Source organism: Hemiscyllium ocellatum, chromosome 33 (assembly GCF_020745735.1).
Source record: "Hemiscyllium ocellatum isolate sHemOce1 chromosome 33, sHemOce1.pat.X.cur, whole genome shotgun sequence".
Taxonomy (NCBI): Eukaryota; Metazoa; Chordata; class Chondrichthyes; order Orectolobiformes; family Hemiscylliidae; genus Hemiscyllium; species Hemiscyllium ocellatum.
In genome coordinates this window covers 17,319,642-17,607,999 of record NC_083433.1, presented here as the reverse complement: position 1 = coordinate 17,607,999, position 288,358 = coordinate 17,319,642, and the positions used below count along the sequence as shown (strand labels likewise).

Below are 288,358 nucleotides of genomic sequence, written 5' to 3'. Positions count from 1 at the left end.
CTACCATAGAATGTAAAGACAGACAGCAAAAGTTTTTATAAATATATAAAATGAAGGAGAGTGGCTAAAGTAAATGTTAGTCCTTTAGAGAATGAGATGGGGCAGTAAGTTATGGGATGTGATGAAGTGGCTGGGGCATTGAATAAATACTTTGCATCAGTCTTCACAGTGGAGGATACTAATAAAATGCCAATAAATGACAAAGAGAGGAAGGTAGGTGAGGGCCTGGAAACAGTTATTATTGTGGAAGTGCTAGTGTTGGGCAAGCTAATACAGCTAAGGAAAGATAAATCTCCTGGCCTCGTTGGAATGCATTCCAGAGTACTAAAAGAGATACTGGGAGAAATAGCAAGTGGACTGCTGGTAATTTTCCAAAATTTGCTGGATTCTGGGGCAGTCCCAGCAGATTTGAAAATAGCAAATGTGACACCCTGTTTAAAAAGGGAAGTAGAAAAAAGATGGGGAATTATAGATCAGTGAACCTAACCTCTGTAGTTGGAAAAAATGCTTGAGTCTATTATCAAGGAAGAAGTAGCAGGGCATCTCAACATAAGTTGGTTCATGAAGGGCAGGTCAAGCTTCACAAATCTTTTGGAATTCTATGAAGACTTTTCAAGCAAGGTGGACAATGGAAACCCAGTGGATGTGGCGTATCTAGATTTCCAAAAGGCTGCACATGAGGCTGCTGCATAAAATAAGGATGCATGGTGTTAGAGATAGAGTATTAGCTTGGATAGAGGATAGGTTGACTCACAGGAAGCAAAGAGTGGAGATAAATGAGTACTATTCTGGCTGGTAATCAGTGACTGTTGGTGTGCCTCAGGGATCAGTGTTGGGACCAATTATTTACAATTCATATAGATGATTTGGAGCAGGGGACCATGTGTACGGTGTCAAAATTTGCCGATGACACTAAGATGAGTGGCATAGCAAAGTGTGCAGAGGATTGTGAAACTTTGCAGAGGGACATAGATACATTGAGTGAGTGGGCAAAGGTCTGGCAGATGGAATACAATGTTAGTAAAAGTGAAGTCATACATTTTGGTAGGAGTAACAGTAAAATAGATTATTACTTGAGTGGTAAAAAGTTGCAGCATGCTGATTTGCAGAGGGACCTGGATATCCTTGTGCATGAATCGCAGAAGATTGGTCTGCAGGTACAAGTAATGAGGAAGGCAAATGGAATTTTGTCCTCATTGCTAAAGGGGTTCAGTTTAAAAGCAGAGAAGTACTATTACAGCTGAACAAAGTGCTGGTGAGGCCACACCTGGAGCACTGTGTGCGGGTTTGGTCTCCTTACTTGAGAAAGGATGTACTGGCACTGGATGGGGTGCAGAGGAGGTTCACTAGGTTGATTCCAGAGTTGAGGGGGTTGGCTTATGAGGAGAAGCTGAGTAGATTGGGATTATACCCATTAGAATTCAGAATAATGAGGCGGGATCTTACAGAAACATGTTGGGAAATTTTGCTAAAACTACCCAAGCATGAGTCAGACTACAGCTGAAATACTGTGAATGGTTTGGGGCACCATACCTAAGAAAAAGTACACTTGCATCGGAGATAATCCAGAGCAGGTTTACTATGCTGGTTAGGACCATGACCCCCCCGACCAACCCACACTCCACTCGCAGCACCTTCCCCTGACGCCGCAAGATTGCAGGTCAAGAAGGCAATGCTGAGTCTGAGGGTTGGGACTGAGATAAGGTGGGGGGAGGGGAAATGTTCTCTGAAACACCTCTGGGACACCCGCACCAACCAACCCAACTGCCCTGTGGCTGAACACTTTAACTCCCCCTCCCACTCCATCAAGGACATGCAGGTCCTTGGCCTCCTCCATCGCCTAACCATAGCAACACGATGCCTGGAGGAAGACCACCTCATCTTCCGCCTAGGAATCCTCCAACCACAAGGGATGAATGCAGATTTCTCCAGCTTCCCCATTTCCCCTCCCCCCACCTTATCTCAGTCCCAACCCTCGGACTCAGCACCGCCTTCTTGACCTGCAATCTTCTTCCCGACCTCTCCGCCCCCACCCCCTCTCCGGCCTATCACCCTCACCTTAACCTCCTTCCGCCTATTGCATTCCCACCACCCCTCCCCCAAGTCCCTCCTCCCTACCTTTTATCTTAGCCTGCTTGGCACACCTTCCTCATTCTGAAGAAGGGCTTATGCCCGAAATGTCGATTTTCCTGCTCCTTGGATGCTGCCTGATCTGCTGCGCTTTTCCAGCAGCACATTATTCAGCTTCCACACATATCATCTACTGCATCCGTTGCTTTTGATGTGGTCTCCTCTATATTGGGGACAGAGGACACCAACTTGTGAATGTTTCAGAGAACATCTCTGGGACACATGCACTAAACAATCCTACCGCCCTCTGGCTGAATACTTTAACTCCCCCACCCAATCCATCAAGCACATGCGAGTCCTGGGCCTCCTCCACTACCTAACTCTAGCCACCTGAAGCCTGGAGGAAGAACACTTCATCTTCCACTTTGGGACCCTCCAACCACATGAGATCAATGTGGATTTCACCAGTTTCCCCATTTCCCCTCCACCCACTTTATACCAGATCCAACCTTCCAACTCGGCACTGCCCTCTTGAACTGTCCTACCTGTCCATCTTCCTTCCTACCTACCCACTCCACCTTCCTCTCCGACCTATCACCTTCACCCCCCCCCCCCCCACCTTCATCTACCTATCGCATTCCCAGCTACCTTCCCCCCCAGACCCACTCCCCCCCCCCACATATCTCTCAGCCCCCCTTTGGCCACCCCCTCATTCCTGATGAAGAGCTTGTGCTTGAAACGCCGATTCTCCTGCACCTCGGTTGCTGCCTGACTGGCTGCGCTTTTGCAGCACCACACTCTTTGACTCTTTACTGTGCTAATACCAGGTATGGAGGAACTGTCTTGTGAGAAGATTTTGAGTAGGTTATATATTCATTGAAATTTAGAAGAATGAGAGATGACTTTATTGAAATGTACAGAATTCTTCGTGAACCTGACAGAGTAGATGTGGAAAGGTTGTCTCCCCTTGTAGGGAGAATCTAGGACCAGAGTGTCTAATCTCATAATAAAATTTGGCCCATTTATGACAGAGATGAAGAGGAATTATTTCTCTCAGATGTTAATGACTCTGCGGAATTCTTTACTACAGAGAACCATCAAGGTTTTGTTATCCAGTATATTCAAGGGCTGAGTTAGACGGATTATAGGGAAAGGGCAGGAAAGTGAAGTTGAGGATTATCAGATCAATAATATCTCATTGAATAGCACAGCAGACTCAATGAGCTTAATGACCTACTTCTATCTGTATATTCCTATGGTCTTTTAGTGTTTTAGATTTCTTGGTAACTTTTATATTGATGGCCTCTAGTAATACTCTGTCCCACAAGAGGAAACATCCTGTCTGCATCCAATCTATCATAAGTTTAATAATTTAGAAGGCTGCAATTAGGTCACCCCTTTGCTTACATATTTGGACCTTAATTGTTTTTCCAAAAATATACTTTATTCATAAAATTTGTAAAAGCCTAATTCAATAAATTTCAACCTGAAACTTTCAGAAAATACAATGAAATTCAGATTGTCTCCTTAACCACTGTTCTGTGCCTCAGTATAATTGCAATACTCCTAATGTTTACAATATACTTTCCATGTTAAGAGTACAGCCTGTGGTCAAAATATTTCATGTTAAAAAGTTCAATAGAATTATCCTTTTTTCTGTATGCCATGGCCCAATCTGAAGTACATTAATGCAATTTTAATATTCACAAACATTAACATTTACATCACAGAAGACCATTGATCACATCCTGCCTAATAACAAAGATCTAATGACACTTATCCCATTTTCCAAGCCTTGGGCAATATCCCTGGAGGCTAAAGCAACACAACTGCATGTCTAGTTATTGCTTAAATGTTACAGGAGTTTTTTACAGAAACTAAATTCCACAATCCTTTGAGTGAAACTTCCTGCTCAACTTTCCTCTTTGCCTTCTACTTCTTGTCTTAATTCTAAGTCCCTGGATATTGACCCCTCAACTTACAGAAAACAAAATCTTGTCTATGCCCTTCATAAACTTATACACCTCTCAAACGTTGGTGCCCCAAGGAAACAATGCTTGCCTACCCATTCTTTCTTCATAGTTCCTGGTAAATCTCCTCTGCACCCTCTCCAGGGCAATCACATCCTTCCTATAATCTGGTGACCAGAACTGCACACAGCACTCCTGATGTGGATTAACCAGCATTCTGTACAGTTCCAGCATATCAGTTCTAGATTTGAACATTCGTGCCAGGGCTCCTGCTATCACCATCCTAGCTTCCCTTAATAGCCTGGGATAGGCTTTTTAATACATAGAATAGAATTCCTAAAGTGTGGAAACAGGCCATTCGGCACAACAAGTTCACACTGACCCTCTGAAGAGCATCCCACCCAGATCCATTCCCCACTCTATCCCTGTAACCCTACATTTCCTGCTAATCTACACATCCCTGAACACAATGGGCAGGATAGCATGGCTAATCCACCTAACTTGGGAGGAAATCAGACCACCCAGCGGAAACACACACTGATACAAGGAGAACATGCAAACTCCACACAATCACCTTAAGGTGGAAACAAACCCACGTCTGGCACTGTGAGCCAGCAGTGCAAACCACTGAGCCACCATGGTGCCAAATCAATACATTGATATACACGACAAGGAAGGGGAACCTCTGTTCTCCACCTTGTCAGCGGTCCCGTTGTGTGCGCTTCCTGCGCAGAGGAGTCGGGTTGTTACAATCCATATGTACAACCCCCACGTCCCAGCAGCGGGTGTCCTGACCTTCCTGAGAAGATATGTCCAGGTCGAGGGAGAAAGCACCGATGTGGTCGATCCTTTCAGGATCTGGACCAGCAAATGACAGGTCAGGGTAACCCTGAGGGTCGATGCCAGTGGGAACATCCTCCACCCACCCTCCAGCTTTGCCATCAGAGGAAGCAGAGGTTACCTGACATACGCAGGGCAGCCAAAAGTGTGCCGAACCTACGGGAGGTCAGGCCACAAGGCGGCGGATTGTAAGGTGACCATCTGTCGAAACTGCAAGCAGGAAGGCCACCTGACCAAGGAATGTAAAGAGGCCAAGAATTGTAATCTGTGCGGAGAGGCGGGCCACATGTACAAGGCCTGCCCAAGACGAGGAACCGCCACCTACACACAGATGGCCGGAGGTAGCAACACGTGCCGTGGACCGCCTAAGACCAGCAAGGTACCACAAAACAGCACAGGAACGGTGTCTGGAGGCACCCAGAAGGAAGGGCAGGCTGTAGCAGAGCAGACAGCAGACAGTGGGGGGATGCAGCAGCCGATCCAAGTTCCTTCAAGACAGACGGAGGAAATATAAGAGGAGGGAACAAAGGAGGCAGAGGATTGGATTACTATCAAAAGCAGGAAGAGGAAACCTCACTAGGCCCCCAAAGCCATCCAGCAAAGGAGTAAGCGACACCTACACGATAATGATACATGCAGCTCTTCCGACGGTGAGGACGGGCGCAAGGAGGGTCGTCACCAGAGGAAGAGACAGAGCACCGTGAGGAAAAAGGAGGGCAGCACCACCCAAGAAGGAAAAGACGATCCCTCTGAGGGGATGGGTAAAGGCCTCTCCCCACCCGGTGAGAACCATAAGGTTCCCACCTCCCCACAGCTCCAGGTAACTGGGAGCAGTGGTCCTGTGACAGCCCCGCTGTCAGACAGAGAACTGGACTGTGCGGACCCTGGGCCCAACCCGAAGACACCAGAGCGGGGAAATGGCTCCAGCGTGGAGCCGGACAACTACCTCAGCCCTGGGAGGGTTCAGCGGTTTGCTGTCACCACAGAGATGCACACAGCTACCCCAGAGGAGCAAGACCAGCAGCAAATGGACACTGGTAACCTCGTAAACTGTTAAAATGGGGATAAGAGTTGCCAGCATCAATGTGTGTAGCATCAAATCGGCCACACAATGTGTTTCTACACTGGCCTTCCTGGCCAATGTTAAAGCCGACGTCCTGTTTCTGCAGGAGTGTGGGATACCGCACCTCAGCAGCTACAGGAGATGGTTGAGCTTGTGGGCCCATGGGCAGTCAGTTTGGTCGGGAGGCAACGATAGCCGCGCCTCCGGCCTGGGTATCCTGTTGTGAGGAAGCAACTTCACCATCTCTAAGGTTAAGGAAGTGGTGGGCGGGTGCCTCCTCGTCACCAACATCATGTACAGGAATGTTCCCCTGAGACTGATCAATGTGTACGCCCCAGTGGGTAAGAGTGAACAGTTGGCCGTCCTGCAGCAGCTTCCAGAGTTGCTGGCTACGTCCAGACTGGTCATTCTGGCCGGAGACTTTAACTGTTGATGCAAATGGACAACCTGGCGGGGGGGAGCTCAGAAATTGGAGACCAATCTCACTGTTGAATGCAGATTACAAAATTCTGTCAAAGGTAATTGCCAACCGGGTCAGGTCTGCTCTGGGGTCGGTGATTCACCCTGACCAAACCTGTGCTGTGCCGGGCAGGAAGATCGCTGAGAGTCTCGCACTCCTCAGGGATACGATCGCTTACGTGCAGGACAGAGGGTTGGACACCTGCCTGATCAGCCTGGACCAGGAGAAAGCCTTTGACAGGATATCACACACGTATATGAGAGATGTTCTCTCCAAAATGGGCTTTGGGGAGGGAATCTGCAATTGGATCAGACTGCTCTACACCAACATTGTCAGTGCAGTCTCAATCAATGGGTGGGAATCAGATAGCTTCCCAGTCAGATCTGGAGTCAGGCAGGGCTGCCCTCTCTCTCCTGCCTTGTTTGTGTGCTGCATAGAGCCATTTGCCGAGTCCATCAGGAAGGATGCGAGCCTGAGAGGGGTGACTATTCCTGGCAGCGGGGGCCTACAAGTCAGGGCCTCCCTGTACATGGATGACGTCGCCGTTTTCTGCTCGGATCCGCTGTCCGTGCGCAGACTCATGTGCATATATGACCAGTTCGAATGGGCCTTGGGGGCCAAGGTCAACCGAGGCAAGAGCGAGGCCATGCTCTTCGGGAACTGGGCCGACCAATCCTCGATCCCCTTCACCGTCAGGACCAACCACCTGAAGGTGCTGGGTATTTGGTTCGGGAGGGCTGGGGCATGCACCAAGTCTTGGGAGGAGTGTATCAGCAAAGTGAGGCAGACACTGGGCAGATGGAAGCTACGTCACTCTCCATCGTGGGAAAAAACCTGGTCATCCGGTGTGAGGCACTGTCATTGCTCTTATACGTGGCACAGGTCTGGCCTATTCCCAGAACCTGTGCCACAGCAGTCACCCAGGCCATCTTCCAATTTATATGGAGATCAAAGATGGACCAGGTCCGAAGGGACTCGATGTATAAAGACTTGGGCAACGGGGGAAAAAATACACCCAATGCCACCCTCACCCTGATGGCCACCTTTTGTGTGGCTGCATCAAGCTGTGCGTGGATCCCCGGTACGCAAACACCAAGTGCCACTACATGCTGAGGTTCTACCTGTCCTCGGCGTTGCGAAGGATGGGCCTGACCTCGCTGCTGCGGAACGCTCCAAGTAGTTGGACCATTCCGTATCACCTGTCCTTCGTAGAGAAGTTTATGAAGAAAAACACCTTTGACCACAAGTCCATCAGAAAGTGGTCAGCACGTAGTGTCCTTGAGACCTTTCAGGAAAAGGAGAGGGCGGATCCTATCGAGCGGTTCCCTGAGCAGACTGTCAAAGCTGTTTGGCAGAATACCTCATCGCCAGAACTTTCCAACAAGCACCAAGACATGGCTTGGCTGGTGGTGAGAAGGGCTCTTCCTGTGAGATCCTTTATGCACGCCTGGACTCTCTGCCGCACCGCACGCTGCCCTCGAAGCGGCTGCGGGGGGGGGGGGGGCGAGACTGTCACACACCTCCCTCTGGAATGTACCTACGCAGAAGAAGTCTGGAGAGGAATGCAGTGGTGTTTGTCGAGGTTCGTCCCGAGCAGCGCCGTGACGCGGGACTCTGTGCTCGATGGCCTGTTCCCCGGGATGCACACCGAGACGAACATCAACTGTGCCTGGAGGATCATCAACTCGGTGAAGGACGCTCTCTGGGCGGTCCGGAACCTGTTGATCTTCCAGCTGAAGGAGTTGACCCCGACTGAATGTTGCAGACTGGCACATTCCAAGGTCCAGGACTACGTGTTGAGGGACACGCTGAAGCTTGGGGCAGCTGCCGCCAAGGCGTGGTGGGGAAAGACCAAGGAGTAACATCTGCCTGTCTGAGAAGAACAGGAGGCCCACGCAGTCATTTGGGCTCTGCTGATGCCTCAGCTAAATATATGGGCATATGATTGATAAACGTACAGACCTGTACATGCAAATGATAAATTCTGATCTCTGTATGCAAATGTTTACATATGTATGGCATGACCAACTGTACAGACCATCAAATTATTTTATGAATAAAGTATATTTTTGAAATTAAAAAAAATTCACAATAAACAATCCTTGTTAGCCATTCAGTTTTCAGTCGCTCAGTACATTATGGCTAAAAGGCCTTAAAAGGTCTTTCCTCACTGTTACTTTGTGCAAGGACTGGAGACAACTGAAGTAATAAAAAAACACCCATCCACATCAACCATCGAGGAAACTTTGCAAAGAAGGACAGGACAGAGATACATTTTTTTGTCACTGGACAGCTGTCATAAGCTTCACTGCATCTCTGAGTACGTAGTCCTGTGCCACTTTTCAGCATTTAGCCAAGGACAACTCCTCGCATGGGAAGACCAACACATTTACAGCAGATCAAACAGTGTCTTTCACCGAGTTGGGTGGTACTCCAGCCGCATTTGAATTTATCTTGGTACTCCAAGGAACAGCCCGTAGGACAGAGTCCAGTGTCACAGAGCTGCTTGGGATGAACATTGACAAAAAAATGTATCTCTGTCCTGTCCTTCTTTGCAAAGTTTCCTCAATGGTTGATGTGGATGGGTGCTTTTTTTATTACTTCAGTTGTCCCCAGTCCTTGCACACAGTGTACATTTCACTGTCAGATAAATGAGTGAGAGTCATTATCGCACACTTTAATCTGGGCATTTTTCATCTAAATGGGCCCATTCGATGGATCATTCACTAACCACCAGGGCTTGACTCGTCAGGGGTCATAATTTAACATTCAAAGGAATGGGTCTTCTCAGAAAAACCACTTTAAAGATCAAACTGTTTAAGTCACTGTGTCTTTCTGATTGTTCAACATGTTTTCCCAGTTAGTAGATGAGTTTGGAGGAAGCTTTGGATTAGTGATCCGTGTGATAACCTGGACTGGTTTCAAACAATGAGAATGTCAGAAAGGATTGATTTTTTTTCCTGCCTCACATTGGATTTATCTCTGCCATTTTGTTACTGTCCTAGAAAATTACAGTGATGTGGAAGCAGAGTAGAAATGTCTTACCCTGATGTTTAGATTAGATTAGATTACTTACAGTGTGGAAACAGGCCTTTCAGCCCAACAAGTCCACACCGACCCGCCGAAGCGCAACCCACCCATACCCCTACATTTACCTCTTACCTAACACTATGGGCAATTTAGCATGGCCAATTCACCTGACCCGTACATCTTTGGACTGTGGGAGGAAACCGGAGCACCCGGAGGAAACCCACGCAGGCACAGGGAGAACGTGCAAACTCCACACAGTCAGTCACCTGAGTCTTCTTCAGTCACTATTTTTCATCATCTGTTTTGATGGTTAAAGGGTTTGAATCCCCAACCCTAGACAGTCCCAGCAAGCAGACAGAGTAAAACAGAGTAAAAATATCCCAAAATGATTCAAAGGGACATTATTAAGCAAATTTGAACCTGAAAAGGAGTTTAGATTAGATTACTTACAGTGTGGAAACAGGCCCTTCGGCCCAACAAGTCCACACCGACCCGCCGAAGCGCAACCCACCCATATCCCTACATTTACCCCTTACCTAACACTACGGGCAATTTAGCATGGCCAATTCACCTGACCCGCACATCTTTGGACTGTGGGAGGAAACCGGAGCACCCGGAGGAAACCCACGCAGACACGGGGAGAACGTGCAAACTCCACACAGTCAGTCGCCTGAGTCGGGAATTGAACCCAGGTCTCAGGCGCTGTGAGGCAGCAGTGCTAACCACTGTGCCACCGTGCTGCCCAGTTATTCAGGTAGATGACCAAACACATGAACAAAGAGGTAAATTGTAGAGGAGCAATGAGTGACAGAAGGTTGAAGGGCTTAAGAGCAAAATTCCAGGGTACATTTATCCGAATGAGCACAGTTGCATAATTACTCAAGCAGCTCAGCACCATCCATGACTATCAAGCAACCAACTTGATTGGTACCCCATGGATCATATTCAATATTCACACTCTTCAGCACTGACACACAGTAGCACCAGTGTGTACCATTTACAAATGAACTGCAACAACCTACCAAGGCATCTTTGACAGCACCTTCCAAATCTACAATCTCTACCACCTAGGAGGATGTGGGTAGCAGATGAATGGGAACACCACTACTTGCAAGCTCCCCTCCAAATCGCACACTATTTTGATTTAGAACTATATTGCCATTACTTCACTGTTGCTGGACCAAAATGCTGAAATGTCCTTCCAAACAACATGTTGCACATAGCCACTTCACAAACCACCACCACTCCCTCCCTTCTCACCTTCCCCCATGACCTCACTAGGGACTGGTATCAAGATTTGCCAGTTAATGGTTCTGAAATGTTAGAGTTTGCAATAAGTTCCATCCAATCTGATGACATCATACTGGCTTGGGTGAGGGTAAAGGCAGGATATCTTCAGATCTCATGGAATGTAGAATTATGTCTGAGAGTCTCCTCATTGTTTTAGTAACAATGTCTAACAAGCAAATTTAATATACACTTAATTGTTATCATGATATAAGCTATGGGTAGAATATTGCCAGATCCTGGACAATGTGGGCTATGGCAAGAAATATGGGAAAATTGTGTGAGAAGCCAAACAAAGCTTCTTCAACATCGAGGCTAACAAGTTGCATTTTAGAATTGAATCTCAGATATCAAGCTGTGGTTCTTACTAGTGAGTATATAGAGTCCTATTAATGTGACTTATTACTTATTATCACCCTCATTGTCACTTTTAAATTAATATGCATTCTCCCAACTGTCCACTGATTAGAAATGAGAAATTGAGAATTTTTTTTTACTATTATATTCATTTTAGGACGTGGGCATCACAGGCCATGCCAGCGTTTATTGCCTAGCCCTAATTGTTCCAAAGAGTAGTTAAGGGTCAACCATATTGTTGAAGGTCTGGAGTCACATGTAGGCCAGATCAGGTGAGGATAGCACTTTCCTCCATGAAAGAGCATCAGTAAATCAGATGGAACTTTTGTCCAACAGAATCATGGTCTTCCACGATTAATTCCAGATTTTTATTGAATGTCCATTGACATAATGCTAATTTATTCAGCCATGAAAGTTGGTGCGTGTATCTGGCAGTTCCAACTTACCACTTGCCCCTCCAGACCTCCATCTTGGACATCATGCATCAATGTCTCTCCGTATCTGCACATATCCCACATTCACAGACATTGGCATCTGACATGTAGCAGCCTCTCCACAGCATCACAACACATCTCCAACCCACTTACAATACACTTGTGCAATGCCATGTTGCAGTTTGGAGTGCACCAGTCCCTGTCATTGTAATGCTTCTGAAATGATATGTTTTGTGCAGGCCAGACATTCTGCTCATGATTGCACCAGGCTGCATCTCAGGGCTGATCTCATACATTGCACTTACATTGACACTCATTGCATCTCTACCTTGCCTTTTTGCATTTTGCCCCTTCAGCCAGAAGTTAAATGTTCACATTACTTCTGTTGTGCCTTGCCTTTTAGCACATATATAAAGCCAGGAAGCTTGTCATCCTTGTCAACCATCATCAGTCAAGAGGGTACACATGTTGTTGTGCAGCACTGTACTACATTAATTTCACACCTGCAGCTTGTGGCAGCAGTTTATGTGGCAAAAACACTGCATTCGCTTAACCAAATGGCTATGTCTCAAAATCTAAGCAGAGCAGTCCTCAGTCAAGTTAAGGGAGACACTCTTCAGTTAGATACTCAAATTAAAGTAAGTCAAGAGTAGACTCTAACATCAATCAAATGGCTTGGACATGGTCATTCATCCATTTGGAATAGCCAGGGTCAGGTTCCTTTTGTCATAGGGGGTGAAGAGCTGAATATTGGGCCACTTATCTTGGCTCTGTCTGATTGTAGCTGTTTTCTGCTGAAACCAGAGAAAAGGAGGGATTAATTGAGATGAAATTGGCAGTGAAATACTCCACAAAGGCCAGTATCCCATTATCAAGTCACCCCTTATTTATACGTGCATAGTATAAGATACTGATCTAGCTCCCTCAGAGCCAATTCCTGGAGTGAGCACTCCTGCTTATATCTGCCAGCCAGGACTCCCTGATTGGACCAGGTTAAGAACCCCAATCAGGTGACCCAGCTGGTCCAGGTGGGGGAAAGGTAGCAATGTTTCCCAAGCAAATAAGTAGGCAGCATAGAAGTCATACAGGGTTAATGGTGTGAGGGTTTGAGATAGGTGAGAATGAGTGAGGGAAGATGTTACACATGATTATGAGAGTGATACGCCATGGGTTTGGTGGGAGGTGGGTGTAGAAGCAGAGATAGAGAGTTGCCATATAAGACACAGAATTTGACATCTTGGAGAAAACAATTCTTAAGGTACAAGATTGCTTCAAACATAAATAATAAATCAAAAACTAAACAAGTAAATACACTATAGTCTTCAATAAGACCTACAGCTAATGATATTGCAAATCACCAAAGTAAAAGAAGGCACAGGTTATTTTGAAAAAGTTTCTGCAAGCTTTTAATATCTATTTTAAGCTGAGAACAAATAAAATCCTTAGAAGATCAAGAATTAACAGAGGAGGTTAAGCTCTACCCAATCTGATGATGTTTTACTAGCTTAGGTAGGATAAGGCAGACAATCTTTAGATCTCATGGAGCGCAGACACACATTTACAGGTCTCCTCAAAGTCTCATTAACAATGTCTATCAAACTTATGTACCTTGTACCTATGCAATAAACTACACTTCAGGCTCACTGCCTTTATTCCTGATGAAGGGCTTTTGCCCGAAACGTTGATTTCGCTGCTCGTTGAATGATGCCTGAACTTCTGTGCTCTTCCAACACCACTGATCCAGAATCTGGTTTCCAGCATCTGCAGTCATTGTTTTTACCTGGTTTATACAATAACCTCTTCTTGATAAGAACATAAGAACCAGGAGCAGGAGTAGGCAATTCAGCCCCTCAAGCCTGCTTCACCGTTTGGTATGAACATGATTGATCTCATCTTGGCCACAACTCTTTCTAGTGTATTCTCTGTAACTAATGTCCATAACTAACTATGAATTAATTCTTACTGTTGGGACTGCCCACGGCCGAAAACAGCACAAGATGGCTTGAAGTGTTTTCGCATTGACTTAGAATAGCTTGTTTAGTGTAGTATTAAAGTACACCATTTGTTAGGACAATTGTAGCTTTGTAGACAGAATCCAACCAAGGTAAAAAGAAAACTATAGTACACAAAAGGACCAATTACATACATGCAGCGGCAGTCAATTATCCAGACACTGTTGGATAAGGACACCTTTGTCTGTGCTGATAGACATATTCCAGACCTAACTGATTTCAAGTTTGAGATCCATCGCAAATAGATTTACTCTAATTTGATTTCCAGATAATCATTGCTATAGATTTTGAGTTAGTTACAAATTTTGATATATAACCTTAAATAAAACATACTGAGCTTTAAAGAGATTTCACTAAAACTCCTAGGGTCAAGACAGTCTTAGACAGCAAGGGAGGGTCTTTCCTAGCAGGAAGGATTCAATTATAGGTGCAGACAGTTGGCATGGTGGCTGAGTGGTTAATACTGCTGCCTCATGGCACCAGCGACCGAGGTTTGATTTCACACTCGGCAACTGTCTGTGTGGAGTTTGTACATTCTCCCCATGTCTGTGCGGGTTTCTTCCCGAAGTCCAAAGACGTGCAGTTTAGGCAGTTTGGCCATGCTAAATTGCTCATAGCGTCCAGAGATCTGCAGACCAGATGGAATAGCCATTGTAAGGGTTATAGGGTAGGGGGTGTGGTCTGGGTAGGGGCTGTTAGTGTGGACTTGATGGGCCAAATGCCCTGCTTCCACACTGTAGGGGATTCTATGATAAGTTAGCAGTATTGGAATGTGGTTGAATACAGCATGCATTGCAAAAGCCCCATGGATAGAGGTAAGGTAAACATCATGAGATCATCAAAACCAAGGGTTGTCTATCAGCTGCCCATCATTGACCATACAGACACATGATTAATTTGATTGGGCATGTACATAATTAGTGATATAACTGGTTTGTAATTGCCAAAGGCAGGCTGAAAACAAATGTATAAAAGTTTATGCCTTTCCTCTGTTCATTGAAAAAGTTCTGACCACCAGAGGTTTCTTCCCACTGGTATAATTTCAATAAACTCTTCAATGGTGGAAGTGGACTGCGGGCATCAAGAGATTTATTTAGTTATTCTGCCTGAACATTCACTAATGCCCTTTAGGGAGGGAAACTGGCAGCACTACCTAGTCTGGCCTACATGTGACTCCAGATCCACAACAATGTGATTGACTCTTAACTGCCCTCTGGGAAATTAGGGATATGCCGGCCTAACCAATGATGCCCTCATCCCATGAATGTATAATTTTTTTTTAACCCATTGCTAATGAAAAAATGTCTTTCTCCTCCTTAAATTTACTCAATGGGAGATCCAAGATGGCGGCGACTCAGCAAGTCTGAGTCTACAGAGCCCTTCCCAAAACCTGGGAAAAGTGGGTTTCCTGCCCCCACCATACTTGCCAAACCACCCAAAAAATGTCTTTAATCTTAATTAGCTGCTGAATATTATATTTAAATAGTCTAATACTGAGTGGATAATGAGTAAATCAAAGGGACCCCGCAGCTCTCAGAAAACAAAGACCCCTCCCCCACCCTCTTCTCCTCCGGCTGCAGCTGATGTAAAAACAGGCCTTATAGAGATGATTGCTAGATTGGAATCGACACTCGTCAATTTCATCGCAGAATCCAGACAGAGATGGAATGCATTCGAAGAAAAGCTGCAGAAACAGAATCACTCTATGGGAGAATTGCAGGGCCGAGTGGAGGGGGCGGAACTAAAGGCCACGACCTCCGAGGCTGCAGCTCAAACAGCTGCAGAACAGCTGCGAGCTCTGGAGCAGAGAGTCCGGGCCTTTGAAATCTACATGGATGATATTGACAACAGAAATCGGAGAAAGAATATTCGATTGCTGGGCCTTCAAGAACAAGAAGGGAAAGAACAGTTAGTAGTATTTCTGGAGTGATGGCTGCCCCAGCTTTTAAACCTGGGGGCTGAAACTGACCAGGTAAGGGTGGAGTGGGCCTACCGGGTCGCAGTACGCGGATCTGGCCCAAACCAGCGCCCACGCCCGGTCCTGTTCCGGCTGCAGAGTTATAGGGAGAGGCAGATACTTCTGGATGCCTCCAGAAAGCTTGGAAAGGATCCTAAAGCTATGATTCATGAAGGATCCAAGATTTTGTTATTTCAGGACTTCTCCCCGGCTTTGGCACGAAGAAGGAAGGCGTTTGATGAGGTGAAGAAATGTTTAAGGGACTTAGATATTCAATACACCTTACGCTACCCAGCGACGTTATGCTTTACCCACGAAGGATCCGAGTATAATTTTAGATCATCGGAAGAGGCCAAGAAACTTTTAGACTCTGTTAAATAAATCGTAAGAGACAATTTATGTTGGCTTGCCTCTCCCACACTCCGTGGGGAGAAATGGATACTTTATTCTACTTTACTTTTGCCTCTGGGAGCGGGGTTGTCTTCCTTGCTATGTTATTATACTTAACTGTAATCTGTTGGAGTTGTAATTTTATAGTTATGTGTGTTTGTACGTGGCATTGATGCTAGCAGATATACTCAGGTATGGGTGGGGAGGGGTGGGGGTGCAGCGCTCACTGTTAACTCTAGCTCGGTATTATATCTAAATCCTATTAAGGAGCGCCCGGGTTGAGGGTGGGACACTGTTTGGGAGAGGATATGGTGGAATGTTGGAAAGGTAGTAAGGCCCCCTGAGAACAAGGGGGAAGATCTCCATTCAAACATGTTTAATTTTTTTTTGTTCTTATTGTTTGGAAATAACTTCCTTTTTATCATACTGTTATGAGTGTATTAGAGAACATTTTCTCTTATTTGAAGGATGTAAGCGACTCAACTATACACTCTGGATGATTGTGGATTAGTTGAATTTTGATGATTATATATTTAAGATCTATTTTTATATTAATGTTTGTGCTTGAAAATTCTGCTTATTTTTGTAAATTTGTCAAAATGTTAAATTCCCAATAAAAATATCTATATAAAATTTACTCAATGTCCCAACTGCCACTGCACCCTGTGATTCAAAATTCCACAATTCATGAGCCTTTGCAATAAGTAATTTCTCCTCATCATTGATTTAAATCTGCTGCCCCTTACCGTGAAACCATGACACACATTCTAGATTGTCCCAAATAAGGAGACATCTTTTCTACATCTACTTTGTCAATCTCTTTTAGCATTGATTCTTCAATTAGATCTCCTCCCTTACTTCTAAACGCCAGACAGTATAGGCTTTCACTGCTCAATCTCTCTTCATAAACCAAACCCCTCTTTTCTGAAGTCAATCTAATGAACTTCCACTGAACCGCCTCCAACACAATTACATCCCTCCTCATGTAAGGGGACCAAAATTGTTATGCAATACACCAGATATGGGTCTTACTAATGCCTTACAACATTTCCAATAAGTTGGCTACAGAGCAGGGCTTCTGGGCCTGTGGCTCATGCGCTCCATCCATTTTTATTTTCTTTCATTTATATTTTTTTCTCATTTTTTTTTGTTTTTCTCTTATTTTACTTCCTCTTGATGAAGAGTACAATTGTATCTGAGGTGGCGTGAGGGCGAAGCACAAACTTGTGGCAATCAGTGAGCGGGCCCAACACAGGCTTGACTCAGTAAGCATGTCGGCAAGATGGCAGCAGAGTAGGCTTGCCTATTCCATTGCGCTTCTTCTTTTCTTCCTACCTTCTTTTCCCTCTATCTTTCTTCTTTTTTGGTTTTAGTTTTTTTTTAGTTTCTTTTCTACTAACTTACCTTCTTGAGAGTGGCAGCAAAGGTGGTAGTATCAGGCTTGTTGAATTTGACAGTCAACTAGATGTCCAATGTGAGACAGTGCTGGGGGCCTGACCGAAATTTCTTGGTGAGTTCCAGGTGCCCGGCACCTTGACTGAAGGTGACACCAATGCCGAGCATACAGACTGAAGATGGGACCAAGGTCCAGCATGGAAGGCATTTGAATGGGCTTTGGAGGACCAGTGTGTGGCAGTGGCTGAAGGCCTGGATTGGAGCTTTGGCCGTCTGGGATCTCAGGAGAGAACCAAACAATGAAGGTTCCCCGACATCTGCAGCAACAATGAGAGCAGAGAAATTGAGTCAGTGCAGGGCAAGCAAGCCAAAGTGGAAGAGATTGAGCCCAATTAGAAAGTATGGTCCCAGTATGGCTAAGCACTTAAGAAAGACTGCAATAGTTGAACTTATAGTTTTATTTCTTTATTTTCTGACTTAATGCTAAGAAGGACTGTAACATTTAATTTTTAACTTTATTTCTGTTTTTTACACTATAATAAAGATGAGTGTAATGTTTAACTTTCAACTTTGTTCTTTATTTCTTTCTACCTTGTTCTTAAGTTTTTATACTGAGGTATTTATACCTAAGATGGCACCGTGTGTGGCAACATTGAAAACTTTTACTGTATTCCTGTACTTCTGTAGTTGACTACATGTGACCATATAGTCTAAATCTAAATCTACATTTATACTCTATTCCTTTAGCAATAAATGCCAGCATTCAATTTGCTTTCCATATTATTTAATGCATCTTAGCTTTCCATATCCATCACAAGGACCCCAGAGCCCACTGCACCAAAGTATTTTGAAGTTTCTCTCTATTTAGATAAGTTGCCTTTCTTTTCCTCTGACCCAATGGATAACCTCACACTTATCCATGTTAAACTTCATCTGCCAAATTTTGGCCCATTCACCTCAACTGTCTATATCCATTTGTAAATTTCTAATTTTATTATTGCAATTTACTTTCCCACTTATCTGCCAACTAGAAAAATAACCATTTATCGTGAATCTCTGCTTTCTGTTGGTTAGCCAATCCTGTATCCAAGCTAATGAATTACCCCTGACCTACCAATCAATAATGGTTGATCCTGTACTATTATAAGGGAAAACGTGAGGACTGCAAATGCTGGAGATCAGAGCTGAAAATGTGTTGCTGGAAAAGCGCAGCAGGTCAGGCAGCATCCAAGGAGTAGGAGAATCGACGTTTTGGGCATAGATGCTGCCTGACCTGCTGTGCTTTTCCAGCAACACATTTTCAGCCCTGTACTATTACAAACCAATCAGGCTCATAGACCAAGTCAAAAGATAGAGGACTGGTAACAATATCCACAAATACTGTATGTGGCAGCTCAGGGCTCACCACTACGTTCTCAAAGGTAATTAGAGATGGACAATAGATTCTGACAGAGCCAGCAATATCCAGATCCCACGAATTAATTAAACAAAGTAAAGCCATGTCTGCTGAAGGTTCACTTATCAGTTGCGGAACCAATAAAAACGGAGTGCTCAAGAGAGCAAATTGAAGGACTACAGATATCTTGGGAAGGTTGTAGGGATGGAAGGGATTACAAAATAGGAAGGAACTAGGCCTTGATGACGAAGGTTGTGAACCCAAAAAGTAAAATGTTCTGTTTTACTGACTTATCCTAGTGTTTAGAGGCAGTGGGAATTCAAGGGCTAAAGGTCCCCTATTGGAATGATTCTCTATGTATTCGACTGTATGCCTGTCCAGTGGCAGATCACAGCGGGGATCTGGCTGCCCCTGAACCACCAAAGCCCTCTGGAGCCATACATGTGTATTTCCCTCCCAGCCCCAAGCGAAGATACTCGCTTTTTGAATAGGACTGTCAGTGCTGATCAGCCATCCCATTAACTACCACCTATTTCCATTCATATACTTCCTTGCCAGTTAACAAGAGTATGTGAAGACTAACCACACTACTGATACTAAAACCTAATACCTATCCCTTTATGAATTAGCATGAGATTGAGAACAGTAGTCACAAGTTCTGTTTAATATTATCACAGTAAGGCAGCGATCTCCAGCTATTGTGAGAATGAAAAATACATATTGCTAACAAGATTTGTATTCCACCTTGTGATGTCAGAATCCTTTGTAACAATTATACTCAAACAAGGTATTAAAAATGTGATTTACTTGTAATGTTCAGAGATTCATGGGGGGGTGCCTTCATAAGAAGACTGCCAGACTCCTTTAGGGGCACTCTGGATCTCTCCCGCGGTTTTCAGAAATAAAGTATCCGGGTTCTGAAGCTGATGTCTGAAATTTAGTTTTACATTTGGTTCTGTGACTCATTCCTGAACAGAGGGAACGTCTCACTGGGCTGAGTAACCAGCTCAAAAGTCTGCATCGGATAGAACAAAGTTAAAAATCACACAACACCAGGTTATAGTCCAACAGGTTGAATTGGAAGCACTAGCTTTCGGAGCGATGCTCCTTCATCAGGATGGAACAGAGTGGTAAGGGCGGCCCAGGGTATTTTACCCCAAGCCACTCCTTGTATTCAGCCAGACGATCTTCCCCTCGCCCCTGTGGAACTGGTACCTTGAAGAGGCTGAACGGACCACCCGGGCCCAGTGTGTAAGGTAGGAACAGTTTGCCCCTTTGCTCTAAATTGCTGCAGGGTGACATTGCTGAAAATGTGTTGCTGGAAAAGCGCAGCAGGTCAGGCAGCGTCCAAAGAGCAGGAGAATCGACGTTTCAGGCATGAGCCCTTCTTCAGGAATGACATTGGCTACTCTGAATTGTTCTTGAAGAAAAGGTCAGGACTGGGGATCCCAATCAGGGAAATGGTCGCCACTATCTTACGGATTTGGAAACGGGAATCGCCTCTTGCATATATGACCAGTGGAAATTAAAATTTGTTAGAGCAGGAAGGTACCATGGGACAATTACTGGATACAGCCGGGAAGGAGACACCCCCCCTTCAGAGCATGTGCAAGAGACTGGCTGATCAGAGACATGCTTTACAAGCATTAACTGCAGCACTACACAAACGATTAGGGGATAAGATCTGGCCCCTGGGTAAGAGGCGGGACATCGATTCCTGCGAGCAGGCAGTGAAACTGGTATGGAAGAAAAATTGTGGGAAGAGATGGAGGTCCCTTATAAAGGAATGGAAGGTGCAGACTGATAGTAAATGGCATTACTAGTCAGCTGGAGAAATAATGCTTAGAGTCATAGCTACGTACAGCACGGAAACAGACCTTTCGGTCCAACACGTCCATGCCGACCAGATATCCCAACCCAATCTAGTCTCACCTGCCAGCACCCGGCCCATATCCCTCTAAACCCTTCCTATTCATATACCCATCCAAATGCCTCTTAAATGTTGCAATTGTACCAGCCTCCACCACATCTTCTGGCAGCTCATTCCATACACGTACCACCCTCTGCATGAAAATGTTGCCCCTTAGGTCTCTTTTATATCTTTCCCCTCTCACCCTAAACCTAAGCCCTCTAGTTCTGGACTCCCTGCCCCCAGGGAAAAGACTTTGTCTATTTATCCTATCCATGCCCTCATAATTTTGTAAATCTCTATAAGGTCACCCCTCAGCCTCTGACGCTCCAGGGAAAACAGCCCCAGCCTGTTCAGCCTCTCCCTGTAGCTCAAATCCTCCAACCCTGGCAACATCCTTGTAAATCTTTTCTGAACCCTTTCAAGTTTCACAACATCTTTCTGATAGGAAGGAGACTAGAGTTGCACACAATATTCCAACAGTGGCCTAACCAATGTCCTGTACAGCTGCAACATGACCTCCCAACTCCTGTACTCAATACTCTGACCAAAAAAGGAAAGCATACCAAACGGCTTCTTCACTATTCTATCTACCTGTGACTCACTTTCAAGGAGATATGAACCTGCACTCCAAGGTCTCTTTGTTCAGTAACACTCCCTAGGACTTTACCATTAAGTGTATACGTCCTGCTAAGATTTGCTTTCCCAAAATGCAGCACCTTGCATTTATCTGAATTAAACTCCATCTGCCACTTCTCAGCCCATTGGCCCATCTGGTCCAGATCCTGTTCTAATCTGAAGTAACCCTCTTCGCTGTCCACTATGCCTCCAATTTTGGTGTCATCTACAAACTTACTAATGTATCTCTTATGCTCGCATCTAAATCATTTATATAAATGACAAAAACAAAGGACCCAGCACCGATCCTTGTGGTACTCCACTGGTCACAGGCCTCCAGTCTGAAAAATAACCCTTCACCACCACCCTCTGTCTTCTACCTTTGAGCCAGTTCTGTATCCAAATGGCTGGTTCTCCCTGTATTCCATGAGATCTAACCTTGTTAACCAGTCTCCCATGGGGAACCTTGCTTTACTGAAGTCCATATAGATCACATCTACTGCTCTGCCCTCATCAATCTTCTTTGTTACTTCTTCAAAAAACTCAATCAAGTTTGTGAGACATAATTTCCCACGCACAAAGCCATGGTGTCTATCCTGAGTTCCCTCTTAAGTATACTCCTACTTTCTTTATACCCTTCTAAGGATTCACTTGATCTATCCTGTCTATACCTGACATATGCTTCCTTCCTTTTCTTAACCAAACCCTCAATTTCTTTAGTCATCCAGCATTCCCTATACCTACCAGCCTTCCCTTTCATCCTGACAGGAATATACTTTCTCTGGATTCTTGTTATCTCATTTCTGAAGGCTTCCCATTTTCCAGCCGTCCCTTCACCTGCAAACATCTGCCTCCAATCAGCTTTCGAAAGTTCTTGCCTAATACTGTCAAAATTGACCTTTCTCCAATTTAGAACTTCAACTTTTAGATCTGGTCTATCCTTTTCCAACACTATTTTAAAATGAATAGAATTATGGTCGCTGGCCCCAAAGTGCTCCCCCACTGACACCTCAGTTACCTGCCCTGCCTTATTTCCCAAGAATAGGTCAAGTTTTGCACCTTCTCTAGTAGGTACATCCACTTACTGAATCAGAAAATTGTCTTGAACACACTTAAGAAATTCCTCTCCACCTAAACCTTTAACACTATGGCAGTCCCAGTCTTTGTTTGGAAAGTTAAAATCCCCTGCCATAACTACCCTATTATTCTTACAGATAGCTGAGATCTCCTTACAAGTTTGTTTCTCAATTTCCCTCTGTCTATTGTGAATAGAAGTGTTGACAATGGAGGGGACTCCCAAGACTTGGGAGATGTTGAAGGCAGAATGCGAGTGGGTAGATGGGAGACGAGAAAGGGAACGGGAACAGCACTGTAAGGAAGCGAAAATGCTCAATGTTAAACAAGACGGGTCAAAATATCAGCACGCTTCAGGGCATCTGAGCACTTCTTGGGATCCTGAGCTCAGGTCTGACATACCGACCCTGTTACAAGAAGAATGGAATAGTAGATGAAGAATGGGGATTTTCCCTAGAGTGCCCGAGCCTCCTATAAATCCATCCCCACTGCCATATCCAGCTATCGGGACAACCTGTATAACTGATCATGTTAAAAGGTGCCCTAGGGAACCAGCTACACCCTTTGCCCCGGAGTTGACCAGCTCCATGTCACTCCTAGAATGATGCTCCCCATAAGACAGCTGCCGAATCCGAAGGCAGATGAGGAGGACGAGCCATTAACTATTGGGGTCTATGTCCTGTGGAAACCCCAAGAGATGATTATGATCATGATCCAGGCCCCTGACCGCAAAGATAAATCTGCCCAATACGCCCAATATGTTCGGCGTACGATTCAGATGTATAAGGGACCCCTGGGATCTGTTTGTCCTTTGTTGCATGATATTGTCACCCTTCTAGTCACTAGGTGGCAGGAGCAGATGGGTGAGGGCGACAGCAAGGGGCCAGTCCTCACATATGACAATTTGAACAACAGACTGAAGGAAGATACACAAGCAAACCAAATTGTCCATTAGTTAGAGCGCGCCCTGAAACAGCCTTTCAATATTAGTAAGGTCCTGGATTGCAGACCTAAACCAGGAGAGTCTGGAGAGGACTTTTGGAACAGATTTGTGGCCTGTTACAGTTCCTACGATGGGAATGACTCACCATTGTTTAATTCTATGATTTTGTAACGCGTCCCCTCGATTATTGCAGACATGGTCCGTACCAACAACATAGATTGGTCTGACAACACCAGGGCGCAGATGAGATGGGCTCTTCTCTACTATTGGGATGGCCAAAATGACCACAAGCCATGCTCTAGAATTCAGCTACGCATGGAATTTCTTTCGTTACCATATGGTCACAACTGGCATTCCGTATGTACTGCTAATTCTCACTGGGCTGAAAATGTGTTGCTGGTTAAAGCACAGCAGGTTAGGCAGCATCCAAGGAACAGGAAATTCGACGTTTCGGGCCAGAGCCCTCCATCAGGAAATGATGAAGGGCTCTGGCCCGAAACAGCGAATTTCCTGTTCCTTGGATGCTGCCTAACCTGCTGTGCTTTAACCAGCAACACATTTTCAGCTCTGATCTCCAGCATCTGCAGACCTCACTTTTTACTCGATAATTCTCACTGGGACCAGGATATCTCCCGGGAACAAAACCTCCCTCAGATGTCTGCTCAGTGGCCCCCGCCATAAAGCCTTTCCCCAAGGGGACCCTGGAGAGGTGAAACTGGGGTGTCTCCTGATGTGCCTTGGAAGAGGGGAGGCAGGGCCAAAACCGGAAACCTGGTTAGACAGACAAGCCCGAACTTGAACTGCAGGAAAACCGGTCACTGGAGAGTTGAATGACCCTTTCGCACTGGGTCTGACAACCTGCACACAGGTCTGCTGCCCAGGACCCCTTTCACCTCCAACAACCCTGACTTCCGGGCCAGAATTTCCCGGTGGTCAGTACATCTCTCCAGCGAGAACCTCACATTACCCTGCAAGTGGCTGGAATCCCTATCCTGTTTATGATTGATATGGGAGCCACCAATTCCACTCTTAATCAGGAAATTGTGAGAAAAAGGAAATTCCAATTATTGGATGAGACTGTGGACCTTGCTGGTTTTGAGGGATCGAGTGGGATATATCATAAAACTGTGCCACTGACAACTAAGTTCTGTGGACAAGCCTGTACTATACTGTTCATGATAATGAGTAAAAATGGTTGGAATTTGGCAGGGAGTGATCTCTTCCGTCCCCTGTGAGTCAAGATCATCTATTCAGATGACAGCATAACCTTGGGACTCCACAGCCACCGCAGTGCCACCAATTTCCAGTTCCCCAGTAGCAGGGGCACAGCATTGATCAATCCACCATTATACTGCCATTACCAACACCGGACCCCCACATGACAAAGAAAGGACAAAGAACAAAGAAAATTTACAGCCCAGTAACATTCCCTTTGGCCCTCCAGGCCTGAGCTGATCCAAATCCACTGTCTAAACCTGTCATCTAATTCTTAAGCATCTGTATCCCTCTGCTCCCCACTTACTCATGCATCTGTCCAGTCACATCTTAAATGAATCTACTGTGCCTGCCTCTACTACCTCTACTGGCAATGCATTCCAGGCACCTACCACCCTCTGTGTAAAGGACTTCCCGCGTGTATCCCCCTTAAACTTTTCACCTCTCACCATGAAACCATGACCTCTCAATATTGAATCCTTCACCCTGGGGAAAATATTATCTCTATCTACCCTGTCTGTAACTTTCATGATTTTGTAGAACTCAATCAGGTCCCCCCTCAATCTCCTTTTTTCTAATGAAAACAATCCTAATCTACTCAACATCTCTTCATAGCTAGCACCTTCTATACCAGGCAACATCTTTGTAAACCTTCTCTGAACCCTCTCCAAAGTTTCCACATCCTTTTGGTAATGTGGCGACCAGAACTGTACACAATATTCTAAATGCGGCCGAACCAATGTCGTGTGCAATTTTAACATGACCTGTCTGCTATTATACTCAAAACCCCGTCTGATGAAGGCAAGCAGACCATATACCTTCTTGAACATTTTATCCACCTGTGCAGCAACCTTCAGGGTACAATGGACCTGAACTCCCAAATCTCTCTGCTTATCAACTTTTCTCAAGGCTCTTCTTTTTAGTATATAATTCGCTCTAGAATTAGACTTCCCAAAATGCACCACCTCACATTTGCCTGGATTGAACTCCATCTGCCACTTCTCCGCCCAACTCTCCAGTCTATCTATATTCTTCTGTATTCCATAGTTGACCTCCTCAGCTCTCAACAGATTCAACATTTGATACAGGCACATCAAAACAAGTACGAGACAGCCCTATGAAACAACCCACTACTGACTTTCTCCCATTGCACCAACTTGAATCCTGCTATATTTTTAACTGAACCTCCACAACACCTCTCCTCTCTTGACCACAACTACCTGTTATGGAACCACCTTTTTACCTCTTCCTGCGCTGATTGAACAGACTTCACCTTCTATGTGGATGGTAGCTCCTTTGTTTCACTCGCAGGCCAGCAGTGTTCTGGATATGCGATTGGCACGGACACAGAGGTTGTTGAGCACATGGGGTTTGAGACGTCCCTGTCAGCACAGAAGGCTGAGTTGTTTGCCCTCACTTGAGCTTGCATTTTGACAGATGGGAAATCAGCCAATATTTACCCAGACTCTCCTCATGCATTCGGGATTGCTCATGATTATGGCACTTTATGGGAGCATAGGGGATTTTTAACTTCCACGGGAGAACCTATCAGTAATGCTGTATTCGTGCAGCTACCATCCATCTGAGCGGAAATCAAATGTTTAGCTCCCATTGTGTAGCTGATAGGGTCTCCAAGGGCAACGCGCAGGTAGACGCCTCCACCAGCTGCAAATGTGTTGCTGGTCAAAGCACAGCAGGTTAGGCAGCATCTCAGGAATAGAGAATTCGACGTTTCGAGCATAAGCCCTTCATCAGGAATAAGAGAGAGAGAGCCAAGCCGGCTGAGATAAAAGGTAGGGAGGAGGGACTAGGGGGAGGGGCGATGGAGGTGGGATAGGTGGAAGGAGGTCAAGGTGAGGGTGATAGGCCGGAGTGGGGTGGGGGCGGAGAGGTCAGGAAGAGGATTGCAGGTTAGGCGGGCGGTGCTGAGTTGAGGGAACCGACTGAGACAAGGTGGGGGGAGGGGAAATGAGGAAGCTGGAGAAATCTGAATTCATACCTTGTGGTTGGAGGGTTCCCAGGCGGAAGATGAGGCGCTCCTCCTCCAGCCGTCGTGTAGTTGTGTTCTGCCGGTGGAGGAGTCCAAGGACCTGCATGTCCTCGGTGGAGTGGGAGGGGGAGTTTAAAGTGTTGAGCCACGGGGTGATTGGGTTGGTTGGTTCGGGCGGCCCAGAGGTGTTCTCTGAAGCGTTCCGCAAGTAAGCGGCCTGTCTCACCAATATAGAGGAGGCCACATCGGGTGCAGCGGATGCAATAGATGATGTGTGTGGAGGTACAGGTGAACTTGTGGCGGATATGGAAGGATCCCTTGGGGCCTTGGAGGGAAGTGAGTGTGGAGGTGTGGGCGCAAGTTTTACATTTCCTGCGGTTGCAGGGGAAGGTGCCGGGGGTGGAGGTTGGGTTGGTGGGGGGTGTGGATCTGACAAGGGAGTCACGAAGGGAGTGGTCCTTGCGGAACGCTGATAGGGGAGGGGAGGGAAATATATCCTTGGTGGTGGGGTCCGTTTGGAGGTGGCGGAAATGGCGGCGGATAATACGTTGTATGCGCAGGTTGGTGGGGTGGTAGGTGAGAACCAGTGGGGTTCTGTCTTGGTGGCGGTTGGAGGAGCGGGGCTCAAGGGCGGAGGAGCGGGAAGTGGAGGAGATGCGGTGGAGGGCATCGTCGATCACGTCTGGGGGGAATCTGCGGTCCTTACCACCCCACCAACCTGCGCATACAACGTATTATCCGCCGCCATTTCCGCCACCTCCAAACGGACCCCACCACCAAGGATATATTTCCCTCCCCTCCCCTATCAGCGTTCCGCAAGGACCACTCCCTTCGTGACTCCCTTGTCAGATCCACACCCCCCACCAACCCAACCTCCACCCCCGGCACCTTCCCCTGCAACCGCAGGAAATGTAAAACTTGCGCCCACACCTCCACACTCACTTCCCTCCAAGGCCCCAAGGGATCCTTCCATATCCGCCACAAGTTCACCTGTACCTCCACACACATCATCTATTGCATCCGCTGCACCCGATGTGGCCTCCTCTATATTGGTGAGACAGGCCGCTTACTTGCGGAACGCTTCAGAGAACACCTCTGGGCCGCCCGAACCAACCAACCCAATCACCCCGTGGCTCAACACTTTAACTCCCCCTCCCACTCCACCGAGGACATGCAGGTCCTTGGACTCCTCCACCGGCAGAACACAACTACACGACGGCTGGAGGAGGAGCGCCTCATCTTCCGCCTGGGAACCCTCCAACCACAAGGTATGAATTCAGATTTCTCCAGCTTCCTCATTTCCCCTCCCCCCACCTTGTCTCAGTCGGTTCCCTCAACTCAGCACCGCCCTCCTAACCTGCAATCCTCTTCCTGACCTCTCCGCCCCCACCCCACTCCGGCCTATCACCCTCACCTTGACCTCCTTCCACCTATCCCACCTCCATCGCCCCTCCCCCTAGTCCCTCCTCCCTACCTTTTATCTCAGCCTGCTTGGCTCTCTCTCTCTTATTCCTGATGAAGGGCTTATGCTCGAAACGTCGAATTCTCTATTCCTGAGATGCTGCCTAACCTGCTGTGCTTTGACCAGCAACACATTTGCAGCTGTGATCTCCAGCATCTGCAGACCTCATTTTTTACTCGACGCCTCCACCAAGCAGGCAGCCTTACAGCTGGCTCCCATCTGGTTCATAGCAACACTTAGTTACAAGAAATATGCAGATGGGTATGGGCTAGATCTGGGTGAGATACATGACTTACAGGGTTTGCCCCTGTGGAGGAGCACAGACGATGGTCGCAGGTGGGATGCTCCCTTAACGATCAGACCAAACTGTGGATAATCCTGCAGGACATGGTTTCTGGAGGGGCACCACTTCACTCCCATTTATCTCTCTACCCCCAAGGCTCCCAGCCTCATTCCTAATGAAGGGTTCCGGCCTGATTTTCCTGCTCCTCAGATGCTGCCTGGCATGCTGTGCTTTTCCAGAAACACACTCTCAACTCTGATCTCCAGCATCTGTAGGCCTCACTGTCTCCTGCCAGAGGAAGTGGTGGAGGCTGGTACAATTACAACATTTAAATGGAATCTGGATGGGTATATGAATAGGAAGGGTTTGGAGGGATATGGGCTGAGTGCTGGCAGTTGGGACTAGATTGGGTTGGGATATTTGGTCGGCATGGATGAGTTGGACTGAAGGGTCTGTTTCCGTGCTGTACATCTCTATGACTGCATGACTCTAAAACTAATGCTGGAAAGGGAATGCCTTGGAACTACTCCCCTTGCCTGGTGAACCTTTCAATTGTTTACAATTTGATTTCATAGAGCTACCTAAGGTACAAGTATTGTTTGTTGATAATAGAGGTCTTCAGCAGGTGGATTGAGGCAATCCCGACAACAGACAACATGGCTACAACAGTTGTGAAAATATTATTGAGGGAAATAATATCCCACTATGGACTCCCTGAGACAAGAAGTTCTGATAATGGACCACATTTTGTGGTTAACATTAATAAAGACCTCTGCAAGGCACTGGCCATAAAGTAGCAATCCCACAGCACCCATCATCCCAAGGCAGCTGGGGTAGTAAAGCAAGCAAATGGCACCCTGAAGAACAAATTGGCCAAGCTATGCCTGGAAACAGGCCTATACTGGTTAAAGGTCCTACCCTTAGCCCTGTTCCACATGAGGGTCACCTCCTCAGGTAAAACCAGGCTGTCTCTTGCCGAGGTTGTTTATGGGAAGCCCATGAGGACCCCATTGGGACCAAGGATAATTCGACTTCCCCTCCCCAAGAGATTAGAAATTAATACCTTGGGGGAGGAGATGGGGAAGTACCTGCAGAAATCAACCAAAACTCTTCAAAGTTTGCATTTGCAGGGCCACCAAGCCTACCAAGGGAGCGACGACCTGCCTGAAGGGGATTACCCTGCTGTGGAGCCTGGGGATTTCATCCTGATAAAGAATTGGGACTGAAAGAAGCTGGAACCCAGGTGGGAAGGACCATTTCAGGCGCTGCTAACCCTCCCCACAGCTGTGAAGGTGCAAGGCCAATCCCGGTAGATCCACAGAACTGACTGCAAAACAGTCAGTGCAGGAACTGATAACTATTAGATATGAAGCTGTATTCCATACTTGTGAGTTTGGGGAAAATGGCTTCGGGGATAGATGGGTTTCAAACTGACACTCCTATACGTAACACTTTTTTGCACCTGACCTACCAGACAGCCCGTGTGACAGGGAGAGACACTCACTGCTGGGTATGTGACCCCATGCCACCCCACTCAGCAGGGTGGGGGGGGTTATTCCTTTGCGACCCATTCCTTTCCGCTGGCATGAGGTGGCCGAATGGCTACTATACCGAAGCATTTCTGGTGAACCTGGCAACACCAAGGATGCTCTGGAATGGCAGTTTGCAGATTATAATATGTCCCTGTTCAGGAATTGATACCAACCTAACTTCAACAGGTCACATAGGCCTCCCTCCCTCATTTCCCTCAATAACACTATGGGTGACAACATTTGTTTCAGGTGCATAGAGAAGTCCCCGGAAGGCACTTATGTGGGATCAAGTAAGTGCTCCTTTAATATACCCTGGGTTTAGCCTATTCAGAAACGAATGGAACGTGGCTGTTTTGTGTGTAATTGGACCACCGTCCCAAATAAGAAATCGGGCTCCCTCTGTAATAACCCTGTTCTCCCAGTTAGGGGGGGTTGCAGTTTCCAATTTAATAGCCTACTATGGCTTTATTTTATTTGTGGGGTAAAGGCCTACACATGGCTCCCCTCAGAATGGAGCGGGGAGTCATGTCCACGGGGTATGCGGTACCACATGTCCGAGTTCTGGATGACTTACCCTCACCCCTGAGACTCAAGAGATCCCTCACCGGGTTCTTCACCTGGGTTGGAATGTTCTCTCTCTCTACAGGAATCTACCTACTAGTCCAGGAAATGGGTTAGCTCAGGACAGTGTGGGAAAGGGTCACAAATGACACTGCAAATGCCCTAAATGAAATTAATGTGGAGCTAAACTTGGTTAAGTCTTTTGAAGAAGTAACAAAGAGGATTGATGAGGGTAGAGCAGTGGACATGATCTATATGGACTTCAGTAAGGCATTCATCGAGGTTCCCCATGGGAGACTGGTTAGCAAGGTTAGATCTCATGGAATACAGGAAGAACTCGCCATTTGGATACAGAACTGGCTCAAAGGTAGAAGACAGCGAGTGGTGGTGGAGAGTTGTTTTTCAGACTGAAGGCCTGAGTGCCTGAAGGACTGGAATGCTACAAGGATCGGTGCTGCGTCCACTACTTTTCATCATTTACATACATTATTTGGATGTGAGCATAAGAGATATAGTTAGTAAGTTTGCAGGTGACACCAAAATTGGAGGTGCAGTGGAAAGTGAAGAAGGTTACCTCAAAGTACAATGGAATCTTGACCAGATGGGCTAATAGGCTGAGAAATGGCAGATGGAGTTTAATTTAGATAAATGTGAGGTGCTACATTTTGGGAAAGCAAGTCATAGCAGGACTTATACACTTAATGGTAAGGTCCTTGGGAGTGTTGCTGAACAAAGCGACCTTGGAGTGCAGGTTCATAGCTCCTTGAAAGTGAGTCACAGATAGATAGGATAGTGAAGAAGGCGTTTGGTATGCTATCCTTGATTGGTCAGAGTATTGAGTACAGGAGTTGGGAGGTCATGTTATGTCTGTACAGGACATTGGTTAGGCCATTGATGGAATATTGCGTGCAATTCTGGTCTTCTTCCTATTGGAAAGATGTTGTGAAACGTGAAAGGGTTCAGAAAAGATTTACAAGGATATTGTCAGGATTGGAGGATTTCAGCCGTAGGAAGAGGTTGAATAGGCCAGGGCTGTTTCCCCTGGAGCATCGGAGGCTGAGGGGTGACCTTATAGAGCTTTACAAAATCATGAGGGGCAGAAATAGGATAAATAGACAAAGTCATTTCCCTGGGGTCGGGGAGTCCAGAACTAGAGGGCATAGGTTTACGGTGAGAGGGGAAAGATATAAAAGAGACCTAAGGGACAAGTTTTTCACACAGAGAGTGAACAGATGGAATGAGCTGATAGAGAAAGTGGTGGAGGTGAGTACAATTGCAACATTTAAAAGGCATCTGGATGGGTGTATGGGTATATAAGAAGGATTTAGAGGGACATGGGCCAAGTGCCGGCAATTGGACTAGATTAGGTTGGGATATCTGGTTGGTATGGACGTGTTGGACCGAAGGGTCTGTTTCCATGCTGTACCTCTCTATGACTCTATGAGAGGTTGGCCAGGGAATAACCATATCTTGAGATAATAACAGATTCTGACCCCTGCATGCTATGTTGACACCCAGACTGTTTTCAAAAGTAGTTTTCTGTTTTCCATTTTCCCTTCCCCACTTGTACCCCTCCTCAACTTCTAACCTTATCTGTACTAATTAATGATGAATGACAGTTAACTGCCAGATATTGTTTAAATTTTAAACTAGGCAAGATGACTTGGATTGGGCAAAGCATTGCCCTAAGAAATGAATGGCTTTAACCGTTGCATTGAGTTTAAACAGGCTTCTTTTTATTTCAAAAACATACTTTATTCATAAAAATATATTTATATACAGACATAGTCACTGAAGCAGTTTGTTTCTGTACAGTAACATATGAAGAAACAAACAAAAATTGGAGTTTGACTCTATCTAGGGAACAGGTCCAGACAAGTTACTTGTACAAGACTATATTTACATATATTTCAGGCATCAGGCGAGTCTAATAACTGAACGAACTCACATTTAACTTTGGCAGAAAGATCTTAGGTGATTTTCTCCTACTGCTCCTTTGCAACAGCTGCTCAACTTTAGTGTGTCCCTCAGTACATAGTCCTGGATCTTGGAATGTGTCCATCTGCAACACTCAATCAAGGTCAACTCCTTGTTCTGGAAGACCAACAAGTTTCAGGTAGACCAAAGAGCATCTTTCACCGAGTTAATGGTCTTCCATGCACAGTTGATGTTTGTCTCAGTGTGCATCCCGGGAACAGACTGTAGAGCACAGAGTCCTGCTTCACAGAGCTGCTCAGGATGGAACTCAAGAAGCACCATTGCATCTCAATCCGGACTTCTTTTGCAGAGACACATTCCAGCTGAAGATGTGTGACAGTCTCTACAGGTAATGCCCTTCAGAGGTAATCAACTGGGCAAAAATGGGTACTGCAAATGCTGGAGATTAAACTCAAGTTTAGAGTGGTGCTGGAAAAGCACAGCAGGTCAGGCAGAATCCAAGGGGCAGGAAAATCGACGTTTTGGGAAAGCCCTTCTTCCTAGCTAAAACTAGGACAGAGTTTCTGCTAAGGGAGAATGTATAGCTAGGGGCTAAATTAAAAAGCAGTACTGAAAAGGAAATAAACTCTGGATTACTACCTGAGTCACGAGCTAATTGGCACAGGGTCAACAGATTAAGCAGGCAAATACATGGCTTCAGGATTGGTGTGGGAGAAATGGGCACCAGTACTGGGGAAGGAGGGATCTGCTCCAGTGGAACAGTTTTCATCTTAACTGTGCAGTGACCAGTGTCCCAGCGAATTGCATAACTAGGGCTGTAGACAGGGCTTTAAACTAAATAGGTGGGGGGGAAGGGTTCACTTATCAGGGAAAATTAGACAACCCAAATTAAAGGAGGAGGTAAGAGTGCAGAACTCAGGAGAGGTTATTAAAATCTCGAGCACAGACACAAATAGGACAAAGTATATGAAAAGGGTTAACAATTAAATTTCAAGCATGCTGGACAAACAAATGACAATGAGAACAGGGACAGTTAATATAGGACTGAAGGTGGTATATCTGAATGCATGGTGGAAATTGAATAAAGATTCATGCACTTTGTGTCTCTCACTGTGTCTGACATCTGCACACACACACCATGGGTGATGGGGAAAAATAAGCACTACCGCAGTTAGGCAGTAGTGTGGGGGTTAATTAAAAAAAAACAAAAAAACAAATGAACAGGAGCGTTCAGTCTAAAAAGAAAAAAAAACAAAAAATATATTTATCTGAATGCATGCAATATAATGAATAAGGAAAATGAGCTTGTGGTGCAGATTGAAATTGGAAGGTATGACATGGTGGACATCATGGGGATGTAGCTGCAAGGGGATCAGGATTGGGAGCTGAATATTGAAGGACATAAATCCTATCAAAAAGGTAGGCAGATGGGCAAAGGGGCTGGACTGCCTTATTAGAAAGAAATGAAATTAAATCAACAGTAACAAATGAAGTAGGACTAGATGGAGTAGAATCTGTGCGGGTAGAATTGAGGAACCACAAAGATAAAAAAAAAACCATAGTTGGAGTTATGCACAGGCCTCCAAACAGTAGTCAGGAGGGGGGGCCCAAGATACACCAGAGATAGAAAAGATGTGCAGGAAAGGCAGTGATCATGGGGGATTTTAATATGCAGGTGGACTGGGAAAATCAGGTTGGTAGAGGATTGCAAGAAAAGAAATCTGTAGAATGTCTATGACATGGCTTTTTGGAGCAGCTTGTGGTGGAGCCCAATAGGGAACAGGCAATACTGGATTTAGTATTGTGCAGTGAGACAGGTTTGATGAGGGAGTTTAAGGTGAAGGAACCCTTAGGAGGCAGTGATCATAATATGATTGAATTTACTCTGCAATTTGAGAGGGAGAAGATAGAATCAGGGGTAATGGTATTACAGTTGAATAAAAGCAACGACAGAGACATGAAGGAGGAGCTGGATAAAATTGACTGAGAGAGGAGCCTAGCAGGGAAGACAGTGGAACAGCAATGGCAGAAGTTTCTGGGAGTAATTCAGGAGACACAGCAGAGATTCATCCTGAGGAAAAAGAAGCATGGTACAGGGAGGATGAGGAAACCATGGCTGACCAGGGAAATCAGAGATAGCATAAAAGCAAAAGAAAAAGCATATAATGTGGCAAAGGGCAGTGGGAAACCAGAGAATTGGGAAGCTTACAAAGACCAATAGAGGACAACAAAAAAAGAAATAAGGAGGGAGAAGATTAAATATGAGAATAAGCTAGCCAGTAATATAAAGGAAGACAGTAAGAGTTTCTTTAGATATATACAGGGCAAAAGAGAGGCAAGAGTGGATATTGGGCCATTGGAAAATGACGCTGGAGAGATAATAACAAGGATATGGCTAAGGAATTGAATAATTACTTCACGTCATCTTCACGGTGGAAGACACGAGTAATATCCCAAAAATTCAAGAAAGTGAGGGGTCAGAGCTGAGTACTGTGGCCATCACCAAGGAGAAGGTGCTAGAAAAACTGAATGGATGAGTCACCTGGACCAGATGGACTACACCCCTGGGTTCAAGAGGAGATAGCTACAGAGATAGTGGAGGCATCAGTGGGGATCTTTCAGGAATCACTAGAATCAGGAAGGGTCCCAGAGGATTGGAAAATTGCTGACATGACGCTCCTGTTTAAAAAGTAGTAAGGCAAACATTGAAAATTACAGACCGATTACCCTAGCCTTAGCCTTGGGTAAGATCCTGGAATCCATTGTGAAGGATGAAATTTCTGAATACTTGGAAATGTATGGTAAAATAGTGCAAACTCAGCATAGTTTCAAGTGGAGGTCATGCCTGTCAAATCTTCTAGAACTCTTTGAGAAAGTAACAAACAAATTAGACAAAGAAGAGCAAATGGATGTTATCTACCTGGACTTCAAGAAGGCCTTTGACAAGGTGCCGCACAGGAGGCTACTGAGTAAGATAAGGGCCTATGGTGTTGGAGGTAAGGTGTTAGCTTGACTATCTGGCAAAAACCAAGAGTGGGGTTAAAAGAGTCCTTCTCAGAATGGTAGCCGATGACAAGTGATGTTCTGCAAGGCTCAGTGTTGGGACCACAACTTTTCACTTTATACGTTAACAATCTAGATGAAAGAACTAAGGGCATTCTGGCTAAGTTTGCAGAAGATATAAAGATAGCATTGAGGAGACAGAGACAGAGTGGGCAAAGAAGGGGCAGATGGAGTACAACATGGGAAAGTGTGAGGTCAAGCACTTTGTAGGAATAATAGAGGTCTGTTTTCTAAATGGGAGAAAAGTCAAAAGTCTGAAGTGCAAAGAGACTCGAGAGTTCTAGTCCAGGATTCTCTCAAGGTAAACTTGCAGGTTAAGTCAATAGTTAGGAAAGCAAATGCAATGATGGCATTTATTTTGAGAGGGCTTGAATATGAAAGCAAGGATGTACTTCCGAGGTTCTATGAGGCTCTGGCCAGACCACATTTGCAGCATTGTGCAGTTTTAGGCCCCATTTTCAAGAAGGATGTACTGGGCCTGGACAGTGTTTAGAGGAGGTTCTTGAGAATGGTCCCAGGAATGAAAGGCATAACATATGAGGAACATTTGAGGCCTATAGACCCATTACGTCTATACTCAATGGAATTTAGAAGGATGAGGGGGGAGATCTAATTGAAACATTGAGAATACCGAATGGCCAGGACAGAGTGGATGTTGGCAAGATGTTTCCACTGGTAGGTGAGACCAGGACCCGAGAGATAAGGAGAAACTTCTTCAGCCAGAGACAGATGCATGTATGGAATTCATTGCCATTGAAGGCTGTGGCAGCTAGATGATTGAATATATTTGAGACTGAGATAGACAGGTTCTTTAGTATCAAGAGGATCAAGGGTCACATAGACTAAGCAGGAGAATGGAATTGAGAAACATATCAGCCATGATTGAATGACAAAAGACTCGATGGGCTGAATGGCCTAATTTCTGCTCCTATGTCTTATGGTCTTATGGGTGACTGCAATGGCACAGGTTCCAGGAATGGGCTAGACCTGCACCACATAAAACAACACCGATAGTACCTCTCACCAGATGATCAGATTTTTACCCACAATGGAGATGGAATAGAGCTCCCAGTTTCTGCCTCAACTTGGCGATATGCTTCTTCCAAGATTTTGTGCACTCTCCAGTCCCTCTGAACAATATTCCCAGCACTTTTAAGTAATTTGACCAGATGGTGAAGGGGATGAAGAGTCATTTGGCCCAGTTTTCAAAGAACATGCCCCTGCCCTTGCCTTGATTTACCTTGGTTACTGATGCCAGTTCAAACTATTCATAAATGCTCATGAATCTACATACTGAAAGTGGATCTGCACAGAAAACAGCAACGTTGTCCATTTGCAAGGAGGCTTAGACCTGCAGGCCTCCACTACCTGGAATAGCCACCTCTCTCAGGTTCTTATCCTTCCTAATGGACTTGGCAAAAGTTCAATACAACATATAAACAAAGTTTGTGAGAAGATTTGTAGCTCGGGTGCTCGTTGTTGTGGTTCTGTTCGCCGAGCTGGGAATTTATGTTGCAGAGGTTTTGTCCCCTGTCTAGGTGACATCCTCAGTGCTTGGGAGCCTCCTGTGAAGCATTTCTGTGATATTTACTCGGGCATTTATAGTGGTTTGTCTCTGCCGCTTCCATTTGTCAGTTCCAGCTGTCCGTTGCAGTGGTCGGTATATTGGGTCCAGGTCGAAGTGCTTATTGATTGAATCTGTGGATGAGTGCCATGCCTCTAGGAATTCCCTGGCTGTTCTCTGTTTGGCTTGTCCTATAATAGTAGTGTTGTCCCAGCCTGGTACAGTGTGGGCTTGTTCAGGGTGAATCACTGATTCCACAGCAGACCTGACCTGGTTGGCAATGACCTGGGACAGGATTTTTTAATCTACATTCAGCAGTGAAATTGGTCACCAATTTCTAAGTTCCTCCCTCTCTCCGCTTGTAATGAGGATGCTGATACCTTTCCTCATGGATTCGCACATGCTACTTGACAAAAGCATACTGTTCCATATACCTCCAGCAGGTCCTGACCAATAAGTCCCACTGAGCCAAACAAAACTCAGCCAGTAAGCTGTCATTTCAGGGAGATTTATTCTTTTCTAAGGACTCGAGGGCCTTGGTCAACTCATCCAGAGATAATAGCTGGCCCAGCCTCTCACCCATGCTATCATCCAAGACTTCCATGATAGATGATGGGAATGACTGGAAGGCCACTCTGTCTGTGGGCTTCGTGTCATACAGTCTGTCATAAAAGGATTTGCTGATCCTCAGGATGTCAGACTGAGATGACGTTACCAAGCCATCTTCTTCCTTCAGGCTGTTGAACACAAAGTTCTCCCTGTGCAGCTTCTGAAAGAAAAAAAGTGAGCACGTCTCATCCTGCACCACGATGCAAGTTCTGGACCAGAAGATGTTATTGGAGACCTTCAAGGCAAAAGGCGAGGCTTGCTGGCTCTTCACCTCCTGGAGATCCTCCATGATATCAACCCCCATTGTCTGCAGCAGGATAAGGGTCTGTCTTTCTGGAGTTTGAGTAGTATTCCTCTCTTTCTCTCGCCTTCTGACATCTTTAAGAATAAAGAACTTCTTGATATTCCCCTTGACCGTTTCCCACCAGTCTGCTGGAGACTCAAAGCAAGGCTTCATGATTCTCTAACCTGTGTGATCCCTTTTGAGCTCATCAATGCTTTCTGGGTTTAACAGTTTCATGTTCAGCTTCCACGTTCCCTTGCCAGCTCGCTGGTCATCCTGTATGTGACAGTCGGCCAACAGGAGGCAGTGATCAGAGAAAAATACCAGCTTAACATTGGTGGACCTGACTGAGAATGTGTGGGACACAAACAGGAAATCTATCTTTGAGTGGATTGACCCATCTGGCTGCAATGAGATATGTCTACACGGTACTCTGTCTGCAGAGGGGCTGAAGACATTGTGCAGTTTGGCAAATTTAACCATTTCCATCATGAATCTGGATGTGGCATCTGGTTCCTGTCAGCCCTTATGAATCATCCATCTGCATCGATGATTCAGTTGGGATGCTTGGCCAGAATGACCAGCCTGGTCATCACCAGCAGTAGTGGGAGCTGCTGAAGGATGGCCAGATGCTCACTCTTTACCAACGCAGTATACACATTAATCACTCTTAGGGGGACATTTCTATACATAATGTCTGCTACAAGGAGGCATCCCTTTAACCTCAGAGATGGTGAACTTTCCTCCTTGCAGCAGAATACCCAGATCTGAAGAATAGCAATCATTGCCCCTCAACCAAATTAAAGGCCCAAGGGCCCATAAGCTCAACAATTTTCTGTAGCTCAGTGCCCCGAACTGTGTTGCAACAGGTATCCCATGGGTCCTGTTGGAAGGTTTAATTGGAAGCACTAGCTTTTGGAGTACTGCTCAGGTAGTTGTCACCTGGGGTTGTGTGATTTTTAACTTAACTCAAACAGTTAGAGGTGTTGAACTTTGTTATGACCATAATCTGGGCAAGTTTTCCTAATTTGTTTGGTTGCAGATGTACTATTCGATCTATTAAACTTTTAGGTGAGGATGAATCAACTAGCTCCTCTTCTTTATTCACCAATACTCTCGGCTGGTTGTAACAACATTTGTTTAGAAAGGACCCCTTTCACTGTAAAATCTTTCTCCCAGATCCAAATGCACTTCTATGTTATTAGGAGCCAGCTTAAACAGGTTTTCTTGAATTAACAAACAGTGTGTGTTTATTAATTACTATACAAGAAGAAATACACAAGAAATACTCACTGACACAGATTAGAAATAAGAGGTGAGTCCACAAAGATAAAGGTTTTTTAAAAAATAAACGAATCTGCCTCTGAATTGTTTGTGAAGGGCAGATAGTTGAACTTTGCAGCCATTGCATCAGAAGTTAGTCGTATTGGTAGAGCGACAGTTCATTTCACAATCCTTTGATTTGCTGATTGGTTGAGATCCTACAGTTCTGATGCCTTTTGAGCATGATTAAATTTCAGTATTCAGGATAAGGGAGTTCTTTGTTGTATTGTTCCCTTTTTAACTGATTCAGCAGTTGGAGGTTGAGAGAATTTTGCCTGTAACACAGGGGTAACTCAGGAATAATTCTTTGACTGTGATATTCACAGCATACTAACATTCCAATGGAGGCTGGTACATATGAGAACATTCAGTTCTACTAGTCCTCATCAGTGGAGTTGAAACTTTTTTAAAAAAAACTCCTGCTGCATTTCTGGAGGGTAAAACAGACTTATCTGCAAGAGGTTTTCTGAATTTGGGGATGGGGGAATAGTCTGCCTGCCTCCGTCATTATCTGTTCATATTAAGCCTCTCTATTTGATGTTTCCTGTTTGAAGTTCCCTTATATTGTGCATGTGCAACATGCCATTGTGTTAACACAGTACTTTGGCATCGAATTTGTATCCACAGTTTTTCTTTAGCAATCTATTTAAAACAACACATTTTGGAATTAAAGTCTAAAATGTTGAAAAATTCTCACAGCAGAATAATGTTTCTATGCTGCACTTTGTTCTATAGTTCTTCTGATAGAAGAAATCTGCAAAGCATGGTTTAGAAAACTATCAATCAACTGTCCCCAGAATATCCTTTTTAAATAATTACCCATGTGCCGATTCAATGACATTTGCAACAACTGTTGCAAAATAGTAATATATAGTTTCAATCAAAACAGAAAATGCTGAGGTAACATCTCTAGAGAAGGAAATGATGTGGAGGTCATAGAGTCATGGAGTCATAGAGATGCACAGCATGGACACAGATCCTTCGGTCCAACCCGTCCATGCTAACCAGATATCCCAACCCAATCTAGTAACACCTGCCAGTACGTGGCCCATATCCCTCTAAACCCTTCCTATTCATATACCCATCCAAATACCACTTAAATGTTGTAATTGTACCAGCCTCCACCACTTCCTCTGGCAGCTCATTCCATACACTTACCACCCTCTGTGTGAAAGAACTTGCCCTTAGGTCTCTTTTATATCTTTCCCCTCTCACCCTAAACCTATGCCCTCTAGTTCTGGACTCCCCGACCCCAGGGAAAAGACTTCGTCTATTTATCCTATCCATGCCCCTCATAATTTTGTAAACCTCTATAAAGTCACCCCTCAGCCTCAGACACTCCAGGGAAAACAGCCCCAGCCTGTTCAGCCTCTCCCTGTAGCTCAAATCTTCCAACCCTGGCAACATCCTTGTAAATCTTTTCTGAACCCTTTCAAGTTTCACAACATCTTTCCGATAGGAAGGAGACCAGGTGCTGGTGTAGTTAATAAATCTGTATTTTAATTCTTGAAATAAAGTGGATTGGGTTCAGTTCAGAGGTTAAAATTGAAAACATTTGAAACTGAAATGTGAAACGCTTTATATGTGTCCCTTTCCAGTTTGAAAAGAGATGGAACACCAGTCTGTTCATAGAATGCAATTTGGTCATTAAATAAACAAATAAATAAAAATCAATGCATTGAGAGACCAAATATACTTTACCATTAATTTCAATTCCTACTCATGTCAAGTTTTATTTGTTAAATTACAGGTTATACATACAAAAACTATTTGAAAAGATTTGAAACACTAAACATATTATTTCTAAAGGCTTTGGTACTTTAAAAACATTGCAAATCTGCTTGAACTATGGGGTGCTCCTTGTGCTCCTGAAATCAAAGGCAGGAGATGTCTCTCACTACTATCCCTTGTGCAGACATCAGTGTCCCTCATGACAAAGTGAGGACCGCACATGATGGAGATCAGAGCTGAGAGTGTGGTGCTGGAAAAGCACAGCCTGTCAGGCAGTATCCGAGGAGCAGGAAAATCAACATTTTTGGGCAGAAGCCCTTCAACAGGAATCAGGAATCTGTGACCCTCAGCCAGTACAGCAAATCCTTAAACTTTAGTTTTAAAAAAACATAGTTCCAGTTTTAATTACGGTCAGCAGCAAGCATGTGCCCTTGCCATTGACCAACATGTCTAAGCCAATTGTTTTTCTGATGAATGCAAGGTATATTGCATGATGTGCAAGGAATCCCCTTTATTAAGAGAATACTTAAGGAAGGAGGCAACGGGCACTCGTCAGATTAATGGCAGGAATAAATACTCATGCTTGTGAAGCTGGGCACTGGAATCATTAGAAGAAAAAAAAAGTGAGATCAAGTAGAGACTTCCAACATAAGATTCTGGGATGGTAAAAATTGAAAAGATTTTGTCATTGCTCAGCAAGTATTTAACAAATGATTATGGATTATAGATCGAAGAATAGATGCATCAGGGAGTATGGATAAAAAGTGGGAATATGGCATTTTTGAATGGTGGAGCAGAATTAAAGGGCCAAATAAGCTACTCCTGCTTCTAATTGCAATGTAATACCATGGTATAAATTCTCATCAAATATGTCATGAGAACAATGGCTCAAACACATTTTCTACAAAAATAACTGGACAATGGCCACCCATGCCAGATGATATAGTGGATCATGTCTATTTTGGCACACATCTCTATGCAGTCCCCTGCTGAGAGCAGGGTGTGACCACTTTGGGATGGGCACAGGCAGTTCAGTTCAGTTTATTTACTAACCCAATGAAATGACCCAATTTATGGTGTTGCCTTAAATGCCAAGGGCTGGGGTAAAGGAGGTGTATAAAAATGCAACCTTCAAGGTCAATGAAGCTGCAGCCAGAAATGTGACCTGGCCAATAACACAAATTTGTGCAGGAGAAACATTGGTAGGTTGATCACCTAGTAACAAACACTTGTATGTGTGAATCCACTGAGTAAACTAGTTGCGAGAGCTTTTGCTATTGTTAGGTGGGTAAATAAAAGGTACTAAGCAATAAAACGATACTAAATGTAAATTGCATTCATAGTTGTGCTTTGTGTCATAGTTACTATAGTGTGGGGATACAGGACCTTAGAAGGTCAGGAGATCCCTCCTGTTTTGATTAATGAATCCAAAATTTCAAGTCTTAGTGGTCTTTAATTAGGGAGATGAAATAACACAGTTGTGATCGCAATGTTGCTAGGAAGCAAAAATGTATGGACAGTGGGTACATGTTCCTTTCATGACATTCCACAGTTGTTGATGCCTACAAAGGAAGATGATCAGGAATATGTACACTGATCTGCCTCACTCTGTTTTTCTCTCACAAGCATGCTGAAACCAATCATAGCATCACTACTTCCTCCTCAGCTCAACAGTAAACACATGCTGAGGTCAAATTGTACAGCTCAATCTCACATCTAGCAGTGCATGACAATTTTTTTTAAACCTCCATTTATATAGCAACTTTTGCAAACTTAGGATGTCCAAAACTCAGTTACAGTCAAAGAAGTGTTTTGTTTAAGTGTATGTAACCCTGTAACATAGGAAACAAAGCAGGAATATGATGATTGGCGAACCTGTTTTAGTTCAATGGTGATCATTGAAAGATAAATTTTCTTGGACATTACTGAGAACTCTTTTTGTTGTAATAATGCCTTGACTCTCATCTGAAAGTTAGTATTTTTGACAGTGCAGTAATCCCTCAATACTGCACCCTGAGTATGGACCCTGAACTTTACACTTAAGTCCCTTGAGTGGTTCTTATAACCACAGCCATCTAACTTGGTGAATGCACTACTCATTGAGCCAAGAGTGGTGCCAATGGTTAAGTTGACATTCTCATATCGTTTATGAATCTTGATACACAAAACAGTATGATTCAACTAAGGGTCAAGCAAATATCATGATTTAAAGAATCCTCAGTATGCACTTTCAGAATTCATGATGCCATCTGATACTACATTCCTGTTAACTTTCTCCCCATTAATAAACGTTCATGATGTTGATAGGCATTTGTCAATACAATTTAATGGTACGAAATGCTGAGACTGAGCTCAGAGGAGCCTAAATATCATTAGTCCAGCGCATTCCCTGTTTCAAATGCTGTGACCTGAGGTCAATACTTTTTGAGCACCATTCAAAGGAAGGTCTCTCAGTGTCTTGACCAACAATTAATCCTCAATCAATGTTAAAAATCACACAACACCAGGTTATAGTCCAACAGATTTAACTGGAAGCACACTAGCTTTCGAGCGACACTCCTTCATCAGTGATAGAGGAGGGCTCAATCGTAACACAGAATTTATAGCAAAAATTTGCAGTGTGATGTAACTGAAATTATACATTGAAAAATTGATTGTCTGTTAAGCCTTTCATCTGTTAGAATACAGTGATAGTTTCACTTCTTTCATGTGTAAATCACAAAACCTTTTTTTTTAAAGTTGCATTCTTGGGTTAGTTGTTAACAATAGTGATAGCTAGACAATATGTTGAAGGTTCTGGATTAGTGGTGCTGGAAGAGCACTGCAGTTCAGGCAGCATCCAAGGAGCAGCGAAATCGACGTTTCGGGCAAAAGCCCTTCATCAGGAATAAAGGCAGAGGCTGAAGGTTGGAGAGATAAGCTAGAGGAGGGTGGGGGTGGGAGAAAGTAGCATAGAGTACAATAGGTGAGTGGGGGAGGGGATGAAGGTGATAGGTCAGGGAGGAGACGGTGGAGTGGATAGGTGGAAAAGGAGATAGGCAGGTAGGACAAGTCCGGACAAGTCATGGGGACAGTGCTGAGCTGGAAGTTTGGAACTAGGGTTAGGTGGGGGAAGGGGAAATGAGGAAACTGTTGAAGTCCATTTGAACACCACAACCCCAGGGCATCAAAATGGACTTCAACTGTTTCCTCATTTCCCCTTCCCCCACCTCACCCTAATTCCAAACTTCCTGCTCAGCACTGTCCCTATGACTTGTCCGGACTTGTCCTACCTGCCTATCTCCTTTTCCACCTATCCACTCCACCCTCTCTTCCCTGACCTATCACCTTCATCCCCTCCCCCACTCACCTATTGTACTCCACCCCCACCCCCACCCTCTTCTAGCTTATCTCTCCACCCTTCAGGCTCTCTGCCTTTATTCCTGATGAAGGGCTTTTGCCCGAAACGTCGATTTCGCTGCTCCTTGGATGTTGCCTGAACTGCTGTGCTCTTCCAGCACCACTAATCCAGAATCTGGTTTCCAGCATCTGCAGTCATTGTTTTTACCAATATGTTTAAGGTATTAGCCCCCTGTGTTCTCTGTCTATGACCTAATGTTTAGATTGATTTTAATCTAAAAAGTGAGATAACAGAGTTTTACATAAATTCATGCAGTTTTTGAGCTCAGTTCTACATGAATGTATGCAGTTTTTGAGCAAAGTGCAATGTAACTCTGCAAGTACAAATTCACCCCACAAAATATATGTGTGCATGTGGGTCTTTGTCTGTCTGTCTGTGTGTGTCTGTCTGGGGTGGAGGCTGTGAGTGTGAGAAAGTGTGTGTGTGTAGTGAGTGCAGAGTGTCTTAAGTCTGTGAGGGAGTGCATGTGGGAGTGTGTGTGTCTATAAGGGTGTGTACCTGTGTCCGTGTTTCTGTGTGAGTGTGTGTGTAGTGTAATGGTGATCACCTGTAACGTGACATGAACCCAAGGTCACGGTTGAAGCCTTCCCTTTGGGTACTGAACTTAGCTATCAGCCTCTGCTTGGCCACTTTCCTCTGCTGCCTGTCCTCAATCAAAAACTGTAAAAACAGATTGACAGAATGGTTACAATAACTAGAGTGAGCTGAGCTCCTTTTCTCCAGAAGAGAAAAAAGGAACTATGATAGAGGCTTTTAAAACTATGGAAGAGTTTAATTGTCCGCATGTCAAGAGGATGTTTCCATTTCTAGTTGCCAAAGTAAAAGAAAATCACAAATAAATGCAAGATGGGATTCAGGAGAAGCATGTTCTTCCAGAGAGACATGTGAATGTGCAATATGCAACACATAGAATGTTTGAAGTGAAAGACAATGATATAGTACAGGGCAGTTAAATTTGTGAAGGAGAATTGAATTACAGTTATGTTGGTAGAGTTAGAGGAAGCAAGCAGAACATAGACGCCAGCATGAATTAGTTGGGCTGAATGGCCTATTTTAAATGCAACATAATTTTCTTTATCACTTGCCGATCATGAGACTGTGAAAGATTTACTGCTATGTCTGCCAACAAAATAACCACAGCTGGTGCACTTCAAAGAGTGCTCCACTGGCTGCAGAGCAGTTTTGAGTCTTCCTGAGCATGTGAAAGGTCAAAATGCAAGGTCTTTCTTTGTATCTGTGTTGTTTTTAAACAAGATTCATGAGTTGAAAAGCTGTTTACACTCAGAACTAAGAATGGGACCCCTAGTGATCATGATCGAGTTCTAAAACGCCTTATACTATGAGTGTGAAACTTATAGCACTTGGGGAAAAAAACTACTGTAATGCATAGCGCATGTCAGGTCCGTGTTTTCACATCACAGAGACTGTTCAATCAGTATGACAAATTTAGAGTTTCTTTTCACGGTGGAGATTAAATTAACCAGCAGAAATCAACTGGCTTTACCCACTTAGGTTGCAAAATACAGCTGGTGAGCTCTCCACCAATAGCAAGACTACTGGGAATTGGCCAATCTCAGCAGACATTACATCAGCGCCTATCTATGTAGACTATTCTTTATCAGAGACCCTGATCCTACCTCGCAGCACTCAGGGAAGGTTTCAGAAGGCCTCTCAAGACCTAAATTAATAAACATGATTTGGAGATGCCGGTGTTGAACTGGGGTGTACAAAGTTAAAAATCACACAACACCAGGTTATAGTCCCACAGGTTTAATTGGAAGCACACTAGCTTTCGGAGCGACACTCCTTCATCAGGTGATAGTCTGATGAAGGAGCGTCGCTCCGAAAGCTAGTATGCTTCCAATTAAACCTGTTGGACTATAACCTGGTGTTGTGTGATTTTTAATTAAGTTAATAAAAACACCAAATATACTCCACAGACACCAGTTGATTTTATTTGAGACAATTAAGCCCCTTATTCATGTTTCCCTATTTAGTCCAGTGATGTGTTACCGGCTATGCTCTGTAGGAGTGAAAAAACAAGAACAAGAATTGGAAATTTTTAAATAAAAACAAAGAATTCTCAGCTTTTTCACAGACCTAGAACAAGACATGACAGGCTGAAAAGTCTCCTCTCTGCTTTGTCATTCTGCAAAATGGCTGCCAGTATCTGTAGAGACAAAAGACAAAGGCAACTTTAACCCACTTGAAACATCACCAGAGACTATATATCATACATTTTACCTTTCTTTATTTTAAATTCACATTTCACTTTGAACAAGAAATTTTTCTCAAATTACTGCAAAAGCATAAATCATTCTAAGCTTCTAGAACACAGAAATAACAGATCCATTGCCCAATTTCCCTGCTGAGTACCTGTATTTTGTTGCCATTAACTGCTGCAGGACATTTAAATATATTTTTAATCCTCAAAATGCAGACCATAGGCTGGTGCTTATTTCAATGGAGGCTTTGGCCCCCACCATTACTCCACCCTCCCCTAGCAAAAATAAACACTTCCAGAATTATATGAAGGAATGTGACTGATGGATAATAATGAAAGGGAGAAATGCCTAAACCCAGAACCACAGTTTTTCAACAGATTCTGTGAAAAGAACAAATTTTGAATGACTGCAGGGAACATTGTTCTTTTTGAATGACGGCAGTTCCTGCCCTATCAACTGAGGCAATCATTCAATGCAGGACAACTGTCCATTGATCACAATTGTCAAGTGTTCTACCAGTGTCCTACCCTCTAGTCAAGCTTACAGGCACTTCCTAAGCCACACAACGGGAAGCTCTCCCAACTGCTGTTCAGGCTATAAAGCAAGTTTGACCCAAGGTTAAATTACTGGGTTAGAAGTTTCTAAATCTAAATCTAAAAGTTGGGTCACTGCTTAGATCTTCTAGCTGGGCTGGAAGAAGAGATCTAATTTAGGAGGAGGAGGAAGAAAATGCACCAATTTCTTTTTTAAAAAAAGGAACTCTCTGTAAAGAGTACATGAAAGAGGACATTGGGTGATTGTAGATTGGAATACATCATGACATTTTCTAGTTCTGAGGAAACGTCACTTAACCTGAAATATTAACTCTGATTTCTTTCCATGGATGCTGGCTGACCTGCTGAGCTTTTCAAGTAATTTCCATTCTATTTATGACAGTTTCCAACCTCCACCATCAAATGGGGGCACTCATTGGGCACTAACAATAGTTGTCAGGTTCTAGAACTGGCATTTTGTTTAGAACAAGCAGGGTGAAACTGTTTAAAAGACATGCTGGGACAAAGAGATAGTGTGAGGAAGAAATGTAAAATATGTTGCTTAACATTTAGAACGCTTTCCATTGCCCTTGCTCATCAGTAGCACAACATTTCACTAGGGGTAGATCCCACAAGCATCCTACAAAAACAAATGTAAAATGCAATGCTACAAGTGTCAATTAAAAGACAGACAGAAATGTCTGCAGAGTGAGCTGTATAATAAATGTGTGGTGCCATTTAGGCGCCGCCTTCTCACATGATTTCAATCTGGATTTGATTAAAGAATATTGCTTGCATTCACTCAGCCAGTATGTAGTTTTCAATTTAATAAATAAAGGCAAAATAAGCAACATTGTCGATATTCATAAGTGGATGGGAGGGGACTGGAATCTGCCAGTTTTAAGTAATATTGCTCCTATCACATGGCATATTCTTCAATTTTTTTTCTCTAAAATGGAATCTAGATACTATTTATACCATGTGGCAAAAACAAGGGGGGCCGAGATATTTGCTGAAGGGTTTTTTTCCATTCGTGAATTAATTCTCCCAGGGGGATTACTTAGTGAACAAGCAGCCCAGTCCTTGGCGGTTGAAACCGGATTGATCTGGTCTCAGCCAGTCGGCTTTACATAAATTCCACACAGGTTACATCCAAAATCTGGACTGGAGTATTACAGCCTGTCTCACTGCATCACAAATACGCATCTGTCTGGTGATAGAGAAAAAAAATCTCAACCACCATCCCCCACGCCCTAGAATGTTCCCCTTCCCCCACTCCCTGCAGTAAATCCCCGATTGTTTCTTTTGCATAAACAACAAGCGGTTCTTGTGCAATCGTTGTGTGTATCTCACCTTTTTTTAAAAAAAACAATGAAGAGCACAACGCATTTTAACTAAATAGCATTTTTTTTCCTTTTTTTTAGAAAAGTCGTTCTACAAAGAGATGGATAACCAGATATTAATGTGCTTTTCTGAGCATGCATGCACGCAAGGAGCAATAAAAAGTATTGTCTCATCATGACTGTGTTTTTATTTTGCGTGTTGTTTCTTGTGTTGGCATCGTTACAGTTTTATACGCAGAGCCGAATTTTGACAACGGGGCTTAACGCTTACAGTCAGTTCAAGATCCCTGACAAATCACAAACAACTTCGCTCACCTCCACCCCCAGTGTTATTGCAAAATGCAAACATATACGGTTAATGATTACAGACACGTATAGCATACAGAGTACACAGGGATTCAGTGGCCTGAGGTAGCAGTTACTCTCCACCAGCAGAGACTTCTGCTCTAAATTCTCGGTGAACAAGAAGCACGTTTGTACAGCAACAAAGAACATTTTTGTTCAAGTAGCTTGACAAGCTAGGGTTTTAGGCATACAGGTCTCCCTTGATTTCTCAGCAATAGAGCTTACACTAAGTCCTCAAACTGTTCTGAGAACAAATGAGCTGCTATCAAGCTATTGCCTCGTCTCCGCTTCACTCTTAATCATTCCCAAGCCACAGTAACTCACACATGCATAAATTCTGCCAGAGATTTCAGCCACCATCTTAGGCTGTGGCAAAAAAATATTGAACACCGCTGATTTTGAGACGAGTCTGCTGTTTTTTTTCGGAAAAGGTCAAATGATCTTGTTTTTAAATAAACAAATTCAACGGCAGAATATTGTGGTTCTTATATATCTGCCACAATAGACTGTGTGCAGCTGTCACGCTTACCAGAACAACACTTCTGCATTTAACAAACAATAGCTTGGGCAAACTGAAAGCACTTCCATCTTTAATTGCTGATTATCATACAGGGTTGCAGCTATATTAATTACTGAATAATGCACGAACATGTTTTCAATGCATATGCACTGGAGCATTATTACATCGAATGTATGGCAATAGAAACAGGCCATTTGGCCCATTGGGTTCTCAACTATTTATGCTCTATATAAAACTCCTCCCTACCTCATTTCCCAACTCCATATCAGCCAAATCTTTTATTTCACTCTTGTTTATGTCCTTATCTAGCAGCCCTTTAAATACTTGAAAGCTATGCACCCCAACTATATGAAGGTATCTATATAGCTTGACATTCTCTCTAATCTTTGGGTGAATCAGCTTCTCCTAAATTTTCTTTTGGATTTATTATTATTAATCTTATATTTATGAGCAATTTTATAGTCCTCGACCTGATTTCAGACACTCAATGATTTGTAGCTCATTTGACATTGTTCTATCCATTAAAGCCCAAGGTCCATTAATTTTAACCATAGGAAGATCATAAGGAATAGCCACAGGACCAGGTCACTCATTCCCTCAAGCCTGTTCCCACATTCAATAAAGTCAACGCTGAATGGACAGTGCTCATATTCACTTTCCTGCTCTTTCCCCATCACCCTTGATTCCCCTACTGAATAAGAAACTGTCTCAGCCTAATTATATACAAGGAGTCTGTGGCCTGGAGTTCCAAAGACTCATAGTGCTCTGAAGGAAGAAAATCCTCCTCATCTCAGTCTTAAATTGGTGTCCCTTAAATATGAGAGAATGTCCTTTGGTTCTAAACACCCCTTTGAGGGAAAATATCCCGTCAAGCCTTTGAAGAATCCTACATGTTTTACCTCTCATTCTTCAAAAAGTTGCTGCAGTGTATCTTTTACATGGTACACATTAATGTGCATTGATGGTGGGGAGAGTGAATGTTGAAAATGATGAAAGTGCCAGTCAAGTGGACTGCTTTGTTTTGGATGGTGTTGGGCTTCTTGAGCTGCACTTGTCCAGACGGTTGGTGAATATTCCATCAGATCCTGATTTGTATCATTTAATGGACAGGTGTTGGACAGCCAAAGAATGCCTTGCTTTTCGCCTGATCTGATCATTGTCTTATTGTTGCCTTTGGGACGTTGCTGATGCTGTTCATGTTTCCATCATGCCCAGCCACAATGAGGTGGCAAGATGTAATTGCTTCTTCACCCCTGGCTAGTTTTCCTCCCCATCCTATCCTATATTTCTTGTTAATTATTTTCTTCAAAATATCTTAGGTTCCTTTTGAACATAATTCTTTTTTAAAAATCAAATTAATTCTCTTAAAACAATTCTCTTTCATTGTCTGTTTTCTCTGTCTCATGGATAATAGATATTAAAATTTCTGTCACAGGTAAAAGGAATTAGTATTTACTATTCCTATATTTTGATGAAAAAAGTGACTTTGTTTGAAATATATACTCCACAGAATGACACTTAATCAATTAGATTAGATTACTTACAGTGTGGAAACAGGCCCTTCAGCCCAACAAGTCCACACCTACCCGCCGAAGCGCAACCCACCCATACCCCCTACATTTACCCCTTACCTAACACTATGGGCAATTTAGCGTGGCCAATTCACCTGACCTGCACATCTTTGGACTGTGGGAGGAAACCGGAGCACCCGGAGGAAACCCACACAGACACGGGGAGAACGTGCAAACTCCACACAGTCAGTCGCCTGAGTCGGGAATTGAACCCAGGCCTCAGGCACTGTGAGGCAGCAGTGCTAACCACTGTGCCACCGTGCCGCCGTGTTCTCTTTTCCCCTTTCCCTCTCTGATAACAATCTTGTCAGCTTTCTGAAATTTATAAACACAAGGCAAAAGGCAGTAATAATTTCTGCAAAGTGTGTTGTTGAACAGTTTATGCTCTTATACACAGATTCACTATAAGCATTTAGTTTGATTTTTCACAATGTTTATGAAGGCAGTTTTTATTGTTGCACTGACATATGGGATTCCTTTTATAGAAGTTGTAACACAAGAGAGTAAAGTCCATGCCATACCAAGGGTTTTAATATTAGAAAGAAATTCATCAATCTCCTGTGGTGAACTAATAACAAATATAGTTTTAAAGTCACGCAAGTTTAGAAACTAGGAGAGAATTGGACTTTGGCCAGACAGACATAATTCAGTTGTTACTTTAAAACAACACCTAAAGTCTATACGTTCTATATTTTAAGTTTATACAATTTACAGCTAAGTTGCAAACTGTACAGAGTTTGGAAAGCAGGGATGGATGGAGCATAGGAGTTTCACTGCAATACCGACTGAAAGGTTGGGTGTCACAAATACTGAAGAGCTTCATGATCTGGAGGAGTGTCAATTACAATGTTATATGTTTAAGTGGGGACTTACTTTATAAATGTATATAAGGAATATTTAATTGGAAAAGTTAACACAAAAGATTGAAGATACAGTTAAGAGTAAGTGTCAGTTGTGACTCAGTTGGTAGTACACTTAAATTTTGAGTCAAAGGTTGTGGGGTCAAGTTCCACCCCAGAAATTGAGAACAAAAATCAAGAACTATAGAACAGATCTAAGGGAATGCTGCTCTGTTATCGTAATTTGGATGAGATGTTAAATCAAGGACCCATCTGCCTTCTTAGGTGGTCATAAAAAAATCCCATGGGTTCTATTTCAAAGAAGAATAGGGGTTCTCCCCTTGTGTTCTGGATATTACTCCTCCTTCAACTATATCACAAACCAGATTATCTCATCATTCTCATGCAGCTGTGTGCAATTTAGTTGCAATGTTCCCTACATCACTAAAACAATTACAGTTCATAAGTACTTCATTGATTATGAAGTGCTTTGATGCATTCTGTGGTTGTTTCATACAAATTGACAATAGTATGTGGGGTACATAGTCCATTGGATACCCTGTTATAAATTAGTTTTAAAAGAATATATCATAACATCTAGCAATTGTCTATGCCCATAGGCAATGCTAAAAAATTACTTTCAATATTAAAGATAGCCCACCATCCTGCCACAGAATACTGACTGCCTCATGCAAACGCTTTGTTTAGGAAGTGTCCTATCCCCTCCCCAATATATGTCTTGAAATGTTTTCTGTAGAAGTTTTCACTGTACTTTGCTCCACCAATAGCTGAAATTTGATAGAAACTGTAGAGTCAACAAGAAAAAAGACTTTGTATATCATGACTACTGCATATCTGTAATGTGATGCTCCATTGCTCAGTGTGCCATACTTAGATAAATTCTTCAAATAAATTATTCAGATATTAATTGTTGGTTGTTCTGATGACTTAAGCACACACTGAGAGTCCCTGTCTGAATTCAGTGCAGATTTGAATGTTATGTTCTCACCAGCATGTATCCCATGACCAGCATTAGTTACGAAAAGCATTATTGAAAGTAGATATGTTCAAGCAGTTAAGCAATCATGTCCATAAAAGCATTAAGCAAGTTTCACAAAAATCTCTGGAAGGGGTAACACGAATGGAATCTGGTCTGGGAACACTGCGTACATCAATAATTTGGATCTTAGGGCTAGAGGCAGTGGTGAGTAAACCTGTAGGCACTGATAAGGACTAAACAAAGTTCCAAGAAGATATTGAAAAGATGTTGGAAAAGGCAAAAGAAGTAGCAGATAGAATTCAACATCAGAATATATAAAATGACAACTTACTATAAAGAAGACCTTTTTTCCCTGGAGAATCAGAGCCATACAGCATGGAAACAGAGGTTTTTCAGAGGTTTATAAAATCATAAGGGACATAGATAAGATAAACAGCCAAGATCTTTTTCCAAGGGTCGGAGAGTCCAAACCTACAGGGCAGAGGTTTACGTTGATTGGGAAAGATTTAAAAGGACAATCTTTTCATGCAGAGGGTGGTGCGTGTACGGAATGAGCTGCCAGAAGACATGACACAGGCTGGTACAATTACAACATTTAAAAGGCATCTGTGAGGATACATGAATAGGGATGGTTCAGAGGAATATGGGGCAAACACAGGCAAATGAGTTTAATTTAGAAAATTTGGTCAGCGTAGACAAGTTGGAATGAAGAGTCTATTCCATGCTGTATGGCTTGACAACAACTATGGTTTGTATTTTGAAATGGATAGATGTTGGGAAATGTGAAACAAAGGAATTTAAGAAGGGTTCAGAAGAAGAAAAAAAAGAAAAAAGAAAAAAAAGGAAAAAAAAGAAAAAGATTCAAAACAACAGCAGTTTAAAAGGGAGAAGAGCAGACAAAGGAAGCACATGGTGAGGACAGTGCAGGAGAGAGAAAACCTGCACAGTTACCACCTTTGCTGTTTGAATTCATGTATCGCTGGACATCGGAGTGCATCTGGGAAAATTAACAAACAGTGAAATTCACAACTAATCTTGGAAGAACTGTTGTGGGAAGTTCACAGCACAGAATAAGATAAGTTAATTGTTGTTTTAAGTCTGTCCAAGAGAAAGGCTGCACTAGTGGGTACAGTGGATTCTTTCTTGACTATATGTTTTTGGAGATAAGTCTCTTGATTAAACTTAAAATATAAGCCATAGCTATTAATTTAACCTGGGGCAGTGTTTGTAGAGGAATAAGACAGTGTTATTTTCTGGGTCTGTAGATTGTGAAGGAGCAAAAAATGACCTTTGCAGTGATATATACTTCTTGTCAGATGTGGGAGTTTAAAGAGAGTTTAAGGGTTACTGCGGATTATATCTGCCACAAATGCTGTTAGATGCGAACCTTATCAGATCGAGTGGATCGATTGGAGAGACAGATAGAAGTGATGAGGAATTTGCAGCAGCAATAGTATATGATGGATGGCAGTTATAGGAAGGGGGGAAAAGTCTCAAATACAAATAGATGAGTTAACGCCAGGAAGGGTAGGAGAGGTAGGCAGCTAGTGCAAGAGTCTTTTGTGGATATACCCATTTCAAACAGGTGTGCTGTTTTGGAAAATGTAGGGGATGATGGATTCTCAGGGGAACATAGCACAAACAGCCAAGTTTCTGGTATTGAGACTGGCTCTAATGCAACAAGGGGTACGTTGGCTTCCAAGAGATCAATTGTGTTGGGGGATTCTGTACTCAGAGGTACAGACAGACGTTCCTGTGGCCAGCAGAGAAAAAGCAGAATGTTGTGTTGGTTCCCTGGTGCCAGGATCAAGGATGTCTCAGAGAGGGTGCAGAATGTTCTCACGAGAGAGAGGGGCCAGCAGGAGGTCATTGTCTACATTGGAACCAACAGCATTGGAAGGGAAAAGGCTGAGACTCTGAAGGGAGATTACAGAGAGTTAGGTAGAAATTTAAAAAGGAGGTCCTCAAGGGTAGTAATATCTGGACTACTCCCAGTGCTACGAGCTAGTGAGGGCAGGAATAGGAAGATAGAGCAGATGAATGCATGGCTCAGGAGCTGGTGTGTGGAAGAAGGATTCACATTTTTGGATCATTGGAATCTCTTTTGGGGTAGAAGTGACCTGTACAAGAAGGACGGATTGCACCTAAATTGGAAGAGGACTAATATACTGGCACGGAAATTTGCTAGAACTGCTTGGGAGGATTTAAACTAGTAAGGTGGGGGGGGGGGGGGGGGGCGGCGGGACTCAGGGAGGAAAGAGATCAATCTGAGATGGGTATAGCTGAGAACAGAAGTGAGTCAAACAGTCAGGGCAGGCAGGGACGAGATAGGACTAATAAATTAAACTGCATTTATTTCAATGCAAGAGGCCTAACAGGGAAGGCAGATGAACTCAGGGCATGGTTAGGAACTTGGGAATGGGATATCATAGCAATGACGGAAACATGGCTCAGGGATAGGCAGGACTGGCAGCTGAATGTTCCAGGATACAAATGCTACAGGAAGGATAGAAAGGGAGGCAAAAGAGGAGGGGGAGTGGCATTTCTGATAAGGGATAGCATTACAGCTGTGCTGAGGGAGGATATTCCCGGAAATACATCCAGGGAAGTTATTTGGGTGGAACTGAGAAATAAGAAAGGGATGATCACCTTATTGGGATTGTATTATAGACCCCCCAATAGTCAGAGGGAAATTGAGAAACAAACTTGTTAGGAGATCTCAGCTATCTGTAAGAATAATAGGGTAGTTATGGTAGGGGATTTTAACTTTCCAATCATCAACTGAGACTGCCATAGTGTTAAAGTTTTAGATGGAGAGGAATTTCTTAAGTGTGTACAAGACAACTTTCTGATTCAGTATGTGGAAGCACCTACTAGAGAAGGTGCAAAACTTGACCTATTCTTGGGAAATAAGGCAGGGCAGGTGACTGAGGTGTCAGTAGGAGAGCACTTTGGGGCCAGCGACCATAATTCTATTCATTTTAAAATAGTGATGGAAAAGGATAGAACAGCTCTAAAAGTTGAAGTTCTAAATTGGAGAAAGGCCAATCTTGACGGTATTAGGCAAGAACTTTCAAAAGCTGATTGGAGGCAGATGTTCGCAGGTAAAGGGACGGCTAGAAATGGGAAGCCTTCAGAAATGAGATAACAAGAATCCAGAGAAAGTGTATTCCTGTCAGAATGAAAGGGAAGGCTGGTAGGTATTGGGAATGCTGGATGACTGAAGAAATTGAGGGTTTGGTTAAGATAAAAAAGGAAGCATATGTTAGGTATAGACAGGATAGATCGAGTGAATCCTTAGAAGAGTATAAAGAAAGTAGGAGTATACTTAAGATGGAAATCAGGAGGGCAAAACGGGGACATGAGATAGCTTTGGCAAATAGAATTAAGGAGAATCCAAAGGGGTTTTACAAATATATTAAGAACAAAAGGGTAAGTAGGGAGAGAATAGGGCCCCTCAAAGATCAGCAAGGCAGCCTTTGTGTGGAGTCACAGAAAATGGGGGAGATACTAAATGAATATTTTGCATCAATATTTACTGTGGAAAAGGATATGGAAGATATAGACTGTAGGGAAATAGATGGTGACATCTTGCAAAATGTCCAGATTACAGAGGAGGAAGTGCTGGATGTCTTGAAACGGTTAAAGGTGGAAAAATCTCCAGGACCTGATCGGGTGTACCCAAGAACTCTGTGGGAAGCTAGAGAAGTGGTTGCTGGGCCTCTTGCTGAGACATTTGTATCATCGATAGTCACAGGTGAGGTGCCGGAAGACTGGAGGTTGGCAGACGTGGTGCCACTGTTTAAGAAGGGCAGTAAAGACAAGCCAGGGAACTATAGACTGGTGAGCTTGACCTCAGTAGTGAGCAAGTTGTTGGAGGTAATCCTGAGGGACAGGAGGCACATGTATTTGGAAAGGCAAGGACTGATTTGGGATAGTCAACATGGCTTTGTGCGTGGGAAATCATGTCTCACAAACTTGATTGAGTTTTCTGAAGAACAAAGAAGATCGATGGGGGCAGAGCAGTAGATGTGATTTATATGGACTTCAGTAGGGCGTTTGACAAAGTTCCCCATGGGAGACTGATTAGCAAGGTTAGATCTCATGGAATACAGGGAGAACTAGCCGTTTGGATACAGAACTGGCTCAAAGGTAGAAGACAGAGGGTGGTGGTGGAGGGTTGTTTTTCAGATTGGAGGCCTGTGACCAGTGAAGTGCCACAAGGTTCGGCGCTGGGCCCTCTACTTTTTGTCATTTACATAAATGATTTGGATGCGAGCATAAGAGATACAGTTAGTAAGTTTGCAGATGACACCAAAATTGGAGGGATAGTGGACAGCGAAGAGGGTTACCTCAGATTACAACAGGATCTGGACCAGATGGGCCAATGGGCTGAGAAGTGGCAGATCTATTTTAATTCAGATAAATGCGAGGTGCTGCATTTTGGGAAAGCAAATCTTAGCAGGACTTATACACTTAATGGTAAGGTCCTAGGGAGTGTTACTGAACAAAGAGACCTTGGAGTGCAGGTTCATAGCTCCTTGAAAGTGGAGTGGCAGGTAGATAGGGGGATAGTGAAGAAGGCATTTGGTATACTTTCCTTTATTGGTCAGCGTATTGAGTACAGGAGTTGGGAGGTCATGTTGCGGCTGTACAGGACATTGGTTAGACCAATGTTGGAATATTGTGTGCAATTCTGGTCTCCTTCCAGATGTTGTGAAAGATGTTGTGAAACGTGAAAGGGTTCAGAAAAGATTTACAAGGATATTGCCAGGGTTGGAGGATCTGAGCTACAGGGAGAGATTGAACAGGCTGGGGCTGTTTTCCTTGGAGCGTTGGAGGCTGAGGGGTGACTTTATAGAGGTTTACAAACTTATGAGGGGCATGGATAGGATAAATAGACAAAGTCTTTTCCCTGGGTTTGGGGAGTCCAGAACTAGAGGGCATAGGTTTAGGATGAGAGGGGAAAGATATAAAAAAGACCTAAGAGGCAACTTTTTCACGCAGAAGGTGGTACGTGTATGGAATGAGCTGCCAAAGGATGTGGTGGAGGCTGGTTCAATTGCAACATTTAAGAGACATTTGGATGAGTATATGAATAGGAAGGGTGTTTGGAGGGATATGGGCCAGGTGCTGGCAGGTGGGACTAGATTGGGTTGGGATATCTGGTCGGCATGGACAGGTTGGACTGAAAGGTCTGTTTCCATGCTGTACATCTCTATGACTCTATGATTCGTTTGAAATAGCACTGTAGGAAAATAAACAAATGAAAATCTGGGGCATATGACAAGAGGTACAGAATAGATAAGTAGAAATGGAATGGCAAATCTATGTAAGACCCCAGTAAGGCCAGAATTAGAAGAATTATGCTGTATAATGGAAAGGATGTTGAGGCACTGGAAAAAGTTTCATAAGGATATTGCGGAGTTTGAATGCTTATAGGTATGAAGAAATCCTTGATAAAACTGTGGCTATTTTTATTGAACCAGAGGGAATGATGAGGCAAATTCATACCAGCATATGAATTACGATCAGAAGTATGCCCTTGACCCTGCTCTGCCATTCAATAAGATTATAGCTGTCCTGTCTGCTCTTTGAATTCCATTTCCCCTAAAGCCTGTCCTATGACTCAATGAGATTGTAGTTGATGTGTACAGTAGCTCTATCCACCTGTTTTGGCTTCATATGCCTCATTGCTTTGTCTAGCAAAAATCTAGTCATCTCAGATTTCAAATTAATGAATGACCTGGCATCAACCATTATTTGCAGAGGAAAGTTCCAAACATATATCGCCTTTTCATGCAAATGTTTCCTAATTTCTGAAGTTACTCTAGTGAAGTTACTCACCTACTCTAATTTTTAGAATATGTTGCCTAAGGTTTCGCCAAACACTTTCTCTCTCTCTCTCTCTCTCACACACACTGCGTTATATATTCCCTTAATATATTGAAAACCTCATCAAATTACCCCATTTCTTGTAAATTTCATGGAATACTAAGTTGTATTATTCACCAAGCTTAAGTTGTATACTCTGGTTTTGTAATTTAACACTTGGAGTCCAGGAACCATTCTGGAAAATCCATATTTGCACTTCTTAGTAAAGCTACAATTGAAATACTGTATGCTGTACATTGTCAGAGAGATGTTAAGGCAAAAGAGAGAATGTAACACAGTGTGACTGAAGGAGAAATCACGTCAACTTTTAAGAACAGGTTAAACTGATGTTTGAAAGTATAACAGGCAATACCTTGTTTTACAACAGCCACAGTTTGTAGGACTAACCCCAATATAGAATAGTTCAACTGAATGTCTTGTTCCTGTATTGCAATTTCTATGTCACGTTGGGAACTACCTTGATGGCCGAGAAAATCACTTCTGTTTCCATGTTGTACATCTCTATGACTCTAAGTGTTTTGAGGTATTTCTGACAGACATCAACAGATGTTAAATAAATATGAAGGAGCAAATTACTGCAGATGCTGGAATCTGTACTGAAAGCAACAAATACTGGAGATCACAGTGGGTCAGACAGCCTTCATGGAGTGAGAATAGGCTAATGTTTTGAATCTAGATGACTCTCCCTTCATATATAAATAGGATCTGTTCAGACGTTGAGCAAGGACAGAATCAATTGCCACCAAAATGCCTTTCATTATTAAAAAGACCCCCAGGCACATACAGAACTTATCACTCTGCCAGTTATGAGGAAACCTTGCTCAACATGGGTTGCATGTCTGGGCTTAAAAACTGAAAGAGGCAGAGATAGAAATTTTGTGAAAAATTGTCCTATATACGGGGAAAGATAAAATGTAATCCTTTTTACTGGTGACTGATTGTAGCTAAACTGTTCTTGGTATTTGATTTCATTTTTTCCTCCTGTGATTCTCTGTCATAAGTGTAAATGTTTTTACTTTTTAAGCAGATGTCAAGTTATTTGAGAAGGGAGGACTTAAATTTAAATGGCACCTTTCACATTCTCTGGAACACCTAAAGCACCTGTTCTCAAACTGTGGACTGCAACCCCAAATGGGCTCATAATGATAGAGTTACGAGTTGTGAGCGCCCCCTCTTCTGAGCCAGTAATAGCCCTGTGGAGATAAGACTGTCCAATCTAAAGGGTTTGGCAGGACAGCTCTGGGTATACTGAATTGAAACTGCCAAACAGCAAGGGTCAAACAGTGAGTCCAAATCACTATTTTTTTCGAAGCACTCCAACCTCAGAGAACACAGTTGGTAAAAGAGCTGAATGGCCCCAGCTGTTTGTGCGCTGAGTTGGCATAGGTAGATGTCAGGAAGTTTTCGAACAATTGGATGAGGTGTTTAGACTGCTAAAGAAGTCTGGGAGGTCATGCAGATGAGTTGGGAAACTAAATTGTTCTTTAGCTGAAAATGTGTTGCTGGAAAAGCGCAGCAGGTCAGGCAGCATCCAAGGAGCAGGAGAATTGACGTTTTGGGCATGAGCCCTTCTTCAGGAATGAGGAAAGTGTGCCAAGCAGGCTAAGATAAAAGGTAGGGAGGAGGGACTTGGGGGAGGGGCGTTGGAAATGCGTTAGGTGGAAGGAGGCTAAAGTGAGGGTGATAAGGTGAGGGTGATAGGCCGGAGTGGGGGTGGGGGGGGGGGCGGAGAGGTCAGGAAGAAGATTGCAGGTTAGGAAGGTGGTGCTGAGTTCGAGGCTTGGGTCTGAGACAAGGTGGGGGGACGGGAAATGAGGAAACTGGAGAAATCTGAGTTCATCCCTTGTGGTTGGAGAGTTCCTTGGCGGAAGATGAGGCGCTTTTCCTCCAGCCATCATGTTGCTATGGTCTGGCGATGGAGGAGTCCAAGGACCTGCATGTCCTTGGTGGAGTTGGAGGGGGAGTTGAAGTGTTGAGCCACGGTGTGGTTGGGTTGGTTGGTCCGGGTGTACCAGAGGTGTTCTCTGAAATGTTCCGCAAGTAGGCGGCCTGTCTCCCCAAAATAGAGGAGGCCACATCGGGTGCAGCGGATGCAGTGAATGATGTGTGTGGAGGTGCAGGTGAATTTGTGGCAGATATGGAAGGATCCCTTGGGGCCTTGGAGGGAAGTAAGGGGGGAGGTGTGGGCGCAAGTTTTGCATTTCTTGCAGTTGCAGGGGAAGGTGCCGGGAGTGGAGGTTGGGTTGGTGAGGGGTGTGGACCTGACAAGAGAGTCACGGAGGGAATAGTCTTTTCGGGACGCTGATAGGGGAGGGGAGGGAAATATATCCCTGGTGGTGTGGTCCGTTTGGAGGTGGTGGAAATGACGACGGATGATACGATGTATATGGAGGTTGGTGGGGTGGTAGGTGAGGACCAGTGGGGTTCTGTCCTGGTGGCAATTGGAGGGGTGGGGCTCAAGGGCGGAGGAGCGGGAAGTGGAGGAGATGCGGTGGAGAGCATCGTCGACCACATCTGGGGAGAAATTACAGTCTTTGAAGAAAGAGACCATCTGGGTTGTTTGGTATTGGAACTGGTCCTCCTGGGAGCAGATGCAGCGGAGACAAAGGAATTGGGAAAATGGGATGGCGTTTTTACAGGGGGCAGGGTGGGAGGAGGTGTAGTCTAGGTAGCTGTGGGAGTCGGTTGGTTTATAGTAAATATCTGTGTTGATTCGGTCGCCCGAGATAGAAATGGAGAGGTCTAGGAAGGGGAGGGAGGAGTCTGAGACGGTCCAGGTAAATTTGAGGTCGGGGTGCAAGGTGTTAGTAAAGTGGATGAACTGTTCAACCTCCTCGTGGAAGCACGAGGCAGCGCCGATACAGTCAAGTTGTTCTTTACCCTGACTGTGCTTCTCAGACACCAGCATCTTGTTCAAAATAGGGGAAGAGGGGCTGATTGCAGTCTGTGTGTTGTGGACAGGAGTGGGTTTGGGTTGGAGGGACTTGGACAGTGACTGATTAAGTGTGTGGGGGTTGGAAAAGGTGAATGAAGAGATATTATCCAAATATTAATCTTTTAACAGAGTTCATGTAAGTATATCTTAGCCTTTTCAATAAAAGTCATTTTGCTAAAGAAAGGAAATGGGGACAGTAGCAACAGTGTTGCACCTGCAAAGAGCAGAGAACTCACATAGAGTTTCACAGTCTTTCAGACTTACTTTCAGAAAGAGATCTCATAGCCCAGTTTGTGGGTGGGATAACACAATTGTATGCCTGAAACTCAGTCAGAAAGAGAATTTGAGACCTATCTGAAGAACAACAGAATGACATTACCCTCTCTCTTTCTTTGCAATTTCTTTCACTAAGTGTGTGATCTGAAACCTCATTGCAAGTCATCATTTATAACTCAGGGACAGTTCCTGAAGACAATTTTAGACTTTTGATTCATGATGGTGGCAGAGTAGCAGGGCTGCATGCAGGCTCTTGTCCAGGGCTCATCTGCTCCTGCATGGCTTTCTTTTCTTTAACTTCTGCTCTTTTCCTTTTCATTTTGTTTTTTTCTTTTTTTTGCAGCAGGTTAATTGGCAAAATTGGCATGGCAGCTAGAGTGAGCCATGTTTAAAATGGTGGCTCCTCCTGATGGTCAGAGACAGACATGGCTCCTCATGGTAACAGGTGGCAGCGGCAACAGGGGCATCCTCCTGGTGGTGGAGGCTGGCAGCGGCTATGGTGGCAAAGCTCCTCCAGCGATTATAGGCAGCTGTGGCACTGGACTGTTCAAGTTGGCAGCATTGGCAAGGTGACATTTTCGAGCAGGGCAGCCTCAGCGGGACTCTTGGCAAGACAGCAGAGGCAACCTGGTCTAGCAGCAGATCTTAGGACTCCTGGTTGCAGTAGTCCCAGAATGGGAATTACTGGCTTTGGTGAGGCAGCGGCTGCAGCAGAGATAGCATGGTATGCCTGGTTCCAGGACTTCTGCATTATTGAAGTGGCAGCTGAACTGTGGACTCCTGGTTGCAGTGCGAGTATGGGTTCAACACGGAACCTGGCATCGTTGGCAGCATCAGTGAGGTAGACCAAGTGGCGAAGAGATGGTGCCTAAAGAGTGCCGATTCCCATATTGGTGTGTCCGGTGCAGATGGAGGCAAGGTAATGCAGAAGGGGATGGGGCACAGGTGTCATTGGAGAGCTGGCTCAGGATGCTTTTTCAGTTATATCTTTTATCATTTTTATTCTTATTAAAAATGGTGCCCAATTGTGGCAACTGTTGAAGGTTTCTTCACTGTATTTTACTGTATTATTCACTGCAAAATGCAATTGACAATAAATAATTCATTCATTATTCTTGGAATCTTCTGAACCCTCTGAAACAAAGGGAATTCCACTACAACGGTTTCTAAGAGAGAACACAGCACCAGCAATATATATGCAAAATATCTTTGCAATCAAAATATTATTTGGGACAATTTAGGACTTATCCTATTTCATTTGTTTAATTATAACTTGGACAAAGTGCTTTGAACTTAACACTGCAGAGTTTTCAGTTTTTGTTTCTCAGACTTGTGAATGTGTGTGACTTACCTTCTTTAGAGAGTTGATATGTACATATGTTCGCATAATACAGCTGTTTTGTCAATAATCTTTGCATCTGTGTTTGAGTATGCTTGTTTTGATAATAACTAAGTTATTTGCTGTAGACTTGAAATAACAGCAGTGGCCAGTATCCCATCACCAAGTCATCCTTTATTTACATGACACAGTACATGGGATCTGTCCAGCCAGCTCTAAGCCAGTCCCCAGACTGAGAAGACCTTCTGTATCTCTTATTTATCTGTCAGCCAGGGCTCCATAATTAACCCAGGTTAACAATCCCAATCCCATAGTCAATGAGATCCACTTGGCCTAAGTTCAAATCATGACAAGACTAAATAATTCAGTCTAAACAATATTGATCTGCTCTTAATATTGAACCTGACATATTCCAATAAATATATAACTGGCCATATCACCAACTTGGTTAAATTTGAAATATATTATGAACTTTGGAGGAATGGGACTAGGGAGGAATCAGTAAACACCTCCAACCTAGTTATATCAAGTGTGTGTGAGGGGAGAGAGGCTGCACGGGGTATAGATAAAGGCTGATTTCTATGTGTGGGGGTGATGTGTAGCTGATTACTATGTGCATGGGGAACAAAAGGCTAAATAAACTGTTTGGAGTGCAGGTGATTACAATGTGTGTATGGGATTAAGAGGAAAGGGGCTAATAATAGTGTGCTGGGAAATCTGTAGAGAGCCTGATGGCAATGAGTGGTGGGGGAGAATGCGCTCAATTATATTGGGGGTGGGGTGAGGTCTCTGCAGGAGGGCCTGCTTACTATTTGTGTGGATGGGGGTGGGAGGTCTGGGAGACGGAAAAGGCTATATTTGTCAAAGTTTCTTCACACAGCCTTCTGTAAGGAAATCTAGCTGAAACTTGAGTAACCATTAATTATGGCATGGTTTTTTTTTGTCAATTCAGAAGCAGCTCCATTTTTCACTTTCCCTGACTTAGAATAAACACAGCTCCATATTCACCTTGTGAATCAAATTCATTTTGGTTTAAGGCTACTTTGTTTGTAGCAAATTCAAACTGAATTTACACCATCTACAAATATTATCTGGTGTTATTTGAAATTCTCAGTAGAAAATCTAAAGTTTATTTAACTTGCTCATAATGTTTGGCAGTACATAAAATATAGCATTTTTACAAAATACTTTTATAAACAGAATTTCATATTTGTAGGATGTATAATATTTTGATATTCAATACATGAATATTCATAATTATGCACTGAATGATACTTCATTGCTGTATATACAAGACACAAACAGTAAAATAGACTATAAGATAAAACAAAGAACCATAGAAGCTGGAGATCTGAAAGAAAAGCAGAAATTGCTGTTGAAACTCTGCTGTTCTGGTAGCATCTATGGGGTGATAGCAGAATTGATGTTTTGGGTCCGGCTACGCTTCTTCAGTTCCACATTATCTGATGGCAGAAGGCTCTGTGAAGCTACTTTGACAAATCCAGCCCCTATCCTGTACCAACCCCACCCCCCCACCACACACGCACGCACACACAGAGTAAGCAACCCATCTCTTCTTTTTCCAACTCACACTGTAATCAGCTCCCGTCCATTCCAGAGACCCACTGTCCCCTCCCCCCTTCACATACTGTAATTGGGCACACTCGTCCCCATCACTCATCACCATCGGTCCCTCTCCCCAGCATCCGCATTCCTTTGTTTTATTTATGACTTTGCATATCAGTGGTCTTTCCAAAAATGTGTAATTTGATTTCTTAATTACATTGAGGCATGCGGGATGTTCCTTGAATTCACTGGACTCCTGAATGGAATAGCTGTCAAAACTTTTGGTAAAGGACACCTGTTGATGTGGATTAATGATCAGTTCCCAATTAAATTGTATGACATGAAAGTGCAGCCTTTAAAGAGTGTTTTAATTATATGTTTAAGAAAAGGTAGATATTTACTTATGAATGAATATGAGATTGTTTTCCCTGCTTTTCATTGTCAGGTCTGCCTATCTTTAGCGAGACGTTTGACAATGACACTTTTAAGTCATTTTCCAATTTCTATTCCATCTTGTAGAATCAGTACTCATTAAACTGCTGAGAACTGCAAAGTCCTGTCCCAGCGTTTCACACTGAAGGCTATCTGTGTTTCTCTCTACAGATGACCAGAGCAACTGGCTTTACTTTACCGTAACATTTCCAGATGCAAGACATCAATGTACCTCACCGCATGTGTTCTAACCGCAGGCTCATCCATTGTCAAGACGGTTCTTTAGATACTCAATATTATGAAACAGATAGCTTTCTATTGTCTCAGCTATGCGGTCAGTTTTTTTTTGCTGCCTTTCGGGTGAACATGAAAGGAAAATGGAAAAATAACGTTTAATAAATGATCTAATGTTTCATAGGAAATGGATCACATTGGTGATTAGTAATCAATGTAACAACACTCAAAATATTGTCACAGGAGTACAATATCATTCATTGTATCTGTTGCTCCCGATGCGGTTTCCTCTACATTGGAGAGACTGGATGCCTTCTAGCAAAGCGCTTTAGGGAACATCTCTGGGACATCCGCACCAATCAACCACACCGCCCCGTGGCCCAACATTTCAACTCCCCCTCCCACTCTGCCGAGGACATGGAGGTCCGGGGCCTCCTACACCGCCGCTCCCTCACCACCAGACGCCTGGAGGAAGAACGCCTCATCTTCTGCCTCGGAACACTTCAACCCCAGGGCATCAATGTGGACTTCAACAGTTTCTTCATTTCCCCTTCCCCCACCTCACCTTAGTTCCAAACTTCCAGCTCAGCACTGTCCCCATGACTTGTCCGGACTTGTCCTACCTGCTCCTGCCCTAGCTCCTTTTCCACCTATCCACTCCACCCTCTCCTCCCTGACCTATCACCTTCATCCCCTCCCCTACTCACCCATTGTACTCTATGTTACTTTCTCCCCACCCCCACCCTCCTCTAGCTTATCTCTCCACGCTTCAGGCTCATTGCCTTTATTCCTGATGAAGGGCTTTTGCCCGAAACGTCGATTTCGCTGCACTTTGGATGCTGCCTGAACTGCTGTGCTCTTCCAGCACAACTAATCCAGAACAGGAATACAATGCAAGTTCGAAGTGAGAAAGCACTTAAGACTGATGAGCCATCATTGGTTTGCAGACAATTATCAGCAATACCCCACATACTCAGAAACAGTCACTAATAACTGAGGTGATCTTCTTCAAATCATCACGTTTCTAGCTGCAATTCATTTATTTCACGGATTCCACCAAAAAGTCTCTCCCAGTGATCCAGTGATCTGAGTTTAAGAATGACTGCTTTAACCATTCTTAATATTTATTGTGGTATCATCTGCACGTCTCTTTAAGAAAGCTCACATTATCTCTACACACCCTCTTCCTCTTAGTATATCTGTGAACAGTTTTAGTGTTATCGTTGATAAGCCTTGCAAATGTTTTGCATTCCTTTTTCAATGTCTTTTTTGTATCCCTTTGATAATTTGTATCTCTCTCCCATTGAGGTATGGAATCATTGAAGGTTGCAGGATGAGGAATTGACTCAGTGCTGGCTAGTCAGTTGGTTCCACCACATGACCTTTCCCCACAGGCTACAATTATTCCCCACTCCCACCAATAATTATCAAATTATTGTTTGAAGACTTGATTTGAATCTGCCTCCACAACACTCTCAGAGACAAAAAAAAACTGCTGATGCTGGAATCCAAGGTAGTCAAGCAGGAGGTTGGAAGAACACAGTAAGTTAGGCAGCATCAGGAGTTGGAGAAGTCGACTTTTCGGGTGAGCCTACTCCCAGTCCTGATGAAGAGTTACAACTGAAATGACGACTTCTCCACCTCCTGATGCCACCTGGCCTGCTGTGTTTTTCCAGGCAAAAGTGAGGACTGCAGATGCTGGAAACCAGAGTTTAGATCAGGGTGGTGCTGGAAACGCATAGCAGGTCAGGCAGCATCCGAGGAGCAGGAAAATCAACGTTTTGGGCAAAAGCTTTTCATCAGAAATGTGTTCTTCCAGCCTCCTGCTTGTCTGTCCACAACACTCTTAGGCAGTGCAATCTAGATTCTAATCACACAAATGGTTTTTAATAAAAGCTTTTCCACGTGGCACTGTTGTTACTTTAATCTCAGTTGGAGCTCTTGCATTCTCAATTCTTGTACCAGCTAGTTGAAAGTTTTTCCATATCTCCCGTGTCTATATCCATCATGAATGCCTGAGTCAAAACTCTTCTCAGTCTATTTTCTCTAAGAACAATCCCAGATTCCCCAATTTATCCACTAATCTTTTTCATGAAAAACTTTTTTAAAAATCTTAAAAACAGAAATTACTGGTGAAACTCAGGAGGTCTGGCATCACCCACGAAAGGCAAGTTTCGAGTCCAGTGACCCTTCTGCAGAAGGGTGTGAAGGTTTTGAGTTTCTCTATCAATTTCTATTTCTCTTTGTTTCCAATCTCCAGCATCCGAATCTTTTTGTTTCGTTAAAATAAATCTTAACTTCACTGTCTACTGGAGTGCTACGTCGTCAAACATAACTTGTTTCCAGAAACACCCATGTTTAACACTTTTTTTGAACCACAGTTAAACAATTTCAAGATACTTAAAATAGATATCAAACATCCGAAGGTTAACCGAAGGATTATGTTTTTGGAGGCTGCACAGTTCTCAATGGAGGGGTCAGAATTTCTATTTGCAACATGTTCCATCTGTAACAAATTCTCGCGTCAAAAGCGCCTTTGTACTCAACAGCGACATTGGTGGTCAGTCCTGGAAGTGGCGCATTCTGGGGGCGAAGAATTGCAAGCGACGACGCTGCTGAGAGAATACTGATGCAGGCGTTTATTTAACAACAGTGCAATGGGTTGTCGAGGTGCATTCTTTTTGGAATGCGGTGTTTGGGGAAACCACTTCTTTTCCGACCAGGACACTTTCTATCTTATTTAGAAAAGGATTTCAATCTTGCATAAGCTATCCGAAAACTCGGTAAATGTACAGTTTATAAAGGGCAATGTGAAAACAAAACGAACCACGACGACGCCAAGGATCAATAATGATCACCAACCCCACCCTCCTAACCTAAAGGAGAATAAATGGGCAACGAACGTTACCAACTGCTTCGCTGCACCAACGGACGAGTTTTGAAAACAACGACAGCGGTTATGCAAATGATTTATCTACGATATTTACATATGCCCCGCCCACCTCATGCTTCGGGTGCGTCGGGCGAGCGCAGTTCCCTGTTTTGCATATAGACACCCGCGATCTGCATATAACACCCCCGCGCTGACTGTTGATTGGCAGCCGCGTTCCTAATGAATGCACACGGGCGTTCTGTTATCTGCATATTCATCTCTCTCCCGGGAGGGGGAGAGTGAGTGTGAGCTACCGCCCTCAGCGGTGCGCGGGGAGAGCGAGCAACTCCAGCGGAGGGAGGCGAGGTAGAGGATAGATAAGAGGTTCCACTGCCATGTTACTGAAATTTATCTTCCACAAACAAAAAAAATACATAATTACGGGTTTTTAAAAAAAATTAAACAAAATCACACAGGGAAATTTGAAAGTGAGATACACACGGCATATGTGTTTTTTCCTTAATTTGCATATGAGCGATATTTTTCTAATTTGCATACACTTCACGCGCGGCCGCCATTTTGCGACCGGGGGAGGAGGAGGGGGCGGGTGTGAGGTTGTTGTAGGTAAAAGGGGGAAGGTTTGTTTTTAATAGGGTGGGACAAAAAAAAGAAAACAGATACTCCTCATGAAACTACGCTTTAACGCATCGGAAAGGTAAGCGAATCGTTACATTAATATGGTCGTGTTTTATTTCGCTCCTGGAGTGTCGCCTGACTTTTAATTGCGTTTCCAGTTTTGTTTGTTTTCCCTCTCCCGGGGAGCGCCTTCAACCCCTGTGGGGCGGCGTGTGTAGGCCCCGTGGGTGCACCTGCGCCTGCGCGGCGGCAGCAGCACTGGAGCTGCATGGCTGCTGCACGAGACCACCAGTGCATTACGCATGCGCACGGCGCTCCAGACGGACCAGTCGGCACACGCACACGCTTAAAGCCCCGGTGTTTGCGGGAGCTTCTTCCCCACCCACCTTTCCTTCTCTTTCTTCTTCTCTGTTTATGAAGTGGAAACTGCGTTGGGGACCTCAGAGTAAGGTAAGGTTTAAGCTGGTCCTTCAAATTTCCAGTAAATCATTTAATTATTTTGACTAAAACTTTGCACTTAATCATGTAGTTGCATTTTTGTTTTATTTTTCCTCACTTTAATTCCTCTTTTTTTTTGCCTGCCTCTATAAATTCAAGCTGAGGATGAGCTGATTGCAAATGAGCTTGAGCAGCGTCTAGTTGCTGCATTGCTGTAGGATTTTTGCTGCATGAATGTTTTAGCTTCAGTAGAGTTGCAAGTTATCACCCCACTTCCCTACACAAATGTGTGAACAGGTGGTAGTTCTGATTTTGTAATTTTTGTTACACTGTTTGATTTAATGCACTGTGTTTATACCAATTGTATATTTTCAGTATTAACGTGCAACTCAGTGGGAGCCAGCTCCAAGCTGCTGTTGATTTTTAATAAATATCAGGAACATTCAACCCAACTAATTTTGGGTTATCCCTCACTTAGTAACTTGATGCATCTGAAAATTCTGAACAAACTGGAAATGTATGCTTATACAATCTTGGACCACAATTTGTGTGTGCAGTACTACTACAGGTCAACTGACAGATGACTGCTAAGTCACATGGTCCTTTTGTACAATTATTAACAATAAAGCCATTGTGAATTCCTTACTGATCTTGTTGATATTTGATACCTGCATCTGACTGTTAATTTTTCATTGTATCTCATGACTTGGTATTATGCTTATCTGTGACAGGCAACATTAAATTTTGCTTTCTTGTTGTATTGAATATTTAGCTGACTTTTAATTCCTACATAGTGAACCTTTTGGCATATCATCTACGCTGGATTGGTAGTGCCCCATCAGGTGGCAAATTCTTCTTACCTTATTGATACTGTGACCAATGATGCTGTACTATAGGTTCTTTAATCTTCCTTAAAGCTCCTTTTTTGACCTTTTAAGACCTGGATGGAAAATTACATCTCTCTCGGATGAGAAGTGGGAATGGAAGGGTCAGTTCGTGATTTTTGTGAGGAAAACAAATAAAACATTTTGTAATACAAGGAAAAAGAATGAAAGCTTAATACTATAAATTTGAAACCACAAGAAAAGGAACAAGTATCCGTGAGCATCACAAAATAAAGTATGGTAGAAATAGGAGTAGGCCATTTGGTCCTTTTTTGACTTTGCTTTGCTACTTTATTAACATGATGAATGATCGTCTTCCTTGATGCCACCTTCCTGTGCTAGTCACGTTTTTAGAACTGGCTTTTGCCTTTGGGTATATGTGGCTGTGTCTGGTTCAGCTTTCAACTGGATTGCTAAGTATTTTTATTTGGTAATTAAAACAATTATTTTAAACACTTTTTCTGTACTGGTTGAATATTTTCCAAGCTGAATTGAATATTCTTTATTTCTGGTCGCCTGGAGTAAATGGTTTGTATCACTGCAGGTTCTGTTTGACTAATTATATATTTCCAACAATTTTTTTGTTTAGTTTTCCAGCATTTGCTGTTTTACTTTTGACTACAACTGTATTTGTGTAAAGCAATTCTTAAAACCACAAGTATTCAATAATTTTTACACTTTGTATTAATGCCTTTTATAACATCAAAGAAAGGTACCTCATTGAATTCCATAAATGTGCAAGAATTGGGCCAGAAAACTTTGAAGATGACAAAATTGGTAAAACCCCATCTGGAACACTAATGTTCTTTAAACATTGCAAATATATGGCATGTTTAATTATGTAAAGAGTTTCAATGTTTGTCTTCACAATTTGTGGTCACTTTTTTTTAAAAGTAAATTTTAGTAGTGATGGCTGAAAATGGGTTGTATAAAATATTAACATAATTGAACACGTCCATTGAAGGAGCTTGCAAAAATTACACTTACTGCAGTGCAAGACAATTTTAGATATATGGCGCATCTATAAACGTACGTGCTTCATCTTGCGTCAGGGCACCTTAATTTGCTTGGTACCTTTTTACTAACGTAGTGAATTTCCAAATATGATTTAGTATGAATTTTCAGTCTTGATTTTGGACAAAAATAATACTCCTGTTGCACTTTTTTTTATTTTACCAAAAAAACCTATCCATACGCAGTGAAGCCCTACTGATGACATCTGCTTAAAAGAACGTATTTGATGGAAAATATTTCAGCATTATGATGTTTGTTTGTTTGTTTGAAGATTCCATCTCCAAAATTGGAAAGAAAAAGTCACAGGAAGTGGAATACAGAAATATTTGACACTATGAAATGTGAAATTACTTTTTTAACGAGAGAGCACAGATTGTTTTGTTGAGGTTCCATGTCTCTCTCTCAACTGGAATTACTCTGTCACTTTGTAATTTATGCACTCTGTAATTTCCCTCATGGACTCCACTCAATGTTTGCTTGTTCAATGTGTATTCTCTCACATATCTTGGCTTGCATTATTGAAGACTTCCTTTTGTAGAAAGGGGATGTCCATAATTTAATCCTGCTTCAGATCACTGGTTTCCTGTTAAATGACTTAAGTATTTTAATTATGAATCATCATTCAGCTGATTATATCTCTACCTCTTCAAAAATCACCATGACACCTAAGCCACTTGATGCTCTGCTGTATCATGGGTGCCAGTGCTTTCCATTCATAGAAATGTGCAAGATATGGATTTGATACATGCCTTCAGTTGAAAGCTTCTAGATAGCCGTGTTAAAATTATTGCTGTGCCTATTCACCTGGGCTGGATATTTCCATACAAGTTTTAGATTTAATAATTAACAAAGTAATCATCACATTTTTCCATCTTTCAAAAAGAACACGAAATAAAGCATTTCCAGTCTCCGAGAGCTCTTGCCTGAAAGATTCTTTGAAAAGCTTTCACTGAAGAGATCCAGATACATCCTGGACTAAATATGTTCCATAGTTCATGTGAATTTTACTACCATTTAATGTTGCATTGGTGGAAAGCATCACAAGTTTGCAGTAATATTGAATATTTGATCTGAAAGTAAATTCTCCTTTTTATGGGTCCATGATAGATCTTGTTTAATAATGGTCCTAAGAAGTGTCTTGATTTTTTTTTTGAAATATTCTAATCATGTTTTAGTCTGATCTCCACATATCTGTAATAACTAGCTTTGCATGTGTCAAGAAGTCTGCCTTGGATTATTTTGGATCTTTTGATTTATCAATGAGGGTCAATTCTAGTTATGCTGGCATGAGATTTCTTAAAGGAACCTGTTTCTAGTTATGGAGGGGTATTGTTCCTCTTTATTTGCAGACTTGCTGCAAGCCATTGGGAAGATTCTATTAATCAATGATCAATCCTGGAAAAGGACCACAATGGAGGTAAAAGTGATCACCGTTTTATATCAGCTGTATTTGATGTCACACTTGCATGTGAATCCTAGAAAAACTAAGGTTACTGGAAAGCCTTTCACCTAATTTTTAACATTGGAGTCATATGTAGCCCAAAAGGAAAATTTATTAGAAATAATTTCAGGCCCAAGATGTTGCAGAGTTTCAGTGGATGTATTGTTGTCAACATCCTGAAATTTTCTGTTGGATGGAGGCTGAACTGGACTAGCAATATATACTGCTGCAAGACCATTGGAGACAGGAGAATTAAAGATGAGTAACTTGCTTTCTGACTCTGGGTATGTCCACCATTTAATGCAGAAACGTGATGCTGTACTCTTGCCTTGGTAATAGTGGCTCCAACAACACTTCAGAAGTTTAACTTCATAATGGAAAAAGGCAGCTTGATTGGCACTTGGTTTACCACTAACTCATCAGCATTGTATACCATTTTAGCTGTGCACTGTGGGCACTCACCTAAGGCTCATTTGCCAGCACATCCTTTCAACTTTTGGGGTTTGAAGGGCAGCAAATGAATGGAGGCACGAGCTGTAATTTTTCCAGCCAAGCCATCTGCCGTCCTGTCTTGGAACTATAGAATTCTACGGTAAACAAAGGGACCAATAAGCCTGTAGAGTCTGCATTGACTCTCTGCACGGTATTCCACTCGGACTGACCCCCATCACCCTGCATTTACCGTGGCTAATCCACCTAGCCTATGCATCCCTGGACCCTACAGACAATTTAGGTGAAAGTGAGTACTGCAGATTCTGGAGATCAGAGTCAAGCTTAGAGTGATGCTAGAAAAGCACAGCAGGTCGGGCAGCATCTGAGGAGCAGGAAAATCTGTTTCTGGCAAAAGCCCTTCATCAGGAATTGAGTATAGCCCCACTTCACCTAACCTGCACATCTTTGGACTGGGAAGAAACTGGAATACCTGGTGGAAACCTTTCCAAGATGGTGTTGAATGATCACGTATGTTGGTCTTGATTATAGAATGGCTTCCTGTTCAAGATTGGATTCTCCTTAAAAACACAATTTGATAAAATGTTTGATGTTTCATCATACATTTTTCCTTGGTGTATGTGAAGGAGTTCGTTTATGTTGCTGTGTCACTTGCTTGATTCCCTGGCAATCCAGATGGAGGTTTCTTTTTGCTGTGCAACTTTGCTTGTGAAAGTCCATATTTGGTCTTATGACCACCAGTGTGCCTCTAGGATTGGTGTGGAGTTACTGGATTTTGTCGTTAACATAAATGATTTGAATGTGAACATAGGTATGGATAGTTTTCAGATGATTCCAAAATAGGTGATGTAGTGGACAGTGAAGATTATCATTGTCCAATGGAACCTTGCTCAGATGGGCTAAGGAGTGGCAGGTTTATCCAGATAAATGTGAGAAGCTACATTTTTGGAAGGCAAATCGGACAGGACTTGTGCAGTTAATGTAGGGCCCTGGGGATTATGCCAAACGGACCTAGGGATGCAGGTGCATAGCTCCTTGAAAGTGGAATCGTGGTGAAGGAGGTATTTGGCGCACTTGCCTTTATTGGTCAGTGCATTGAATATCAGTAGGATGTCATGTTGCAGCTCTGCAGGATATTAAGGTCACTTAGAAAACTCTGTTCAGTTCTGGTTGCTATTCTGTGGAAGCTGGTATAATTATAACATTTTAAAAGGCATCTGGATGTGTATATGAATAGAAGGGTTCCAAGTGATATGGGCCAAATTCTGGCAAATGGGGCTTGGTCAGCATGGATGAGTTGGACCGAAGGGTCAGTTTCCATGCTGTATGACTGCCTGCAGGATATTTAAGAAACAAATTCTTTTAGTAATTGCTGACTTCCAGAAAAGGCTAAAGATTACAATAGCAAATGTTATCCAGTGAACATTATTTAAATATAATTGGGTTGAAATTGCTATTAAATTAACAAGATGCTTCAGTGCTTTGTCACTATCTTTTGAGTTGCTTTTTTTTGTAGGAATTCCTGAAAGGAACCATTTTGATGTCCCTTCTGTTGGGAAGGCTCAAGAGGGGGAATGGCAGCAAGAAATTGGCTTTGGTTTTTTTAAAATAAAAAATTCATTTTTAAGAGCTGCCTAAACAAATAAATCTAATTGAGTCAGTATAGGATTATTTTAAAATTGTGATCATTCAAGCTTTCACTCCCAACTGCCTAATCTCCATGCAGACAGTTATCAAATTTTGTATAGTGATGTGAAAGACCATGTGTTTTTGATGCACATGTAGGCCAGTCCTCCTGTTCCAGGAAATCATGGAGCAAAGCTGTCACCTGGTATCCTCTGCTTCTACTATTGAAGGCCAAATGTTTCTTTTCAGTACATAGTTGGGAATTAAAATGGTAAAGATGTTTAATGTAGATTCACTGTAGAGTTGACAAGATGAAGTGTTTTATTTATGAGGAAGGACTTCTTTTGGTTAATTCTAAAGGACTACCTCATTTGATGCCACCTTTTTTAATCAGGATCATTTGAGATCATTTTTAACTTATTAGTCAACAATGAACACTTTAGGATCCCAAAAAGTTCACTATTGACTAATAAGCATGCAGTGCTGGTCAGACTGCATTAGAAATACTGTGATCAGTTTGATTAGATTCCCCACAGTATGGAAATAGGCCCTTTGGCCCAACAAGTCTACACCGACCCTCTGAAGAATAACCTCCTCCCTACTATTGCACCTAACACTACGGGCAGTTTCGCATGGCCAATTCACCTGACCCGCACATCTTTGGACTGTGGGAAGAAACCGGAGTACCCGGAGGAAACCCACACAGACACAGGGAGAACGTGCAAACTCCACACACAGTTGCCGAAGGCTGGAATTGAACCCAGGTCCCTGGCGCTGTGAGGCAGCAGTGCTAACACTGAGCCACTGTATTTTGGGCATCTTATCTAAGGAAAGTGTGTGCCAGCCTTGCAATCACCAAAAGACCATGATGAAAAATCTGCAAACAAGATTTTATCTTATCGGTCAAATCAGTATCAATCTAAATTGTACATCACGTACTGAAGACAACAAATTTGGATCTTGCATTATTTCAAGGCAACCTGCTTGTGATCTATGGTGAATTTTCCATAGCAATTTCTATCCACTTGTATCAATTTATAAGGCAATGTCTAAATCTTTAGATGAAATTCCAACTGTTCAAAGCTCTAAAGGAACAATATCAGACACCTGCATACAGGTATTTTCCTCAGCAGCTGCTCGTCTGGTGATGACTTTCCCTGAAACCTAGACAAAGGAGGAAAAGAAAATCACCTTTTTATTTGTAATCTGTCTGAGGGCTATTAGTATAGCAACTCCATTGAGAGCTCCAGCTTTTTTTTTCTGAAAACAACATTTCATTGTGTTGAAGTACAGATGTCCCCACTGAGTTTTTTTTTAGTCGCAATATTTAAACAGCTTTTCTAACCTTTTTGTATATAAATGTTTTACATCTAATTCTATTGCCCAAATTTAAATAGTTAGCCATTTTTAGTTTTAAAGATTGTCCTTTCTCCCCTCCATAGCATTGAGGAGAATGATGCTTGGTTTGAGATGCAAAGATGTTGCATTTATTTGCAGAATTATTTTTTCTGGTATGGAACTAGTTTATTGGACTTTCTTGAATACTTCTATCAAAAAATCTTGATTTGAAATTTTCTTGTAATTAATGTAATCACTTCACGTGCCACTGTTTCTGAATATGAGCAAATAACGATCTGAACACTGATTTGCTCTGCTTTGGAGTAATGATTTGTTGAATTTTCAAGCCTTCAATGAAATCTGGAACAATAGAACCTTACTTCACTTTCAGAACTTCCTCCAGATGGGTTTTTGGAGTTCCATAGAATTTTGTTTTGGGTCCTGCTGTTGGGTCACATATCAGAACACATTTTCTATACAGCAGTTTTAAATCCTGTCATTCTGAAGTATGATTGGAGTCTTAATAAATGCCTAGTTAACTTGGTGTTTGATAGTCAGATATTTTAATCAACCTGTTCAGGCATATTATGACCCACTGGAGCAGGTGGGACTTGCTTTTATGCTTGAATCAAGCTCTTGTGTCTTAAACACTCTGCTCAAGATTGCCAGTTAGATTTTTTTAAACAAATTGCTGCAATGATGTAATGGTATTTTGTGTTAGTTGTGTACAAGTAAAGGATATCCATAATCTATATAGCAACAAATATTAAAAGCACTCTGCTGTTCATGGTACGAAATATGAATTTTTGAAGCCATCCAATTTTCTAACCTTAGTCCATAGCTTTTCAGGTTGATTTTTTTTTCCCCCCTGACTCTGGCAAGAGTATTGTTAATTGAAGCCATGTTTTGGTCTTTGAGTACCAGTGGCAGGCTACAATGCTAAGGAAGTGCTGTGTTCTTAAGTAATTTTGCTATTGTCGTCATTTAAAGATTCCTTGACATTTTTTTTTTCTTTGGTAGTTAGTTCTAAATAACACATCTACCTCCAATGTTGCCAAAATTTAATAGGTCACTGTACTATTTCAATGAATGAATTCTCTAATTTGTGAAATGAGTTCCTACGTTTGCACAATTATTGTCTAATGCTTTTGAGATGTGATCAGTGATGAACACTGATTTTCTTTTCTTTTGGTATTGTTCTTATCCTTCTAAGTGAAGGTAACATCACAGGAACCAAGGTAGGGGATCAAAGATAAGCCATTGAGCTCGTGGAAAACTAAAATCAGCATGACTTTCAGAACTTTAGTAATGTTTTCAGGGTTTTTTGACTTTTTTAAAAATACTAGCTCTCGTTTAATGAACAATGATTTGTGACTCAAGAAAAAAAACAGTTTCCTATTATCTTTCAGAAGTAGTGAATGGCTTGTCCGAATTGAGTAGTAGTAACCTGTGAATGAGCACAGTGACTATAGACTTAAAACTGGCATTACCATTGCTGAATTTCTTCTTCCACCATCGCCCTACTATCAACATCCTGGTGTTCCAACATTGACAAGAAGCTATGCTGGACTAGTCATATAAAGACTTATGGGGTGAGTCATGAGATGGGAAATCTGCAAGTAGGTTCTCACTCCTTCATAAAACTCATCTGCCAGTTTTCTGGCACCATTCAGCAGTATGAATGCATGTTCTCCATTTTCCTGGATGAATGGAACTTCAACACGTTCTTCGACTCCACCATTCAGGAGAATGCTGCCTGTTTTTTTTTGATTGGCACCCAATCTTAACATCTTCAGCATTTAACCCCCTCTGTCACTATGTAGCAGGAGCTCTGTGCACGATCTACAAAAATACGTTGAAACAACTCGTCAAGACTCCTTGGACATCAACTTCTAAATCTATGACCTCTGCCTCTGAGAAGGACCAAGGAAAGAAGATGCCTGTACACATCGTCTGGAAGTTCCCTTGCAAGCCATCTAGTTTTGGAATTTATATCTTTTTCTATTGTTGCTGTGTCAATTGTTTTATTAAAAAAAACCATTGGGGCTGAAACAGATATTGCTGGAGAAACTTGACCGGTCTGGCAGCATCTCTGGAAAGAAAGCAGTGCTCTCTCTTGCATGCTGTGGGTTTGAAATGTTAATTCTGCTTTCTCTCGGTGTTGTCAGACTTGAGTTTCTCCAATTTCTTTGCGCATTTCCAGCATCTTTGTTTTATTATTCATGAGATGTGGATGTTGCTGGCTGGACCAGCATTCTTTAACATTGATCAGGTCTTGAACTGTTGCAGTCCTTGGGGCATAGGGATAACCATGGTACTTCTAGGAAGAAATCCTGAAATCCTCTGGAATAGCATTGTGCATATATTTGCATTTCAAGCAGGTAGCTGATCATCCTTTTTTTTGACAAGTCCAGTTATGGGTGGGTAGCCTGCAACTCTTGTATGGTGAATTTTTGTTTCAAAAAAACTGATGAATGAATCCTTTTTTCTTGACTTTTTTTTTTCAGTGTTACATTCCAATACAAGTCATTTGCTAGCCTTTTCTCAACCCTGCATCTTACTGTTTGAGCAAATGTTTTATTTTGGTGCCTGTTCCTCCTTCCAGTATCTCTCAATGTGGCAATATTTGTAAAGCCATTCATTATTGTGAGGAGTAAACATACTTGACCAAAAGTGAACTGGATTCTGTTCTGAACCTGATTCGGTTCTTGCCTGATCATCCAGGAAGAGCCACTGGATTGTGATTGGGAGCAAGAACTCCTGTTTTTTTTTCTCTAATGTGAAAGTACTTGACTATTAATACCACTTGTAAACTACTATTTCTAGTCTGGCAAAAATTGATTAATCTAGCACCGAACACTATTGGTCTGACAAGCTGTCTTGCTACTTAGTAAATAGAGTCTTAGTCATACAGCATGGAAGCAGGCCATTTGGTGTAACTGATCCAAGTCAATCATGTTCCCAAACCAGACTAGTCCCACTTGTCTGCTTTTTCCTACTTATCCAAATGTTGCTATCTGCATCCACCACTTCCTCTGCCAGTTCATTCCACATACAAACCACCCTGCTTTTTTAAAAAAGATGTTCCCCTTTTGTCTGTCTTTAAAAAATCTTTTTCCTCTTTAAAAATATGCCTCTTAGTTGTGAGACTCTGCCCCCATCCAATCCTAGGGAAAATACCCTTGCTATTCACCTTATTTATGCCCCTCCTGATTTTGTAAATCTCCAGAAGGTCACCCCTCAACCTCATTCACTCCAGTGAAAAAAGTCCCAGCCTCTACTTACAACTCAGACCTTCCATTTCTGACAGCATCCTGCTAAAACAGGAACCCCCTCCAATTTTAATATCCTTCCTACAGTAGGGCCACCAGAATTGTACACAGCAGTGTAGAAGAGGCCTCACCAGCACCCTGAATAATCTCAACATGGCATCCCAATTCCAACATACCAAGGTCTGAGCAATGAAGGCATGTTAAATGCCTTAACCACTGACTACGTGTGACCCGAATTTCAAAGAATTGTGCACCTGAACTCCACTTCTCTCTGTTCTGTAATATTATCCATGGCTCTGCTATCAATTGTTTAAGTCCTGCTCTTATTGCATTTTTTGGTTAAAAACAAACATCTCTCATTTATCCAAATTAAACTCCATCTGCCACTTAGCTCACTGACCCAATTGATCACAATCTTTTTTTGTAAGCTTAGATAACGCTTTTGCACTGTCCACTATAACACAAATTTTGGTGTCATCCATAAACTTAACTATGTCCCCTCAACTGTCATCCAAGTTGTATAGTCAATGACTTACTGACAAAAATGGACCTCATACCTATCCCTGTGAAACACCCCTGGTCACAGGCCTCTGGTCTGAAAAGCGAACCACCACCACCACCCTTTTGTTTCTACCATGAAGCCAGTTTTGTATTTAATTGGCAAGTTTGTCCTGAGTCCCATGTGATCTAACTTTGACGAGGTTCCACAGACTACCTAGTAAAAGGCTTCACTAAAGTCCCTGTAATCAATGTCAACCAAAATTATTGAAGGTAGAGTGGTAACGTCCTCAAAAGACTCCAATCAAATCAACTCAAAGCTAACCCTAGCCCTACTCTTTCAGAAAGTAGCACCTTTCAGTATCTTGGCAAAGGTCAGCCCAGGTATTTGGTTTAAAGATGACGATAAAAACCAGTGTTAAAGGATGTTTGGACAGGTAGCAAGTGGTGTTTTACAAGACTCCATAAAAATGCTGGAAATATTCAGGCAATATCTTTGACAAGAAAATGTGAATATTTTAGGCCAGTTTCCTGCTCTGTTGTATTTTCCTTTTTTTTTTATTTTGTATTAGTGTTCCTGAGGAAATCTGTACCATGATGAATATTCAATGATTGGACCTGAGTTGGGAATATGATGTTTAACTATCAGCACAGCATATAGTCAATAAACAATAGGTGCAGGAATAGGTTATTTGGCCCTTCAAGCTAGCGCCACCATTCATTATGATCATGGCTGATCATCCACAGTCAGTATCCTGTTCCTGCCTTATCCCATAACACTTGATTCCACTATCTTTTAAGAACTCTATCCATCTCCTTCTTGAAAGTATCCAGAGAATTGGCCTCCACTGCCTTCTGGGGCAAAGTATTCCATTTATCCACCACTCTCTGGATGAAGAGGTTTCTCCTGGTCTGTTCTAAATGGCCTACCCATTATTTTTAAACAGTGTCCTCTTGTTCTGGACTTGTCACTATGAACGATCACATCACACTATACTAAAATACAAAGATATCTACAGGCTTGGTGAATGTATCCCTAAATAGCAAATGAGTGGGATGTTTCATTTTGGTATGACGAATGGGTGCAGTATTTATTCCTCAGACAAATCCTATGCATTAGTGGATCCAAAAGACCTGAGAATGCAGATACCAAAATCTCTAAAGCCCTAAGTTAATACTGGAGTTTCCTTTCTAAAGGAAAAGAAGTGTACATTGAATCTTGTTTACTCCAATGTTGGAGTATTTCTGTGTAGTCTGGATTCTGTTTTTCTACCTCTTCAAGGTATTGATGACCTTAGAAGAATTGCAGAACAGATCAAAATTACAAAAAGTTTGAAAGATTCAAAGATTGAGCAGTGTTTTGGGCTTTTGTTTTAAAAATCCCATTTGTGGGATAGAAGATTTACAAGAAGGTCTGGCAGATCTTTTGAAATTTGAAACAGCAGTGTAATGGAGTGGATCCAGAAGCTTTCCATGCTTTGGGAGCATTCAGAAGCAGAAGAATTTCTGCAGACCACTGTAATATGGTGCTCACAATGTTTTGAAGCAGATAGCTGTGAAATAATTGAGGAAATGCTAAATGCGATAAAGTTTGAACAGGACTTGTGTTTTTATTTCTCCAACTATTCCTGCCACCCTACCCACTTTTTTTTTAAAAGAAAACTATGGAATCTTGAAGGATTCTACTTAAAAGTAGATGTGAATAGTAGTGGCATACAAGTTCATTTTTTTTTAGTTGTCCATTTTTATCTGACCTTAAGAGCTAGATAACTCTTCGGTGAATGTTTGTTTGTCTGGATATATAATATGGAGACTGCACTTGCTGGGGACTATGCTGTCCTGGTGACCTGAAGTGCTGTAATCCTAGTAACGTTTTTTGCTGTTGTTGAGTATTTAAATTTACATCAGTCTTGACTGTTTTTAGTATTAACAAACTGGAAGACAACCAGCTATTTTAAGTTTGGGAGAAGATAATTTTGTTTACCTTTTTTGTGTAACACCTGTGCCATTGTGAATAGAGCCTAATTTTCTTGTGGTGTGAATGTAGGGATGCTGAACTTATTAATTTCTAATGCAATTAAAACTGCTGATACAGGTCATCGTCCTCCTATAATGTGGGTTTCGTTAAGTGATTTGGCTGTATCATTGGGGAACGATTTTTTAAAAAATGTGAACTACCATTGGCTGTCATTTGATTCCATCTCTGGCAAGTGGTAAGCGTGTGGAATGCCCTACTTGCTAATGTAGTCAACTCAGCCACATTAGGGAGATTCAGACATTCCTTAGAAAAGCGCATGGATGATTTTAGAATAGTGTAGGTGAATGAGCTGAGAATAGTTCACAGGTCGGTGTGACAGAGGGCCGAAGGGCCTGTTCTATGCTGTATTGTTCTATGTTAACTTAAGTCCTCTTTAGGTGTTTCCTTCAGGACAAGCAAAAGAAGCCTGGGTGACTTTTTTATTGTTGGTGTTTTTGAGGATATTTTTAGAAACCTTTTGTAGGGGAAAATTTTGGATTTCAAAATTCTCCTCATTCTGGACAGTGGGCCAAGCCACCTGAAAACATCAGTGCTATTTCTATCTCCAAACACAACCCCTCTCATTCATTCAGCCCATGGACCAGGGTACAATAGCAGCTTTTAAAGCTTATTACTTACAGCACACATTTCAGGAAACTGATTATCCCACTCAGTGGCTGCATTGAGGCTAGTGCTCTTCAATTTTGAAAGAGCTTTTAAGAATGTTGTTGACATCACTGTGGCGACCTGGGGTGATGTCAGTAATGACTGCCCACTTGCAGTTTGGCAGAAACTTCTCCCAGATTTTCTTTGATGTTTTAAAGGTGCTGAACTGTCAGGAACTTTCAGCATTGTGTTGCTGTTGCAAAGCAAGTTGAATTTGAAGTGGAGACTGATCTAAACAACATTGCTACTGCAGAGGAAATTGAAGCTTGAAATGAAGACTATGAAGTCCAGGCTGCAGCACCGTGAGAACTTTCCATTTCCCTTGGGATAGAAGACAAAGAGAAATTGAGAAGCAGTTGCAGCTCTTGAGTCAGTCTGTGGCATATCTGGCACCCCATGAATATAGCCTCTTCATAAAAGAAGAAAGATGGCAAAGCTTTTTTTAAAGCCAACCCTCAAGAAACAGTTGGAGTTCAATGAACCACAGCCATCTACTTCTGGATTAAATTTTTTTGTGTCGAAACCCTGCATCCGTTGCACCTGGAAAGTAATGATGTTGGTGATGACTCTGACTCTGTCTCTGTCGTCTTTATTGTTGTTAACTTGGCAAACTCTGAAACCCCTTAGTGTTAAAATCATTTTAGTGAAAAAGTACAAATTGTAACATTTGTCTTAGGCTAACACAATCCATAACAGTTCGTTTTTGATGTTGACCGATGTTTTTTCGGTTTGCCCCAACCCTGTTTTTACTGTAGGCCCCATTATTTCTATTGTGCGTTCTCGTGGAACCTCCCATAGAAAATCACAACTACCATGTTAGAACAGATTGTATTTGGTATACTGTAGTTTTGTTCTGCAAAATCTCACTTGTCTGGATTGAAAGATATCAGACAGAATATTTTAATTCCATACCAGAATGATACAGCCCTCGCCAGTGACTATGCCATAGTAAGGTATTTTGGACGAAAATAGGGTTAATGTATTTGGTGAAATATACTTAGTGGTATATTATTTTACTTTAGTTTTAATTTTCAAAAAGCAAGGTTTCGGTATAACTGGATTGATTTTTGTTTAAACATTAAATAAAATTCAAGGTCATTTTAAGTGGGTAATTTTGGCTAATTCCCACATGAGCCCCTGAGATAACAGCTCTCTGCACTGCAGAATGGTAGCCATTTTATGATTTTTGTTTGCTGGGACCCTGGCATCTTACATCACCCAAGGAACTTAGCAGCTAGAATCACATGACCAGAAATTGCTTAGAGCCCCAGATTGCTCCTTTTTTTTTCTGTATTATGCTTTTCTTAATCCAGCCTGTTTCTCACGAAATTCATTGTGTGGGATGATATCTCCTTTTGTAATCTGAGTTCATCACACCGAAAATTGTCAGTTGTATAATACTTTTCTTGATAACCAGATTTGTCTACAATTTGAGTTCTGGCGTCTTTAATAGAATTTATTTCAATTTGCTTTCATTTGTTATTTAAAATGAAACTTGCAATTCTACAGATTCAAACTCCTTATTTTGATGGGGGAGGGGTACTTCGAGGCCAACGTGAAGCCAGGAGTAGTTTTTTAGAAAACTGAAGCAAAACATTTCTACTGTTTGGAAGTTGTCCTTTTTGGTGCTTAACCTCCGAGAGGCAAAACATAACTTTTGAGTGTGTATTTGATTTCTATGCATTTTGTTTTAATTTTCCTTTTTGTTTAAAAAAATTTCTGGGTCCCTTTTTAGGGATCAGTTTAGTTCCCACTAGCACCAATACACAAGCTTACTATCCAGCAAGTATATTTTGTTTTATTTTAGTCTGGAGGAATCCTGCAAATATGATCAATTTTGTTGCACTGTCATGATTGATTTCAGTTAGTATACAATTGGCAAGTGTCACTAATTCCTTCAACGTTTTAACAAATGTCCTTCATTTCACCTTGAGTCTTTCTAGTTGTAATCTCCATATACTTCCAAATTGTATTAACTCAGAAAATAGCTATTCCAGTACTAATTTTGATGCTGTTTCCTCTATGCCAGTGTTAATGTTTGCACTTTTTTGCAATTTAACATTAGAACTCCCAAGTTGTATTTGATGCACTGTTTGATACAATTGTTTCCATTTTTCAGAGTAATTGTAGTGTATCTAAAGCTGTAGTCGACATTTTAAATAAAAGCTATATATGTCCATATCGTACATAGAACACGTGCTATTATTGAGGATAATGCGTGGTGACCAGCCTGCTCTTTATTTCACAATTGCGAAGATGTTATAACTGGCGGGTGCTGTGAGCGTGAGTCATCTAGATCTTTCTCACCAGTGAAATCCAGTGAAATGAAAAGCAGATTGTGCTGCTGGCTGTGTACTTAGGTGAGGAAATGGAGCAGAGGAGGAAATATTTTCTAGTTTCAATAAACCATATTATCATCTATTGGTAATGAAAGTATGTTGTAATTTTAGATTTTGGGTATTGGATATTCTCAGTACTGTGAAAATTGAGTAAAATAATACTCTTTATAGGACTAATGGTTTAAGTGTATAAGTGGGTTTTTTCAGATTTGTAATCCTAAAGGGAATCTACAGAACACTAATCTCCAGTTTGTTCAATTTTTTTTGCACTTTTTTTTAAAAATAAAAGCTTGGGTGTTTGATTTTTGAAGTGACTTTTAAATTGCTTAATGTGACTTACAACTCCTTTTGGACATGAGTCACATGGGCATAAAATCAAATAATGTTTTGGGGCTTAATCTAGGGTGCACATCTTTCATTCTGGCAATTTCCTCCTGTGTGTTCTTGAAGTAGGGTTTCTTTTGTGTTTTCCTTCCCTTCCCCCTCCTTCTGGTGCCTGCTGGTTTCAACAGCCGCCTGGCTTGCTCTGGCAGCCTGGAATCTCTGGCCTGGATTCCTAGGAAGCAGCAAACAAACTTGTACTATTGAATCCTGCTCGCTAATTGCCTAGCATGACTGACAGACAGTTGACGTCGGTGAGGGGCCGCCTCCAGACACATCTGCTATACTGTAGTTGCATATCCAACAATCAGAGCTTGCTGTCTGCTGGTAAGTCCTGTTGTTAATGTGGTTGTGAGCTTGCAGTTATCTGACTGTAGCAGGCAAAGAATATTTTACACACACCACACCCCCACCCACCAACCAGCTAAAATTACTCTCAGACTGGCACTGCAGGGCAGGAAGGCATGTTCTAACTGTTCTCTACAGAGAGGAAATTGTTTTGTTTGAGGTGGGATGAAGCTGTAGTAACCTTAATTACCCGTGCCTCTGCAACCTCAAAATGGCTGACAGTTGTTGTGGCTGTTCCACTCCTGTTAAAATGTCTCCAGCAAGTTCCTATGGTTTATTTGTGGAAGTACAAATATTACATAGCAACTTTTTTTTTGCCAGGTAAGCAGAATTAAACACTTATTGACATATCAGAAATTCTGTTGGTGTTTTCGGTGTTTCACATTTTTCCTTCTCCAGCTCTCCAACTCCCCACCTCCTCCAACTCTTAATTGAGCAATTTTTTTTTTGTTTTCGCTAATCTTGGGTGCAAACAACTTCTAAAATATAATCTACTGGTTTATGTTTTACTTAGTGTCATTTTAAATTAGAAATGCTACATTTCTTGGAAAACAACTGTTTTATGTTTAGTGCACTGGAACCTGTATAAAATGGTCACCCTATCAGAAGGAGCAAAAATGGCTGCTAAATGGAGATTCAGGACCTACTTAAGCAAACTCGTAGTATTCAGGACTGTTTAATGTCGATCGAAGAACGCTTAATATGGTTGAACGTTAATGTGATGTTCGTAAGACTTAACCTATTTTCAACTCGAGGGATGTGCGCATTTTATTACTTCTCCTTGGTAAGTAACAATTATGACCATTTTCAGAAGTGTTTATCATCTTGGTTCGTAGGGAGAGAGGAATAACAGAATTGGTGTAGTTTCAGTTTGTAACATAACACAAAAGAATATGGAATGGTGGGAGTACAGGAGAGGGATGGGTTATTCAGTAGATACAATTAATTTAATTTGAAAGCGAAGGAATTCTCTACATTCTGGAAATATTAAGTAAAGCAGTCCCAGAACAGTATTGTAGAATCTACAATTATAAATGCAAGAATATGATAGACCGGCCTGCATATGTAATAGCTTATCTTTATCTCTCCTAAAATGTTAAATCTTGCAACCATGCATTGTGAGGGAGGGGTGGGGAGATGGGTGGTGGCGCTAATTATTGTAGTTTTACGTCAGATATTTTCAGTTTGTTTAAACTTTTTTTGTTTTGAGACCTTCTGGCAAAGCAGTATTATTAATATTTAAACCAGTGTTCTAAGTAATGTTTTTGGGTTAGTATTTTTGAAATTTCTTTGACCAAACACACTCTCTCTTCCTTTTTGCATAATGTTTAACCTAGTACCAGGATCATCTTCACAGTCTTCAGTACTGCAGCTTCTCTCAAGGTTCCAGGATCTTCTCATTTAAGTCTTTCTATACGTATTTATTTTGACATGCATTTCATCTGTCACTTAATTTTGAAACAATAATGCCTATTTGAATTCAATTAGAACAAAGTTCTTTCTTTCCTGCTTTTTCCTTTTTTTTACATTTTTAAAGGTGGCTGTTTTCGACTGGCTGCATTTGCTACACTTTGACATTCTGGTTTGAAATTTCACAGAATTTTAACATCCTCTTTTGAAACCAATATTTTTCTAGCACAGCCAAATGCAATTTTAAAAATAAAATGTACTAGATGCTGTTGATTTTATTTTCCTTTTTTATTCATGTTCGTTCGTTCGTTCATTCATTAATCATTGCCTTGTCTACCCCCAACAAAATATTTCCACACTGATATGAACCACCCAGCTACATTTCAGAACATTCTAGATTAATTGTAATTGAAATTGGCATTGAGGATTTTTTTTGGGGGGGCGCTAGCACTTGGATCTTACTTGTAACCTTGGAAAAATTACTTTGAGCATGTGACTGTTCATCTAAGTGGTAACATAACTTTATTTATCTATTTTGCCTTTCTAACCTTCCATTTTACAATGCCTTATTGAAGCTTGAGTTGCTAAATCTGTGAGCACACAAGTGATGCAGCAAGCACTGTAATCAAGAGCTCCATGAATGGAGTTAGTTTTGTTTTGAGCTATTCACTAGAGTATTCTTTTTGTTGGAAACGTCTATTTTTATTACAAGTTTAATAGCTGTCCCAAAACATCAAGTGACCATGTATGTCTGTAATGCAACATGAAATGTTAGCATGTTAATGCCAACAGTGGGCAGGCCTGTCAGCCCAGTGTTTTGTTATTTAACAGGTGACCGTGTAATTGTTAGACAATCATGGTGATTTAAAGTATTCATCAAGATAACAATAGGCCAAAGTAATTAAATGGATGGAAAGTTCTTTCTCAACATAAAGCTTTTTTGTTTGAGATTTCTGGAAAAATATTTGCTTTCTGTACCACTAACCAGTCTGTAGTTTTTTTTGGCCTGTTTTGGTCTATGATTAAAATGCTATTGTCTCACATCAAAAATGTTTGACTTTGTTACCCACTGCTTTTAAGTAAATGTATTCTTTGACTCTAGGGGAAAAATAAGAATGTAAAATAAAAACTTTTGAGAATATTACCATGCTTTTGTAATAGTTTAAAAGTTGGTGATTTAAGAAATATTTTGATCAGACATTGACTTGAGGCAATTACGTTTTTTGACTTGTGTATTGATATGTAAATTTTTAAAATCCGTAATGAGAAATATATTTTAAATTGAATGTGTACAACATAAACACTACATTATTTAACTTTTTTAGTAACGCAACAAAGTCCTACATTTAGTTGTACAGTCATTAAAGTCTACCTTTTGCTGTACACGACAGAGAGCTAATAAACCATGCAACTGTTGTGGCAGATGTATTTATAGTCAACTCTTATTGTTGTGATCCAATGATATCTAGAAAAAATGAAGCTTTTATTGACAAATGGAATCCAAGTACCTCAGTTGACTGAAGTGTTTTTGATGTCCATAAGAGGTTTCGAGATGGTGACATAGTGGTAACTATATTGGACTAGTCATTCAGAATCTAGGCTAATCCTCTGAGACATTGGTTCAAGTCACTTTGTCAACAGGAGAAAATAAATTCCATTAAAAAGTCTTCATAATGGTTGTCTCAAAACAATTCTTGACTGTCATAATAACCCACCTGGTTCATTAGTGCCCATTAGAGAAACACTGAACCTGTGACTCTGAATTGTTCTCTGAAATGACCTAGCAAGCTATTCAGATCAAGACCAATAGGGATGGGCAACAGCGTTCTCCTTGCCAGTGGTAAGAAGCCAAAATTTAAATGCAAACAACTTTCTTCATTTGAAATGAGTGGTATAGCGTAGATCATGTTATGACTTTGGATTTTATACACTAGACAGTCGTTTCATGCAAGTGTGTGCTTCCACACATGATGCTGAAATTGTGTATTTCCATCTGCCTTTGACAATTTATGCATCGGAAGATTAACAATTTGGCTTCCTCATGGTCACTGACTCGCTAAATCAGAGGATTTTAACAGACTCACTATAATGGCCTGGCACAGGTCGTTTGAACTGAATTTTAATTTAAATCTCTTTTGATTTTTACTTAATTAAAGCCTTCCATTCTGTACCATTATTTTTCAATTGACTTTCCCAAGCGAATTCAAATACCGTGCCAATCCAGCTTCATATGTTATTTTTTTTAGATTAGATTAGATTACTTACAGTATGGAAACAGGCCCTTCGGCCCAACAAGTCCACACCGACCCGCCGAAGCGCAACCCACCCATACCCCTACATTTACCCCTTACGTAACACTATGGGCAATTTAGCATGGCCAATTCACCTGACCCGCACATCTTTGTGACTGTGGGAGGAAACCGGAGCACCCGGAGGAAACCCACGCAGACACGGGGAGAATGTGCAAACTCCACACAGTCAGTCGCCTGAGGCGGGAATTGAACCCAGGTCCCTGGCGCTGTGAGGCAGCAGTGCTAACCACTGTGCCACCGTGCCGATATGTCTTGAAGTTTGTCCCTTAATAGAAATCCCTCACTTGTCTCAGATAGCATGTCCACAATAATTGGAATATGCTACCAAAGAAATATAGGTTAGATAAAGTATATTTTGCATTTTTAAAAATTAATTTGTGCAGTTGCCACGTAACAAAATACAGTTCAGTGTAGAAAAATAAATGGAGTATTCCCCTATTCTCTGTTTGTGACACAAGTAATTTGCAGATTAGCCATTTGTGACCCAGCTGCAGATGTGATAGAAACAGAATTTCATCACATGGTGAAATCTTCAATAATATGCTCCATTTAGTGATTAGTAAAAGGTAAGTTGGAAAAATGGAAAACGCACATGTGAAAAGATAATTCAGATGGAATTCTGATCCAGGTGCCAAACACATTAAAGCTATCAGTAAACTTGTATTTTTGTGCTTCTGTCATATCCTGCCTTTTTAAAATTAGCATTTTCAGGAAAGGAAATAATATTTTTCTTCTGGCAAATAATTAATTGTTAACACATGCAAAATGATAGCATAGTTGACCAGTTCCTGTTAAGTCTTTGAACAATTCAGATTTCCAATGTCCTTTGTGAACCTTGCACATTTTAAGAGCTTGACTAGTTTGAATGCTTTTTTTTTACCCAGAAACCGAGGCATAATTTATTTCCTCCATGCTATGGGGTTTCCATTTTATGTCCTGAGAAACTAACTTTATCTATTAGCTAAATATGAAGCCTGCTTTTGCATTAGGAATTAAGCAAATATTTTGAATATATTGTTAATTATCTTGGCTGAAAAAGCTTATGTAGTGAAGCAGTGCTTACTCGTGGGGTGCAGAGGGGAGTGAGGGGTGGAATGCAACTGACTGAAGACTTACATAATTCTTCCACTTTTTTAATCTTTTTTCATGGTGAAGTGATGGGCATGCCTAGCTATTTTGATGTACTGTTTGCAATATTATATAATAAACATTTGTTGCCATTTCACAGATTCAAAGGTTACAATGGGTTTTTTACTTAAATGTGAATTCGTGATTTTAAGATTGTGTAAATTTCTTGCTTTATTAACATCTGTATTCAGTCTAGTTGTTTGAAATAACACATTTGACAGTTTTACTTGAGTGATACACTTTTGAGGAATCGAGGAAATTGTGTTTATGCTTTTTGACAATCTATCTGATATGAAGGTACCTTTTTATGGTGAAGGATTAAACATTGCTCTTTCCATTGGAAGTCCATTCTATGTTAGAACTGTGAACTACAGGGAGCTCCAAAACCTGATCTTGACATGCAATGCAAGAGCAATGTACAAAGCAAGCTTGATTATCCAAAGGATATGGGTGGGGAGTATTTCGTTCGGATAATTGAATGCTGTATAACCTAGTTTAGCCGAGCATCGGGACCTTGCGATCTTGCTAGGTAAGCTGACATTTGGCTATTCGAATGCCAGATAATCGAGGTTCCTAGGGCTAACAGTGATGACATGGACGATATAGGGCTTGAATTAGCTCTGGAAAGGTATTGATTCCACTGTCATATGTTATCCTCTTTTATGTAATTTCAGTAAAGATAGTTAACCAGTAATTAGGAACAGGATCCTTAACTTTGCACTCTGAAAAATGCCCCTAGGTCTGAGATTTTGCAAATTGGTGCAGTTTTCCTGTGAATGAGAAATGGTCTTAAGGTCAACTTTAAGTGGGCACTATCCTGAACAATGTCAGGCAGTCTACCATTGAACATAAATTATTTTCTTTTAAGTGCTTTGAGAAACTGCCCCACCAATAAACGAACCCTCATCTTGACCACAAAGCGGTGTACTTTTAACTTGCTGTTCCACCTTTTCTCAGCACACCCACCTCGCCTGCAAGATTTATTTCAATAATAGGAAACATCAAGTTTGCCATTACGATTAAAATATTCCTATCACTGCTTAAAAAAAAGGTGTGATTCTTAATCTAGCAAGCACAACACCATTGGAGCTTGATTTAATAGTTATTGTATTTGTTCTTTGAGTCTGCGTTCAGAAACCATATCCCATGGCTTTCAAATTTCAAACATAGTCTCTTTTATACATGGTGTGAGGGAGCTTTTTTTTTATATTTGCAGTATGATGCCAAAAAATTGGTGTCATTGTGAAAATCAATGTTGTTAATCCATACCCTGTGGATTTCCCTCCTTGCTGTCAGGTAGTAAAAATCTGATGTCAAGGAAATCTTCAGAAGTCCAGCAATTGGGTAAGTAACCAGTCATTTATATTACAGATATCAGAACCAGTGATTTACTTTACACTTTTTTCATTGTTATTTTCAGGTAGTGAATTACCTGGTATTTGGATTACAACAGAATTAAATATCAAACTTGTGGAATTTTTATAGCAAATAAGAGCTAAAATTCTCTAAATAGAAAATTTATTTTCAGGGCCAGTGATGGTGTTCAGTTGAAAATTATTGAATTAGGCTGTTTAATATGCAGTCACCATTTCAAGATTTTTTGAAACAAAACTGCTAATTTAGGCATCCACACTGTCAATTCAGTGCTTGGGGATTTTTTTTTCTCTGGAGAAACCTCCAATAATACAATCTCAGGACAGGGAAAGAGCGAGGAGCGTAGAATCATCATCAGTTTTGAACTTCTGTTACTTCTGTCTGATCTCCTGAAATTGCTGCCCATTTCCATGAAATAAGCCCTGCGGTATTCTTTTCATAATTGTCAATGACAGTTAATATTTTATGCCGAACAAAATATTTAAGCAGTTCTAAAATGAAGTCTGCACTAGCAGGAGTATGTTTCACCATTGACTGACTTAAGCTTTGGAAAGTGCTTTTCAACAGAAATTGAGCAAAAGCTATTTAGAATATTTTTCTTTTGACTTTTCTCTCTCCATTAGTTTCCAATTACTGCATCTGATTATCCTTGTGTTTTAATATAAAAAGAACTCTACTTCCTACAAAGTTGGAAGGAAATTTTTAGATCCTACTGAAAGCACTTGATCAAGGTTGGCCTCTGCCTCATCAGTATACCTTAACCTTTAGGGAAGGGATGGTTTGTGTGCAGTTTAGTCTCCCCAGGATTGTTACATCTTTGTTACTCGAAAGATGTGTTTTGAGACATTTTTCAAACATTTCCTCATGTTGCCTGTTTTTATCGTTTTTAAGCAATTTCTTGCAATCTCAGCCATTTAAAATTTAAAGATTTTAAACTTTTTATTTAATTTGCTTTTTAACATTTTTAATGTTGTAATCAAATGAAATGCTACAGTAATCTCGTGTTGCATTGTACCCCCTCTCCCTCCCTGTAAGACCCCTATGTTAAAACGGTAGTTTGTATTAAACAGGGACAGAATCAGCTCAATTTGCTCTGTAAAATGCTGTGAATACTTGAGTTTAGAACCATAACAAATTTTCTTGATTTCAAAATGCTGTACTTGAAATTGAAATGTTCTATGGTACATTACTTATGCATAAATATTTGGTCCAGTTGCAGCTGAGTTAAATCATGGTTTCCCAAAATGGGCTCGCCACTCGCTGAAATATTGGGGTTGTGAAACCTGAGGCAGTAGCTGTATTGCTAAGATCTATAAGTTTAAACCAGCTGTTCTCCTGCTCTAAAGGCCCTTGCTCTTTTTTTTTCTCTAAGGGAATGCAATGGCTTTTGATCTCAGTTGGCCACTGTGCGAATACTTTGGGAAGCAGTGATTAAATAATAAAGTACAGAGAATCTTTTTAAGGTGGCTGTATTGGAAATTCAGGTGGTAAATTCTGAGTCCAGAGACCCAAAATCATCTCCAGTCTAATTTCCAGTGTCTTTATACTGTAAATTAGTGTCATAATTATCTTTCATATTACCCTTTTCCCAGTGCTGCTTTCCCTCCCTTATGGTACAGTATTAGTCATGACCTCTTGTTTTGTGATTCAAAGCAAATTTTTTGCCAGTATGATGCTTTGCAGACATGTGCAGTGCTTTGGTTTCAGAACCCAGTGAACAGTGCTGCCTGGGAGTGGGTAAAATTTCTCCTGCAAATGTCCTATACAACCAAAGCAAAGCATTTGCTACTTAGATTCCATTCCACTTGCAATAGATGACAACATTACATTTGTCTTCCTAATCCCTTGTGATACATACAAGCTAAATTTGTATACCTGGACATTTAGCTGCCTCTGTTTCACAGAATTCTGCTGTGCCTGCCTCTTGATATGCTGCATTTCTAGTCTTCCTGTGTGGACAAGTTCCCATATCTATTTTGTGCCAAGTTTTTATTTGTGTCTAACTCAACCTATCTGTTTTTTGCAGATTCTCTAATCCTCTTCACAATTTTATTTTCTTGGTATTAATGGCAAATTTACCTCATTGGTTCTCCTTCATCTAATCACTGTGCAGATTGTAAATAATTGAGACCCAAGCACCAGTCTCTGTGGCACTCCACTCTTGCACCTTGCCCATGGAGAATTCAGTTTATACCTGCGTTCCACTTCCTGCTAGCTAACCAATCAACTATCTGTGCTAACAACACCCCCCAACGCTTGAGTGCTTATTTTGTGTGGTAACCTTGTCAGCATTTGATACGTTGCAACATGTGACATCTTCACATTTCCATTTATCCATTTTATTTGTTTGTTACTTTCTCCAGAGAACGCTAATAACTCATACAGCATTACATTGAGATTTTCTTAGTGCCCTACTATTGCTTCACTAGTAGATTGCAGAATTTTAATGCTAGTTAGCTTAACATTCTGGTGTCTCATTGTAATCACTTAGCTATTGGGAAGCTGGTAAGGAAATTTAATTATACAAAATTTCCTACTACAGAATTTACTTAACACTTGTTATGTTGTCAAGCTTGCTATTTAATCTGGACCTAGAAAAAAAAACTTGGATTCCAAACCAAACATTGATTTATTTTTAAATTAAAAAAACTCCTGTCATTTAAACTGGAAGCTGCACATATAGATGCATTGCTGGTGTTTCCAGTTTGTTTCCCGTTCAGTGTGTCTGTTATTCAGTTCTGGCATTTTGCCAGGCTTTGCCTGTTTAGATTAGAATTATTAGCCTGGTTACCAAGCAACTGTCAGCTGTCTCCCAGAAACCAAGGGAACTGATGCCTGGGGCAGAAGTGCAGCTGGGCTGGGTGTGAGAGAGAGAGCAACTGGAGTTGCAAAGCATGCTGTGGAATTGAGCAAAATCTGGGTGCACAGCCAATTTTAAGGGCTGATTTAAGCACCTCTTATTTTGTCCTGCTTTGTTCTCTAGGATTAAGATTTGACTAATTTTAGCATAATAAGGAAGAGTATGCAGAGTGTACAACTATACAGATGTGTGCAGTTTTTCCTCGCAAAAATGATTGTAATAGCACTGTCACTTTATACAATAAGCCATGGTGAGACATTTAGTTACCTAATTTAAGGAGATATGTATTTCACTTCAAATTTCTTTCCCAAGTAAAGAAATAAATAAATCAGATGTATGTCAACTGCTTTTTAACAAAGCTCTTAAATGTTAGCCATATCAGGGGAGCTAGGATTATTTTGTCTGCCTTTTAAAGCCAATGTATGAAAGCTCTTTGGTAGGCAGAAATTGAAGCCAAATACATCATTTCTGCAAAATTTCACAAAGTGTAAATAGTCTAAAGAATGCACCATGTGCACCAAATTTCAACTGAAAAACAGAATTTTGAATGTAATTTAGTGCCCTGAACTACTTGCAACTTTTTATTCTAAACCAATAATTAATGGTGACTAAAGGTAAGATTTATCAAAAATTCTGTGTTATTGTTAATACTAGTGCAGCAGTATGTGCTCAGTTCTCAGGACCTTGTTTACCATTAGAATCAATCTATCAATGATTTATGACAAAGTTAACTGGTAATGATTCCTGTAAATCCTCTCATGTACTGAATACCAAATTTTAGAAAGCTAACTTTCTTTTGAGAATGAATGTATGCTTTTTAGTGTACCAGTGATTGGCTAGATTTTTTAAAGTGGGTGTTCGCCAATCTTCTAACAAGTCACTCGGATATGATGAAGCTAATCTCCATGCACTGGGTAACCATTGAGTATCTAGCCTTTCTACTTATAAACTCTTGTTGTTCTCACGACAGTAGATAGATAAATGAGTTATGGTCCTTGAATAAGTTTACATGAGCCACTGACTGAGAATTTCAAGCTATAACAGATGACCGTGACCAAAATTGAGTCTGCTGTTAGAAAAGTAATGTGTACTAAAAATTGGCTCTGAGAATAAAACCTGATTTTACCAACAGTTCCATTGCTAGGTTCCCAATTGATCATTCACTGTCACCATATCTCTGGTTGCTTTTCTATTCCAGTTTTGCTATAGTTGTTTGAATAAACAGAGGTCTGCAGATGCTGGAGATCTTGCTAGCAAGGTCAGCATTTGTTGCCCTGCCCTATTTTGCTCTTAAACTAAGAGTGGCATTGACTCTTGCAAATGACTCCATGACATTGCTATGAATCTGGAGTCACTAAGTTAGACCAGGTAAGGGCAAGAGATTTCCTTCCCCAGAAGGGGCATTAGCAAACTAAATGGTTTGTTCAAACAACTCTCAATGGTCACCATTAGACTATATTTGCCCAATTCCAATTTGACCATCTAAATTGAACTAGTGTTTAAAGAACACTAGCTTGGGGCTCTGGATTACCAATCTAGTGACAACTCTCTATGCTGCCACCACCACTCCCATTATTTTGAATTCCTTTGGTTATTGTTCCTCCATTCTCTTCTTCCTTCATACCACTGACCATCTCTGTATGATTTTAAATCCTGCCCACTCTGATTTCAGTTACTTTAATCAAGCTCTTCAAGATTAGTTCAGCTTATAGTTCAGCTCAGGAAAGCAGTAGTTTTAGATTCAGTCTTAATTAAAAATGTCTTCCTCTTCCAATATAAGATGTGTAATTCTCTCATTTCCTATTTACCTCCATGGTAAGTACATTAATAGTTAGTTATTTTTTACAAATGTCATTTTGATATGGCACTTCCTACCTGCAAGCAGCATTAACGTGGGGACGGAGCAGAGGCAGACAAAAGTGAAGCACTGGATTGGAGCACAGAGTTTCCTGCCTAGGAAGCTGAGAAAAGGCTGTCTGAAGCAACCTTTTTTCCTATCTAGGAGCATAAGCTTTTAGAAGTTGACCGTGGGAATTGGCAACCTTCTACCTCCTGAGTGGGACAGATAGTTGGGAGTGGAGATCACAGTACAAGAGTAGAGGGGGTTCTAACAAAACTGATTTTTAAAGCCATTGTCACAAAAGGAAACTAGCAAGTTGATTAGCCAGTCAGTTCTTGGTGTAAGGGACAATATTCTCAATAGCTGGCTTAGAGTTTAAGGTGGATCTATAAAAAGAGCTAATGCTTTCAAATAAAATAAACAAAAGATAAAATATGCCTAAAATCTATCTGTAATTGCTAAAAGTATACCTTCTGGTGATATCATTTTAATTGCAGTTAGCATGCTACTTTATATAGAGTTTAAGAAAGCAACTAAATCAAGTAAATAGAATGGGTAACAATAGCAAGACAAGTGTTTGTTTGCAGTTGTGAAATGTGGGAGCTTTTGAATGCCAGGGCAATCTAGGACATGTGGTCTGCTGAAAGTGTTACCAGCCAGAATTCCAGATGAGGATTATTGATTTTTGAGGTTAAACTGCAGACACTGCACAACCTAAGGGAGGGAAGAGATATATCTTGACGTATGATCTGGTAAACAGTTGCACCTTTTTTTTTTAAGAACCAAGTCATTTGTTTTCATTAGCAGTGAGGAGCAGGAGATGTGACTGTGAGTGAGGCAACATAGACAGTAGTGGAGGAGCCTCAGACTTTGCAAATGCTCTCGATCTGGTAGACTAAAGTGGAATTTGCAAGGTGGGTGATCAAATTGGCCATGGCACCATGTTGCATCATGCCATTGGAGTAAAAAAATGAATGTAGTGGTAGCTGACAATTTAGTAAAGGAGGTTGACACTATTCGAGATGCTATGCATCTGTTCCAGTTCTGAGCAAAAGAATCGCATGGGGAGGGTCCAGTTATCACAGTCCATTTAGGTACAACCAGTATAGGAAGAAATCTAAATAGTCAGTACGAGGCGCTCGATCCTACATTTTTAAGTTAAATCTCAAAGGTGGTAATCTCTGAATCATTACCTGAGCCATGTACATGTTGGTATAGGGCAAATAAGATTAGAGAGATGAATGTGTAGCTCAAAGACTGGGAGAAATGAGTTCTCTTTGAGGTATTGGTTGGGAAAAGTGAAGGCTGTACCAGTGATTTAATTTATACAGGAACTATGCTAAGACTGGTGTTTTTAACGAGACGTAGCTAGGGAAGCAAAAGGCTTTCAAATTAAATAGTGAGAACAAGGAAATCAAACTTGTGAAAGTGTGGAAAATCAAATTTGAGTCAAAGCAAGATATGGTAGAAATATGAGAAATAATAAACAAGACCGAAAGGGACAAAGTACACATTTAGGTAGACTAACAGATAAGATTAAACAATACAAAATTAATAAAAGGACAAAACCTGAGGGCATGTATGAATACTTAACATTCAAAACACAACAGATGAATACTTCATATTCATTATCTCCATTTAGCCACATATCACTACAGATACATGGCTGTAGGATGAAATAATAATAAACTTTTATATCTGAATATTGAGGGTAGGTGAAGGTTAAACAAGTCAGAAAGCTAAGGAAAGGTGAAAGAATGGTTCTGTTGATTTTTGAAGATATTTGCACAAAACAGATGGATGACGAAGTTCAAGAAACTAGAATGTTGAAGCAGTTTGGGTAGAAGTGAAGAATGATAAAGAACAGAAGTCATTTGTGGGGTTACAGGTCACTGAATAATAACCACTTAGAACGGGAGTTTGTCTGAAAAATCTAGCAATTGTCAGGGATTTTCTACCTTAGCCTGGAAAAATCATGGGCAATAGTATCCTTAATGAGGATTTCACAAAATTTTGGGATATTTTCTTGAAACTGTGTGCTTTTGTTTCTTGGTTTGACTATTTGCTCATGAGAGAATTAATTGTTCAACAGCAGGTATAAATAGGTCATTTTCTAGCTGACCAGATATTACAAGTAGTTTGCCATGATGCTCCATGCTTGAAGCAATACTCTTTTGAAGAATTTCTATCAGCGATATGGATGTGAAGGGACTGAAGGTTTGGTTGCCAAATATGATGAGACAATGATAGGACAGTAAGTTGTAAAGAGGACATAAGGGGTCTACAAAGACATTTGTTAAGCAAGTAGGTGAAGATCTAGGAAAATGAGCAATAATACAGCACAATTGCCCATTTTTAACAGGTAGAATAAAATATGGCTCCTCTCAATGGTGAGGTTGCAGAGGATTCGGGGATCCCAAATTGAATGGCAGAAATGTTAGTCAGGCACAGCAGGTAATCGGGAAAGCAAATAGAATATTATTGATTGATTTTTGATTGATTGCATTGCAAAGCAAAAGTACGGAGTTGAGATCACATCTGGAGCACTACGTGTAGTGTTTGTCTCTTTTTGAGGAAAGATGTAAATATGTGTTTTAATTGTCGGTCTCTGCTGAGACATCAGGCAATGGAACTTGATGCATGTATAAATTACTTTTTGAGTATCTATTTGCCTTAAGATACATGCCCAAGTTGATTTAAAATTTTGGAAACATTTCATATCAAAAGTGTGCTGTACTATAAAGAGAGGAGTGGTGTTTAGGCCTCAGTTCTGGGAGCTGAGAGCAGGAGATGCCTCCTCTGGAAATAGAGGAGCATCCCAGGAAAGCTCAATGCTGCAGTAATGAGCACGTTTTCTTCCTTTTTTTAAAAAAAAGGAAGCCTGTACAACTGTGGTAATTACAAGGGAATTTTCTGTTGGGAAAAGTCATTGCCAATGTCGTCTCCCTGTGGCTGAGGAACTTCCTGGAATTGCAGTGCAGCTTCCAGCCATGGAGGGGCACAACTGCAGAAGAAATACAGAGAAAACCTGCAACTGTATATGGCCTTACAAAGGCATTTGACACTGTCAACTGGGAAGCATTTTGGAATGTCCTTCTCCACTTTTTTGGTTGCACTATGAAGTTTATCCTTCACTTGCACTTATCCTATGCACTATCCTTCACTTGCTCCACGATGGCAGAAGTCATGCTCATGAATAACCCACTTTATGTTTACACTATTGCCCAGCAGGGCTGCATCATCGCCCCCAACACTGTTCTCGCTTTACCTCACTGGAGTGGAGCTAACCTACAGAATCGGCCTTTACGCCAACCAGTGGCATTGAACTGCAGTATGCAGATGATGCTTGCATACATGCAAACTCTGAGGACAAATCCAAACCGTTGTCGGCACATTTACGGAGGGATACGTGAGCGTAGGCCTCCCCCTGAACACCAGCAAGTCTAAGGTCCTCCACCAACCAGCGTTGTGCAGCAAACCCCTGATCAAAGTGCACGGAGACGTCTTTGAGAACCTAGAACACTCCCAAGTTTTTGGAAGTGGCCAGTTGACCAAAGCAGTTATTGAAGAGGTCCAGCACCACCTCCAGTATGTCAGTACAGTCAGCTAAGGAAAATGTTGCTCAGGGACACCAAGCTCATAGTAAAGTGTTTTATGGTGGTTCCCACCTTCCTAATATGACCGTGAACTGTCTACAGTAGACACACTTGAAGGTGTTGGAGCAGTACCACCAGTGCTACCTGCATAAGATCCTGTGAATCTGCTAGGGAGAAGTGCCCCAAAACTATCTTGATTAGGCCTACATCCCCTGGCATGAGGTACTGACCACCATTGATTGGCAGCGATAGGCTGGCCACATTGCCCTATGAACAACAAATGACTCAAGTAGGTGCTCTACATCCTGCACAGGAATGGCAGATGAGCCTGCGGTAGGCTGGAAATGCTTCCAGGATATTCTCAAGGCCTCACTGTCAAAGTGCAGCATTCCCACGAACACCTGGAGATCACTTGCCAAAGACTATCCAAAATGGCGGAGGAGCATCCAGTGTGGTGTCGAATGTAGACTTACCATTGGGTTGGGGAAGAAGCTAAAGTTAACAAACAGCATAAAGTGTGCTGCCACACTAATGCCTGTCTGCCCACCCTTTCCCATGACCAACACCAGCTTCAAGTGTGACAGAGCCTGTGGGTGCCACTTTAGACTCTACAGCCATTCATCTGCGAGGGGCCGCTGATGAATTCAATGAAGTTTGACATGAAGTACCCTCCAAAATAAAATTCAGTTTATAACACATTCAGAGTTGGTAAAGGGAAGAGGAAGATGTTTACAAGTCATCTTCACGACTCCTGCCAAAGCAGGGAGTTTAGCAGGTGGGTGGAGCAGTATTGGTGCTGGGTGGTAGTTAGTGCCAACCTCTGCAGTCTAAAGCATCTGACCAGAATAAGAAAAAGGTTCTAGTGATTGATGTAGGTAGTTCTTCCATATCACTAAAGTTGCATTCTTGTGCAACTCCATCTTACAGAAAGGTTGTGCTTTAGAAACAGCACTTAAACTGTTGGCAACGTAATCTCATTACAGCCAACACGTTTGAAAAGTTCACTGTTTAGAAACTGTCACCGATTTGCGTTTGTCAATTGTTTGATTTTGCGTTTTAATGAAACGAGTGATCGCGGAATGGTATGTAATAGTAGTTTAAGTGTCAAACTAGCTTATCACTAATCTTGGCAAATATTAAATTTTTTGAAGTTCTAAATAGAGGTCAGTGTAACAGAAAAGTTGTTAGCTTTAATCTCTTCCTTTAAATTATTTACTAGAATGTAAAAATGTATGCTGAACCATTCATACTGTATAAATATGCTTCATTTGGACATGTGACTTTGAGCTTATTAAAAGTGCTCTACTGTTTCTACTTTGTTTAATTAGCTCTTACTCTACTGTACAGCCTACCCAGTCCTACATTGTAGCATCATTAAAAATCCATGTTATGCAACAGACACAAAATCTGTTAACCACAGGAGGCCAGTAACCTTCTCCAAGTAGACAAATACGTCAGTAACATTAGTGTTTAATAGACATCCTGGTGAACATTACATAAAATGTAATCAGTGGATGTTACTTAATGACCAGATTTTGTCGTGTACAGAGTACTCCATGCAAGTATCCCCATCAAGAACATGCTGCTCACTCCTAACAGCAGTTGAGCCTTCTATTTGTACACTCAAAATTAGATTTGTTTGAAAATATTTTTTTAATAGACCTGGAGCATTATACCAAACTTTTTTTCTAATGATTATTAAAAACACCTGTAAAGGGAAGAATAAAATAACAATGTTTCAGGGCAGCTTAATCAAGTTTTTGACACTAGTTATTGAACTATAACTTAAGTTTGTTTTTGCATTGCTGTCCCCATGCACCCGGCCTGCCTTTTTCAACACTTTGTTCCATTCCTTTCCTTTTCTTGAGTTGTTGTAACATTACCCTGCCCAGGTTAACGTAGAGTAGCTGTTATGCTTTAGTTAGGTGTCATTATTTTTTTATTTCAAAAATATACTTTATTCATAAAATATTCATAAAATAATTTGATACACTGTACATTAGGTAATGCCATACATATTTCCACATTTACATACACAGCTCAGAATTTTCATTATTACATACAGATCTGTGCATTTCTCACTAATATATTGAGCTGAGGCGTCAGCAGAGCCCAAATGACTGCATGGGCCCCCTGATCTTTAGACAGGTAGATGTTAAACGGTGGTCTTTCTCCACCGCGCCTTGGCGGCAGCTGCCCCAAGGTTCAGCGGGTCCCTCAACACGTAGTCCTGGACCTTGGAATGTGCCTGTCTGCAACACTCAGTCGGGGTCAACTCCTTCAGCTGGAAGATCAACAGGTTTCTGACCACCCAGAGAGCGTCCTTCACTGAGGTTGATGATCCTCCAGGCGCAGTTGATATTCGTCTCGGTGTGCGTCCCGGGGAACAGGCCGTTGAGCATGAAGTCCCGCGTCACGGCGCTGCTCGGAGCGAACCTCGACAAATACCACTGCATTCCTCTCCAGACTTCCTCTGCATAGGCACGTTGCAGAAGGTGGTGTGTGACAGTCTCTTTCCTTCCCCCCCCCCCCCCCCGCTGCCGCTTCAAAGGCAGCGTGTGGTGCAGCAGAGAGTCCGGGCGTGCATAAATGATCTCACCGGTAGAGCCCTTCTCACCACCAGCCAAGCTATGTCTTAGTGCTTGTTGGAAAGTTCTGGCGATGAGGCATTCTGCCAAATTGCTTTGACAGTCTGCTCAGGGAACCACTCAACAGGATCCGCCCTCTCCTTTTCCCGAAGGGTCTCAAGGACGCTACGTGCTGACCACTTCCTGATGGACTTGTGGTCAAAGGTGTTTTTCTTCAGAAATTTCTCCACGAAGGACAGGTGGTACGGAACGGTCCAACTACTCGGAGCGTTCCGCGGCAGCGAGGCCAGGCCCATCCTTCGCAACACCGGGGTCAGGTAGAACCTCAGCATGTAGTGACACTTGGGGTTTGCGTACTGGGGATCTGCGCACAGCTTGATGCAGCCACACACAAAGGTGGCCATCAGGGCGAGGGTGGCATTGGGAGTGTTTTTTTTCCCCCATTGCACCGGTCTTTGTACATGGTGTCTCTTCGGACCCGGTCCATCTTTGATCTCCACATGAAGTGGAAGGTGGCCCGGGTGACTGCGGCAGCACAGGTTCTGGGGATAGGCCAGACCTGTGCCACATACAACAATACTGAGAGTACCTCGCATCTGATGACCAGGTTTTTTCCTGCGATGGAGAGCGACCTTTGCTCCCATCTGCCTAGTTTCTATCTCATCTTCCTGATCTGCTCTTCCCAGGTCTAGGTGCTCGCCCCAGCACCCCCGAACCAAATACCCAGCACCTTCAGGTGGTCAGTCCTGACGGTGAAGGGGATCGAGGATTGGTCGGTCCAGTTCCCGAAGGGCATGGCCTCGCTCTTCCCTCGGTTTACCTTGGCCCCCGAGGCCCATTCGAACTGGTCGCAAATGCAGAGGAATCTGCGCACGGACAGCGGATCCGAGCAGAAAACGGCGACGTCATCCATGTACAGGGAGGCTTTAACCTGTAAGCCTCCGCTGCCAGGAATAGTCACCCCTCTCAGGCTCTCATCCTTCCTGATGGATTCGGCAAATGGCTGTATGCAACACACAAACAAGGCAGGAGAGAGTGGGCAGCCCTGCCTGATTCCAGATCTTACAGAGAAGCTATCTGATTCCCACCCATTGATTGAGACTGCACTGACAATGTTGGTGTAGAGCAGTCTGATTCAATTGCAGATTCCCTCCCAAAAGCCCATTTTGGAGAGGACATCCCTTATATATGTATGCGATATCCTGTCAAAGGCTTTCTCCTGGTCCAGGCTGATGAGGCAGGTTTCCACTCCCCTGTCCTGCACGTAGGCGATCGTATCCCTGAGGAATGCAAGACTCTCCGAGATCTTCCTGCCCGGTACAGCACAGGTTTGGTCGGGGTGGATCACCGCTCCCAGAGCAGACCTGACTTGGTTAGCGATGACCTTTGACCTTAGACAAGATTTTGTAGTCTGTTTAACCGTGAGATCGGTCTCCAATTTCTAATTTCGTCCCTCTCCCCCTTCTGCTTGTAGATGAGGGTGACCGTTATTTAAAACAGATTCCCCATGCGCATACTAAGATTCTTGTTGAAAGTCACTAGCTCTTCTATTGAATACATACATCCTGAAGTGCTTCACACTCAAAGTACTTTTGGTATTTGCTGTTTTAATGTAGGATAACTTGCCAATTTTCCTACATGATTCTACAAATACTGTTAAGCTGAATCAGTGAGCCTCCTCCATGCTGGTGATGCTTAAAAATTGTTGGGAGAAGAGAAAAATTCATCTATTATGGTCACCTAGTAGGATAGATTAGTGTGAACAATTCACCTGAAAGATGACAACATCAATTGCAGCAATTCTTCAACTTCTTCTATACTAAAGTATCTGGCTTGATTATTTGCTCAGGTCTCTTGTGAAGTACAACTTGATCATAACTGAGCAAAGGCTGCTTTCTCTTCTGTTCTCTCTCGTTGATGGTGGCTTCACATTTTGCCAAGATATGAGCGGAGTTAGATTTGAAATAAGAGTTGCTGCTATGTCTTAATTTCTGTGGCTGCTTATGTAAAATGTTCAACCTAAATTGGGGCCATTAGGTATTGGAGCAGGATTAGACCTTTCTGCTTATTTGAGCCTGCTCTGCCATTCGATCATAACTGTTTTTCTAAAGTACACTCTCATGCTTTCTCCCAGTAACCTTTTTTGTTGGACCCATCCTAATCAAGAGCTAACTACCTGTCTCCAATATACTCGGTGACTTTGTCACAGAAGGCTGTGGAGGCAGTAAATTGTACAGATTTGCCATTCACTGGCTGAAGAAATTCCAGCTTGTCTCATTTATGAAGGATAATGCCTTTCACAGGTCCTAGTGGAAACTAAGTTTCAATGTCTTCACCAACTCCCTACTCCCACTTCTTTGAAATTCTTTTAAATTGTAAGTCCAGACGCAGTGTTCTCAACCACTCCTCAGGTGAGAAGCTTTTTATATCCAGGATCATTCTTGTAAACTATTGGATGACCGCCAAACCTAATACATTCTTTCTTGGATATGGGGCCCAAAACTGCTCAATATGCCAGATGTGATCTGACCAAAGTTTTATACAGCATCAGTTAAATGTCCCTACTCTTGTATTCTAGCCCTTGTCGATCCGAACATTGTATTCAGCCTTCCTTATTGCCAAATGAACCTGCATGTAACCTTTATGGGAATTCTGAACCACGATTCCAAGTCCCTGATTTCTAAAACCTTTCCCTGTTGAGAAAATAATCTGTGCCTCTCTTCTTCCTACGAAAATGGGTAACCTTCCACATGTATTCCATGTGCAATTTCTTTGCCCACTCTCCTAGCCTGTACTAGTCCTTCAGCTTCCCTACCACCTCAACTACATTTTCCTCTGCATTTTTTTTTGTCATCTGCAAACTTAGCAACAATGCCTAGCATTCCTTCAATTCAATTTGTTAATGTATAATGTGAATAGTGTTAGTCTCGACACTGATCCCTGTGGAGCTCTTAATCACTGGTCGCTATCTTGAAAAAGACCCTTTTTTTTATTCCCTCGCTCTGCTTTTTGCCAGTCAGCCAGTCCTCTATCTAGGTCAGCAGCTTGTCCCTGACACTGGGCTTTGATCTTGTTTAGCAGCTTCCGTGTAGAGGCTTTGTCAAAGGTGTTGTAGAAATCCAAATACATCACATCCATTGTATCTCCTTTGTTAACCCCTCAACAGATGGCATGATCTCCCTTTTAAACCTATGCTAACTCAGCCCTCTTTTCCAAGTATTCCACAATCTCCTCTAAATTTACATTAATTTTGTTAGCTTTTTTCTGTACTATGGCACTGATTCCAAATAAGCCAAGTAGTCACTAATTCATTCATGTGAGTCTCCACAATGGTTTCAACAGCTGTTGAACTGCAGGAGACAGAGGATGGCATCGTCTAAGCAGAAGTTCACATACAATTGGAAAAGTGTTAGATGATAAACAACAAGCAGAAGAACCGCTGACTGTCTTTTCAACACCTCCCAACTCCAGAGCAAGTAGTAACATCTTTCCCTAATCTATGTAGAGTCAACTTGATCTTTACCATTATTCGGATGGGCAATGTCCCTGGGAAGATTTGGGTAGCTGAGATTACTGCAAAAAAAAAGTTGTTAAGATCACTAATGTGTTATCTGTTTTTACTACTTTATAAATTTGCAAGGGTTGATATCTGACCTCCCCAGGTCTATTGTGCATTATAGATTCTTAATCTTGTTTTGGAAAATTTTTTTGCTTCACTGAGCGGATTTGGAGATGAGGTATACTTTTGAGTGTCTTTAACATGAAAACCGTTACAACAAATCCTCACCACCACCCCACTGGGATAGGGGCACGGACTTGCTGCAGATTTTTAAAAAAAAAACTAATATTGCTACAGTGTAACTCACCTACTCCTTAGAGGACTATGCGATCAAATTGGATGAGTCACGGGAAAAACAAATGATGGCATCTGGGGCTAACTGTGTACGCGGATCTGTACTTAGTGAATTGATGGATACGAGGAGTTGATGTATTCCGTTTCGATCTCCTTTATTGACATGGAGTGCAACTACTGAATCAGAGGCAAACTTTTGAAGGTCTAGTGGAAATGTCACTCATCTGTTCATTCAGATCCCCAGACTAGTGCAGTGGATACATGGGTTCAAATGCTGAAAATGCAGCTGTGATTTTGTTTCAATCTAGCTATAAAATATAATATGGAATTGAAAGCCATTCTCCGAAATGGTGACCATGAAAATATCAATATTTTTGGGTTTTTTTTTAAACTATCTAGTTCCCAGTGTGCTCTTTTATGGGGAAGGAAACCTGCCATCCTTATTTGGTCTGGCGTGCATGTGACTCCAGACCTACCACAATGTAGTTGACTGGCTGAATTTAACTTTTCCCTCGCAATTAAGGATGGGTGCCAGTGAAGCTATCATCCCCTGAAAGGAAAAGTGTCATAATTGGAAATGGATATTCATGCTTCATTCTTTTGGGGAGTTATAACCCTATCTGTTCTTCCTAACTTTACCTTCTACAATTAGTTTCTGATAATTTTTTAAAAAATGGAAAAACTGGGATTCTGTATAAGGTTCACAATTCGCACTCGTACCCCCACCCTGGGCAAGAGAATCAACCTTGAACAGCAGAAATCAGGATTGTCTACTGATAGGTCACCCATCCACCCCTCTCAACACTGCCAACACTCCCTGATGAAGGGCTCTTGCCTGAAATATTGATTCTCCTCCTTGAATGCTGCCTGACCTGCTGTTTTTCTAGCACCACACACTGACTCTAATCTCCAGCATCTGCAGTGTTCATTTTGCCAACACTGCAGAAAGCCAAGCCAAAAGGGAGGTTAAACCTATGACCTTGCAACAGATGCAAAAACTACCAATAAGAAAAGCTGCAATCTGGAGGGAAGGACGTGGGCCTGGAGTTATGAAGCCACCTGCACAGCTGTCAAATGGCTAGAGCTTGAGCAGCAAGGTCTGAGAACGGATTGCTCCCGCAGAGGTGATGCATAAAATATCTTGGTAGGGAGCTACACAGACAGTGCTCGAAGCAAGGTACAGAACCGTGGAGCAGTAAAGGTTAACTGGAAGACCGGGTTTTCAGTAAGGAGCCGTATCACGAGTGTTTAACTGGTATTGTACCATAACGAGACTACCCAGAAAAAGGAATTGACTAAGTAACTCTTTCAACCACTAAAACTCCATCACCAAACTATCATAGAGCCGCTCAGAGCGGTTCAGCATACCTTGGAGATCAGAACTGCCAGATTCCAATACTGAAAAATCACCACATGATTCCTTCTGAATATAATGTACAAGATCTGCTTTCAAAATTGCCTAAGTTTTTTTAGGTTTAATAATATAGGTTGTTTTTTCAAGTCCCAACTGTTCATTGTTACTGCAATTCTATTAGGTCCTGCACAAATTTTGCTGGTTTACCATAGATTGATTGGTATATTAAAGTACTGTCTCACATTACACCAAAACAGACACTTTCTAATGGGAATTATTCAATGAAACTCAACAGTACAGTGGTGGTTGTGAAGGACATTCTCCAGGTTTCAAAGTTCCTTTTGATAATTATAAAACTCTTTTAAAATGGACCAAAATATTGTTTTTTTTTTAAAAGTTACACACACACACACACACACACTTTTTTTTGCCCAGTGTACACCAAGATTTGAAATACTGGCTTATTCTAGACAGTTAATTTATTCTAAGACCACTTTTATTTGGGCACAATGCTTGATGCAGTCAAATGCTACCCTTTTTTCATGCTGTCTAACTGAAAGGTGTCTTAAATTTTGTTTTCTGCTTAATAATGCATATTAGATACTTCTCCCTCAGGGCGTAACAGGATTTTGTTTTCTTTCCCCCCCTAGGAGAGACCAAAGTGAAAAGCTGAATGGTCTGCTTGAAATAAACTGAAAGGTATGATTGTTTTGAGTTTTGTTAATAAATTGGCAGTTCCACTTCTACTGTCTTTGAAATTAAATCAAGAGCACATCTGAAGCGGGTGTTGGGCTCAACAGCTTCTGCCGGTTTCCATGGCACCACCCAGTTTCTCATTTCTTTATATTTCTGAACTTAGACACTCCTGTACTTGGATCTTTTTGACTCTTCACAACACCTATTTGCCTTCAGTTTCTAGCATCGATCATTGGCTAGTATTTCGAGTTGGAATCAAGAAGCTTTCTTGCTCTTCATACTCTTGAGGCACAAATAACATCAAAGCAGCACTTTGTTCTCCTTTTGATTTGGACTACACTGTCACACACTTAGTTCTCAAACAGAGCAATGGTTTTTTTAAAACATAGTTGCCATAATCCCACCAGACCATTCAGGCTGCTCTCGCAGATGACTGGTGTTTTAACTTGTGGGTCACCACTCCTCTAGCGAGGGGGAAGAGATTGAGGAAGGTGGTCCTTCATGATAGCTTGGCCAGTGTGGCAATTGAACCTATGCTGTTGTCATCCTGTTGCAAACTGGTTGTCAAGCCAGCTGAGCTAACCAACTCCCATGTAGTTAATAGGCATGCGAGAGCAATCCTAGCTTACAAAGTAAGGCTTCAAATTAGAGTTTCCATTACAATATTTTGAACACTACTTCAATGGTCTTTTTTTTTTTGGATTGAAGTTAATGTCCATGATTTTATAATCAATATTTTGAAATAGCAGGATTACCAAATATACCTGAATATAATTATTGCCAGTTTGTATTTTTGTCTTTAGCAATTTTGAATTTGTCAAATCCTGACATGACTTCAAGCATAATCTGCAGTAAAGTCTGATTTCACCTTTTATAGCATTAACTCATTTTAGAAGGGATGTGGGAGAATTTTTCTTTATGCAATATCAACTGGTAAAATTCTAGAATATTCCTGACCTAACCGTGTTGCCCACAAGCTAAAGTCACCTCTTCACCTTAATATATCTATTTGTAAAAATCAAGGTGGTATGACATAAGAGCTTGACATGTATCTATCTATTTGTACAGATCAATGGTTCAGTTCATTCTGGAGTAAAATGCTGTTCTAATCACAACACTCACAGCATAAACCTTTAATATTTGAACACCAAAGAAAACCAAAATTATTAGGTCAAGCTACCTGCATTAAATCAAATGTTGTAGAGAGCAATCCTGCTCCACTGGAGGGAGGGGAAAGGTTGGAAATTAAGATTTCTTTACTAAATCTGGTTCTACCTAATGAGAAAAAAATTAAGTCCCATGTCATGATGCTGAAAAAATTCTAAATTTTAGCAATGAAGTAAGCCTAACTTTGAGCTTAGAATGTACTTAAGATCATGATCATGTGATTCACAAACAGGCATTTTGATAATAATTTGAAATATTCTAATGCATATTAAAGGAAAGTTTCAGGTGATAATATTGATAACTTGAGGGCATGGGCCAGCTTTCTCTTTTGCAGGATTTTAGCATTTCATACTGAACTAGTAATGAATAATTAAAATTGCTTTCCAATTAAAACATAACTGCAGTCATCTTACCATAAACTTTGACAATGCTTACGTGCAGAGTTTTTGCAGAGGTGGGGTGGTGTGTCAGGTGGCAGAAACTGCTATATTAAGTGAACTTGGAAGACTTTCCCTGTACCACTACATGCTTTGTTATTCTTTAACATGGTCAAAAATTAAGTGACAGCAGCTTCTAGTCCAACAGGTTTATTTGAAATTGCAAGCTTTCAGAGCTCATCTCCTTCCTCGGGCGCAGTATTTGGAAGGAGCTGAGCTCCAAAAGTTTGCAATTTCAAATAGACCTATTGGACTATAACCCGGTGTCTTGATTTTTTTTTGACCTTGTCCACCCCAATCCAACCCAGCATCTGCACATGCACACTTCTTTTGTAAAGATTTTTTGCATTCAAATCTTTTGTGCATATACGTACCACCATCCTTAATGAGTTCTGGGTGTTGTCATAATTAAATATTTCTGAAGTGGGAAAACTAAGCAAGTCTCTCATTTAATCACTGATTTATTCTGGTGTTGGATGATTTTAGCTAATGGACAGATGTATTTGGTGTTCACCCCTGAAACATGAAGGAAAGGATGTTGTTTCTATTATCTGTGAACACTAATATTTTGCAATGAATGACAACAAAAATCTAATTCATGCTGTCTCACTTAGCTCAGCTGAGTTGACTGGAATTGCTGGCTTCCTAGTCTGATTCCTGCTCTTAAGATCACAGTGGCCTACCTTCTCATAACTCTCCCCTTACCTGAGGTATGGTGAGCCTACAGGTTAAACTTACCACCAGTTGTCTCTCCAATGGAAGTAGGGAATGGTTCTCAGGGGACTATGGTGACTTTACCTTTTATAGGTTTAAATGAGTAGATACGAACAACTGAATTTGTAGAAGTGGAAATAGGAGTGAGAATTGCACTTGGATGCCTTGTTATTTTGCTTGTGAAACTGGCAACTCGATTACCTCATCCAAAGCAATCTCCCAAGCACTTATCAGTGAAGGAATAAGGCCATGAGAACACAACAGCTTTCAAGTTCCTTTTCAAGACTTTGATTTGCTGTTGCTTGCTGGTCCGAGTCAATATCCTGGAATTCTCTAACTTTATGGGAACACTTGCACTAGAGATTGTAACATTTCAAGAAGAGGACCAAATAGCAATGTCTCTGTGCTTAGCAGTGAGATTTCATGCAGTATTGCACCATCTCCCTGATTCCACAATGAATCTTGAGTTTTGCCCTCGCCATTTTATTCTGTATACAGACACTTGAAGCTTTCTGTTCTGGTTTGAATAGAATTTTAAATTTTAGAGCGGGTCAAAGCACTCTGGTGTAGGAGTGGAGAGGAAACACATTTAAAGGCTTGTTCTTTTTTTAATTCTCTCGTGGGATGTTGGCCCCTCTGGCTGGCGAGCATGTATTGCTATATCCCTGTCTGCTCTTGAACTGATTTGGCTTGCTAGGCCATTTCAGAGGGCGGTTGGGAGTCGACCACATTGCTGTGGGTCTGGAGTCACGTGTAGATCAGAGAAAGTGAGGATGGCAGATTTCTGACCCTGAAGGACAAGTGTGAATCAGTAGTTTTTCCAACAATTGACAGTGGATTCGTGGTCACTATTAGATTGTTCATTTCAAATTGTGCCATTTGCTACGGTGGGATTTGCACCCAGGTCCCCAGAATGCTAGTTGAATTTCTGGATTAATAGTCTAGTGATAACATTAGGCCATTGCCTCCACTTCAAAGTTGTCACCTTGAGCTGCTGCACTCTGCTGAAGGTAGAATGTTAAAGCCAATAGGAGGTGTTCTAGGATTTTATCCTAACAACACTAAGATTGGCGATGCACATCGAAGGTAGGGTGGTGAATGGCTTTGAGGAGAGTTTGCACGTGGTGCTCCAACATTTGCTGCCCTTTTTTCTTCTTGGAAGATGAGTTTATTTTAAACAATCTAAGAATCTCTGAATTTCTGCAGTGCATCTTGTTGGTGCAAACTGCTTCTGAGCATTGGTGGAGGGAATGCATTTTGTCCTGGATGGTGTTAAAATGATTAAGTGATGTTGGTGTTGCATTTGTCCAGGCATGTGGTGGAGTATTCCATCATACCCTGACTTGTGCCTTGTTTAGACGATGGACAAGGTTTTGGGAGTTGAGTTACTTGTAGTATTTCTTGGCTTTGACTGTTTCCTTGTGACCACTGTATTTATGATTAGTCTGGTTCAGTTTCTGATCAGTGGTAGCCCCAGAATATTGCATTAAATATAATATCTTTAATTTGAAAATAGGAAGCAACTATCTATGGGAACTTGAGTGAACTACTTTAGATTCTGACCTTACCAATGAGTGTCTTCTTTACAGATAAGTGTCAAATCACCTTTTTTTTAAAAACAAAGCAAAGCTGCAGATGTTGGCGATCTGAAGCAAAACATAAATTGTTGGAAAAACTTGGCAGGTCTGGCAGCAGCTGTGGGAAGAATAAGTTTTCATTTTAAGTTTGGTGACTTCTTTAAGAACTGTTCTGATGAAAAATCACCGAACTTTGTGTTAATTTGGCTTTCTTCCCACAGATGCTGCCAGATTGGAGTTAAATCCCCTTTTAATCTCGGAGAATCACTTTGCTTCAGGGATTTGTGTTTGCGAGATAAACCTTGGAACAAGCTGTAGAGATGTTGGATATACTGAAGTTTTTTCCAGTGAGACCATTAATGATTTGGACAGCGCATCATTGGGTGGCACAGTGGTTAGTTAGCACTGCTGCCTCATAGCGCCAGAGACCCGGGTTCGATTCCAGCTTCAGGTGACTATGTGGAGTTTGCACATTCTCCCCGTGTCTGTGTGGTTTTCCTCCGGGTGCTCTGGTTTCTCCCACAGTCCAAAAATGTGCAGTTTAGGTGAATTGGCCATGCTAAATTGCCCGTGGTGTTAGGTGAAAGGGTAAATGGAAGGGAATGGGTCTGGGTGGGTTGGTCTTTGGCGGGTCAGTGTGGACTTTTTGGGCTAAAGGGCCTGTTTCCACATTAAGTAATCTAATCTAAAAAATGTCGTACTGAGGGCTAATTGCTGTCATCATTTGGAAAATGCATTCTGATAATCAGTCATTGTGTATGTTTCTGCAGTGAAACTTAAATTTAAGAGTCTGTCTAGAACTTCCACGTTACTAAGGAAAGCAGAACAAACGTGTTGACTTTGGGTATTTTAAAATGAGATTTAGTGAGGAAAGTAGTTTGGAAAATGATTTTACAAGTATGGAAAAAGTTAACAATGCAAAATACTTTTTGGCCACTCTAGGACATTTAGAAGGCATTTGTGATCAAATGAACACATGTAGAGTTTTTTAAAAAGTGACAGCTTGAATGAGGGATTTATACACCATTATATAATGGGGTCAGTAAATAGTGATGTTTCTATTGAAATGTGGAAAATATGCTGTTCTCAAAATTTCAACACTATCCATTGAAGTTGTGAAAAAATTACTTGTCTAATGTAAATCTCTAAGTTGCTTTATTAACTACATTTTGATGCAATTGCACTCATACTTTTGAAGTAATACTTATGTACAGTAATTTTATTTTGACTACAGACAATTCAAGTTGCTGCTGTTTTTAGAAATTGAAGCCAATGCCTAGCTCAGATATGATAACATGCAACTCTATCTGGAGCCCACCTCTCCAAGAAACACCATTTTAGCATGCCTGGTTTCGGTCTTACTAACTTGTATAAGTGATTTGCTTTGGAACAAATTTTTGATGTTGTTGTAGTGCTAATACATACATCTTGCTAGCTTCGAGCAAGAATGGGACCTATTAGATTTATGTACCATTAAAGGACTCCTCTTCGGATGTGTGTGGTTTAAATCCTGACAAGGTGTAGTGAATAAATAATTCAGAAAATCACCCAAAGGGCTATTGTTTGTCAATTACTTTTGGAGTATTCTGCTTGTTTACTACTTTAGAAATCTGTCTCTTGAAAGCCCCTTCAACCTTAATTGGGTTTTCTCAAAGGAGGTCCAGGAAAGTCTTTAAACATTCCATTTTGTTTTGAGTGGAATTGAGCTAAAAGGCTTTTGAGGAACATCAATGCTGTAGGAACATATTCAGAAAAGAACCTCGAGGGTTTTGGATACATGGAATGGTGTAACTTGTGATCAAACAATCTTTCTTTTTACTGCTCCTTATTTACTGTCTCTCTGTATGTTAATTTTTGAAGTTTCATTTATCCTAAAACCAAACTAGCATTGGTGTTTTCCTCCTGTTTTTCAGAGAATGAGTCTACTGATGCAAAATTTGGAGGTGTTGGTGTTGGACTGGTATGGATAAAGTCAGAAGTTATACAATAACAGGTTGTAATCCAACAGGTTTATTTGAAACCACAAGCTTTCAGGGTGCTGCTTTGGATAAAGTCTGACTCTTTGATGGAGTAGCATTCCAAATGCTTGTGATTTCAAATAAGCCTGTTGGACTATAATATGCTGTTGCGACTTGACTTTGATGCAAAATTCTGACTTAAAAGGATAATTTAGACACTTGGGTCACAAAAGTAGAGGAAAACCAAAATCAATTCATGTCTGTTTATCAAAGAAGTCTGTGCTATATTAAGTGGGAGCACATGTTTTATCACTAATGAAACAAAAAGCAATGTGAAGAAACTCTCTTGTGTTGCTTGAATTGTTTCACTGACTATGGAAGGAATTGCCTGTGATTTGACTTGCATAGCTAATGCAGACTCGCTTGCTGACCAAATTGACAGGGTTTGAAAATGATGGATTGCTGTACTGCTGGCAGGAGGAGACTGGAATGCATACAAGATGTGAACAAAGGAAAATAAGAAATGTTATTTTTCAATTTAATGTTTTTTTCCTGTAAAATATGGACCTGAAGAGTGTTGCTGAATAAAGATCTTGAAGTGCAGATTTGTGGTTCCTTGAAAGTAGAGTCACTGGTAGATAGGATTGTGAAGATGACATTTGGTGTGCTTGGCTTTTTATTGGTCAGTGCATTGAGTACAGGAGTTGAGAGGTCATGTGCCGTCATTTCCGCCACCTCCAAACGGACCCCACCACCAGGGATATATTTCCCTCCCCTCCACTATCAGCGTTCCGCAAAGACCACTCCCTTCGTGACTCCCTCGTCAGGTCCACACCCCCCCCACCAACCCAACCTCCACTCCCGGCACCTTCCCCTGCAACCGCAGGAAATGTAAAACTTGCGCCCACACCTCCTCCCTCACTTCCCTCCAAGGCCCCAAGGGATCCTTCCATATCCGCCACAAGTTCACCTGTACCTCCACACACACCATCTATTGCATCCGCTGCACCCGATGTGGCCTCCCCTACATTGGGGAGACGGGCCGCTTACTTGCGGAACGCTTCAGAGAACACCTCAGGGACACCCGGACCAACCAACCCAACCACCCCGTGGCTCAACACTTTAACTCCCTCCCACTCCACCGAGGACATGCAGGTCCTTGGACTCCTCCACCGGCAAAACATAACAACACGACGGTTGGAGGAAGAACGCCTCATCTTCCGCCTGGGAACCCTCCAACCACAAGGGATGGACTCCGATTTCTCCAGTTTCCTCTTCCCCTCCCCCCACCTTGTCTCAGTCGGTTCCCTCAACTCAGCACCGCCCTCCTAACCTGCAATCCTCTTCCTGATCTCTCCGCCCCCACCCCACTCCGGCCTATCACCCTCACCTTGACCTCCTTCCACCTATCACATCTCTATTGCCCCTCCTCCCTACCTTTTATCTTAACCTGCCTGCCACCCTCTCCTCATTCCTGATGAAGGGCTTATGCCCGAAACGTCGAATTTCCTATTCCTTGGATGCTGCCTGACCTGCTGTGCTTTAACTAGCAACACATTTTCAACAGGATCTTGTTTAGGCCACTTTTGGAATACTGTGCAATTCTGGTCTCCCTGAAAGATGTTGTCAAACTTGAAAGGGTTCAGGAACGATGTTGCCAGGGTTGGAGGGCTTGAGCTGTAGGGAGAAGTTGAATAGGCTGGGGCTATTTTCCTTGGAATGTCAGAAGCTGAGGGGTGATGACCTACACAAACTTACAAAATCATGAGCATGGACAGGGTAAATAGCCAGGGTCGTTTCTCCAGGCTGAAAATACTAGAGGGCATAGGTTTAGGATGAGAGGGGAAAGACCAAAGGGGCAACTTTTTTATGCAGAGGGTGGTGTGTGTATGGTATGAACTGCCAGAGGAAATGGTGGAGGCAGGTACAATTACAATATTTAATAAGTATTGGGTATATGAATAGAACGGGGTTTAGAGGGATATGGGCCAAATGCTGGCAAATGGGACTAAATTTATTTAGGATATCTGGTCAGCATGGACAAGTTGGACCAAAAGATCGGTTTTTGTACTGTCCACCTCTGACTGTGTGGCGTAATGTAACCCCGTTCCCATATCAGTGGAAGTAAATTCTGAGACACAGTATGGCTATACCTTCTCTTCATTTTTTTCCAAGTCCTGGAGGGAGAGCAATCACCTGTGTACACAAAAAAACTAATTTCTCTATCTTCTCTCGAACAACAGATTCTTAAGGAATTATATAGCCACTTACAGGTTGCATCCAAATAAGGCAACATCTATATTGATTGGGTGACTGTTCCAATCAGCGAGCATCAGCAGTAAAGATTAAGTCATCTGGCATGACACAACAGATGTTCCTCACCTCATTAACTGGCATTACACAATGGATGTTCTTCACCTCTTTAAACCACTACCCATTCCTCCAGCACCTCATTGTTTATTGCAGGTTCTTATCTGGTCAAAGTCGTGCCAGTTGAGCCTTTGTCAAGCAACCCTAATCTTAAATCCTCCCCTACCTGCTCATATCTTCTTCACTTTTTCACCACTCTTGGTTTTGCTGGCTTGAGTTCCCATCATAGGTACATTTGCTGTGAACCAGCAGCTTATTACATTCAGTAATGCACATGAATGTTTGCCAACATAATTGCTGTTGATGTTTTGACTTGATAGTGGAAAAACACATCTCATCCAAACTGTGATTGGATGCCATCTATTCAGAAGTACTTTCTTTTAATATTAAATTGAAATGTTGAATTGTAAAGATCGATGTCTCAACAAATGAAGAATTTGAAATGCCACATCTTACTGTTTTGTTGGCTTTAAGCTGCTAACCATTCAAGGACTCTAATCCTGAAAGCACTTCTATTGAATTTGTGTTTTGAGCTCCAAATATCTTAAGATTGTTAACTACCTCAGTTTGCTGCTTCTGTTAATTAGAATGGTCAATGGGACAGTCTTCATAGACACCAATTTTCTTGTGCTCTTCAATTTCTGCTTTGCTACATTTACAGATAGATGGATCAAGAAACGATAGCATAGAAACCATCTCATTGAGACATTGAGAAATATGGGAAGAACTACAGACTTTGACTCAATTCTCCTACCTAGTTGAGTGAAGATGTAGAATCCAAATGGGCGGAGGTAAGAAATAAAATGAGAAAGATGACTTGTTGGAGTTGCAGTGTGGTGGAGCAGGAAATAATGAGGGCACTTTTTTTAAAAAAACAGTAATTGTGGTGACTCCAGTCTTGCAGATTCGAGAGTCAGATTGGTTGGGGTAGGCACAAAGGATTTTATGTAGTTGGAACTGTTTCATAGACGCCTCAACATTTCAATATAGTAGCCCAGGCCCTAACTTTGCTAGTTTTTAAGCAGGTGTAAAGTGGATATTCCAGGAGCAATGCGACTAGTCAAACTTCTTAATTTTAATCAAAACAATTTATTTACAAGATTACTGAATCAAACACCCACAACAGAAAACATCATACCAAATAACCTCTCTGAAAACCCAGCAAATCATCCCAATTTAATGATGTCATTCCAAATACTTGCAACAAAAGGTAAAATCAAACACCGGTTCTTACCAGATAGAAGTCAGAAAGAGAGTGTACCAGCCTGGACCAGCTTCTACCACACTACTGCTCAAAACCAAACCAAACTAGATTAAAAGCAGAGCTGGGAGAACTGGCCACACCTCTTCTGTTGTACAAGTTTTTTTTCAAAAATTTGAAAGCCAGATTCCTGAGGCAGTTAGCTACAATCAAACTGGCCCTAAAACCCTTCAACTTAGACTTTGCGGAGTCTATGTCTTGAACAACTTCTCTGGGGGTGGGAGAGGGAGCCAAGGACAACATAACCTTGTTAAAGGAGCAGCTTTGTCACACTTGGATGAGGAAAGTGAACATACTATAGCCAAGTTTGCAGATGACAAATGGGTAGAAAGGCAAGTGATACGGCTAACTAACAGTATGCAGAAGGATATAGATAAGTTAAGGGAGTGGCCAAAAACTTGGCAGATGGGATATAATGTTGGTTAATGAGGTTATATACTATGACAGGCGGAATAGAGATAAACATTTTAATATCCAAAAGACTTTGGAAAGCAACAGCACAGAGGGGTTTGGGAGTCCTTGTCAAAGAAGAGTTTGCATCCAAGTTCAGCAGTTCATTGGGAATGTTGGCCTATTTCAAAGGAAATAAGAGTAGTAAAAATTTGAGAAGTCTTGCTAAAACTATACAGTGCAGTGGCTAGACCATAATTGGAATATAATAATTTTTGGGCATCTTAAGGAAATATGTACTGACATTGGAGGCAATCCAGAGAAGGCTCATTTGTGTTGATCCTAAGTATGGAGGTGTACCAAGTCTTGAGAGATGGAAATGTTTGGGCTTGTACTCATTGGCGTTTTGGAGGCTGAGGTGTGACCTTACTGAAACATGAAGGATTCTTGGGAGACTTAATAGATACAGATGTGTTGATTCTCGCGCTCGCTCTTTTTCCCTCCCCCCACCCCCAAACTATAGAAGTGTTCTAAGACCAGATTCGGATCAGCCATGAAATGTCTAATTTTTCCCTTAGGATGCAAACGGTAGTATTTGATGATGTAACTATAGATCCATTCTCAAAGATCCATCCTACCCTGTCAATGTTTTTACACAACCTCTGCCATTAGGAAGATGATACAGAGGCCTGACCCCCCACACCAGCTAGTTTCATTACAGTTTCTACCTTACTGTTGTTAGAATAATGAATGGACTCTCAAATTCTTAACATTCGTCTGTACCCGTGTTTTTTGTTTTTGCCGCTGTTTACTTATTATTTACTATCTATGCTACTTAACTATGTGATATGCCTGTATTGCTCGCAAGACAAAGTTTTTCACTGCCTCAGTACCCGTCACAATAACTACAATTAGTTCCATTCTATAGACAGTAATTTTGCATGTACTCCACAAGGGTTACAGTATGATCTTTGACAGTTTGTCCCTGGTGGATCTCCATTCTTTCCTGCCGCCAGTAAACAATTTGTGAAGTGCGTATGTAAACGTAACTAAAATGTTTGTGGCATAAATCCTAAATACAAACAGGCTATTCAGCCCAATCACTTCGCAGCATCGTTGTTTTCACCCTGACCCTCCCCACCCATTTCTGTTACACAAATATCCCTTTTTTTTTGTGTCATTTGCTTGTTTAGCTTTCACTTAAATGCATTGATATAATGTATTAACTCAGAGCAAATAAATGAGTTCACTGTTCTTGCCACTATAAATATTGGCTAAAAGGAAGACTGCAGCAGCCTGCAAATTAAGCTCCAAGTCTTTAAGACAACTGATGGACAGCACTAGTTGAGCAGTTACAAGTATGTGCACAAGGAGGAGAGGCATACCTTTACAAAGCTTGTAGTGTTTGGACTTTCCAATCAGATGCAGATGACTAAAATCTTTAATGCAGCCGTGTTCTTGTGTTCCACATCTTGAATTGATTGCCAGAACACTGTAATTGGTGACTTAATAGGTTGTGTAGGCATGAAGATCCATGACAAAGATCTCCGAGCAAAATGAAGTCTCAGCTGGCTGAGCTAAGAACCAATGGTGTAATGCAATTTAGATTCCCTACAGTATGGAAACAAGCCCTTCGGCCCAACAAGTCCACACCAACCTTCTGAAGAGTAACCTATCCAGACCCATTTCCCTCTGTCTAATGCACCTAACATTATGGGCAATTTAGCATGGCCAATTCACCTGCTCTGCACATCTTTGGACTGTGGGAGGAAACCAGAGCACGCTGAAGAAACCCACGCAGGCACTGGAAGAATGTGCAAACTCCACACAGATAATTGCCCAAGGCTGGAATCGAACCTGGGTCCCTAGTGCTAATCACTGAGCCACCTTGCCGCCCCAAATTTAAAAACCACTTATTCCCAAGAATAGGTGGAATTATAACCAAGATGTAACAACTGGCAGGGAATTCAATTATTAGGCTCCGATTTGTGCACAGCATGCTGGAACAAAGGAATAGCACCTTTCGGCCTGAGATAGTGACCGTGTCTCCCTTTTTAGAAGAGCAAGGAAGAGGGGTCTGACTGTTGAAACTATAGAGGCATCACCTTGATCTTTTATTGTAGGTTAAATCTTGGCCAGAACTAAAAGCCATTTTTCAGACCTGACTTAAGAGACCCCACTGGATTAGTGGTGCTGGAAGAGCACAGCAGTTCAGGCAGCATCCAAAGTGCAGCAAAATCGACGTTTCGGGCAAAAGCCCTTCATCAGAAATAAAGGCAGTGAGTCTGAAGCATAGAGAGATAAGCTAGAGGAGGGTGGGGGTGGGGAGAAAGTAGCGTAGAGTACAATAGGTGAGTGTGGGAGGGGATGAAAGTGATAGTGATAGGTTAGGGAGGAGAGGGTGGAGTGGCTAGGTGGAAAAGGAGCTAGGCAGACAGGACAAGCCCGGACAAGTCATGGGGACAGTGCTGAGCTGGAAGTTTGAAACTAGGGTGAGGTGGGGGAAGGGGAAATTGATGCCCTGGGGTTGAAATGTTCCAAGGCGGAAGATGAGTTGTTCTTCCTCCAGGCATCTGGTGGTGAGGGAACGGCGGTGAAGGAGGCCCAGGACCTCCATGTCCTTGGCAGAGTGGGAGGGGGAGTTGAAATGTTGGGCCACGGGACGGTGTGGTTGATTGGTGTGGGTGTCCCGGAGGTGTTCCCTAAAGCGCTCTGCTAGGAGGCGCCCAGTCTCCCCAATGTAGAGAAGACCGCATCAGGAGCATCGGATACAATAAATGATATTAGTGGATGTGCAGGTAAAACTTTGGACGTGGAAGGTTCCTTTAGGGCCTTGGATAGAGGTGAGGGAGGAGGCATGGGCGCAGGTTTTACAGTTCCTGCGGTGGCAGGGGAAAGTGCCAGGATGGGAGGGTGGGTTGGAGGGTGGTGTGGACCTGACCAGGTAGTCACAGATGGAACGGTCTTTGCAATCTCCCAGCCTGGCACTTTCCCCTGCCACCGCAGGAACTGTAAAACCTTCGCGCACACCGCCTCCCTCACCTCTATCCAAGGCCCTAAAGGAGCCTTCCACATCCATCAAAGTTTTACCTGCACATCCACTAATATCATTTATTGTATCCGTTGCTCCCGATGCGGTCTCCTCTACATTGGGGAGACTGGGTGCCTCCTAGCAGAGCGCTTTAGGGAACATCTCTGGGACACCCACACCAATCAACCACACCGCCCTGTGGCCCAACATTTCAACTCCCCCTCCCACTCTGCCGAGGACATGGAGGTCCTGGGCCTCCTTCACCGCCGTTCCTTCACCACCAGATGCCTGGAGGAAGAACACCTCATGTTCCGCCTTGGAACATTTTCAACCCCAGGGCATCAATGTGGACTTCAACAGTTTCCTCATTTCCCCTTTCCCCCACCTCACCCTAGTTCCAAACTTCCAGCTCAGCACTGTCCCCATGGCTTGTCTGGATTTGTCCTACCTGCCTATCTCCTTTTCCACCTATCCACTCCACCCTCTCCTCCCTAACCTATCACTATCACTTTCATCCCCTCCCACACTCACCTATTGTACTCTACGCTACTTTCTCCCCACCCCCACCCTCCTCTAGCTTATCTCTCCTCACTTCAGGCTCACTGCCTTTATTCCTGATAAAGGGCTTTTGCCCGAAACGTCGATTTCGCTGCACTTTGGATGCTGCCTGAACTGCTGTACTCTTCCAGCACCACTAATCCAGAATCTGGTTTCCAGCATCTGCAGTCATTGTTTTTACCTTTTAGAGACCCCACTGTCTGTACAACAGTATTAACCCAGCAGAACATTGGGAACAGTTCAGTTCTATTTTGCAAGAAACAGTTGCACAATTGATTTGATTTCAGCAAGATGAAACCAAGTTAGTGCCACTTTATTTGCATTAACACAATCACTGCTAATTAGAGAGAACTGATCTCTACGTTGCAATGACAATTACTTTAAACCATAATATGTTAACTCATGATGTGGCATACATTTAACTCCTACCATATAAGTCAACAAATCAGCCTAACAATGTGGAGATGAGAGCATGACTGGAGCAGTGGGGACATATCTAAAAATGAAGTGCCAAGAAACAAATGACAGCACAGGATGACTGAAAACAGCAGATGATAGACTTAAATGAATTTCACAACCAACGAATCAGACTAAAAGAATTGTAGTACAGGTGCTTTGGCTATAATGTATGTTTTTTTTCAATGTGAATTGGCCATAATGTGATTGAAGAATTTAGATGATTATTTGTAAAACACAAACTTTCCTTACCTTTGATAACTGGCCCCATTAGTTTATATGGTGCTGTTATAATGCGATTTTCTTATAATGCGGGGTCATGTGGGACCAGGACTATCTTGTTATATCAGAACCAACTGTGCTGTTGCATCCAGATGATTATTGAACAACTAACACAAAGTGGGTGGCACGGTAGTACAGTGGTTAGCACTGCTGCTTCACAGCACCAGAGACCCAGGTTCAATTCCCGCCTCAGGCGACTGTCTGTCTGTGTGGAGTTTGCACATTCTCCCCGTGTATGCGTGGGTTTCCTCCGGGTGTTCCGGTTTCCTCCCACAGTCCAAAATTGTAGGGGAATAGGTTTGGGTGGGTTGGGCTCTGGTGTGGACTTGTTGGGCCAAAGGGCCTGTTTTCACACTAAGTAATCTAATCCAATGAGAAGGAACACTTTTGGATCCTCCCATTCTTCAATGAACAGCATCCAGCATGTCAGTGCAATTTTAAAAATATAACCTCCCGGTATTTGCGGCCATCTTCAACCAGAAGTGCTGAGTGGCTTATTGAACTTGCCTTGTCCTAAGGTACCTAGCATCACAAGTGCCCGTCTTCATTCAGTTTGACACACGCAATAATGAATCAATGGTGGAAGGCACTGAACACAATAGGCTATTGACCCTGACAGCAACCCATTTTTAGTACTGAAGAGTTAGTTATCTATCCTATCCAACTCCTCCACACCAACCAGACTTCCCAACCTGACCTAATCCCATTTGTCAGAATTTGACGCATATTCTTCTAACACCCCACCTCCTCTTATCCAGATGCCTTTTTAAATATTGTAATTGTACCCACTCCAATGATTCCTCTGGCAGCTCAATCCATACACACCACCCTCTGCCTGAAAACGTTACTTCTCTGGTCCTTTTTTTTTAAATCTTCTCCTCTCACCTTAAACCTGTGCCCTCTAGTTTTGGACTCTGAACTACCTGTGACCCTAACCAAGCTTTTTAATTGACATTTTTAGAAAAATGTCAGGGTCCGGCCAGGAGACATGCAAAATAATAGCTCAATTATGACCTAATTCTGGTAATGCTTATTTTGCTCTGATCCATTGTTGAAAACTCCATATAATTGTCATTCTTTTTGTTTTACTTTTTGATTTTGGTTTTTCCTTTTTAAAGTACCTTGTTTGTGTTTGGATTGCCATTCTTTTGATAGCTGTACTATTGATGCTTTTGATAAATGAACTCCAGTTTTGAGTTAGTTTTAACAGTTGAAAACTGCTATTACCAGAACAACTTTCACATTGTTCCAGAGATCTTGTTAAATGACTAACATTGAGAACTGAGCAATTTCTAGCAACATCTTCAAAAAATAGTCTGTTCAATGTTATCCTGATTAACTTGCTGAAAATGTTTTTGAGCTTTGGAATATGATCTTGTAAGAGGGTGATATAATATTGACATTACGTGTCAACAGACTTTGCAAAGCATCTTTTCGAAGAGTAAGAGTACAACTTGGATTAAGTTCTACACATTGCAGTCATCTCTGAAACATTTTAAGGCATATATAATCATTTAGGGGGGTTCCTTTTATTAAATATTGTGATTTAACCCCTTAAGTATCTCCAGCTGTTGAATGGAACTGTTATAATTGGCTAATTTAACTAACTTGCATATGTACTTAACACGTCTTGTAACCACCAACGTCTAAAATTGGAATTCCAGTATCAGCTTGGTCTCCTTATCAAGATTCCAAATGGTATCTCAAGTAACTATTGGTTACTGAATCCTGCATGGCATAGTCTTAGACTAAATCTTTGGTTATTTTGTTCACAGAATTTTGACTATTGTGCAACATGTGTCAGCGCTGCATCTTAAATGAGCGAAGAGCAAGTCCGTGAAGGATAATATGCTATTTCTGGTTTGATAGAAATTCCTCAGTAATACCATTCGTTCAAAATCAAATCAATGGAGAAGACCAGTTTTGGAACTTAAAAGAATTATTTTATGTATGGCTATTGAACAATACCTTGCCAAACCAGTGACCCAACATCTTTTCTAAAGCTAGCTTTTTTGTGCATCAAAAATGCTGGATATCTATTCCTCCAATCTAGCTTCAATATTTAAAGCAGTAATTGTGACTCAACTGAACCTTAAGGTTGTAGTTCAAGTCCCAATTCGGAACCTGAGTGCATAAAATCAAGATTGATGTTCCAGTCCATTATTGAGGGGCTCATTTTTGTTTTTGAGTGAGATGTTAAACCATGGTACTGCCTACTCTTTTTAAAGTGTCACAGAATCAGATCTGCATCCGTGTCACTCCAAAAGCAACCACCTAACTATGGATTATCTAACGATGAAAAAAAATCCCATGCTCATCCTTTGAAGGAGAAATGCCTGACTAATTTATCCATCAGCCAACGTAGTACTTACTAATCGTTAGTACATTTTGAACAAAGTCCTGCTTTTTGTAGTTGGATTTTTGTTTTTGCAAATGGTAAATGTGGCAGGATGCACTTGTGCAGTGCAGTTTCAACTTGTTTTCTTTCAATTTTCTTTAAACTTGTGGATGGATGAATGAAGATTAAACCCCCACAACATTGGCAAATAGGTGGACAGCAATTTTTGCAAGACAAACAAATTTGTGGAAGACAGGCATAACTGTTTGTTTGATTTTGAGAGTTTGAGAGCTAGCTGTATACAAATTCATTGTTTTCTATGTTGAAACAGTGTCTTTCAAATTAAAATCGGTTCATATGCTCTAAATTGTTTTGGGCATCCAGCAGTTGTGAAAACTGCAATATAAATGGAAAGTATTTTTAAAGAGTTGGTTTTCCTTTTACTTCCGGTTACCATTAGTTGGAGCATTCTGTATCTAGCAGCTGAACTATTTAAAGCTTTCCATTGGAGCCAGAGAACATCCACCTATGAGGACCTGGATCATGACTACTAAAGCTGAGTTTGCAGAACCAGAAGAAAGGCATACTTTAACTTATCTAATTGGATTGAAGACTCTTCCTAGTTGTAGAAGGATAATATTCAAAACCAGAATACTTGCCTTTTTTCCCCCTCTATCCATCAAACAAAATTTATTGCTGTCAAAGATTCTCCCTTTTTTTTCCTGGAAGAATGTTATTCTTTGAAACTGCATGACTCTTCTGGCTATGACTGAAACTTAGCAAAGTTAAAAGATTGTACTTGCATAGTTACTTGCTTTTGTTTCAATTTTCTTTCTTGAATATGCACAAATTTTAATTAGTAATAATAGCACACTTCGATGAAACTGGTTGACCAGCTCATGTAGAGATTGCCATTTGACCCTTTTGAAATTTGATTAATCATGTTTCAAGGAACACTTGGGTCAAACTAGCAACTTCCAACATTCCCAGAGGAAGGCCAGATGCAGTGTAATTGTACAGGTTCTCCTAAGCAGCTACTACACGAGCTGCTACTGAATGTATATGCAGATTATCTCATTGGACTCTTCAGTCATGGTAGGACTTTCAGAAGACAATTGCATGTAATTTAGACATGATTGAATAATTAAGTGCTATACCTCAACATGAATATGGACAATTTGTCCTAATCTCTCATGACTGAAACTTGGCACGAGAAGGGGGCTACTTCCTCATACCTTGCATCTGACCCATAACCCTCATACCCTCCAAACCTGTGTGCTCCTGAACTCACCTTGTGAACCTTTTTTGTAGTCCTGTGCTAACCTATGCCTGTCAACTCATTTCCCTAACACTTGCAGACCAACTTGTCTGTTATCTGCCCTTTGGCAAAAAATGCATTTAGCAAAACAGTTATGATTCTCATGTACTGTCTCGTTCCAGTCCAGAAGAAAGCACTTTGCTCCCTTTTGATTTTAAGGGGAAGCTTTGTTGTCGAAGACTATAGTCTAGCAGCAGAGAACTCTAACTCTTCGCTTCAGACAGCAGAAACAACCTCAATTAACTGAAAGCAAAACTAAAAGCCTTCCTGGGTCTGACCCTGCTCACCCATCATTTTGGAAAAACCGAATACCCAGGGAGAACTCAAAGTTGCTTACTGACTGCCACTTTAACAAAGCCCCTCTGCAAGAAAAACCGGGCAGAACACCTTAAAGGTACAGTACTGTCACACTTGAATATTGTTGCAGCTTTGCTCATATAAGCAAATGGTAGGTATTCCATCATACTCCTGACTTGTGCTTTGGAGATGATGGACAGCCATTGGGGGGATGGAAGGTGGAATTATTCACTACACCAGGAACTCTGTTTACCCACTCTAGTAGCTGTAGTGTTTTCATGGTTGGTCCAGTTCAGTTTCTGGCCCCTGGTGATCACCCAGGATTTTGATTTGTGAGAGGTTCAGCGGTTAGCTGTGCCATTGTATACAAGGGGACGATGATTAGATCCTTCCATGCTTTAACTGTTCACTTTCTAGCTCTCATTAAATGAATGTTACTTGCTACTATCAGCCCAAGCCTGGATGCTGCATTTGGACATGGTCTACCGTTCTGAGAATGGTACTGAACATCCATCTCTTCACATCTCTCACTTCAGACCTTTATGATGGTGGAAAGATCATTCATAAAGCAGCTGAAAATGGTTGGGCCTTGGACACTACCCTGAGGAATTCCTGCCGTGATCTCCTTGGGATATGAATATGTGATCTATGGTGACCGCAACCAGATTTCTCTGCTAGATATGACTGCAACCAGCAGCAATTTCTTTGATAGCAGTTTTGTTTGGGCTTCTTGATACTATAATCTGCTTAAGCTGCCTTGATTTTGGCAACCAGAACTGGAATATAGAACCATTTGGACATGCTAGATGAAAAGGGGTTACCAAGGTTTTGAATAAAGATATGTATAATTTGGAATTGGAAGTCTAAATATAATGGGAGCTATGACTTGTCTAATGACCAAAAAGTCAAGTAACTTTGGAAAGGAAGCCAATATTTTCTTAGAGATCCAGTTTACTGTTGGTTTTAGTTCTGAAAGAAATGGGATGCAATAGGCTGAAAGTTGCCTAGCATTGCTCTTCTGAACTTGGTTTCTGTTTCTCCTTGACACTACCTGGATATGCCTGTGGAAGGGAAAGACGTCCGAAAGCTTGCAATAAGTAACTCTTCCCCTCCTTCCTAACTACTTCCAAACCCTGAAAGCTGAACTGTTTTCACTTGACCTAGGTGGATTGCCTACTCAATATTTCTGGCTGAAGATAAATACAAATGTTTCACCATTAACAGTCACTAGTGGTATTGATTTATTGTTTTGAGGCAATAATTAAGACTCTTGCAAAAGCTAATTGTTGGGAAAGAACATACAGCGAGTGGTTGTGCCAGATTAATTGGTTAAAAGGTAAAGTCTGATCGGTATTTTTTAATCTACAATAGGACAATACTATAAGCTAGTCTCAGTATCTAGTGTGGTTGTGTTAACTCTTAAATTGACATTTTTTTGATCATATAATTAGGAAAACCTTCCTTTCAAATAGCTCTGAACCTTCTTCTTGGTAAATCATAGTCCAAAAGAAATGTTTTTGGATTTTGTGGATTTCTAATGGTAATGGTAAGTCACGAGGCTGTGTTAAATGTGAAGCAATTCCTGCTGAACTTTAAATCTGAAGAAACAAGTCCTTGGCTAGAACTCTGTTTCATTCCTCCTATTAGTATTTTGAAATAGGAAACCTGGATTGAAGCGAGTGTTTATCTATTAACTAGTATGACCATTTACTCTGCACCTGCTCATCGTGTACCTATGAAAGGCTGTAAATTTGAATTCTGTCAGTGTATCTCTAAAGTAGCATCTCAAACTGACTTGGGGAGAATTATAAAGAACCATGTAATAGATCCAAGTCCCCCAGTGATTATGAATTGTTCATCTTGGATATTAAATTGAATACATAGTATGAATGAAGTTACATATCCTCTTAAGCTTTTGCATTTGTGAGCAGAATTTTATTCTGTAGTATTCTTCACAGCTCTTAGTAATAAAACATTAGCAGGAGTTGGTAGATTAAATTGAATTAGCTTTATTATCACGTACTCATTTGAGTACAGAGCAACCACGATTATCTGAAAGACACGGGTGGGCAGTGTTTTGTTCAGTTAATCGAATGCTGGATAACAGGTTAGCTGAGCATTGGGACCTTGCGATCATGCCAGATAATTTGATATTCAAGTAATCGAATGCCAGATGATTGAGGTTCCTCTGTACATTGAAAAGTTAACAGATCACCACATTGAGGTTCAAAGGCATCTAGGTACAGATTCTTACCAAAAAAGCTCAAGAAAAATGAGGAAATTAAAGAAATAAGTCCAGAGAATTAGTCTTTCCAACCTAGTCCACTTTGGCATAGAGCTTCCAGTAACTGAGAGACCTCCAGTGCCTTGCTGCTGCCTGCACTGGCCTCACCAATGTAGGAGTCGCCACACATCTTAGGCGCTGTCTCTTTGTCACTGGACCCACCTCACTGACTTCACTGAACTGGCGCTCACCCCGCAACCAGGAGTCCCAAGCTCTGCTTCTCCACTGCCTCACCAATGACCAGAAGAATTTGCTCCAGTTTTTCTGCTGCCAGGCTGCCATTGTGCCCAGAGACTTGCTTTGGCTGCAAATGTCATGTTGGCACCACCATCCTGTCCCCTGGAGGAGCTTTTTTGCTACTGCCACATTAACGACGGAAGGATGTCCTTGCTCTCGCCATTGCCTCTAGATATGGCAGCTGCTCACTTTAATGCAATTGACTATATGGTCAATTTGTATAGTCTATATATACATTTCTTCATAATTAGATATTTTTATTTTCTTTTTGTGCAGACAAACTAGTCAGTGGTCCAACAATCATATCAAAAATCCATAACCATACTTATGTAGTTAACACTGTGGTGCTGCATCCTAATTTGATTTAAGTCAAGAGAAACAGCTCCTTCTAAGAAGTAGTTAGTTTTTTTTGTGTTCATGCAAGACCATTCATCAAGTAGTTTTGATAGGTACATCATGAATTTCCTTGAGTTGCCTCAAGGTCAAAGTGGTTTCTTAAACAGCAATGAGTGGTAATGATTGGGGAATCTTTTAAATTTTACAACAATCCAAACTAAGCATTTCAGGGCAAAGGATAGTTAATACATGAAAGAGCAACAAGAAATTTTGAGAACCTGGCCAATTACTTATTTTGTTGCTTTTTGGTTTCTGCCTGCTTGCCTGCCTACCACCACACTACCCCCCCCACCTCCCACTTGAGTATACAAGTGTCATGTATGTTGATGCGGGTGAGAGCAGAAATGGCGAGGGAAGGCTGCATGTGTATTTGATCATTTTGAGCTGCATTCGTAGGTAAGTTAATGTCACAAGGGAAGTATGATGAACAGGTGTGGCATCGGCTGTTATTTCGGCAAATATGGTCTGACTTGGGTCATATTTAAAGAATTGTCACCTCAAAATTTCCTAGTAAATTAGAGCGCTGTTACGACCAGAATAACCCATGCAGCTTATCTATCCCAGTGCAAAGATATGCAGCAGTTTCTAATTATGTTAGTTGATTTAACATATCTTTTACTAAAGCATGGACAAAGGTGTGTTTTAGTATACCAGCTTGAGGTTTTTATTCTTGTGATTGGCTCTTATAAAATTGTTTATATTTTAAATAACTGGCTTAAGCTATCAAATTCTGATGGTCTTCAGATTTCCAGCAATAGGTCTTCTTTTCCCCCCTCTCACCCTCCTTTCATGACCATAGAATCACCTCCTTTGCCCCTCAGTTGCCAGGCAAACTTTGCAGGGCTCGCTGCTGATTGCTCAGCTCTGAGCAGCTCCTTTTTTATTGGTAGTTGCAAGCATGATTATGCAGACCTATCAGGCAGCAGGTATGTATCCCTCCCCCACACAGTGCAGTGACTTCAAAGAAGGTGAGGTTTTTTTGCTGCCGTTGCTGAGACTGACTTACAAAATGGCTGCAGGGGGCTCCCTCATGGGTATGTCCAGTATTTTTACACTTGTTTTTCCACAAGACAGAAATTTCTTTTACAGTTTATTTTATGGCACATTTTGCCAACTACATTTGTCAAAAAATAATGTACACAATCTAGGGAATCTATTTTTGACATGGCATTTTCCACGCTTCTGGATTTAGGGCTTTGTGTCTAGCTGTATCCAGTTAAATAACTAACAAACAGAGCAATTTTATTAGTTCAAACAGTAAAGTATTGGTTATTATTTCTCAATTGATCCCCATTTTAAAGTAAGTTCATTGTGTGCAGCAAACAAGGCTTGAAAAGTGAAGAATATGTATGATGCATCATGGGAAGGATGATCCTGATTTAATTGGGACCAAATTTTTAATTAATTCATGTTTAAAAGGATGTTGGAGAGAAGTGGGAGTAAACTCTCAACATGGTAGTTTGGAAAAACTGGCAGATGAGTTGCCTGATTGGCCAGAGGTAATGTCCACTAAGTTTGTTTCCAGTTACCTCATCATTGCAAACATGTGTTTTTATTCTGACTTTACTTGAAGGAAATATATTGGTTCATATAAACAACAGCTTTCTGTTTGAACTGACTTTTAAAATAGTACGGAGTTAAAATGTTTTCTCTTTATTTGAGAAATTAACCATGCTTTGATTGAAAAGCCCTCAGTGGCAGATCTTTCATAATCCCAGCACCTAGACAAGAAACAATGCTTGGACTTCCTTTCTGCTAAAATTTAAGTAATATTGCTTAGTTTTTTCCTATTAAAAATTCAATTGAATGCTTTACGAATCATGAAAATGCTCAAATACTCGATCGCTCAGGTCATCTTTACAACGAATTGCACAGATTGTCGTTGACTGCAGTAAAATAGATTACCATAAATTGCCCAGAAGGTAGATCTTGTTTATAGATGCAGCAGGCCTGCTCGTGCCTGTGCTGGAGGGCAAATGGGTAGTCATTGTTTTATTACTTCCCTTTTCAGATTACAAAACTAAAATTAGACACTATATATAGATTGCAGAATATATTTTTCCCATTTTTAACAGCGCATTTCAGTTATGTCAGGATTAGTGTTATGGAAATAATCCATGCCACATGTCCTTTTGTTCCATTCAAGGGCAGAAAACTCATTTCCTGTTTGCTTAAGTCACATCATGGGGAAGACTTGTACAAATGCTGGTGATTCTGAAACATTGCCATTCACCGTTTCAAAACAGTACATTGTGGCGAGCATGGTTTGAAAGCTCTGTTGCATATTCTGCAGTATTTTATTTTACATCAAAAAAAACTCCATCAAATCAGTGTGCTGAAAATCATTTTGCTTTTTCTCAATCTGTAGTTTTAACAAAAATGGGAGGTGGTTGATACATTACTGCAATATTTCTCAAAAAGTAATGGAGGCCCTATTAATGACAGTGAATGCATAAAACAAATTTTAGTTTGAAAGAATTTGATTTTACATAAGAGAAATCATGACAGGCCTACTTATAGAAGACAAGTTTGGGTTCCCTTTCTAAAAAGAGATGTGGTGTGTTCACTCTCATCCTGCTCAAAACAGTTTTCTCACTTTATGTAGGTACAGTGTATTTGAATAAAGAAAATACTCAGTACCAAGTTAAGTATTACGGATGTGATTTTTAAAGATTTTGAAGAATAACCACCATGTAGCTAATGAGCACAGGTGCCCTCTGGTGTTGAACTGAAGGTGGTCAACCAAAGGAGGTACAGGCTGAGCACACTAAGAGGAAATGACCTTTCAAAAATTAAACTTGATATGTAATTATAATGGCAATAGTTAAAATCCCACTTTGCATTTTGTAGTTAAAGCAGAAATATTTTCATCTGAATTTGAATCTGTAATATGTGGGAAAGCTGGGGCCAGAAAAGACTTCAGATTATTTGGTTAATTTTGCACATTTTTTTATATGCTATTTAAAATGCTTTTTTTAAAAAAAGTGTTGGCATATTAGCAATTTCAGATCTATTGGCTGTAAAACAATGCTCCAAATGATGGGGTTGTATATTGTTCTTTCTGGTGCATACAAATGAGTGGTTATTGCACACACACAAGATAAACTGCTTGGGTTGCATTCCATCAATGTACTTTTCTCATGAGAAACTAGTGGGAAAGTTAGCTGGCAAGATTAAGAAATGTTCAAGAGTGCAAAGTTCACATAGGAGTAGAAGAAAAGATGCTCGTGAGTGATCATCTTTAATGAGGCACTTTAGGGGACAGAAACTGAGGACCGGATTTGAATACTTGGATTATAAAGCTCAGATTGTTGAGTGACATGAAGGGATGCAGACACTTCAGTGGTAGATTCCAAATTCGCATGAGGTCTAAAACCAAGAAACACTGTTTGATATACAGAAATGAAATCAACATCTTTTTTGGAAATCATTAAAGTTTGCTTCTTTTTGGTGCAGGGTTGGTAATTTTAAACCCTAATTAGCTTTGCCTGTAACAAAGTAGATGCTTGACTCCTCCAGTTTTGGGAATTTACTTCTCTGCTTTTCTTAAGAAGCAAGGACAACGTAGAAATAGTAAGACGCTGCAAAGAACTTAAAAACCAAGGGTTCTTCCAAATAATTTTGCTGTATTTGAAACTTGACTGCTTTATTTCTTGCTTGGATCAGAAGTGTTGCATTCTCCTGATACACAGGTCATAACAAAATAAGTTGCCAGTACAATCCAGTAAAAATGTTAGCATGGTAGAAAAGAAATTTTGAGATGGAAAACAATCTATTTGCCATATTCTGTTAGATATAGAACATTGCATTGTTAATTGACATAGTGGGAAAGATTTTATCAACCAGTGTTTAATATGCATTCTAACTGCAAAATCTACTTCAGTAGTATGTTTTATGATATCTGCCCACTTAAATGGAAGTGGCAAGTTTATCTGGGTTTATGTTGTGTATTTTGAAGCCTAGTGGTTAATGAGGCAATAGTGGCTGAGCAAATATTTGGGAAAACAGGCCAGCACAAGTCATTCCTTTGTTATTTCAGGCTCCACCTCTTTCCGGTGGCCAGTGTTCTCATGCCTCGTATGAAGTGACTCACTGACACTCTAAATTCCTGAAAAACACAATGGATCGTGAAAAACAACAGTATGACAAAGGATCCATTGTATCATATTTATCATATTTTGCAACAGTGACAGGCTGTTACACAGGCCATGAAAGCCTGTCATGATTTAGAGATGCTGGTGTTGGACTGGGGTGTACACAGTTTAAAAATCATGCAACGTCAGGTTATAGTCCAACAGGATTAATTAAACCTGTTGGACTATAACCTGGTGTTGTGATTTTTAACTATGAAAACCTGTGGTAGCCTGTTTTTAGGGTGGGGGGTGGCAAAGTCTTTCTCCAGTCAAACCTTTGTCTTTCTAGCTGCTATGTCTAACATACAGAATCAAATGCATCTTTGCTGGAAACTTCTAGAAGCACTTACTGGTGTACTAACACTCAGCCTTGCTGCTGCTCCCTGTTGGTGTACAAGAGAATATCTGCTAATGTGCAGTTAGATATTTGACTTGGTAGTTACTTCATACACCATTTACTTCCACCCCATTTTTGGACATCCTGATTTGTAATCTAGCATAATGAGTTTAAGTGCTTTTTTAAAAAAATACACTTGTATTAACTTTGCTTCATTTTTCCATGTTTCCTTGAGATTCTTTGGTGCATAAATTGTCAATGGCTGGCATTGTAATGAGTGCAGTAGACCTTTTTGTAGTGTCTGAGATTAAGTATAATATGGGATAGTGCATTATTTTTCCATAATTTAAGACATAAATAGCCATTTTATAGGTTAAAAAAAAAGTTATCTAAGCAAGTGCTTTAAGTTATTCAACGGCACTGAGTGTTGGCACATTTTGTGCAGTGCTGAAAGTGTTGCTGGTTAAAGCACAGCAGGTCAGGCAGCATCCAAGGAACAGGAAATTCGACGTTTCGGGCCAGAGCCCTTCATCAGGAAGTGAGCATGTTGCTTCACCTATCTTGCAGATGAAAGTATATTTTCACACTGTATGGTGCCATTGTAATTGTTTTGTATCTTATTTCCTATGTGTAATGAACTTAAAATCTAATTTGTAAAAAAATGTCACTGCTGACTTGATATTCTATCAAATATTCTGCATTCCTAATGAAGGGCTTTTGCCCGAAACGTCAATTTTCCAGCTCCTGTGATGCTGCCTGGTGTGCTTTTCTAGCACCACTCTAATCTTGACTCTGATCTCCAGCATCTGCAGTACCCCCCCCCCCCCGGTCCATTTCTACAAAATGTCCATTGTAAAGCCCAGCTTGTTTATAGCTTAATTTCTAACTGTAGAGTGACTTACAACATTTTTTTGGAATTTCAATTCAAAGCAAAGCATTTAAGTTCAAGGGTAATATTGCAACACTTCTAAATTCAGTTTATGTGCACTAACCATACAAACCCGTCCTGTCTGCTTCCATTAAGTGTGGATGATTTTTTTCCTTTTCTACACACAGTATAATTATTAATCAGTGTTTCAGATGCATGCTGCCATCTCAGTTTGATAATTTCATGTGATTTTGTTTTTAATACGGTTTTGTGCTGTATTAGGGTCTTGCCCTTTCTTCTGTTGGAGGGATTTTTGGATGTAAATATATTTAACTCTGAAGGGGATGATTCTGTGTCCACCCACCTCCAATGTTTTTAAGGAAATGATTGTGACAAAGCTGTGGGAAATTGATAACCTCCTCCATATTTTAATCTGTTTTGCATCTCGACTATCAAAAAGGGTTTGACCAGGATCCGTGTGATAAGGGAGAGGCAGTGGCATAGTGGGGATGTCACTGGATAGGTAATCCAGAAGCCCAGGCTAATGCTTTGGGATCATGGGTTGAAATGGCAGCTGGTAGAATTTTGTCTTCAAATAATATAAATTGGAATTAAAATCAAGTTTCTAATAGTTGAAACTATAATCTGGTTAACTGATGTCATCTGGGAAAGAAATCTCCTAACCTTACCTGATTTGTCCTATGTGATAACAACATATCCCACAGTAATGTAGCTGATTCTTAAACTTTTTAATATGGCCAAGCAAGCCCAGCAACTCTGTCAAACTGCTGTAAAGTCTTGAAGGAATAGAACTGCATGGGCCAGTTGGCATTCATCTAGGCATGGGGAATGATGGCAAAAACAGTCCTGTAAATCTTTTTTTATTTTCCCTTTTTAATAACAAATTGGGATTGTGCCAAAATAGTGAGCTGACCAACACCTAGTTGAGCAACAGCCTGATATAATCATTAACGAGCAAATCATTATCAATGAGCAAAATGTCTCAACACTATCATCACCATTCCTGTATATGGCCTTTCCCAAGACAGGACTGATCCAGAGATGGCAGCACAATGGTATATAGTCAGGGAATTGACTCGCAGTCCTCAGCAGTGACTTTACACCACAAATCTCATGGCATTAACTTTAACTTAAACTTCGGAAAGGAAACCTTTTGCTGATTGCCATCTACCAGTGACCTTGCCCATTTTTGAAGATGAGTTCATGTTCCCCCATATTAAATCTATTTTGGACAGGGTTAGAAGTCACATGACACCAGGTCATCGTCCAACAGGCTTATTTAAAATCACCAAGCTTTTGGAGCACTGCTCCTTCCTTAGGAGCTCCTTAGTTCACTTGATGAAGGAGCAATGCTCCAAAAGCATGTGATTTCAAATAAACCTGTTGGACTATAAGCTGGTGTCAAGATTTCTGACATTGCCCCCCTCCCAGTTCAGCACTGACGCCACTACATGAAATCTATTTCAAGAAGTGTTGAGGGTGACAAGGGCACAGAATGTGCTCTGGATAGGGTACTCCATTTCATCAAAGTTTCCTGGTGGTAGTACTACTGAATTAGATGAGTCCTAAAGGATATAGCTGCTGTGCTGGGTTCAAGGAAGCAACATGAGGGGAAAACATACTTGTGACTCCATTACCTCCAACGTATCTGTCAGATTTTTCAGTCCAAGCCAGTGTTTAGTAGGAGTAACCACTTCACAGACCTTGTGGAGACTTCTGTCTTTACGTTAAGAATCTGAAAGTTTATTGTGTGGCATTATCACTTCTGAATGGGATAGATTTCAAAGGAGTCGAGCAATATTGTTGAGGCTAAAAATTAGGGTTACTTCTATGACAGACAAAAATAGTATCTGATAGAGCTAAAAGATCATATCCATTAGTTGTGTGATCAAAGTTCTGCAGTCCTGCTACATCCAGTTATGAAAGTGGACAATAAAACCACTAATGAGAGCAAGGTTCAATAAATATCATCCCAATGATGCAGGAGTCCAGTAAAACCATATCCCCAGCAGTCTAAAAAATTGCCCAGATGTGTCCTAGCCCCACAAAGGAAAATTCCAACACTGATTTACTATTTTAATTGAGTAAAATGACGGTTAGAGTTGTTGACATTGACATTGTTGTCAAATCATGCTTACTTACTCAGTAATAACTAGCTCAATGGTGTAAAATTTGTAGTTCTACCATTGCCCTGCTGCCACTCAGTCTGACATCATTGCAGCTTTGGTCCACACATGGCTAAAAGAATGAATTGAAGAGATGGTTAGTGTGACTCCCTTGACATCAAGAAACTCTCCAGCAAAATCGAAGGGAATCATTTGTGAAGCTCTTCGACTGATTGAAGTCATACCTTGCACAAAGGAAGCTAGTGTGGTTGGAGGTCAATCATTTTCGTCCCCAGGCATTGCTGTAAGAGATCTTGGGGTAAACTCCTAACCGTCTTCAGGTTCCACATTGAATGACTGACTGTCCTCTCATCATTGGGTCAAAAATAGAGATGTCTGCTGATTTGATGAATATATGGCATTCAGAATTGCTGAGATACTTGAGCTGTTCCAGTTTTATGGCCTTAAGAACTGAATGTTTGGTCTTGGACTGTTAAGTAATATTCATGCCATAGAAGTGCCAGGCAATGGCCATCTCCAGGGGAGAATCTAACCATCCCCCCTTTGTTCAGTGGTGTTACCACTGTGAATCTCTCCCTCAATGTCCCAGAATTTATTCAAAAATGGAGGGAAATAGAAAGCAGGCAACAACTACTAACCTGTCACATGGAAAAATCAGATATTTATTAAAAATGTACTAACGGGGCACTTGGATAAGTCCAAGGCAGTCCTGCAGAGCCAACATAGTTTTGTCAAAGGGAAATCATGTTTAATTTAATGGAGCTTCTTGAAGTGCTTTAGATAAAGGAGAACCAATTGATGTATTGCATTTAGACTTCCAGGATGTATTTGATACGGTGCCGCATCAAAGATTATTGTTGGGGTTGAAGAAAAAAAGCTTGTCATGACTGACTCTCTGAATAGAGTATCATTTTGGCATGCATAGAAGTTGCTTCCTGTTAACAGGTCAAATAATAGGAATGAGTTTTTTTTTCAGGCTGGCATGGTGCCATGGGCCTCAACTCTTCAATTTCTTCATCCAAAGTCATTATGTATATTTAAGGTTTGGTAGCTGAATTTGCGGGTTCAAAACAAATAGAAAAATGAGCTGTGGCGAGGTTATAACATTTTGTAGGCTTCTTAAGCGAGTGGCACATATCTGGGAAGTGGAGCACAATGTGGTTAGTATGGAATTGTCCATTTTTGGCAGAGAATGGAAAGCAGCACAGTATTATCCAAATTGTGCGATATCGAGCTCTGAGACGCAGACAGATCTGGGGTATGATTTTAGATTGGATGACTTACAACATGGAAACAAGCCCTTCAGCCCAACAAGTCCACACCGACCCTCTGGAGAGTAACCCACCCAGACCCACTTACCCCTGACTAACACACCTAACACTTGGGCAATTTAGCATGGCCATATCTACTTGACCCGCACATGTTTTGGACTGTGGGATGAAAACGGACCACCCGGAGGAAACCTATGCAGACTCTGGGATAAAGTCACCTGAGGCTGGAATCGAACCTGGAACCCTGGAGCTATGAGGCAGCAGTCTAAGGTATGTCCTAATGCACAAATTGTGCAGCTACAGCAAACAATTGGGAAAGCTAACAATTTTATTTGTTGCAAGGGGAATTGAATGCAGGAGTGAAGATGTTTTAGATTAGATTAGACTTAGTGTGGAAACAGGCCCTTCGGCCCAACAAGTCCACACCGACCCGCCGAAGCGCAACCCACCCATACCCCTACATTTACCCCTTACCTAACACTACGGGCAATTTAACATGGCCAATTCACCTGACCCGCACATCTTTGGTCTGTGGGAGGAAACCGGAGCACCCGGAGGAAACCCACGCAGACACGGGGAGAACGTGCAAACTCCACACAGTCAGTCGCCTGAGGCGGGAATTGAACCCAGGTCCCTGGCGCTGTGAGGCAGCAGTGCTAACCACTGTGCCACCGTGCTGCCCCGTAAGCACGTTGCGCTTCAGTTATCCAGGGCACTAGTAAGATCAAATCTGGAGAATTGTGTACAGTACAGGTCACGAAGGATGAAAGGATGTTAATATTGAGTCAGAGATGTACAGCACAGAAACAGACCCTTCGTCCCTTGCTGACCAGATATCCCAACCTAATCTGGTCCTATTTGCCAAAGCTTAGCCTGCTTCCCTTTAAACTCTTCCTATTCATATACGCATGCAGATGCCTTCTAGATGTTGCAATTGTACCAGCTTCCATGTCCTCTGGTAGCTCATGCTGTACATGCAACACCCTCTGTGTGAAAAAGGAGGTCCTTGGGTCTCTCTTTTTTTAGATCTTTCCCCTCTCACCTTTAAACCTATACCCTCTAGTTCTGGAGAATACTTATTCTCTCTCCCTCTCCCTCTCCCTCTCCCTCTTGTTCTCCTCTCTTCTCCCCTCCCCCCCCCACCCCCCCCCCCACCCCGGCCCTTCCGGTTGCTGTAGTATAAATCTTTTCTGAAACCTTTCAAGTTTCACAACATCCTTCCGATAGGGAGGAGACCAGAGTTACATGCAATGTTCTAAAAGTACAACATGACTTCCCAAGTCCTATACTCAATGGTCTGACCAATAAAGGAATGCATACCAAATGTCGCCTTCACTATCCTGTCTATCTGCGACTTTACTTTCAAGGAGTAATGAACCTGCACTCAAGTCTTTGTTCAGCAACACTTGCTAGGACCTTACCATTAAGTGTATAAGTTCTGCTAAGGTTTGATTTCCCAAATGCAGCACCTCACATTTATATAAATTAAATTCCATCTGCCAGTACTCAGCCATTTGGCCCATCTGATCAAGGTCCCATTGTATTCTGAGGTAACCTCCTTCGCTGTTCAGTACTCCTCCAATTTTGGTGTCATCTGCAAACTTGCTAACTATCTCCTATTTTCATATCCAAATCACTTCTATAAATGACAAAAAGAAGTGAACCGTGCTCCGATCCTTTTGGCATCCCACTGGTCACAGGCCTCCAGTCTGAAAAACAACCCTCCACCACCACCCCAATCACCACCCTCTGTCTTTACCTTTTGATCCAGTTCTGTATCCAAATGGCTAATTCTCCCTGTATTCCAAGAGATCTAACTTTGCTAACCAGTCTCCAATGGGGACCCTTGTTGAACGCCTGACTGAAATTCTGTATAGATCACGTCCCATCGCTCTGCCCTCATCAATCCTCTTTGTTACTACTTCAGAAAACTCAATCAAGTTAGTGAAATGATTTTCTCCCCACACAGCCATGTTGACTATCCCTAATCAGTCATTGCCTTTCCAAATATATGTACATCCTTATACTCTTCTAAGGATTCACTCAATCTCTCCTGTCTATACCTGACATGTGCTTCCTTCTTTCTCTTAACCAAACCCTCAATTTCTCCAGTCATCTAGCAATCCCTACACCTGTCAGCCTTTTTCTTTCACCCAAACAGAAATATACTGTCTCTGTACTCTTTTTTTTTTGAAGGTTCCCCATTTTCCAGCTGTCCCTTTACTTGCGAACATCTGCCCCCAGTCAGCTTTTGAAAGCTCTTGCCCAATACTGTCAAATTTAGCATTCCTCCAATTTAGAACTTCAACTATTTGATCAATTGCTAATAGTTTTAGTATAGAATTACGGTTACTGGCACCTCAGTCATCTGCCTTGCCTTATTTCCCAAGAGTAGGTCAAGTTTTGCACCTTCTTTAGTGGTATATCAATATGCTGAATGGGAGAACTTGTACACATTTAACAAATTCCCCTCTGTCTAAACCCTAACCACTATGACCGTCCCAGTCTATGTTTGGAAAGTTATAATCCCCTACCATAACTACCTTATTTCTACAGATAACACATCTCCTCACCAATTTGTTTCTCAATTTCCTGCTGACAATGGTAATACAGTCCCAATAAGATGATCATCCCTTATTATTTCTCCGTTCCACCCATCCTTCCCTGGATGTATTTCTGGGAGTATCAGTATTAGTATAAGTACAGCTATAATGCTTTGCCTTATTGAAAACGCTGCTCTCCCTCCTCTCTTGCCTCCCTTTCTATCCTTCTTGTAGCATTTGTATCCAGGAACATCAAGCTGCCAGTCCTGTCCATCCCTTAGCCATGTTTCTGTAATTGCTATGATATCCCAGTCCCATATTCCTAACCATGCCCTGAGTTCATCTGCCTTCCCTGTTAGGCCCCTTGCATTGAAATAAATGCAGATAAATTTATCAGTCCTACCTTGTCCCTTTATTCTCTGCTTTGTCCCTCCTTGCCCTGAATGTTCTGCCTCACTACTTTGCTCAGCTGTACCAGTCTCAGATTGATCTTGATCTTTCCTCAGTATCTCCCTGCCTTCCCCCCCAAAACTAATTTAAATTTTCCTGAGCAGCTCTGCAAATCTTCTTGCCCGTATATTAATCACTTTCCAATTAAGGTGCAATTGATCCTTGTACGGGTCACTTGTACCCCAGAAGAGATTCCAATGATCCAAAAATGTAAATCCTTCTCCTGTACACCAACTCTTCAGCCGCCCATTCATCTGGTCTATTCTCCTATTCCTTCCCTCATTAGCTCGTAGTCATGGGAGTAATCCAAATATTACTTCTCTTGAGGACCTCCTTTTTAAGTTCCTGCCTAACTACTTATATTCTCCCTTCAGAATCTCATCCTTTTCCCTTCCTGTGATACAAACAAACAACAATGACCTCCTACTGGGCCCTCTCCCCTTTGAGAATATTCTTCACCCTCTGAGACATCCTTGATCCTGGCACCAGGGTGGCAACACACCATTCTGATCTTTTGCTGCTGGTTGCAGAAACATTTGTGCCCCTGACTAGAGTCCTTTTACACAACACAATCGGTTGCTTGGAACCCGATGTGCCACTCATTACATTAGAGCCATCCTGATACCAGAAACTTGGCTATTCGTGCTATGTTGCCCTGAAAGCTCATCACTCCCCACATTTTCCAAAACTATATACATGTTTGAAATGGGGATAGCACGTTGGAAGCAGATCAGAGAAGGTTTACTAGATTAATAATTAGAAAGAGCGATAACTGCTTTATAAAGAAAGACTGGGCCTGTAGCCTGTGGCTTGTACAGACTTAATGAAAAACTATGATCTTGAAGCAATTTAGTGGATGTTTGAAAGGTGGTTTCCTCTTCTGGGAGAATCTAGAACTGAGGGGTCATGGTGTGTGTAAAAAAAAGATGACACCCAATTAAAACGGAGATAAGGATCTATTTTTACTCTGTTAAATAACTTAGGAATTCCTTTCCTCAAAAGGCATTGGATGCTGAACTTTTAAGGCAAAAGCAGATTCTTAATTACCATGGGGATGGAAGATTATCTGAGAGATGCTGGAATATTGAGTTCAGGTTAAAATCAGATCAGCTATGATCTTATTGAATGATGAAGTAGGCTTGAAGGGCTGGATGAAAAGACCCTTTTTAAAATTCCTTGCTTTTTATGTACAGTTTGATCAGGAACTGAACCAGTCAGTGAGTACAGTGGTTACAAGAGCAAATCCAAAACTGGAAATTCTGTGACAAGTAACCTGCCATTTGACTTTCCAAACCATGTCCACTATTTTACAGGTACAAATCTTGAGTGTTTTGGAATGCACTCAACTTGCCTGCATAGCATACAACTCAATGCTTCATACCCTCTAAGATAAAACTGCTGGTTTCATTGACAATCCATTCACCATTTTTAACATTTGATTCTCTCCATCACTGTGCAGGTGTACTGTAGCAAGTTTCCAAGGGTCCTTCTGACAGCACCACATTCCAAACCTGGATCTCAACCAATTTAGAAGGACAATAACAGCAGATACATGGGTGTGCCACGACCTAAGGGGCTGGCTTGGATCGGAGGTGCCGTCCCATAGCCACTCCATAAATTGAAAAATGTGGTGCTGGAAATACACAGCAGGCCAGGCAGCATCCGAGGAGCAGGAGAATCGACGTTTCGGGCATAAGCCCTTCAGGAATCGATTCTCCTGCTCCTCGCATGCTGCCTGCCTGCTGTGTTTTTCCAGCACCATATTTTTCAACTCTGGTCTCCAGCATCTGCAGTCCTCACTTTCTCCCACTCCATAAATGCAGATTACTGTGGAGGGAACAAAAGATTAACTTTTGTCCTAACCTTGTCTCCAGCATTTCTTTTTATACCTTTTTGTTTAAAAATTGGCACTGAATAGAGGCAACCTATATTCATTTCATTGTATTTTCATAAATACGAGTGACAATATATTGCAGTTCTGTCCTACTCTTTAGAGTTACCCTTCAAGCCATAAACCATCTTATCTTGGGATTAATTGACTGTGTTCCCTCATTGTTGCAGGGTATTTATCTTGGAACTCCTTTCCTAGCAGCAGTGTAGGTGTAATTACACCACAGGATGTAGTGATTCAAACAGGTGATGATTAACTCACCTATATTAATATGTAGCTAATGTTAGCCTAGTCAGTGATGCCTCTGTGCCATAAAATTACAACCACTCTAGATCACCCCTGCAATGGACTAAGGCACTGTCTAACAACAAACAAATATCGTATTTGAGGAGTTGTCTGTTTGAGGGTAGATGCAGTTCCAAATGGAGGACTATGTATCTGTTTGGAGATCAGTCCTGCTCCTAACTTGCAACCTAAATTTTAATATAAAGTTTACTATTTAGCAGTCTATATCCTTCCAGGTGGGACAGTTGTAACATATGAACAAAGTTATGTTGCCCTTGGTTGTTTTTTCAGGAGGTTGTAAAGACACAGGCTCCCAAATGTCTAGGTTTTCATGGATTTTAGGGCCAGCCTGATCATAGCTAACGGATATTGTCTCCAACACAAAGCTTTAAAGTTTTTTTTAAAAAAATCATTGTACAATGAAAGAGGAGTGGCCAGTTCTCCCAGGTCTGCTTTGCTCTGGTTTGATTTGGTTTTGGCAGTCAGGCAGAGTTTGAAGCTGCTGGACCCAAAAAAGCACAGCACAATAGCACATGAAATTGAGTGCATATTAGTGCTGGATCAAGAGGAAATAAGCACATAAAATTTAACTATGTTGAAATAGCCTGGATGAAACTAAACAGGCGTTTGCTTTTTCAGCATTAGATATTGAAGTTGTGTAGAGTTGCAAAGTGTTTAAATTAAAACCGGATAATACCGTTTGACCATAACTTCCTCCAATTGTGCTATGACCAACTGAGGCCACAGTTGCCTGCATTAATAATTGACAATATATCAAGAAGACATTGTGAAGATAAAAGCCATGTAGTTGATTCCTTATTGGGCCAGACTGCAGTGTTTTGGGATTGAAAAGGAGGACTTTTGAAATTTGAAAGGAAAAGTATATAATATTTGAATAACTGGAATTTTAAATTTATAACCAGTGTTAGGCATTTCATTTCATGCATATGATGTGAGATTGACTGACTTTCAGAAAATCTTGGGACATTTTATAGTTTGCAGTGACATAAATTTAGGATCATTCTAGGTGAATGGGCTTGAATGGGTTGAATGGCCTTTCTCATCTAAACTTAGTTCGTGATTATACTGAACTTTCTATGTACAGGCTTTAGTGATTGAATATGGGTCAGTTTGCCATATTTTCAGGACACATTTTGGCAAATTATTAATCCTCTTCCATAAATGACCTCAGTAGAATTCCTAACATACTTGATTTATATTGTTTTGCTTCCAACTCATGCCAGGTTTTGAAAAGCTACAATACAGTAAAAAAGTAAAAGCTTTCTGGTGGACTAAGGAGCATATATGTAATTCTGATTTAGAGGCGATGTTCTTGCAGATCAGTTGCTCTGCCTGAGAATTTGTTTGCCTTTTTCTACTGCTGTTAAACTTTTTAAATAGTGTAACTGCTTGGTTTGGCACAGATGTGAAAACTGGTACAATTGTCTTGTCCCTTTTCCTCTTTGAATATACAAGCCAAATAATAAATACTTGACAGATTACGGGTTGAATTGACTTGTAAAACACAAGGTGAGGATTGGTCCTGCAAATTGGTGAAATGTATTCCTTTTTTGTGTACTAAATTTATTTTGTTAGTTATACAATGGAATTGAAATCATTGTATAACTAATTGAGTTCATCTAATAACAAGCTGTTGAAGCATACATGCTGAACATGGAGCTGTCATGTTGGGTGGCAATATAGGCACTAGTTTCAGTTTGCTTAATTTGCAAGGGGGATTAATTCAGGACAAAAATTGAAAAATGGTGCAGTTACTCAGGTTAGGTAACCTGGAGAAATATGCTTCAAATAATTACCTTTTTCACCCTAGCATCTTGAGCGCTTCTTTGGAAATAAAGCCATTAAGTCTGTAATCTTCATTTCTATTTTACAAGATCAGAGTTTACAAAGACAATTCAACCTTGTAAAATAGAATGAAGATTACAGACTTAATGGCTTTAAGTCTGTAATCTTCATTCTATTTTACAAGGTTGAATTGTCTTTGTAAACTCTGATCTTCTATTCACAAAAAGCACTTTGCCTGAAATATTGCTAGGAACAATACAAGTTTTGCATTCTTTCTAATTAATGTTAACTTATTCAGCTTTCATCTGAGCCGAAAGGAACGCAAAGGCTTGAGTGGATGCTCAATCTGGAACACAAGCAGAAATTGCTGGAGAACCCCGGCAGGTCTGGTAAATTCTTCAGAACTGAGTTTGTTGGACCCAACAACTGATTCTGCTTTCTTATCTCAGATGCTGCTTGACTTGCTGAGATTCCTAAGCAATTTCTGTTTTTGTACCTCTTTTAGGCACAATTTCTATTTTTATGAACATACTTTGTATATTTAAGTTAAAGACCTGGATCTAGGCCATTTCTGGCTTTCCAGTGATTTGTGGTCCTAATTCATTTTTTCCGAAAGAAGTGAGAACAGGATTTTAAAAAAAAATTATATTTTGGTGGTTAACTTAGGAAAAAAGTGAAAGTATATCTGCGTAGAAGTTTTAAAAACATTTTAAACATTTAATTTCTTGCTGTTTACTTATTTCCTGCAGTAGAAATCCGAGGTGACTGGTTCAATTTAACAAGAAAAATTTGAACTGGAACAAGCTAGTTCAGTAAGTGAAGCTGTTGGCTCACCATTTAAAAGCTAGCCTGAGGAAATGTGATGACTTTACTGATTTTAGCATATCCACTGCTCTAGTACTTCTGAAGTGTAGTGAATTCTTAACTATATCTGAAGTCTAGCAAGCCATCAATGACCTGTTCCATTTTATGTAGTGTCTTTTAAGTGGCTGTACAGGAATGTCATCAAAGTTTGACAGAACCACTGGAAGAAGCTTTGTCAGGGATGAAGTTTAAGGAATGTGTTAAAGGAGAGAGATGTAGGAGGGAAATCTAAAGCTGCAGGTCTGGACAGCTGAATATGCCAGTAGTAGAACGATTTAAATTAATAGATTTAATGTTAAAATTTGAAGAATGCACAGATCCTTGAATTGGAGGATCCACTCCATTGTAGCTTCTAACGGTGGTTCAAGAAGTTGGCCCTCTAGCACTTGCTTATCAATTAGGGATTAATATGACATGCTGGCTTTGTCAGGAGTACTAGTGTTTTATAACTAAATGTTTTATAAATTTCAGGCCAAACTGGGAATGACAAAAGTGTCACATAGCACCACCCAGTGGCAAGCATGTGGAGCTGTAAGCTACTGGAGTTTTTTAACACTGCATTTAAGAAGTAAATATCTTTAATACACTATGGTTGAGTGACCAAAGCATTCCCTAAAATATTACTGAAGTTTTATATGTTGAGAAGCATAAGTCTTTTTGAAGGCATTGTAGACAGTATTAACATTTTTGAATGATTTTAATTTAACAAATGTCAACTATAGTCCAAAAGTAGTGCAACATGATAGAATAACTGAAGTATTATTGCTCCGAAGCCTGAGCAAAGAATCTACTGAAATATTTAAATTAGAAATCTACTTGTTTAACTAGAGTGGCTCAGTGGTTAACATTTGCCTCAGTGCCAGAGATACAGGTTCAATTCCAGCCACTAGCAATTGTCAGTATGGAGTTCAGGCTTTGTGTCTGCATGGTTTTCCTCCAGGTGCTCCAGTTTCTCGCCATGGTCCAAAAATGTGCAGGTTAGGTGCACTGGCCATGCTAAATTTCAGTGTTCAGAGTTCTGTACGTTAGATGGATTAGCCATGGGAATTGCAGGGTTATAGGGATAGGCCAGGGAGGGTTCTGGGTGGGATACTCTTCAGATGATTGGTGTGGACTTGTTGGGCTGTTTCCATACTGTAGCGATTCTATGGATTCTATATCTTTCAATGTTGCAAAATGCATTTATCATAGACAAAGTGTTATCTTTTGGTGTTTTGTCAACTGAAGATAATGGCATTTCAGAGCCAGGATTGTAAATCTGAGATGATCATAGCTCACTGAGCTGGAGTGATTTCCACACTTCCAGCTGTGTTAATGAAACTTCGGTTTGTAATGAGCACCACAAAAATGTAACTAGCGATTGTATAGAGACATTCATGGTGCCAAGGAAGCAGTGAAACAACATGGTGCAGCCCTCCCTCCACATCAACATCCTGTAAACTAAAGTGCCAAGCAGTTAAAGTCAAGGTTTTTAAAAATTAGATTAGATTCCTTACAATGTGGAAATAAGCCCTTCAGCCCAACCAGTCCTCCAAAGAGTAACCCACCAGACCTATTTCCCTCTGACTAATGCACCCAACACCTCTGGGCAATTTAGCATGGCCAATTCACCTGAGCTGCACATCTTTGGATTGTGGGAGGAAACCAGAGCACCCAGAGGAAACCCACACAGACACGGGGAGATTGTGCAAACTCCACACAGTCGCCCGAGGCTAGAATCGAACCTGCTTTCCTGACGCTGCAAGGCAGCAGTGCTAACCACTAAGCCACCGTTCTCTGAAACCATTACCTTTTGCTTTTTTGTGGCAGAGTTTGCAAATCATTGGATGTGTCAGCCATCTCCAAACCTATTTAACCACAGTGCTAGTTCGTCATTAAGAACCTGAAGGATGGCTTAAAAAGAAAGGCAGGTGTGTGTTGATTAATTAAAATTTGTATACAATTTATATTATATCGAGTCACTTTTATTTTGCAAATTCTTTGGCTAGGAAAGCATAGTACTTGCAGTACTTCAACTTGTATGTCTGAAGAAACCGTTTTTAGTTGACCTGTTAAGATGTACCTCCAGGATAGATCTTGAACCTAGGCATTCTGGACAGGCAGGGACAATAATACAGCACCACAAGAACCCAAGATCCAGTTTTGGTAGATTTCCATAAGAATTAATATTAATATAGATTGATTTTAGGTATGATTTTTCAGGAACACTTTAAGTGGAGGCATAATGTACACTTATCTGAATAAAGTTTTGCAGCGGTGACAAATATTTACGTGAATAAAATTCCTAATTATTCATCCTAGATCGATTAAAATATTTTTGGTGAGTGTGTGGAATGAGCTGCTAGAGGAGGTGGTGGAGGCTGATACAATTACAACATTTAAAAGGCATTTGGATGGCTATATGAATGGGATGGGTTCAAAGAGATATGGACCAAGTGTGGCAAATGGGACTAGGTTAATTTAGAATATCTGGTTGGCATGGTGGAGTTGGACCAAAAGTCTGTTTCTGTGCTGTACAGCTCTATGATTCGAAGGTTACTTGTGTTGTTCATAAGATAATGCTAGTTTTTTCACCTCATTTGTAGCTTTGATTTGTTGGCATTAACATTTCTAATGCCTTCTATAACTGTCCAAAAATTCACTGTATAAGGTTCAATTCATTTGGAATTCTGCCGCTATGCTTCTGTTTTTACTCATCGGAAATAATCTTCCATTGTCACTTCATTTTTTTTAATGTCCTATTCTAAATCCTTGCACAAATTGTTTCCTACCTCTGGAATACTTTCTAGTCTTGCCTTGTATCCTTCCTCTCATAGTCTAGTCTTCTTTAAAATTTATGGACACTTCAGTTATCACTTAGCAGGGCCTTCTGTCTACTCTTGGCACATTTCAACATGTTTTCCAAAATTCTCTTTCATACCTACCACTTAACAAAAGCTTCCTTTTTAAAATTTTGCATCTTGGCCTTGTCTGATCTCCTAAGTTCTTTTTGTTAGATCCTGTGAGAAACAAAGCTCACGTATCAATAAATTTCAGTCAGTCAAATTCTAAAGCAGTGAATTTTATTGAAACGTACTTGCAAGACGGGTGCCTGACAAGTAGGCACACTGGTCCAAAAATTTCTTTGCAATTTATACAGTTTAATTGAGTCTCTCTTGGTACTTCCCTGTTTACTTCATTGGCCTAGCATATTACATGTCAAACCTATTACTATTCCTTATTGTATTCTGCCCCTGCCTAGCTGCGCTCTGCCCTTGTTTACTTCTCCCACTACTCTAAGCCAGGCACCCCTCACTCTTGTTTGTTTTATCCCTTATTTGCAACTAACTTGGCTTGTTCTGGTGCCTACCTGAGGGTAATCTGCTGAGCTGGCGTGGCTGAGTGTTCTTTTTCCCCCTTTATACACTTGTCCATAACACATTCCATTGTTGCTCATCCTAATCTTAGCTAAAACTTGTATGCAAAAGTTAACTCGGCTCTTTGTAACTTCAGCTCTTTGCTGAAACAATTATACAATTGTGTAAGTTAGTCACCTTGTAGAAGCAATTATAGCTGCAGAAGCAACACTGCTTTACATACTTTTCACAATCCTCAACAGAAAGGCACACCAATATTGTTATATTGCAGATTCCATATAAAGCTGGAAATGTGTTGCTGGAAAAGCGCAGGAGATGCTGCCTGACCTGCACTTTTCCAGCAACACTTTTCAGCTCTGATCTCCAGCATCTGCAGTCCTCACTTTCTCCTAGCAGATTCTATATAAAATTTGGCAGTGTATACACTGTTATTGTCATCAGTGACAGACATATAAGAGAAAAACTAAAACTGATTCTGTGATAGAAAAAGTATATCACACTGAGCTGGCCAAAAATGCTGTGTTCTGTAGCTGAAGTATTTGAGCGATACTCAACAGCAGAGTGGAAGAATTGAAAAGTAATCTGTTCATGAAGAAAGTTAGAATCATAGAATCACCAAATAAAAACAGAAAAAAACATTGTTCCTGACTTGTGACTGTTCTGGTTTAAATGATTCTAAGTTCCAGAATATTCATGATGGGAGCATCATAGGTTAAACAATTAAAAGAAATATGGACCTTTGTGAACACTGGATGATTTGACCAGATTCAGTCGACACCACATGTGTTTTTAAAAATGTACAGAAAAATTCAAAATAAGCTGTATGGGTACTCTCCAATTGCCTGTACGTGCAATTAACAAAAATTGCATCTTTCTAAACTACATCTGAAATAATTTGCTTCAGATGAGAATAAAGGACTTGAGAATGTTGTGAACAAATATTGAATATATTAGTAAACTGTGCTCTTGGTAATTCCCAGTCAATACTCTGCCGTTTCGCTTTTTTGTGGTCACCATTTCCTGACATACTGGGAATATTGAACCGTCGTTGGATAAGTGTTCAATGTCTCTCGATGGTTGAGTGACATGGTGCATAAAATGATTGCTTTTAAGGACAGTTTGCAGTGAACAAACTTCTGAAACTTTTCAGATGTAACTCATTAGACTTGTCATTGTGTAATGTGACATAATTAACAACCTGTGAACAAAGGCACCTCTCGGTAGTGGCAACCACAGAAGATTGAATTTTATATCCAGTTTTAAAGAGAAGATTGGGTCTGAAATTGGTAGTTCAACAGCTGATTTAAAAATTCTTTTGGTTACGTAGGTTGATGGAGATTATATTGTTTTTATTCTTTTTCGACCATGGCTAACTTGGAGCATTCAGGATGAGTCCTTTTTTGTATTTTGTCTGGCTTGCTAGCTTTCTGACTTAGCATTGAATGTGTCCCTTGTGCCTGTAATAGAGCTTTACAGTATGTTAATGATTGAACTCAGCTGAAAAAGGTGGACATCTTAGCCCATAGCACAGGAGAATTTCAGTCCACCTGCTGCACTTCAGAAGACTTTTGCAGCTGCCTTTTTACACCTCTGTTCTTGTGTATTCGTCAAAGGGTAAAATGCAGTGTGGAATGTAATACGTAGGTGGAGGTGTGCTTTTGAGCAGGGGGTTGTCAGCCTGTTATTTTTGTAGTATCAAGGGAGCATAGTTCAGTGTGTTTTGACTCTGCTTATCTGACGATGAAATTCATTAATAAGGTTATTTTTTCCTTTGGTTTTTTTTTCCCTGAGGGGTTATAAAGGCAGAGGTGCTGAAATGTCTGAACTGGCTACTTTTAATAATAGCTAACAGATGCTTCCTTAGTCAACAATCAGAAAAGGCTTTCAGGTTCTTTAAACACTTGTAATATGAAAGGGGAGCGGCCAGTTCTCCCAGTTCAGGGTTTTTTTCTAGTTTTGGGTTCGTTTTAGCTGGGGACTCGAAGAAACAGCTCCATGCTGATCCTGTCTCTGACACCTCTCTCCTGTAACAACCTGGGCTTGAATTTACCTTCTTACCAAGGGGTGTGTTTATGGGATGTTGCACGAAATCAGAACAGCTGTTTTGAGTTTTCATGTCAGTTGGGTTTTCAAATCGTTATGCTGGTTTTATTCGCTTAAATAAATTTTCAAACTGAGTGGTTTGACCAGCTGCATCACTCCTGGAATATCCCCCTTAAACCTGCTTAAAACAACTAAAAAGTTAGGGTCTAGGCTGTCTTGAAATATTTTGAGGGGGTCTGTTGTGGTCCATAACACTGTTTGAAGTTCCTTCACACCTTTTTAGGGGTGGCATGGTGGCTCACTGATTTAGCACTATTGCCTCACAGTACCAGGAACCCAGGTTCGTTTCCAGCCTCTGACAACTGCGTGGAGTGTGCATATTCTCAACCGTGTCTGATTGGGTTTCCTCCCACAGTCCAAAGATGTGTAGGTTAGATGGATTGGCCATAGGAAATGCAGGGTTATGGAGATAGGGTAGGGCTGGCCTGGGTGAGATGCTCTTTGGAGGGTCAGTGTAGGTTCTGGGCTGAATGGCCTCCTTCCACACTGTAGGGATTCTCTGATTCCATAGGGCTGTCTCTGGACAGTCGATGAATTTGCATACATACATTCAAAAATTAATTAGCCCTCTTATAATTTCAAAACATGAATTTTACAAGCTAAAGATGGCCATAATACTTCTGATCTGTGGTCATGACAGTTGCCCATTTTAGGTCTAAACATACTACTGCATGAGCATGAAAGCTGAGGTGGCTGGGGTGAATTAGCATGCTAGGCTAAGAAATGGATCATGGGATGCAGTGCCAGATAATTAAGGGAACTATAGCAAAAATGCTCAGAATAAACATATTGCTATTTCAAAAACACTTCAAAAGAAGGTTGTGATAGGGGGCCCTCTAGTCAGAGGCACAGACAGATGTTTCTGTGGCCAACAGCGTGAAATCAGAATAGTGTGTTGCCTCCCTAGTGCCAGGATCAATGATATGAGTGCAGAATATCCTCAAAGGGGAGAGGTGCCAGCCAGAGGTCCTTGTACTTATTGGCACTAACAATGTAGGAAAGGAAAAAGATGAGATTCTGAAGGGAGAATATAAGAAGTTAGGCAGGAATTTAAAAAGGAGTTCCTCAAGGATGGTTATTCTGGGGGCTGTGTGCTAGTGAGGGTAAGAATGAGGAAAGAGCAGATGAATGTGTGGCTGAAGAGCTGGTACAGGGGAGAAGGGTTCACCTGCATAATGCACCTGAATTGGAAGGGGACTAATAGACTGACAGGGAGATTTGCTAGAGCTGCTTTAGGAACATGGGACTGTTCACAAAACTGTTGACTATTTCTAATCAACTTATTCCTTGCTAGAGGATTTATAAATCTATCTCTTGTAACCTTTTCCAACACTTTACCCACAACCAAACTAAGGCTCACAGGTCTATATTTTCCAGGGTTGTCTCTTTCTTGCCTCCCCTCCAGTCTTCTGGCACTATGCCTGTAGACAATGACAACATAAATATCAAAGTCAAAGGCTTGCCACTCTCTTTCCTGGCTTCCCAGAGAATCGTAAGATAAATCCTATCCGGACCAGGGGATTTATCTATTTTCACACTTTTTCCGGAATTGCTAACACTTGCCTCATTATGCACCTCAATCCCATCTTGTCTAGTAGCGTTATCTCTGTATTCTCCTTGACCACATTGTCTATTTCTCTAGTATGAATACTGATAGAGTATTCATTTCATGCTTCCCATATCTCCTCTGACTCCACGCACAACTTCCCACTACTATGCTTGATTGGCTCTTTAATTAAATTGCAACATTTAAGAGGCATTTGGATGGGTATATGAATAGGAAGGGTTTGGAGGGATATGAGCCGGGTGCTGGCAGGTGGGACTAGATTGGGTTGGGATATCTGGTCGGCATGATGGGTTGGACCGAAGGGTCTGTTTCTGTGCTGTACATCTCTATATGACTCTATGTAGCTGCTGATCCAAGAATCCAGTGGTATAACTAGCCTTTTTTCCTTTTGTTCTTGAATGTTTTGAGTTTGACTGATTTTTGGGAGGGTATGCACTAGCGAAAAGAATATTATCCGCTATCAAAAACTGCACTGAGCTTCCTATGCACTGTTCTCATTGATCTGTTATGGTGAATCTAATTTTAATTTGATCACAATTGGACTACTGTGGAAATTTTTGATTTATGTTCTGAGAAGGACATTGAAACATTGGAAGTAATGGAACACCTTTTTATTAGGTAGATAACACAAACTATATAACGAAGGCTCATGGATTTCAATTGACTGTGAGAATGAAAAAGGTGTAGATTGAAGTGATAACTGTTCAGTGTTTCACATGAATGGGATGGTGGGGCAACTGAACAGGGCGAAGAATAATGAACATTTCTGGTTTTCGGATAATTAAAACTTGACATTTACTTAAATTTTTCTTTATACCCTCAAGCTTGCAATGTTTTTTGAATTTCTGCAAACATTTTGGGAAATGAAAGTAATTAGAACTGTATCATAAAGATGACCCCTCAATCTGAAACTGTAACATAAAGGATATGTTGCATTGCTTTGATTCCAGCACTTGATAAATTTGATTTCAACAGAAAAGTGTAGCTATGGGTGGTAATGTTGCTTAACTAGTATCTGGAGATCATGAGTTCACACCAGCTTATGAAATTTTCGTAATCTTTGTACTGTTTCTAGTACTAGTCGAATGAAAGCTTTTAATTTATTGCAAATTTTCAACTTTTTCACAGGTGGTAATGGAGGCTTGAACTGGCTTGCATTGTAACTCCCCACATGAAATGCCCTAAATTTTAGAATAATAGAATCCCTACAGTGTGGAAGCAGTCCATTCAGCCCATTAAATCCACACTGACCCTCCAAAGAGTTTCTCTACACCCACACCCCCCCCCCCCCCCCTTACCCTATTCCTGTAACCCTCATTTCCCACCTAGCCTGCACATCCCTGAACACGTTTTGAGCAATTTAACAAAACTAGTCTATCTAACCTACACATCTTTTGGACTATGGGAAGAAACCAGAGGAAAGCAATGCAGACACAATGTGTAAACTCTGCATAGGTAGTCATCTGGTGGAATCTAACCTGGGTTCCTGGCGCAGTGAAGTAGCACTGGTAGCCACTGAGTTACTATACCAATAAGTCTCTATGACTTTTGAAGGAGATTAGCAAACTCCTTCAACGTAACGAGTGTCTGAGGTTTAGAAGAATTTCCTAACTAACATAGCTGTCGGAGTATCATAACCACGGGGTGCAGTATTCAAAGAAAGCACCTACAAATGTTGGGCAATGTGTTCTTGCTTTCTGATCAAGTGACGAAGTTGCTCCATTAACAAGGTTATGCTGTGCTGGTTGTTATTGTCAGAGGTCTTAAATGACACACTCACAGTCAAGGGTTGAAGGGTTTTAGGGCCAATTTGATAGTAGCTTATAGATACTGCCTCAGGCAGAAGACTCTCAAGTGTTTAAAAAAATAACTCTCTTGCACAATGAAAAGGGAGTGCCCAGTTCTCCCAGCTTGGTTTTATTCAGGTTTGGTTTGGTATTTTAGCAGTCGTGTCGAAAAGGCTGCTGGACCCAAAGGAGCATGTCCAGGCTGATTCTCTCTGACTACAATTTTCTAAGACCCTGTTTGATTTTTCCTTTGGTGCCAAGGGGTGTTTATGGGGATTGTTCCAAGTATTTGGAAGAGTGTCTGGATGATCTGTTGGGCTTTCAGATAGGTTAATTTATTTGGTGTTCTGTTCGTGGTGTTTGTTTGATTCAGTAATCTTGTAAATAAATTCGGTTTTTATTTAAAATTGAGGTTTGACCAGTGGCATTTCTGCTGGAATATCCACTTTGCTAGCTGTTTTAAGCGGGTGTAAAGTTAGGGCCTGGGTTACTTTAATGTTATGAGGAGTCTGGCCTGGTTCAAAATTACACCAAGTTTACAAACTAATTGTACTGTTTAAAAACGACAGTGTAAATAGCTGCAGCTATTTGCACTCCTTCGAGCAAGCCAGTAAATTTGTCCTTCCAGGCAAAGGAATTAAAACTTGTTTACCTGCTGTATCATTGCCTTTCTGTAATTTTTTTTTTCTCTCTATCCTATATGATTAGAAGCCCAGGTGATCTTGCTGTGATTTTTGATCTGAGACCATTGTACATTAGAGTTTGATATTGAAACAAATGTAAATTTAAACATAGCTAAAGCTGATTGAGCTTTTATTATAGATGTGTATCGAGCTAACCTAAAAATCTACAACACTTAGTCATTTTGAAAATATAATTCTTGTGGTTACTAGCTAGACTAAAACTGCCAATACTCGGCTCAAAATTGCATTTATATTGGATTTTAAATTGGTAATTCTAAAATGTGACTTCACAAGAGATTATTTTGTCTCAAGCATTACTTAAAGGGTTGCATTGATTTGTACTGCATATGCTAGGTGAAAGTGAAGACTGCAGATGCTGGAAACCAGAGTTTAGATTAGTGGTGCTGGAAGAACACAGGGAAATTGCGGTCTCTAAAGAAGGAGGCCATCTGCTGTGTTCTGTAGTGGAACTGGTCCTCCTGGGATCAGATACGGCGGAGGCGGAGGAATATGCTGATTGTTTAGACTATATTGGGTAGGTCGAAGTATGCTTTGAATTTATTATTTGTTGCCAAAAGTAAATGTGCAATTATTTATTTGTCTTAACCTGTTGACTCTACTAAAATGAGTATTATCTCTCAGTTCTTTCCTTTTTAATTTTCTTGCCTTCAGGAATTCTGAGATGGATACCAGTGAAGAGCTTCCAAAAAAAGTCTTCAAAGCCAGAAAAACGATGCGTGCAAGTGACCGACAACAGCTAGAGGCAATTTATAAAAGCAGGGAGGAACTTTTAAAAGCAAATGAAGAGACCAAAACTAAACTGTGTAATGGGAGACATGAAAATGGAGATTCTGACAACAAATCCTCACTAAATACTAATTGCATGGATGATACTGACATTGATAGTATTAATGATGTGAGGCTAGGCCCAGAGGAACTGCAAAGCCACCCCATTGATGAACTTAATATTGCACAAACACATGAACTAAACTGTGCTGAAAAATGTCTTAATGAAGATGGGGGTTTAAATTCGCAAGATGAAAAAATGGACTCGATACCACTACTTGATAAGGATGAACAGATTTCTACTGGGAGTACAGAAACCCATATTTTGGATGTTCAGAGCAAAGTAGAAGATATTGTGGAACCAGAGTCTGTTGAGTTGAAGCAGGATTCTTTACTTGCAGATAAATCAGGTTCTGATACTCACTGTCCTTCAGAGAAGGATAGGCCAGCTTCTGTTAATGACAGCAGGAGTCAGAAAATATCTGATGAAACTAGCCTTACATTACAGTTGTCATCTTCCTCAGTGAGAGAAAAGGAAGACCATGAAAGTTCATTGGACATTAGTGAAGAGGCAATAACAAGTAGTATAGAATCTGTGCAAGAGAAAAATAATTGTGAAAGCTCTAAGCTCGAGTGTACAGAGACTGATAGTGAGATTGCAACAAAAGACAAATTAAATGAGAACAAATTGGCTGAGAACAACCAACTGGAAATCGAAGAAATAATCCCTATTTTGGAGAAACTGGCCCCAGAGAAGGACGCTGACTTATCCAGTAATCAAGGAATTGTTCCTGCAGTGGATTCCCCATCACCAAAGGACAGTTCATTGAAAGACTTGCAGGAAGAGCCGATGGACACATCTCCATGCAGTTCCCCAACAAAAGAGGAGTGCAATGGCAACTTGCCAGAGGAAGCATTCCTTGTCTTATCAGATGAGGATGAGCCAATAATTGAGAATAAAACAGAAAGTGAAGAGCTGGTACCAAAAAATGATGAACCAGGTATGGTTGTTTTTTGTATCAAAATGTCTTTTGCTGAATGTGTTTTGGATAGAAGTCTCTAAATTTTAAAGGTGGTATTGTTTGTCCTTGGGCCATAACTAGTAAAAGCAAGCCTATGATCCTTTTTTAAAGAGTTCATTTTCAGAAAAGTTCTGAGGGGCTTTGACTCCATAATTTGACTATGTTGGCCGGCTAGAATGTTGACTTTTTTGTTTCCTTCACATTTAATGTAGAAGTACATTTTAAGCTCGGTCGGTGAGAATCTGATAACAGATGCAGATGATTTGATTAAGTATCACTTGGTGTGTGTGATTTAGTATGAACGTTTGATGCATACAGCTTTCTCCAGAAGGGGGACAAGGCTGTTGAATAATTATATTTTGCAACTACCCCACTGAAAATTGGACAAAACTGAAAGTTTGTTCTCCATTCGCAAACCATTATCAACACCATTCTGTCTAGGTCAGTATCAACAGTAGACTGCTGATAAAGCTGAAAAATGTGTTGCTGGAAAAGCGCAGCAGGTCAGGCAGCATCCAAGGAACAGGAGAATCGATGTTTCGAGCATAAGCCCTTCTTCATGCCTTATGCCCGAAACGTTGATTCTCCTGCTCCTTGGATGCTGCCTGACCTGCTGCGCTTTTCCAGCAACACATTTTTCAGCTCTGATCTCCAGCATCTGCAGTCCTCACTCTTTTTCTCCTAGTCGACTGCTGGTTCCTGTTGAAGGCATAGAGCCCTAATTTCTGCAGGATGAAGACCTTTTTCATCTCTGAATTTCTGTGTTCTGATAAATTCTTATTTAAGAATGATTTTTACAGTAATAGCATCTGCCTCTGGCAAGTCCAGTATTTCTGAAGGAACAAACTACTGCAGATGCTGGAATCTGTACTGAAAATATCAAAAGCTGGAGATCACTGGATCAGGCAGTATCCATGGCGAGAGAGCAAACTAATACTTTGAGTCTAGATGACTTCAGAGCTGAAGTGAAGTGTGGGAGGAAGCACTTAGTTTTAAAAGGGGAGGGAGTTGGGTTGGTGGAGGATGTTTGCGATAGTGGGTCTAGGGTCCTGGTGGAGAAAAGTTTTTAGTTTACCTTTTTAAGTAATCAGAATGTGAGAATGGCAGAGCAATGGTGTGCCTCCTACCAGACTTGAAAGGATATAAGTGGGATGGGGAGGAGAGGACATAAGCAAAAGAAAGGAAAGAAATGGTTCACAGTTTGAAGGTGTTGATCTCCCCTTCTAAGCCCAGAAGGCTGCAAAGTGCCTTGTCTGAAGATGAGATGTTCCTCTAGTTTGTGCTGTTTCACTGGAACGTTGCAGCATGTCAAGGATAGACATGAGTAGGATGCTGTTAAAATGACAACAAGCTATGGGAAAGCCTGTGTCCTGCTTGCACATCAACTGGAGGCATTTGGTAGTCCTTTGCATGCTGAAGTGTTCACATGTCTATCCTTAATATGCTGTAATATTCCAATGAAAAACGGTGCAAACTGGAGGAACATCTCATCTTCGGACTAGGCACTCTACAGCCTTCTGGGCTTAGCATTGAATTCAACACCTTTTTAAATTGTGAACTATTTCTTTTCTTACCTTTTTTTTAGATTATCGTGTCCTCCCTTCCCCTTCCCACTTATCTCCTTTCAGGTCTGGCAGGACTCACTGTTCTGCCATTCTCACATTTTGATCCTTTAATGTAAACTTCTAAACTATTTTCTCCTGGAAACAGGTCCTTTGACCCAAACTGGTCCATGCTGGCCATGGCGCCCACTCAGCAGGTTCCAATTGCCTGCATTTGGTCCATATCCTTCTAAACCCTTCCCATCCATGTATCTATCCAAATTTTTTTTAAAATGTTGCTATTGTACCTATTTCAACCACTCTGGCAGCCCATTCCATATACACACCAATCTCTGAAGAAGTTGCCCCTCGGGTCCTCAAATCTTTCCCCTCTCATCTTAAACCTACGTCCTCTGGTTTTCAATTCCTCATCCCTGGCTTTAAAAAAAAGACTGTATTCATCCTATCTATGTTCCTCATGATTTTAAACACCTCAAATAAGGTCATCCCTCGTTCTCCTATGTTCCAAGGAACAAAGTCCTATCCTGGCTAACCTCTCCCTATAATTCAGGCCTCCTAGTCATGGCAGCATCCTCAAATCATCTTTGCTCTCTTTTTCTTCCAGTTTTAACTATGTCCTTTCTATAGCCAAAACTGTACACAGCACTCCAAGTGCAGCCTCACTGACCACTTAAACAACTGTAACATAATGTCCCAATTCCGTACTGTGTTGACTGATGAAGGCCAGCATGCTGAATGTCTTTTTTCACCAATCCTGTCTACCTATGATGCTGTTTTCAAAGGACTTTATGCTTGTTTTCCTAGATCTTTGTTCCACAACACTCCTCAGGACTTTATTATTGTGTCAGTCCAACCTTGGTTTGACTTTCCAAAATACAACACCTAACACTTGCCAATCCTCAGTGCACTTCCCCCATCTGATCAAGAACTCTACTTTTTGATAACCTTCCTTGCTATCAGTGATACGTCCTAATTTTGTATCTTCTGCAAACTTACTAATCATGCCTTGTACATTTAGATCCAGATCACTTATGTTAATAACAAATAAAGGTCCCACCATTAACTCCAGTGGCACACCACTAGTCATAGGCCTCCAGTCCAAGAAACAATCTTCAAACACCATCCTCTGCTTTCTACCATCAAGCCAATTTTGCATCCAATTAGCTAGCTCTGTCTGGATCCCATGCAACCTAACCTTCATGACTTGCCTGCCATGCAGGACCTTGTCAAAGGCCTTACTGAAGTCCATATAGATAACATCTACTGCCATCCTGTCATCTATCCTCTTGGTTATCTCCTTTTGAAAAGCTCTAAAAGATTTGTAGACATGACTTCCTGCGCACAAATTCATGCTGACTATCCCTAATCAGATCTTGAGTATCCTAATGTTGGTTGATCTTGTCCATCAGTATTCTATCCAACAACTTGCCTACCACTGTTGTCAGGTTCACTGACCTTATTCACTGGCTTGCCTTTGCCACCTTTTCTTAAACAATGGAACAACATTAGCCACCCTCCAGTCCTCCAGAAATTCACCAGTGGCTAAAGATGAGGCAAAAGTCAATGCAATTTCTTCTCTAGCCTCCTTCAGCATCCAAGGATGGACTTAATCAGGCCCAGGGAATTTATCCTCCTCAATACTTTAAAGCTGCAGACACACTTTTCTGGTAATATGTATGCAGTTTGAAACATCCTTACTTGTTTCACTTCTTTCCTTGGCACCCATGATTCTCTCCTCAGTAAACACTGAGGAAAAATTTCCATTAAAAGTCTCCCAAATCTCCTGTGGCTCCACACATAGATGACGATACTGATCTTTTAAGGGGACTATTCTCTCCCGAGCCACCCTTTTACTCTTAGTATAGATATAGAACGTTAGGATTATCTTTAACTGTATCTGCCCAATCCATCTCTTACCCTCTTTGTTCTTTTGATTTCCCTGTTAAGTGTGCTTTTACATTTTTTTTAATAATCTAGGGATTCACTTGAGCCTGATAGCTTAAACCCCATCTATGCCGCCGACTTTTTCCTCACCAGAGCCTCAATATCCCTCATCAGCCAGGGATCCCTAAACCTGCCAGCTTTTCCCGTCACCCGAACAGGGACATACTTTTAAAACCCTCCCATTTGCTAGTCATTCCTTTTCCTTCAAACAGACTTATCCAGTTGATCTCTGCTAGATCCTGCCTAATGGCCCTAAAATTGGCCCTGCTCCAGTTTAGTATCTTAACCTGTGGACCTGTCTTATGTTTATTGGTAACTATCTTAAAACTAAAAGTTATGGTCACTGGATCCAAAATGCTGTCCGACTGGCCCATGACTTGCTTGACCTGACTTCCTAAAAGGAGGGCCAGTGTTACACCTTTCCAAATAGGGCCTTCTAGATGTTGATTTAGGAAACCTTCTTGGACACTTGACAAATTCCATCCCATCTGGGCCTTTTACACTCTGCCCAGTAAATACAGGGGAAATTAAAATCTCCAACCAATGTGTCTATCGTGCAATCCCAACTAAGTGACCGTCGCCTCCTTGTTTGTAAGTTCTAACCATATGGCCTCATTTGATGATCCCTTAATATCCTCTCTAAGTACTGTTATGTTACTTGAAAAAGGCAATTTCCCCATCTCACTCATTTGTACTTGTCACGCCTGTAGCTTCTGTATCCTGGATTTTTTAAGCTGCCAGTCCTGCCATTCTCTGTCAAGTTTCTGTTTTGGCTATTATGTCAAGAGTCCCCAGAGCCAAACTGTGCCCTGAGCTCATCTGCCTTGCCAGTCAGGCCTCGTTCATTGATATAAACTAGAAGTCCGTTCCCTCCTTTTCATTATCCTGAATAGTAAACCTGCTATCAATGACCGACCTACCTACCTGATTGTACTTTCCTCTGACTTCTTAATGGCCCCGCCCCTTATTCCAACCCCCCCATGCCCAGACTCAACATTAACTTGCTCTCTCTCTCCATGGATGCTGCCTGACCTGCTGTGATCTCCAGTATATCTGAACTGCTGTATTCTTTGTTCTGAGTTTGAAGTTGGTTGCCTGGCTAATCTCAAAGAATTGCAAATCAGGGGAGCTTTGGGCATTCCACATTTTTTTTTTCCTTGCAAAATATTCCAGTTTAGTTTGATCAATGCATGATTGCAGAAATATTTATTTGATTCTGTTCGCAACTCTATAGGCTGTATCCCAGTAAGTACTCTTAACTCTTTGATCCCAGTAAGACTGCAGTTGGGTATTTCCAAGTTCTCATTAATTCTCCATATGGTAGAATTAACAAAAATCAGTCTTACCTAAGAAATAATGTGATGGCAATGATTTAAATTCAATCTGTGAGAAAGTCAAACAAAAGGTGCTGGAAAATCTCAGCAGGTCTGAGTTTTTGGATATTTCTTTTCCCTCATGCAACAGTTTTTTGTTATGCATCCTAACTAGCTACAATTGTCATAAATAACCGCAGAGTTTCAAGTTTAGTGCAACTTGAGGTTTGTTCTTAATTTTAGATATAGAGGTGCAGGTCAGTCCCACAGGTGGTCTGGGTGTCTTGTGTTTGGCCAATAGTGTTCACGAGCAAGTGTTGCAATAGTATAACTTAAGTGTGGAAAAACACGGTTTTATTGTGCATAACTTGTCCATTTATAATGCAAACATATATAGAGAAATATTTGTTGCAGCAAGGTCAGATACAAATCATTAAGTTGGTTTAAGTCATAAGTAGCAGGCAAGCATAAAGTAAATTCCACAAGATTAAGTCCATTTTGTTCATCAAAAATAAATGAAAGAAGTAAACTGCACAATCTCCTGTTTTTGCAGGCAGGCTAGCTGACAAGTGTTTTTGCATGGGACCTTTTACACCATTTCTAATTTTAAGATCTGACCACCTGCATTTATTGTTTCTAACTCTAAACCAAAGGCTGTGTATTTCAGGCATTTGTTTTGAACTTTATTGTATCCTTGAGCATAGACTTTTTCTTTCATCCTGTATCTAGGAATTCTGGTAACTGCTGTGTTGACAATTGACAACCAGACCCTTTTTTTTTCTTGTGGACACTATATATGCAGTGTCCGTCTGTTTGTTGTCTGCAATAAGTTACTGAATTTCCCTGAACATTCAGCTTATGATCTCAGAGGAGAATCAGTCTGAAATAATGAATTGATATTTCCAATGCTGGCTTGTTTTGCTTAAACAGATTTGCCAATATCTGCAGCTTGCAGTTTTTCCTTATGCAGATTTAATTTGTTATAAACTTAAAAATGGAAGTGTGAAAATGCATAATTTAAATCTTAAAATATTTTTAAATGATAATTTTGGAATTGTAAGGGTAAAGGTAACTTTAGTGCCCTTCAACCATATGAAAAAGCAAATGTCATCACAGTTGTAGTTTCGAATACTCATTCCAACAGGTTTCTGACCTTTAAGAGAGTTTGGCTTTACAACACAACATAGCACAGGAATAGGCCCTTTGCCCACCAAGCCTGGGCTGATTCCTAATCCTTATTTAGAGCTACCACTTATTGCCCATTTTATAGTTCACAATGTTCACTTTATAGTTCACCTTTTAACCAGGAATATTCTTAAGTGGCTCCAACAGAGCTATTGGCATTAGATGTGAGATAATTGCAATGGCTTAACTGACAGGTTTCTTAAGCTTCTGAGTAAAAGTTTACTGACTAATATGATGACTCTGGTTTTTTTGTATATTCTGCCTTCTAGATACAGATCACATAAAGCAAGCTGCTGAAATGAGACAAAAGCAAGAACCAAGTAAGTACATTTTTCCTAGGAAAATGTTGCATAAAACTGACTATGAACATGTAGCATTTTTAATATCTTAATTGTACTCTTTTTCCATCATCTTTTTCTTTTCCACAAAATACTAAAACTATTCACTGCATCATCTTTGGTATAATAGAATGTGCTGCAGACTTCTAAGCAGGAGATCATTTCAAAGAGGAATAAATAGCATTCTTTCAAATAACTTCTCCTGTCGCAGCCTCTCCCCCCCCCCCCCCCCCCCCATGTTGTTTAATAGCACTGTAATCACTCGTCATTAATTCCACTCATACAAATTTGTGATTTAATTTCCTGAAATTAAACATGTGGGTGAGGTTATGGTCTTCAAATTTTACACATAATAGTCAAACATTTTCCTTCACTCTCTAAAGAATTTTCCAAAAGGAAGGTGACAGTTTGGAAATAGTCGGTTTTTATTGGCAATCACAGGCATTCAACAAAGAATGCAGACTGATCTATAGTGTATGGTAAAAATCATAGGCCAAATACCATGATTTCATTTTGGTCAAGAGATAAGTGATGTTTCCCTCCAATAATGCACATTCATATTAATGCTTAATCCTAGTTTGCCATCAGACTAAGTCTGTTTTTTTGTTTCCCAGCAAATTGCTAGGACACTTTGTTACTGTTCTAATCAAAGCAGCTGATGCAATTCATTACCTGACATTTATCAAGCAAAAAAGCCATCCTCAAGAATAAATCTTTGACAGCTGAATCTAACTCATTTGTGCAGCCAATTGTGAAGGATAGTTCTGAATAATTTGCTAATTGAATAGCAGTCCAAACTGAGCCCTCTGCATCTCTCAGCTCACAAATTGGGTGCCAGAGTTGACTGCAAACAGCTTTTACTTCTGGCTAGTGATCTATCAGTAGGTATAGAGGATTTTTTGTATCTGCAAAATCACTAATCACACATGCATCTATCCATGCCAAAAAATAAGTAATGACGACATCCACAAAAATCACACATGCACTATTTTTAATCCTACTTTTAAACAAGTTCTGAACTTGCGAATTTCATCATTCACAGGGGTTCTCGGTAATGGAACCCTCATGGATAAGGAGAAATGACTGCAAATAAATCACCAATGTTTAAAATGTGAGAAATATCTCAAGCAATGGTTGCATTTGATTTAAGTTTAAATATAAATAGTGCGAGTTATTCCTTCAGGTTAAAGACTTGAAGGAGCTATTGACCCCAATAGTAACAGCAAATTGAATTGACATACAAATGTTAGTCACAAATCTACATTCAATTGAGTATCAATTTTACAGTGCGTAATCTGTGGTCCCAAGAGTCCCAATTCCCTTTTGAGCCAATACTCTAACCTGTTTTTAAAAAAATGTCCAGAATACAATGAACTCAAGTAGAAATGTTTTTTTTGTTCCTTGCAAACACATTTCCTTCGTAAGGAGTTGTCTACAGCTATTTAACATTTGAATAGAAAGTGCCCTTAAAAATCAAATCTAATAAAATCTTTACATTTTGTTTTAAATCATCAAAAGAAAAGCATATACTTATATCTTTATTATTTTGGAAGTTTATGGTTGTGGAATTCTGATCACATGGTTCAATTATATGTGAGAGGACAGCAGATGTGTGTCTGTCTGAGAAGACCGTGATCTTGGTTAGTAAATTAGCTCTATTTTAAACAAGGATTTGCAGTTATAAATAAGGGTTCAGTTGAGAAGCCTTCCTGAAAGATAAGGAGCAGGCACCCTCATCTTGTGACACTCTGGACTTGTATCACAATGTGTAGGAAGCGATATTAGCTTGAAGCATAGTAAGAAACATGGTGACATCCAGTGGAGAAAGCATCCAGAAGCAGGATCTGAAGTTAAAACCAAGTATAAGCAACAACTGAAAAGAGAAGACTTTGAAAGCAACACAGTACCTGGGAAAGCTTAAAAGATGTGGCCAAGTAAAAAAAATGGGAAGATTCCAAAGGCGGGTCAAGACCTCAGACTTCAATTTATAGAGCTACAGAGTGCCTCTGAAGGGTAGGGAATAAAGATTTTCTGAACATTTTGAAGACTAGTCAAGAATCAGCAATGCTGAGTAAAACAATCTGAACATTTCAACAATAAAAAGAAAAACCAAAGTACTCATGCAGATCAGTTGGTGCAATAGGCTATAGGTATGACAGCTCTGGTAGACACTTTCCCATTATCTCACCTATTGGATGACCTACTGAGACCAGCTGAAGGATCCCTCAAGAGGCAGTTTCAGCATTGCAGAATGGTTTTAGGCCTACACATGAAGGATCATTGCCATCGAGACACCTTTTTTCTTCGTTATAGCTGATTAGTGTCTAGTAAGACAAAACATGAAAGAAAACTCAATAGAGCATAATACATTCAAGCATTCAATATGTGCTTAGTCCCAAAAGAAATTTGTGATAAAACCTGTGAGATTTAATGATAAATTGCAGCCTTCTATGGAATTAATAAAATATTTTTAATGCTATGTTATTGAGTTTTTGAAGGAGAAATTAATTTAAGGCCATGTAAGTAGTTAGTCTGAGGAATGCAATTTATCAGACTTAACGCTGACATGGTCAAATGGGTAAAATCCAAGATGCCAAGATACCATCATTATGTCAAAAGCCAGCAAAAGAGCATCAAAATCAACCATATTAAGTTGTTTAAGAAGGGTGGTAAGGACAAGCCAGGGAACTATAGACCTAGTGAGCCTGACCTCGGTGGTGGGCAAGTTGTTGGAGGGAATCCTGAGGGACAAGATGTACATGTATTTGGAATGGCAAGGACTGATTAGGGATAGTCAACATGGCTTCGTGTGTGGGAAATCATGTCTCACAAACTTGATTGAGTTTTTTGATGAAGTAACAAAGAAGATTGAGGGCAGAGAAGTAGATGTGATCTATATGGACTTCAGTAAGGTGTTCGACAAGGTTCCCCATGGGAGACTGATTAGCAAGGTAAGATCTCATGGAATACAGGGAGAACTAGCCATTTGGATATAGAACTGGCTCAAAGGTAGAAGACAGAGGGTGGTGGTGGAGGGTTGTTTTTCAGACTGGAGGCCTGTGACCAGTGGAGTGCCACAAGGATTGCTGCTGGCCCCTCTACGTTTTGTCATTTACATAAATGATTTGGATGCGAGCATAAGAGGGACAGTTAGTAAGTTTGCAGATGACACCAAAATTGGAGGTGTAGTGGACAGTGAAGAGGGTTACCTCAGATTACAACAGGATCTGGACCAGGTGGGCCAATGGGCTGAGAAGTGGCAGATGGAGTTTAATTCAGATAAATGCGAGGTGCTGCATTTTAGGAAAGCAAATCTTAGCAGGACTTATACATTTACTGGTAAGGTCCTAGGGAGTGTTGCTGAACAAAGTGACCTTGGAGTGCAGGTTCATAGCTCCTTGAAAGTGGAGATGCAGGTAGATAGGATAGTGAAGGTGTTTGGTATGCTTTCCTTTATTGGTCAGAGTATTGAGTACAGGAGTTGGGGGGTCATGTTGCGGCTGTAAAGGACATTAGTTAGGTCACTGTTGGAATATTGCATGCAATACTGGTCTCCTTCCTATCGGAATGATGTTGTGAAACTTGAAAGGGTCAGAAAGGATTTACAAGGATGTTGCCAGGGTTGGAGGATTTGAGCTACAGGGAGAGGCTGAAAAGGCTGTGGCTGTTTTCCCTGGAGTGTCTGAGGCTGAGGTGTGACTTTACAGAGGTTTACAAAATTGAGGGGCATGGATAGGATAAATAGACAAAGTCTGTTCCCTGGGGTCGGGGAGTCCAGAACTAGAGGGCCTAGGTTTAGGGTGAGAGGGGAAAGATATAAAAGAGACCTAAGGGGCAACTTTTTCACGCAGAGGGTGGTACGTGTATGTATGGAATGAGCTGCCAGAGGATGTGGTGGAGGCTGGTCAATTGCAACATTTTAAGGGGCATCTGGATGGGTATATGAATAGGAAAGGTTTGGAGGGATATGGGCCAGATGCCGGCAGGTGGGACTAGATTGGGTTGGGATACCTGGCTAGCATGAATGGGTTGGACCGAAGGGTCTGTTTCCATGCTGTACATCTCTATGACTCTAAACATAATCAGAAGAGAAACCTATCAATATCTACAAAGGCTAAGGTTAATGTCAGAACTGTGGCTAGCTGTGACAACTTTTTTTCAAAATGATAAGTTAACAGCACCTTCACCTCAAACCAGTTCTGAAGAAGGAAAATGGAAATCCATGCAACAAAAAGAATGGTCAGGAAGTTAAAGTTTCTGGAACAAAAAGTGAAGGTAACATTCCTAAGGGAGGTCAGTCAAAATAAATTCAGCAAATATACAAGAGTTTGAAACAAAATTTAAACTCTACAGGAATAGCTGTCACAATGCTAGCAGACAATTTGCTGTAGTTGAAGTCCGTGTACCATATCGGTCAACATAACTTTTGGGTCCAGGAGGCGCACGTCTTCAGGTGCATGGAAAAATCATAGTTTGGTGATGGAAGACGAAGTGACAACGAAACAGTATATATACTGAGGAATTGGGATATTTCATTGAGCAGAAATGCATCTTAGAGTGAATGCAATGCCTTAGAATGAGAATAGGAGGGTGTTTTGGCTAAGATTTTTATAGTTATTCAAAGTTGAGGCAGTTCAAATTGAACTATAATATGCATCTGCAAGAAAATGCTAAACCCATCTGCTTGTAGACTCCCAGAAAAATTTCTCATTCCTTGTTGAGAAAAGTATATATGCTAGACACTTTGTTAAAAAGTGGTGCAAGACCACCTGTGACAACCAACATGGTAGTATTTACTATTATGGTGCAGGGAGACTGTTCAGCCCATTGCGTCTGCACTGGCTCTGAGCATTATGATTGTGCCATTCTCATGCTGCTTTTCCCCCCCCATAATCCTGAATATTGTTTCTCTTTAGATAATTGTCAATATGCCATGTTGAATGCCTCAATTGAACCTGTTTCCTCCATGCTTCCAGGTAATGAATTCCAAACCCAAACTGTTTGTTTTTGTTAGATTTTTCTAGCATTACGTTTACTTTGTATGAAAATTAACTTGTATTTGTGCCTTCTTGTTTTCAATCCTTTCATTACATCATTCAGGTGATTATTGCTTTAACCAATTAGAATTTAGGATTTCTCCTGCACCAGAGATTTTCTGAAAAGCAATGTTTCAATCTGGGATGTAAGAGGAAACAATTTGGTATCTTTGTACATCGCAAAACATAGAAACATGCCTAACGGCTCAGACAATTAAAAACTATGCAGAATTCAGGTATGGTAGAAATTCTGGCTTGAACTAATCAGATTTCTGTCATTACTTGCACCTTGCCTGGAGCATAGGTTATGGCAGATACACATTCAAGAATGAGTGACTGGATCAAGCTGAAAAAGATCTGAACTTTATAGACACCAAAAGAGTCTTATTCTATGGCCATAACCTACATGTTACCACTAACACGGTGGCACAGTGGTTAGCACTGCTGCCTCACAGCGCCTGTAGACCCGGGTTCATTTCCCGACTCAGGCGACTGACTGTGTGGAGTTTGCACGTTCTCCCCGTGTCTGCGTGGGTTTCCTCCGGGTGCTCCGGTTTCCTCCCACAGTCCAAAGATGTGCGGGTCAGGTGAATTGGCCAAGCTAAATTGCCCGTAGTGTTAGGTAAGGGGTAAATGTAGGGGTATGGGTGGGTTGCGCTTCGGCGGGTCGGTGTGGACTTGTTGGGCCGAAGGGCCTGTTTCCACACTGTAAGTCTAATCTAATCTAACTAAGGCAGAATTCCATTCAGTCTATGCACAAAGGTGGCAGAAAGATAATGGAGAAGATTGAGTGCTGAAATAGTACCATGAGGAAAAACATGTCTCACAGCCAAGTGCTGTTTTCACCAAGGTTTCTAGAATGCCGAAGGAAAAAACCATTAATGGATTTGTTTTTCAAATTTTAGAGGGAAGGTGTATTTCATCTTGGATTGTTCAATCACAACAAACTCTAGATTTGCACTGATCTTTGTAACTGGTTACAGGGGGAGTTAGTATTGGGCAAAGGGCCTCAACTCATAAACAATGATTTTTATTTTAATTCATTCATTGGATGTTGGCTTTGACTAAGCCAGCATTAATTGCCCATCCCTAGAAGGTAATTAAATGTTAGTTGCATTACTGTCAGACTGCAGTCTGCTGTCAGCAATAAATGTTGTCCCAGCCAGCAATACCGGTGTCATATGAATGAATTAAAAATTAAAAATAGTTACTCCCATCAAAATGTTGGCTGAAAACATCCATCCAACCTGGGAAATGTTTCTATGCTTTGAAGGAAACTAAAATTAATAGAAAATTTAAAAGAATTCTACTCTGTAAAATTTGAACTTGGGCTTATTGGATAATATTCTGATCACCGATCAACACTCCTCTGAAATTTGAGTAGATGTACTTTGAGACATCAAGTTATTATAAAATACAGATTTTCCAGTCTTTTTATCTTTCCATCTTGTGAATTTCGTGATGTTTTCTGTTCTTGAGGTGCATTGCTTATTTTTAAACTATTGTTATCTGCTGTAAATAAAACACCCCTTATTTCTCTGAACAAAAATGAAGTATTAGAAGCTTGGCATTGGGAAGAAGTCTTTCTGACCTCATTTTATTTTTCTTTACATTCCTTTTGATTTTGTTAGCTCTCTGATTTTTACTAAAAAAAATCAAAGTAAATCCATCTGTTTGGATGTTTTGGGAGACCTCACCACCACAAGTGAGATTTGAACCCATGGCCTTCTAGCACTACTGCTGTGTCGTAAGAGTTTTGTCTAAAATGGTCAAATTTTAATGTCTGCCTTGGGATTGGAACACAGGTCCCCAGAGCATCACCTGGCTCTCTGCATTACCAATCCAGTGACCATCTCCTGTTCCTTCCCATTTTAAACATTGTAATTGGATATTAATCAGGATCATTGAGTCATAGATCAACTATGGAGACCTTTTGTTGGTACCAACGGAAATTTTTATATACCCAGAATGTTACAAACTGGCTGCTTTTTGACAACTATGCTTTTAGCAAATTTTGAGAAGATTTGTAGCTCCGGTTGAGGTTTTGGATGTAGATTTGCTTGTTGAGCTGGAAGGTTCATTTCCAGAAGTTTCGTTACCCTACTAGGTAACATCTTCAGTGGGCCTCAGGTGAAGCAATGCTGAAAATTCCTGCTTTCTATGTTTGGGTTGTTGATGTCACTTCCTGTGGTGAGGTCACTTCCTTTTTTTTTCTCGGGGGTGGGGGTGGAGTAATAGATGGTGTCTAACTCGATGTGTTTGTTAGTTCCAGTTGGAATGCCATGCTTCTAGTAATTCTCACGCATGTCTTTGATTTGTCCTAGGATGGATGTGTTGTCCCAGTCGAAGTCTTGTGAGGATATTAGTGAGAGAGGGTCATGCCTTTTTGTGCATAGCTGGTGTTCACGTATCCTGGTGGCTAGTTTTCTGCTTGTTTGTCCAATGTAGTGTTTGTTACAGTCCTTGCAACGTATTTTGTGAATGACATTAGATTTACTTGTTATCTGTATAGGGTCTTTCAAGTTCATTAGCTGCTGTTTTAGTGTGTTGGTGGGTTTGTGGGCTACTGTGATGCCCAGGGGTCTGCGTAGTCTGGCAGTCGTTTCTGCGATGTTTGGTAGGGGAGACTGGTTAAGGTTTCTGGATGTGGTTTGTCTGCTTGTTTGGGTTCTCAGCAACAAACCCAGCTCAGTGAGCAAACCTACATCCAAAACTATGCTTTTATTGGAATCCTAGTGATGGGATGGTAGTAAAACTAAAGACATTACTGTTTCTCTCTTTAGAGCTCATGTAAGGAAATTTAATAGCAATGCTGTCGAATGGAATGTTTTTCTTTGCTCATAGGTACAGCATTAAATATTTCCAGGACCAGTTAATAGTAATCAAACCAGGAGTTTGCCTTTGGTAGCTTCTGACCAAAAATCCCTTTTATCCAGTTCAAAAGTTCCATTTGTTCTTCCAGCCCCTCCTTAAATTACTTTACCTGGATTTGACTTTTGAATTATGACTGCCCAAACATACACCATTAGGAACTATAAACCTTTTTTAGTTTTCCCTCCATTTGCGCAGTGTAGATTTCAGGCAAGGTCTGCATAGGTCAAACTTTCTGAATCCCACAGTCGTTGATTTAATGTGCCACTTGAATGAAATTGCACATAGCAACTTATTTTTCCCATTGCAGGCACTCATTTTTTAAACAAAAGTAAATGTACAGAGAAATTCATGAAATGAATAAAGCTGACTTGGTAGGCAGAAAGACGCAAGGCTTAAGTGAGTGCTTGCAAGTATAATATCTTTTTAAAGTTGTGAAGATATTGCAGTCGACTGCTGATTTGACCACCAGCATAACCTGACAACAGTATCTTTCCAAATATCCAAAACTAGAAGTGTTCATAATGTACATTTTAGTATACAGTTCTAGTGCTCATGGACTCAGGAAAGTGAAATATTGTGAATTACACTCCTCTCCGTACATAGGCATCTGATCAGTGAATGTGAGAAATACTAAAATCATATTTTACTATTGTCTAAATTATATACAGTGATATAAACTTGATTTAAACGTTATCACTTAAAAGACTTAAAAACATAATGGAATAATTTTTGTCCGTCTTTTACAGATGAAGTAGTTCCACGAAAAAGATCGAAGTCTGAAGATATGGAAAGCAGTATATCCAAGCGGTGTCGGTTTTCTGGAGATGAATATGAAGCTGCCTTCAAAGTGAAGATCACTGCAAGAGGGGAGATCCGGAATACGCTGGAAAAAGTATGTGACCTGGACTGTTGAGCTGCTTCGTTCTGAGGATATACCAGTTCATATTATTTTCTGATATCATTTGGGAGATCATTAATTTATCACACTTTAATTATTGGGAAGGTGAAGATGCTATTAATATAATTACCAAACTCCTTTTCAATACTTCATTAATGACTCTGACTCTCCTGGCATAAATCAACCTCTTTGCAACCTTGCTGTCCAATATACCACAAGATGAGGTTCCAATCACATTTGCACTAGCACAAAATCTGCTGATTTCCACTTTAGAATTTGCCCCTCCTGAATTTTTTCAATGCTATATGCCTCACCCAATTGTGCTTTTTGTTTCCTGTAGGCTTGACTATTCCAGTTAATTCTTGACTGACAGTGCACACAAGCATGAGGATATTCCAAAGAACTGTTATTAATTTGCACCTGTTCCTGCCCCATATCACCCATGTGCTTGCTTACCAAACAATGCATTGATTTTCAAATTTTTATTCTTCTATGGCATTGTCTGTAACTTTAACTCCTTGAATATCTTCACTCATCATATTTTGACTTCCTGTCGACCACAATTTTAATTGCTCCGTAATGGTGACCACCACTTTTAGGTGCATAGGCCCTGGAATTCTTTCCCCAAATTTCTGCTGCCTACCTAGCTTTTCTACTTGAGGACACTCCTTCTAAAACCTAGCTCTCTGACCAACCTTTTAGTTATCTGGCCTAATGTGGCTAAGTGTGCTGTCATAATATATGTTCCTGTGAAGCGTGTTGAGATTTTGTTACGCGACATAAATGCAGTTTGTGTAATCTAAATATTCACTGTCTACTAACTTGCATTTGGGAATTGTTGGAAGGGGAGCAAAACAATATTAATCCTTTGAAACTGATCAATGGATGAAAGATAAATGCTTATAGTAGGTGACACTCATTTTCGTTTGTAGGTTGTTCAGCAGATCATTGAAGAACGCATCAGTGCCATGCAGAGTGGTGTTTTTGACAAGAAGCTGGCAGAGCTGAAGAACAGAGTAGAAAAAATTGAATGCAACACAAGGCATGAATCTTTAATCAGTGGCTTACAGGCAAGTACTATAATCTGCAACTTCCTGCAATGTTCAGAGTGGAAATAATTTGGAAATCTTGAGCTAACACTCAATATCACTGCCCACTTCATATGCCCTTATGCCGTGAACAACCAGAACATAGTAATCTTGCATTAGTAATTGAATTTGTCTATAGTCCAATTTCCCAGCTTAATGTGCGTTAAGTTTTTTTGACTCCATGCACAGTAAGACACTATTCCAGTGTCCTGGCTAGCAACAATCTAACTGCTGAAATCTGGTATGTTTGGTGTCAATTCCTGAAGGAACAAAACTTGATGACTGAAGATGCAATTGCAGAAGATTTATACCTGAAAGCTTTTTCACTGTTGAAAGACGTAGTTTTGCAGCTGTGGTTGAACGGCAGGTAGCAAAAACAAACACCACTAGTTCCCTATCTCTTTACATTACATTAACTTGTATTGGGAACAGCTTACTTGCAATTCAGGCTTGTTGCTGTAACTTGTAGTTGTGCAGTAGGTTTTTTGTTTAAGCAAAACTTGTCCTTTAATCTTACAATGAATTATAATGTTAGAAAACTTCTGAAAGGCATAATTTAATGTCTGAAACTATCAACCAGAAAATATCGAGTTAGGATTTATGCTTTGACTTTTTGATCTGTTGTGACAATCCCAGAATTGAGTATGCTCAGCAACTGCTTCCCAAGTCATTTACTATGAGACAAGAAAGTATGAGCTGCAAACACTTCCCTATTTTGAAAGTGCAGAAGTCTTAACAGAAGTTAACTTGACTGCATGTCTGCTGCTTTTTGTGTGCTCTCTGACTCTGATGTACAAACCTTTGAGCTATTGCACCAGATAGGTCCAATATGATTTGGCGAATGTGAAATTGAATCTGATCAGCAAGTAGAAATGAAAATCATCAATTGTTCACTTGTGTTTAAAAAAAAACATACTGCATACCTGACAGGTACCAATCGCTTCCAATATAACAAACAAATTGATATAAAACATTCCAGTGATTTTCCACTTGCGTTCTCAACAGCTATGAAGGATTCTAACACAAATCATCTTCTGCATTTCTTATTTTAGTGTTGCGAATAATAGCATGTGTTTTAGGAATTCACTGAAAAATAACTGTGATAATCTCTGTACAAAGCAACATATCATTTGACTTTCACTGAACAATGCCATATGCATATGGTATTTGAAATCGTGAATTGGAAATTATTTGAATTATATGGGCATATCCCAGTGCTGTGTTGCACTTTACATTATTTAATGATGTCTAGCATTATGACCAGTAAGATCAATAAAAGGGTACCAAACATCAAACCCAATAAGCCTTGCCACTTAATGTACATCAGTGATTTCTAAACTTTGTTTCCTTATTCAAATATGCTAGCTTTGTGTTTGTCTCTATTGACAGTTAAATTTTTAACTGCCTCCTCTAATGACTACATAGTTTGTAAATCATTATGCTTTCATATTACAAGTGGACTCATCTAAAATTATTTTACTTACCGTTTAATGTGATGAATGATTTTTTTTGTAGAAGCAGCAACACTTTGGAAGTTGGGAGAAATGTCTGAATTTCAACACACTCGCGCTCTCACTAACACTTCCGTTCTAGGTAATGTGAAAATTGTGGTGAACAGACCCATAACTCTTCTGCCAGCCCCATTTCCAAGACTTGTAGTTTTTATTTTAAATGCAATCCAGTTGGTAACTGTTACATCCAGAATGATACTCGACAGTTGGCCAATGCATGGAATCACTGGGGTAGAATTATTTTGTGTCTAAGATTTCTTGTAGAATGATTGTGCTGTTGCACTTTTCTGCAGGCAAAGCTCATGCAGATAGAGAAAAGACTAGGATCAGCAAATCAAGCTCGCAATGATTCTTCCCCAAATAAAACACAAGAGGTAGGTATCAAATAGAACTAAATTGTTTATAAAGAATGTGCTTCAACTTGTCACAGTGACTAAATAATATGTGACTCCATGCCCTTCTGGATCCATTTAGGTTTAACTTCAAGGTTGCTGCAACTCCTGAAAGTATTCCTCATCTCTTGTGTATTTTATCTTTTCTAATTTGAGTGTCAAGGTCTTGGAGTTACTTCATGCAAATCTATTATTAAAACAGTGTTACCTCAAGTACTTATTTTTGCATCCATGTTCTCTCAGCTAAACTCTGGGCATGTTGCATTGTAATCATAATTTCTGTATGAATACAAATTAACTTTAATCGCCGCAAACTCCAGACAGATATTATCTTGGTAGTTTCAAAGTTAAACTTCAGTGAATGCAGAAATTGAGGTGCAAGGGATAAAGCTTCAGAACTAAGACACAAAACAGATTCCACTGAGGACAGTATCCCAATACCAAATCACCCTTTATTTACACATGGAGAGTCCTTGACACTGATCCAGCTTTTTTAGAGCCAGCTCTGAGTGAATAGAACCCCTGACACTCTCTTGTTTATCTGTCAGCCAGCACTCCCTGATTGGACCAGACTAACAGCTACAATCAGGGAATTCCTATTCTATGATGTCCACCTGGTTGACCTTGTTACAATCACTATAGCAGGGACATTTCACACAGAATGAAAAGAGGGTGCTGCTGGGTTGGCATGGAGATGCAGCAAGAGCTGCTAATTGTGTCTCTTCACTCTTAGGCCAAGCCGGTAGATTCCGATTGATCAGCACATTTCCACGGATGTAGTAAAGTTTGGCTGTTTACATGACTCATTTGAAAAGCTAGAATTTAAGATCATTAGCTGGGCCATTTGCGCATGTTAGGAGTTAAATATGTGCAATACTCAAGACCCTACTTTAAGTAGGAAATACATACAATGCACTTTTCAAATCAAAGCTGTTAAGGTCCAAGTTCCACCAACATGTATGTCCAACATTCAGTAATCTGTGTCATCAGTGTGGAGTCTGGAAAGTCTTTGTTATACCAGCATGTATAAGCAGGCATTCAGTAGATGTGTGAGCTCAGTTGCAACATAGCTGCATAGAGGGCTGTTATTGAGTTTCCAGTTATGGTAATTTGCCAATACTTCCCTATATCTACAGTGATATAACTTTTTCACTACGGGTGATGTGGCAGCTTACAAATATTCTTTGTCTCTTTGGCAGATGCTGGAATCGGGTGCACTTCAAGTGATCTGCAAAATATTAATGAGATACTTTGAGGGCATAAATATCACTTGAAATGATTTCAGGCTTGTTATAGCGCAAATTGTTTTAATACAAATTAAGTCTGACTTCTTAGCTATTTCCCATTTTCTATGCAATTTAGTTTTTATCTTGAATATCAGGAGTAGGAAATAAATATGTTGACATGTGTTGGTGGTGTTGCATAGAGATTCGTTGGTTGAGTTTATTCAGTAACCTATATTTGGACAAAAACAAAGTTTTTTGTCATTGAATATGTCATTGATAAGCTTATTTAAACATATTCAACTTTCTGCTCTTGGCTGGGAGAGGAACAAAAGGTAGAAGCGAAGCATTGGGTTTTTACTCGCATGACCATGATATTCCTGATCTAAAGTTTATTAAACTTTTCTATAGAACTTTGCAAGGAAATAGAAGCGAGTAAAAATCTGATCTTTTTAGAACCTTTGTCACCATTTATTGCAAAATTGCTGTTTAGGTTTCCCTCTTTTCTCTGTTTTGTGACTGTAAGAACTTTTGTCAACACTGGAGATGTGGATGCCTATACATTATTTTTACCATTTGGTTCTTGTGCATAATGGTTCGATAATAGATGCATTGATGTTTATCAAATCTCTTGGCCAGAAGAGGTTAATTAACAATAATGCACAAGAAAGATTAAGTGGAATTGTATTTGTTTTCTCACCTGGTATACTTAAAGCTGCTTTAAGAGCTATAAGACCATAAAAAAAGTAAAAACAGGAATAGGCCATTTGACCCCTCAAGCCTGGGCTTCCATTCATTGGAATCATGGCTAATCTGACATTCCTCACATTCAGTTTCCTGTGCTTTTCCTCATAACCATTGATTTCCCCTACTAATGAAGAATCTACTAATGAAGGGCCTAGTTTTCACACCAGCTTTTCAATACAAATGATCAACAGTGGTGTCCTTTATAACGTAAGTCATGGTTTTCCACTGAATTTCAAGACAGTAAATACTTCTGAGATGCTGAAGACCATGAAATACTATCAGGATCCTGAACTTTTATTGCAGCTTGTAAGATGATTATATTCAATGTCCTCAGTATGCATTGATCAGTTTGTTTTACAAGTTCACCTTTTGTTTGTACTTCATTTCTGTAGCTGATGCTTTCTTTCACTCAAAATTTCCAGTCCCAAATGTTTTCTGTTCTATTCATGTGAGTTGGGGGATGGGTTAGTGTGTGTGACAGTGTTATAAAATGTTTTGTTCTATTTTTCTTTTCAAAATATTTCTGCTTTCTGTTGGTCAAGTGGCTGTAAAAATGTCATTTGTAATATTGATTTACATTATTTGAGGTTTCAACTTGACTGAAGGTGCCTTTGCATAATTCAGACTTTATTGAACTAGCTAATCTGTGGTGTCAGGATGTCTAAAATTTTGAACAGTAACAGGTGTTCACACAAAATTCTGACCATGCAGTGAGTCATTTTTAAGAATGCAAACTAATTTTCTACGGTAGCATAAATTTTAATTTATAGAACTAAAACATTGTCTGCTCAAGCTGGTTAAAGAATGGACAGATGATAAAGACTGCAAGTGTGCATTCCATTAAAAAGTTAGCTATTAATGGATATAATGTAAATAAACCTGGCACAAAGCCAAACGTTACTAATACTTCCATGATTTCCATAACTTCAAAAGAATTGTTTTACACTTTCTAGAGTTTGCCATTGTTTGCCTAACAGTATTGAAAATGTGCATAGCTGTTATGTGGGTAACAAGATTAGCAAAGTCATAGTGACTCTTGACTGCTGTGACTATGAAGAGAGAAATGGTAAGATTGTTTTGGGTTTGATACCACTAATAATTGCACTGCTCCTTGCATTGAAGTCGGAACTTGTAAAGCATTGGATAGAAGTTCAAAACTGTGTAGGAGATAATAAATAATGTAGCTTTTCTAAGAAATCGGTTACAGGTTTTTAAAGAATCAAGCATTTACAGCAAGTGATCAAGAAAGCTAATAGAATGTTATAATTTATTGATAAGGGAATATGAATGCAAGAGTAGGGAGGATGTTAATGTATTAGGAACATTTCAGAGAATGTTTAGATTAGATTAGATTACTTAGTGTGGAAACAGGCCCTTTGGCCCAACAAGTCCACACCGCCCCGCCAAAGCGCAACCCACCCATTCCCCTACATTTACCCTTTTACCTAACACTACGGGCAATTTAGCATGGCCAATTCACCTGGCCTGCACATCTTTGGACTGTGGGAGGAAACCGGAGCACCCGGAGGAAACCCACGCAGACACTGGGAGAATGTGCAAACTCCGCACAGACAATCGCCTGAGTTGGGAATTGAACCCGGGTCTCTGGCGCTGTGAGGCAGCAGTGCTAACCTCCAAGATTAACTTTACGAGATCAATTCCTGGAATGACCAGATTGCCTTATGAGGGAATGTTAGACCTGTATCCTGTGAAATTTAGAAATCAGCAGTTAGTTTAATCAGAAGATCCTGAGGGGACTTTGGCCAGTGAATGTTAAAAGGATGTTTCCTCGAGGGAAAATCTAGAGCTAGGGGTCATAGGTTTACAAGTATGTAGAGGAATTAATGAAAACAGTGTAAGTGGGGGCTTGTATGGACATGGGTTCTCGACTTGATCAAATAACGTATTCATATGCTATCCATTTAGGCAGATGCTGATCATGCCAGACAGGTATTAATTGATAGCTGGTACATGAGATATACATGGACAACACTACTATTATAGGACAAGCCAAACAGAGAACAGCCAGGGACTTCCTAGAGGCATGGCACTCATCCACAGATTCGATCAATAACACATCGACCTGGACCCAATATAACGACCTCTGCAACGGACAGCGGGGACTGACAACTGGAAGCGGCAGATTCAAACCACTACAAATACTGGAGGAAAGATCACAGCATAGAACATAGAAAAATACAGCGCAGTACAGGCCCTTCGGCCCTCGATGTTGCACCGGTCCAAGCCCCCCTAACCTACACTAGACCACTATCCTCCATATGCCTATCCAATGCCCATTTAAATGTCCATAAAGAGGGAGAGTCCACCATTGTTACTGGAAGGGCGTTCCATGAACTCACGACTCGCTGAGTAAAGAATCTACCCCTAATATCAGTCCTATACCTACCACCCCTTAATTTAAAGCTATGCCCCCTGGTAATATCTGACTCCACACGTGGAAAAAGGTTCTCATGGTCAACCCTATCTAAACCCCTAATCATCTTGTACACCTCTATCAAGTCACCCCTAAACCTTCTTTTCTCCAATGGAAACAGCTCCAAGTGCCTCAGCCTTTCCTCATACGATCTTCCTACCATACCAGGCAACATCCTGGTAAACCACCTCTGCACCCGTTCCAGTGCCTCCACATCCTTCCTATAGTATGGCAACCAAAACTGCACACAATACTCCAGATGCGGCTGCACCAGAGTCTGCAACATGACCTCAGGACTCCGGAACTCAATTCCTCTACCAGTAAAAGCCAGTACACCAAATGCCTTCTTCACAGCACTATTTACTTGGGTGGCAATTTCCTGAGATCTGTCTAGGTTAGATTACTTAGTGTGGAAACAGGCCCTTCGGCCCAACAAGTCCACACCGACCCGCCGAAGCGCAACCCACCCATACCCCTACCCCTACATTTACCCCTTACCTAACACTACGGGCAATTTACCATGGCCAATTCACCTGACTCCCACATCTTTGGATTGTGGGAGGAAACCGGAGCACCCGGAGGAAACCCACGTAGACACGGAGAACGTGCAAACTCCACACAGTCAATCGCCTGAGGTGGGAATTGAACCTGGGTCTCAGGCGCTGTGAGGCAGCAGTGCTAACCACTGTGCCGCCCACTACTTGGACACCAAGATCCCTCTGCTCATCCACACTACCAAGTATCCGACCATTAGCCCAGTACTCCACAGGAGGCTCCCAAGCACTGAGGATGTCACCTAGACAGGGGACGAAACGTCTGCAACACAAATTCCCAGCTCAGCGAACAGAACCACAACAACGAGCACCCGAGCTGCAATCTTCTCTCAAACTTTGAACATGAGATATGGAATATGCTGAATGCATGTAGGTGTTATTGGGTGGCAATGTGGCATAATCTTATGTAGAACTTCTTTTCATCTTTAAATTTAAGAAGTTAATAGTATATTTTAAGTTTCTAAATGTGTTGCAGCAGCAATGTTATCTAGAAGTAAGGATAGGCAAAATGTTTTCATAGTTGGTCTGCAGCAATGGAAGCAATGTAGGTTTTCGTCTTTTTACAGAACTGTAATAATCCTTTGACCTGGTGGGGCAGAAAATTCTGATGCATTGTATTAGAATTCCTGCTGTTCTAGAGGTTTTGTTGAAGGGGAGGGGAATAGAGTGTTGGATTGTTGAAAAGAGACCTACAATGTTTCCTTTACAATTGCACATAAACAATCCTGTTGATTATAACAAGTAGTATAATTCCCTGTAGCACAAAGATCCACAGCCTGGGGCATCAGAGCTTGGGATGAGTGGGCCAGAAATCAGAATAACTGCTTCATGGAAGGTACAATGAAGTGTTATGAGTTATGTGCCAGTATTATCTCATGAAATAACTCTGTGAACTCAACTCAATTTCTGGCTGTCACTTTGTGGTTAAGGTCTGTTGGAGAGACTGATCCTGTTTATCCACCTAATTCTGTGTCTCATGCTGCTCCATCATGCAATAATTGCTTAAAACCTTCCAACAATTAGATACTGATTTCTTTAATGAATGTGGCATTGAGTATGCTGTCTTTCAGACTATCCTTGACAGGCAAATGAGAAAACTTAACAGGGGATTGGTGATTTAAGCAAACATGCAGAGCTTCCCAGAAGAAGAAAAACTGTGGCAAATAGTCTTTCAACTTCGAAATGCAAAAAGTTACAATTATGTAGTTTATTTCTACCTTCTGTGAAGTCTTTTGATGTACATACAACAGCAGAACGCAATAAATTAATGGCTGATCACTTTACTTTTGGAGCTGATGAAATTGGAGGATATTTGGAACTTGCAGCCAAGCAGAAATGGGATCCAAAGGACTGAAGAACACACTCTGCAGTATGCAGATTTGACCAACCCAAGATGCATGGTTTCTTTTTTTTTCGTTGCTACCTCAGCATGGTTCCAAATGGTGGCTCATTTTACTGGCATCCTCTTCTGGGGCAGCTGGAGTTCTATCAGCAGGCTGTTGGAGTTGACACTTTGGGGTCTAAACAGTGTTTTGTTAATGACATAGCAGGAACAGTCAGCATTTTATTTCTATATCTATTGAGTGCATTTTAATACTTCTAACCAGTCTGTTTAGAAGTTAATCCATAGCTACCATTTTTCTTAGATACTAATTTTTTTTCTTCGTGCACTTATTATTTAAAGGTTAAGTGACAAAGCCTACATTTTCTCTCAATTGTGAACTGGAAGGAAAAACTTAGTAGTTAGTTTTGGGTTTCAATTTGATTATGCTCTGACCCTTTTTTTTTAGTTGCCTATTTCACTCAACCTTGCTTCCTACTTTTGCTACATATAGGTCAAATTTAACTCTGTCATAAAATCCCTACAATGTGGCAACAAGTCCACACTGACCCTCCTGAAGAGTATCCGACCCAGATCTACTCCTCTACCCTATCACTCAATATTTCCCCTGACTAATGCATCTAACCTCCACATTCCTGAACACACCTATGGGCAATTTAGTATGGCCAATTCACTTAACCTGAATATCTTTGGACTGTGGGAGGAAACCAGAACACCTGGAAGAAACCCTTGCAATGCAGACTTTCCAAGATTGTCTAGAAAGAGGTAGTATTCAAACAGGTTGTCGGATGGTATCATTTGTAAATTTTTAACACTCTTGCAACTTTTTCAGGAGGGTTCTATTAAATTCTGCATGGTATATCCACCAGTGACTTTTGGGTCCGTTTACTCAAGGGCAAGAAGTTCCAAAGCTTGTACTAAATCAATAGCCTAAAATTCTGAGCAGTTATCCTGCCATAAGATTTCACAGTTATCTAACTGGGAAGCCTCAAGAAACCATAAGTGTTGATTATTAGAATTCAATGAGGTTTGTCCTGTATCATTTTCCAGGCATAATGAATAAGTTCTCATTGCACAGAACAAAGTTGACCTGAAGTGGGCTCTGCCATTTTAAAGTGGGTCAAAAATCCAGGATATTATGTGGAATTCTGCACTTGATAAATTGCCCATTGCAAGTGTGTATACAATAAGCCTTTATTATAATACTGTGACAGATCCCAGGACAAGACAGGGAATTCTTTTGTTAATTTTGATGACCAGATTAAATGACTGAACATTCAAGCCAGTGAACAGATTCTTTGAGTTACCTGTTAACAAATTTTGTGGATTGTTTTTTTAGTTTTGGTGCTTTTAAAAGCATAATGAAGCTTTCATTTGGATTTTCCATGAACTCTTGTGTGATTGTTTTAAGAATTTATATTCAAAGTGGCATTGTAAGGAAGAAAATATTGACTGGCAGAAACTCATTAGTCCTGGTTTTCATGGTCCTGCAAATACTTGCTGGGCGATGTAACTGGATTGCTCCATTTTTTTTCCACCAGATTTAAATTACATTGTATTCTTGTACATATAGCAGCAATGTGATACAGTTAGAGAAATCGCTCCTTAAAGGCTCATCATGATTCCTTTTTCTTTAGAATAATTCTGCTTACTGTCCTATTTAGACATTTCAATCTCACTTTAGCTCCCTGTACACTTTCCATTTTTGTCCATTTGTTTTTGGTTTTATACTTGATAGTTAAGCAATGAGGTAACCTAAAAGCGCACAACATCAGGTATTTTCAGACTAATTTTGTTACCAATGTTTAGTGTTAGCTACGTGTCTAATCCGCACCAAATTACAAGATTTTTAAGAGGCGATCTAAATTGGAGTTCAGTGATTTTAGCTTGTTGAATCTATCTCTTTGAAGGGAAGTTTGTGATAGTAGTAAAATCCTATTGCTTTCACTTCATACTGTTGCATTGTGTTGCCGTTTTAGTTTACTCAAGTCAACAAGACATTAACAAACTCTCAACTTGTATTGTATTTCAAGGACCTAGAGAAAGGCGTTCACTTTGTTTATTTTAAATGGATGGCCTCAAATTTTTAAACTGACTTCTAGTTCTAGGTTCTCCCAGAAGTATCAAGTCTCAGGGCACCACTCAGGCTTAGGAAGGAAGGTGTAAGAGAGTGAATCCAAGGATGCAGAACTATTGTTAGGTGGATAAGTTTTAGAAGCTGTTGCTGTCCTCTGAGGAGAACAGATTAGATAAAGATATAGACATACTCAAAATCTCAAAGGTTGGTCTCGATTGGGTGAAACTGTTTGCTTTTTGGCAGACGGGTCAAGAACCAGAATATGTCAAGTTAAGATTTGCAAAAGAAGCATTGCGACTTCGTAAACATCTTTGTGTAATGCATCTGGAATGTTTTGTTTGAATGGTGGAGGTAGATTCTCTTTGGTCTTCTGAAGGCATTTGGGTATTTACTGAAGCAATAAACATTTGCAGAGCTCTGGGGAAAAGGTGGAGGGGCGGCGGGGGGGCTACTAGGTGAGTTGTTCCACCAGAATTTGCAGAAATGTAATCAGTTGATTGGCAACCTTGTATGCTGTAACCATTTTATGATTTCTGTTATCTACTCTGTTCTGACCGAAAATGGTTGCAAATATTTCAACCTGGTCTTTACCTCTAACTTATTGTACTCCTCCATCATAGAGGATGTTTGAAGTCTCCACTTCTGGTTAGTTGTCTTAATTATCCACCACCATTTATGACTTGTTGTGGCAGGATCTTAGAACTTTGATCTGAGCTATTTGTTGCAGAATTCTATGCTGCTTCTGTTTAGAATGTCTGTAGTGCTGTAAATAAGGCTCTTTTAGCAGAAGTGACTCTAATACAAAAGGTGTATATTTAATGGTTGGACTTCTGAAATGAATAATTCTGTGACATAAGCAATTAAAGTATTGGTTTGTAATTTAGTTCATCTTAAATAAGATGACATTAGCTGGACGTAGGAATGTGGAGTTTGTGGTGGATATTACTAATCTCATTTTTCTGATAAAAGCAAAGTACTGCCAGTGTTGTGCTCGTTTCAGATTTCAATGTTGGAGAAGCTGAAGTGTGGCAATATCTGGGAGAGAGAAATGGAGTTAATATTTCAAGTCCAGCAGGATTTCTCGCTCTCTTCTGAAGTAGTCCTACTGGACTTGAGACATTTAATTCTTTTTCTCCCCACAGATGTTACCAGATCTACAGAATTTCTCCACAGCACTTTGCATTTTTCACAGGTTTCTCAATCTCCTTACTTGCAATCTTTCTGCAAAAACTGAAAGAAATTCATACACCAGGTTTGCTTGGAGTTCGTTTATGACTTGACTTTAACTAATGAGGGTACATAGTAATTGACTGAATGTTGTTTAAATCTTGCTGAATGGTTTGGTTTGATTTATTGTCACATGTACAGTGAAAGATTTTTCATTTTGTGAGCAGTACAGGCAGATCATAATGTATAAGGACGTACAGATTATAAGGTGTCTAGACAGTGAGGCAAACAGGGTTATGGCTGCACAAGTAGTGCACAAAAGCAAGATCAACATGAGATTTCAAACTAGAGAGATCCATTTAGCAGTCAATTAACAGCAAGGAAGAAGCCATTCTTGAACCCGTTGGTATGTGTCCAAGCTTCTGTATCTTCTGTTGTGGTTCTGTTCGCCGAGCTGGGAATTTGTGTTGCACATGTTTCGTCCCCTGTCTAGGTGACATCCTCAGTGCTTGGGAGCCTCCTGTGAAGCGCTTCTGAGATGTTTCCTCCGGCATTTTATAGTGGGTTGTCTCTGCCGCTTCCGGTTGTCAGTTACAGCTGTCCACTGCCGTAGTTGATATGTTGGGTCCAGATTGATGTGTTTGTTGATTGAATCTGTGGATGAGTGCCATACCTCTAGGAATTCCCTGGCTGTTCTGTTTGGCTTGTCCTATAATAGTGTTGTCCCAGTCGAACTCATGTTGCTTGTCATCTGTGTGTGTGGCTACTAAGGATAGCTGGTCGTGTCGTTTTGTGGCTAGTTGGTGTTCGTGGATACGGATCATTAGCGGTCTTTCTGTTTGTCCTATGTAGTGTTTTGTGCAGTCCTTGCATGGGATTTTGTACACTAAGTTGGTTTTGCTCATGCTGGGTATCGGGTCCTTTGTCCTGGAAGACAGCAGACTTCCTAGCAGCACTAGAATGCATACTCGGAAACAATGGCCTGGCAGAAGAGATGCAACAAACAGTGAGACAAAGTATCATACCCCTGATAACAAGGAAAAGACAAACCCACAACCTCAACACCAAGGAGAGAGAAGCACTAAAAACACTAAGAAATTAAAAGAACATAATCATACTACCAGCAGACAAAAGCAGAATGACGGTCTCCTGGACAAAGCAGAGTACATCCACAAAACTCAACAACTACTTGCAGGTACCAACACCTACCAAAAGAGAGTTTGACCCCACCCCACAGCTCACCAATAGGATAAACAACGCACTGAGGAACCTGCAAAAAAACACAGACAACCAGGTTTGACCTACAGAGAATGAAACCTGAAAGCAACACCACCCCCAGATTCTATGGACTATATAAAGTGCATGAACCAGACGTCCCACTCAGACCCATTGTATCGCTACCAGGGACACCTTCACACGAACTGCCTAAAGAACTAGAACAGAAACTGAAACCTGATCGGATCCAGACACTCTATACAGTCAACACAGGAACTCTTGGACATCATCAAACCATACATAGACAAGGAAGAAACTATGGTCTCATTCAATGTAATGACATTGGTCACCTCTATCGACAAAACCCTAGCCAGAGAAACAATAGTCAACCTGCTGGACATACAGAACAGACAACAAGACGGGGAACTTATCAACAAAGACGGCGTACTCAAACTACTGGACCTGTGCCTCTCAACACACTTCACATTCAACAACCAAATATATGAGCAAATTAACATCACACCCATGGGCTCACCCATCTCTGTACTCCTAGCAGAAGCTGTAATGCAAAGATTAGAACAAACAGTCTTACCGTGAATTCACCCCAAACTCTGGGTCAGATATATAGATGGCACCTTTTGTAATCATTAAAAACACAAATAGAAGACACACACCGGATCATCAACGCCAGACTTGCAGGAATCGGATTCACTAGAGAGGACGAAAAGGACAACCAATTCCCATTCATAGACGTGATGGTATAGAGAACACCGAATGGAGATTTCACCACAAAGGTATACAGGAAAGTCGCACACAGACCAGGTCCTGAACTACAAAAGCAACCACCCCAACGCACACAAGAAGTTGCATCAAGACACTATTCAAAAGGGCCACAACACTGCAGCACACAGAACTGCAAAAAGAGGAAGAAAAACACCTCTACAATATTTTCGCCAAAAATGGATACCCCTGCAATTTCATCAACAGATGCTTAAGGGAAAGGCAACGGAATGAGGACATGCCACAACCCAAAGGACTAGCCACATTACCGTACATCAAGAACACTTCTGAACTGACAGCCAGACTACTACGACCACTAGGACTCATAGCAGCACACAAACCAGCAGCCACTCTCGGACAACAACTCATCAGGACAAAAGACCCGATACCCAGCATGAGTAAAACCAACGAAGTGTACAAAATCCCATGCAAGGACTGCACAAAACACTACATAGGACAAACAGAGACAGCTAACGATCTGTATCCATGAACACCAACTAGCCATGAAATGACATGGCCAGCTATCCTCAGTAGCCACACACTCAGATGACCAGCAACATGAATTCGACTGGGACAACACTACTATTCTAGGACAAGCTAAACAGAGAACAGCCAGGGAATTCCTAGAGGCATGGCACTCCTCCACCGATTCAATCAACAAACACATCGACCTGGACCCAATATACCAGCAGCGGACAGCTGGAACTGACAACCGGAAGCGGTAGAGACAAACTACTATGAATGCCAGAGGAAACATCACAGAAGTGCTCCTAAGCACTGAGGATGTCACTTAGACAGGGGATGAAATGTCTGCAACACAAATTCCCAGCTCAGCGAACAGGACCACAACAATGAGCACCCGAGCTACAAATCTTCTCTCAAACTTCTGTATTTTCTGCCTGACAGAAGATGTTGGAGGAGAGTAGACTTTGTTGGCAGCCTTTCAGTAGCAACGAGATGTGTAGATGGAGTCCATGGATGGAAGGTTGGTTTCCATTATGGTGTGGACTCCGTACACCTGTTTCTGTAGTAAACAGGCGCAAGGTGCCTGAGTGATTTACTCTTAATTACTAAGTGTTATACATTGTTATACTTGATGCTCTTAATTGCCTTTTGCTGCTGCAGAACTCCATTAGGTAGCCGTTAGTAAGCAGGTTTGTTTAATGTGCTTACAAAAAGTGATTATTGCACCGTTCCTTTTTGTACTTGATCTGCAAAACCAGGTAATTTTACACACTGCTTCAGCTTGTATAAATGAAGATGGGTAATAAATATTTCAGATGCCACTACTTTAATAGCAACTAAGATTTGTTATTAGAATACACTTGGTACTTCGTTTTAAGACTCGAGCTGTCCTCCAGCTGCAGATAACAATAAGGCTTTGCTCTTTGAATTGTACAATCAGGGAGGGGTAATCTTCTAGCTGATGAACTGTGATGTACAATTTTAAATGGCGCAGGAATGTAAATTAGACACTGATCTTCTCCCGATGAAGATTTTATTAATATTGAGGCTAGCTAGTGGAAATGTCCCACAGAACAATCTAGATGTTTTAGCATCTTAAATTACCAAGTGTTTTTATGCTGCTCATTGAATGGTAATAGTTCAGAGATTACTACAATGAAGTAGTTTTGAAATTTTTAATTATCCTACACAATCATTTATGTGGAAATGTCTGTCTAATTTTATAACTTTTAATATTGAGAGCCACCAAATAGTGTAAGAAATGATGGCAAACTGATAATTAGGTGAATTTTGATCTCAAACCTGACCAATTCAAATTTATTTTCTAATGGATTGTGATATAGCTAGACATTGAACGAAAGAGAAAACTAGTTTTTGTATTAACAGATTAGTAGAACTTCAACTGCTAATGCTTAAGAAAAGTTGACTTTCTTCATTCTACCTCATCTACTGTATCTGTTCTCGATATGATCTCCTACTACTTTGAGGAGACAGGGCGCCAACTTGCGGAACGTTTCAGAGAACATCTGTGGGACCCACACCAAGCAGACCCAACACCCTATGGCTGACCCCTTCAACTCCTCCTCCCACTCCGCCAAGGACTTGCATGTCCTTCGCATCCTCCACTGCCAAATCCTAGCCATACCACACCTAGAGAGAGAATGTCTCATCTGCCTAAGGACCCTCCAACCACATGGCATCAACATCAGTTTTTCACCAGTTTCCTCGTCTCCCCCTCCCTCGTCTTATCCCAGATCTAACCCTCCAACTCGGCACACCACCCTCTTGAACTTCCCCTACCTGTCCATCATCTTTCCCACCTATCCACTCCACCCTTCACTGCCATCTGTCACCATCACCTGCATCCACCTATTGCCTTCCTAGCTAAGCCCCAACCCCACTCCCCTACTATTTGGTTTTCAGCCCCCTTCTCCTCTCCTCCACTTCCCACTCCTGATGAAGGGCTTATGCCTGAAGCATTGAGTCTCCTCGGATGCTGTCTGACCTGCTGTGCTTTTCTAGCACCACATGTTTTTTTTAATTCATTCACAGTTACGCATCCCTAACTCACCTTGTGAAGGTGAACTCCCTTAAATATGTGGTCTAGGTACACCCACGCTTAACACTTTCATGTTTCTGACCCAATAACAGTAAAAGTACAGTGGTACGTTTAAAGGTCAATATAGTGTTTGAATCAGGACAGTGCTTGTGGTCAAGTTGCATCCATGTGTATGATGTCCTCCTCCTTTGAGCTGGTAAAATCCTGATTTTTGAAGATGCTGTCAAACAAGCCTCAGCAAGTTACAGTCAGTCTTGTGTATACTGTTGCCAGTGTGTGCATAGAATGAATACTAAGCTGATGGATGGGGTTGAAATCAAGCAGGGCTGCTTTGTTTGAGATGGTAACTATCTTTAGTATTGTTGGTACTATACTCATCCAGGCATCTGGGAATATTCTATCAGAGGCTGCCTTAGATTGTGCCTAGAAACCGCTGAATTTAATTCCTTTAGGAGATGTTGAGATATTGAGAATATGCAAGTATTTTGTTTGTTTTGATGCATCCATCTTTATTCTATTTTATTTAATTCAGAATTCAACCACCTCCACACCACAGCAATCATCTGGACCCCAGACTACACAACCTGTGTCACCCAGCAAATCCAACAATCCCTCTCTTGGTGCCTCTGGTAGTGTGCCACCTCGCAGGTAAGGAAGCTCTTCATTTTATTCAATAAGTTGTTTTTTTTTATAGATATTTTTATTGGGAATTTAACATTTTGACAAATTTACAAAAATAAGCAGAATTTTCAAGCACAAACATTAATATAAAAATAGATCTTAAATATATAATCATCAAAATTCAACTAATCCACAATCATCCAGAGTGTATAGTTGAGTCGCTTACATCCTTCAAATAAGAGAAAATGTTCTCTAATACACTCATAACAGTATGATTAAAAGGAAGCTATTTCCAAACAATAAGAACAAACAATAAAAAAATTAAACATGTTTGAATGGAGATCTTCCCCCTTGTTCTCAGGGGGCCTTACTACCTTTCCAACGTTCCACCATATCCTCTCCCAAACAGTGTCCCACCCTCGACCCGGGCGCTCCTTAATAGGATTTAGATATAATACCGAGCTAGAGTTAACAGTGAGCGCCGCACCCCCACCCCACCCCACCCATACCTGAGTATATCTAATAGCATCAATGCCACGTACAAACACACATAACTATAAAATTACAACTCCAACAGATTACAGTTAAGTATAATAACATAGCAAGGAAGACAACCCCGCTCCCAGAGGCAAAAGTAAAGTAGAATAAAGTATCCATTTCTCCCCACGGAGTGTGGGAGAGGCAAGCCAACATAAATTGTCTCTTACGATTTATTTAACCGAGTCTAAAAGTTTCTTGGCCTCTTCCGATGATCTAAAATTATACTCGGATCCTTCGTGGGTAAAGCATAACGTCGCTGGGTAGCGTAAGGTGTATTGAATATCTAAGTCCCTTAAACATTTCTTCACCTCATCAAACGCCTTCCTTCTTCGTGCCAAAGCCGGGGAGAAGTCCTGAAATAACATAATCTTGGATCCTTCATGAATCATAGCTTTAGGATCCTTTCCAAGCTTTCTGGAGGCATCCAGGAGTATCTGCCTCTCCCTATAACTCTGCAGCCGGAACAGGACCGGGCGTGGGCGCTGGTTTGGGCCAGATCCGCGTACTGCGACCCGGTAGGCCCACTCCACCCTTACCCGGTCAGTTTCAGCCCCCAGGTTTAAAATCTGCGGCAGCCATCGCTCCAGAAATACTACTAACTGTTCTTTCCCTTCTTGCTCTTGAAGGCCCAGCAGCCGAATATTCTTTCTCCGATTTCTGTTGTCAATATCATCGATGTAAATTTCAAAGGCCCTGACTCTCTGCTCCAGAGCTCTCACCTGTTCTGCAGCTGTTTGAGCTGCAGCCTCGGAGGTCGTGGCCTTTAGTTCCACCCCCTCCACTCGGCCCTGCAGCTCTTCCATGGTTTGATTCTGTTTCTGCAGCTTTTCTTCGAATGCATTCCATCTCTGTCTGGATTCTGCGATGAAATTGACGAGTGTCGATTCCAGTCTAGCAATCATCTCTATAAGGCCTGTTTTTACATCAGCTGCAGCCAGAGGAGAGGAGGGTGGGGGAGGGGTCTTTGTTTTCTGAGAGCTGTGGGGTCCCTTTGATTTACTCATTATCCACTCAGTATTAGACTATTTAAATATAATATTCAGCAGCTAATTAAGATTAAAGAAATTTTTTGGGTGGTTTGGCAAGTGTGGTGGGGACAGGAAACCCACTTTACCCAGGTTTTGGGAAGGGCTCTGTAGACTCAGACTTGCTGAGTCGCCGCCATCTTGGATCTCCCCAATAAGTTGTTTAAACATTGCATCTCTATTTTTACGGGCACACAAAATAGTTTTACTGGAAAATAAAATGTTTTGGGCAACATTTTATTCCATAACCTTTTGCCAAGAGCAGTCTCAGTCCCTTGAACCTTTTGATATTGAGTGCCAGACTCTTTGATTTGTCTTCTCTGGTAACTCGGCAGTCTAAGCCTATAACCACAGTTCTTTGTGCAGAGAGAACAAGTGTTGCCCTGAGGGGAGGAGAGTGCTTGAACCAAAGTTTCTGCCTGCTCCTGTTTTCATTGCTTCTCTGCACATTCCAATTTGGTATAGGTCATGGGTACTGTATTTAAAATAGAAACTTTTTTGGGTACTTGACAACTGCACAAACTACGTGAGGATAGGAATTTCTGAAAGTGTAAATTGGAAAGATATCACTCAAAGATCACCCCTACAAAATATCAGAAGAGCGGAGCAACAATGTAGATTCATGTAGGTGCAGTAAGAATATTTTCATAGTTGAGGTATCTGCATCACTAAGTGTGTAAATTTGAATGCACAGACCAAGGTAGCCTACCATGATATTAAGCCCTACATTAACCCCACCCAAAGCTGTGTTTCAGTGGATATTGATGGATTGGTTGTCAGTAGCCTTGAGTGTTTTGAACCTTGAGAAAGGTAAGGAAAGATGCAAAAAAATCATTCCCTCAAAAGTTGAGAATGGAGCATGATAAAATGCTCTATATCAAGAGTTTGAGGAGAATATAAAAATTAAAGACCAGTGTCAACTTATTACTCGGCGCAAATGTGATGGCAGCAAAAGCCTTAGCACAAATATGCACCTTTGTTAGACAGTGAGACTTAGCACAGGGAACTGGCAGTGAGCTCCCAAGTCTGTACTTTGAGGTGACCTGTTGAATTTTATAGACTTTTGTGTTTATATCCTATACGTAGAGTGCTCAGCATCAAATCAACCCACTACCACCCCATCAGTTTATTCTTGATCATCTGTGAAGTGATGGGGAGGGTCATTTAAGTGTTGTCAGCATCACTCGATTTGCAAAAACCTGCTCATTAACCATCTGTTTAGGTTCTGCTAGGACCATTCATCTCCTAGTGTCAGTACAGCCTTGGTTCAAATATGAATAAAAGAACTGTGCTCCAGGGATGAGGTGAGAGGGACTGTCCTTAACAGTTCATCAGGAGTGAAATAAGGACTCCAAAATTAGGAATTAAGCAAGATTCTCTGCTGATTGGAGTCATAACAGAAGATAGTTTTTTTTATTTGTTGGACGACCGTTATCTCAATCCAAGACCCCTCAAAAGGAGTTCCTCAGGATAGTGTCCAAGGACTGACCATCTTCATCACCTACTTCATTTTGCCTGCTCTCCATCATAAGATCAGAAATGAGATGTTGCTGATTTGTGCAGTGTTTAACGCCACTTGAACTTGGGTACTGAAGCAGCAGCCAGTGTCCAAATGCAGCAAGACGCGGACACTATCCAGGTTTAGATTAAGTTAAAAATCACAAAACACCAAGTTATATTCCAGCTGGTTTATTTGAAAGTACAGGTTTTCGGAGTGCTGCTGCTTCATCAGGTAACTAGTTGGGCAGTATTATAGGACACAGAATTTATAGTAAAAGATCAATGTGTCGTACAATTGAGGAGATGTATTGAACTGACTAGTGGTATATAACATTCATGCCACATGTGCCAGGCAGTAGACATGATCCAACTAGATGTAATCTAATCAGTGCTCCATGACAGTCATACAGCAAAGAAACAGCCTTCAGTCCAACCAATCCATGTCAATTGTGAGGCCAAACTCCTCTATTTCTGTCTGCCTCTCTTGGCCCATATCTCATCAAACCTGAACTGGGCTAGCTGTATAAGTAGTGCAGCTAGAAGAAGAGGTCAGAGTCTAGGAATCCTATAGTCAGTAATTCACCTCTTTGCACCCAGTTTGCCTTGTGTGGTTCCAACAACGCACATGAAGCAGGACACCTCAAAATTCAGTCCCTCTACTACTGAATTCCAGTAGCAGAATTGTGTATTATCTACAAAATGACCTGCTGAAGTTCATCAATGTTCCTTGGACAGCACCTTCCAAACTGTTAATGATGAAGACATTTGTGGGAACATTACCATCTCTGCACGTACCCCTCCAAGTCACACATCATCCTGATTTAAAAGTATATTGCCATTTCTTCAATGTTAGTGTTAGAATTTGTGAACTCCATTCCTAAACAAATGGACTGCAGAAGTTCAAGAAGGCAGTTAACTTCAACTTTTCAAGGGCACTAAGTGCTTGATACAGCCAGTGAAGCATACATCCCAAATGAAGTTTTAAAAGTTTGCTTTATATGATGCTCTTAAAAAAAAACTTTAAAATTTTGGTTGAGAATCCACAACTCCACAATGGAATTGCAATTCTTTCTTTGACAACATTTAAACAAATTGAAACAGCAATATTATATGTTGGAATTCAGCCAGTTAGTTTGAGGGTCATTTGTAAGGATTGGGGAGGGTGAGGAGATGTGTTAAAATCAAATATTAAAAAGATTTGTAGTTGTTCACTTCAGAAAAATTCAATAAAAGCGGAAAGAGATGTGGTCTCAAAGGAAAATCCTGTTAAACTAATTGAATGACGTTCCCTGGAGTGTAGGGCAACATTTTCAAGATGAAAAGAGAGATTTTAAAAAGATATGAGGCAAATCTTTTACACACAGGGTGGTTCAAGTGTGGAATGAACTTCCTGAGGAAGCGTTGCATGCAAGTACATTAACAACGTATTAAAAGACATTCAGGTGGATACATGAATAGGAAAGGTTTGGAGGGATATGGGCTAGGAGTTGGCAGGTAGGACTAGACTAGTTTGGGATAATGTTCGGCACGGACTGGTTTGACCGAAGGGTCTGTTTCCTTACTGTACGACTCTTGAGTAATGTAATGGATAAAGAGTTTGTAGATGAGTTATCCTTGGAATTTCAAGAAGGCATTTTGTAAGGTGCCACAAAAATTATTGCAGAAATAGCTCATGGTGCAATGGGTAACGATATTGGCATGAATACACAATTGACTGACAGCAAAAGTAAGCCTAAATGGATTTTTATCTGATTTCAGAATTTAGTGAGTGGAATCCTGTAAGTCTCTGTGCTGGAGTCTCAACGTTTTACAATTTACTCACTAACTTTTTAGATGAAGGGAATGAAGGCATGGTAGCTAAATTAACAGACAGCACCAAGGTAGTTAGGAAAGTATGTTGTGGAAAAGACATAAGGAAGTTGTTTGCAGGTTGAGTGAGTGAGCAAAGAAAAAGTCTGGCAGATGGTATATAATGTTAGAAAGTATGAAGATGTTCACTTTGGTAGGATGATTAAAACTACATTACATTGGAGGAAAAAAAAACTGCACAATTCTGAGGTGCAGAGGAAGTTGGGTGTTCTGGTGTATGAGTCAGAAAAAATTAGTCAGCTACAGCACCTCCTAATAGGATGCTCTTTATTACATGAGGAATTGAACATGTAAAAATAAGGATTTTGTGCCTCAGTTATACAGCACATTGGTGACTCTGTAGTTTTATCTGTTTATTTCTGGAGGGATGTAGATGCATTGAAAGTGGCTCAGAGGAGATTTACTAGATTGTTACCTGGAATGAGTGAGTTTGTCTTAGGGTGGGCCGACTGGACTTGTTTCCACTGAAGAGTGAGGGGTGACTTGATCAAAGTGCATAAGATTGAGTGGTCTTGACAGAATGTCTGTTTCAATTTGTGGGTCAGTCCAGAATTAAGGGACTTTGTTTTAATATTTGGGGTCACCCTTTCAGCAGAGAGTTGTTCCATGGTAGTTAAGTATACATCTCGCAAATGCTGTTAAGTTCCCATTTTAAAATAGGAGACTGATTAACAGAACACAAGACTTGATTAAGAACAATTCATTGATCAAATGGGTTAATTTTAAGCCATGGTAGCAAAAGTAATTCATTTTATGATTACTGCATGAATCCCAAGATTACATTATAAGAGTGAAGACATTTACGTACCAAAAGAGAGTATTTTACCAGTTGTCTGTTTATGATGCCAGCTGATGGTGATAATTGAGTGAACCTGACTTGATGGGCCATGATTTTTTTTTCTTCTTTTTTGCAATTTGGCTAAATTAAGTTTCTTTTTAAAAAGAGAGAAAACAGACCATCTGTGAGAGTGGTGAACCTTTAAAATTCTCTGCCATGGGAGCAGTTGAAACCAAAACAATGATTTTCAAGAAAGAGATAGGTATAATTTTTAAGATTGAATGGCTCAAAAGATGTGGGAGGCAAAGTACAGAACAGGCTGCTGAGTTGGATGATCAACCATAATCATTGAATGATGGAGCAGGCCAGAAGGGCTGGATGGCTTGGTCATGCTCCTGTTCTGTTTGTTACCCTGGTAGTTATTCACTGAAATGTTTCCACAAGACTGCCAATGTGCTTGAAGCAAAAGAATGTGAGTTTATTACACAAAGAAAATAGAAAAACAAACTGTGTTTAACAATGTGGAAAAATCTTATCATTTAACAGCAAAATGAAGGATTCCACCCCTTCCCAGGAAATATCCTTGCAGGTATCAGTCCCAGCGAATATAACTGTCTTCATTTTTAAAAAATATTTAACTGAAGAGGCAGTAAGTTTCCCTTTAGAAAATTTTCTGTACGTTCCCCAGACGTAGTTCTGTCTCCCTAAGATGCACAGAAAAGCTAACTTCCTGATTTTGAAAACTTTGAAGCTTCTAAACACCACATCTGGTATGAATCTTGCTACTTGTATCTGGTTGTGCCACCTGCGTTTTCTTTCTCAGTAGCCTGTCCAGTCATTTAGCTTGAGTCACATGGTTTTTGGAAATGCTACTCTGCCTGTTTAAAAACATTTTTCATAACCAGAAATTACCTCCATAGAATTGAAAACCAAAATAAATTGCTTCCACAAGTTTTCTATCCAGTTTTTCTGCACTTCACCCATGTCATTTAAAGCTTCCTTTAAGTGTTTTATTTGCCTTAAATATACAGTCAATATCAGTAGTCACTAATTGGCTGAACATTCTATTCAGTCTCCCTATTTTTAAGCTTATAGCACTGATTTTAAAATTGTGGCTCCTTATTGACTTAATTCAGCAATAGAAATAATCTATCAGGAATCTCCTTATTGGTTCTCCTTTCCAGCCCCCACTCACCTATAAATCATCTCTGTTCTGGTTATTTAGGAAAATAGATTCCTTTGTTTTTTTTTGTTCAGCTCCAAGGCAACCAAGCAACCTTATGAGGGAAACTTTGAGAAAATTAGCAATCCGTGAAAAACAAGAATATGATAACTTTGGAAAATCTCAGTTGCCTGATATTGGTAGATTCTTGTTTGAGATTTCTGTATCCAATTTATTTCAGTGGAACAGTAAGGCAGATGCTGGACTTGCGAAGGAATATGGCAGACAGTGTAGCATCGGGCCAACAATCTGCAAACTCAAGTAGTACAGGTACGTATAAATAAAGTATCCCATCGATTAGTGAGTTTCAACAGCATTTTTAAGACCAATTTTTCACTTAATGAAAATACCGCCCCCGCCCCACCCAAACCAGGCCTCAACGACATCCTGTGCAACCTCAATGATATCCCAACCCCTGTATGCAAAAATATGAAAATTTTAAGGCACGTGTTAAATGCCACCTTAACTACCTTGCCTACCTGTGATACAAATTTAAACAAATTATATACCTGAACCCCTAGGTCTTTGTTCTAAAACACTACACAGGGCCCTACCATTAATTGTATAAAATCTGTCCTCGCTTGTTTAACCAAAATGTAGTACCTCCCATCTATCCAAATTAAACTCCATCTGCTGGTCCTCAGCCCATTGACCCAATTGATCACAATCATTTTGTAATCTTAGATGACTTTCTTCACTGTTCACTGTAATATCAATTCTGGTGTAATCTCCAAATTTCTGACCATGCCTCCTATATTTTCATCCAAATCCTTCACAAATAATGATTATCAAAAGTGGACCCAGTACCAATCCCTGTGGAATGATGCTCCAGTTTGAAAAACAACTCTCCACCATTACCCTCTGTCTCCTGCAGTTAAACTAATTCTGTATTCAATTGGCAAGCTCACCCTGAATTGCATGTGATCTCACTTTACAAATAGCCTCCTATGTGGAACCTTGACAAAGGCTTTACTAATTTTAATGTCTTTCATTTGACTAAGAGGTTTGAATGCTTGTAGATGTGCAGTCTGAGAAAAGGAGCAAATAACTGAAAATCTCAGACTATTACTGTAAATCCCCAAGCTGCCAATTTTTGTTCAATACAGGACTGTATAAACTGCAATTAAATTTCCCATTTACATACTATTCATTTCACTTTTTTTTTCTTTAGGAAGCCATCCACCTGGGAGATTAGGATGCTGTTGCTGCATGTTTGCCAAAGTGCAATCTGACATTGTCAGGGAATTATTTATCTGTCCGAAATACCAACATTTAAAACTTCAGTTTGCCAATCCCATTGTTTCCATTCTCAACTGATGTGGAATAGTGACATAATCTGCCTTGCTTTCTTCATATCTGCTTGAAAAATCTCCTGATGCCTAGTAGAGCCCCAGTGGATTGCTGCATTAAGTTTATATCCAATATGCCCTTTTATATAGTAAGAACTACAGAGCTCAATTGACCCAATTCTATTAATGTGATCAACATTAAAAGAAATTGAGGGCATTCACAGTCATGTGAAACTTCCCTAACACTTTTGACTTGTACCCATTATGAGAGCATGATTTGGGGTTCCAATTTCGGGTAAATGGTGTGGTGCAAAAAATAAAATATTTGTGTGCAAATTCTGATTGGGGGATTTTTTTTGTTGCAGGTATTACCAACCTCTCACCACCTCAGGTAGTTGGCGGACAGACTAAACCTCAGAACGCAGGGACATCTGGTGCTGTGGTCACTCCTGTGCTGCCAGCAACTGCAGCAGTAGTGGGAAACAATCCGTCACTGCCAAACTCTGGCAGTAACCAGCCTATGCCAGTATCGCTCCAATCCGTGCCAGTATTGCTTACTGTTCCAGTGGCAATGTCTTCCCAACCTCAACTCCTTCAGGCTTCAGCAAATAGTTTGATGACTAACCAGCAACCTGGAATTGAGATCTTGCCTGTTCAGTCCCAACCCATGCTAAACAATCTCTCCAAACCACTCCCGTCGCAGGCATCGGCAAATGTAGCAAAAGCAACTGGTGCTAGTCCTTCCTTGCCAAGCCCCGGAGTCCAAAGGAAGTCCCCTGGAAGTGTGGGCTCAGTGCAGATAAGTAACGCTGCTTCCAGTCAGACTACTACTGTGACTAGTACTCCGTCTACTGTTTCACCTCAGATTTCCCGGACAACGCAACCATCTTTGGTTTCCCCAGGACATTTTAGCCCTCCTCATACTAGGCCACCAATACAGCCAAGGCCTTCACAGACTTACAGCCAGGGACAAGTTTCTGGATCATCAAGTCAGCCGTTAACCGTCAGTTCAGACAGCATCAGTGCTGGAACATCCAGATCAGGTGAGTGAATAATTGCATCCAACCATATCCATGAAAACTGAATTGTTTGTTTAGCTAGCTTTGTGATTAATTTTGTATACAATCGAGATCAAATATATTAGTGTTATTGCTAGCAACTTTTCTTATCAAAGTCTCCACATGCTGGTTGTGGGCTTTGAATTTGAGCTATGCTCGGTTGTGAACCCAGAGGTGTATTGAGTGCCATAGTTACACTTTAAAATAAAAACACAATACATCGCGATCATAGTACAACCATGTCTCAATTCAAGGTATTAATGGACTGCAATGAATCAGTGATTTATGAAAAATACCTTTTGAAATCGGTGCTTGCTGTCCATAATATCACACTTATTTTATTGCATTTTAGAGTTTTGATAATATAGGTTTGGTAAGGAAATATGGATTTAGCTCTCATCAGAGATGGTAAAAAGCTCTTTGCTTTAAAGTAACTTCTAGGACAGTGTAACAGAAATCCATATATGGATCAAGCAATGTTTTGTATGTTTTAAGAAAATGAGTTATGATTTAGGCAAGACCCATTCAGCCGCCTTCAGGTGGGTTTCTGTTCCAGAAAGTAGGAGCTAATTTGTAATATTTTTATATATATTGTGTCTAATGCTACATAACTTTTATGGTCCCTCATACCACATTTGGGGCAAGGTTCGAGGTATTTTAAGCATATATTTCTTACGTTTTCAGCTTGTGCTAAAAAAGCTAGGTAATTAAAACATGGAATACTTAATACAGTGGGGGCAGATTATCAGGAATTGAATGTAACACAATATTAATGGATATGAGGGATGAGCAGAAACGTGTGATAGCTCTGATACGAACAATTTAAGCACCAGATGGCCCCTCCATTACCGATATTTCTGAAACACATTGTACGTCAGCAAAAAGAACCTTGTCCAGCTACTTCACAGGCCTTCAATGTGACGAAACTGGAGAAGGTGATTTATTCTGTTTTTAAACTAGATAAACTGAGTAATTTATGAGGTGATGACTTTGTGGTATTATCACTAGACTATTAATCTATAAGCTCTGGTAATGTTGTGGGGACCCAGGTGTGAATCCTGCCACATACAATTTGAACTCAGTACAAACAAAATCTGGAATTCAGAATCTACTGATGACATGAAACCATTTGTCAATAGTTGGAAAAGCCCATCTGGCTCACTGTTTCCTTCTGAGAAAGAATCGGCTATCCTCATCTGTTCTGGCCTATGTGTGACTCCAGACCCACAGCCATGGGGTTGATTCTCAGCTGCCCTCTGAAATGGCTTAACAAGCCACTCCGTTGTATGAGTTGCTGTGAAGTCTCAACAAAGAAATGAAACCTCCTGCTGATTTAACATGTACTGTCCTCCCTCAGCTGATGAATCAGTATACCCCTGTTTTAAACACCTGATGAATCACCTGAGGGCACCAGTGGTACAAAATGTACTCTGGCTGGGGTATTTCAGTGCCCACTATCAACAGCAGCATGATGATAAAGCAGCTCAAATCCTGAAGAACATAGGTGCTATACTGGCCCTGCAGCTGGTGGTGAGAGAACCAATAAGAGGGAAGAGCATACTGGACTTCATCCTTACCAATCTACTGACTGCAAATGCATCTATCCATGACCGTATCGGTAAGAATGGTCACTGCACAGTCCTTGAGACAAAGACCCATCTTCATGTTGAGAATACCCTCCCTCGTACTGTGTGGTACAATTACTGTGATAAATGGGATGGATTTTTGAATAGATCTAGCAACTCAAGATTAAGAATCATGAGACCCTGTGGCCATCAACAGCAGCAGAATTGTACTGCAGCACAATCTTCAAACTCCTGGTCCAGCATATTCCTCCAGTCAAACATTAACATCAAGCCAGGGGATAAACCCTGGTTAAATGGCATGCATGCCAGGAGCAGCACCAGACATATATAAAAATGAGGTGTCAACCTAGTGAAGCCACTAAGCAGGACCACTTGAATGCCAAGCAGCAGAGCTAAGTGATCCCACAATGAACGAAGAAGATCTAAGCTCTGCCAGTCATGAAAGATGATGAACAAATAACTGAAGGAAGAGGCTCCACAAATATCCCCATCCGTAATGACAAAAGAGCTCAGTGCAAACCATAAGGCTGAAACGTTTGCAAGGTTTTCAGCCAAAAGTGCTGAGTGGCTGATCCATCTCGACCTCCAGTGGTCCCCAACATCTCGGGCACTAGTCTTCAGCCAAGTGAATTCACTCCATGTAATATCAAGAAAACGTTAAAGGAATCGGATATTGCAAAGTCTATGGGTCCTGACAACATTCTAGTAATTGTATTGAAAACTTGCATTCCAGAACTTACTGCTCCCCATGCCAAGCTATTGCAGTACAGTCACAACACTGGCATCTACCCGACAATGTAAAAGAAGGCCCAGGAATGTCTGATACAGGCCCTTCAGAGGCATGTCCCAGCAGGACACTGGCAACATAGTGTGGGCTGGAACCTCCTGAGGGGATATTGCCTGTGGTGTGATGTGGTTGGGAAGCATGGAGCATGACCTTTGCAGCTGTATGCTGTAGCAGCAGAGATAGAAAAGTTGGATTGTCTTTAAATTATCTTTTTATTTTATTCTGGGATGCTTATGTAAGCGGTATACACTTTTCACTGCATTTTATATTAAATGCTCATATCGATAAAAGGCTATTCTATTCTATATTTTATACACAAAAAGTAGGACACATCCAACCTGGTCAGTTACCACTCCATAAGTTTACTCTGGGTCATCATTTAAAGTGACAGAAGTTATCAACATGTTACCAAGCAGCTCATTGATGCCCAGCATGGATTCCACCAGGTTCTCTCAGCTCCAGACCTCATTGGTGTAAACATGGATAAAAGAGCTGAATACCAGTGCTGGGGTAAGAGTGACAGTCCTTCACGTCAAAGCCACATTTTGACCAAGTGTGGCATCAGGGAGCCCTTGCAAAATTGGAATCCGTGGATATTGGGGACAAACTCTCTCCACTAGTTGGAGTCATACCTGGCACATAGGAAGATGGATGTGGTTGTTGGTCTGTCACCTCAGTTCCAGGGCAACCTGCAGGAGTTTCCCAGGTTACTGTCTAAGGTCCAATCTTAAGCTGCTTCATCAGTGACCTTCCTTCCATCATAAGATCAGAAGTAGGAATGGTCACTGACACACCGTTTGTGACTCCTCCGGTACCAAAGCTGTCAATATTCAAATGCAGAAAGATGGCAAATGGAGTTCAATGTAGCTAAGTGTGAAGTGATTCACTTTGGTAAGTGTAACAAGAAGATGGAGTACTGGGCTAATGGTCGGATACTTGGTAGTGTGGATGAGCAGAGGGATCTTGGTGTCCATGTACACAGATCTCTGAAAGTTGTCCCCCAGGTAAGTAGTGCTGTGAAGAAGGCATATGGCGTACTGGCTTTTATTGGTAGAGGAATTGAGTTCCGGAGTCCTGAGGTCATGTTGCAGTTGTATAGACTCTGGTGCGGCTGCATCTGGAGTATTGTGTGCAGTTTTGGTTGCCATACTATAGGAAGGATGTGGAGGCACTGGAACGGGTGCAGAGGAGGTTTACCAGGATGTTGCCTGGTATGGTAGGAAGATCGTATGAGGAAAGGCTGAGGCACTTGGGGCTGTTTTCATTGGAGAAAAGAAGGTTTAGGGGTGACTTGATAGAGGTGTACAAGATGATTAGGGGTTTAGATAGGGTTGACCATGAGAACCTTTTTTCCACGTATGGAGCCAGATATTACCAGGGGGCATAGCTTTAAATTAAGGGGTGGTAGGTATAGGACTGATGTTAAGGGTAGATTCTTTACTCAGCGAGTCATAAGTTCATGGAATGCCCTTCCAGTAACAGTTGTGGATTCTCTCTCTTTATGGGCATTTAAACAGACATTGGATAGGCATATGGAGGATAGTGAGCTAGTGTAGGTTAGGTGGGTTTGGATCGGCGCAACATCGAGGGCCGAAGGGCCTGTACTGCGCTGTATTTTTCTATGTTCCATGTTGTATGCCACAAGATCTGGACAACATCCAGATTTGACTAACAAGTGGCAAGTAACATTTGCATAGCAAATGCTAGACAATGACTATTTCCAATAAGAGATAATCTGCCCCTTGACGATCAATGTTGTGACTGTCACTGAAACATTCACTGTCAACATCCTTGGGATTGCCATAGACCAGAAACTCGAGTGGTCTTTCCATATAATACAGTGGCTACAAGAGCAGATCAGACTCTAGGAATAATGTGGAAAGCAACTCCTCTCCTGACTCCCCATAGCCTGTACATCCACAAGACGCAAGTCAGGAGTGTGTTGGAATACTTCCCACTTGCTTTGATGGATGCAGTTCCAACAACACTAAGAACTCCACACCAGTAAGGACCAAGCAATCTGCTTGACTGGCATGACATTCACAAGCGTCCACACCTCGAGAACATAGAACATTACAGTGCAGTACAGGCCCTTTGGCCCTTCATGTTGCACTGCCCTGTGAAACCAATCCGAAGGCCTTCTAACCTACACTCTTCCGTTCTCATCTGTGTGCCTATCCAATGACCACTTAAATGCCTGTAAAGTCGGTGAGTCTACAACTGTTGCAGGCAGTGCTTTCTACGCCCCTACTACTGAGTAAAGAAACTACCTCTGACGACTGTCCTATATCTATTACCCTTCAATTTGAAACTATGCCCCTTCTTGCTAGCCATCAGCATTCTAGGAAAAAGGCTGTCACTGTCCACCCAAACCCTCTGATTATCTTGTATGTCTCAATTAAGTCACCTTCTCTCCAACCAAAATAGCCTCAACTGCCTCAACCTTTCCTCATAAGACCTCCATACCAGGCAACATCCTAGTATATCTCCTCTTAAACCCTTTCCAAAGTTTCCACATTCTTCCTATATAGAACTGCACACACTACTCCAAATGGAGCCGCACCAGTTTTGTACAGCTGCAGCATAACCTCATGGTTTCAAAACTCAATCCCTCTCCTAATAAAAACTAACACACCATATGCCTTAGTGTCATCCTGAAATTTGCTAACCCAATCTTCTACGTCCTCATCCAGGTTATTTATAAAAATGACAAACAACAGTGAACCCAAAACAGATCCTTGCAGTACACCACTAGTAACTGAACCTAGGATGAACATTTCCCATCAACCACCACCACCTTTCAGCTAGACAATTTCTGATCCAAACCACTAAATTGCCCTCAATCCCGTACCTCTGTATTTTGTGCAGTAACCTACCATGGGGAGCCTTATCAAACGCCTTACTGAAATCCATATACACCACATCAATGGCTTTACCCGCATCCACCTGTTTGATCACCTCAACAACTCGATAAGATTGTGAGGCACGACTTACCCGTAACAAAACCATGTTGACTATCCTTAATCAACTTATTCCTTTCTAGATGATTATAAATCCTATCTCTTATAACCTCATCCAAATTTTACCCACAACCGAAGTAAAGCTCACTGGTCTATAAATACTAGGGTTGTCGCTACTCCCCTTCTTGAACAAGGGAACAACATTTGCTATCCTCTAGTCTTCTGGCACTAATTCCTGTAGACAATGACAACATAAAGATCAAAGCCAAAGGCTCGGCAATCTCCTCCCTGGCTTCCCAGAGAATCCTAGAATAAATCTCATCTGGCCCAGGGGATTTATCTATTTTCACACTTGTCAGAATTTTTAACACCACCTCCTTGTGAACCTCAATCCCATCTAGTTTCATAGCCTGTATCTCAGTATTCTCCTCGGCCACATTATCTTTGTCTTTTTCCGGTGTAACTACTGAGTAAAAGTATTCATTTAGTGCTTCCTCCATCTCTTCTGACTCCATGCACAACTTCCCACTCCTGTCCTTGATTGGTTCAATTTTACTCTAGTCATTCTTTTATTCCCTATATACATAAGGAAAGCTTAAGGGTTTTCCCTGATCCTGTCCACCAAAAATTTTTCATGTTCCCTCCTTGCTCATCTTGGCGCTCTCTTTAGGTCCTTCCTGACTACGTTGTAAAATTGTCGCCCTAAATTAAACCTTTATATCTCATCCTAATATAAACTTCCTCAGTAAACCACAGCTCCTGCACTCGACAACCTCCTCCCTGTCTGACAGGTACATACTTATCGAGGACACGCAGTTGCTGTTCCTTGAATAAACTCCACATTTCTATTGTGCCCATCCCCTGCAGTTTCCTTCCCAATCCTATGCATCCTAAATCCTGGCTAATTTTATCGTAATTGCCTTTCCCTCAACTATAGCTCTTACCTTCTGGTGTATACCTATCCCTTTCCATCGCTAAAGTAAACATAACCGAATTGTAGTCACTATCACCAAAGTGCTCCCCTATCAACAAATTTAACACCTGGCCAGGTTCATTACCCAGTACCAAATCTAATATGGCCTCACCCCTTGTTGGCCTATTTACGTATTGTACTTGAACTATAGTATTCCCAGTCAATATTTGGGAAGTTGAAGTCCCTCATAACAACTACCCTGCCACACTCGCTCCTATGGAGAATAGTCATTGCTATCCTTTCCTCTATATCTCTGGAACTACTCAGAGGCTTATAGAAAACTCCCAACAGGGTGACCTCTCCTTTCCTGTTTCTAATCTCAGCCCATACTACCTCAGTCAATGACGACTCAAATGTCCTTTCTGCAGCCCTATGACGCTCAGTAGCAGCAATATGTACTATCTAGAAGATGCACTACAGAAATTTACCAAGTCTGCTTAGACAGCACCTCATTAACCCACAACCACTTCCATCTAGAGGGTAAAGGGCAACAGATACCAGGAATGTCTCCACCTGCAACTTCTCCTCCAAGTAACTTAACATCTCGACTGGAAATGTATTGTTATTCCTTCAGTATCACTGGGTCAAAATCCTGGAATTCCCTTCTTCAGGATATTGTGGGTCTATCTATAGCACACTGAACTGCAGCTGTTCAAAACGAAACTCCCCACAGCCACGTGAGTGGCAAGTAGGAAGGAGCAACTAATGCTGGCCAACCAGTGATGTCCATGTCTCATGAGTTAATAAAAAAAAATTAAGTGGAAATACATTCTTTGCTCTTCAAGTCAAAATCCATGAATATTAATATTTGGATGTATATAGGCTACTTGAACTGGCATGGATCATTATTGTCGTCTTGAGGATAATTAAGAATGGGAAGTAAACATAAAAATTCAGGAGCAGATGATCATGATGGCTGATCCTCTATCTTAACTCCATATTCCTGTTTGCTTTTCATACCCCTTGATGTCATTAATATCTAAAAATATCTGTCGCTTCTTTGAATATACTCCGTGATCTAGCCTGCGCAGCCTTCTGTGGTAGTGAATTCCATAGGTTGACACACTGAAGAATAATTTTTATTTCTCATCTCAGTCCTAAGTTGTGTACCCCATATTGTAAGACTGTGACCATTGATGCGAGACTGCCCAACAAGAGGAAGTAACCACCATCTAGCATCTTTCGATCATGTCCCCTCTCCTCTTTTTCTATACTCTAGTGAGTATAGACCCAGTCAAACCGGTCTTTCCTCTTACAATAGTCCTGCTGTCCCCGGTATCAACCTTTTACTTCACCATCTTTATGGCAGCTTTAATCTCTTATGAAAAGGAGACCGGAGCTATGCAGAATACTCGAGGTGTGGTCTCACCAAGGCCCTGTATGATGGCAGTAAAGTGTCCTTACTTCTGAACTCAAATTCTCTTGTAATGATGGCCAACATACAACTTATTTTCCTAATTGCTTGTTGCAACTGCATGTTTACTTTAATTGACTGGGGGACAAGAACATCCAGATCCCTTTGTCTACTTTTGCCTTTGTCTTTCATACCAAAGTGTATAACTTCCACATTTATGCAAATTCTGTTGCATTTGCCATGTGCTTGTACACACCCTGTACTTGTCTAGATCACCTTGAGGCATCCTAGCATCGTCCTTGCATCTCTCAAGGCCACCTAATTTTGTTGCCAACAAACCTGGAAAATATTGCATTTGGTTCCTTCATCCAAATCTCACATTTTTTGTGAATAGTTGGGGCCAGAGCACTTACCTTTTGGTCCACCACTCGTCTCTGCCTGCTACCCATAAAAAGTTAAATGTCACAACTCTGTTAACCAGTTCTAGATTCACACTAATATATTGCCCCCAATCCCATCTGCTTTACAGCCTGGTGGGAAAAATTAATGTGGGATAATTTTTTTACATTAGATTAGATTTCCTACAGTGTGGAAACAGGCACTTCTAGTCCACACTGACCCTCCGAAGAGTAACCCGCCCAGATCCATTTCCCTCTGACTAATATCAAAAGATGTGTTGAAATTCAAATATATCTAAATATATCTCAATACATCATATCAAAATCCTCTGGTTTTTGCCTTATCTGTTCTTCTAGTTACATCCTCTCAAAAAATGCTAAGATTAGTCAAGTGCGATTTCACTGTCATAAACCCTTTAATGTCCTTTAGGGAAGGAAACGGCCATCCTTACCTGGTCTGGCCTACATGTGACTCTAGACCCACAGCAATGTTGTTGACTCTTCTTGCCCACCCCTAATTGCATAGAGGGCAGTTAAATGCTGCCTAGTCAGCAACACCCTCGTTCACTTGATGAGCAAACAAAACAATCTTAAGTATATAACCAACCCAGTGGAATTGGTTTCAGATGATCACCTCAACAGTGGTGCTTTTGGCTCCTTCAAGGCCACTGTACGTGTCATCTCAGCTGATGCAGTGAATCCATCTCAGACAGCATTTATGGTACTTCCCAAAGGCCTTGAGTGTGGTCTCTATATGTTCAAGTTTTGGGGACATACAGAAGAATCAGAAGGATGACTGCTTTATGCACACAGATCTTGTAGTTGCGCAGATGTCATGGTTTTTGACGGCTCTGGTCTTTGGGCATCTGAAGGCAGTGGTCAGAATGGAAATTTTGGATCTTGGCATCAATGTCAGCCTTGGAAGAGAGGTGCCCTGCATTTAGGGATATGTTCCATGCTTGAGGATTTCTCTCAATCTTAATGGGCGGATGGATTGGAACTTGCCCTGGGACAAGTTGGTAACAAACTTTTGAGTCGTCTTCAGGTTGAGGCTATGACCAATTCTTAGATATGCTTCTGCCAAACTTGAGGATTGTCTTCTGAGAGAAAGGTGGTGATGTCATTCGGTCATTAGTGTGTTTTTTTTGTAGATTTTGACCAGTTGAGGTCCACGCCACTGGTAAGTGGGGTGATGACACATCTCTGCATGACTCCTGGTTTGACCTCTAAGGATTCTATCTTATTACAGTTGGTGAGGACTGCTGCTGACATCTTGTCATGGAGACAGAAATATTGGTGAATTTTTCTGAACAGCTGACCTTCGACAGGGTCTTGCATAGCACTTCCTGATTAACTAAGTCAAAAACCTTAGTTGGATTGATGAAGGTGATATAGTATGGTTGGTGTTATTCCTGGCATCTTATCTTGGAGTTGTCAAGCAGTGACAACCAAGACCATAGTAACATAGATTGGTCAGAGGCCGTAGAGGCTTTTGGGAAGAATTTTTTCAGGCTGGATGAAGGCATATAGTGCAGATTAGGGCAATGATCTTCCTAACATTGGGGAATAGGAAGATTTCTTGGTACCTCCCACAGTCCACTTTGTCCTTTCTCAAAGACAGTGGTGACAGCTACTTCCTTGAAATACTCAGTGATTATTTGTTTGTTCCAGATATTCAGGAACAATTGATGGAAACGAAAGATAAACTCTGCTCCTCCAAATTTGAAATTCTCTCTTGGAAATCCCAGCCACTCATACAGTTTTTCTATTCATGTCTAATAGCAGCTTCAACTTCTGCCACATTAGGTGGAAGTGCAAGATCATCATATTGTAAAGTTGGAGAATTTCCTTAACCAATTGTACATCATGATTTAGGAGATATTTGAAATGATCTCCCTCAAACTGATGTTTTCGCTCATTTTCAAAACAGTTATTTCCTTGTGCTGCACCAGTTTGAAGCCAAGTGTTGGGTCAATATATTGCCTTGGTGGCATTGAAGAACCCTATGTCATGCTTGTTGCAAGGAGTTGTCGCTCCTTAGTTTTTCTTAGTCCACCATTTGTTCTTGATTTCCTTCGTTCTTCTTTGTAACACTGCCTTTTGCTATTTGAGTTCTCCTTTTTGCCTTGCTGCTGATTGTTTTGCCAGGCAAAATTGCGTCTTGGATGATGTGGTCATTCTTGTCAAACCAGTCTTGATGTTTTCAAGTCTTGTAACTGATGGTTTCGTGATGGTGTGACTTGATGGCTGTCTTCAGCTCCTTCTGGATATTTTTAAAATGAGCTCTTTGGACATTCTGAATATGTTTGACGTTGGCTTGTCTGCTTGGCTCTGGAAGCCACTCCATATTGAACTTCTCCTGAACTTGCTTGGTCTTCAGCTGCTTCTGGTGGCATTTGATATAGAGGAGCAGATGAGCTGGTGGCCTGTCCAGCACATATTTACAGAAGCCTTTGTCTTTTTTTTCTATATTCCCTGCATGTTTACACTCTCACTCTATTTTACCTCCTTGATCAATTATTTCTTCCTCTTGCTGAATTATAAATAGCTCCCATTTCTCAGGCTTGCTGCTTTTTCTGGCAATTATATGGGCTGTTTGGATCTAATGCTTTCTCTAATTGTTTTTATTCTGAAAGCCAATAGTTAAGTTGTATTAGATTTGAAATGAAAATTTGTAATTTATGCATAAATACTAACCTTGCTGAATATTCAGATATTCGATTTTTTATTATTGTCACGTACCAAGATGGTGAAAAGTATTGTTTTCCATGCCAAACTTGTGCAGGTATATTGGGGTAATAGAACAGAATACGGAATTTGGTGTTATAATTGGAGAAGCTGCAAAGAAAGATCAACTCTAATATGAGAAATCCATTCACAAGTTTGATAAGTGGGAAAGAGGCTATTCTTGAATTTGTTTTCGCAGCTCAGTGTTGACCCTTGAGAACTTTAAACCAGCCTGCAAAACCAAGTTTTTAAAATACATACGTATTACATTTGTATAACATCGCAGTAACCCATTCAAGGAGTGAAATAATTCTGGTCTTTCAGATGTAAAACACACATAGGTAAGTTTGTAAATTTTAAAGCACTGTTCACAGTGTATCAAGCCATCAAAGTTTGTTTACTTAATAACTAGGCCCTTTAAAAGAGAAACTTGCTCAGGACAATATCCTGCTGCATCATGTCGTATTCTCATCCTGAGAAAATGTGTTCTCTTAGACTCTTTCGGTGTTGTGGGAGGTGCATTCTAATATATCCAGGATGGTTCAGCAGGGAGCTTGCCTCCAGCTTGTAAGATTTGTTAATATAGTTGATAATATAGGCACTATTTATTTAGACTGTCTGATCTTAAATGGCCAAATTTGTGTTTGAACGCAGATCTAACATAACACAATAATGACACTGCATTTTGTGATCCTGTAAACATTGTTAATGCTTTTGTGGTGGCTTAACTAACAGAATTTGGCACCAATTCACAAGAGAGGATGACTTGACAGATAATTTCTTTAAAGTTTCTTAAAGGAACTAAAAAACAGGCGACCTGGTGATGTTTAGAGCCAAACTTCCTGAGCTTTGAATCAAAACAATGAATGCCTGCCAAATGCGTAAGAGACCTGAATTAGAGGAGCAGTGGGAATCTGGCTTGGGGGGATGGAGAGTAATATAGAGAGAGCAACAAGGCCGTGGAGGATTTGGAAATAGAATGCAAATTATTACCAGGCACTAGCAGCCAGAGTTCAGCAGCGAGGATGGGTAGTGGGTGAGTGTGACTTGGAGAGAGTTAGTTGGATGCTAGCTGAACATCAAGAATGTGACCACAGCAGACACAGTACATTGCCTGATGCGTTGCTAATAACCTGGCACCTGTTACTGTCGGCATACACAAGGAATGTGGTAAGATTTCAGGTGAAGTTGCTGAGAGACATTATGGAAACAAGAAACTAGAGAAGTCTAAGATTAGATCTTGTAGGGATTCAAACATTAAACCAGGAAGTAAAATCATTGCAGAAGATTCTCTGGAGACTACAAGGTGGATAGAAAGTAGAGGGGTCCATCCAATTCAGCTGTGTAGTGCAGGAGTGGCATTTAAGGATAGTGTGCTAGCCTATATGAGAACTCCTCGAGACAACAATGATGCCACCTTCAGAAGTTAACGCAACAGTACCTGAATTGAGGGAACCAGTCTTAATATCAGCTACTTGAAATGTGGAGAGAAATTATCCTAACATTTGATGAGCACATGTAATGCTAATATCTTCAGCAATCACGGGGAATCTAATAGATTGGAAAGAGTTGAAGAGCGTGGCACTGGAAAAGCCCAGCCAGTCAGGCAACATCTAAGGAGCAAGAGAATCGATGTTTTGGGGATAAGCCCTTCAGGATTGAGGCAGATTCCAAGGAATATAACAGATTCCAAGGATAGAGTCTTAAAAATGCAGAACAATTCGAGCTTGTAGCTTTAATGTGACACAAAGCTACACTCCACCAAAATAATATTCTGCATTGTATAGTGTAGTTACCTTTTAAAAAATGGTACATCCTGTAGGAGGTACTGTAACTGACGATAGGTTCTGCTTTTAATAGTCTTCAAAAATAAAATCTTGTAAAAGTTTGAAGCTGAAATTGAGCCTGATGTTACAACTGTGCTGCTTTTTGGTTGAGGGTTATAATGTGCTGGCACAATAAAGGAGTTGTGCTGGGGCACATCCACCATTTCCTTGTTGAATGGCAGAGCAAGTTTGAGCGATCAAGTAGACTATTCCTACTCTTGTGAATGTTTAGAACATGCCAATCTCTAAAGTGTTACTAACTTGTGATGCACACAACGCCTTCTGTATGGAATGTAACCTGAGTATTCAAGGTGACGGTGCTCATTCTTTTAAGTAGTTGTTGGACAGATTTAAAGTTATATCAGAGTGGGCTAGAAATTAATTCCATATAATTTCTACAGTGAAATTTGGACCAAATATTTGCTGAGAGGAAGCTTTGAAACTGAGGTTTTCTCTGTCAACATCTTCGTGTGAACATCTTAGAATGTTAAATGAATTGCTTGCATTCCATTTACAGAGAGCAGCCTCAGTCAGGCCACCACCCAGAGACATCCTGTGGCAGCTTCAGCAGAGTCACCAGCTGCTAAGAAAGCACCGCCTAGTGGCAACCAGGTGGGTATAACGCACATCCAATATACATCATACCATCAGTTAAAGCCCACTGCAGTCTGTCTTGTCTGGCCAGGTACAGATGGTGAAATAGTAAATTATCCCTTTGGGTAGAATGTGGGTGCTGTTTGTGCAGGGGAATAATTTACCTTATCACTACTAATACTCATAAATTATCTTGTTACACTTGTTCATTCAACCTCTACAGAGTATTGTTTTTTTTTTGGAAGTTAATTTTCCACTGATTTTTAATTTTAATGTTTTCATAAGCAAATCTAATAAAACTACAAAGAAGCTTGGCAGAAGGAATTAAAAGCCAAATTTTTCATTAGAATTAGTTCCTAGCATTAAAATTAGGAATGCCTTCATATAGAATTTGAGGTAACAAATGTGACAACCTTGCACAAATACCCAAAGAGATGTAATGGGAGGAAAAACACATGTCTCTATTTGTATGTTCACATCTTTGCCCTGACCAGAAAGAAGAGTGATGAAAAGCAATACAGGATCTTGTTTAAAACAAGAAAATGCACACTTGGGTGGAGACAGGGGAAAAGTGATTACTTTTTGTGCATTCTCTAAATAAACTGGAAAGATTCTCTAAATAAAACACCACTCACTTACTAGCACAGCATAATATGGCTGGATTCAATCTTCAAAAAGAGATACCATCAAAAGTTTTCTGAAACCTTCACATGAGTGGAACGTTTTGATGGGATGCGACAATGCCTCATTCTTCCAACAGTACTAAATTCCACATCCAGGTAACTTGTCGTTCAGCGCATCACTGCGCAGAAATGGAAGTTGTTCAGACGGTCAAGGTTCGTTTCCAGAACTTGCAAGCCTTTTCCAGTTTCTAATACAGATTCTCTTCATTACAGCACTAAAGTTTTTCCAGTTCTTCTAGAGAATACATATATGAAATTAATGTGTCTTCCCTGTTTCGTTTTTATCATCAAATATCTCCATAGTTGAAAGGTCTAGCAGCTAAAGAAATTTAGAGTTGCTTTTTTAAAGCTGAAAACAAACTTGTGTTTCTACTGTCCATTGTTATGTGTAATGCCATGGTTTGTAATGTGTGAAAGCAATTGGTTTAATAGAGTGCACTATTGAATGTTAGCACACCTCAGCAGAAACATTAATAATGAACGCCACCTGCTGGATTATTGTTTATTTTTTAAAATGTAAAGAATTATATCAAAACATTACATATTACTCCGCAATTCACAGCTGTCCGAAAAAACTGTGTCTCACTCCCCACTCTACACCTATGGCATTTTCGATGGCAACACACTGCTAAGTTTTGAGGACCAAATGACAGCGGAACAAATTGCCAACAACGAACTTTTAGATGGAGCCAGGCGGCATGTTAGTGTGACTGAAGAAGATCTTATTGGACTTGAGGAAGAACGCAATGAGAAGAACACCCGCAAGCAGACAGATTGGGCAGTGAATATCCTTAAACAATGGCTAATTGAAAAGGGCAGAGATGAAAATTTTGAAATGATGCCAGTGGAAGAACTTAATAGTATTTTGAGAGAATTTTATGGCACTGTAAGGAATCATGATGGTAATACCTATAGCATTTCCAGTTACAAGTCCATTCGGGCAGGTTTAAACAGGCACCTTAAGATGCCTCCTCACAGCCGGCAGATCTGCCTGATGCAGGATAAGGAATTCAGTAGTGCCAATAATGTGTTTCTGGGTGTGCTTAAGATACTCAGAAAACAAGGAAAGGATGAAACAAACCACCATCCCCCTATTAATGCAGCTGACCTTCGAAAGATCAGAACATCTGGTGTCCTGGGACTTCACACACCCCTTGCACTTGTGAACAAAGTCTGGTTTGACCTGCAGTTACACTTTGCAAAACGTGGACGGGAAATCCTTCGGGACCTCCCTCCAGATGCTTTTGCTATTAAGCGTGATCCTAACGGAAGACGTTATGCAGTATTGAAGTATACAGGGAAAAGTAGAAGTCGAGAAGATCCTTTGAAATTGGGCCGAATGTATGATATGCCAGGAGATGTAAACTGCCCAGTCACTTCCCTTGAACTTTATATATCCAAGTTGCCACCAGATCCTCCTGCTTTCTACCTTCACCCTCTAAAATTAACGCCAGAACAGTTAAGAGAACAATCTGTCTGGTATAAAAGGGAGCCAATGGGAGTAAATTATCTTGGAAGCATGATGCCTAGAATCAGTATTGCTGCCAGGCTTTCCCAGAGGTATACCAACCATTCGCTCAGAACTACAACTGTTCGTCTCCTGTGTGATGCTGGCCTTGGAGCACGGGAGATCATGGCACTTACTGGCCACCGTTCAGAATCCAGTATCAGAAACTACTGGGGAGCTGCAGAATTTCAGTACCGAGCCTGGTCAGACATGTTAGACAATGCAGGATTCAACTATATTTACACAACTCCAAGCTCTGTATCACACGAATCACGACCAGCTACTTCATCTTCTACGGTGACTTTAAATCACAACAGTGTTTCTGGAAAAAATGCTGGTCTCATCTTGCAGAACTATATTATAAAGCAGGAACGGCTAAAATGAAGTATTTGTGCAGCAAACCAGACACTCTAAGCTACATAAGAAGTAAAAATTAGTAATGTATTAAAAGAAAATATAATTCTAAAATGAACAGCTGTGAAATATGATAGCATTAAGATTTCAGTATTATATTATCAAGACAGGTCAATAAAAAAAAGTAGTTCTTATATCAAGCGTTTGGTTATTTTAAAAAGAAATTGAAAGGTTCATTTTTGTGATCAGTTCTGTAACGGTTCTCTTCTTGGCTCAGATATGTTTGCTGTTGAACAGAGATCTGAAAATGTAGTGCACAAGCTTTGCTGTCTTACCGGAGCAATTGAAATGCTGAACCTTTTTTTCAGGATGTTTGAGATTATCAATTCAGGATGGGTGCAGCTACAGTAAAACCTGTGTTTTTATTATAGAGCTAATAGAAAAATAACTAAAATTAGACAGCAATATCTACAACCCCAAATTGCTTGTTTCACAATGCTGGTTGCATGCAGAGGTCTGTGGCACAAAAAATAGATTTCACACATGGCCAGAGCTGACTTGGCACCTCTGTGGGAGAGGGAGACACCAGAGTTACATTTACTGTTTGATACATCATAAGACTTGCATAGATGTTTCAGGAGCCTCCATGAATTGGGAACAAATATGCTCTTGACAGTGTCATTTTGACTAATAGAATAATTATTCTATCTGTAATGTTCAATATAGCAAATACATCTTTCCAAGTGTGTTTATTTTTTTCCCCTCCGCTATTTCAGTCTCTACAATAGGGGTATTTTCATTCAAAGAATATGAACTTGATATTGCAAAACTATTTTGTAGTGTCATTGCCAGAAGTCAAAAATTAATATATTTTAACTTTGCATTAGATGGTATAATTTTAAAGGCATTCAGGGACAGAGAAACTATTGTGTATATGCGTAGTTGAAAATGGTGGCATATATTTGTATGGCTGCTTTTGTAAATTAAAAGAAGATTCTTGACTTTATTGTTAAATGGAGGGGGGGGGAGACTAGGAAATTATGCAAAATCTAAATTGCTAGTTCAGTCTCAACTGGAATACAGTATTATGTAATTCTGGGCCTCCTTTTATAGAGAATAAGGAAGGGATGTATCTGAATTATACCTAAGGGCCGTAGACTGGAAATGGTGGGATTATTTGCTTTTTAAAAAACCTTGCATTTATATAGCACTTTACCTGACCACCAGACGTCACAAAGCACTTTACAGGTGAAGTGCAATAACCGTTGTAATGTAAAAGAAAAAGCAGTTAATTTACAATCAGCAAACAATCTCTCAACAGGAATGTCATAATGACCAGAAAATCCTATTTTGTTGATATTGATTGAGGATGACCACTGGGCACAATCATAGAAATAACACTTTTTTTGCTTCTCTTTTCAATTAGCACATTAGGTCTTTGACATTTACCTGAGCAGGAAGATGAACTCTCCGTTTAATCGCTCGTGTAAAAGACAGCACCTCCAACAGTGCAGTGCTCCCTTAGTTCTGTATTGCAATAGCCTGTCAGCCTTTTTTTTTTGTGTGTTCAAAGTCCTGGAGTAAAACTGAACCTTGAACCTAGTGATTCAGAAAAGCAGCTGCGCTGAACATACCCAGGGTTGGAACAAAGAAAGCAGTGAGACTTAAAGGGAGATTTTAATAAAGGTGCTCAAAATTGAGTCCTATGTAATAAGATTTTTTTTTCCCATTTGGGAGATGAGTCAGTGACCAAACATGCAAGGTAATTATGATAATTATGCAAGAAAAGAGTCGTCATTTTCTTTTAAATGGTGTTTTATGATCTGAAAAAACACCAGCCTTAAAAGGGCAGTGGCAATGTATTCAATAGTAATTTTCAAAGGGAATCTGATAAATACTTGAAAGTAGAAAGTTTGCAATACTATCAAGAAAATACAATATGGAAGTGTCAAAAAACTGACCAGGCTTTGAGACCCCTCCATACTGGGGTGTATTCTGCGCTTAAATTTTAGTCGGATTGGTTGTGGATTGGATTTTGTATGTAACTCTAATGCTACAGTCTCATAGACCAAAGGAGGTGATTTGAGAGAGCAGAAACTAAGAATTTCCATGTCTTCAATATAAATGCTGCTCAAAAATGAAAAATTAAATAACTCAAAATTGCTGATTAGCTGAATTGAAATATTCGGTTATAAAATCTATAGTGTCTTCACAAAGTTTGATACAGCAACAACTTGCATCTCTTTTAATGTAGCAAATAACTCCTCGTTCTTAAAAACTTTTTTTTATATATTTAAACCAGCCAACTTAATTTAAATCATGAAGTAAAGTATCTGTTTTGTCTGGATGCGGTTCTGGTTCAGAGGCTAATCTAGAACACCACTCGTTACAGCACACTACCTCTGCCAGTGCAAGCTGCAGTTAGATTTAAATGGTTTGCAAACAGCATCAACTCAAATTGGGCAAAAGTTAAGATAAAATAAAGTCCAAAAATAAAACTGTTTAAGGTGTAATCTGGTTAATCCGTGCACTGGATCAATGTAAGCATGGTATTGTTGTTTTGCAGTGAGAGCAAGAATTGCTTACTTGCAGGTTTCACTGTTGCTGCCTATAATGTTCTTTAATTCCTCCTCAAATGTGTTTTAATATATATTTAAGCTGGCAACAATTGATCACTGCCCTGCATTCTTTCTGGCCAAACAATGAGCATTAGCTTTTTTTTCTGAAGACTGGTGGCATCTCCCTTCTGTCACTTGCCCCTTGTTTCGCCCAGGTGGAATTTATTTCCTTAGGCATTCAAAAACCCATTCATAGTTTCAGTAATTAATTTGTAGCATTTGGCATCTAATTATCCACACAAAGGTCAGCTTGTTAAGGCTGGAGAAAATACTCTGCTTTAAAAGAGGATATGATAGATATATTGGACTTAGATTCAATAAGATGCTCCAAAGATTGTTGCAGAAAATAAAGTCATGGTGTCGAGGGAGCAACACATTGGCTTGGATAGAAGATTGGCTAGCTATCAGGAAACCGTCAGCACACCTGGATCATTTTCTAGTTGGCAAGATATAACCAGTGATGTGCTATAGGGATCTGTGCTGGAGCTGATGCTATTGATGATGCAAAGTTAGGTAGAAATGCAAGTTGTGAAGAGAACATAACAGGGCTACGAAGAGATATAGTGGGCAATATGTGGTCAGTGGTGTGAAATGTTAGAAGAAATGAGGTTTCCCATTTTGGTAGAAGAATGAAAAGGAAGCGTTATATCAAAACAGTGAGAGTGCAGAGGGATCTGAATGCTCTAGTCCATGAATTGCAAAAGGTTAGTATGCATCTGCAGCAAATATTTAGGAAAGCTAATAACATTATTTATTCTGAAAATTAAACATAAAAGTAGAGGTTATGCTTCCATTATAAAAGGACATTGGTGAGACTACATTTGGAGTACTAGGTAAATAATTGATCTCCTTAGTAATGAAAGGTTTTTAGACAAATATTTGGAATGGGTAAATTTGATGATTTGGAGAGGTTTAGGCACTTATCCACTAGAGTTTAGAGTCAATAAGAACATAGAGAAAAGAAGCAAGAGTAGCTCACTAGGAATGTCAAGCGTGTCCTGCCTTTCAGCATGATCATGGCTGATGTACCTTAGACTTCAACTCTTCTTTCCTGCTAGCTCAGTATACCTGTCAACTCTGATATTTCAAAGATCTATATATTTCTTTTTAAATACTTTCAGTGACCTAGCCTCCATAACACTCTGGAAAAAAGAATTCCACAGATTCACTATTCTCTGAAAGAAGAAATTCCTTCGCACCTCAGTTTTAGATGAATGTCCCTTATTCTATAGCTATGTTCCCTAGTTTGAGATTCTTCCACCAATAAAGACATCATCTCAGCAGCTTTCGTGTCAAGCCTCTTGGAATCTCTTATGTTTTAATAAGATCATCTCTAATTCCTTAAACTTTGAATAAAGGCCTAACATATTTGCCATTCTTGATAAGTCGACCTCTTCATCCCAGAAATCAGCCTAATGAATCTTTTTTTTTAAATAGCCTCCAATGCCAGTATATTTTTTAAATACCGACACTGAAACTCTACACAGTACTCTAGGTGTAACCCCACCAACACATTGTACAATTGTAACAAGACTTCCCCTGTTATTAAACTGAACCTCCTAGCAGTTTTGCTTAGTGCACCTGCATGCTATCTTTGTTTCATGTAGAGGAATACCCAAATTCTGCTGTGCTGCATTTCTTTGGAGTCCATATTTCAATAATAATCTGCTTTTTGATTTTTCCTTCCATAATGCACAAACTCATACTTCCTGCAATCATCTCCATCTGCTAACTTCTGCCGTCTCATTCAACCTATCTGTATTTCCTTGAAGTTTCCTTTTGCCTTATTGTAGCATGCATTCCCACCTAACTTTTGTATTGTCAGCAAATTTGGGTATATTACAGTCCCCCTCCCCTATTCTTAATACACATAGTAAATGCTTGAGGGCCTAGGACTGATCCTTGTGGCACTCCAGTATTGCATCTTTCAAACATGAAAAATAATCATTTAATCCTGGCACTATCTTCTGTGTTAACCAATCCTCCATCAATGCTAATGTATTCCCATAATACCATAAGCTCCTATCTTGAGCATCTTACATGTGGCCCCTTATCAAATATCTTCTGAAAATTTAGGTATTCTGTATCTGGTTCTGGGTTCACTTTTATCAGTTCTGCTTTTTATATCCTTGGGGCTGTGACAAATTTTCCAAATGTGATTTCCTTTCAAAAAAACAATGTTGACTGTTGTAATAACCTTTCCCAAATGCCCTGCTTTCTCTTCCTTAGTAATGGATTCTAGCTTTTTCCTCTGATAGATGTTAGGGTCACTGGCTTACAGTTTCCTGCTGAATTTCTTATTCCCTCTGTTCTTGAACAGGAATGTCATATTAGCAGTTTTCCCATATGCTAGAACATTTTCAGAATCCATTGTGTTCTGGAATATTTCGACCACTGCTTCCATTATCCCCGTGTCTACTTCCTTTAAAGGGCGGAGACCATGGTCATGCTGTCTGCTTTTAGTCCCATTAGTTTATGTAATAATTTGTCCCTAATGATAGAGATTGTTACAAGATCTTTCCTACCTTAGTACTTTGCTACCTATTGTCTTTAAGGTGCTTATGTTTTCCACTGACTGATATAAAATATTGATTTAAATTATCTGCAATTTCCCTGTTCCCCATTGTAAATTCTCCAGTTGCTTCCTCCAAGGGCCCCTCACTTTACCACCTCCCTTTTTAAATACCTGTAGAAGCTAGTTTGTTTTTGTATTTCTTGCCAACTTGCTTCCATAATACATTTTCTCTTCATTAGCTTTCTAGTCATCTGGTTCCAGAAAAATTCCCAATTCTTTGGCCTACAATCATTCTTTTGCTGTTTTGTATGCCTTAGTTTTTAATTGGATACACTCCTTGATCAGCTTTGCTAACTTTGGGTAGTTCATCTTTTCTCTGAGTCCTTTTTGAACAGGAATAATTTTTTGCTGACAGCCACTGCTTATCTGTTGACTTTCTCTTTAGTCTATTTTCCCAGATTAATTTGAGTAACTGTTTTTACCTCTTGAAATTGTCCTTATGTAAGTTGAGGAGACTAATATCAAGACTCCAGTTGCTGTCTGTCAATGAGTTTCAAATTCAGTGTTTGGATTGCCACCCAAAGGGATCTTTTAATTACAGATCTCTTATTGGATCCTATCACATTACACATTTACTAGATCTAAAATCGCCTTATTCTGGGCAATTCTGCATCATGAAAGCTTTAATTAACTGTCCCTGAATGTTGGGTGGAAGTAGCGCTGTCCAGACTCTGACCATTCATTGCATGAAAAAAATTTTCTTTGGTTCTTTTTGCTTATTACTTTTAAGCTCGTGAACCTGGTTCTTGGTCACTCTGCCAATGAAAGTAATGTTTCCCTATCTGCCCACATATAAATTTGGAAGTAATATTCTGCATACTCAAGTCTAGGCAGTCAGTATGGTTCTAAACCTCCAACCTGTTGAACTCCACTGAGTGTCTTTTATCAATCTAAAAGATATATTTATTGAAGGACACATTTAAGCATGACTAACTAGGAAACTTGGTGCAGGGTGGATGATATTAGCATAATAGTGCAGATGGCCTCCATTCAAGAAACCAAGAATTGGAAATGTTTTGAGTAGAAATGAGAAATTATAAAGACAGGTACTCACTTGTGGCAGTGGTGTTCGGCTCCTACGCACACTTTCAAACTAATTGTAAAGTTCAGTCATATTATGGTAGGGTGGAGGAGCCAAAAGCAGCTAACGAGCTTTTGGCAGACATGCACAGTGGTATTTGTGGAAAGTTTTTAATCTAAAACAATTATAAAAATCATTCAGGCAAAGGTAGCCTAGATGAGGATTGAGAATGTGTTTTTGGATAGTTTCTCAGAGCAGCGGATTCTGGAGCTGACCAGAGTGCAAGCTACACTAAACCCAGTGATGTGCATGAGTAGTGAAGGTATCCTGAAATTGCATTACCCATAGTATGACATTTGTACATTTAGTTTGAAAGATGAGTACTTAAGGCTTACTACTTAACACTTTTTTTAAAAAAAAAATTATGAGAATGTGAAAGGGCTAGCTAAAGTGAGTTGGCAAATTAGGTTCAAGGATAGAGATGCAGTAGCAGACCTTTTAGGGATATTTCAGAATATACAGGTTAGTTACTTTCCAGTGAGTAGAAGAAAAATTTAAAATGACAGATCCACCGATGATGGTTAGTTAGAAATTTTAGTGCTAAACAGTGTGGTATCTTTGTGCAGAGAAAGGTGACCGGTCAGAAGATTGAATATAAAAACAAAAAAGAATTACCAAAAAAAATTGAGAGAAACTTGGTTCTGGCAGCAACTATGGAGCGAGGGAAGCAGAATCAACATTTCAGTATGGCTCTTTGGAAAACCTGAAATATTAACTCTGATTTTCTTTTCATAGATGCTGCTAGAGCTGTTGAGTTTTGCCAGCACTATTATTATTTCGGTGTTTCCACTTTGGCAGCATCTTCCTGTAGTGAAGTCAAGTTACTCGTTTAACACCTGAGCCTTAACTCTGCACAATATCCTTTCAGGTCTATAATCATTTTACTTTCTATACTACCTGTTTATTATTTATATGCCTATGGAGAGCTTCGGTGTTAGACGCCAGTCTCCTTTTTGTATTGTTTGCTCTTTTTCTTCTTTTCCCCTCAATTTAAATAGGGTTCTAATTTCTGTTTATCGGCTTGACATTCAACATATGCAGAAGTACAAAAATATAAAAAAAAACTATAGATGCTGGAAATATGAAATAAAGTCAGATCAAGCAGCATTTGTGGAGAAAGAATTCATGTGTTTCATGTCAAATTGAGGTTCCTATGTCGTCATGGTCTAAAATATTAACTGCATCTGGGAGCCACAATACTGTCTCTCTAATTTAGTCACCATTTTGAAGTCATACTTTTGGTCCCAATTTTATAAATTCCGTTGATTTTATTTTTATTTTAATCTGTACTTGAGAGGTGGACATAGCTAGTTGGGCCAGCATTTATTGCCTGTCCCTAGTTGCCCTTGAAGGTGTTGATAAGTGACTGCCTTAAACCACTGCAGTTCATGTGCTGTAGGTTGACCCACAAAGCCCTGAGGGAGGGAATTACAGGATTTTTACCCAGCAACACTGAAGGGACGTGTGATATATTTCTAAGTCAGGATGGTGAGTGGCTTGAAGGGGGTGCTTCCAGCTGGTGGTGGTTCCATGTATCTGCTGTCCTTATCCTTTGAGATTAAAGTAGGTGTGTTTTTGGAAGTTGCTGACTCGGGATGTTTGAATTTCTGCAGTGCATCCTTTGATAGTACACCATGTTACTGAGTGGTGGTGGTGGAGGGAGTGGTTGCTTGTGCATGTGTCAGTCAAGCGGACTACTTTGTCTTGGATGGTGTCAAGCATCTTGTGTTGTTGGAGCTGCACCCATCCAGGCAAGTAGGGAGTATTCCATCATACCTCTGACTTCCATCTTGTGGATGGCAGACCACTTTGAGGGAGTCGGGAGGTGAGTTACCAGCTGCACTGTTCCTATTGGCTGACCTGCTCTTGAGCTACTGAGAGTCCAGTGGAGTTTCTGGTCGGTGGTAAGCCCCAGGATGTTACTAGTAAGAATTCAGTGATGGTAACACTACTGTCTCTTACTGGAGGTGGTCATTATCTGGCATTTGTGGGTATGAATGTTACTTGCCACTTGTCAGTCCAAGTCTGGATATTGTCAGGATCATGTTGATTTTAGAACACAAACTGCTTCAGTATCTGAGAAGGCACGAATGGTGTTGAAGATTGCCACTTTCTCCTTCTGATGGAGAGAAGATCATTTGAAGCAGCTGAAGATGTTCGGGCTGAGGACATTACCACGTGAAATACGTGCATGGATATCTTGGAGCTGAGAAGACTGACCTTCATAAACCTCACTCATTACTCAAGTTTCTATGTGCCAGATATGACTCCAACCAGCGGTGGGTTTGCACCCCAATATCTCCTTGATGCCACGTTTGGTCAGATGATGTCAAGGTCCGTCACTCTTGCCTCACCTCTGAAGTTCAGTATTTTTGTGCCCATGTTTGAACCAAGTCCGTAAAGAAGTTAGGAGTGGAGAGGCCCTGACGGAACCCAAACTGGGTGTCGCTTGATAGTACTGTCGCTGATGCATTCCATCACTTTACTGTTGATTGAGAGTAGACTGGTGCGGTATTATTTGGCTGTTTACTGTGGCAGTTACAGGGACAAAATTTAGCAAAGTGATCAAGAAACTCAGTAGGCCTGACATCATCTGAGGAGAGAGAAAAACAGTTAGCAATTTTGTGTCCTGATCTAATTCTTTAGATCTGGAAGGGGCTGGAAAATGATTTTCATCCTGTTGTAAGGAGGAGGAGCAAGTGGAATAAATGGTGAGGATTTTGGGAAAATAGACAAGAAATATACATGCAAATAGGTGTTATGGTATGTGTCCATAGTTGAAAATAGGTCACCTGTGTTAACAGCAAACAGTCACAGGCGAGGGACTAGGGGCGGAAGGGTATGTAATCAAAATGGAGGACTTTGTGCATGCTCTGACGTTGTTAAATTCACTGTTGAGTACTGATGGCTATAAAGTACCTAATTGGGGAATAAGCTACTGAACTTTCAGCTTGCATTGAGCTTGACTGAAGCGCAGCAGCAGGCCTCAAACAGAAACAGTCGCTTGAGAGCAAACTGCCATATTGAAGTGTTAAGTAGCACAGCATAGGTGTTCCATAAAGCAGTCACCCTGTGGATTTTGCCTTGCTGTTGTAGAGGTGCCTATACTTGTGAGAAACAAATACAACAGATTGAAAGTCATGCAAGTAAACTGCTTCACCTAGAAGGTGTCTTGAATCTTGGACAGTGAGGAAGGAGGTGGTAAAGGGGCAAGAGTCTCACTATCTGAAGTTGTATGGGAAGACGTTCGTTCTTTTGGCAAAAGCATGAAGTTATTTACCAGCTCCCCTCCATTCTGAAGCAGTCAGATTGGATATGAGATGTTTAATTCTGCTGTTATCTCTCCAATTCTGCCAAATTGGCTGATTTTTTTCCAATAATATGGTCTTTAGTTCAGATCTTCACTTCCATAGTACTTTGCCTTTAACTAATTGAACACAGAAACAATTGTGATTAGCAGGGTTTTTAGATTCCTTGAAAATATGGTGCTCTGAAAATGGTTTCCCAACCTGAGTACTTTTTTGTTTATTTCTTGATATGGAGATATTAATCAGGCCTCTTTGCCCTGAGAAAATGGTGGCAGCGTGGCGCTTCTTTCTACAATTGAATGGTTTGCTGACTAGTTGTCAATTGTGTAAATTGGGACGAGAGAACCTGGAGAAAGGGGATGGTAAATGCACTTCCCATATGACATTGACCTGTTGTATTTTTGATAATCCAGGATATCATCTGATAACTCGGTTTCATTTTTTTATATAGCTTGCCATGGTGGACTCTGAACTTTTAAGCTCTAGGTTGTGAGATAGTTCTATAGCCAGTGCTGTACTGTAACATATCTCCATTAGCTGGAGATTACACTCACTCCAAGATGCTTCTACTGTGCTGTAGAGCTTTCTGTACTTAGACTGCAGGGAGGTCCTTTTATTAGGGATTAAATTATTTAACTATGCTAGTTATTGTTGATTTAATTTAATCTAGGCCAGAAGCAGAAACCAATATATTACTCTGGTCAGGCAGCATCAGTGGAGTGTAGATGAGTTAACTTTTCCAGATGGACTCATCTCAAATATATTTTCTAAATTTTGGGCATTGTACATAATGTTACAAGAGTAATGAGGAATTGCTATGTGCAAATGTTCACTACATTGACAATATCCAGGTTGTAGTAAACCATTGAATTATTCTAGATGGTTAGTTAATGAATTTTACTGGTTGAGGACAAGTAATTTGTACACTCATCACTCGTCCTAAATGGAGGTTCAGAATTTTCATGTTCTAAACTCTGCGAAATGCTACTTCAGTCACCAAAAACTTCAAATGTCATCAGAATTTTGGAATTAATGACGAAAAATGGCTTGCTTTTTGTAATTTCTTTTCTACCCACACACTGCTTTAGTGATTTTGTTGCCAGCTTTTATTTTAGTGAGTGAGCTCAGAGCAAATTATATGTATTATAATGTTTCTTAACACATTCATAATGAATAAGAAGGTGTATATTAGCATAGCCAGTAGAACCTCACCTGCTTATGTAATGTCTTATGCAATATACTTTTGGTTTAGTGAGCACGCATATGTTTACAGACCCTTAACTGTGTGGCTAATTATGGACACTCAAGGGGACCATTGACCTGAGCAGGACATCAGAGCCTTAAGAATTAGTTTATAGGAAATTCATAGCAATGATAATACAATCTTGTGCATATTAAGTAAGTGTAGGTTCTAAGTTATTTTTCTTTTTGTGTTCTAATCATAATCCAGAGCAAACAACTACATTTTGTTAGATTAGAATCTTGAAGCTCTCATACTAATGTTAATGCAGTGGTCTGCAAAGAGCATCCTGCACAGGTCAATATCTTTGTACTGTAGCTTTACATACTTGCCATCCCAATGTACATTACTGTGAAACAGTGTTTAAACAAGCTGAGCCAAGTTCATTTTTAAAAATTGTCAAAGGTCAAATCTGTTACAACACCAAGTTTGAAAAGTTCCCATGTTATGAAAATTGATTCTTTTATAGTTTTCCTTGTAAGTAAGCAGTCTTGGATTGTGCTAGGCTTTCCATTTCTAATTATTTTTGTAAAATCAAACTGAATTCTCCAACAAAACTTTGACTAAACAGTGAGTTGGGATATCTGGTCGGCATGGGCGAGTTGTTTCCGTGCTGTAACCTCTATGACTCTATTAGTCTGACTTTTTAATGTGCTGAGTATGCTTTGTATTCCTTAACTGGTTTACTTCTCTTGGCATCAGAAATGTTGCATAAAAACCAGATTTCGATGTCGGCACATTCATTCATGTTACTGTCTGATAAAGGAATTGGGAAGAACGTACAAGTTCATGCTGTTGCCAGTTTGTTTGGACCTGACTTCATATCCAAAGACCGCATAATAGTTAGACACACTTTTTGGGGATGAAACTGAAGAGCAAGTAGTATTTTCCACTCTTGGACTTATATTCCCAGAGGTCACTTCCATCCAGAAAGATTTAAATTGATTTTTAATTCCAAATTTAGATGAGCAACATTTCATTTTCACTCTGTCAGTGGACTTCTACAGTCTTCTGTGGCCAAAAGGAAGAAGTTATTGCCCAATATTCAATATCTGTACCACTACTATGATTGTGTTTTGACATTTTAAAATGAGTTTTTAGAAAACCTGGATAATGGTAGAAACAGTATTTTCAACAATATACACCTTTGGTTCATTATTGCTATTATATAACGCCTAGGAGCATCTGTTGAACTTCTGTCATTATCTATATTGCTTACATGAGAATTTTCTCTCAAATATGTGGTGTATTTGGCAATGAACTGGGCAAGAACTGAATAATTGTGAGGTTTTGCCTAGTAATTTCTAATCTGCCACAGTTCAATGTATTTTTAAAAATTCTTTAAGTTTAAGCGGTACCATCAATGATTAACACCAATTTGGGGTTATGGAGCAAGAATACTGGCAGCGGCCACTTTAGGAGTGTGGCTTTTATTGTAAATGCTATTTTTTTTCTGTAACTTTTATAATGAACTCAGCAGGTGGCGTTCGTTTTAAAATTAACATGAAGGAGCATTATTCTAAATAATTCTAAATTCTTACCATTCAGATTTTGCACATGTGACCATGGCGTTATATAATATGTTACTCTTACCTATTGTTAGTGTTTTTAGAAATACAAATATGAGCTGATGGATTGACTGTGTGAAAACTGCAAAGAAGTTAAGTGTTTCTGAATGAAATGTGAGCTGCAACATAATGGATTCTTTACTTTTCAGTGAAACTGACTTTCAAAACAAAGTGCATCTTTTTTGAAAAATGAAAGTCCTCGAATCTGGAAGGCTGTCAGATTATTTAATAATCTCCCTCCTTGTGTATCTGTAATGTGGCAGTTGTAATCTACTAATTAGCATCAAATGTTTTGTGACCATTAGGGAATGGAATAAAAGTGCAAGGCTTTGATTTATTTGGCTGGTCAGTGTTGTGCAATTATTGTTAAACACTGAATGAGGCCTTGTGCTTAATATCCTTCACTGGTCCAAAAAATACTTTTTGAGTGCAATTTATCTCCAGTATTTTAAGCCTAAACCGAGGACAAAAGCCAATAGTGGGTGTTTTTGTAACTCCCTACTGTGGAACTGGGGGCTAACTTGGCTACAAACAACTCTTGGATCAGCATTCATTCCTCAAGTCTGTTGAAGAGTTTACTGTATATTTTGGCTTTCCTGTGAATGCTGTATTCTATGTTTTTATCTTGTGCTTCAGTCAGCTCCTTTCCTTCTATTGTGTGCATCGAACTCATTGATAGAATGTGCTTCCATGGGGCCATTTACCCAGAATCATTGGAGATCCCCACTGCCCTGCCAAAAGTAACTTCCAATATCTTCAGTAGTTTATAAATATCAAATTTTTCAAAAGGCATTCACATTTGGTTAATATGGTACAATAACAACGTTGCAAACTGAGATTTAAATGGCATTGTGGGTTGGGTGACCAGTGGGATTAAGAGACATTGTCATGTCCCTGTAAGTGGCCCCAGTGAGAGAGCTGCCAAGTTTGTGTTTAGCAGTTTTACTCTCCATTCTCATGCAGTGTAGATTCTGCATTGTTGCACTTTAGATTTCTAATATTTGTCTATCTTATCACTTGCACTTTAATCTGCTTTAATCTCAATTTCATTTCATCCTCAGCTAGTTGTACTATGTGTAGCCATCAGTTTCTTCATTAATCTTTTCTGCTTTACCGTTGTTAGTGCACTCTGTCTCCAGTGTTGTTGAGAAAACAAATTGTTCCTTGTGTCAGTACTGGCTGCTTTGTCATTATTTCAGTGTAAGAGCTGCATTATTGTGATAAACTAAGCCTTACTGTGGTTTGTGTATTTTATATACGTTGCTTTACACTGACATGCTCCAATTTATTCTGCATCCTCTCTATGCATAGATTGTAATCCATCATATATTGTGGGCCCAGGGTACTGAGGTATATGGACTGCAGTGCTTAGCTGTTAATTTCTCACTTCAGATGCCCCTATTCAGTGTAAATCCAGTCAACACTGTAGCCTCATTGAAATGATAAATGGAACAGCAGAATATCTTTGTTCAAATAAACGAAGTTGTAACAATTTGTGGATTTTCAACGATTTTATTTTGAACATGATTAATTGTTGCATAAGTGTTGGTTCCAGATTTGTTTAATTGCCAAAATTCTATTTGCATCAAATGGGAGGGCTCTTCTGGCAGTCTTAATGTCCCTATCTCTGAGCCAAAGAGGCCTGGATTCAAGCCTCACCTCCTCCAGAGGTTGTATAATAACCCCTCAACAGAAAAATTGATTAGGAAAATGCAAATAAAAACAAATTTACGAGAAAAACTCCACAGATCTGGCTGCATCTATGGAGAGGAATTGGAGTTAACATTTCATGTCCACTGATCCTCCTTCAGATTAGGAAAATATCTTGTAGTAAATGGTAAGAGCTTGATGTTCCTTCTAATGACTTAGTAACATCCTCTCCTTTGCCAGTCATCTTCCCTCCCATTTCATTTCCTCTACTGAGGATGCTGTAATGTTGTGGAATTTGGTTTAACATGTGCACGTGGTTTGTTGGTAGCTCCCACCATTGATAAGATTTGTGAAATTCCAGAGCTCATTGCAACTCAATCCTATCTTCAGTGACTACACCCACACGTTTCATTTTCTATAAGATTCAGTGAATGGTGATTGGCAAATTTGTATGGCTGCTACACTTTCAGCCCCTGACCCCCAGCTGAGGGACACGCAGGTAGTTTATGGCACCTCTTCTACAATTTCCTAGCTGAGATTCTCTAAACATCGCATGTGTAACCTTATCTGGACATAAATAACCCACAATTTGCCCATAAAAAGAAAATATTTCAGAGTTTCAGGAGTCTATGGAAACTCTTAAGTACTCTGTTTTTATGCTTCCATTATAATCAATTCAGAAAAACAGAATAATGAAAATAAAATTACCATTTAACACATCATGCCTGTGCCCATTTTTGGTTATATTTTCCTGCAACCTGGAAATTTTTTAATCTAATTTTTTTTAATTACTCAAATTTCCTTCCTTCAGCTTTTCAGAGATCACATTTCAAACTGCAGCTTGCTGCATTTTGAATGAATAGAAATTTCATTCTGGTTCTTGCACCAGTTTTGACCATCTCTGGTTGTTTATCCATCTCACATTGAAAAAAATACGTTTTCATTATCACATGATGGACAGTTTTGACTGCAGCATTATTGAATGATTTGCATTTTTAAACCTATTTCATTGTACTCTTAACTTTCAATTCACTTCATTTTCCCTTAAAACTGGAAGCTGCAGTTACTCTTCTTGGTAGTCTTCTCCTTCCATCTCTTATCTCCTCGCACTTTAAAACAGCTCATGTTAAGGAATGGGAGAGTTGTAAGGTATGTTACTAGACATAACCATACAGCACCACTGTCTCTTCTCAAAGCACTTCCTAGCGCCCTCAAAGCTTCCATTTCTAGTGATGCTATTTAAAGTCCAGTTGCGTAATTGGATTCCAAGCATCCATCCACATCCTAGCAATATGCAGAATCACCATGTTGAAGTTTGAACAAGCTGTCGACTAATTGTGGTTGGTTTTGTATTCTTTTGTATAACGAGCTGCTGTATAATCATGCAGTTCAGCTTCTCTTGCAGACAGAATTTGCAAAGAGGATAGGTTTTTTAAACAAGAAAATTATAGAATTTTACTTTTGAAGTGGGTGAGGAGTTATAGGGTCGTGATGAGTGCTGGTTACTGATTCTTGATTTCCTCATTACCTCCTTACATCACAAACGGATGGTTATAACTGGATAAGTCCTTCAAAACTGGTCTGATTCCAAGCAGACATAGTTGTTTGAAGTACTGTTAACCCTATAGCACCATTGCCATTATCCTAGCATCAGATAAAAGGGCTGCAGTCAATCAGTTTGGAAAAATTCACATCTAATACAAGCATAAACACAATAATTCAGGCAATGTACTTTTTTCATGATAAATCATAGAAAGCTTACCTTTGTTAGATATACAAAATCTTACTGGATATTTTTAATTCTGCAGCAAGAAACTGATTAAAGTATTGCAAACTCTAAAAGTTCTGACCTTTTATACTGAATGGTATTTGTTTAAAATTAGGCATTCTAGACTAAAAGCAATGCACACCTGAGCAGAATACTACTGCTTTGTACTGTGTAACATTCCTGTTCCTATAAAATATTGCAACATCTGATCTATGGTAACTGAATGTACAGAAGCTGCATTGGTCACTACTTAAAATCTAAATTAAGCATCCTTCTGCACTTGCATATAATAATAACTGACAAAAATGTTACCAAATTATAAGCTAAAATGACCATAAATTTCAACTGTAGTAAGCCATTCCTTTTTGCAACTAGCTAAGGACCATCTACTTACAATGTGTGCTTTCATTATACAGTCGGTTCTGCTATAATACACATTTTTCAACATGAATTGGTTTTAATGCGATTGAAGAAATTACACTTGCGTATAGAAAGAAAACTTTTCTTACCGCTATTGGCTATAACACAATTCGGTACCCATTAGTTTAAGTGGCGTGACTATTGGGCAATTTTCTTATAATACGAGATCACACAAAGGAGCCATCGCATTATATCAGAACCGATTGTAGCTTGTCCATGTCACTAAGGGAATATTACAGTAGTCTCATATTACATGCATGAATGCTTCCAGAAGATACAAAAAGGCTACATAATATTTTATAAAGAGTTGGAAAACAATGTGGAAGAATATGGGTTTGTTTTTAAAAAAAAATAGCTGCAGGAAGGTTGATAATAGATAAGAAAATGGCAAACCTATTAAATGAATATTTTGTATCAGTTTTCATGCTGAGAGAAGAGGGCAAAATATCTGCAGTAGAAGGGGACCCCAGCATAAGTTAAGGCGAGGAATCTTTTTGTTTAGAAAATACAGTAATGGCGAAAATTCAAGGTGCATGTTTTTTTTAACCTAGCTTCCTAGTATTCTAAAGTAATTGAGAATGTCAGACACATTAGTCATAAATGACTTTTCAAGTTCTCTGGATCTGGTAGACATGTCTTCAGATTGGAAAAGTACAAGCTTTCTCATGAGATGAGTGAAAAGCCAAAAATGTACAGACCAATCACGCTTATACAGGGAAATTAACTGGAAATTTATTGAAGTCATCGATCACTTGCACAATTATCACTGAGTATTTGTACAAGGGTAAGCTGATCACAGAAGCCCAAAACTAGAGGTTATGCACATTAATAAATCCATTGGGACTTCAGGAGAATGTTCTTCAACTGGAGTGCTAATGAGGAGCTCACTATCATGTGTTAATACCATGACAAGCTATTTGAATAAATAAGTGAATAAGAGCTAAGCAGACCAAGTTAGGTGAAATAGGCTCATATGGAGCATAAACCACAGAATCGACCAGTATCTGTACTGGAGATTTGATTAAAGTATTAATCCTGTCTGTATAACCTAATTGACTTCTTTTAGGATCATTAACTAGGTGGATAAGAAAATGTCTATTGGTGTTTTCTATGTGAATTTCCAGAAGGCAGCTAACAAGAGTCCATGAGAGATTTGAATAGGAATCAGCGTGTAAGGAAAGTGCGATAACCTTGTAAATAGGTTGGCTATTATTTGGGCAACAGGACGTAGAGATGAAAGAAAATGCTCTGGAAGAATGAGGGTGTTCCCCAGATAATTTATGCAAAATAGTACTTTGGATAAAAGAATGAAGTTGCACATCCAACTTTTAGAGATCATACTCATAATATAATATTATATTAAAGTGAGCAGATAGGAGCAGGAAGGTGTGTTGATTTAGTAGATAAGACCAGGGCCCATGGAGTTCAAAGTGGGTCCACTTTTGAACCAAGAGAGTGTTACAGAATTTTCTTCTATAATGGCAAGTTTCTGGAAATGGTGGAGAACCAAAGGGGTTTGGACTGTCTGCAAACATGATTATTAAAAATGAACATGTTGGTATAAAATGTAATCAAAATGAAATGCTCACCAAGAATCAGTCTGGCTGATCTTGTTGTATTTGCAATACATACACATATAAAGCCTATTCTTGGGATCAGTGAGACTTTGTTTTGGGTATTTTTTTATTTGGATTTCACGAATCAGGGGTGCAGGTTTGCTGCTGGATTCTTAAAGACGTAATCTATTTTCAGACTTTTTTTTATCCTGGAAATGGAGTTGGATGAAGTCTCATGAGCACTGTGATGTCAGGAGTAGAGGAAAACCATTCCAGGGTATCTTAACCTTCTACACCAAGAAGAAACTTGGAAAATAGCAGCAGGAATAGACTGTTCAGCCCTTTTGAGCTAGCTTCATAATTCAATGTGATTGTGGCTGCTGATCCAACTCTGTACCCTGTCCCACATTCTCCCCATACTCTTTAATCCTATTAGGTCTAAGAACGATATCAAACTCCTTGAAAGTGTTAATGTTTTGGCTTAACTGCTTTCTCTGGCAAAAATTCTAAATGTACATCACTTTCTTGATGAAAACATTTCTCCTTTTATTTCTGTCCTAAATGGCCTATCCTGTATCCTTGAGCCATGACATCACCACTACCCCTATCCTTGGTTCTGGAACATCCTACATTGGTCACATTTAATTATGCTCATTCGTCTGTTTTAAGCAATCTTTGTATTTTTAGCCTTGACCATTGAAAGGTTAAGCTTGTTCTTAAATGCAAGATGAGAGAGTAAGAGAAGTAGTGTTTGATTTTTCTTTACAAAGGGATCTGAAGGACACCACTAAACGTACCCAATCCTGCAACCTGAAGCATGTCAAAGGCAAGCACAAAAGCTAAAGTTGAAATTGAAGGGCAACTACAAAAGCATTTTAGTGCTACATATGCTGTAAACCATCTATCAGAAATTCTAACTTGCTCTACAACTTAGACAGAACTCCACCCCACCCCCCCAAAAAAAGTGGTAAATATGCAAAAGTCTATTACTACTGGTAAAGTGTGTGTTGGTTTTGGGAAGACATAAATGCTGCAATCAGAATTTCTTCTTGAAAACTTTGCCTCCCATCAACCTACATTTGTAATTTAACTTATGATGATTTTCCATTTCTTCTGGTGATTTCAACAGACCTAATCTGCAGAAACAAACTATAATTGCCTGACCCCCATACAGTGCCAAGCTGGAAGTTAGCTGCAGAACTGTTTCCAGTGCAAAATAAGCCTGTTACTGTAATATGAAAAATAAAGAAATGTTGCAGTACTGTTTTTTTTTTGTTGACTTGCTCAGGCATGATTGTTTTTTGCAATTTAACTTTTTATTTCTGTGAAATCACTAATGAAATAAATTACTGCAGTTATCTGACATTTCATTACATTCCTATCAAGCTCATTTTGATTGTCCCCCTTACTGTCTCCCCTGTGATCAGTGGTTTCAGTTAGCTTGAAATCTTCCAATTTGACCAACATGAAGCTGATCAGTAATCCCTTATTCCAAGGCAGACAATGAATCAGAATTTGCTATCGGTAATTCCATTCTCAAACAACTGTAGACACGTCAAAATAAGTTCTCCTGGATGACTTTATTTCCTGTGCCTATTCTGCTGAAGTCATTGAGGACACCTTAAGAGAATGGGAGAACTTTCTGTGGTAATCATCTTGTGTGGTGCACTTCAGTGTTTCTTTTATTCCCCATTTTGCTCAGGTTATATGTATTAATTCATTTTTCTCCATTTTTAGAATTTCTTTTCACACTTTTCAACTTCTACACTTTCGTACATAGGTAGTGCCTTTTAACATAAAAATCATTCAAATCACTTGGCAGAGGGGCAATATTATTTGACAAGCCGTATTAAAGATTAAGATAAGGAATATAAGGAGTGTCTTAAAGAAGAGAGTGTTTTAGGGGAAGGAATTCTTTAGGTTAAGGTCTCAGACAAAGTAATTCTTCCATTGATGACAATTATGAAAACTGACAATGCACAGAAGGCCAAAACTGAATTGCATCGATCAGTGAGGTGTGGAAGAGTTTGTGTAGGGCTATAGTGTGAGGATGGTGGGTGGAGAGAGAATAAGGCCTTGGAGCGGGTTTGAAAATCTAAACAATGCCAGGCTTTGAGTCACTGAACACTCGAGTGTTTATAGATCTTTTAGGAACGTCCAGGTTCAAGTCCTACCTATCCCATCTATGCATAACAACTTGTCTGAATAGGTTAATTAAAATCTACATGTGAATAAAGCTTTGAATAACCCCACATTTATGGATAGTGCAAGATGGGAGACCAGCCAGGAGGGCAGTAGTTATCAGGAGTAGTCAACGGCATGGTTTAAGTTTCAGACAATGGCTTTGGTCTTGTCAAATATTTAATCAATAGGAATTTCTGTTCATCTGATGCTCAATGTTGAACAAGCATTGCTCTACGAGAGGCATTTGGAGGAATTGGAAGGGGTACAGTGGCAAGGCAGAACTAAGAGTCTGGGAGCCGAGATCACCCCAAATATTAAAGCCAACACACATTTGGTTTTTCCTAAGGTTTTTTTTTAAGAAATACCATGTGTCCCTGCTTCAATTCCATGCAACAGTGCTGCCATTTACATCGGTTAGCTTTGAGAGACTGCTGTAGTTATACACAGACCTTGTTAGGTTATGACTCAGTTTTAAATTCTAGCAGGCATATCTGCCACCTCAGCTCGAGGTTTCCATGTCATTTCTGATCTGCTCATGGGATTGCTGATTTTCTGACCTAAAGCATCAAGATATTTTGGTGGGAGTTGCCTCTGACTTGCCTTGATTGTAGATACTCGAACTCTAAAAAAACATTGAAAGTTAGTTCCAGGGATTGACTAACAAACAAGAAAATGGTTTCATTTCCAGAGCTGTAAATGTGCACTGGTGTTGTTTAATCCTTAGTTACGCTTTAATCGCGATCTCCTTATCAATAGACAGGTAAGACTTGCAGAATTCTAGGCATTCACTGGTGTGAGTGTTTTATTTCATGATTTGATGTACTGTTAATTAGTGTTAAAGTTTATGGAAAAATGAAATAGTCACTGGCTGGATTTTTAAGATTAACCAGTAGACAGTGATGAAAAGCAACAGTACAATTCATACCGGTCAAAGGTCTGTATTTAGTGATGTGACCACATGTTGTTAATGTAGCCCATCGCGAATAGAGGAATGCCATCGCAAAACAGCAGTTTTTTCTTTCAGAGTACAAAGACAGGAGGAAGTGACATGGGAGCTGTCATTGACTTGACTGGTGATGATGAGGATGATGTGACTGCCCAAGGTATGGACCCATGTAATATTTCTCCACCTTCCTCCAACAACTTGTTATATTTAACATGTGATGTAACATTACTTGAGTCAAATCTTCAAACTTCACCTGTAATTGATACATACTCTAGATTAACTTGCTAAGCTGCTTATCTGGTATAGTGCAAATATTTGTTAAAGGAAGGAATAAATATTTGTTTCATCTTTGGATGAACTTACCTTCCTCTTTATAGTTGTATTATTCATTCCTGTTTTCAATGGAGATTGTCATAGTATTGCATTTTAACTGTTCTATGGTTATCTATTCAACCAGTAGCTTCAGTTCAGTATTCTTGAGGAGCTTTAGTGCTTAAGGATAAATTCTTTTCAAGAGTGCATATCATCAGCAGGTAGAATTAAGCAATGCAAACTGAGTTAAGGTATGCTTTTTTTTTTGTGTAGAAACCCCACTGATAGCAATTATGTAATGGTAGATTAAATAAATTCTGAGATTAGACAAGTGTACAGTAAAGAGATTTTAACTTGCATTCAGATTTTTGGCAGCAGACTAGCACATGGCAAAGCGTGGTGAATTTGTTGAATCTGGCTAGGATAGTTTCTGGAACATTATGCTTTAGTCAACAAAGGAAGAAGCTGTTTTGAATTTGGTAAGAAACATTGCTGATATCCTAGACCAATCTCTTGGAAATTAGTCAATTTTATAATTAAAGTTCCATATTGACCATATGTTGAAATCTTTCAGCTGACCAGTGAGAACTAGCTTGAATTTTTTTTTTTTAAAAAACCATGCCTGACAAATGTGAAATTTCTGTTTTGAAAAACTGATCAAACTAATGGACAGGAGAAAGTATGGATGTTATTTATGCGACCTTCCAGAAGGCAGTTGGAAAGATCCATCATGAGAGACCGATGGCTAAAGTTGAAGCCCATGGAATTGAAGGAAAGCTATTGATGTGGTTTGAAAATTGACTGACTGGTGATAGAACATCAGGAGGAAAGATAATGGGCAGTGTGACGATGCTATGATTTTAAGAGGTGTGTTTTTGTCCTGGTTTATTTTAGAAACAGATTGGGGAGAGGCTTCAAGCAGTTTGAGAAGATAAACAACTTGTGTAGCGTCGAAGGTTTTTAAAAGTGGGAACAATAGAAGCAGCCTGAATTGGTGTTGAGTTCCCATTGAGCCAGGGATTTTAGGGTTAGCTCTCGGCGGTGCTCTCAGGGTCTTGAAGTGAAAGTTGCATTTTCTCCTTTTCAGTTACACTGAAAGCTGGGGTTCTCTGTCCCTTTCAGAATTGTCTAGTGATGCCCTTTCTTTCTGGATTAGAGAACTGCATGTAAGACCATGTTTTCTGAATCTCCCTTTTGCCAAGGGTGTGTTTTTGTAATGTTACTATATTGGAACAGTTAATAATAGTTACTGTATCTATTGCTCTAAGTTTTCCAATCGAGTTAAGTTATTCCAATTTCTCCCCCTTTTTTGTATTTTAACCATAGTGAGTGAATAAAGTGTGTTATGCTTTTAAATTCGATAGCTTGACCAATCGAATTTCACCTGGAACACAGTATCTCCCACTACCTTTTAAAATAAGAGACAGTTAGGGTCTAGGTTACCACCTAAATATATTTTGAAGAGGTCTGTTCTGGCCCATAACAGCAAGTATTCTACATGGCAAGAGGTGACTAGTGTTCTGTTGCAAACAATGTTGCGGCTACACCATCACTTTTGTGATAGAAAGCCATATATCCAAATTTACTGACGAGACAAAGATAGGTAGCATTATAATCTGTACAGTTGGAAGTGTAAAAGAGCTATTGACATAGTAAGGGAATTAGCAAAACAAGTTCAAAAGTTCTATATTTTGAATGCTGAAAAGTGAAAAAAAGTGTAGGTTCAAAGAGGCTTGGAGCTCCTTGTACATTGTTTTCTATATCTGTTCATCGACTTTCCATCATCAGTCGAAGACTAATGGGATCTGGCTTTTACATCTGGAGATCTGGAACACAAGCTAGTGGAAATTATGCTGTAACTTTTTACAAAAGCCTGGCTACTGTCCCTGTTGTACGGTGATTTACTTGGTGTAATAAATCTTAAATAGGTAATGATATTGGTGAGTGTGCTGTATCAATTTGCAGAATGATGTCTGAACTCCACATTGCAACATAAGCTTATGCAATACCTGGGGTTGTATGCCCTGAAATTTAGACTGTTACAATATTCCTGACTCAAGGGTAGTTGGAGAGAAATTAACTGGTCATTGTAGGACTGAGGTGGGGACATTATCTGAAACTTGCAACCAGTCCTTTAAGGACTGAAATTACAAAATACTTCAACCTACAATGTGATAAGAGTTTTGGGACACTCTTCCACACAAATGGCATTTGATTCATGATCAGATATTAATTTTAAATCTGAGAATTTTTTGTTATCCATAGGTGTACAAAAGTATAGACTAATCATGATTTTATTGAATTGTGACTAGTTTTAGATGCTAAATGGCCTCCAACTTTTCCTCCGTTTCCAAATGCCTTCTAATACACACTTATCAGATTGCATAAAGAAGGTAAAGTAATATATCGGTAAGAATGTTTGTTTGAGTTGAATGGGAGATCTGAAATAGAACAGTAGGATAATTTAGAGGGCAAGCAGCCTGAAATGAAACATGCATTTCTTATATGTTCACAGTCCTTTTAAATTAATTTGTGCATAAGCTTCTGTTTAAAATGTTTGCTCAACTATTTCTTTGCACAGATGCCAGGAAACATAATCAGGCTGCTAACCAAGGAGCAATGGGAACAACTGCGCTTCAGACATCTCCACCTACAGTCCAACCGCAGATCAGACCACCTACAACTTCCCAGGGAGTCTCACCACAGCTGACATCAACACAGTCCCATTTGCCAGCACCACAGAACAACCTAGGCACCATTGGGTTGACTGTGCAAACTACCAATGTGCAAAGCGTGTCTGCAGGTAGAGTACAAACAGGTACTGGAATCAGTAATAATGGTCAGAATTTCCAATCATATCCAGCTTCAGTGGTAAAATTGAGAAGGGCTGGGAATTTATCTAAACTGATGCTTAAGTAGAGCACGGAGGAAGAGCTGCATCATCAAAGGTTGAATCTTTAGGATGAGATTTTAAACAGCACCGATGCATAGAAAAGATTCTATGGAAGTATTTGAAGAGGACAGTTTCTTCACTTTCCTGATCATTTATCCCTCAACCAACATCACTAAACAGATGATCTAGCCATTATCGCATTACTATTTGTAGGAGTTCAGTGCACGCAAGTTGGCTGCTATGTTTCCTACATTACAAGTGACTGCATTTCAAAAATACATAATTGGCTGTAAAATGCTTTGGGATGTATGAAGTTGGGAAAAGTGCACTAGAAACACTTTTTTTACTTCCATAACCTTCATGAAGTTGATGGCTCTATTATACAGCTGTTATCAGCATTTTCAGTATCTTGCATTTACACATTTTATGAAAAAGTTGACTGTTATTTGATTACATGGTACCTGTAGAGGATTGCTTTTGGTTTCTTAGCATGTTTGTGCTAGCACGTTTTTTAGAATGTTGAGAGATCAATAATGATATCACATTACTGTTCATGAAAGGTTACTGTTCACAAATTGTCTTGTTTTTCCTACATTTCAGCAACTGTATTTTAATTTTAAAGCACTTAATTGGCTAAAATATTTTAGGATATCTTGTGATTTTGAAAGATGCAATATAAATTAGTGTCTTTAATGGGTTTGGCTGTACAAATCTGCTCCGATTAAAATGTAGAGCAATCATGGGAAGATCTTTAATGTGTTCTCTTTAAAGGGCAAACAAGTGCTAACGTACTTCAGCACCAACGTCCTCAGATGCCTCCACCAACATCACAGGCCCCTGTGAGACCACCACTTCCAACTCTCCAAAGAGGAACCTCGAACCCCACAGTTTTCACATCACCCCCTCCATACCAAAGTCACAATCCAGTGCGGGCTGTCACAACACAGAGCCAGGCTATGCGACAGCCCAGTCCTCAGCCTCCAGTTAGTGGTAAGGAAACATATTTCGTTTTCTTGTTTACTGCAAGGACACAATCTTACAGATCATTCCCAATCCTTCTTTTCCAAAATCGTCTTATTGCCTAAGAATAGTCAGTGTTTATTTAAACAAGTTAGTAAATAGCCTATAGCATTCCACACAGTCAGTAGTTGAGAGTTTATTTTATTGACTAAATTGGTGACTGCATCGGGAGTCAAGAGTATGGTGCTGGAAAAGCACAGCAGGTCAGGCAACATCCGAGGGGCAGGAGCCCCTGATCAGGAAGAAGGGATTATGCCAAAACGTCAATTCTCCTGCTCCTTAGATGCTGCCTGGCCTGCTGTGCTCTTCTAACATCACACTCTCTGCTCTGGTCTCCAGCATCTGCTGTCCTCAATTTCTGGATCAGGAGCAAGAATTCAGAAAAGACCTTCAGGCACCCACTTAATAATGGAACCTGTAGTAGTATTTTGATGACATAGCAAAATTGAGCAGTATTTATGGAAGTGGCGATATACAGCAGTAAATGTTAACAGGAAAGTGCTGCCAAGAATCCTAATGGCAAATCTGGTTTGTGGACCAGAAAAGCATTCCCTATTCCAGACCATTCATAACGTGCCAATGTCTTTGGACAGGCATGAGCCATGTTGGCTTTCCTCTACTCCAGTGATGTATCCAACATGGTAGAGACTATTCATCTAGCAAGTAGCTCTTCTGAAGGCATGAGCAGTTGGAAGCTTATCCAGAATGCCTTTATTCATGCTGTTGCCTGGATGGAATAGAAATTCATGGCATTTGAAAATTAACTTGCTGAGCAACTTGGACTGGATCAAAGACCACATCCAAGAATTAAATGGACTGCTCTTTTAACAGTACTATTATAAAATGGTTGCATTAGCCTCCTCAGTCCCCATTGCCTATCATGTAATTTCCCAACTCGAACTATTTGTCTCAGAGCAAAATTCCAGCCCAGTGTTTCAGTTGTGGCTGAGACACTGAATTATAAAGGTTATTTATAATTCCTCTTGCTCTTGTGTTTTACGAACAGAGGCATGAAGCATAAGATCCCATGTGCCTCTAATTACACTCTCAATATTTCTCTTCCTTCATCCCTCCACTTTAGAATTATATTGTTTAGGTATACTGACTTTCCAGCTTTTTCCTGCAAACATATGCACATTTATATTTATCTGCACTAAATTTCATCAACTATATATTTGCCCATTCTAGAAGTCTATCCTTTTGAAGTGTTATTGTAACATTTCCAAGATTTGTTATTGTAAATTTTTAAATTTTCACCTAAGTCTTAGTTATCATATATATGTACAGAAAAAATTGTGGTCGTTGTAATTACCCCTGGAAACTCCAGAGTACATCTTCCTTAAGCTAAATTACATCCATATTGACTATCTTTGTTACTTCATGGATATTAATTATTGCTGTCAAGCCTATTATGTGGCACAATGGCATTATTGAAATCTACACACTGTTTATCAACTTGCCTTTGCCAAAGCTCTTTCTTTCTCGAAAAATCTTAATCAAATTTGTTTAAACACTACTTTTGCCTTTAACAAACATGCGCTGGTATTCCTGAATAAATACATCCTTGTCTAAATGACTGCTAATTTTGTTCTGCTGTGTGATCTTTGAAAGCTTTCCCACCCCTGGGTTTAAATTGTCTGGCTGTAGCTGCTGGGGTTGAATGTGTCCACAGCAATTAATACTCCTCTGTCCCATCTGTTGGAGAGAGCCCAATGACTGACTGTGTGGTTAGCAGAGCAGGGTGGCATGAGGCCTCAGTGGTTGGCACTGGCTACCTCAGTGCCAGGGACCTAGGCTCGATTCCACACTTGGACAACTGTCTGTGTAGAGTTTGCATGGATGCTCTGGTTTCCTTCCACAGTCCAAAGATAATGCAGGGTTACAGGGATAGAGTAGAGGGTAAGCCTGGGTGGGATGCTTTTTGGAGGGTTGGTGTGGTCTCAATAGGCTGAATGGCTTGATTCCACACCTTGATTCATGAGCATTTGACCAAATATCTAGCAAAAATGAACAATAAAAAAGATGCATTTTACATGTGTTAGTCAAATGTGAGAAAAGTTCCTTATGCTTTGTCATAACTGTCTATCCTTGTGAATGTTGATCCACCTTCATAACCCTCCACTTTGTAAATTTTGATTTAAAGAGATAGCAAAGATATGGGAGAGACAGTGGATCGAGAGAATCAGCAACAGGGAAAATATCTTCAATTAAACCTTCCATCTGAATTTTCACCTATTACTGAGATTACCTGTCGCCTAATTCAAGTGTAAGGATAGGAAGGGGAAGCAATTAACTTGATCTTCTGAACCTGCATTCCCATTCTGCAAAATAACAGCTGACATTCACTCCCCTTACCTGCACAATCCCGATATCTTTCATTCCAATATTACCCAAAAACCTGGACAACGTTCTGTATTCCTCTGCCAAAGGAAATGTTTTGTTAGCATTTAAACTGTCAAATGCCTTCAATTATTTTTCAATTATTTTTTTATCATGAAAGTAAAAGTCTGGCCATATGAACCAGTTGGGTTTTATCATTTGACATTTTTGTAAGTTATAAGAACTGTTGGATTTTGAGAACAACAGACCCTCGTTAGTGGTTCTCTTAACAATTGTGCTATTCTGTGCATTGGTGTATCCATCGGCTATATAAATTCTCAGTTATGTATTAAACCAGAATGTAAAGAATCTTACCAGTGACATTTTGAAGTACTACAGGTGTTTGTTATTTTGATGAACAGGGATTTGGGAACCAGCATCTAATATCCTGGACCGGGGAAAGTCTCCACATTTACTTTCACAGCTCTAATGTTAAATCCACCATAACCACTTGTTCTTTGGAATATTATTGCAGTGCATGTAATGTCGCTATTGACTAGATGAGAGCTTACCCTGTTCTTCACCCTTTCCTGTTCTTCACCCTTTCCTGTTCTTCACCCTTTCCTGTTCTTCACCCTTTCCTGTTCTTCACCCTTTCCTGTTCTTCACCCTTTCCTGTTCTTCACCCTTTCCTGTTCTTCACCCTTTCCTGTTCTTCACCCTTTCCTGTTCTTCACCCCTGGCCAAAGTAATTCTTTTTGTTTTAGTTTCAAATACTGCAATCATTATGGCCATTTTTCAAAGACCCCACAATAAAGTATGCTGCAAATGTAAAGTCCTCTGCAATAGAAAAGCCTCTTTGATGCCCAGATAGCTAGTCATTCTCATTGGCCCTCACCCAACCTTCTTTCACTCCCCACACCAATGTTGAATGCTGGTATGTGCTATACTCCAAAATAATATGTTGCTTTTTATATAGCAGGTGTGTCGGTCAGGCTGCCTCAGACATCTTACATAGTGAACAATGTAATCTCCATTCCTGTGATGCCAAATATGCCTCAGTTCACAGTCCATCACCGGCCTTCACAGGTAAGGCTTTCTAAGTGTTGATATTCAGGCACATTGGACCCAACTATTAATAATTGAGTATTAGCCACAATCCGGATTGTGGATTGGACCATTTAACCTCAATATTTGAAGAGAAACCTGAAACTTTGTTTTCTGCTACCCTGCAAAACAAAATCCCTTTCAGTTGAGGACATTTTAATGTTGTGGATCATTGAGTCCTAATTCAAATTTATTACAAATTTTAGAAATAATCTGGATGATTTATAGCATTAACCTCTGAAACGGAGGCAATCTGCATTGACCAGAAGGAAAGGTACATCTGCTTTCATTTGTATTTTCTCATTCTGACTCTCTTGTTGTACACTCATTGTGTGTTAAATAGGCAGACCTGCACAGTTGGTATTTCCACATTGCAACAAAAACTGGAATGTAATCCAATCAAGAAAAAAGTAGTGAGTGAGGCTATTCACATCCCTGTGTGGTCCAGGAATGAATTCTGGAATTACTACACACGTCCTGGCTACTCCTGTAGCCTGATGAATGGTGCTGGCTTGTGTACAAGTGATGTACCTTCCCTTTCCTTTATGTGCGATTGTTAAATTGTCCCTGACCTAACATACTGAAGTTAACTTTCTTATTCAGAGTTGTTCCGTTTCAGGTGGAGAACAAGATATGTTCTTTCAATATATAATAAAGCTTTCACAACTGCCAGGATAGCCAGCTGTAAAATAGGTGTTTTGGTCAGAAGCCCTACTACTTTAGGTCATCTGTTATTTACTTGTACCATTTCCTGGTTCAAATCATTATTCCATAAGACATAGGAGTGGAAGTAAGGCCATTTGGCCCATTTAATCATGGCTGATGGGCATTTCGACTTCACTCACCTGCACTTGCGAGATCAAGAATTTATTAATCTCTGCCTTGAAAACATGTAACATCCCAACCTCTACAGCACTCCATAGCAGTAAATTCCACAGGCCCACCCTCTGGCTGAAGAAATGTCTCCTCATTTCTGTTCTGAATTGACCCCCTCTAATTCTAAGGCTGTGCCCACAGGTCCTAGTCTCATCGCCTAACGGAAACCGTTTCCCAGTGTCCACCCTTTCTAAGCAATGCATTATCTTGTAAGTTTCTATTAGATCTCCCCTTAACCTTCTAAACTCCAATGAATACAATCCCAGGACCCTCAGCCGTCATTGTATGTAAGGCCTACCATTCCTGGGATCATCTGTGAATCTTCACTGGACACGGTCCAGTGCCAGTATGTTATTCCTGAGGTGTGGGGCCCAAATTTGAACACCGTATTCTAAATGGGGCCTAACTGGAGCTTTATAAAGTCTCAGAAGCACATCGTCGCTTTTATATTCCAACCCTCTTGCGATAAATGACAACATTAATCAGAGACTCCACCTGCAAGTTAACCTTTAGAGAATCCTGGACTAGCCCTCCCAGGTCCGTTTGTACTTTGGATTTATGAATTTTCTCACTGTTTAGAAAATAGTCCATGCTTGTATTTTTTTTCCCCCCAAAGTGCAAGACCTTGCAATTGCTAAGTTGAATTTCATCAACCATTTCCTGGACCACTAAACTGTTTAAATCTTTCTGCAGCCTCTCCTCCACCTCAGTACTACCTGCTTAACTTCGTATCATCGGCAAACTTCGCCAAAATGCCCCAGTCCCTTCATCCAGATCATTAATATATATGTAAAGTGAACAGCTGCGACCCCAACCCTGAACCCCGCGGGACACCACTTGTCACCAGCTGCCGTTCCAAAAAGGAACCCTTTATCCCAACTCTGCGCCTTCTGTCAGACAGCTAACCCTCAATCCATGCCAGTAGCTCACCTTGAACACGATGGGTCCTCACCTTACTCAGCAGCCTCCTGTGAAGCATTTTATCAAAGGCCTTTTGGAAGTCTAGATAGATAACATCCACTGAGTTTCCCTGGTCTAACCTACTTGTTACCACTTCAAAGAACTCTTAACAGATTTGTCAGGCATGACCTCCCCTTATGAAATCCATGCTGACTTGTTCTAATCTGACCCTACACTTCCAAGAATTTAGAAATCTCATCCTTAACGATGGACTCTAGAATTTTACTAACAACCAAGGTTAGGCTAATCGGCCAGTAATTTTCCATCTTTTGTCTTGATCCTTTCTTGAACAAGAGGGTTACAACAGTGATTTTCCAATCATCTAAGACTTTGCCTGACTCCAGTGATTTTTGAAAGATTACAACCAATGCTTCTGCTATATCCTCAGCCGCCTCCCTCAGAACTCTAGGACGTAGCCAATAGGACCAGGAAATTTATCAACTTTTAGATCTTTTAGTTTTTCTAGCAGTTTCTCTTTTGTAATGGCTACCATACTCAACTCTGCCCCCAACACTCCTTAATTATTGGGATATTACTCATTCATCCACTGAAGACTGACGCAAAGTACTAAAGTTCTTCAACTATTTCCTTACCTCCTAGCACTAGCCTTCCTGCATCAATTTGGAGCAGCCCAATGTCTACTTTTACAATCATTTCTAATATGGCTAGCTAGCCTACCATCATATTTGATCCTCTCCTTCCTTATTTCTCTTTTTGTTATCCTGTTTATTTTTGTAGTCTTCCCAATCTTCTGATTTCCCAATGCTCTTGGCCACTTTATAGGCACGTTTTTATCTATTTTTTATTTTTGGTCAGCCATGGCTGTCTAATCTTCTCTAACCTTCTCCCCCCCCCCCCCCCCCCCCCCCCCCCAGATAATCTTTCTTTTCTTTGGGATAAACCTTTGTATTGTGTCCTCACTTACACCCAGAACTCCTGCCATTGTTGCTGTACTGTCTTCCCTGCTAGGCTCTGCGTCCAGTCAATTTTCGACAGTTCCTCTCTCATGCCCCTGTAATTACCTTTATTTAACTGTAACACCATTACATCCGATTTTGCCTTCTCTCTTTCAAACTGCAGACTGAACTCTGCCACATTATGATCACTGCCTCCCACGTGTTCCCTGACTTTAAGACCTTTTCATAAAGGCTGGCTCATTACATAGTACTAAGTCCAGAATAGCCTGCTCTCTTGTGGGCTCCATCACAAGCTGTTCCAAAAAGCCATTCTGTAAGCATTCCCCTTTCTTTGGATCCACTGGCAACATTATTCACCCAATCCACCTGCATATTGAAGTCCTCCGTGATCACTGTGACCTTGCCTTTCTGACATGCCCTGTCTATTTCCTAGTGCATCTTGCGCCCCTGATCCTGACCACTGTTAGGAGGTCTGTACATAATCCCATTATGGTTTTTGTGCCTCAACTCCACCCACACAGACTCCACATCATCTGACCCTATGTCATTTAATGCCATAGATTTAATTTTATTCTTGACTAACAATGCAACCCTGCCCCTTCTGCCCACCTCCCTTTCATTTCAATGTAAATTTTTGGATGTTTACCTGCCAAATTTGTGCTGATAATTCATCTACTTTGTGACAAATACACGAGCATTCAGATAAAGCACCTTAATGCTAATTTTCTTATCCTCATGATTTCCAACGTCTCTAATATGTCCTAAGTTATCCATCCTTTTTGCTTCATTCCTAGTCTGCCTTGAACCCTGCGCACATGCTAACCTGTTGCAGATCTTTCTCCCTGACTCCATACTCCCCGTCGCTTTCTCTTCCCTTTCCCTGACTGATAAGTTTAAAGTCCTAGTGACGACCCTGTATATCCTTTTTGCTAGAACACTGCTTCCAGATCAGTTCAGGATGGAGACCGTCCCATCAGTACAGATCCCTCTCCCACCCCCCCGGTTCTAAAACTGATGCCCATGTCTCTTGAAATGGAATCCCTCTTTCCCACACCAATCTCTTAGCCACACATTTACTTCCCTGATTTTCTTATCCCAATGCCAGTTTGCACGTGGCTTGGGCAGTAATCCAGAGATTATGATCCTCTAGGACCTGTTCTTCAATTTCCTTCCTAGTGCTTGATAAAAGCCAAACAGGTCCTCCTTCCTAGCCTTGTGGACCGCAACTATATCTTCTCCCTCCTGCTCCAATATCCTTTCAAGCTGGTCGGGGATGACCTGCACCCTAGCACTGGGTCGCCAACACACCATGCAGGACTCACGATCTGGCTCACAAAGGATACTATCTGTTTCCCGTATTGTAAGATCCCCTATAACAACTACTTGTGTTTTTGCTCCCTGCTCTTGAATGGCCTTCTGCACCATCGTGCTGTGGTCAGCTGGCTCATTCTGTCCACAGTCCTTTCCCTCATCTGTATAAGGAGCAAGAATCTCATGCCTGTTGGGCAAGGTCAACAGCTAAAGCTCCTGCAGGCCGAATCCCCCTACTTGCCTCACTTACAGTCGCACCCTGTTGTCCCTGATCACTTACTGAATTTGAATTATTTAATCTACCAGGTGTGACTGCCTCCTGAAACAAAGCGTACAGGTAACTCTTTCCCCCTTCCAGATGTGCCGCAATGTTTGAAGCTCAGATTCCAAATCAATTCTGATCTGGAGTTTTTCCAGAAACCAACACTTGCTGCAGACCTGGTCATGCCGTTCACAATGGAATTGGCCAGCTCCCACATCGTACAGCTCCAGCACATCACCTGTCCATTCATCTCTACTTAATTAATTAATTTATACAAATTTATGATTCAAACAGTACAGATTCAAACTACTTCTGCCCTTAAGTTAAATCTTTTTAACAGTACTCAAGTAATTTGCTCAGGATGTCAACATTGTAGGACACTAATGAATGCAAACACCATAACCTTGGTCACAGAGTTTGAGATAACAGAAACAAAAAAGGAATCTTCATTTCTATGCCCAATTATATCAAAATGTAAGCACTTCCAGGATTTCTGCTATTCTCAACTCAACTCATTTGACAGTAAAGCCATCTGTCATAGGAAGATTCACTGCAATTGTCATTGAATTTGAGTTCACCTTCCTTCAGAGCTTAAAAATGTGTTGCTGGAAAAGCGCAGCAGGTCAGGTAGCATCAAAGGAACAGGAGAATCGACGTTTCAGGCATAAGCCCTTCTTCAGGGCTTATGCCCGAAATGTCAATTCTCCTGTTCCTTTGCTGCCTGACCTGCTGCGCTTTTCCAGCAACACATTTTTAAGCTCTGATCTCCAGCATCTGCAGTCCTCACTTTGTCCTAGTTGATTTTCACCTTCCTTTTAGGCCTGTCTCATTAGATTGTTTAGGTGTTACTGAGATCATTAACAAGTGAGTTATTTTAGTTTTACCAGATCATCTCTAAATCTCCTAAAATCAACTAGGTTTATTCAGCCTATCTTCTATTTTAACTTTTTAATCCCTGTTATAATTCTCTTCTACACCATAACCACTCCAAGACCTGTATATCCATCCTGAGGTGCAGTGGTCTGAGTTGATTAGACCTCGCCTAGAGCAAATCTGATCAAGAATTTACAGCTGAAACATCATTCTGTACTTCCTAATCATTTGCCGTTGGAAAATAACTGCTGGATTCTGCTTTTTATTGTGATTTTTGCGTTCAGCTTAGAACACTGTGATAGGCTAGTTATTTTCTATTGATATGTGGTAGCATTTATGTTCCATACCACCCTATTTCAATTCTACCTCTTCACAACATAACAATGTTTATTTGTTTATTACACTCCTTTGTTTCCTCCCTTCACTGACCCCGCACCCCCTTTCTCATTCCCTCCCTGATCCCCATCTCTCAAACTCACTCCCTCTCTCCTCTCCCTTCCTTCCCCCCCCCCCCCCCCGTCTGTTAGCCAGCAATCTGAGTCTAGAAAATACTAATCAATTGTCTGTTTTGATGTAGGATCCACCTCGACCTATCCACCCAGCACCACTCCCCGAGGCCCAAGTGCCGCAGCGGTTACCTCCAGAAGCTGCTAATACCTCTCCGCCCCAGAAACCCCACCTGAAGCTAGCCCGTGTTCAGAGTCAAAATGGAATCGTCCTGTCGTGGAGTGTCCTTGAAGTGGACCGGTCTTGTGCGCTTGTGGACAGTTACCATCTCTATGCCTACCATGAAGATCCAGCTACTACAACTCCTTCCCAGTGGAAGAAGATTGGAGAAGTCAAGGCATTGCCACTTCCCATGGCCTGCACCCTTACACAGTTTGTATCTGGAAGCAAGTACTACTTTGCAGTCCGAGCAAAAGACATTTATGGACGATACGGGGCTTTCTGTGATCCACAGTCGACTGATGTGATGTCGACTCAGAGTAATTAATTCAACAAAAAAAATCAAAGACAATGAACCTCAAGCCCCACGATGATATTTTTCATTTCTTTTCTTACATCATGCATGACGTGTTGTAGTTTTTCTATAGTTGTCTGATCCTCTTGGTATCTGTGTACACTACACTGTAATACACAAGGGAGTCCTAGTATAAATTAGGCAACGCTGATTTGCAGCAAAGAAAGGACAGGACACTGCACCAAGGGTGCTGTATTACTGCTGCCAGACAGAAGTTGCTTCTTTTGTCACCATAGACCCAGTTTGACTGGGACGCAACGTGATAGTGACTGATGAAGCAGCAGCAACAAATGACATTTCTTTATTCTCTGGTCAGCCATTAGTTTGGGTTTTAAAGAAAAACATTCCCAAATGTGACATGTGATACAGACCATTAACATGATCATTCATACATGTATTATCTTATTGTTATTTTTTTAAACTATATTCACTGCGACTTTAGTTATCACTTCAAATAGCAGTGGAAATTGATCAGCAGTGACCATAGGAAAGTGAGTTTTATTGCATTCTGAAATACTGAAATAAATGCAACTTGCAATGGACTGCATACTTGATTATTAAGAGGTGTTCTAATCGACCATGAGCCTCATTGAAGAAATCGGACACACCTCATTCATCATTCATACCCAGTGAGATTGTTGAAAGTTTTTAAAATGAGATGCTTCTCTGTGTTGTGGGGTGGGAGATGAATAAAAGCAAATTGTTTTTTTTTGCCAAATGCTTTTGTTAAATGTGTTATCAAAGTAATCTGTGCACTCCAGAGACAGATAAAATTCTCAAAATATATTTTTAATCAGTGTGAAAGGAGTACTTTGTGATGTGGTCACTGGACAGTGAGTTTGACACTTTGAGAGAGCCCTTTTCATCAGTACCACTTTTCTGGTCTAATGAATATTTTTTGAATATATATGTGTGTGTATGTCTCTATGTAAATTTTCAGATCTGCTCTCCCATTAAAGCCACTATGTTGTACATATTCTTGCTTGCCAGCAGCAAACTTTCATGCCGACTTGATGTAATCAGCAAGCACAAATTAAATCTCCAGTCACTTTGTCTGCTTGTCAAGGCAAGTCAGGGTTTTGGGAGCATGCAGCAGGACCTGTTTGTCCTCTGAGGCATTGCACCCGTCAGCATGAAGAGAAAATGAACCCTCAACATCTGCAAATTGTTTGCAAGCTATCTTCTCCCCATTTTGGTTACTTTCTTCAGCTGTTTTGGACTGCCAACATTGGATATATCACAGATATGTTTGAGCTTGCACATTGACAGCCAGCACTGTTTATGTAACTTTATGGTTTAGAACAATTCTGTGCATTCCAGCTGGTTGCACAGACCATGGTAAAGTGACAAAGCAAGCCCAATTTGCTCGGTGTAAGTCGTGCATCCTGTGTTCAATGGTGACAGTTTTGTCAGTGTTCTACTGCTGCCTTGGTCACTAAGGGATCGTGACTCATCAAGTAAGTCATTCTCAGCACAGTATCCAACAAAGTCTCTGCATTCTTTTGTCATTGAACTATTGTAAATTAAATAATTTATGAATAAAACAAAATATTTCTTAACTCAGTGATTTCAATTGAGATGCAACTGATAATGTGAGTAACAGTGTCCTGTTTAGGAAGAATTCCCTGAACGCACTCCCCACATAACTTAAAAGTTGACACATTCTAATCTGATGTTTTTAAGCTGCCAAGATATGACCTGGAGCTAACCTGAACCCAGAGATGTGCTCTAATTTTGAGGAATTTCTATATAAAACTAGAAAAGCAGCAAAATTTCATGTCCATAATCTTTACACAAACCTTGACCAGCAACAAATGTAATTCCATTGAAGGCTGTACTGGTAACATTTTGGTCAAATATTACTGCAATGTAATAAGAGATTGCTCCAGGCTGCTGCTTTACCCTGCTGTCATTCACAGCTAGAATACTTTCATCAGTATTTGTATGCCCGTGGGCTGAATTCAAGGAAGATAGTTCTAGAATATTCACCATCATTGGAGTTTATGTTTTGCTTTGCAGTGTGGTGTTCAAAGTTGGGGGGGGGGGGGGGAAGGGGTGATGAATAGAGCCTTCTGATATAATAGGAAGACTTCCCTCCTTCCCCTATCAGCTGGTAAAAAGATTGCACCCAGCTGAGGTGCAAAGTTACTGCCTGAAAGAGCACTGCCTGTCACCAGATGCATGGACGCTATGTTGTGTGGTATCTATCGAGGATACAGCACTCTGGACCTTGGGGAAATAAATGATGCCACTCCTTGTAGACCAAATGTATATTGCACTGCATGTTATGGAAAAGGGATTCAAGTACCTGCCAACTTGTGCGATATTGGGAACTGATGCTCCCTTCATCAGTAGAAGAAGTGAATTTTAACTCACTGCAGTTTCCATTTATTAAATTGTGAAGGCTTCTAGCCACAGGGTACAGAAATAAATTATGATAAACCTATTTGTAATAAATACTAAGCAATCTCTCTCCCAGGGAGGGATTAAACACTGAAATGCTGGAACATGTTGAATGTAATTAAATATTGCCATTTTTAATTGCTTTTTTTAATTTGTTAAAAGTAGTATACTCTCAATTGCAAGTTAAACGTGCGGATGTTGTATTTCAGAAATGTGATGTCATCCTGTGTTGCCCTGCAAATTACTTTTAAGTGATATTTTGTTCACTAAAACCTGAAGTTTATAGTTTGAAAATAAAGAACCTATCAATTTTATCTTCTCTTGTGTATAACTAAAATTTGAACTTGGAATTGAGTTTTCTATGAACTGCCCTTCTGCCGCTCCCTCCTCCCGCCGCGCCCCCCACCCCCCCAATGACCACCACTCCCAAAAATCCTTTCCTCAATGTATTTGATTTGTCTCCCCATTCTGAGTTCTTCTTGTGTAGACAGCCTGCATGTTTAAAAGACTAATAAGTGGAAATCATGGTTGTCACGTGGAAGGATGCAGTTTTTTAAAGTTTCAGCTGAGTTATCTGAATATCAACCAGGCAGATGTGAATCAAAATTGCCCAAAGCAAATGTGGAAGTTGATATAGCCACTGGACATCCAGTAAAACATATTGGTCAATGCATATATGTGGATGTTATACAAGGCAGTACAGGACTGATCTGTGGATTTCCTCCAGGCAACAGTCAAATAGCTTCCTATGTGTTCACTGTGTGGACTTGCCCTTCTAATACAATAGGGGAGGTTTATACTGCATCATTGGGAACTATGTGGCCAAGGAATTTTGGGGAAAGGGAAGCAATTATTCAACTAACTAATTTAGAAATTCTCCAAGCCCTGGGGTTTTAACTGACTAGATTTGTGTTACCAGTCATCCTATCTGGATATTTTAAGATCAAAGAATTCCTGCAATTAAGCTGCTGCAAGTTGTAATGTCATAGAACTTGTGAAGCTGCTTGAATGTTGTTTCATATTTTAATCATACATTTTGTGTATGTAATGGATATTGAAATTCTTTGTTGACAGTTTTGAATGTACAATGACAACCTATTCCTTCCCAAACAGATTCATTGCTGAATTCTAAATACACTCCTTAATATTGGCAAAGACTACATATAAATACTCCAGTTCTGTTGTTTATGGTGAGTCAGGTTCTTTGACACTGGAAACTAAAATGAACTAATGCTATGCAATGTGTGAAACAAAATGCTAGATCACTTTGGTCTATGGATACTGCCGAGGAAGATGGGCAATATAGATTGCTTGTGTTACTTGATGAGTTGGATGACGTGGGTGTGCCATTATCCCTCCAGTCACTGAGCTAACTTGTTACCCTTTCTGATGCAACGCTTTTGTTTAACCAAGTGTTTTCCATAGGATTTGTAAAGTAACTATTTCAGCATTTCAGTATTGGAAAGGGAGAAGAATGTCGAGTAATACTAAATTGCCAGTTGTTTTTGGCACAAGATGTCAAAACACTTTTGAACATTATGCAACTATAACATGAAAAGAACACAAATTTCATCAAACATGTTCACTTTTCACACTCTCCAACTAAAAACCCAAACCCAGTATTAATTTGTTTTTTGTGTGGATGATGTACTTCAAAGTGGAGGAGCAAAGCTGCATATTTGCAACAAGTTGACCAATAAGTAAAACGAGACTTTCAATTTGCACTTGATTTGCCAACCTGTTAATTCAAGTAGGGTGTAACATTCCTGTTTCAGTGAAATCAGAGTCCACCCTCTCTCAATGTCACTATATTCCAGTGACCTGGTTGTCACTTTAATTGAAGGGGGAGTACATGAGCATCCCAGCCTCATTCGTAAGATGTCGTTATTAATTATAAACAATGCTGGAGAAACTCAGCTGTCTGGCACTATCTGAGGAGAGAAACATTTAACATAGAGTCCAATGTGACTTCAGCATTCTTAAGATCACTGTATTAAAACAAGTTTCCCTATTTAATGTTATAGATTTCATTTATGGGCAGCTCAGTGGTTAGCACTGCTGCCTCACAGCGCCAGGTATCAGAGTTTGATTCCAGCCTCTGGCGACTGTGTGGAGTCTGCACTTTCTCCCCATATCTGTGTGGGTTTCCGGATGCTCTGGTTTTCTCCCACAGTCCAAAGATGTGCATGTTAGATTAATTGGCCATGCTAAATTGCCCAGTGTTCGGGGATGTGTAGTTTAAGTGCATTGGTCAGGTAAATCTAGGATAATAGGGTAGGGGAATGGGTTTTGGTAGGTTACTTTTGGAGGGTCGGTGTGGACTTGGCCAAATGGCCTGTCTCCATACTATAGGGATTCCATGATTGCTGTGACACCTCTCACTTCACTTCATTTCTGACGTGGAAAATATCTGATATTCCAAATCTGACACGATGAGGGTGGAGGATACTATAGAATTACAAATTTTTGTTTATTGACCATACTGTAAGTGGTCTGTATCTTTCTGCTTCCAATCTATCATATTCAGCACTAAAATTGGCTTTGTTTGTTGTGTGCATTTAAAGCTTCAAAGGATATTAAAATCAGGGGTTTAAGAGCTTTTGTACTTCCTGATTCTTGGTGTACCTGGCTGTTATTTCCATTTGAGGGACAACCAAACCAGATTTGGCACCATTTGTGATTTTCATACCAATGTGACTAATTTAAACCAGTAAACCGAACAAACCCATTGTTGCAATCTGACCATTAGGTGCAGAAGTTTAGTGGCTCACACTTGGAACACAATTATCTTTGAACTATCCAGGTAGTAGCAACAAGATTTGCAGCAGCCTGGTTGGAAATTCCAGAAATTTAGGTCTCTCTGCCCAAATAGCTCAACCTCCGTAACTCATTGATTTCCTCTATTTGAATTTTGTAGATCTTGCAGGACTATTTTAAATATTCTCTCATTGTTGGAATAAATGCTAAATCAGTTACCATTATGGAATTTAGTAATGTGAGGATAACAGATTTTATACTTATTCTGTATATAAAATCTGAGATATAGCATTTGCTAAATTGTCCATGAAGGCTAATGTCATGCCAACACCTGTTATGCACTATGAGGTACTAAGCTAAGGGGAGGGTTAATCTACAAGGAAGAGAAATCAGTGGATTTTCACCTTTCTCGAACTGTTCACGGTTTTGTAATGTAGTGCTGCCAATTGAAATGAGATTTGTGAGAAAGTCTTGTAGAAATATACACAACAAAAGCAAAAATTAGGATTTTTTAAAAAAATTATATATAAAAAGCAGCATTGACTGAGCTCTTATAACCATTTAATTGATCAGGTGATACAAATGAACAAAAGTCATTACTTGTGAAATATACATTTATAATTAATATTTGTTTCAGACCTGGTGTACTCTGTCAACATTGGTGATTTGAGGTTAAGAGACTGCTTAATTGTTCTGTAAAACTGTGTGGTCCAAGCTGTGATTCCTCATTGCAGTTTTTTATAATTTGTGGGCAATTTACAAGGGACTTGATAGCATCAATAGTCAATGATGAGCAATCCAGATAATTTACACCAACTAACCTAAGTAGTTTTGAATATTACAATACCTGATGACTTTTTATTCATTGCATGTCTCTGTGGTAAGTTGACTATGTCTTAATTGCACTTGCAAAGATGGTAGTCAGACACCTGTAGACTTGCATTTATGTAATTTATCTTGTGACCATAGGATGTTCTACAATCTTCACAACCAATTACTTTGAAGAATGACAGCATGGTGGCACTGCTGCCTCACACATCAGAGATCCAGGTTTGATTCCAGCCTCGGGCAACTCTGTGGAGTTTGTACATTCTCTGCCAGTGTCTGCATGGGTTTCCTCTGGTTTCCTCCCACAATCCAAAGATGTGTAGGTTAGGTGAATTAGCTATGCTAAATTGCCCATAGTGTTCAGGGATGTGTAGGTTAGGTGCATTAGGGTAAATCTAGGACAATAAAGGTAGGGAAATGGGTCTGGCGAGTTACTCTTCAGAGGGTCAAGTGTGGACTTGTATATCTCAAATCCCTACAAGTTCTAATGCCTGAATTTGTGAATAGAAATCTCTCCCAAATTATGCAATAATGACTAGATGATTTATTTAAGAAACGGGAGCAAGCTTCTCCAACCTAGTCTCGATTCAACAAGATACCACATAGTTTAGAACCATTTTGAGGGAAGAATATCCTCTCTGCAACTAGCCCCCTCAGAATTGTGCACATTTCAATAATCTCATCTCTCAGTATTCTAAATTCCAATTAGTAGAGGCTTAATCTTATGAGAACCCGTGCATGCCAGCCATTGACTTAGTGAATTATTCTTAGTGCAGGTATATACACCTCATTAAAACTGTAAGTCATAACTTTCATAGTAATTTAGGTGCATCTAACCAATGCCCTACTTTTTAAGACTCTGTTACCCTGGAAATAAAGGCCAAGATTCAGTTTTTGGTGCCAATTAATTGTTGTTTCACAGGAGACATCCAGTCCGGATTCCTGTGTCTTGCAGTGTTCGGAGGTATCCCTATTTAAATAAGATGCACTGCTTTACAATTTTTCTATTCTGCCAAATTTATGCTACTCACATTTCTATAACTTTGCATCCTTAACTGGTTTTCCCACTTTCTCATCAGCAAATTTGGATTCAGCAAATTTTGATCTCTTCATCCAAGTCATTTACACAGTTGTAAGCATTTGAAATCCTAGCAGATCCTGTGTTCCTTGATCGTGTTGCAATGCACAAAGTAGGGATTTATTTACTTGATCTACTTGCTGCTTTTAATATCCAAAGCTTTGTCTTGTATTTTGCTTGTTTAAACCCAACCTATTTTCTGCCTTATTTTTAGTCACTCTTTGCTGGTTTGTAAAATATCCCCAAACTTCTGGCCTACATCATTCCTTACTTTCAACATTTGTAACTTAACTAAACCGGATATGAACTATATAGAAACAAAGCACCAAGCTGCATTTACAGGAGTGGTTAGCCTCAGCAGCATCAAAACATCTACGTAGTGTAAGATGCTTTCATGCAATTCAGTCACCCACCCAGTCATCTGGCCAGGCCCATTAGCCAGTGTGGTCCCTCTTCTAGTTGAATTATCCACATATTGTTTCAAGAAACACTCTTGAATGTACTTAATTCTGCCGAATCTGAGCCTCTTGCTCTAAGCAAGACCCAATCTATATTGAGGAAGTTAAAGTAACCTGGTACAACAACCCAAGTGATTGCACCAGTCTTTATATTTGAGCGCTACCTATATTACCCCAGTGAATGAGCCCTCCAGCATATTCTGAGTGCAGCTGTGATATTCTCCCTGATTTGTAATGCAATGCCTCCACCTATTTTACTTTCTCTCCATCTTGTCTAAAACAATGAAATCCTGAACTGTTGAGCAGCCAGTCCTGTTCCCCTCTCAACCAAGTCTCTGTAATGGCCACAACATCATAGTCCCATGTGCTGATCCAGGCTCTAAGCTTATCTGCCCTACCTATAATACTCCTTGCATTTAAATAAACACACCAGCCCATTGGTTCTGTCATGTTCATTTATGTCTCTGCCGAGCCTTCCTCTCTGACCTACTGGTCCTAACATCTACTTTGCCCTTCATCCCTCCACTGGCTGACCCTGCTGCACTGTTTCCCAGCCCTCTGCCATTGCACTCTGAACCTGTAGCACTTTAAGCTTACATCTGTGATCTGTCTCTTTATTTTTTGCAATTCAAATCCTAGTTTTCTCATTTTCTTTGAGCATTGAGTTTTTTTTTTAATAAACATTTTCCTCCTGATCAAGCTGCTTCAGCTGTAAACTATTACCTGATTCCATTGTTCCATCACCCAAAGGACTTGTATTTCTTCTTAAATAGCACTTTACTTGCTGTCAAATAAGTCAAGTCCCATTCTCAGGGGCAAGAGTAGCGAAGGTGTTACTGGAAAAGCACAGCATGCAGGGAGGAACAGAATAGATGTTTCAGGTATAAGCCCTTCATCAGAAATCACTCTCTAGAGTGGAGGCAAATTATTGGCCATTAATACATACTTATAAAAACTAATGTGTGCTCACCTAAAAGATTTAAGATGCATGGGATCAGTGATCACTTGGCTGTGTGGATTCAGAATTGGCTTGCCCATAAAAGGCAGAGGGTAGTGGTGCAAAGGTGTTTTTCTGGCTGAAGGTACATGACGAGTGGCTTTCAACAGGGATCCTGGGACCTCTGCTGTTTGTGATTATAAATACAGCAGGATATAGATCAGTTACAGATATGGGTAGAGAAATGGCAGATGTAGTTTGGGACTATGAATCTCAATTAGTACTGAGGCATTACACTTTGGGAGATCAAATTTTAAGGAAAAGTTAAACCGTTAATGGCATGACCCTGAATGGCATTGGTTTTCAGAATGATCTTGGGGTTCAAGTCCAAAGTTCCCTGAAAGTGGCCACTTAAGTAGATAGAACAGTAAAGAAAGCACGTCATGCTTGCTTTTATTGGTCAGGGAATGGAGTGCTGGATTCAGGATGTCATGTTGCAGCTTTAAGACTTTGGTTAGGACACACTTAAGGAGTACTGCATTCAATTCTGGTCACCACATTACAGGAAGGATGTGGAGGCTTTGGAGAGGGTACAGAAGAGGTTTACCAGGATGCTGCCTGGATTTGAGGGTATGAGCTGTGAGGGGCGAGAAAAACTCAGCTTCCACCATCCCAGAGAAAGAGACAGGAGACTTGATAGAAGTTTATAAAATTATGGAGATGCATAGATAGGATTGATAGAATCAATCTTCTCCCACAGTTGACATGTTTAATACTATGGTGAGATGGAGGGACAGTATACTTTTTATATAGACAATATGGTAGGAGTTTGGAACATGCTGCCAGGGGTGGTGGTGAAGGCAGATGAGGACATTTAAGTGACTTTTAGATAAATAAAAATGTAAGGAATGGAGGCATGTGGACCAAGAGTAGGCACAACAGCATGGGTTGAAGGGCCTGTTCCTGTGCTGTACCTTAATGTTCTATGTTGGTGCTGTTCAATATATTAACTATCCTTATTTTTAAAAAAAGCTAGCGATGAAAAGATCTATTACAACCAATTTCACTAAGAACTACATTACTCAGTTTAAACTTTATTCATTTAAATTTTACATTTAATACATATTTACTGTCACATCACAACATTCCTGTCACCAAAAACTGCATGTCACAAACAGACTCTGACAGTGAATTTCAAGTTGTTGGTTTGTTAATCAAACCATTGTCACCTGCAATAAGAGTACTTGGAAACAATCAATTTCTGCTTTAATAAGTCAACAGTCACCATATAATTCTTCACCATGAAGGTGACATGCTTGTATATCAGACCAGTCCATATTGTTATACGAAGATAGTTTCAGGAGGTTAAAAAAAAATCCTACCAGAGCTAAAGCTCATTGTTTTGGGAGAGCTCAGTTTCAAAGCTTGCTTCCATAAAGATTTTAATCAACATTTCCAATACAATAAAGTGAGAATTATGTTATTAAAACCAAAAGGTCACAAACACTGGCCTGTTTAAAAACAAAAGTCATTTCTACATTTTCACTTGTTTTATATTTTTTTTACATCAGCTCCTGCACCAATGACAAATGGAAAGACTGTATTCAGCTACCTTGTACCCAAGTTGTGTATTTGTAGACTGAGTGTAGTGAAGCTTGACAGCAGGTCAGCAACTTCATCAACCTGTAAGGATAGCAGGAAGGCCAGTTAGGTCAAAGCAAGTTAAACAAGAATTTCACAAAAAAAAACCCAGAAGACTCCAAAAACACAAGCAAGTTGAAAGTGTTTTTTAAGTCAATTCTACATTGCTGATTCGTTTGCATATTTGTCTTTGCATTAAGTCCAATAAATCATACAGCAGGCAATTTGGTTTTAGATCAATTTATAGAGCATCATACACTGGTCTGTGGTCAGCTAGCTGCTACCTATCACATATTTGCTGGCCGAGTGCAGTGAAACTCTTCATGATCACTACAGAGAAACTGACAATGATGATCAACATTATATTCACGAACATACAAACAAATGTGACTAGGAGGAGTGGACCATTTGGCCCCTTTAGCCTGCTCCACCATTCAACAAAATCCTGGCTGATTTATTGCAGCATCAACTCTACATGCCAGCCATCCCCAATAATCAATCAAGGCTCTTGAATAGCAGAATTGAAGTATTCAATAACCACACTCGTTGCTCTGCGGTAGAGCGCTCCAAAGACTCAAAAAGAATTCCTCCTGTCTCATTCTTAAATTGGAGAGGTGATCTCTCTCTCTCTCACACACACACACACACACACAATATTTCACATTAAATCTCTCTCACTGAGGATTCTCACTTCAGATTACTCCATTTTTACACTGATGCAGAGATTTTAAATAGTCAATAGAGGGGTTTGCACATTCTCCCAGTGTCTGTGTGGGTTTCCTCCCACAATCCAAAAATATGCATGTTAGGTGAATTGGCCGTGCTAAATTGCCCGTAGTGTTAGGTGAAGGGGTATATGTAGGGGAATGGTCTGGGTGGGTTGCACTTCGGCGGGTCAGTGTGCACTTGTTGGGTCGAAGGGCCTGGTTCCACACCAAGTAATCTAATCTAATTGAAATCTTCAGACATCAGTGAATAATGTATTACCAATTATTGTACCAAACAATGAGGACCAGCAAAGACCCCAATTCAATCTTTGGTCCACGTTGAAGCAGTTATCACAAATAGGAAATTAATCTGGGGATACAGCCAGATTACCATGCAGAAACTGAAACACTCATTCATCACCATTCTGAACAATGCTCTAGGGCAACAATCATCTTAGAAAAGAACACCACTGAGCAAAAACACAGGAATGGCAGAAATTACACCACTTATAATTCTTCCCATTTAAAAAGTATCCGTTGCACAGTGGCTCAGTGGTTAGCAATGCAGCCTCACAGCACCAGGGTCCCAGGATTGATTCCAGCCTCGAGCAACTGTGTGAAGTTTGCACATTCTCCCAGTGTCTGCGTGGGTTTCCTCCAGGTGCTCTGGTTTCCTCCCACAATCCAAAAATGTGCAGGTCAGGTGAACTGGTCATGTTAAATTGCCCTTTGTGTTAGGTGCAATAGTCAGAGAGAAAATGGGTCTTCAGAAAGTCAGTGTGGACTGGTTGGGCCGAAGGGCCTGTTTCCACACTGTAGGAAATCTAATCATCTAATCTCAAAACTGAGAGCACAGTACAGGAGTTTAGAACCAAAGAGACTTTCAAGTTATAGACTAGATAAAAATCAGGGAATTATCTTCCCAACAAATCTGAGACTGTACCTAAACCATGAAACAGCAGTTGTTCAAGAAAGTGGCTCACTGCAGCTTGAAACACTAACATACCAAAAAGTGAAGAATTAAATCAACTGCATATCTAAATCTTCGGAGACTGGCTCAATTACAAGGTTGGCCACTCAAGGTCACTCAACACAATCTTATTCTTCCCTCTTTGTATGTTAATGTAAAAGAAAGTAGCTAAGTCGCTGTCTTGTACTTTGAGAAAATTCTGTGCAAGCAAGACAATGAAAAACAAAATCCACTTGTTCACAGTCAAACAGTCCCTACTCATCAGTGCCTACTTTAAAGAAAAAAAACCAATTGCCTTCCTGTTTGTGTCCCACCTGTTCTTTTGTGCTGGTCATCTGAAGTTTTGTACAAAGATCATCCAGCTGCTCAGTCTCTTGGTGATTACCCAATCTTTCCAAATACTCACGCAGCATCTGAATGATCTGAGAAGTAAATATATATATATATATATAGTAAAACACAGTTAGATTCAGGCCACTAAGTGTAAAGTGACAAGATACTGGATTAAAGTGGTCACCCAGTTATGGTTAAATTAATCCTGTCTTACATGAAGCATAAAATGTGCACCATAGTTAAAGTTCTGGAAGCACAATAATTAATTGTCTGTCTCTCTAACAAGAGCTTACTTGGTAAATGAACAAAAAACCTTAGAAAATGAATCCTCTAGGATCATGAGTTTTTCGGTAAAACCAGCCAGAATTCAGTTCTTCATCTCTCCCTTGTGACTCCTGCAGAAAGCCACATGTGCTACGAAAAAGGTGTGAGATTTATATATGAGAATATCACTTTATAGGAGTTGAGATTTTAAACTAGGAACATGTGGAATCTTGTTCTATGGGTTTGAAGAGGCTAACTAGATCCCTTTTTCTGGAATAACGAGTTTAAACCAATCTGGACTGCTTCGAGTATTAATAGAAATTGTTTAGATTTTGGGCTTTAAGATAGGAGGAAAAACAAATATTAAGTCATTACGTTAGCAGAAGCCAGGATAAACCAGATTTTTCTTTAAGTTACCAAAAGGCTTTTGAATTATGCTCTGAAGAAACCTGACTGTAGTCAGATGAAAGAGTTGATTCTCCTAGAAAAAGGCATAAGGGTTAAAAGAATAGGTTACCATATCATAAAGTTCATTTACAATTTCCAGACCAGGAGTGTTTGGTTAGAATTTTGCATTCAAATAAGCTGAAAAAGTCAAAGACATCAGTGGTGGCAGTCAAAAGAAAAGGTTTCACAACTCTCAGGATTGAATCTGAAAAGAAGCATTGAAGTCTACCTACAGATTTGATAGAGAAGAACAATTTCTCTGGAGTTTAATTAACTGTAAAGTGATGGGAGAAGGTGGGATTTTGTTTTACTGGGTCTTTGAAACATTTTAAAAACTGTATTATGCAGATAGTTTAGCTTGTTTTATTTTAATTTTATCTTTCTTTTGTGCAATGAACCAGTTCTACTGTTAAAACCAAATTTGTTGCCTGTGTTTCAGCAAAAGACATGTTTGAAAAACAGCAAATATATATGATCTTTCAAGCTACATTTCAGTCTGGGATCTGATTTCTCCAGTTACAACATTTGCTGAATCACAACAGGCCAGGGCTCAGCTGTCATGCTCCCTCAGTGATGGGTAAGGAATGAGAGTGAAGGAACAAGAGATATTCGTAAAGGGAAAAAAAGCATGCAGTGAGACAATTTGAATGAGACACATACACGGAAGTGGAAACTGAAGAGGAGACAGATACAAAAGAGATTTGGGGATAAAGATAGGAGACACACGAACACCCAAGTATAAGCATGAGATGGGAGAAGGCAAGTAAGAAAGATTTTAGACAGATTACAAATAAACAGAAAGGTGGAGATGTTTACAAAGAAAGGTTGACAGCATTTGGGAGGAGGACGTGAGGATTGAAAGAGTGAAAGAATTCAACAGAATTTGGGTGGGAGAAGCAGGCAAGTGGCAGATGGGCTGACGGAGATGACCTAGATGGTAGTTAGTCAAGAGAATATGAGAACAAATGAGGGGAAGAGTGCATAAGACAGTGAGGCAAAATAAAGAGAGGACAGAGCAAAAAATACTGATAAACAGGAGATGGTTCAAATTTTGTAGTCATGAGACAAAACAAAAAGGACAAAAGGTGTGGTCATGAGTATATAATGAAAATATAATTCGTTTGACTCCTAACATGGAACACCAGAGAAGACCAACTGGTGAAAGAAAGCAAAGTCAAAAAAAAACAAACAGAGAACTTAACCAGGAGCAGAAATCTTCTAGCTGCTGAAAAGCCCCCGACTCACTTTATGCCTCACCTGTTTCACCTCCACCCGAAGGGCCTCCAGGCTTCGTGAATGACCATCTTGCAGGATGTTCAGCTTAGAGCGAGCGAGGTGGAGTGGAGTCCTTCCTGCTCGATCCAGGGCATCCACTCTGGCACCTGATAGGAACAAATGGGAAGTTTCCAGTTAGCCTTGTAGTCCAGTCATTGGCAAGATAAGCTGAGAATTGCTGACCTGTTGTTTCTGCATGGTTTGTAGCTTCTTCAACTCTTACAGACCACTGCTAGAGAGAAGAGAGTACAACAGGAAAAACAAAAATCGGTAAACTAGTATTGTCCAGGTGAAATGAACCTAAACATATAGATCAGCAGTCCTCTACCCACAATAGTGCTGGACTCTTCACTAGCTCTTCTACTACTAGATACAGGTTACCTCAACAGGGATGAAGAAATGTTGAGGGGGAAGAAAGGGACCAGAAACACTTCCTTCCTTGCTGGCACAGATGTTATCTATAGATATTTGACTGCTGACTAAGGCAGAAACAAAAGAATGAGGGAGGAAAGACAAATGTATAGATAAACACAATGTAAATAAAACAAAGTTCAATCCAAGGAAAATATATGAATCTTCAGGACAGAGGAATTATCTAAAGTCTAAGTTCAAGGGGAGACTTTTCCAGTAGCTCCAAACCCAAAACTCTGCATTCATGTTTCTCACTTCAAATCTCAGTCACAAACGACAACATAAAAATATGCACTGTCAGAATGGCCACTGAATATTTTGGTCTTTGGAGATAAATGAGTAAGTCTATTATTCCCTAATCAAATTATTTTAAAGAGAAATATTTCGAGATAGCAAGATTTGACTGGCATTAATTGTAGGAGTAGTGTGCAGTAAGATACAACAGGAGGCCATTCAGCCCAACAGCCCAGAACTCATGGTGTTAAACAAACTAGGTTACCCACTGCTACAATATGGAAAGACAGATTTACAAAAAGAATAGAAGATGCATGAAAACAGGTCTTTTAATCAAAATAATGTGTAACTCCAAATGTATAGTAATCCCAATGATAACAACATTATACTATAATAACAAAGTTAAATTATGAGCTTTTATTTAAAGTAGTGTGCACTCACCTCCTCTTAAGAGTGTAGTGATCACAGGTACATGGTTTGTACAAGCAGCTGAAAAAAGAAATAGAATCAGCTGCTTAGTAATGTTAATGTTTACAATACAGAACAGAAGAACCAGGAACTCCCTAGTGCACAAACGCTAACATCAATCAAACCACAACACCAAATATACATGGCTCAGTCAACTTTTATTGAATGTCAAGAGTAAGATCAAAAGATAAATGTTCTACTCCTGCTCTTAATTCGTATCTTTCTAACTCAGCAATCAAAGGATTAAACTTATTCTTGACATATCTTGGTGTCATGATATCAAGAGTCATTTCAGGGATGCAAGCGTTTTGTGTTCATTTGTGGGACTTGGGCGTCGCTGGCTGGTCAGCATTGATAGCCCATCCCTATGTGCCCTTGAGAAGGTGGTGGTGAGCTGCCTTCGTGAATCGTTCTCAGTCTGCATGCTGTGGTTGACCCACAATGCCAGCAGGGAGGGAATTTCAGGATTTTGACCCAATGATTGTGAAGGAACAGTGACATATTTCCAAGTCAGGGTGGTCAGGCTTGGAGGGGAATTTGCAGGTGGAGGTGTTCCCAAGTACCTTGACCTTCTAGGTGGGAATGGTTGTAGGTTCGGAAGGTGCTGTCTAAGGGCCTTTGGTGAATTTCTGCAGTGCATCTTGTGGACAGTACACACCACTGCTACTAAGCGCCAGTGGTGGAGGGAATGAATGTTTATAAATGCAGTGCTAGTCAAGCGGGGGCTGCTTTGTCCTGGATGGTGTCAAGTTTCTTGAGCGTTTTGGACCTGCACCCATCCAGACAAGTGGAGATTATTCCATTACACTCCTGACTTATGTCTTGAAGATGGTCGATAGACTTTGAGGTGTCAGGAGGAGAGTTACTCGCTGCAATATCCCTAGTCTCTGACCTGCTTTTGTAGCCACTGTCATCTACCTAACAATGTGGAAAAATGCCCAGATAGCACTGTTGATGACCTGATGACCCCTTCCATCACTTTACTGATGATCGAGAATAGACTGATTGGGCAGTAATTGGCTGGGTTGGATTTGTCCTGCTTTTTGTGCACAGGACATACCTGGGCAGTTTTCCACATTGTCAGGTAGATGCTAGTGTTGTAACTATATTGGAAGAGCTTGGCAAGGGGAGCAATAAGTTCTGGAGCAAACATCTTCAGTATTATTGCGAATGATATCAGGGCCCATAGCCTTTGCAGTATCCAGTGCCTCCAGCCGTTTCTCGATATCACATTCAGTGAACTGAATTAGCTGGAGACTTGTATCCGTGATGCTGGCGACCACTGGAGGAGCCCAAGATGGATCATCCATCGGCACTTCTGACTGAAGATTGTTGTGAATACGAGTGACGCTTTCAAGGCTGGCATTCAAGCTGATGGTGTAGATGGTGGTGAAGCTATTCTTGAAATAGTCAAGCCCATGTGATCTGGTGCTCTTGGTGTTCTTCTCTGGTGGCAAATTCCAAAAAGTATATTGAACAAATGGCAATATGTTCAAGTCAAGATAGTGCGTGATTTAGAGGTGATAGAAGTGCCATGGATCGGTAGAGCTTGGTCATCTTTTTGATCTGTTCTCCAATATGGTCCCACGTCCCATTGTGACCCTCTGAAATTTGTCACAACCCTTCAGTGGTAGTGAAGTAGGGAGGAAGAGAAGACCTATGATTATTAGAACAGGAGGTCAGCCTCTGCTGCCTTAGAGTTCATGGCCTCCATTTGCAGAGTCAGAGATGTACATCATGGAAACAGACCCTCGGTCCAACTCATCCATGCTGACCAGATATCCCAACGGCATCTAGTCCCATTTGCCAGCACTTGGCCCATTTCCTTCTAAACTCTTCCTATTCGTATACCTATCCAGTTGCCTTTTAAACGCTGTAATTGTATCAGCCTCCACTACTTCCTCTGGCACTCATTCTCCACACACACACACACACACACACACCTCCATCTGCATGAAAACACTGCCCCTTAGGTCTCTTTTATATCTTTCCCCTCTCACCCTAAACCTATGCCCTCTAGTTCTCCACTCTCCTCTCCCAAGGAATAGACTGTGTCTATTAATTCTATCCATGTCCCTCATGATTTTATCAACCTCTACAAAAGCTCACCCTTCAGCCTCCGACGCTCCAGGGAAAACAACCCCAGCCTATTCAACCTCTCCCTAAAGCTCAAATCCTCCAACCCTGACAACATTCTTGAAAATTTTTTTGAACCTTTTCAAGTTTCACAACATCCTTCCGACAGGAAGGAGACCAGTATTGCACACAGTATTCCAAGCTCCACTTTGGGAGGCCCTATTCTAGATGGTTAAGGCACACATTCTGAATGATAAAATATACAGCAGCCACAGAATTCAATTGTAGGGATGGGTGTTTAGATAGAGAATGAGGTTCTGATGGCACTGATTTGCCCTCAAACTGCTCAATTTCCCAAATGGAGTGTATTCCTTCACACTCCCAAGATTGTGGTCTTTAGGTGGCAATAGGGCAGTGGATACACAGGAGGTGAGCCACCCACTGCTGAAACTTGGATCAGAACTGCTCCAGTAGACAGTCCAGTTACATTTTGGTCAGTGACAACCCACAAAGTACTAGTGGCAAAGTAATGTCACTGAATGTCAAAGGATAGATCCACTTTATTTTGTTAAAGAACTTTCCCAAGCACTTGTGTTGCATGGGTGTTACATGCTTTTATCAGACCAACCGTCGACTTTACCCAGCCTGGCTACAAGACAGCATGAACTACTTCTTTACCTGGGGGACTGTGAATGGGGCTGAACACAATACCAGAAACAGCCACTTCCGATTTTATGCAGAAGGAAAGGAAAGGTCATTAATAAGGCTGAAGATGTTTGGTCTTGGACGCTGGCTTGAGACAGTGGAGATGATTGGCTTCCACAAGGAAAAATATCTTTATTTGTGTACGAGATATGATCCCAACCATTAGAGCACTTTCTCCCAATCCCCACCAGTTTCAGTTTTGTGATCAATTCCTGATGCCCACAGTCAGCAGTTACTCTCATCTCACTGCACCACAGCTCTAGAAACAGATCTGGTTTCTAAATCTGGCTCCAGATGATCTTGGGAACCATTAAGTAGGATACTGTAGAACAACTGTGTTTTGAAAACACTGCTGACAACTCCTTTAATTATTTTATTGATGACAGAAGTCTCAATGGATAGGGAAGCCATTTGTCTGATTGGATTTATCCTACTTTGAGAGTAGGGCAAATGCAAACTTCAGACAAATCTCAATGTTGTAGCTGCACTGGGACAATTTGGGTAGAAGCACAGGTAGTTCGTGTTCAGTGTGCCAGCGATTTCCAGATGTCATGGAAGTGAAATGAATTAACTGAAGACTAGCGTGTGATGGGATGTAGATATCTGGATAAGACCAAGATTGATCAACCACTTCTGGCTGAAGGTAGCTGCAAATATTTCAGTCTTGCCTTTTGCATTCTCATGCTGGGCTCCATGTTCAAGGACTCCTTCAGGCCAGGAGTGCATTGGGCATATCCTGATTTAAAGTCTTGATCACAGGTAAGCAATATATTCAGTTTTGCAGTGGCTTTTGTGCAACTGAGTAATATGTCAGGCAATTTTAGAGACTAATCAAACATCAACCACATTGCTATCAGGATTGACATTACCAAGAACAGCTTTGATGGTGAAAGAACCAAAAATAGGAGTGCTTTAGTGTTACGGTCAAGCACCCAGAGTAATAATCCAATACAGCTGATACGAGCACCAAAATTTAAAATAATAATCATATTTCAAACTAACAAAATTTGAGTGATTGGAACTCCTACTCTCTGGATTACTTGACCACTGACATGATCATATCCCACTCACCGAACTGGCAAGTGGAAATAATGTTTAATTGCAGGTAATTGACAGGTTGAAATATACCCGACTAAGTGTCCTGTACAGATGAAGTCAGACAGCATTAGAATGGGCATTGGAACACAAAGCCTCAAAAGCTCCATAAACTTGGCAGAATGTGAAAAACTACAGCCCTGTTTGGGAAAACAGCCACATCCAGGCATATCTAAAATCCTAGTTTCAAACAGGAACCATCTCAAAAATAACTCAATGTATTTTTTACGATAAGAAATTAATAACTAGAATAGAAAACACAGTAGCTGGAGATTCTGAATAATACTATGCTGCAGCACTAACGTCCATTGCCACTCAAAACATGAACTTATTACAGCTTCAGAAATATTAAAGTTCTTCATCGTTATCATACCCAGATGCAGCGGTGTGTTTCCCAGTCCATCCCTCTGGTTAGGGTCTGCTCCATGATCCAACAGCAACTGCACTATAATGAGAAAAGAAGGCGGAAGTGGTCAGGTTTCACCACTGGTTTCAAACAAAAAAGCACACATTCTAACCCTAAACAAATAATGAATCCTCATTAGATCAACATTCCTCAAACCCTACTCATACCATCTGGTTAATTGATGTGAACAAATTGAAATTGAGCTCGTTTTACTATCCAAAATTGTGCACGTCCCTGGATGTACACTTAACATCTTTTATACAGTTAGGTGTGCAAATTGACAATCACCTCTTCCTCTAACTGATGGACCAATGTGAAAGCAGAAAGGTAAAACAGTCAAGTATATATATCAGAACAGAGTGGGTTTTAGGGAGAGGAGGTTTAAAGAGTGAATATATACTTGACTAAGAAATGGCATTTTCACTCTACTCACCGATTGAACTGTTTCCATTACAAGAAGCGAAGTGAAGAGCAGTCCTGCCTTTGTCATCTGCTACACATGGTTCAGTGCCACATTCAAGCAGTTGGCTCACTAAATAAAATGATACGGTTGGCCTATTAATGAGATCAGACTAATATAATCCATGCCAAGCATTTCAAACTCCCACAATCTCCATCCCAGTATTTTAAGACTGCAGCCAGTCAGCAAGACCTTAAAAGTTCCATCAGTTTGAAGTTCCAGAGCTATCTTGCGTGAAGGAAATCTTGTTCAGTGAATAAAGTTAAGGAGGTCAACACACAGTTTCCTCCCAGAATCCAAAAATGTGCAGGTTAGGTGAATTGGCCATGCTAACTTGCCCATAGGTGAAGGGGTAAATGTAAGGGAATGGGTCTGGGTGGGTTGCGCTTCAGCGGGTTGGTGTGGACTTGTTGGGCCGAAGGACCTGTTTCCACATTGTAAGTAATCTAATCTAATCTGATCTTATATTTTATACAAATTAACCTCAGTTCTCATCGTTCTGCATTTGAAACTCTCTTGGCTTAGACACCTGAGGTGTGTCCTTATGGAGAAAGTCTTATGGCTGTGTGCAAGTCAAACATGATGATACGTCATGATTTGGAGAAGGCAATATTGGACTGGAGTGTACGAAGTTAAAAATTACAACACCAGGCTATAGTCCAACAGATTTAATTGGAAGCACTAGCTTTCAGAGCGCTGCTCCTTCATCAGGTGGTTGTGGTTATGAAGGAGCAGTGCTCCGAAAGCTGTGCTTCCAATTAAACCTGTTGGGCTATAATCTGGTGTTGTGCGATTTTTAACATGGTGATAGGTCCACACCAACAAAACAGATTGACCAAGAAACAAGCCATAATGACATTTCATTGAAAATATTCAAGTATCAAATATTTATTTCCACAACATAGTTTCTTTAAAGTATGAACTCCAGTGTTAGTTTAGCTTATTTGATCATAGCCTTGCCTCTAAAAATGAAGGTTATGGGTTGAAGTTCAATCTTAGGTTTTGAGCATATACTACAGGTTGACACTTCAGTGTGGTACCAAAGGAGTTCGGCATTACAATCGGATTACAAGATCAGACACAAGCCAGGCAATCACCAAAGTTTAAATCTGGAGATATAATGGAATGAATATGGGTTTCAGCAACACTTGAGCTCAGGCAGGGATGCCAAGTGTTAAGGAGACACAAGTTTTGGTGGAGAGCATACAGCTCAGTATAGCATTCCAAGAATGGGAACAGTCAGGTTCACTCAATGTGGGAAAGGAGATTGGCTTGATGACAAGGTAGAAAATTTGTGACAGTGTCCAAATACAATGACTTCAAGTCTAGGCTCATCCAAAGTGTTATGGTCCCCAGAAAGACCAGTAATTTTCTTTTGAAAACAAAACCTAGTTAATAGCAAAAGGAGTGATTTCACAAAACTTCACATTTTAGGACTTTTACTGTAAGAAAAGAGGTAAAGCACCACAGACGAAAGACAATCCTTGTAAGCAACTTATATTTTTGTCACAGGACAGAACTTTACCCTCTTCAATTTTAACATAGTTGAAGGAAAAAAGCACTTCACTTGATAAATTTTACACCATCTTTTTAAGTAACTGCTCAATTCTCCACGAATCAGTCCAAGCTAATGATTCCTAGCTAATGAGTATCTAATTCTGTTTTTGCCTAACTCAGCCTAATAACTTTTAATCTCAAAACTATCTTTTATAATAAGTCCGTTACGCCTGTAGATTCAACCTCTAACAAATGCTGGCCATCTTCCAGCCCCATTTGACTCTTCACAAATTTGATCTTTCCAATCCAAGTGCAGGCCATCATTGGCATTTCTATACCATGAACCTTTTGACCATCATCTGGTCTCTCTCTCCCAGGTCATGGCGGATCAACAATATATGAGAGTTTCCATGGATACCTTAAGCACATCTTGGTGTGGGCCTTGCATTCAGGAAGAATGAAAAATAGTTATGCTTGAGATCTCACTTATATTAAAAACTATCTATTTATGTCCAAGATAACTGTTCACAACCCAACATTTTTCTGGGACTTTAAAGACTGAATGTATCCACTGTTGCCACACAGGTTGCTGCCATTGCCTCCAAATGTAAATAACATGCATCTGCTTCTCAAAAAATAAAAGCTGCCCCCCCCCATTTTTTTTATCTGTAATAATCAAAGCACTCGAACGTTCTGTCAAGCGGGTTTCAAAAGAGGTCACATCATCTGCTTCACTTCACCTTAAAGACAGTCCTAAAATATGGTATGTTACAAACATCATAATTATTACACAACACTAGCATCTTGCAGGATGGGGAGGATTCAAAGAAAGGAGATCAAGAGGTGGAGTCATTAGTTGTCAGCAGAGATACTTTTTTTTGCAGGTGGGCAGTGAAGATGAGAATTTTGAAAAGGAGGTTCAGCATTTGATTACAGAGTAAATTAATGCAGTGTAAATTTTAGAAAGATGTCATGAATGTAGCTAAAGCTAATATGAATAGGTGAAGTTAACTGGAATTAGTACTTACAGTCAAGCATCTGACATTTGCTGACTCACTGGGGATAAAGCTTCACTGACCACCATACCAACCTCCATCATTCCAACACCTTAAACATTCATTTCAGTTGAATCATAAGGAACACAATCTCGAGCACAGAGAAAAGCCCTGTAATATTACACACCTCATTTCCCTTAATTCCCTGACAGAAATCAAAAATCTGGCTATGTTTAAGGCTGTAATGGTCTATGATGGGAGCATCTACAACCTTCAGGGAGTGCAAAGTTGCAAAACCAACAGAGGTTTAGTAGCAAAATCAAGGACAGGCATTAAACTTATTGCCTCGGGAAAGTGAAGACAAGAAAATGACTGAGGATACAAGCAGCTGAACTTTTTTTTTAAAAGTACTGGAGGCAAAGGAAAGAAAGCCGGCAAGAATCAAATCGGAAATTAAGTCTACAGAAGAAAAACTCACATATACAACCAGAAGAAAGGACCCATTATTTCCAGTATAATTATTGATACAATATAGGTTTAATTCCCTTTCAATGTGGGCACAACTAGATGCCCAAACTACAAACAAAGAATCTGTGTGAAGACGTAACACAGAAAGCTAAATTAATCTTACCAATATCAACTTCATTGGCGTTTGCAGCTTCTCGTAAACGCTTCTGAGCTGCAAAATAAGGAGAATTACTTGTAAAAATAAAATATGAAATAACAACCAAAGCTAGTACATACATCTAACTGATAAAAGTTTATGAACTATGCTTATTTATTTATCCATGGTTCCAAGCAAACTGTTCCTGGTCAGCTAATTTAACAGCCAATAAATACTGCACTTGTGGTTTCAAAACCAAGTGTCTCACCCATCAGTCCTAATATCTGAAGTTGGTTGCTTTTGCATTGCAGGTTCCATTGGTGGAAGCTTGTATTCACAAGTTGCCTTAAAAATTACTAACTGAGGCTTTCGCCTCCAGGATAGCCCCACAATACCCATCACTCTTCCTACGTAATGAACAGTGAATAGTAAAATCATTTCTTCTTGAGGTTGAACTGCATGTAGACAGTAATTCAATTAAATTGATATTCCAAAAATTCTCAGCACTTCCAAATCTCCTAAAAAAAAATGGCCCAACATAAGCCAGATTATCAGAAATGGTCAAAATATGAGAGTGGGGGGGGGGTGGAACAGCAGTACAGTTTTTTTTAAGTGCATGTTCAGCAAATTGCCACCAATCTTTTTGTGTAGAAATAGGCTGCTTGCTTTCCTTGGGCAGAAAATGCTTTAAGCATGTCACAAAGCCAGGAAAAGTGCAATTTAAATGCAAACACTATTCCTCTCACAGCAGCCAGCCACTACCAATAACATGGAGACATTTGCATCCAAGAGATCCATTTACAAATTAAACCAAGATCCTATCTGTCCTCCAAGTTGAATGCAAAAACAAACACAAAGCCTTTCTTGTAGAGTGTAGATTCTCCAGATATTCCTCAAAATACTGCCCTGGATTTGTAAAATATCTAAATACAGCTGATACCCAACCTTAACACCTCTGACAGTGCAGCATTCCTTCAGTACTGCACTAAAGCAACAACCTAGATTACATGGTCACTGAAAGATCACTTGAGCCCACAGATCAAGTGGGCAGCACGGTGGCACAGTGGTTAGCACTGCTGCCTCACAGCGCCAGAGACCCGGGTTCAATTCCCGCCTCAGGCGACTGACTGTGTGGAGTTTGCACCTTCTCCCCATGTCTGCGTGGCTTTCCCCCGGGTGCTCCGGTTTCCTCGCACAGTCCAAAGATGTGCGGGCCAGGTGAATTGGCCATGCTAAACTGCCCGTAGTGTTAGGTAAAGGGTAAATGCAGAGGTCTGGGTGGGTTGCGCTTCGGTGGATCGGTGTGGACTTGTTGGGCCGGTGTGGACTTGTTGGGCCAAAGGGCCTGTTTCCACACTGTAAGTAATCTGATCTAATCCCTTGACTCCAAGGTGAAATTGCTGCCCAATTAACTTTCAGCAGAAGAAGCCTGGTAAACATTTTTCAATACATACAGTTAACAAATCCAACCTAAATCTTATTGTCCAGTTGAAGAATATTCAAGTAAGTATCTCTGACCCTAACTCAAAGCAACATAATTGAAAATGCCCCAATCCAATGCAATCCCCCAAGCCAAGCTGGTCAAGTAACGGACTCCAGTGCAATCACTCAATCCCAATGGGACAGACTGACCATGGATGTCTTTGCCCAGGGGACAAGCCTTGCGGTGAACCTTGACCTGCCGCTTCAGGCGGTTGACGCCCATTTTCCCGGTAAGCTCCTGCTGACGGCCGCCGGGCTCCTGCCACATGAAGTGCAAGTAGCTGAGGCCCTCGGTGTAGTCCCCGGTTCCGAGGCGGTGGCGCCGGCCGCAGTCCGGGCCGAAGGCGGCCAGTCGGAAGGTGTCGTCGTCGACGGCGGCGGCGGTAGCCGCTGCCCCGCGCTCGGACACCGGGTACTCGCCCTCGGAGCTCGAGCGCTCCGACACCGTGTCGTCGTCCGAGGCCGCCATGGAACCGCTCATTTCATCGCTCGGCCTCTACCGCATCGTTGGTGACGGCGGCTCTTCCTCGTTAAATTATTTTTATTTATTTTCTCTCCTTCGCATTCATCCCGGAGGCCGCCTGTCATGTCCACTGATTGGACCAAGGCTGGGTGATTGACGTTGCTTTCGACCAATCGACGTCCGCGTCGCGTCGAAGATGTCATACGTGTCCAATTGGAATGTGTTCCCTCCTGAGGGGGCGGGGCAGGGAGGTGGTCCTTTGACCGTTTTAAGGCGGCCAGGCTGAGTGCCTGATGGCAACGTCGGTGTTTGTCGAGTTGAGGCATTCATGTTCTTTGTAGAGATCAAGGTTCAAGGCATACCTGCTCTGGTGTATAATAACATCTCTGAGCAGAGTGGTTTAAAATACATTTAAAGATTTTAAACGTGAGGAAAAGACCCTTCTAGCTATCGTGCTAAGCCAGGCAGCATTAGGAGGTGGAGAAGTCAACATTTTGGGTATAACTCTTCTTCAGAAATAAAGGTTATAAACGTAGACCTCTCCACCTCCTGATGCTGCTTGGCTTGCTATGTTCTTCCAGCCTCCTATGCGTCTATTTTGGATTCTGGTATCTGCAGTTCTTTTATCTCCAATATGATCATGACTAATTGTCCAACTCAATACTCTGTTCCTGATTTCTGCTCATATCCCCTTAGCTCTAAGAACTAACACTTAAAGTGTCATAACATGCAAGACAACAAGACCAGTATTGGAAAGTGGGACTCGTGTAGTAATGCCATTTTGGCTGTACAAACTCAATGAGTCAAAGAACGTCTTCTGGACTGTAACTAAAACTGATTCCTTTAGGTGTTTAGACCTCAACTGTTTTCTGTAGTTGGGAAGAGAATAATCTATCAACAAGCACCTATCTACAAATCCAAGTTTCAGCACATGGTCTGCAGTTTTGTATGTTTTTTTTCCCTAAGTGCTCATCTAAATACTTCTTAAATGTCTTCAGCAATGTTCCCTCTAAGCTGCAGGGCTGAGTGAGTTCACAGCAGCTCCAATCTTCTGCACACTATCATCAGCATCAGCATACTGAGCGCAACATTGATTTTTGGATCCAGATGTCACTGCTGCGCATAGACGTCATTAAGAAAGCTAGATTAGATTACTTAGGCCCAACAAGTCCACACTGACCCACCGAAGTGCAACCCACCCAGCCCCATACTCCTACATTTACTCCTTCACCCAACTCTACAGGCAATTTAGCATAGCCAATTTACATGATCTGTGGGAGGAAACCCACGCAGACACAGGGAGAATGTGCAAACTCCACACAGTTTCCTGAGGTGGGAATTGAACCCAGAGATCTGTGAGGCAGCAGTGCTAACCACTGTGCCACCATGCTGCCCATCTTTACCATCCTTTTTGACAGAGTTACAGATACCCACCACACCTATTTTTAAAAAAAACTTAAATAACTACTCAGAGGCCAGGATCCCATCATACTTTATTTGCATATGGCCAGCCAGTCCCTGAAGTAAGGATACTCTGAATCCCCTGTTTATTTTCTTTTGCCACTTGGGTGTTTCTTTTCTTCCTGGTGGTAGAAATTGAATAAAGATTTGTACACCTTGTGTCTTTCACTGTGTCTCATACCTGTGCATGCGCCCACACACAAACAATATGGGTACTGGAGAAAAATAAGCACTACCACAAAGAAAAGAAACAGGAGTATCAGAGATTCTAATTGCCCTGAGAGCTGGAAAAATAAATCCCTGTTTATTTCTTTATTTTATTAAACAATTAATATTTACAGCTGAATACAGAGAAACAGCAATTTTACAAGGGAGAGGAAAGACAAAGCCAAGCCCCAAACCCTGACATTCAAACGGTTTCAGCAAAATGAGGACAAACCTCAAATCCCAGTTTCAATCATTACAAAACACTAACAATGACATCTGTACGTACAAGACAGTCCAATCATGCAAGAAACAGTGCATACAATACAAACATCCAGTAAGCTGCCCATCCCTCCCACCTTCCAGCCACTCTAAGGCAGCCCACCCCTACACGCCATCTGGCTCTCTATCCACCCGATGCCCCTTCCAGTTCTCAGTTCACCCTGTCACACCTTTCAACTACCTCTAGGACAGCCCGCCCCGGAACCCACTAGGAGTGAGAGCGCTGAAGTTTGGTCCACTCCTGAAGGAAAGGTCTGCTCCCAAACTCCAGGATACAGCAAGTGCTCACCTCCCAGCACACACACAGGTGTTCAATCTCCAGAGGCCCAGTATGAGGACTAGGCCTCCCCACAGGAACAGCTCCTCTGGCAAGGTGTATTTTTCACAAGGGCTCAGTCCAAACACCAAAACAACAGTGAAGACACACACAAAAAAAAAGAAAACTAGAGTCCAAGGCCTAAGCCCTACCACAAAAATCAACATTTGTCCTTTTCTCAAAAGTGAAAGACAAAAGAGTAACACAGAGGCTGAGAAACAATCCCCCAATGAGAACTGAGTTACACCTGAAACACATTGTGTGCATCAGGAGTTTAACAATCAGTCCTCACTAAAAGGAATGCCAGTTAACAAACTGGCTAAATAATTCAGCCAGTTCAGGAATCAGGTTTTCCTTTCCTCCCCCCTCCAAAAAAAAGCAGAAAGCAACAGTAACACACTGATCGTGGTCCAGCCTGCACAGAGTCAGTCCCCTAAACTGACAAGGATCTAAATCTCCTGGTTATTTTTTTTCCCACACTACTGCCTAACTGCAGTATGCTTATTTTTCCCCAGCACCCATGGTGTGTGTGTGCAGGTGTGAGACACAGTGAGAGACACAAGGTGTACGAATCTTTATTCAATTTCCACCACCAGGAAGAAAGGAAGCACCCGAGTGGCCAATGACGAGCAATGCCCTTCTCATCAAAGGGCAATGCTGTGTGATCAAACAGTGAAGGGGAGGGCAGGGATTAAATCAAAATACAGTTGGAGGGGGAAATAATGCACTCCACTCCCTGCAGTACCCACCTCTCCCTGAATAACTCTAGGGTGTCAGTGGACACCATGTGCTCCTTTTCCAGAGACACCCGGGCTCTAACGTAAACTCCTGGTTATATCTGTCAGCCAGGGCTCCCTGAGTGGCCCAGAGTCACAACCCCAATCAAGGATTTCATAGTTAATAAGATCTACCTGGTTCCATTCACCACAAAAACTTATCCTCAAATCCTCTCTAAACTTCCTGCACCTTACCTTAAAACTGCCCTTTGGATACTGACTCTTCAACTAAATGATAATATTTCTCTCTATTTATGTTCTTCATAATTTTGTATACCTCAATTAGGTTCCCCCCTCAACCTTCTCTGCTCTAAAGAAAAATACCTCAGCCTATCTAGTTTGTCTTCATCACTCCAGTCACAGCAACCTCCTGATAAATCTCTGCACCCTCTCTAGTGCAGTCACATCCTTACCATAGTGTGGTGACCAGAACTGCACACAGTACTTCAGCCGTGACTTAACCAATGTATACACATCAACCATAACCTCCTTGCTGTTTTATCAGAACCAAACTGCATTTGTGACTATGTATATGTGCAAAGATGTGAATATGAATAAAGTATATTTTTGAAATTAAAAGAAGTTTATCAATGTTTTGACTAACAAAGGCAAGTAACAATGTGCCTACTTCAGAACCTTATCAACTTGTCCTGCTGCCTTTATGAATCTGTGGACACACACCAAGATCTAGGTAAAAACAATGACTGCACATGCTGGAAACCAGATTCTGGATTAGTGGTGCTGGAAGAGCACAGCAGTTCAGGCAGCATCCAAGGAGCAGGAAAATCGACGTTTCAAGCAAAAGCCCTTCATCAGGAATACAGGCAGAGAGCCTGAAGGATGGAGAGATAAGTGAGAGGAGGGTGAGGGGGGGAGGGGGGAGTAGCATAGAGTACAATAGGTGAGTGGGGGAGGGGATGAAGGTGATAGGTCGGGGGGGAGGGGGGAGTGGATAGGTGGAAAAGAAGATGGGTAGTCACGGGGACAGTGCTGAGCTGGAAGTTTGGAACTGGGGTGAGGTGGGGGAAGGGGAAATGAGGAAACTGTTGAAGTCCACATTGATGCCCTGGGGTTGAAGTGTTCCGAGGCGGAAGATGAGGCGTTCTTTCTCCAGGCGTCTGGTGGTGAGGGAGCGGCGGTGAAGGAGGCCCAGGACCTCCATGTCCTTGGCAGAGTGGGAGGGGGAGTTGAAATGTTGGGCCACAGGGCGGAGTGGTTGATTGGTGCAGGTGTCCCGCACACCAAGATCTGTCTGATCCTCTATGTTTCTCAGGGTCCTGCTATTCAACATTGTCTTAGTGAACCTTGCTGCTGAATCAGACTGCTTGATGGTTGGGTTTCTGGGCTCAACGATCAGACCTACCTAGATTAGTGATCCAGAGGTATAAGTTCAAATCCCACCAGGACATCATAGAGAAATTTAGATTCAATTGCTTAAGTGAATAAGACTATAAAATAAGGTTAGACAATAACCTATCAAAATAATAAATGAACAATTGTTGCCAATGCAGGTATGACAAGACAAATTATAACATTGTGACAAATTGCATTATAACAATTCTGTGAATTCTGGTATTTGAAAACCTGCCTCAGCTCATCTGCGGGTGAACTGTTAGATGGCTGTTTTTGACAGACATAGACGCAATGGAACAAAGGGCATTTTTCTGTGCAGTAAATTTCTATGAATCTAACCTTCGTTCATGCCTTTTTTACCACTAGCACTAGACTTGTCTATACCCATGCGCTTCCACATTTGACCCTTGGTTGACTTTCTCATCCAAAATTTTGCAAATAGCAACTCAGTCATAGAGCCATAGAAATGATAAGCACAGAAGGGGACCATTCAGCCCATCTTGTCTATGCTGACACAAAGAAACCCAGATGCCTTTTCCAATCCCATTTTCCTGCACATGGCCCGTAACACTCAGCTTACTGCACTTAAGGTTCGAAAAGTGTGGCATTGGAAAAGCACAGCAGGTCAAGCAGCATCCGAGCAGCAGGAGAGTTGACATTCCAGAATTCCTGATGAAGGGCTCATGCCCGAAACGTCGAATTTCCTGTTCCTTGGATGCTGCCTGACCTGCTGTGCTTTAACCAGCAACACATTTTCAGCTCTGATCTCCAGCATCTGCAGACCTCACTTTTTATTCCAGGCATAAGCCCTTCATCAAGAATAGTGTGGAGGGAGGGGAGGGGGTTGAGAGATAAATAGGAGGGTAGGGATGGGGGAAGGTAGATGGGAAGGCAATAGGTAGATGCAGGTGGGGAGTGGTGGTAATAGGTCAGAGGGAGGGTGGAGCGGATAGTTGGGAAGAAAGATGGACAGGTAGGACAGTTCAAGAGGGTGGTGCTGAGTTGGAGGGTTGAAGTAGGTGAGGAGAGATAAGGAAACTGGTGAAGTCGATGATGCAGTGTGGTTGGAGAGTCCCAAGGTAGATGGTGAGGTGTTCTTCTACTAGCCGCTGGGTGGCTTGGATTTGGCGGTGAAGGAGGCCCAGGACTTGCATGTCCTTGGTGGAGTGGGAGGGGGAGTTGAAGTGGTTGGCCATAGGGCTGTGGGATTGTATGGTGTGTGCGTCCCAGAGATGTTTCCTGAAACGTTCTGTGAGTTGGCTGCTCCAAAGGCTAGTGCTTCCAACTAAACCTGTTAGGCTATAGCCTAGTGTTGTGTGACTTTTAACTTTGTTCACCCCAGTCCAACACCAGCTCCTCAACATCATGGTCCCCAATGTAGAGGAGACCACATCGAGAGCAACGGACACAGTAGATGAGGTGGGTGGTTATGCAGGGAAAACGGTGCCAGATTTGAAAGGATTCTTTGGGGCCTTGGACAGAGGTGAAGAGGGAGGTGTAGGCGCAGATTTTACACATCTAGCGGTGGCAAGAGAAGGTGCTGGGAGTGGAGGGTGGGTTGGTGGAGGAACGTGGACGTAACAAGGGAGTCACAGAGGAAATGGTCTCTACGGAACACAGATAGAGGTGGGAAAGGAATTATATCTCTGGTGGTGTGGTCTGATTGTAGGTAGCGGAAATGGCGGAGGATAATGTGCTGTATCTGGAGATTAATAGGGTGGAAGGTGAGGACCAAGGTGATTCTATCCTTGTTGCGACTGGAGGGGTGGAATTCAAGGGGGGAGGTGCAGGAAGTGAAGGCGATGTACTGGACAGCATTGTTGATCATGTGGGGAGGAAATTACAGTCCTTGAAATAGGCCATCTGAGATGTCCAAGAGTGGAATTGCTCCTCCTAAGAGCAGATACGGCGGGGCCAGGCCTGGAGGAGTTGGGAGGAAGGGATAGCATTTTTACAGGAGGGGACGGTGAGAGGAGGTGTACTCCAGGTAGCAGTGCGAGGGTGGGTTTGAAGTAGATGTTAATGTTGATTCGGTCACCGGAGATGGAGATGGAAAGGTCCGGGAGGGGGAAGGAGGTGTCCAAGATGGTCCAGCTAAACTTAAGGCCAGGATGAAAGGTGTTAGTGAAGTTGATGAACTGTTCAACCTCCTCATGAGAGCTTGAGCTGGCACCTATACAGTCATCTGTTTAGCAGAGGAAAAGGTGGGGTATGGTGCCAGTGTAACTGTGGAAGAGGGACTGCTCCACATATCCAATGAAGATGCAGGCATAGCTGGGGCCCATATGGTGCCCATGGCAACTCCTTTGGTCTGAAAGAAGTGGAAGGATTCAAAGCAGAGGTTATTGAGGGTGAGGACCAGTTCCTCCAATCGAATGAGTGTGTTGGTGGAGGGCACTGGTTGGGTCGGTGGGAAAGGAAGAAACGGAGGGTTTGGAGGCCTTTGCCATGGCATTGGATGTGTACAGGGACTGGACGTACATGGTAAAGATGAGTTTTTGGGGTCCGGGAAATGAAAGTAATGGAGGAGGTGAAGGGTGTGGGTGGTGTCCCAAGTGTATGAGGAGGGTTCCTGGACCAAGAGGTACAGGACAGTGTCAAGTTATGAGGAGATAGGTTCAGTAGGGCAGGAGCAGGCGGAGATGATGGGCCAACTGGGGCAGTCAGATTTGTGGCTTTTGGCTAAGTGGTAGGACAGGGTGGGGGGGTGTTCTAGATCTATGAGGTTGAGGCTGTGAATGGGAGATCGTCTGAGGTGATGAAGTTGTGGATGGTCTGGGAAATGATGATTTGGTGATGGAAGGTGAGATCATGGTTGAGGGAGCAGCAGGAGGAGGTGTCCGTGAGTTGGTGCCTGGCTTCAGCAGTGTAGAGGTTGATGTGCCAAGCTAGCATTGCCTCCTAGCTTGTATGCTGATTTAATGGTAAGGTTGGGGTTGAAGCATAGGGAGTGGAGGGCTGTACTCTGTGAGGGTGAGAGGTTGGAGTGGGTGAGAGGGGTGGACAGGTTGAGGTGGTCAATGCCACGACAGCAGCTGGAGATAAAGAGGTCGAGGCTGGAAAACAGACTTAACATGCAGATCCAGGTACTTTTTAAAATATCTGAATTCCATTACTCAGGCAGCAAATTCCAGACACCCATCGTCCTCCACTTTTCCTCACATCCTCTCTAATCCTTCTGTCACTTCACTTCAATCTATGACCCTTGGTGTTTGAACTCATTGCCAAAGGTGATAGGTTCCTCCTGTCTCTACCCATCACAATTTTGTATACCTTGATCATGTCACCCCCTCAGCCTTTTCTGTTCAAAGGAAAATAACCCCAATTTCTTCAATCTCTCCTGGTAGCTACAAATCTCCAGCCTTGGCAACATTTAGATTCAGTCTAAACATTATGGCACAGACAACAGCAGAAGGGGGCTAACACCTTCAACACATTATCTGGGCTGATGCCGATTGTTAAAGTTCACCTGAGAATGTAACTTTTTAAAAAAATGTTTTGTGATTTACATATGAAAGAAGGGAAAATAACATGGTCATTCTAACAGACGAGAGACTTAACAAACAATCAAGGTATTTTTCAACGTATAATTTCAGTTACATCGCACTGTAAACTTTTGCTATAAATTCTGTGTTTTACAATTGTGTACTTCACAATCACTTGATGAAGGAGCAGCACTCCGAAAGCTAGTGCTTCCAATTAAACCTGTTGGACCATAACCTGGTGTTGTGTGATTTTTAACTTTGTCCACCCCAAACCAACACTGGCATCTCCAAATCCTCAGTTGAGAACTGACTCCAAGCTGGCAGGGCACAGCCAGTGTACTGTGTATTAGTAAATAAAGGGTGACTTGGTGACAGGGAAAAAAGAATAAACCTGTTAGATTTTAACTTGGTGTTGTGCGATTTTTAACTTTGTCAAATTTTTAAAATATTCAGTTGTTCCATGGCTTCTGTAGGTAGTGGAATGTCCCCCTATGTAAAATAACAGCTCTTTTATAACATCGAGCATAACCTTTGGAATACTGAAAACACAATTAGCTGACTGAATGGCATGATGGAAAAATTAGCCAACTAAACAGCATTCTGGGAAGGGAACCAAGATAGTAAGCCAGGAAGCTTGCAGAATTCACTATCAAATTGGTTCAGGTCAGACAGATATGCAAAGCATGTACCTTGATTAACTATATTGAATAGGTGTTGATGAGATAACATTGCAAAGTTTTGGATGGAACAACAGATCAGAATTTCAGTAGAACTGTTGTTGAGACAGCTTGGCTTCTAGGGTCAGCTCAATCAATATGGAAATTACAATATCCAATATTGCCTTTTGTAACACCTTTTCCTGGGACATAAATTCATTCACATGGAGTAACTGGGTTATGTTAATTACATTGCTGCATCAAAATGGGGTAACTGCATGGGAGGAATTTGCTTGTCAGTTACCATGCCAACACGGTAAATGGTAGGAAGCCATTGTACTTGGGGATAACCCGGAGAACTGCATTTAAAGGGGCCTCTCTAATCAGAGGGTCTTGACACAATGGAGGCAATGTCAGCACAAGAAGCAATGGAAGTGAGAATAACATCAGCTTCAGTTCAGTCAGCTATATTCGGGGTAATATAAACTTCTTTACCATTTTGTGCTTCTAAAGCAGATTTTAAACAAGTGTGAGAACATAGTAATTTCAGAACAGTAAGGTTACAGGGGAAATCATCTCACAGTAAACCCCATTTCATTATTAGTGCAAAATGGGTCCCAGTAAGCAAGCAAGTAAATCAGACACACGTGAAAGCAATGCTTACACTTTTCTCTTCCTCCAATCTCACAATCCTCTAATGTGTTCATCTTATTCCGGCCTTCGAGCATCCCTCCTTTAAACCAATCCACCAGGTTATATGTTCCAGAATTCCCTTTCTGCTTCACTTTCCTTTTTAAAGGCACTCCATAAAACCTAGCTATTTTACAAAACTTACTTGCCATTTATTCTGTATATTTCATTAAGTGATTTAGTCTAATTTTGCTCCTACAAAATGCATTGGGATGTTCCACAATTTTCAAGGTGCTACAAATGTGTTTGTTGTTTGAATATACAACTAGATAGTCATTCAAAAAAAGATCATATGGTTTACTTTAAGAAAGAAAATCTGTCTTCCTTACCCAGTCTGGTTTATGTATGAGTCACGAATGCAAACCAATATGGCTGACTCCTGACTTATCATGACCATAAACTCTAAACTGAATCCACAGAAGCACAGTATGGGAGCGTAGCAAAGTCGTCAGGACAGGAAATGTAGGTTGCACAATATAGCAAAAAAAATTCAGTCATCTATAATTTGACAATTTGATTTGTACACTACAAATGCAAAACAAATGTTAATTGTGATGCAGATGTGACATCACATTCAAAGCGCACTCAGACTTAGTTATAAATAATTCAGGCTTTTCACACCCATTTTTTTTTATGGCTCAATTTCACAGCGAAAAATGTCAGTAACAGAACTTGACTTAGCACATTCTGCAAGAGACTGTTCAGTGATACATTTGTATTCTTTAATAACTGCCTTGTCTTCACTGGCTGAAAGGTATAATTCTGAGTATGGCTATGGTGTGGAAGTGCCAGTGCTGGACTGGCATGGACAAAGTTAAAAATCACACAACACCATATTATAGTCCAATAGGTTTATTTGGAAGTTTTAGCTTTCGAAGCACTGCTCCTTCACCAGGTAGCTGTTGAACAGCTACCTGATGAAGGAGCAGCGCTCTGAAAGCTCGTACTTCCAAGTAAACCTGTTGGACTATAACATGGTGTTGTGTGATTTTTAACTGCATGTGACTATGTCAGATTGTTGCTTCATTAACCTGTAGAATAACTCTCCCAATTTGCTGGAAGTAGAATAAAGAAAATAATCCAGATTTTTAAAATTGGTTTGTTGTAAATATGGAAAGCCCTTTGTTGCAGGTGTAAATATAACTTTTAGATGCAATTTTCAGTTCGCACCTTTGAATCTCTACTGTCTTATATGATCAGTCTTTCAGTCAGCATTGTTTTATTTCAACCAAAATAATATACCATCTATGTTGTAGATAATTACAATGTTTTTTTTATCTTTGGGTGGTTCGCATGTTTCTTATCATTATTTACTAGCAGGTATGTGTATCTTTGATGTGTTACACTACACACCGTATGCTGTACCTCTGTTATGCATTTGAATGAGTATAGCTAGAAAATAAAAAGTTAGTGGTTTCAGGAACAACCCTCATGAATTAAAGGGTCTTCCATCGACACTGTATGGTGAGTGACATCTTACCTTATCCAGGGACCTACCCTGACAACCTGCCACCCTCATCAAAATGAGGCCTATTATCACACTGTCATAACTGCCCTCTGAAATGCCATATTATATCACTCAATTGTATCAAACTGCTGAAAGGAAGCCATAATAATAAAACTGATCAGACCTAGACACTAAATTTGACAAGTTTACACCCATCTAATGAACCCTGCAAAATTCTCCTCATGGTATTAGACAGGAACTTTCAAAAATTGATTGGGGGAGATTGTTTGCAGGTGAAGGGATGTTTGGCCATTGGGAGGCTTTCAAAAGTATAATAACGAGAGTTCAGGGTCAGCATGTCCAGCACCACTGATCCAGAATGTTCTTGTTAGTGTAAAGGGCAAGGCTGATAGGAGCAAGGAATACTGGATGACTAGAGATATTGAGGCTCTGATCAAGAAAAAAGGAGGAGGCATATGTCAGGTATAGACAGCTGAGATCAAGTGAATCCCTTCAGGAATATAGGGGGGTTACAATGTGACAATGCTGCCACTTTAAAAAGGTTATTTTGTCCTTGTTTTTTTTTGAAGAGTCATAAAGGCAGAGGTGCAAAGGAATCGAGGGAGTTTTAACAGTTGGAGCATAGGAGGGGAGAAGCCAGCTCTCCCAGTTCAGGTTTTTTTCTAGTTTTTTAAACCGTACCAGTCACACAGTGTGTGAATCCAGAACAGTTGCAAACTTCAGTAAAGAATTCCTCACTGACTTCCTTGGAAATCTGTTTGGATGTTGTTCCCTCCTGTCTGTAAGAATCTGGGTTTGAATTGACCTTTATGTCAAGGGGTGTGTTTATGGGATGTTACTGTATTGCAACAGTTAATTAGTTAAGTTACTGTGTTGAGTGTTCGATTAACTTTTCCAATAGTTATTATAAATTCTACTTTCTTTTGTTCATGTTCAACTGTAGTGTTTCAGTAAATTGTGTATTGCTTAAAGCTAAGTGGTTTGACCAGTTGCATCACACCTGCAACAGCCACTTCACATTTACTTTTTAAAACAAAAAAATGTTAGGGTCTAGACTACCTTCATAAATAATGCATTGTCTAGGCCAATATGGCAACTATTGTTAACGTTCACTTGAGAATGTAACATTAAGAAAGTTCTGGAAGTTACATATGAAAGAACTGAAACCAACATGCCCATTATAAAAGATGAGAGTCATAGAGTCATAGAGATGTATAGCATGGAAACAGACCCTTCGGTCCAACCCGTCCATGCCGACCAGATATCCCAACCCAATCTAGTACCACCTGCCAGCACCCGGCCCATATCCCTCCAAACCCTTCCTATTCATATATCCATCCAAATGCCTCTTAAATGTCGCAATTGTACCAGCCTCCACCATATCCTCTGGCAGGTCATTCCATACACATACCACCCTCTGTGTGAAAAAGTTGCCCCTTAGGTCTCTTTTATATCTTTCTCCTCTCACCCTAAACCTATGCCCTCTAGTTCTGGATTCCCTGATCCCAGGGAAAAGACTTTGTCTATTTATCCTATGCATGTCCTTCATAATTTTGTAAACCTCTGTAAAGTCTCCCCTCAGCCTCCAACGCTCCAGGGTAAAACAGCCCCAGCCTGTTCAGCCTCTCCCTGTAGCTCAGATCATCCAACCCTGGCAACATCCTTTTAAATCTTTTCTGAACCCTTTCAAGTTTCACAACATCTTTCACAACATCTGGAAGGAGACCAGAATTGCATGCAATATTCCAACAGTGGCCTAACAAATGTCTTATACAGTCGCAACATGACCTCCTAACTCCTGTATCAATACTCTGACCAATAAAGGAAAGCATACCAAACGCCTTCTTCACTATCCTTTCTACCTGCTACTCCACTTTCAAGGAGCTATGAACCTGCACTCCAAGGTCTCTTTGTTCAGCAACACTCCCTAGGACCTTACCATTAAGTGTATAAGTCCTGCTAAGATTTGCTTTCCTAAAATGCAGCACCTCGCATTTATCTGAATTAAACTCCATCTACCACTTCTCAGCCCATTGGCCCATCTGGTCCAGATCCTGTTGTAATCTGAGGTAACACTCTTCGCTGTCCACTACACCTCCAATTTTGGTGTCATCTGCAAACTTACTAATTGTACCTCTTATGCTCGCATCCAAATCATTTATGTAAATGACAAAATGTAGAGGGCCCAGCACCGATCCTTGTGGCACTTCACTGGTCACAGGCCTCCAGTCTGAAAAACAACCCTCCACCACCACCCTCTGTCTTCTACCTTTGAGCCAGTTCTGTATCCAAATGGCTAGTTCTCCCTGTATTTCATGAGATCTAACCTTGCTAATCAGTCTCCCATGGGGAACCTTGTCGAACGCCTTACTAAAGTCCATATAGATCACATCTACTGCTCTGCCCTCATCAATCATCTTTGTTACTTCTTCAAAAAATTCAATCAAGTTTGTGAGACATGATTTTCTATGCACAAAGCCATGTTGACAATCCCAAATCAGTCCTTGCCTTTCCAAATACATGTACATCCTGTCCTTCAGGATTCCCTCCAACAACTTGCCCACCACCGAGGTCAGGCTCACTGGTCTATAGTTCCCTGGCTTGACTTTACTGCCCTTCT

At 40.8% G+C, this 288,358-nt stretch overlaps 2 protein-coding genes across 14 annotated transcripts; one reads left to right on the top strand and one right to left on the bottom strand.

Moving 5' to 3' along the window:
- Positions 1-68,708: 68,708 nt before the first annotated feature.
- Positions 68,709-252,770, top strand: LOC132831506 (activating transcription factor 7-interacting protein 1-like). Of its 13 annotated transcripts, none has more exons than XM_060849690.1 (18): positions 68,732-68,799; positions 108,398-108,446; positions 117,328-117,457; positions 156,278-157,392; positions 163,687-163,737; positions 168,672-168,731; positions 172,412-172,557; positions 173,496-173,633; positions 175,456-175,536; positions 190,150-190,265; positions 197,354-197,442; positions 198,827-199,504; positions 212,648-212,742; positions 236,261-236,339; positions 239,076-239,312; positions 240,159-240,377; positions 243,706-243,815; positions 249,610-252,770. In XM_060849690.1, exons 4-18 carry the CDS (start codon positions 156,288-156,290, stop codon positions 250,024-250,026), a joined length of 3,621 nt encoding a protein of 1,206 aa, XP_060705673.1. In that variant the 5' UTR covers positions 68,732-68,799; positions 108,398-108,446; positions 117,328-117,457; positions 156,278-156,287; the 3' UTR covers positions 250,027-252,770. The 13 variants fall into 13 exon arrangements, with proteins under 13 accessions (XP_060705669.1, XP_060705673.1, XP_060705675.1 ...); XM_060849689.1 differs by lacking the exon at positions 68,732-68,799 and adding an exon at positions 68,834-69,170; XM_060849692.1 differs by lacking the exon at positions 117,328-117,457.
- A 6,818-nt stretch (positions 252,771-259,588) lies between these two features.
- ankrd54 (ankyrin repeat domain 54) lies at positions 259,589-275,202 on the bottom strand. The gene is made up of 8 exons (XM_060849347.1): positions 274,735-275,202; positions 273,130-273,177; positions 269,980-270,078; positions 269,514-269,585; positions 265,238-265,285; positions 264,134-264,258; positions 262,147-262,254; positions 259,589-260,197 (listed from the first exon to the last, which is right to left on the bottom strand). Exons 1-8 carry the CDS (start codon positions 275,063-275,065, stop codon positions 260,123-260,125), a joined length of 906 nt encoding a protein of 301 aa, XP_060705330.1. The 5' UTR covers positions 275,066-275,202; the 3' UTR covers positions 259,589-260,122.
- Positions 275,203-288,358: the final 13,156 nt, after the last annotated feature.

Excerpts from the sequence above, each read along its gene's own strand:
- ankrd54 (XM_060849347.1), bottom strand. The coding sequence starts at position 275,065 with ATGAGCGGTTCCATGGCGGCCTCGGACGACGACACGGTGTCGGAGCGC. Across the intron at positions 273,178-274,734 it reads CCTGGGCAAAGACATCCATG|CTCAGAAGCGTTTACGAGAA; the intron begins GTCAGTCTGTCC and ends CTTATTTTGCAG. Across the intron at positions 262,255-264,133 it reads TTCGGGTGGAGGTGAAACAG|ATCATTCAGATGCTGCGTGA; the intron begins GTGAGGCATAAA and ends TTTACTTCTCAG.
- LOC132831506 (XM_060849686.1), top strand. The coding sequence starts at position 68,771 with ATGAAACTACGCTTTAACGCATCGGAAAG. Across the intron at positions 212,743-236,260 it reads CACCGCCTAGTGGCAACCAG|AGTACAAAGACAGGAGGAAG; the intron begins GTGGGTATAACG and ends TTTTTCTTTCAG. Across the intron at positions 243,816-249,609 it reads TCCATCACCGGCCTTCACAG|GATCCACCTCGACCTATCCA; the intron begins GTAAGGCTTTCT and ends GTTTTGATGTAG.